Source organism: Tympanuchus pallidicinctus, unplaced genomic scaffold (genome assembly GCF_026119805.1).
Source record: "Tympanuchus pallidicinctus isolate F22 unplaced genomic scaffold, pur_lepc_1.0 scaffold40, whole genome shotgun sequence".
Taxonomy (NCBI): domain Eukaryota; kingdom Metazoa; phylum Chordata; class Aves; order Galliformes; family Phasianidae; genus Tympanuchus; species Tympanuchus pallidicinctus.
The window spans coordinates 625,278-895,894 of NW_026294759.1; the positions used below are offsets into that span (position 1 = coordinate 625,278).

Sequence of the window (270,617 nt, forward strand, 5' to 3'; positions counted from 1 at the left end):
TTGTACTGTGACCTTTCTCTCTACAAGGATACTAAGTGTCTTGAACTTGGTCTTGTATTATCATGAACTCTACAGTAGAGTTCTCTACTTTTAGATCTTTGCTAGAGTGTTTTATTCTTCTTGTATCTGTACAGCAATGGTTTAAATCTGGTTTGCCTGCTTTTTCCTCAATCTTTCAGACAGATATAGTGGCTGAAGGTAGGTACTAGATCAGGAGAGGGCTCATTCCTAAGGATCATAGGCAGGAGATTGTCGTCTGCCCTTTTTTAAAGAAAGATGTGGTTGCATATTTCTCTTAGGTCAATGCTGTTATTTTCCACCTTTGGGTGTTCGAGGGTAGTTGCTTTTTTAAGTTGGTTGTTGTTGAGTCTCCCTTTATTGTTAAATATTCATGGGTATAAAAATAAATGTTAGGACATTCATTCAGTATACGGGAGGTACCATCAAGGTACAAAAAGACAAATACTGGGAAATAATTGCATGTTCAGAATGTGGTACCTGACAAAAAGCAAAACAAAGAGAAGTCAGAATCCTGATCTCCCACATACAGGGGGGAATTGTTTTAACTGGGACAGGCTGAGGGCGCTGGGCTTGTTCATCTGGAGAAAAGAAGGCTGCAGGGTGACCTCACTGCAGCCTTCCAGTACCTAAAAGGGGCCTATAAACAGGAGGGGAGGCAACTTTTTGAAAGGGTAGATAACAGAAGGACAAGGGGAAATGGTTTTAAGTTGAAGGAAGGAAGATTTGGGTTGGATGTGAGGGGAAAGTTCTTTACTGTGAGAGTGGTGAGGCGCTGGAACAGGCTTCCCAGGGAGGTTGTGAATGCTCTGTCCCTGGAGGTGTTCAAGGCCAGGTTGGATGGGGCCCTGGGCGAACTTGTATTAAATGTTGAGGTTGGTGGCCCTGCCTGTGGCAGGGGAGATGGAGCTTGATGGTCCTTGAGGTTCCTTCCAACCCAAGCCATTCCGTGATTCTATGCTTTGTCTCCCATCAGCTTTATTGGGCTTTCTGTGGCTTAGATGTGTCGTGAATGGGCCTTCTGGACAGATTAGTGGGGGAAATTTACGCTAAGGTATCTTGTTCTGGAGCTTCAGCTCAAGCTGAAAAGCTTGGAGGGTAAAGTCAGAGCTTGCAGTCAGCAAGTACTTTCTTGTAAATAAGTAACACTTAAATACAGATTCCTCTGCAACTTAGGTGCTCTTAAGACTACAAGAACAGCAGGCTGCTGGAGATGGAGGAACTTTCTTAGGAAGAGCAAAATTGCAGGGATGTCAGTGAATGAACTGAATATGTTTCAAATACATTTTCAGTTAATACTCTTTTTCATTCAGTGTGAAACATCTAAAAAGTTTTCCATAAGAAAATGTTTCCATGATAATTATAATTTCTTGAATCCAAAGGTTTACTTACTGCTACTTAATTAAGAATTATGGAGTACTCACAAGTGAAACATTTCAATAGTTAGACAAACTGACAATAAATAGGAGATGTTTGGGTCCTAAAGCCTGCTGAGCTGCTGTTACAGATGTTATGTTACTATAGCCTCATTGTATTTATGGGAATGCTTACTTCTGAATCATTTTTATATGTGGAAATGCTTTTTAGCATGAGCAAGAATTAGAAAGATTCTCCTCTGAAAAGTTGTATATAAAAAGATAACTTTCTTACTCAGCAGTTAAATTGCCTAGATGTGTTCTGTCTGTCTTTCAACTTGACTGAATTAATTTTTACCCTTTTTCTTGCTTGTTAGCTCTACGGAGTCAAAATAGTTGAGAGATACTGCTATTCCTGTTTTGAATCGACAGAATTATGTTCTTAAGTTTCAGTTATTTTCATTGAATAACTTAAAAGATCAATTAGTAGCTTAAAGAAAAGTCCTATTTTGCGTATTAAAGTCTCTATGCTAGGTAGTGGTGCCAAGGAAGGAAAGTTACGTTTTCACATCTCAGGACTGGTAGCCATGAAAACTCTCTCTACCTGTGTGGACAGAATGTGCTGTGAAACACTGAATGGAGAACTACCATAAGTCCCTTTTCAGAGAGCTTTTGCACTATAGAGACACTGAAGTGCACAAAGTCTGATTAACAGTCTGTCTACCACTTCAAAAGCAGATGGTGTGAAAATGCGGGCAGGATATAAAGCCGATCGCAATAGCTCAGACTAATGAGCAGTTCATGCTGTTGCATCCTGAGAACAAGGCACCAGAGTTAATAGTAAAAGATTAAAAGCCTTACAAGTGCTCCGTATACATACAATATCAGTCATAATAATAGTCTTGAATGACATTTAGGAAAGGGACAAAACTTTTTTATTAAAACATTAAAAAATTAGCAAGAGAAACATAGAACTAGTGGGATGATTGACCTTGTTTTTGTGAAATTAATGCATCGGTCTGATTTGACAGTAGTGTTTTCATTCTCAGTGAGTTTTCAAGGGGCTCATCAAAAGAGATTTTTGATAAAATTTTACTCTTCCTGTACTTTATCTTTAATAATCACAAAATTGCAGGAGTTGGAAGGGAGTTGTAGAGATCACCAAGTCCAATGCCCCTGCTAAAGAGGTTTCTCTCTGATAGGTTGCATAGGTAGGCAACCAAATGTGTCTTTTCATTTCCAAAGGAGACTCTATAACCTCACTGAGTATTCTGGTACTCTGTCACTTTCACTGTTCTTCCACATATTTGCATGGAACTTCCTATGTTGAAATTCTTGGCCACATTTCTTGTCCTATTCCTGGAAACCACTGAAGAGAGTCTGGCCTCATTCAATTATCTCCTGCACTTTATAAATATTGATCAGATCTCCTCTTAGTCTTCTCTAGGATGAACAGACTCAGGTATCTCTACCTTTCTTCATATGAGAGGAAATGGCTCTAGACCATTTATCATCTTTGTAGCACTCTCTGCTGGACTCTTTCTAGGAGATCCCTGCCTTTTTTGAACTGGAGAGCACAGAACTGGGTGCAGTATTCCAGATGTGGTTTTACCATGGCAGAGTAGAAGGGGAGGATCACCTCCATTGACCTGCTGGCCACTCTCGTTTTAATGCATCCTGGGGTACAACTGGGCTTCTTGGCCACAAAGGCACCCTGCTGGCTCATGGCTAACCTGTTGTCCACTGGGACATCTGTGCCCTTCTCTGCAGGACTTCTTTCCAGTGGGTTGGCCCATAATGTTTACTGATGCATGTGGCTATTTTTTCCCAGGCTCAGGGTTTTACACTTGCATTTGTTGAACCTCATAAGGTTCCTCTTTGAATAAGTAGTCTTGATTATATTTCTATGTCAAGGAAGGGTTCAGCTGTGAGATGATCACTGCACTTTCACAGACCATTTCACATGGGGCAGAAGCTGATGCTGGAGCACCAGCATCCAAATGGAGCTAGAATGTGGCTTGCTTCTCCTGAGATTTCCTGGGCTGAATTATTGGGAGTGACAAGATGTCATGTGTCATCCTGCCTCCAGGAACACTCGAGTAAGAGATACACTAGGTCACCTGTGCCTGAGTGGTAAGTCAGCTTGTTACTGTTCAGGCAAGATGGTTTTAAGGCTGGGTATTGAAACAGTCTAGAACTGTCTAGACTGGAGCAATTCTGCAGAAAGGCTGGCATGGAAGAGAAGTGCAGTGACAGGGCTTGAGCAAGGAGCTAAATATAGCTGGGAGCAAATACTGAAGGAAGACTACAGTCAAATGCCATTAAAATGCCTGTCTGCTGGACAGACTGGATCGCTGGGCTGAGTCCAGTGGGATGAGGTTCAACAAGACCAAGTACTAGTCCTGCATTTTGGCCATAACAGCCCCAGGCAATGCTACAGGCTTGGGGCAGAGTGGCTGGAAGACGACTGTGTAGAGGAAACAGATCTGGAGGTATTGATTGACACTCGGCTAGCAGTGTGCCTAGGTGGCCAAGATGGCCAGTGGCATCCTGGCTTCTATCAGAATTAGTGTTTTGCCAGTAGGAGCAGGGAAGTGATCATCCTCCTGTACTCAGCCCTGTTGATGCTCAAGCAACAACAACACGTATTCCACACCAACAACACTAACATACTCCTCTCAGCTGTGAAAAAATTGTGATGATGGCAAGAATTAGGGACTGTGGAATAAATACAGGTGAAGAAGCACCTTTCAAATAATAGCAGGGCTAGTGAAGGAGTGAATCTAGGTATTTATTCTAGTTTTCCAGGCTCTCTTCAGTTATCCACCAGATGGCAACAGAAATCTATTTTAACATGGCAGGAACACATTGAAATCCAACTGTTTTCCTGGATAGATATACAGGAGGACTGCAAAGCCTGCACTCCTTTAAAAAACAAACAAACAAACAAACAAAAAGAAAAACCACGTGGGGGGTAGGGAGGAAGAAAGATAAAAACATTATTTTGTTGTCACTGGACATGGTAGACATAGCTTTTTACTCAGTTGGCTTTTTAAGTGAGGACAGTGAAGAAGTGGTAATTGGCAAGCAGAACCTTCTCTGAAAATCTGCAGTACAGTGTGCTCTGCAGCCTATGTGGTGCTACCCTGTTGGTGATTAAGACTAGTGTGGTTATGGTACCCACACTGCAGTCAACCTCTGCTGGCTATGCAGATGTATTCTTGGTGACCCAGAAACAGAAATAGCTGGAGTGGATTCAGGACAGGCATTCAAGACAGACTGATTATCAGGCTTTGGGAGAGCCCCTGGGTAATTCTGTATAGCTAGTGCCTTTGCAGAGCTTCTCAGGAACCCAGAGGCGAGGGACTGAGTCACTCCATCACTGCTGGGAGGTTTAGCCTCTCATCAAACTTCATCTTCTCTGGCAGCCTCAGTCAGCATTTTAACCTCAGATGACTGTTGCCATGGGAACCCATTTGCTCTTCCTGCCATGCCATTCACTTGTCCCTGGCAAGCAACCAGCTGTGAGTCAAACACTGGGATAAACCATCCATGCCATCTGCAGCCTCTGGTGCTGAGCAGCAGTAGTCCTGCCTGTCATGCCCTTCCGGTCCAGCAGCAGGTCATTTCCTCTCAGAAGTGCAAACTCCTTGTCCCAGTCTGAAGGCATTGCTTAGCAATCCCACCGAGATGAGCAGCAGAGCCACTGATTTCCTGAGGCAAAAAGCCCTTGGATTTTGATGTCATAAATCACTATCAGGGTACATCACCTTCACAATCTGTTCTGGAGCTCTGTTCAGAAGCAGACAGCTGCAAACAGCATTCCTCCAGAATCGTCCTCTCCTGTTTGGGACTGACAGAAGCGAGCTCGTGGAAGAGGGGCTCCTGACCTGGCAACTGGAGATGATCCAGAGCCAAGGATGACCAGCCCCAAGTCCTGGCAGCACTTCCAGGAATGCTAGGGTGCCGCAGTTCTTGAGAAGGCTGAGAAAGGCAAGCGGGGTGCTTGGAGTGCGCCCACTGCACTTACAGGCCCCTGCCTCTTCCTTGGGCTTTTCTCACTATCCTTCCCCTCCCCTTCCTCATGCTGTGGAGGGCTTTGTCCCCAGACAGAACTTTCCACGTGCAGGATTGCCTTCTTCTTCCAGCTGGTGCTGCAGGTGGCTGCAGTCAGTCAGGCTCTCAGCAGGCAGCAGCGGAGCTGAAGCTGTTTTCGAGGAGAGCAGCGGTTGGGAGTTCCCAGGGTTGCAGGAGAGCCTCCGATTCCAAAGGGGGAACAGTGGGACAGTTCTGACTGCTTCTGCCACAGGCTGGAGGTCTGAGGAATGCATGTGGACTGAAATGCTTAATGAGATTATGCCTGAAGAGCTGTTGAGAATATGTAGCTAAAAAGCAGGGTAAGCTAAATTTGAAGTTGAGAAAAAGATCTAGACATAGAAACCTTAGGAAAGGTGGCACTTGGTTCTAATTCTCATAAAATCACAGGAAGGAAACTCTGATACGTCTGCAATTGACTTATGTCATACATTGTGGATCCCCTGGGAAAACAAACAAACAAAAAATCAGCAGAGGCTTTGATGTAGCCATATAATAGTGCCTTTTGTATTGCACCATCAACAGAAAGCTGTAAGAAATTTTACAGAGATATGCACAGCAGGGGAGCGGGCCAAACAGCAATTCACGCATGTTAAACCAAGATATTGCATCAGTACTTCTTTAAGCACAAAGGGATGAAGCAAACCAAATAACACTATTCACACTATTTAACATTAGCCACAAGACATGAACATATGCGTAGGTAGTATTCTGTAAATGAAGTCCTCAAGGGTTTCCATTCATCATTTTGTTTTAGCTTCTGCCCCTTTTAAACATCAGTGAAAGAGAAAATCCAGGCCACTGCAGGAAAGTGCAAAGTGCCATAAGGAGATGAGCATGTTGTGTTATATTAATATGCATTTTAAGACGTAGAAGAGCTGTACATTTAGTAGATTTGGTGAGTTGACATCAAAATGTGACTAGTAACACAAACCAAAAGGCAACGTGATTTATTCCCCTTGTAATTCAGCCATCCCTAGCCTTATGTAAGCTGTGTTTCAGCAGACAGCAAAACTTCAGTGGCCATTGAAGACTTGCCGTCCCAGTGCAAGAGGGAGTGGGATGAGCATGATCTGCAACCCCTGCTTTGCCCTCACCAGGTCCCTGGGGGCAACAGCTGGTAGAATGGAGTGCTGGGGTGGGCTGCTCTGCTTAGTGCCTGCTGCTTCATGCTGCCACCTGCACTTGTTTAGAAGACACTGAGGAGGTGGAATCAGGCCTCAGCCCTATCTGTGAACTTTTACCTTCATGTTTTCACTCCAATTTTATTTTCTAATCTCTCTCTTTTGTTTCCTGTATGATTAGCAGCACTCTTCCCAGAACCTGGCCTCACCTTATCCCATATCTAAGTTGCAAAGCAAGTCTTTTGTTGATTCTTTTTTTTTTTTTTCCTTATTTTTTCTTTTAAAGTCTTTTGGGAAGGAGTGATAAACTTAGAATGAGAAGTGATCAAATAGTAACTTAAATACATGCAGAAGGAAAATGTCAAAATAAAAAAAGCCATATGATTTGCCTGAGAGTGGCTAAAAATCATGTTGTGGTAGCAGATTCTGAAGAGGAAAAAAAATAGGACTTGTGTACTCTTTAGGGCGATGGAAAAGTTTTGCAAAAGAGCCTCTTTGGGGCAGAAAGAGAAAAAAAAGAAGGATTCCAAATGACAAAGACCAGGACAAAACTGAGGAGAGACTCTTGGAAAGGATGAGTCAGAAATTGATAGAAACTAAGAGAAATGCAAAGAAACTTAATTTTCTTGCTTACGTTAGGATTTAAGGTGTCTCTTACAGTTGAACTTGATCCATTTAACATGACTTAAAACTAGCCTACTGTGCCCATTTTAGACTGGTAAAACGATTGGGCTATCCTGTGTAGCTAATATCACACCTTAATCTCAGTATAGATTAAACCAGGTAAACAGAGAAGGAGGGAGTTGTTGAACAAAAATGATGCTGGAAAGGAAGATGAGGATGGAGAAAAGATGATGTGGAAGGAAACTTGCAAATGCAAGGAAGATGTGTAATTCACAAAGGGACAACTGCAGGAGCTAGGCAGTGCTGGGTAGAGACTGTTGCACACGCTTGAAGATGTGACCTGTTACAGGGCATGGGGTGATGCATGATCATGAGGGGAGAAGGGGATGCTGGTGGTTCCAATTGCACATTTCCATCATTTTACTTTTCTTTCAGTTTAGGTTGTAGAGGATGCTAAGGTAGAGGAGGAAAGAAGAAGGAATTCCAGTTGTGGAGATGGGGAATGGAGGATAGCAGGACCACAAAAATAGAAAACCTGAAGTCTGTTTCCAGGTATGGCATGACTGACCCAAGGGTCATATGGCAAGGGCACTCCGACCTCTCTCTTGGGAACATAAATTGCTACTTTTGTGATAATTTCTATTTACAGTTGTTAATGTGATATTCTGAGTAAAACACTTAGCAATGACAAATCAAGGCTGACTTTGTTGGGAGAGATATTAACATGCCAAGAAGGTTCCTTTGTTCTAAGGTCCTACTGACGACTATTGCTCATGTTGTCATTGAATCTAAACATAGTTATTTATGAGGAAAAGTAAACTGGTATCTGTTTCAGTGGGATAATTACTCTGCTATGTGCTATTCCCAAATCCATTTTTTAATAGAAAATAAAAATGATCTTATTCACTATTAAATTTTCAGCTCCCCAAACCATTTTTAGCCTGTAAAAACACATGGGATTTTGAAACATATCAGAGGCAGATCGTGTTACCATCAAAGTAGCTATTTATTGTGAAACAGGCTAAGAGTAGATTTCTGTAACAGATCTAAAGCAACATGACTCTCCACAAGAGGAATTTATTTACATCTCTCAAATATGGCCCATTTTGGAACTACACTCCAATAAAGACATATTATAAAATTTCACAAACACCATCTGTCATCATCTGGCCCATGATGAAGTTTGAGGAAGCATTCTTAGGAGAACTTAGTATGCTTTAGCACTGTGGCAGATATCAACAACACTGTTTGTCTGAAAGAAAGAAAATTGTCAGCCTTTTACAAAATTCGAAAGCCAGGGTAACTATGAAGTGTTCATAACTGCTGTATACCTAAAAGCAGAGTCCCTGACCCAAGTGGAGTAAGTGAAGATACCTGATTGCTTCAGCTATGAATGTAAGACAGCTGGCAAGCTTTAAAGGGGAAGAAGTGATCTGTGGTACTTCCAGGTCTTCCTAGAAATAGGACAGCCGGAGAGGTGGAGGAGATTTCACTCTGCCTTGTGGCAAATCCAAAGGCACCAGTGAATGCAACCCACTCTACAGCATACTCACCCTTCAGGAGCCAGCTTGCCCTCACAGAGCCTGTACTGGACCTTCTACCACACATGTGTAACCCGCGGCCCTGCATGGCTCATAAGGGCAGCTCCTCCCTGTTTCGTGGCCAGGTCCACACCCGTCACTCCTCAACAATCAAACATCGGTATGTGATTGGCAGGGGGAGAGCACAGTTCAGGGCTGGCTCAAGTTCCTGCAAATAATGTTCTGCATTTTGATATGCTGGCTAAACACAGCACTGTGAACAGGAAAAAGTACATGTTTCCGTTTTAATACAGGAATTTTAGAATAGTCTTCAAGATTGCAAAAAAATTTCATCTGTTTATGTTTGTGACTCCATTTTCAGTCCACATAAATACATCACCTGCAAACTTTCAGGTGGAATGTATGGAGTTGCAATCAAATATTCAACCAAAAAATCTGATCATGTTGCTTCATTAGACTTTTATATGACTTCTCTTAACAAAGAAAGGTATCCTTCACTTCACAGTCATGCCTTATTCATGTCATCGCTTTTGGCAGTATGCACATTTGTGAGCAACTGCTATCAAGGATGAAGAACAGGAAGAGTAAAACTTAATTAAAATCTCTGATGAGCACACTGATAACTCACAAAGAATTACAGTCAGTGCCATCAAGCCAGACAAATGCATTAGTTTAACAAAAACAAGGTCAAGTACCCCCCAAGCTTCATGTTTTTGTTTCTCTCTCTATAGTATATAATTTACGAGGGCTGCTCTGAAAGTAATGCCTCCTATTTTATTATTTTGGCCTATGACATCATAGGTGGATGTTGGTGGTATGGCAGTAGAGGCTGAACTTTCCCACCAATGTTGTGTTTCATTTTGTTGGTGTGCAACAGATGGCAGCAGAGGGGAAGTCTGACAGAACGGCGTCTGATGTGGAAGTGTATATGAAGCAAAAGTGTGTCAATTAATTCCTCTGTGTGGAAAAAAAGGCACCCACTGACAATCATCAAGGCTGATTGAGACCGAACAGTGGATATGAGCGCAGTGGTGTGTTTCAGCAATGGTGACAGGGACAGTGAGTCGCCTTCACTGCAAACATTACATGTAGGCTCTTGTTTGTCTCTGGTGAAAATGCTGATGGTGATAAGTATGCTGAAAAACATTGTTTTGTTGCTGAGAATTTGCTCTATCAAGCAGAGTGACATTGTATCTATTGTAGTTTCCATGGAAAGAAATAGGAGACGTTACTTTTGGAGCAACCTATGTATATGTGGTACAAGACAATTTCTCTTCACCCAGTGTGGCCCAGGCAAGCCAAAAAGTTGGACACCCATGGTCTAAAACCTTTGTGGAAGTATGGAAGTGGCAGCTGGGAAACAGCAAACTAGTGAACCTTGCAAGGCTTGCAGAGCCTGCGTCTGCCCTGGATGTTTGCTCTCAAGACTGTGCTCCATGCTGCCTCTGTTGGTGTAACTTGACATCCTCATGGCATCACATCAGCTTCAGGCTCTTAGAGAGATCAGAGTGGGAGAAGGAGAAAGCATAGGTGAGAGGAAAGAAAGTGAGGAAGAAACGAAAGAGAAGAAGAGGTCCTGAAGGTCTGGTCTCAGACTGGACCCAGCAGTGCTGGAAATCTGATTTGCTCTCTCCAGTATCAGCCATATTCCAATTCACCTGGCCAGGGAAACACAAGCACCTGTGTTTGGTGAGTGCTTGTGTCTGGGCAGCTCTCTTGTGGGCAGGAATGAGGAGATTAGTTTCTCTCTTTTTCAGAGTGGGAGAAGGTCTAATGGAAGCAGAGGGTTTCAAAGTCCAGCAGATAGCACAGCTAACTCTTCTATACTGCCTTCTACCTTCTTGTTTTTCTCAGTGAAGGCATGTGAGATTATGGTATTGGAAGATGAAGATCCAGGCAGATCTGCTGAAACCTGAAGCCTAAGAGGACTTTGGTATCATGGGACTGGTGACATACATTCTTCCATTCTCTTCGAAATCAAGTTAAATTTATTGGAAAATTTATTATGAGGGGATCACTGTACATGAATGCCATTGATTACTGTCAGGTGTTGCAGCATCTTTCCAGCTGGAGAGGGGCCAGATTGAGGTCATGGCAACTGTAAGATCCTCCTCCACTGATAAAATCTACATTTACCCTATATGCCCTTCTCCCACTGCTTAACATGGCGCTAACTCCTGTGTAAGTACGCACTTGCTCCTATTTTGATTGTGCCTCCCTGTATAATGGATATCAAAATATACGGATGTAAAAACAGCTAAGCAATTGTGGAAACTTGCAGTAGAACACAAGAAATAGCCTTACAAGTAATCTAGGCTAGGTGGACAGAAATTGACATGTATTCTACTGATAAAAATCACAGAATCACAGATAGTATCAGCTTTGTACATTTCCAGCAGGCAAGTAAGGGTTTATGATCCATAACTGTACTTTTCTGCTTCCCAGCACATTATTCTTTTATGCCAGAGGCATCAAGTAAAGGAGCATGGAATCTAGGGTGAATGTGAAACACATTGAAAATACAACGTTTGTAGCAGCTCTGTTTAACAAAGATAACAGCTGTTGGTGTCATGGTTTTAATCCAGGGACAGATCATGAAGTGACTAGCTAGTGAAGCACCACTTTAGGTCTCCCTATTTTTCTGCCTGGCTTAACTGTATTGTAGATTTTCTCTTGGGCTAAACCATGTAATCGCTCCTCACCTGGTTACCGTATCAGTAAAGCAGAATTAATATTAATTCTTTTTTCTTATCTGTGTAGGTCTTGAGATTAATCTTCAAGAAATGGCTAACTCTTACTGCTTATATGCAGTGTTTTCTACAGTGTCATCGTGTTTTGAACTGGACCCTTTCAGAGCGCTAATTAGTTGTATTATAATCATGCCTGGCTGGCTCCACGCTCTGAAAGACATGTCAGCAGTTGTTTAATTTGTTAGTTTCTGCATTATTCTGAGCTCTGTGGGGTAAACTCTGGAACAATTAGGGGAGTAGCTGCCATGGCAAAGTAATTCTTGTTCTTATATCTACACTTGCACAAAATATGATGGGAATCAGAGAGGCTTGAATCTGCTGAATGAACACTGCAATAGTGGTCACACATGTATTTTACTACTACATTTCACCCCACAGTTTAATGTGTTCCCAGAAATCTTGCATTAATACTTGACTAGGAATCAGTTGCAGATCAATCTGTTGCTTATGTAATTCTGAGCTTCACTGCACTTTTAGGTCAATTCAGGATTTAGGATCTCATGTAACTAGCATATTGTCCTACCTTCTCTGATCCAGTGATTCTTCTGAAAGGCTGAAGAATGTGTTATCTGATGTTATCTTCGGACCTCTTAAGGGTGATTAGGCTTGGGGTCCCAAATTCCCAGGGAAAGCTGAACATTTGACATAGGTTATATGAATGGTTGTGGTGCCTTCATTCTTTATGACTTTACAAAGAGCTGCAGAAACTGCACCTAATGCTAGGTATGACTGGGAGATATTTCTTGACCAAGAGGAGCTTTGAAAACCTCCAAGTTAGTGAGTCACTGAAGTAACAGTTTAACAACTGAAGAGAAAGCCCTCCTGTGAATAGTGAGTTCTGCCAGTGTTCTGTCCCTATTTCTCTATGCTGCACTAATTGCTTCATTTTGTTCAAAACCACAGCAAGAGCATCCTTCCCTTACACTGTTACGCAACTTTTACTTAGTTGCTTTCTGAAAGTCAAAAGAATGTAGCCTTCTAGAAAAATAAATATTTCTATATCAGCTGTGCATCTTTGTTTCTCTTTCTCCTTCGTTTGTGTGATTCTTGTTCTTTCCTTCACAGATATACTTCTCTCATATATAGTCTTAACTTGCATATTGTTTTTCTCTTGCTATATCTTTCCTAGCCTTCTCATTTTCTGAAAGACACATATTTTCTTTCCCATGTTCTTTACTGTCAATCTTTCTTAATCCTTTCCATTATTGTCTCACTTGCTGTCTGTGGTACAATACAAGACCTAGAAAGACAGGTGAGAGTTGAAGTTGGAGAAAAAGAATGATGTGGGAGCTGTAGTGACAGAACTCTGGGTGAAATTGAACAGTAGGACTAAGCGGCTGTATTTCACCACCACCTGTTCACACACCTTCCTCCCTTGAGGAAGAAGTTCTCAGGCCCACTTCAGTGTTGCAGTTCACTCTTCTTTGTTCAGCTGCCTATTCTAATAGAAACGAGTAGTGCAGTGCTTGTTATGTTGCAGTCAGATTTCTGTACAGTCTTAGGTGCCTAAATAGACAGTGATATATAGATATAGACAGTGTTAAGGTAATTATACCTAAAAAACTTGCTCCTGGAAAAAACCCACTCAGTGGCTGTCATACACTGGAGGCAAATTTCTGTCATTGCTTTCAGACACCACATCAAATGCAGCATGTGTTATTTTAGAAGAGTTTCCTAGGAAGTCCTTTTACCACTGGAGACAACTGGAATGGTGGAGGCCCTAACAATTTAGTGACAGCAAATTCCAGGTTAGGCAGTGGGGTACATTCCCCTGCAAAGAAGATACATTGGGCCACAAGGCATGAGGTAACATGACCCCTACCTTACCTGGCAAGGATACAGAAAGCAGGTGATCTTGGCTTCTCCCATTTTTTACCACATCCATGATTGAACTTATTATGTTAGATGGAGAATAAGTTTATTATCGGGACTAAAACAGGGAGTTATGAGACCTAAAGAAGAGCTGAAGACCTTATGAAGATGATAGCAGTATGGTGAGAGGTTTGTCCTTCAACAGCAAGATCTGGATTCATTAAGACTATGTTGAGGAATGAAGAAAAAAAAGTTCTGTTAGTGGAAAAGATGAAAATGGTTCTCTGGTTCTGGAGTATTGCTCTAATCATAGAGTTATCCTGCCAATGAGGAAAAAGAGCAGATTCTTCTTTTTCTTTTAAAAGTAAGAAGGGTGAGTGTTGGAGAGACAAAGGTTGCACATCTCCTCTGGGGGGAGACAGCTCCCAGCAATGCTAAGAAAAATAGCCGCAAGAGTTCTGGAATTCACCGATTTTCTCTAGACCTTTTTGTATTGCAGTCCCCCTAACTATTGTCTTTTTTGGACCTGTAGTAATCATATCTTCTTCCTGGTTCTTTGTGTTGTGTGTTGTGTTTAAGGTGCTGAGAACGTGTTTCTGCTGAAGTGCTCAGCATTCTGGCATCTTAGCCTGGAGTCAAGGCCACAGGTTCTACAGTGCTACCAAAATGGGGTATTTGCGTACAAGTCTTATGGATACAATGTGAAATTTCTTACATATTTTGAAACGCTTCACATATTGTTCTGTGATCCCTTGAAGTTTGATGATCTGATAAGGTCTGTTCTGTGTCTGATTCCTGCTGGCTGTACAAACACAACCCAGCAGTACCTGGGGACACTTGGCTCAAAGGCACAGCCCCTGACACTGCCATCTACATTCCCATACTCAGTCTCAGCTAAGCCTTCTTTGGTTTTGGCATTTCTTTTATTTCTGCCACCTAATACTACTGTATTTCTGAGTGGAAGGTGATGGGGATGTCTCCACAGGAGATGCCTGCTCTTGCTCTACCCCCTGAAAAATCTTAATCTATATGTTTTCTTGTTTGGTTGTTTTGTGTTGTTTTTTTTTTTTTTTTTTTTTTTTTTGTTTTTGTTTGTTTGTTTGTTTGTTTTTTGTTTGTTTTTGTTTTTTTGTTTTTGTTTTGTTTTTTTGTTTGTTTTTCTTTCCTCCATTTTCTTTTCTCTCTGTTGCTTAAGAAATTCAGTTTCACAAGGAGTATGCATGTCAGGCTGACTTGCAGTGGAGTATTTGGTTCCTCAGAACTGTAACTGCTTACAAATTGCAAGGCTAAGATGCATACATCTGTGTGTGAATAGGGAGTGTGTGTGTGTGTGCTGGATACTGGTGGGTCCCAAGAGAGGAGAACTGAGAGGAACTCCATGGTGTACTGCAGGAAGAAGGCAAAGGAGGCACCACGAGCAGCATGCGGGGCTGAAGGGCCACTGCAGAGTGGCTAAACATGTAGGGAATGCTCCAGCTGTGTAAAAAAAAGCTGCTCATCATATCAGTCCCCTGAATCCTGATGTTTCGGAGGCTTCCATGCGTAGCACCAGCTCTGTCTCCCAAACACCCTAGCCTGCAGCCTCACTTCTACTGCGCTGCAATCTCAGAGCTGTAACGCAGCGAGGCTCTCAGCCTGCAGAGGACGTGCGAGCCTGCACGGGATGCGCCCAGCTCCCCCCAGCGCTTGTCTCCCGAAGGCTGATGACAGCGATCAAGGACAGAGGCGGGCAACTCCCCACCCCCGCTTTTGCCGACCACAGCGTCCTTCCCCGAGGGCCGTCAGAGGCAGGAGCAGAAGCTGGGAGAGAGGTAGGGAGTGCAGGCAGTGACCAAGGAGGAGGGAAGGATTGCAGAAAGGAAGAGCTGGGGAAAGGAGTAAGTGCAGAGGGAATGGGAGTGTACAGAAACATGTGCATAGTATTGAAGCAAACACAGCTTTACAGGAAGAGGTGGATACAGAAATCACAACGGAATGGAAGGAGAAAGAGAATTTGGAGAAAGAGAAAGAAGTGAAAAAGGATTAAACTCCACCTGATAGTAGGAATGCACAAATGCAGAAGAAATCAAAAGCTGGCTAGAGGAAGGTAACATGACATGGTAAAACCAAGGCACGTAGACGGGGCTGTGAATGTGGCCTCTGGCCTCTGGCAGGGCTTTGTAGCAGGAGGATGACATATTTAAATGCATTACTTCGTTTGGCGAAGACCACTGGCTGAAGAGAAAACCTTTAAAGATTGTCTGGATCCTTTTGTCTTTATCTTTCCCCGTGTGTGGCTTACCTCCCTTTTCCCTTGGCGCTGCTGGAGCTTTCTTAGTAGCTGGGGTTAACAGTCTGGCCAGCACACAGTCCTCTACTATGGTTCCTTGCTATCCTAGAACTGCCATCTCGTTTCTTTAGTTTAATTTCTAAGCTGGGGAATGGCAAGTTCTACTTATCTGTGTCATCAGCAGAGGAATCTACAGTCTTCCTTATACATTCAGTCTCTTTTTTCCCAGGTCCATTTCCCCTTACATACATTGTTTGCAGAATGATAAGAGACTTGGCAGGAGAGCTAATTAGGAGTATAATCTCTTGCAAACAAAATGTACCCTGTTCCCACCTGGTCAATTAAACTGGAACAAATCTGTGCAGAAGTATTGAGCTAAGGTCATGCTCTTTCACTCCTGAAAAGATATGTGATGGCTTCTCCTATGGATTCCCTTCAGCCCTACCTGGAGCTGTGGGATAGACAGCTTATTCTCACTACCTGCCAGCTGTCTCTTCAAGCACTGCAGTTGTAGCCAAATGTGATGGTGTTTCCTTTGTGATACAGACCTGCACAACCTTCCCCAAACCCCTGAACTCTCCAAGACTGATGCTCCTGTTGTAAAAAGTGGTGTAGCTGTGGTGGTGGGGAACTGTTGCTATCATAGACAAAAAGCCAAAGAGCAGTTATGAGCCTGTTTTCTCCTAATTGTCCCATAATTTGTGAACTCAGAACTGAAGCTTCTCAATGCTGAAGGTATCTAAACCATCTCTATCTGTTCCTGAAGGAGTCTCCTTTAGTATAAAACCATTTCCCCTTTTCCTATCACTATCTACCTGTTTGAAAAGTTTATCTCCCTCCTGTTTATAACCTCTCTTTAAATTCTGGAAGGCTGTAATGAAGTCTCCCTGCAGCCTTCCCTCTCCAGACTGAACAAGCCCAGCTCTTTCAGCCTGTCTTCATAGGAGAGGTGCTCCAGTTCTCCAGTCATCTTTGTGGCCCTCCCCTGGACCTGCTCCAACAACTCAATGTCTTTCTTATGTTGGGGGCCCCAGAAGTGGATACAGTACTTCAGGGCTGGTCTCACGAGAGCAGAGCAGAGGGGCAGAATCAGCTCCCTTGGCCTGCTGGCCACAATTCTCTTGATGGAACCCGGGATATGGTTGGCCTTCTGGACTGCAAGCACACACTGCCAGCTCATGTTGAGTCTTTCATCACCAATATGCTCAGATCCTCCTCCTCAGGGCTGCTCTCAAGCCATTCTTCACCTAACCTGTACCTGTGCTTGTGATTGCCCTTACCCAGGTGCAGGACCTTGCAGTTGACCTTGTTGAACTTCATGAGGTTGACATGGTGCACCTCGCAAGCCTGTCCAGGTCCCTCTGGCTGGCATCCCTTCCCCCTAGTGTGTCAACTGCACCACTCAGTTTGATGTCATCTGAAAACTTGCTGAGGATGCACTCAAACCCACTGTCCATGTTGCCTCCAAAGATGTTAAATAGCATCAGTCCCAGCACTGATCTCTGAGGAATATCACTTATCACTGGCCTCTATTTGGACACTGAGTGGAGACACTGTTGGATCACAACTCTCTGAGTGCAGCCATCCAGCCAGTTGGATTTGAACAAGTCCAGGTAGATGATGTCAGTTTTTCTTCCTTTATCCATTGGTGCTGTAACTCCATCATAAAAGGCCACCAAGTTTGTCAGGCGTGACTTGCCCTTGGTGAAGCCATACTGTCTTTTTACCACCAATCACATCATTTCTATTTTCCATATGCCTTCTGTAGCGCCTTCATGATTTTGCCAGGCACAGAGATGAGACTGACTGGCTTGTAGCTCCCCGGATCTTCCTTTTTTCCCTTCTTGAAAATAAGGGTTATGTTTCCCTTTTTCCAGGAACTTCACCAAATTGCCATGACTTTTCAAACATGATGGATAGTGGTTTGGCAGTTTCATCCACCAGTTCCCTCAGAATCTGCGGATGCATCTTGGCAGATGCTATAAACTTGTGCACCTTCAGATTGTTTAGGTAATCCTGAATCTGATCTTCACCTAAAAAGGGCAAATATTCCTTCTCCCCATTCTTATCTTCACTTTCTTCAGCTTGGCCAGTGTGGCTAGAGCCCTTGCCAGTGAAAACAGGCAAATAAGTCATTGAGCTTTCTCCATACCCCTCATGACCAGGGCTCCAGTTTCCTTCTGGAGAGGGCCCACATCTTCTCCAACCTTCCTTTTATCACTGATATACCTGTATAATTTTTCCTTGTTCCCTTTTATGCTCCTGGATATAATTCTATCTGGGTTTACCCTAACCTGATCCCTGACTGCTCAGACATCTTTGTAATTCTCACAGGTAATCTGTTCCTGCTTTCGTTCCTTATAGATTTTCTTTTGGAACCTAAGTAAGTCCAGAAACTCCTTGTTGATTCATGGAGACCTCCTAGCATTCTTGCCTGCCTTGTTCTTTCTTGGGATGAACTGCTTCCTGAGAAATGAGAAAGAATGGGATCTAGTGCATCCTCAGCAACTTTCTGAGGATGCACTAGATCCCATCATGGATGTCATTGATAAAGATGTTTAAGAGTGCTGGTCCCAAGACAGTCCCTTGGGGAACACCACTCATCACCAATCTCTACCTGGACATAGAGCCACTGACCACAACCCCTCTGACTGTGGCCTTCCAACCAATTCCTTATCCACCAGCCTTCAAATCTATATATCTCCATTTTAGAGATAAGGATGTGGTGGGGGACCATTTCAAGAGCCTTGCAGAAGTCCAGGTAGATGACATGAGTTGCCTTCCTTTTGTCCATAAGTGTCATCACTGCATCAAAGAAGGCCACGAGATTGATCAGGCATGACCTTCCCTTGGTGAAGCTTTGCTGGCTGTATCGAATCACCTGTTCATCCCTCCTATGCGTTAATATGTTTTCCAGGAGGTTCTGTTCCATGATCTATGCAGGCACAAATGTGAGGCTCACAGGCCTGTAGTTTCCCAGATCTTCCTTTCTCCCTTTCTTATAGATGAGAGTCACCAAGGACTTTGCCTGACAGCCATGACTTTTCAAAAATATGATGAAGAGCAGCTCAGCAACCACATCAGCCAGCTCCATTAAGACCCTGTGATGTGTGTTATCCAGCCCCATAGACTTGTACACAGCCTTTTGAAGCAGTCTTGGACTTCCTTTACCCTTATAGTGGGGGTCAATTTGCTCCCCCAGTTCTCACTTAAAGTTTCAGGGATGTGGGGTTTAGGAATATGAGAAGTAAGAATCCTAGCTGACAGTGAATACTGAGGCAAAGAACTCCAATGAACTACTACGAGTACCTCAGCTTTGTCCCTATCTTTTGTTGCCAGTTATGCTTTCTCATTTATCAGAGGAGGTATGTTCTCTTTGGCCATCTCTTCAGACCAGTGTACATGTAGAATCTCTACTTGCCGTTATTAACATCCCTCACCAGGTTCAGTTGCATCTGTGCCTTGGCTTTCCTAATCTCATCTCTGCATGTCTGGACAGTATCCCTGTATTCTTCATAAGTGACACATCCTTGTTTCCACTGCCTGTACATGCCCTTCTTTTCTCTCCATTTGACAAGCCGGTCCTTGCTGAACCATGGTTTACTGCCTCCTCTGCCTGTTTTTCTGTATGGGGGGACAGAGAGCTCTTCTGCTCTCAAAAAGGCATCTTTAAAGAGTAACCAACTTTCCTTCACTCTTTTGTCTCTAAGGACAGCTTCCCGGAGATCTCATTCCTTAAGTATCCTGAAGTTCGTTCCCCAAAACTCAGGGTCCTAACTCTACTCTTTTCCAGGCCCACATTTCTCGAGATCACAAAGGCAACTAGGGCATGGTTGCTACAATTGAGGCTGCCTCTTTAACAATTTTCTCACATTGGTGAGCACCAGGCCCGGCAACACTTTGCCTCTGTTTGGTCTGCCCAATACCTGAACTAGAAAGCTATCATCAATAGACTCCAGGAGTCTACTGGGTTGCTTGCAGCTCACTGTGTAGTTTTCCCAGCAGATATCTGGATGATTGAAATTCCCCATCAGGTTAAGATTCCATGAGCACAACATAGTAGCATGCATACAAGTGTTTTAGATGTTTTAATGTATTCTCAGATATAAAAGCATGAGCATATATATATATTCATTGGTATAAAAGAATAGATGCATGCACTTTTCAATATTATGAATTAATGCACTGGTAATCTCAGACACTAGTATTTGTACAGGAAGTAGCACAATATCACATATCTGTGTCAGAACTGAGAACATTTTATAAAGAAAAGCAAGAGTGATGTAGACCTCTGAGAATCCCCCCCCAGCAGTTGTATATTCAGCAACCTCACATAGCCAAGTGGATGAAGGTAACCATGCTACTTTTCAAAGACATGAGGGGGGCCACAGGCAAGCAGATGCATGTGCGTAGAAGTGGAAGTGAGCAGCGGCAGGCAGAGTGCATAGATATTCAATGCAGTGTGAGGAGTATCTAGAGGAAGCAATAGAAGAGCCAGATTGGTTTGCATAAGCAGGACAAAATAAATGGCAGGATTATGGATGGTGACGAAGGTGGCTGTAACCCACTGGGGCCTCGCACAGCCCTCCTGCAGGGGCTGCATCCTGCTCATCTCAAGCTTCTCTAGCCAGCCCTGTGCACACTGGGGAGCAGTCTTGGGTGTGCTCCCCATCACTGTCCTGCTTCTGTGGTACCATAGCATGGTGCAGTTGTCCATCTGCCCAGAAATGTCTCTGACCATCTTCCAAGAGTGGCAACACAAAGCCTTAGAAAAACAGGCTGTCTCTGGAGGGAGGCCTTTCTCCAAATGTGTGGGGTGGGGGCAAGCCCAGCAACTGTGCTGATGGCCTGAGTTTCGCAAGAAAAAGGAAGGCAAATGAAGCATATGCAGTCGACGTAAGGGAGATGCCCACTCCAAGGTTGCTAGTGTCCTGGATGAGAGGGCAGAATTGCTGAGGTGGGAAGGAAGGACTGTGTGCCATGATGCTTTCTACCCTCTCTCTGATGGCTGGCAATGTGGAGCTAGACTGGTGATCTAAGGAGGCTCTTATTTATCATATCTTATCTTATCTTATCTTATATATCTTATCTTATTTATCATCATTTGTCATGATTTATCCTCATTCTTCCTGGTGCACTGTGCGTGGAGAGGAGCAATGTGTTGCACTTTAAAGTACTCTTCACATCACCTCCTTTTCCATTCTGCTTGTGATAGACTGCTGCTTCTACTCATTGCTACTGAGCAGCAAATGCAGGATTCTGTATGACATGGGGGAAGGGGTAGCGCTGCCATGGGACAAGTCAGAGCATCTCCTTGTTCACTAGCTGGCTTAGCCACTGTGAGAAACACTGCGTGAAACACTGTGTAAAAGAAGAGAGCATGTCTCAAATCCCATCTTCGCTGAGTTCAACAGCAGTTGATTTTAATCAGCAGCAGTGAGGTGAACAAGACTGAAGAGCAGAGTGGTTATCCAGAAGTTTTATGTCCTTTATTTATTTGTGAATCTAATTACACATGGTCTTACTGAGGCAGTTTTCACAGTCCCAGCTTTATCCCCCCAGGCTACAACCCTGCATGGAACTGCTGGGAAATACAATGTGATTCAGGCCATGTACTAGGGAGCAGAATATATGGCATGTTGAGAAATGTCTCCAGCAGTGGTATTTGTGAATCTACAGCTATGCTTGAGCCTAGTTATATGTGAGTGTGTTTGTGTCTGAGCTGCTGTATTAATATACGTATTTGTGTAATATATGTAATTGAGGGAGAGTGTGTGCATAGTGGGTGGGTTTGCCTCTGCATACTGTGTGTGTATGTACTGGCTGTGTGCATAGCTTTCTGTTGCTAATGTTGGGGTGTGAAAAGTATGCCTAAATGGGAACAGGAGATAAAGCGGCTTACACTGCTGAAATGTCTCCACCCCATGCCATGGTGTGCGGGCCAAGACTGGCTCTATGTGCCAGCAGACAGCATGCCCTGGCACTTACTGCACTTCTGGATTGGCCAGGCTAGGCATAAAATGCTGTGAGAAAGCAAATGCTTTCTGGATAGTATCTGTATTATTGCAGTGTTGCATTTCTTTAAGCAGAAGAGTACATCAAACTTCCTGTCTTCTCTCTTTTGGGCTTGCTCAGTGCTCTGCATGTACTTGAGAGGTTTTCTTTTTATGCCTTCCAGAGGAAAACTGTTTCCCATTAAGAAACAACATCCCCTTCCCCCCCCCCCACTTCTGAATATATTGTTCTGCCAATAATATGAAATAAAGATTATTTTGAAGAAGACTAATAAAAAAAAAAAAAAGAACAACTCATTATGCTGCTGTTCAATCCTCAAGAAAAGAAGAGAATGGTCTCAGCAGAAGATTCAACTGAACTGCAACCATTACTTCCTCATCTGTCACCTTCTATTCCTCCTCTGATCTCTTTATGAATTGATACCCAACCAACCACTCTACTGAACCTAGTATGGTTTCCTGTTGCTATGATGCTGGTCAGCACTTTGCTGGTAAAATATCTTTATAATTTTACTAGTCTGAACTTTTTTTTCTCCATTTATGATTATGTTTTTAAATTGAATTTAAACAGCCAGTATGTTTTCATCCGTTGCCTCTCAAATTCAGTTTCTTGCTCAGGGTAGAGAAAATTCTAGTAAGATCCATCGACTGTTAAAAACCTTGCCTCAAATATTTAGGCCAAAGCCTTTTCCTTTTGTGCTGCAGCCTCCTGGCAACTTACTCTGAGTTACCAGCACAGTTCTGCCAGTGCCTTCTACTTCCACAGCCCCTGCAGCTTCTCAATCCTGAGAAGCTTCTGAATTTTTCAGACAGCTCACCTGTTGCCTGTTGACACTAGAAAAAAGGAAGCCAAAATGGAGAAGGATCATATAAAGGACTGTTGGTTATGAAAACATTTGTACAGCATTCTCCACGAGTCTCATGCATATACTTCATTGTTGCTATTCTTAGATATGAACCAATATTAAAGACTGATAAAAAGACAGTACAAGGAAAAAAAAAAACATTATCAAAAGCAACAAAAACAATTACAGAAACATATGGTTTCTGTCTATAGTAGAAAGCCTGGTTGCCTTTCTAATTTAATCAGAAAAAGAATAGGTAGGTGGCTTAGAGAGAAAGAAGTGGATGAGGCCTGAAGTGCCTCATGTGGAACAAGGGAACCTCAAATTACTCTCTGGGTGTCACATCTGTCTTGTACTTAAGAGTTGGGTGCAGGAAACAGTTCTCACCATAATGCTATTGTTCATGGTTTGCTCTCCTACATGTTGTTTTCTGCAGGTTTGTTTTTGTTTCTTTTGTTGTTTTTTGGGTGGTTTTTTTTTTTTTTTTTTTTTTTTGGTGTTTTTTTCTCGAAAGAATTACTTCCCCTTTGCAAGTGATCGTTAAAGTATTAGAAGCTTTTGACTGTAACGACTTGATTAACAAACTAGGGTAATTGGGTAGGTTTTAAGAAGCCTCAGCTACATTTCACCTTGGAAAAACGCAGAGGTTAAAGTAGACTTTGGATTAATGATAGTGCTGTGTGTGTGTGCTCTCCTTCTTGATGATTCCACAATTTCTTCCTGTACTTCTGTCTGCTTGTGCTTGCCTTTTCTATCAACTCACCTGTTATCCTTTTCCTCTCATGGTCTGCTGCTGCCATTTCCTTTGTTTTCTCTTTTATTTCTCTGCTTTGATCCTCTAATCTGTTTAATTCTCTCTTTTTCAACTTAATATGCATTTTCGTTTCTTGTTCTGTTTTAGTTTGGTTTTGTCTTCTGTCTCTCTCTTCTCTATCTCTCTTCTCACTCTTTTAACATTCTGCTGTCTGCAGACTAACCTTATTCCTCACCCATCATCTTGTTTCTCCCTCTTATCTTTTCTTCTTTCTCCCACTCTTTCTCAGCTCTTCTCAACAATGAAAGTTACTCACGGGTTAGTGGGGGATGCATCTGGCCCCTGCTGGCTCTTGTTCTCTCTCCTTTGTTCTGAATACGCTTTTGTTAGAAACACAACAGAAAAGTGCAAAATCATCTCTCGAGGCAAACGCTGCATAATAATTCTCCTTGTTTATTCTCCTCTTATCTCTGAAGAATTTGTTCTCCGGGCAAAACAGGAAGAAACATGAGAAGGGATTCGCAGCAATCCTTTGGAATTTGAATGCAGAACAAAGAGGGGTGGAAAGTAACTTAAGGAGAAAAAGAGGCAGGAAAGAACTTCGTGGAACATTCCCAGTTGACTAAATACTGAGAAGATATGACAAAGCAGCTAAGCTAAGGTGGAATTTATTTTGCCAGGAGCTTACTTGGACAGCAAGTGTAATGATGCTAAGTTGATCAGTTCCTGCCGATCAGTTCCTTTTCCCAGTAAGTCGTGGAGGCATGGATGATATAAATTTTTTTTTTTTTTTAGTACTCAGCTTCCTATGTCTTCTCATTGTATCTTCTGAGCCAAGACCTTGTGGATATGAAATGTGTTTGCCAGAGAGAACCATGCCTCTTGGTGCTCCACTGCTATACTCAAAAAGACAAAACAGGGTGCTTCTGGCTGGACCATTTTCCAGCTCCAACCCTTGTAATAAAATATGAATAGGCTTGCTTGTTGTTGAAGTTCTTTCTTAATGCTGAATAAGCATTCTCTGACAAAAACAGCTGGAGAATGTAGGTTACTTGGAAATGAAACATTATTTGGCATGCACCATTTTAGTTACGTAAGAGTTCCAAGCAAAAGAAATGAAGCTTCTCAAGTGTACAATGAGTCTTTCCCAATTCACATTGTTCTATGGCTAGGATACTAGTGTATCCTATTGTGGGGCACTCAGCATGAAGTTCTGCCTGGTCCTTTCCTTGAAAAACTGGCTGGCTGACAACTGGTAACCTGCAGTGAGCCTCCATCTTCATGCAATTAATACACTTACTCTCTACAACTACCTGAAAGCAGGTTGTAGTGAAGTGTGGGATCAGTCTCTTCTGCAGCCTAACTAGCGATAGGACTAAAGGGAATGGCCTCAAGTTGTATTCAGGAGTATTAGGATATTAGGAATAATTTATTCTCTGAAAGAGTGGTCAGGTGCTGGAACAAGCTGCCCAGGGAGGTGGTTGAATCACCATCCCTGGAGGTGTTCAAGAAACGTTAGATGTTATACTAGGGCAAATGGTTTAATGGGGAAATATTGGTGGTAGATGGACAGTTAGAATAGATGGAGGTCTTTTCCAACCTTGATGATTCTATTATTCTATGATTATATTCACATACATAAAACAACTACAACAACACATACACACACACACACAAAAAAACAACAAAGAAACAAAAACCTAATTCAACCTTATTAAGTAGATAGTTTTAATTGGTGCAGTATCAGGTATCTCTGCTAAGAAGGCCTTAAAATACTTTCCCAATAGCTACTCAAAGGATGATCTTCATAAAAACAATGTGGGAAGTAGATGTGTGTACTAGGAAAGAAACAAAAGTGTTATTTAAGAGGAACAGACTGTGATGCAAACTTCAAAGCTATGTATTTCAGTACTACCAGAATAACTGGAGGAAAACCAACTGAAATGGGAGAGTGGGGTATTTTCTCCTCATTTTTTAAGGAAATTTCTTTCTCAGTGATGTATTTTCAGCTTCTATCTCTTTTTTACTGCTGTTTACTCCATCAGCTCTATAAGGATAAGAAACCATCATTCAGTTTGTTCTGCATCTTGTATCAGAGATGTAATTTTCAGTCAAACTTGTATTGATTCTAAGTTGGACTAGAAGTTAAACATGTATTTAAACTAATTTAATCAAATTTTGTGATTAATGCAATCTTGAAATATGAATTTCCCAGCACTTGCAACTGAGTCATGTGAGCTAAGAAGAAAGTTGTGATGCAATTTGAGCAGATTTTTTTTTCTGTCCGGAGATTTCCTCTGAAATTTGGAAATGCTTAGACTCTCTTCAAATACAGCAACTTCACAGATTAGCCACTAATTGAATATTCAGAGCTATGCCAGAGATTGAGACATGTATGTAATCAGATTTAAGGTGGAGTTTGTTATGCATGCAATTAAGTGGAAAATAAGATAGGAACAAGAAAAATAAATGTGATTCAAGATCAGTCAGCGTTAGGGAACTAGGGCTAGATCTGGCAGCCCTGTAGAAGCAAGGCTCCACAGCTCCTCGATCCCAAATGCAACCAGGCCTATAATCCCAGTAGTGACACATACATGAAAAAATATATTTACCACATAAATACCTATGTATGTGACCCCCACACAGGCACAGCATTTACATGAGCAGAAGGGCAGTCTGACAATCTGGCATTTGACATGGAAGTGTATGTGAAGGAAATGAATTTCTCTACAAGGGAAAAACTGCACATGTTGACATTCATTAACCCTTGCTCAGTATTTATGGAAACTAAACAGTGGATGTGAGGACAGTGGATGGTACAATGGATGTGGTGACAGTGGATTACCTCCACTGGTACAGATTTTTACAAGCACAGCATGAAGGCTCTTTCTCATCACAGGTGAAAATGCATAGCTAATGGTGGTGACTATGTTGAAAAACTGTGTTTTGTAGCTGAGAATTTGCTCTATCCAACAGTGTTATTGTGCCCTTTGTGTCTGCTGGGAGTTTCCATGGAAAGAAACAGGAGGCATTACTTTTGGAGTAACATATCTACAGATACTCAGTCCATTCCTGAATCACAGTCTTCCCTTTTGTTGGCACCCAATCATTTGAGACCTGAAGCCTGCAGCCATCCACAGGCACGTAGGCTCCTCTGATCCACAGTCCTACTGCAGTGGCTGATACTCAGGCTTTCATGCACACACCCAAAATGGGGTGTTCATCACATAGGAAAAGAGTTAGAAATGAAATTTAGTGGCAAGTCAGGACAGACTGTGCAGGTGAGGCATAGAGAAAAGCACTGGTCAGCCACAGATGTAGATGGGACAAAACCTTATTTTCCCTTATTTCTCCACTTTGCCACACTTGTTCCTCCCCAAATGACGCAGACTATTCCCTTCTTCCACTTCTGATTCTTCCCCTTATTGTAAGCCCTGTGAAACGTGCGTCCCGTGCCGCAGTGCACATCCCCACGTCCCCATCCCGGCCTGAAAGGTGCTCCGACATCGCTCAGAGCTTTGGGTTTCACACCTGGACAATGGAGCAGCACCGGGAGTGGCCCAGTCAGGTGATATTTCCTCTGAGCCCCTAATTGCTTTTCCATATGCCATTTTGCCCCTCTGGGCATGTAGAGATAACACTTTGATGTGCTGATGGCTCCGGTAATGAGCCGAGGAGGATCTGGGCAGGGCTTTGTTGTATACCTCCTCCCGTTATTGTCTGTCCGTGCTCCTCTGTGGGAGTGCAGAGGATCTTTTATCATGTAACCTAAGAAAAAGGAACATGCAGACTTCCTTTTACACAACAGCTTTTCTTTTTTTTTTAACTTTTCCCCTGATGGCGACATGATTTCAGCAACACAAATAGGCCCGTGAAAGGAGTGAGGAAATTGTTACCCTTTGTGAACTATAAATTTTCAGTTATGTACCCATCTGTGATCAGGTGGCAAAGAAACAGTAACGTAGTAAGTAGTAGCGAACTTAAAACGTCCCTCAGATTCCTCGGAATCTGGTAACAAAAACGATGAGCAAACCCCAGATGATTTTCCATTGCAAGGAAATGACATCGTGACAACCTCCTCTGACTGCAACTTCATCCCTGCCCCAAGTCTGAGCTGCTGCCATTCCCAAAATGTTCACAAGAATTCAGTGAAGATGACTGTTGTTTGACAATATTTTTGTCTGGAATTGGAAGTACAGCTCTTCGTTGCTCTCCTGGTAGAAACATGGCAATTTTTTTTCTTAATTTAAATTTAAATTTTATTTTTTACCTGAAGGATGGGCTGCAAATGAATTTATAATACAGGAGCCAGGTTGATTGGAAAGTGTGCTAGTATGGGACTAAGTGCAGCTGCAAAGACACACCCCTGAATTATAAGCCATCGCTTACAGCTTTTTTATATATATATATATATATATATATATCTTTAAGCAAAACAAGTAGCGAACAAAAACCACACCCAAGCATCCAGAAGTCTCCTCCAGAAAGTACGAGTTAGGAATTAGCACCCAGCGCTTTTGCCCATGTGCGCTCGTTACCGTGTCCAAGCATTTTTAACTACAGCTTCAAAACAACGTTCTCCACGCAATCCACTGGCGTGTACTACCATCAGCTGATATCTGCGCAGCATCAAACCTGCAGAGAACTGCAGGAGCTGCCCCGCACCCTCACAAATTTTTCCTGCAGCCGAACAGCATCAACAACCGGCTGCGCATCCCGAACCACTTCGGCGCACGGCAACCGAGGGGCGGCACCGGCCGCCGCGGCCACTCCTCCCCCGGCTCCTCCTCTGTCCCACTCCCAGAACTGAGCCCATAAACCCCCTCCCCTCCCCCCCGGGGGGCTGTTGGATGCGCTGTCACGCAGACGCCGCAACGGTGCGTGCGCGTGGGCGGAGTAGCTGTGGGGTTCAGTTAGGCTGAGTGCGAGCGCTGGAGCGGTTCGTTGCGGGAGATGGCTGACAAGAAGGTGAGGAGTTGCGGGCGGTCTTCTCGTCAGAATTGATGCAGAGCTGGAGCCGCTGCCCCGGAGTGCTGGGGGCCCTCGGCGGGAGCGGGAGGGATCTGGTCGCGGCTGGCGGCCGGTCGCCGTTCATCGCCGTATCGTCGCCCGCCGCCATCGGGTTGCGAACGAGGAGAGATGTGGTGGCGGGGCTGGCAGGCCGCGGTTCTCGGCTGGCGGCTCGGCGAGATTCTGTATGTCACGAAAGGACGGGGAGCTTATCTGGCAATGTTTGTGCAGGCCGCGGGGTTGATCCGTTGGTGCGTGTTACCGGCTGCCCGCGTGACGCCGTCTATATTTAATTCGCTTCGATCACGACGTGTCTTTTGTTGGCTGGGTAGTGGTCATCTGTCCCAGAGTTAATAGCAGCGGATTCGTGATACTTAAATGTTTTGTTGGGAGCTTTAAAACTGTCCCTCGATTTCCAGAAGAAAATAGAGCCAAGCCCTTTCCCTGTTCTATTATAGAGAACGGGGTGCGCTCGGCCACGATGATCTGTGCAGCCGTGGGCTGCGGTGAGTTTAGGCGCATCCAGAGAGAGAAGCGGCTATCCTGGAGCAGGATATCGAGAGATTTCTCTCGGCGAGAAGGGGGCAGTGTTAGTGAGCCTCGTGCTCTCGTCTCCATGTTAACGGGACGTGAGGGGAGTGTGAGAAGCTGAGATAAAAGGAGGGAGAGAGAAACGACGAAAGTCACTCGGAGTGTGGCAGAGGCATCTCATGCTGGATTTAAAAAATTGTGCTACTCTGAGGTTGCTATTAATGAAGGAGAGGGGTGCTGAAGGAGCGGCTGGGTCAGGCCATGTGATATGGTATGAGTCTGGATGGGAGTTGAATAACTGTCGATAGTCAGGAGAATGGAGCATGAAAGGTGGTGAGAAACAACTGATCTTATTATAATTTGACTCTGTATAGACCATATAGGCAAGAGGTGCTCACAAAGCAAGTGTCCTATAATTCCTGCTGTGTCCAGAGGAAAAGGGTCAACTATGACTACTACAAGCAGGGCCTTGAGAGGAAGGATGCTCTTATGTCAGTTACTGTGTTGGAAGTGTGGACAGGTGAACTTTGATCTCAGCTTTGGTATACCTGCTAAGGGGAATAAGGCCTGGAGTCTTGAAAGGGCTTAGATGTCTTAATTGGTGTCTAGGTGCTTTGGAAGATTGGTTCTGTGCCAGAACTTCTTGCACCAAAAAGAGAATGGTCACAGGATGGCAGATAGAAGGCAAACCTTGTTCAGCTGTGAATAATAGCATGAGAATCATCTGCTCGATGCAGGAATATTGGAATATATCCCTTTCCTCCAGCATTAACCTTAGCAGGAAGAGACCTTAACATGAGATATTTAAATGATGTAGCCGAGGGAAACCATGCATTAATTTGCTTTTTTACTGAGGCTTAACTGGTAGCTTTGTGGGGGGTGTACTGGCCAGAGGCACTTACATGCCTGGAAGTGTGGTACAGATAGCATGAATACTGACAGGTTTCTGAAGTCAGCTGGAAAATGAGAGACTGGAGGTGCTGTGACAGCAGGCCCCATGGACTACTTCAAACTCCTCTGCCAGCCTTAGGAGAATAATTGAAAAGCCTTGTAGTTCTTGAAAGCTTTCAATTGCTCCTACAACCAAAACATGGTATTTCCAAATAATGCCCTGGAAGTATTGGCTGTGTAAGTTCTAACTCCAGAGTCACTTGCTCCCTCCTGCCTCCTTAACAGCTGGGTTAAGCTGTTTTTAAGCTGCAAACTTAAAAACAAAACAAAACAAAAAACCAAACAAAAAAAAACAGCCAACAACAACAAAAAAACCTGGAAAATATCAGATGCTTTTCTCTGACAGTTAAGTTTCTCAGTCTTTGGGACTTTTGCAGAGTGGAGCTGCTTCCTCAGTGGCTTTGAGTGTTGGATAGTTATTAAATTAAAAAACAAACAAACAAAAAAAAAACAAAGAACAAAAAAAAAAACCCCAAACATATAGAGAGATTCATATGTACTCAAATTCCAGGAGCTGTGCTTTGTTTTGAATATTCACTGTTGACTCAGTGGCAAGAAAAATAAATGAGGAATGCTGGCAGCACAGCCTTTTCTGTGAGGGAAGCTGCTGTGCCAGCTTTAGGGGCAGAGCTGGGGACTTCTAGCTTGGGAAAAGCAGATCTGCTGCTGAAGTGTGCAAACTTTAACTGTTAGAAGTGACTGCCAGTGTAGCCCTTATGTAGATTTGAGAAGCATTAGCAATATTATATCCATATCCCACTTATTTTTGGGACTTCCTCAGTTGGAATGAGGAAGAGTAAAGACCCTTGTTTCATTACATGTCAGAGATCAGCAGAGCTTTTTTACAAAGCAGATCAACCTAAAATAACAGCTGCTGATGGAGCTGGTGTGTTCATTACTAATGAGCTGGAAGAAGTCAAATGTCATGATGTATAGATGTAGGACCTGGCAGGCTCTCCTTCTAATCACAGAACTGTTACTGTTCAGTTGCACCTGTTTCCAGACTCTGTTGTTGGTACTTACCCTCACTGGATACAAGCATGTTCCTTTACCTTTTTGCTCTTCATTGAAATTGGCCCAGCTGTGTCTTCTATTTATGCTGAAGAGAAACTCAAGTTATGAACTACCAATTAACCAAACAATTGCATTCTTTTTTTTTTTTTTTAAATTCAGAAAATCACTGCATCCCTTATCTATGCTGTTACTGTTGCTGCCATTGGATCTCTCCAGTTTGGATACAACACTGGTGTCATTAATGCTCCTGAAAAGGTGAGAGGAAGAATGCGTTTGGGAAGAAAATGTGTGTAAATGTGCTAGGGAGGAAAAAAAAAATAGCATAGGAAGGAAAGAGGAGTTGACAGGCAGCTAATAGTTTAGTTGTGGTGTTTGAATTAAAGGAAAGAGGACATTCAAATGACATGAAATTTACTGGCGAGGAGAGAGATCAGATTGTAATCTGGAGTGCAGAGTTTTGCTGAAAGGAAGGGGTCCATCTGCCATTTCCTGGAATGCCACCAAATTCAGGGGTTGTCATTTTATTTTTAGTAGTTTTGATCTTTCCCCTTCTCCTTTAGGACACAAGAGGAGAGGAAACACAATTCAGTTATTTCTGCCAGGTGCTACTCTGCTCCAAACTCTTACAAATTGAGTAAGAACGTGCTTCTGGCCTGTTGCATCAGGTCAGGAGATGAGGCAGGATATTGAGTCAGAGTGAAACAGCTGGGGCAGAGAACGCATGTAGAGAGCAGTGCACAGATAAGCTGAGAGGGTTGGTAGGGATTACTGTTCCTTTAGTTTCTCTAAGGGCCTCTGGCTTGTTCATTTATTTATTTGTGTTAAGTGTCAATTCAGTGTTTGTAAAAGACAAATCATGCTTATACCATCAGAAAAAAGAAGAAAATGAGAAATGTGTTTTTCTTGTAATTGATGGTTCTTTCTCGGGAACTGAGTCACCATTACCACATCCACCCACCTCCAGGAATAGATGTCACATCACATCCTGGGGGGTAGGGTCCTTCCTAGCTAATGTCCTGCTGCCATCTGCTGGGAGCTGGCATTCTGAGGCCATATTCCCTTCAGTTCTTGCAGTGTTCCCTTCGTTAGAGAGGATACCTCAGATTGAAACACAGCCCTGTTAATGTTGCATCTCACTTTGTCCCAAAGAACAGTGAAGAATTGTTTTGCATAATGCTTCTGCTTTCAGGCTTAACTTGGAGGAACTTCATATGTTTCTTGAACTATTTTCGTTGCAGAGAGCCCTTCTCTATTGCTAGATTTCTGGTGTTGCCAGAAATGTTCCTCTCTGTTCTCTGGCTGTTTTTCTTATTCTCTTTCACTCCCATCTCATGCCTGAAACATCAGCAGTGACCCTGATCATCTGAAAACATTCAGAAGATAAGCCCACTTTCCTTAATTATGCCAGCTCTATGTGAAGCAATCCATTTCTTATCATTCTACGACCAGTCTCTGAACTTCTTGGTGAAACTTTTATTCCTCTTTCATCACTCTGATCTCTTCCTTGTATAACCTACTGCTTTCTACTGAATTCTTAATGTCTATTTTTGCTGCATAACTCCTTGAAAATAGACCATCCCAAATTTTTTTCCTAAATTCCTCTCCCATGGGGTTGGAAACCTTCCTTATCTATTTGGGTTTCTCTTGCAGATTATCCAGGCCTTCTTCAACAGAACTTTATCTCAGCGGAGTGGGAAGGCTATCTCCCCAGAGCTTCTTACCTCACTATGGTCCCTTTCTGTGGCAATCTTCTCAGTAGGAGGTATGATTGGCTCCTTCTCAGTCAGCCTTTTCGTCAATCGATTTGGCAGGTAAGTTGGGAAGAAAATACAAGTTATTAGTGAATTTATGCTCTGCAGTAGAATTTTGGGAGGAAGAGGGCAGAGATGAGAACTGTTGCAGGCCAAGGCTGAAGCTGAATAGGAAATACAGTTCTCTCCCTGCTCCCAAGATAAGAGTCATGGATAGCTTTATCTTTCTCCTTATGGTTTTCTTGCTCTGTTACTAGTTAAAGCTCAGCCTTGGTATTTCTGTCTTGGCAGGAGAAACTCCATGCTGCTGGTGAACATCTTGGCTTTTGTTGGGGGTGCTCTCATGGCCTTATCCAAGCTTGCAAAGGCAGTGGAGATGCTGATAATTGGGCGCTTCATTATTGGCCTTTTCTGTGGTCTGTGCACTGGCTTTGTTCCCATGTACATCAGTGAGGTCTCACCCACCAGCCTTCGTGGAGCCTTTGGAACCCTCAACCAGCTGGGCATAGTTGTAGGCATCCTGGTGGCCCAGGTAGGCTTGACAGACTTCTACTTGGAGGAAAAGGGTATGTGAGGAAAGGCTTTGTGGACTTGATCTTGTGAAGTTGTCTGACTTTGTCATTAGGAGCAGTATCTTGTCCTCTCATACTCTATTTCAACAACTTTATTTCTCTCAAATTCTTGGTGTAGATTTTTGGCCTCAAGGAGATAATGGGAACTGAAGCACTTTGGCCACTGCTGTTGGGGTTCACGATTCTCCCAGCAGTTCTGCAGTGTGTGGCTCTTCTTTTCTGCCCTGAGAGTCCCCGTTTCCTGTTGATCAACAAGATGGAGGAAGAGAAAGCACAAACAGGTAAGAACTTCTCTCTGAAGGGGCAGGACTGTATTTTGATTCCCTGCTCTGAGCTTGAGTGGAAAGCTGAGATTGTCTATAGAATCTGCGGTAGACAAGAATGTGAATCCCAGAGGATACTAACCTTTCCCTCCCATCTTTTAAATTGTACCAGTGTCAAGAGTTGAGAAACCTGTAATCCTGATGAACTCCTGGTGGGATTAAGAAGCTAGGAGTGGCACCTGGCCAGGTGGGATGTGGCAGTACCAGCTGCTGCAAATATCAGCTTCACCTAAAGCAAATTTAACAATGGATTAGGAGGGATCTACTCCTACCACAGAGGCCTGGAATCGTCTCTGGCAAGAATTAGGGATCAAATGCAAGTTCAGAGCACAAGTAACATGAAGAGTGTCTAGGGTCTGAGTTTGGTTTCCATGGTGATCACAGCTCCCTGGACTGTGAGTTGAAAAGATGAGCAAAATCTGCACGTAGGGACTCTGTCTTTGCAGCAGAGCGGGACCAAGCACAGGCTTGTATATGGTTCTGTCTTCCCAATGTGCTTTCCCTCAAATAGCAGAATGGTCTGGGGGAACTTACTGGTTCCCCTGTGCTGAGGTGTGGACTCTGTTTCCAGAACTCGTGGGAATGTTTCATGTTATGCTTTTGGATTCTTTCCTGCAGTTCTCCAGAAGCTTCGTGGTACACAAGATGTATCTCAAGACATCTTGGAAATGAAAGAAGAGAGTGCTAAAATGTCTCAGGAAAAGAAAGCAACTATCCCAGAGCTCTTCCGCTCTCCAAACTATCGTCAAGCCATTATCATTTCTATCATGCTACAGCTCTCTCAGCAGCTCTCAGGCATCAATGCTGTGAGTTACCTTTGTCATGTCTATTGGGCTTCTGGGTGTACTTGTGCTTCAAGGTAGCTGCTTGCTGTTTGACTTGCTGCTTGCTGTCTTTCAAAGACATCTTTTGTCTGGAAAACATTTCTTTGTGATAGTGTAGAAGGTTGCGAAGATGAAGATGACAATCATTTTGGCCTTTATGTGTCCTGCACATACCCTGGCAGGACGTTAGATATGCATCAAGCAAATGGAACGTGACTGGAATTGTGCTGTTGATTGCTTTCACACTGCTGAGTGCTTGTTAGGATTGTGCCATTAAGTATGGAATGAGGAACATGCTTTCAAACTCTAAGACTGCAATGGTATCCAACTTTTTGCTTCTCTTCCTAGGTATTCTATTATTCTACAGGGATTTTTGAAAGAGCTGGTATCAGACAGCCTGTGTATGCCACCATTGGAGCTGGTGTGGTAAACACAGTCTTCACTGTTGTATCCGTAAGTAGAACAAGGCCTTCTCGTGAGAAAAGTTGCTTGTCTGCAGGTGATCTTTTGAGAGATATGACTGAAGACAGGTAGTTGTGCTGTGGTAAAGCAGTAGTTGATTACTGGACTACAAGAGCAAAGAAAAGAATGCATTAAAAGTATTGTGGGAAAAGTGAACATATTTTAAGAGGGGAAAAAAATGAAGTAAAGGATGAACGTAAAAGTGTTGGTGGAGGTAGAAGATGAGGGAAGGCAGTAAGAAGAGAAATACTTGTACTGAAGTGCAACTTGATGACTTAACGTTGAGGAATACAGGAAGATGCGAAAGAGGTGCAGTGCATGCTAACTGAGGGAGCCTCTTCTGCTTTTGCTACTTAATTTAATTCTTTGTGTTTTCAGCTGTTCCTGGTAGAGCGTGCAGGGCGCAGGACCCTCCATTTAGTTGGTTTGGGTGGCATGGCTGTGTGTGCTGCTGTTATGACTATTGCTTTGGCTCTGAAGGTGAGTAATTTGTTTTATCCAGACTGACCCTAGTAGGGGATCTATAAGACTAGTTGTAGAGGGCTGACTTTCAGAGCAAGACATTTATAGCTGGGGCAAGGGCTTATCATGGGCTGTGGCTAGAAGTGCAGTTTCTTTATGGCAGGAGCTGTGCTATAGCATTAACAGTGCAACTAAGAATGATGTGCTGTGTCATGTTTGCTTTACAAATTGCAGTTAATTGTATCTTATTTCCTTGCAGGATGCTGTGGTGTGGATCAGATATATCAGCATTGTTGCCACTTTTGGCTTTGTGGCCCTTTTTGAGATTGGCCCTGGACCTATCCCTTGGTTCATTGTGGCAGAACTTTTCAGTCAAGGCCCACGGCCTGCAGCCATGGCAGTGGCTGGTTGTTCTAACTGGACCTCTAATTTCTTAGTGGGAATGCTATTCCCCTATGCTGAGGTAAGGACTCAGTTTGCAGAACGCTTCAAGAGAGCTGCAGCATTGTCATGGGTATCCAGATTGGCTGTAGAATTTTTGGTGTTAGCAGCCTGATCTTGTTGAATTTTGGCTCTGCTTTGGGCAGATGGCTGAATCCCTTGAGGGGTCCCCAAGTCTGTATTCTGATTGTTATTGAAGATTAGAGTGTTGTAGCTAGTCTTATGTTCTGCTTTGTTACTTTTTGTAGTCTAAAGCCATTTTAATACATTTAAACTTTTCCTTTAAAAGCCTTAGTTCTGGACAACCAGAACCAGTATTAAATCACTTCAGAAGTCCACAGAAATGTGGTACTTTGAAAAAGATCTTTGTGTTGAGGACAAGTCAATGAGGGCGTTGCAGGAGAAGGAAATGACTTCACTTCTAATTTTTATTTATTTATTTATTTATTTATTTATTTATTTATTTATTTATTTCAAATTAAAACCTGTTTTTATTCTTACTGCAGAAATTATGTGGCCCCTATGTCTTCCTTATCTTCCTTGTTTTCCTGCTCATCTTCTTCATCTTCACATACTTCAAAGTGCCAGAGACCAAGGGCAGGACTTTTGAAGACATCTCCAGGGGCTTTGAAGGACAAGCAGAAACATGCTCCCCATCCTCGCCACCTGTCGAGAAGAATCCTGTGGTGGAGATGAACAGCATAGAACCTGAGAAAGAAGTTGCCTAAGATTCATGACGCACCCTTTCTTTTGACTCTTACGTATTCATAGAGTCATTAAAGGAATGAGCAAAGAAATTACGAGAACTGGAACAATTTATTTCTCTAACTGCTGCTATTTTCTTCTCTGTATTCCTCTATACTTCTCGTTCCCCCTATTCTGCTAGGCTTACCAGCGTTAAGCAAATCTGATATATAGGCCATTTTAATTTTCTTAAATACTGGAAGGTACTTGGCACTCTAGCAAAAATAATCTTGTTCTTTGCCACAAACATCAGGTGAACATGTTGGTAATAATGTTACTTTTCTCACCTGTAATTGCTACTTGGAAGTAACATAATTATTTATGCAGTGACTGTAATGTAATTTAAATACTATTTTTGTAGTGAGTTAAAGTTGCCCACTAAATAAGTCCCCTGCCCTTCATGTCTACTCTGTGTGGGTGTATGTGTGAGCGTGTACGTGCAGTGTTACACTGGAATTTAGAAGCCTACTAAAAAGCCATCTCCTTGCTTTTTCCTTTCCAGTGTGCACTTTTTTTCAGCCTCAGGAAAAGGGGGACCAAGTTGCATGCCTATTTTTTTTCTTTTATTTTTTTGTATAGACAAACAGAACTTACTTTTACTTAAGTTTATTTATTTGTATGTCACCTTGTAAATATTTATTTTTTTAATAGTGTACAAAAATGTACAGATAATGAAGTTGAAGATGTTTGACTTTGTTATTCTAACAGAAGATGCTGTAGACTTGAGGTGCAATAAAACTGTAGAGAAGGAATACTGTACTGAAGAGTAAGTTGGGTGTTTTGCATGGTAGAACAGAGCCAATTGTGCACGTCACCTTTTAAAGTTAATTCTGCCCTTTGAAAAGTAATTCAAGTAACTGAATGCGGATGAGAAACAGTATGTATGTCCACCAAAATTCATATGCGATTTAGATATTTTGAGTGGTGACTTTAAATATTGCTTTAAAGTATTTGGAAAGTGATATTGCAGCAAAGAGGTGTTATTATTTTACATTTTCAGTAACAGTTCAGCATTGTTCAAGATGATTAATGGTATTGACTGCAAACCAGAACTTGACTTTTGCCTTCTCTTGACTTTTTGGCCTCTGCTTTATTCTAGTAGGCCAGGAAGTTTGATGCTTGCAGGTAGTTACTTAAGGTGCATGGGTCTAAAAGTTGTTTTCCAAAGCTGTTAAATAATTATTTATAAATATTGGAGGCAAAACGGACCATTTATCTACCAGGGTCATGCCATGGCACATGTACATACATAGAGATGCAGAATTAGGGACTAGAGCTACTGGAATATGCTAGTTTAGCAGCTTGAAAAATTCAGTCTATAGTTGGTTGTAGGCCAAATATTTTTGTTCTGTGACCTCTCTGGAAGAGGCAGTGTCCAGCATTGTTCATTGTTCTGTGCAAATCTGTAGTATTACCTCTGTTAGACACAGGGGGTATTACATAGGTAATGCTCTCTCCTCTTTCTCATTGCTAGGTAATCAAAAGTGTGTGTATATTTACCCACAGTTATTGAGCTAAGTATAAGCAATCAGTTCAGTTTAGGAAGAGAGGAAAAAGTAATATATTTTGGGGACTGTTGCTTCCTCTGACTATAGTGCTCTGAGTTTTGGCCTGTATAAGCTAGGAAAAGTAGTGGAGGGGAGTGGGTAGACTCATTATCGTAGGTCTACATTCTGCTTTTTTGTCTTAATCAAACTCAGGTCTACCTGTAAACTCACACCAGAGTTCATTACTAGGCATCTTTTATAAGAAACAGATTTGCAGCAGGTTAGATGAGTAGAAGAAAGAAGGGCCCCGAATGAGAGAAATGACAGCAAAATTGGTAATAGAACACATAACCCAAGTTTTCTTCAACTTGCTATGAAACTATGTTTTCAGGATTGTCCCTTTAGTTCTAGAGTTGTCTTTAGCATTTTTTTTAATAACTAGTGATGAGACTTTTTTTTTTTTTTCTAACCTTCCCTAATGAGAAAGAGTTAGAGAGATCAATAAGATTTGCCTCTGTGAAATACTTGCTGTGATGTTGTTTGAAGTACTTCCATCTTTGCACAATATAGTCCTATTGCATCCAAATTTCCCCTGCTTTCCATCAGGCTTCTCTAGGAGATATTTATTCCGAGAGGTATTAATAAGACTACTTCACTCCTGACTTTTGTATTTTGCCCATTTATACAGTTTGTGCCCTTTGCAGGAAAATGTCCTCTGTATGGACATCTGCTGTCCAAGGAAATTTCTCCCACAGCTGTGTATTCTATACTTTGCTTACAGAAGTGTGTTGGCTTGGATCAAAATGTACAGGTCTTTCTCATATGGTATCTTTTGTTATTGTGTAATAGCATTGTGGATATTTCTGATGGGTTTTATAAGCTTATTGTGATTTGTTTCATGTTTTTAAAATAAAGATTACAGGTCTAATTAATAACTGCCATGGGTTTTATCTTAACAATATAGTTCATAGGTGTCCAACCTTTTGGCTTGCCTGGGACCTACCGAGTGAAGAATTGTTTTGGACTACATATAAAATACATAATATAGTTACTGCATGTAAGTAATAACTTATGCACAAAAACAAAACTAGTGAAGTATTTGACCTTGTTTTTTGCAAAACTAATGCATCAATCTGTTTTGGCAGTGGTGGCAAACTTGGTGAGTTCTCAAGGTGATTATCAGAGATTTTTGAAATTTTACTTCACTTGTACTTAACTGTTGAAAATAGTTGTTTACAGATGTGCATACTGCCCAAAAATTGAAGACATGAATAAGGTGTGACTATGAATTGAGAGAGATTTTTCTGTTAAGATAGGTCTGGAAATCTACTTAAAAGGAGGGATCAGGTTTTTCTTTGAGTTGAATATCTGATTGCAACAGTAAATTCCATTTGAGAGTTCACAGGTACCATGTCTGTCAACTGAAAATGGAGTTGCAGATATACAAAATGATTTTTTTTTTTTTTTTTTTAGCAGTCTTGAAAACTTCAATTCCTTTATCAATAGAAAGGAGAGCTGCTTGCTTGTTGTTCAGAGGACAGGTTAGTCAGTGTATCAACATGCATAAAATGATTTGCCATAATTTGAGTTGGCACTGCACTCTTCCTATGTGCTTACTTCAGTCCAGATAGTGCCAATTGCACACTGATATTTGCTTCCTGCTGAGTAATAGGTGCATGCTCAGGGCTGGACCTGGCTGGTTGGTGAGGAAGAACTGTTGCCACAATGGTGTGGGGCAAAGGTTAGGAGGCCGTGGAGGCCACAGGCTGTTAGCTGGACATACTTGCTATAGCTGTTTTGTACTCCTAACAAACGTAGGCTATATCCTGGTATGTCACAAGCTCTTTCTCTGGATAGCTCAGCAGCCCGGATTTGCAATTTTATTCTAGTGTAAAGGGCGATTTCCCTAAGCCTTCCATGCTTAATAGGTTAATGAATTCCTTTACTACTACACTTCCTTAGTACAGACATACCTCTTACCAGGATTTGGGAGTCCTGGTAGATGAGAAGCTGGACATGAGCCAGCAGTGTACACTTGCATCCTGGAAGGCCAACTGTGTTCTGGGCTGCATTAAAAAAGTGATGGCCAGCAGGGATAGGGAGGTGATTGTCCCCCTCTACTCGGCTCTTGTGAGGCCCCATCTGCAGTACTGTGTCCAGGGCTGGGGCCCCCGGTACAACAAAGGCACAGAGCTCCTGGAATCAGTCTGGAGGAGAACCACTAAGATGATCAGAGGGCTGATCATCTTAGTGCACCTCTCCTATTAGGAAAGGTTGAAGGAACTGGGCTTGTTTAGCTTGGAAAAGAGAAGGGTGTGGGGAGACCTCATTGCAGCCTTCCAGTACTTGAAGAGAGCATACAAACAGGAGGGGAATAGTAACAGGACAAGGGGGGGATGGTTTTAAACTGAGGAAGAGGAGGTTTGAGTTAGATATTCACACAGAGGGTGGTGACGCACAGGAATAGATTGTGGATGCTCCATTCCTGGAGGCATTTAAGCCAGGCTGGATGTGGCTCTGGGCAACCTGGTCAAGTGGTTGGTGACCCTGCATATAGCATGGGGGTTGAAACTAGATGATCACTGTGGTCCTTCTCAACCAAGGCCATTCTATGATTTTTGTGATTCTTAGCCCAAATCCCCTAAGCATGGCCTTCAGCAGTACTTACCCAAAATTTCTTGGTAAGGGGAGGGAGCGATTAGAGGAGCAGGATCTGGGCTAGTGGGTGGTAAAGAAGAAATTTCACTGCCTTCACAAGCAGGGACTAAGAGCAATTCATCAAAAAGTATGAAAATATCCCTCTTAGGAAGAATATGGAGGAAAGTGGGGAAAAAAGCAAAAAAAAATCTTGAAGACAACAAGCTATGCCAGAGGTAAGCCAGTACAGCTTCAGCATCAGCAGATACTGCACAAAGTGTGCACATCAGGTGGTTTGAGTACTTAAAGATTTTTTTCCCAGTTGAAATGTTAATTACACCCAAGCCAAACAGTTCTCATGGCCACCACAATTCCACTAAAGGTCATTTATCGCTGAGATAACGTCATCATAACAACAGAACATCACAAAATGTCATTTATTGACACTTGTTTACTTTTTGTGTGTGCTATTTCCAATGAACTTAATTGTACACCGGACACGAGAACAGTTTATGTGAAAAGAAATGTGAAAACACAATTTATTGGAACTGGATTTTATAGATGTCTTCCTTGTGCACAAATCTTTGCATTTGATTTTATGTTACAGACATCTCATTTGTGGGTGAGTCCATGGGCATGTTCTTTCTCCTCTGGAGGCTTGCCAATGTGACTCCCATCTGCAAGAAGGGTTGTAAGAAGGATCCAGGGAACTACAGGCCTGTTATCCTGACCTCAGTGCCAGGGAAGGTTATGGAGCAGATTGTATTGAGGGAGATCAAGTGGCAGGTGGGGGACAAGTGGGGGATCAGGCCTAGCCAGCACAGGTTCATGAAGGGCAGGTCCTACTTGACCAATAATGATCTCCTTCTATGATCTAGTGACCTGTCTGGTAGACAAGGGAAAGACTTGTCTTTCCCTTGAAAGGCTTGGGGTAGAGTGGCTGGAAGAGTAGGTAGAGGAAATGGACCTGGGGGTATTGATTGATGCCCAGTTGAGCATGAGCCAGCAGTGTGCCTGGGTGGCCAAGAAGGCCAATGGCATCCTGGCTTGCATCAGGAATGGTGTTGCCAGCAGGAATAGAGAAGTGATTGTCCCCCTGTACTCAGCTCTGGTGAGGCCGCACCTTGAGTGCTGTATCCATTTTTGGGCCCCTCTGTGCAAGAAAGACATTGAGGCCCTGGTGTGGGTTCAAAGAAGGGCGACAAAGCTGGTGAGGGATCTGGAGCACAGGCCTTATGAGGAGTGGCTGAAGGAGCTGGGAATGTTCAATCTGGAGAAGAGGAGGCTCAGAGGAGACCTTTTTGCTCTCTATAACTACCCAAAGGCAAGTTGTAGTGAGCTGGGGGTTGGCCTATTCTCTCATGTAACTAATAGAAATAGAGGGAATGGCTTCAAGCTGTGCCAGGGGAGATTTAGGCTGGATATTAGGAAATATTACTTTTCTGAAAGAGTGGTCAGGCACTGGAATGGGCTGCCCAAGGTGGTGCTGGAATCACCGACCTTCGAGGTGTTCAAGGAATTTGAATTTTGTGTTGAGGGACATGGTTTAGGAAGAACTATTGGTGATAGGTGGACTGCTGGACTGTATGACCTTGAAGGTCTTTTCCAACCTTGGTGATTCTGTGATTCTGTGTAAGGGCAGAGCAAGTCTGAGGCCACCTCATGGGACTGAATGTGTACAAGTCTATGGAGCCAGACGGTGTGCTTCCCAGGGTTCTGAAGCAGCTGGCTGAGGTGGTTGCCGAGCTGCTCTCCATCATAATTTAAAAATCGTGGCTGTCAGGTGGGGTGCCAGATGATTTGGAGGGAAGGTCACGTCACTCCCATTTATAAGAAAGGGAGCAAGGAGGACCCAAGGAACTACAGCCTGCTCAGTCTCACCTCTGTACCTGGGACGATCCTCTGGGAAAAACAGGTCCTCCTGGACAACATGCTTGATGAATGTCTGATCAGAGACAGCCAGCAAGGCTTCACCAGGGGAAGGTCATGCTTAACCAATCTGGTGGCCTTCTATAATGGAGTGATGGCATTGGTGGACAAAGGGAAAGCAACCAATGTCATTTATCTGGACTTGAGCAAGACTTTTGACATGGTCACCCACTGCATCCTTATCAAATCTGTGGATTTTATGTGATGGGTGGACCCCCTGATGGATAAGGGATTGATTAAAAGGCCACAGGCAGAGGGTGGTGATTAATGGTTCTATGTCCAGATGGAGGCTGGTAATGAGTGGTGTCTCCCAGGGGTCTGTCTTTGGACTGGTCTCTTTTAACATCTTTATAACATCTTTATTAATGACATCAATGACAGAATTGAGTGCACCCTCAGCAAGTTTTCTGATGACACCATGTTGAGTGGTGCGGTTGACACGGTGGAAGGAAGGGATGCCATTAAGAAGGACCTTAACAGACTCAAAAGGTGGGCCTGGGTGAAGCTAACGAGATTCAGACAACAAAGTGCAAGGTTTTGCACTTGGTTTGGAGGAATCCCAGGCATTTATACAGACTGGAAGGAGCAGTCCTTGAGAGTAGCTCTGAAGAGAAGGACCTGGGGGTCCTGATGGATGAAAAACTGAACGTGAGCCAGCAGTGTGCTCTTGCAGCTCAGAAAGCAAATGGTATCCTGGGCTCCACCAGAAGAGGGATGGTCAGCTGGGACAGGGAGGTGATTGTCCCTCTCTACTCTGCTCCTGTGAGGCCACATCTGGAGCCCCCAGCACAATGAAAACAGAGAGCTGTTGGAGAGGGTCTGGAGATGCCACAATGATCAGAGGGGTTGGAGCACCTCCTGTCTACAAAGACAAGCTGAGGGAGCTGGGCTTGTTCAGCATGGAGAAAAGAAGACTGTGGGGTGATCTAATTGCAGAATTCCAGTACCTAAAGGGAGTCTGTAAACAGGAGGGGAGTCAACTCTTTGAAAGGGTAGATAATAACAGGACAAGGGGAAATGGTTTTAAGTTGAAGGAGGGAAGATTGAGATGGATGTCAGGGGACAACTCTTTACTATAAGAGTGGTGAGGTGCTGGAAGAAGCTGCCTAGAGAGGTGGTGTATGCCCTGTCCTTGGAGGTGTCCAAGGCCAGGTTGGATGGGGCCCTGGGCAGCCTGGTTTAGGATTAAATGTGGAGGTTGGAGATTCACGATCCTTGAGGTCCCTTCCAACCCAGGCTGTTCTCTGATTCTGCAGCATCTCTATTTTTGTCTTTCATTACAAAAGCAGCTCTTCCAGCCTCTTCCTGCTTTTTCTTTTCCTCTTGCATACATACTTCTTGTATTCTAATTCACTGTGCAAGTCCTTCCTTAGCCAGGATATTTTTTCTGGCAGAGTTCCCAGACTCTCAGCAACAAGGACGGTTTGAAGAAGTTTTTCATTCCTCATCTCTCTGCATGCACTAAGACCTTGGGTGTTGGCAAGCAACTACTGATGCTGCTGTCACTGTCCTTGCAGTTCTGATACTGAACAGTGGAAAGTCATTGATGGCACAACTGGAACTGAGGGCTTCTGGGGCGCTTAAAGGCAGAACTCAGCAACAGAGATAGTTACTTGCCTTCCACCATGGTGCCAATTCAAAGTGGAGAAAAGCAGGCTGCCTGTGCTGAAGGACAACATATCCCAGGGTCTGATGAATACGTTCCACTGTTTGAGAGAAGTCAAAAGGATGTATCGATGTCAGAGATGCAGTATGCAGAGCTGGTAGAGCATGAACAAGGAATGAAATAACAGAAGCAGGCTAAACTGAAAATGAAGTAGGTATTAAGGGAGCAGAATCATAGGAAGCTAAGGAAGGATGGAATGGAGGAAATCACTAAGAGATGATGCAGCACAAGGCCTGTCAGAGACAGCATTGACTACAGAAGGGAGTCCTAGAGCAGGCAAGAGTTGGGGATTGTTGTCACAGAGCCAGGAGGATTATCATATAGCCAGAGCATGTCTCTCACTGTCAGTGTCTATCAGTTAGAGCAGAAGACAAGAGGAAGTTCTGTGTGATCACTAGAGGGAAGAACTTACACAGTGAAAATTGGTCAGGTCTCTGAAGGCAGAAGGGATCTGAAAGACCAGTACAGGAGAATTCTTGAAAGCAGCATGGCTGAAGGGAAGTTAACAAAAGGAGCAGAATAGTTTGCAGCTGGCGTTATCTAGCTGTTAGCTGTCCCATTGTGAAATATCACTTGGGGGTTTCTTCTGCGATAAGTGCTGTCTGAGAGCACGCTGCTGTGAGGCAGAGGAAGAAAATAAATTCTATCTCCTACAACAAACTGCAGCTCAGTACTTGCTGTATCTCAGCAGTCTTTGTCTCTGTTACCAAGTGCCACCCAAACCAGTGTTTTCATGTCCAATCAGGAGTGTTCTGCAGTTACAATGGCTGCCAAGCGTGCTGGGATAGTGGGAATGAACTAAAAACTGCAGGCAGATCTGGAGTAATGGATATACTGAAGAACGATCTTGTTCTGTTAGCCAGATACAGGACTTCGGAATCAGTGGGTAAAGCAAAGCCTGAAGGCAGTCAATGTTCAATTGAGAGCAGAGTAGGGCAAAAATATTGGGTAAGCAAATGCAGGCTGAATTTGATGTTTAAAAACAGACAGCAGCATCACAAGACAACGCAAGTGTTTAGAACATGTGTGTAACTCTGGCAGGTCTAAGATGAGAGGCAGGGGTAAACAGGGACTGAAAGGAGACTGAAGTAGATAATGAGAGGAGTGACTGGCTATTTTGGATGCAGTAAAATGCTGTGACGCTGTGTGTTTTCTTGTCCAAGCTTTTACTCTGAGAGACCTTACTGGAAGAAGGGATAGTCAGTTGAAACCTAGCAAACAGAGCAAACCAAGTGACCCCGGTCTTATCATGTGGCAAGGGTGGTGGAGGAGATACCAGGCATGCAAGGCACTGGCTGTCCTGTGCGGCTGCATAAAAATTGTGCCAGCTGCAAGTAGGAGGGGCTGGCAGTGCCATCTCCTGGTCAGAGCGTGCAGCGGGAACCTCGCTTCTGGTCCTGCTGCTGGCCTCACTGCACCAGGGGAATGTTATGAGCAAGCCGGCTATGAAAAGGCAGTAACCAGAGCGCCCATGTTCAGCTACATTAAATATTGACCTAGTTTAAAAAAAAAAAAAAAAAAAGAAAAAAGAAAAATGGTACAGAGCTACCCAGCTGTTGGCAGTAACTGCTGGAAGAAAGGCTAATGTTTTCTGGACCATTCCCCCTCTTTCTCCCTGAGTTTCTGTAGACACAACGTTCTTTGCTGCAATTCTTTCCATCGGACTTTCTGATGGACCAAACTCCATCTGTATCACCTCTACATCACTGATGAAGTCCATTGTATCCTGTTGCTGCAGAAATTGTATTTGGTTTGATAAATTCAGCACTATCAGTTTTAATGACCATCACTGCTAAGGCAGCTGAGTGTTGTCGGGGAAGGCTGTGGCAGCCTTTGAAAGTTTCCAATAAACACAGCATAGCCATATTTTCGCAAGGGCAAGGATGCAAAGCATTTAAGATTGTCTTACCAGCCACATGGACTTAATCATAGATAAATCTGCAGGATATGAGCAAGCAGCTTTTGCAGAAAGTTTCTCACATCTTGCAGACTGAGGATGCCCATATTTCAGCAAAAGTAGTTTTCATGGGAAGCCAAAATGGCACATGTTTTTTCCTCTGTGAAAAGCTGCTTGAATTTATTGTCAGCTACCTGCAGAAAGAGATCAAGGCAAACTGATTATTGCAGAACCTATTGATTGCTTAAAGCTTACTTGAGTAGTGTGTCAGGAGTGGTGTGTCAGGAGCAGCCTTTCCATACAAACAAAGCAAAAGCCTATTTCTAATCATTAGATTGTGCAAGACAAGTTTCTGTTAAAGAAAACTGGCCAAGACAAGTCAGTTAAGTCCAGTCCTGACAATAAATATGTTTGCTTTAAAATATGCAAGGGCCCATCCATTTCTGAAAAACAGTCTCTTCAGAAGCATTGAAAGAAAAGTTTTCCAGCTTCTTTATTTCATGCCAGTCAAAACAGAATGCTGGAGCAGCATCACATCATCTTTACTGTTAGACTTTTTAGAAATTCTGATGAAGCAGGACACAAAAATCATTCACTGTAGGGAATCATAGAATCACTGAGGTTGGAAAGACCACAAAGATAATCTTTTCTCACCACCAGCCCATCACAACCGCGCCTCCTAAACCATCTCCTTCAATGCCACATCTAGATGTTTCTTGTAAACCTCCGTATCGCTGTCCCCAGGGAGTCCTTTCTGGACTGGAGCCAAAGAGCATATCTAACGTGTGGTTTGTGGATGTGATCAATTCAGTTGCACGCACATGCAATGTGCTGGTTTCTCTCCAGTGGTGAAAGAAAAGATGCAAAATGTTCACAGACGCAACAAGTTCTTGTAATGCAGTCTAGGGAGGACTTCTGAGATCAGCATTATTGATTATGAAATGCTGACATTTATTGGAATGTATGGTAAAAGCTGAATCATTGTCATGACAGAGCCCTGCACCAATGAGCAGTTGCGTAGGTGTAAGAGTCAAGGTTTTCATCCAGTTTCATCAATGACTCACCTATCACACTCCATCCTTTGGGGATCTCTGCAGCAAAGGGGCCACAAAAACACTGCTGAGCTTGTGGCTCACCTCTGAGGGTAAAGGATGATTTGCAGGAAGAGCACAATGTGATGGTAAACTTCCAGCAAGAGACCTGAATCTATGAGGAATCTTCTGTTATGAGAACTGGTAAGACTACATGCTCCTTGCTAGCACTGCCTTAGGTTATTTGTCTCCATCAGAGGAACATCACACGAAGGGAGATAAACAGCATGGCAAGGGTGGTGGAGACTCCTTCATTTGGCAAATCTGGATCTTCTCTCCCACCCCCACACTTGTGAGACTGCTTCCCTGTTTCATTAGAGTCACTGCAGGCTAGGTTCAGTCCATGCGGGATCCTCAGCACCAACAGAGTTCTTTCTCTCATCTCCTAGGACCTTGGAAGTAGCTAGAATTTTGCTAGTCTCCTCTCCTCCTTCCAACATGTAGTGCCTTTTCTTGGCCTTCATGGTCTCTTAATACATCCATCTCTCATCTCACACCTTTGTGAGGATTACTATGCACTTTCACCAGGCTGACATCTCCTCCCAAGTTTGGGAAGGACAGAGAGGGCTGAATAGAAATTGTAGAGGTTAGCTTGCACTACCTTGTTGGCTCTGGGCTCTCTCTTGTATCTCAAGGCCTTTTTTCCTCTGTGACCCTGAATCTCACTTGCTCATATGACGTGGCATTTTCCCAACTACTTTCTGGTGCCTTTATATGCCTCCTGCAGCCTCATGCTGTGAATTGCTGCATCTGATTGTATTTCAACAGAACTGAAAGTGATCCAGTGTTACATTCTCCTACACTTCTGGAAACCTCTTGGTACTTTCTCTCAAGTTTCAATTCATTGTTCCTGCTCTTACCCACTTCTCTTCATCCCCTTTTTACTGCCAGCCCTTAGAGCCATTCTTCAGGCCTTATTTTATGTACTTCCCTTGGCTGAGGATTTCTTCAAAATATACAGCTCTGTGAACAAAACTTTGGGTGTACATGTGGAGATTTGTGCAGCAGCAGTAGCACTAATCCCACCCCAAACTGCATTGACACAGGGGTCATGTTGAGCTTAAACGACTTGCCCCTTAGAGATCAAGGCCCTGAGAGTGCTTCTGTTACTGTGCCTGGTATGCCACATCACCTTACAAGTGCTACTGCTGCCTGGGAAGGAAAGATGGCTAGGGGAAGATGCCAGGCTGCAGCTACAGGTGGTGCTGGGCTTGGTGAGGCACAGGACCTTCCACAGCTTGAGGCAGGAGGTCTATCACTAGGGCAGTGGGAAAAGCCAAGGGCTTCAGTTTCTGCAATGATCCTGGGAGCTTCTTGACATTTGCTTCTTCTGCAATGAACACAAAGTAGCTCTTCAGATGCATTCCAGAAGGAGAAATGCAGTTTTTAAAAAACTCCCCGATGTTTTTCCATGCTGGTATTTTCACCTACCACTTTCCTTGTCGTATTCCCAGTGAGTTAACCTCCCCATAAAAACATCACCTCTAGGCAACAAATTGCTTTCTTCCTCCTGAGTCCTCTCATTCTTTACTCAGAGAGAGATGAGGCACTGCAACAGGTTTCCCAGAGAAGCTGTGGATGCCTCGCCCCATTCCTAGTCATTCAGGCTGGATGGGGCCCTGGGCAGCACAATCTGGCAGGCGAGGGAGTTGGAAGTAGGTGACCGACACTGTGTTACCCTCTCTGTAACATGAAAACACACCTGTTTATTTGACAGTGTGCTAAGAGCATTTATGTTTCTGAGGCATCTCACCTGTAGCAACTATTTCATACTGACGATTGTCATCTGCTCACCCACCAATTCTCCTTGCAAGGTGTAGACTAATCTGCACTGCAGTTATCAGTAACATTTTTTCAGACGACCTGAGAGCTTGAAGAGGCAAATCTTGACTCTGACCACGATAAAGCATGGGACTGCTCTGAAGTATGAACACCGTGACAAAATCCCTTGCAACACTTGACCCCCTCCCACAGTGTCTATCATCTCCAAAAAAAACCCAACAATAAAAACCCATGAAACACTCCAAATCAACCAACCTCTAATACCTAACTCAGACCACCACTCAGCCGTATTTCTGTGCCCCTCTACAGCGTACACCTGCTACACAGCAACAGGCTTTCCTTGTCAGTGGATTTTTCTACAGATTCGATGACCTGGTTCCTATTTGCTTTGCAAAGCTAACACAGCTTGCAAGAAGGAGCTGAATTTATTTTTTTTGTTGTTGTTGTTGCTGTTGTTTTTTGTGGTTTTTTTTTTTTTTATTCTTTTCTTATAGGAAGGGCAACCTGAATGGAGCTGGCAGTGGGAAAGCTTTCAGAAAAACAAACAAAAAAAACCCCAAATCTTAATGGTTAACAGAGATTAAATCCACAGACAACTGAGAAGTAGAGAGAATGAGGTACTGCAGTTCTAGTTGGAATTCTGAATTTGCCAAGCAAGTACATTTGGGATAAGAGATGAGCTGGTTTATAACACTCCTGTGCCTGCTACTCTTCCTTGGGACCTCCCTCTTGTTTTTCAGGGCATGCACACAGTATGTAGCCTTATTTGGATAATCTCACTATAACTGTGCATAACACTGTCCTTTTGTCCCTAAGACAAAAGTTTTCTGCCTTGACAGTCTCATGTTTCTGCCTCGCCATGGTGTGGCAAGTGCTGTACAACAGATCTATTACTGAGTCCATGCCATACCTCAGTTTCTCCATCCATGAAAATGTGATGATACAGATCTTTGTCAAGTGCTTGCATGCCTGCAAAATTCAAGCTATTATTTGAATTGAATATACCTCAGCTAGTAAACACCCATCTCTTGCTTGTCCTCTTTTTTTTTTTTTTTTTCTTTCATGCTGTGCATTCTGCACATCCCTTTGGGATTCTTTTTCCCCAGGTGTATGACTCATTCTCACCTTTCCTTCTTCCTCCCTGCCCAAGAAAGATAGGTTCCTTTTGCATTTTTTCTTTGTTCTCTGTGGTATTTGCAACACTATCCCAGCCTTGTATCACCTGTGAATTCCATTCTTTCTGGTTGTATTTTCCCTGTCTGTGAAGCACCTAGAATGCTGTAGCTTTTTGTTCTGCTGTTGCTGCAATTGAACCTGATGCTTGAAAGGAGAAGAAAAGGCTGGAATAAACTGCTCTGATAATTCAGCCCTAGGGCTGAGTGATTTGTTTCTTTGATATCAGTCCCTTGATCAGAGCTCTGCTATGTTATCTCAGTTTGTCTGAGGAGAGTTAATTCCTGGCACATTTGGGCTGGTGGAATCCCAGATGCCAGAGCTGGTGACATGAAAAGGAGCACATTGCATTCTTCTCCCACTCTCAGATATGTCAAAGAGTCTATGCAGTTTGATGTTCCAGGGCCTATAAGTACCTCAAAACAATTTTTTTTTTGCCTGCATTTAATGTAACTGAGAAACCTCTAACTTTCTTCCAGCTGCCAAAAGCCATCACATTCTCTCACTCTATCTTATTCCCCTGCAGAGAAGTCCTAACTCAGTTTATTCCTCCTGTCTTGTTCTGTGGACGGAGTTCCTTATCAATTTATCTATACTTGCAGGCCATTTGCTCAGATGTTTAGTGAGATTTCACTAGTCCTTTATAAGACTATGTACTGAGCATGAAGCATGATGAATGACTACCATAAAAAGAGCATTGAAAGCCTAGCTTGAGCCTAGCCTAATCTTGCCAAAGTCAAAAAGTGAAGAACCTAGCCTAAGTTAAAAGCTTAATATCAGTCAAAGGTGAATGAGTGGGATGGGTTTCCAGGTATTGACATCTGCATTGGAAGAATGTCTATGGAAATCTACGATCCAGCAAACTGGGCTTAAGTGGAAATTCTTTTGCAAATCTGCCTAGAACCAGCTGTAGAATGGGATCTCATCTCTGGAGGACCAAGTGGGGTTTTCAGTGGTAGGAGAGTGTTTTATTTATGTGTGCAATTTGATTACAGTGTTCTGTGTTACATTAAATGGTTAAGCATGATTTGAGATCTCAAGGTCTCAAGACAGCTTGGTGCCATGGCAACAAGCACCATTAAAAATCTACACAGCATTTGATAAAGGGGAAATAGGTACAAATGTAACTGTTAGAAAATCCCTCATCCTCTCACTTTTAAGGGAGAAAATATATGGTAGATAGCATGGAGTACTGCGTCCAGTTCTGGGCTCCCCAGTACAAAACAGACAGGGATCAGAGTCCAGCGGAGGGCCATAAAGATGGTGAAGGGCCTGGAGCATCTCTCTTATGAAGAAAGGCTGAGTGAACTGGGTCTGTTCAGCCTTGAGAAAAGAAGACTGAGAGGGGACCTGATCCAGGTCTATAAGTATCTAAGGTGTGGGGGGCAGAATGGCGAGGCCAGACTCTTTTCAGTGGTGAGTGGAGACAGGACAAGGGGAAACGGCCAGAAACTGCAGCATAGGAAGTTCTGCACAAATGTGCACAAGAACTTCTTTACAGTGAGGTGATGGAGCACTGGAACAGGCTGCCCAGGGAGGTGGTGGAGTCTCCTTCTCTGGAGATGTTCAAGACCTGCCTGGATGCCCACCTGTGCGACCCGCTGTAGGGAACCTGCTTTGGCAGGGGGGTTGGACTCGATGATCTCTGGAGGTCCCTTCCAACCCCTACAATTCTGTGATTCTGTGATTAATGACAGTTAAGATTCATTCTTCTAGGGGAGTTAGTTATAGTGGATCAGGAGTATGACCTTGTTTTTACTTCATGTGCAAACTTCAAAGACAAAACATATACTGATTAGGGAGAAGAACAATTAGGGAGGAAAATGTATCTTCAGTTTCTGATGTGGGACTCTCGTAGCACTTTCTGCTGCTGGTGAATAGATGATATGAACTATCACTCTTGGAAATGGGAAAAACAGATCAGCATTAGATTGGCTGAGACATCGCTGACAATGCTCATAAGCTCATAGTAATATCATGACAGAAATTCCTTTGGCTACCAACCACAGATATCTTTTAAACATTAAAAGACAGAAAGTGAATAGGAAAAACTTTGTTAAACATGAATGGAAGAAAGAAAATCAACCCCTAAGTTTCAAGAAATGTTGGAATGGGGGTTCCTGTGGTAGATATGGTGACACTTTCCAGGGCCTTCCCTTCAGCCTAGTTCTCATCACATTTTTTCCTTAGCAGGGTATAGGTTTTTGTACTTTCAGACTTTCTTACCTTAGCATGTCACACATTTAAAAAAAAGTTAAAAGTAGCTGCATATTGGATGCTATGATCATGATGGTCCCTTCTAAGCCTTCTAAGAGTAAGTGATTCTGAATATTTGTTTGTGTTTTTTTTAGTTCATTTTCCTTTATAATGCCTAACTTCAACACAGCAGAACAATATGTGGCAGAGGGAAAAAAAAAACTCCACTTCTGGTACAGATTAATTAAAAGAATCTTTTAATTAATCTGGTACAGATTAATTAAAAGAATCTTCAAGGAGGACAAGGGCCTTGTGAAAAATACCTAATGTGAATCTATCTAGATTCCAGCACAGTCACACACAAAGCAAGGTAAAAGTGTAGGAAATATTACATCACCAATAATTAAGTCTATAGAGAAAAATACAAGCTTTAAAAGAATTAAGTTCAAGCGGAAGGTGCAATTAAGTAATTAACATGCTGAACTAAGTGATTAATAGGAAGGTAAACAAACAAATCATAACAAAATACAATACTGAATGCCAAAAACAAGAGAGCATACTCAGGCCCTGAGGTCCTTCCTGTCTGCACCGCATGAAAAAGAGATGGTATCATGGCAGCAGAAATGTGCAGTTATGTGACGTGTGTTGGATGATCTGTCCACGTTGTTTCAAGAGCAGCTGTTTTGATTTTCAGGCTCACTCACAAGCCAGTCCTGCAGTTCTTTTTAACTTCCCAGTAAGAGATTTCAGAATGCTTTTAAGATACCCTTACTGTATAGTCAGAGAAGCTCTGACATAATCTGTCAAGGGATGCAGAGCAGTGCCAGAGTTGCTGATAGAAGTGACAGTCTATATTCTTTAAGTTGATATAACTCACATTTCTTGCGGCCTCGCTTACCCCACCTGTCTTCTCCCTGCGGACACCCAAACGTTCTCACCAACCAGATTCTCCTCTCTGGCCTGCTGGGCAGGTAGTGGGTGCAAGCACAGGCTTGGGAAGAAGGCACCTGTGGAGCAATGAATTGTCAAGGAGAACAGGGATAGTCCAGATTTAAATTATATAAGAATACTCCTGTGAAACTTCATACTAAGGCTTGAACTTAAATTAGTCACGCATGTGTACTTAAACCAAGGGTGGACTGATTCTAACAACAAATATTTGAATCAACTCTGGAACTTCTCTTGGGCTCAGTACCAGAACCAGTACTCTTTTTAACATCTTCATCAGTGACGTTGACAATGGAATTGAGTACACCCTCAGCAAATTTCCAGATGACACCAAGCTATGTGGCACAGTTAACATGCCTGAATGATGGGATACCATACAGAGAGACCTAGACAGTCTCTAGCAGCTGGCTCAAGAGAACCTCATGAGTTTCAATTAATCCAAGGTCTTGCGTCTGGGTCACAGAATCAATCTGGGTCACTATCAATATAAGCTGGGGGCAAAAGGATTGAGCACAGCCCTAATGAAAAGGGCTTGGGGGTAGTGATGAATGGCAAGCTGGACATGAGCCAGCAATGTGCCTCCATAGCCCAGGAAGCCAACTGTATCCTGGACAGCGTCAAAAGAAGCATGGCTAGTTGCTGGAAGGAGGTGACCATGCTCCTCTACTCTGTGCTGGTGAGACTTCACCCAGAGTGCAGGATCCAGATGTGGAATTCTCATTGTAGGAGACACATGGATCTATTGGAATGCATCCAGAAGAAGATCACAAAAGTGATTCTAGGGATGGAAGTCTCCCCTATGAGGACAGGTTGAGAGAAGTGGGGTTGTTCAGCCTGGAGAAGAGAAGGCTTAAGGGAGACCTGATAGCAGCCTTTCAGTAGGGGACAGACTATTTAGTAGGGCCTGTTGTGATAAGATAAGGGGAAATGGTTTCAAACTAAAGCAGGAGATATAGGCTGGATATAAGGAAAATATTTTCTACAATATGGGCAGTGAAGCACTGGAACAGGTTGCCCAGAGATGTGGTGGAAGCTCCACCCATGGAAAAATTCAAAATCAGGCTGAACAGGGCTCTGAGCAACCTGATCTAGCTGTAGAAGCCCCTGTGTGGAAAATGCTGCTACATCGGTGTGGGGGTAAGGGGAAGAGGATCTTTTCAGATTCTCACTCTAATACTAAGCAAAGGTCTCAGAATATCCCACATAAACTGGAGCCCATGCTTGGGTTTGCCCAGCAGGATAGTGTGCAGCTCAGCATCAGATCTATCTCCTCTTCACTCCCTTCTGGTGGAGATGGAGTTCGTTTTTCCAAAAGTCAGCAGCCCTCTTCTACACGACATCCGTGTTCATGGGATTATTTTGTGATGGGACGATTTTAGTTGAGCCCGAAGAACCAAGCAGGAGGTTTCCTAAGGCTCTGAATCAGAGCTGCTCGGGTGTGACAGACCTGCAGAATGGCAAGAATTTCAGCTCTGGTGCCACTCGTACTCCCACCTCCGCCCTGTGCCCGGCTTTGTTCCCACCCTATCAAACAGCCGTCTTTAGCATGACAAAGAGCCGTGAGGAGCCGACGATGATAGATACCGCAGTCCCAGGCAAGTTAAGGTGAGCAATAAGGGTAACTGCCTGTCTATACTTCACGGCTACTGCAGCTTGCTGGTAAGACCTGCCCCTCCCAGTGGAGGTGGCATCTCCTGAAAGGTGTGGGAGCCACCCCTCCACCCGCCCCCCCCGCCATGTGTGCACGTTTAGCTCTTCCACTTTACCATCCGTATGCCGGTGGGTCAGGCATGGGATACCTGGATCTGTACTGGAACTCGGTGGGGGAGGCAGAACATGGCCCTGCTTCAGTTGGGCCAGCAGCAGCAGCGGCCAGTAGCAGTCTATCTCCGGAGTTAGGAGAGAAGAGGCAGGCTGCAGGTAAGGCATTTCAATAATTCCTAGAGCTGATGATCTTCAGGATACCTGTGGTCTTAGCTTGCTCATTTTCTTAATAATGGCCTTGAGTAGATCTTTTTCTATTTATCTCCTTGCCTTCTTTTTTTCCAATATATACGGGTGCTGGATGAATAATGGTGTTCTAGGTGAGAAGGATGGCCTTGGACTGTCATGTCATCTTTCCATGCTGCTTTTGTGTCTGTGAATTGATTTTGTTATTCTCACCAGGCAGTGCAGGCATAGGAAAGTCTGTGCTCCAGGCTCAGATGGTATGACAGCATGGTTTTACAGATGTTTGTAGCTCTCAGAGGAGGAATGTCTAGGCCTCTTTTTAGACAAATGTTTTAGTTTGTTGTGTTTACATCTGTTCGACTGCTGTTTATTTCCTGCTTCCTTTTTCCTTCAGTCTCTTCTTATGGAAGAGGGGGAACTAAAGCTGCAGGTGAAAATATATGGGGATTTTGGATGACTGGCTGAGCAGGGACCACATATGGGAATGTTAGCAGGATGGTATCTTTCTGTGCTTCCTGTCTGACAGAAGATTCTCCTATTTTCCTAACCCATATTCTTAACACACTTTCCTACCTGCAAAGTTTTCACTTGCATGTTCTACAAGATCCAAACATCCTTTGGGCCCACATGAAATATTAGCCTCCTGTGTACCCAGTTCCCAGATGTTCAGCCTTCTCTCAGGCTCTGCAGTCCACCCTCATGCACATACTCCTCAGAACTTTGCATCTCCTTTGTTTGCTCCATTGAGAGCCCTTGTCTCCTTGTAGACAGAAACCCTTTGTAATCCTCATGCTCCCTAGCACCAAAAGTCTGCTCCACTTCACACCTGCCTCTTCCCACAGCTAGCACTTCAGGTTATCATTTCCTAGGGACAGAAAACAGCTAACAGCAGGCCTAAAGGCAGGAGCAGATGACCATAGAGTGTCAAGTATCAGTGGCAAGGCAGCTTGTATCTGTCAGGAGAGTAACGGGAAAATACACTACACATGTGGCTCCCTGTTTTGAGGCTGAGAAACTTTCTGAGTGTAGTTTAGCTCTTGGCTTAGGATAAGAAGAAAGGGTTTTGGAAGATAGACAAGGGAACCCATTCGTCAGAAAGGCAACAGTACTTTGCATTGAATGTGTATTCAGGAAGAGGAGGAGCATGCCTCAGTGTTTTTCAGACTTATAGCTCTCAAGATGGCCAGCAAAGAGTTTGGGAACCATGGGGATCAATAGTCAGAGGATGTGTACTGAAATGGCACTTCTCATTCACTGCATCTCCTCTCTCCTGAAATGTCAGTAGGAAGAGAAGGGATGGACCATGCAGCAGGGTTTGTAGAGGAGTATCTGGAGGAAGAAGGAATTAACGGATTTATCATTGGAGATATGTGAAGAAGATTTGTATCACAGCCTTTTTGTCAGGATTATCTTGAGAAGCTCTCAGCCTTTCACAGGCCTCAGAAATCAGGTACCTAACGGAAATCACAGAATCACAGAATTGTAGGGGTTGGAAGGGACCTCCAGAGATCATCGAGTCCAACCCCCCAGATATGACAGGGATAATCTGTCCTTATCATTTTCCTATCCAGACAGCTGGAACGACTTTGTATTTTGGCAGCTTTTATCTGAAAAAGTGGTTTGGATTATTTAGGATTTTTTTCCTTTAGATTTTTGTCTTATCTTTATCCTTCAACACTGGCCTCTTCAGGACTTTTATCAGAACAAATGAGAAAGGGCTCGAACAGCTTCCTCTGTGCTTTCAAATTTTGTCCCCTATGACCCTGATACAGGATTGAGTCTTTTCCTCTGTCCTACATTTCTACTTTCCCTCTCTCCCTTCCCATCTCTATGTCAAATATCTCTCCTTTGCCCTTGACAGAAGGCTCCCTAGCTAAATAACCCTTCTTCATTTGCACACTTTTCCATCATTGAGGCAGTTGTAGGTGAGATCCTTTGGAGTGAATCAGTATCCGAGGTCTGGCTTTGATAATCTACACCTGTCCCCCCCTTTTAAGCACTGTCTGTTTCGCCCCATCATGCACACTGTCTATGTAATGTCTTGAGATTCCTGGGCTTTTGGGGACAGTTTTGGGGAGCATATTATCAACTCAAAGCTATGTTTGCAGTCATGACTGAGCTTCTTTATACCACCAGAAAATGAAATATTACTGAGGCCTTTTGAAGGAGAGTAATAACACTAAGCTAATGCTTAGCATTCTCCCCTCTGTGCCTTTTTCCATCTCATAAAAAGGAGCTGTGGAAATTCTGAGAGTCTGAGCTGGAAAGCTGCTTACTGTCAGTGAGCATGCCTGTGTTCACAGATTCATGAACATAGAAGTGTGAACTTTCCTTCAAGTAGGCCCCTTTTAGGTAAACAAGGAGTTCTGATCTTGTGACACAATACATAGGAAGTGTGCTCATATCCATTCAGGTATACTTCTGACATTATCTTTTTATTTTCAGATGTTTCTTCATCTTCTTCCAGTTCTGGGAATTTCAGCCAGTTCATGCCAGACTTAGCCATCAGTCAACACTCAGCATCCTCATCCCCTCAACCTACCACTAGGTCTCAAAATGGCAGAGAATATGATACGGGGACAGTTAAGAAGGCCAAGAGCCACACAGCTTTCTCCTAGGAGCAGCAGCAGACCCTGCATCAGCAGTTTCAGAGCCAGAAGTACCTCAGTCCCCATCAGATTCAGGAGCTGACTGCTGCCCTGGGGCTCACTTACCAGCATGTGAACATAGAGACTAAGGTATATCTGTCACACAGTGGCTGAATAGTCACATAAAGCAGTGACAGGATGGGAAAAGTAGTTCCTGGTAATGGGCAAAGGCTATGTAACAGTTGCTCTCCCCTCTATTCATGCCAGAGATCTGAAGTATTCCTGGGAATCAAGAGAGTCAACAGCACTTTACTCAGTTCTCGGTGAGGAGTCAGCTAAGGGGACTGTTGCCAGTACTTGTAGTAGAATTACAAATATAGTCATGAATATGAACTTACCTGGAATTCACCCTGTGAGGACCTTTGAATTCTGAAACTGATAGATACAAGTAGCAAACCTTTCACTTCACTAATAAGCATGCAGAATCAATGTTTCAGAAGTTTTCTTACAGTGCAGGGTGCTTGTGGAGGCCTGAGTGGGTCTAATTCATGGTCATTCATGCTCACGACTGCAACTTATCTATGTCACAACAATAATTGTCATGTGGCCATAATGTTGCTCCATCCACTCCTGCCAGTGCACAGATGCATTAGCCAGAAGCTGAGGCTGCTAGACAGACTTTTCCCAGGCAATAACCTCAGGGAACACTCAAAGGGCTTTATCTACTGCTGCCCATGTACCATCTGGCCACTCTCCCCTGGTTATTGCTGCTTGTAAATCTGATAACGTTCACTATTCCTTCTCTCCTTCCTAATATCTCCTGATATTTTCCCTGCTCTCCCTTCACCACCTAAGGTGAAGACTTGGTTTCAAAACCAGAGGATGAAGCTGAAAAGGTGCCAGAAGAATACCTTGTGGACTGCTTGGATCAGTGCCTCATGCAAGTAAGAACGTGGGCAACTTAACCGTACTTAAGTATCAGCATACCCAGACTTCTGGTTTGTTCAGCACAGAGGCACAACCTTAGCATAATTCTCCACATTCTGTAGGTAGCCTGGCAATATGCTGACTATGCCACTTGAATACTGCCAGAGTAAGAGTGTGTTTCTTATATATTGTATTTGGTTCTGTATCCACCCTGAACTATAGGGGATGGATATAGTTTTCTTGCTCTTAATCCCCTTGCTGCTGAACAAGAAACAACATGAAATGTGAAGAGACAGAGTAGAGCACAAGTAGATGTTAGGCCTGTGGACACCAGTGGAAGATATGCATTTTAATTCACTGTATTTCCTTTTTAGAACAGCTTCCAGCCAAGTTCTTACCTGGATATGTACCCAAAATTCCACCAGGTCTACCCGTGTAGCTAGCAACATCCAAAGAATGCCTACCCCGTGTCAACATTACAGAGCAGGGCAGAATGCTTACATCATTTTGACCAGCGAGAATGGAGGAGTCTTCTACAAAGGTGGAGAAATCTGCAGCATCCAGCAAACGGTGGGCTTCATTGCCCAGCACAAAGTAGGCTTTTGTCATAGTTATCCTGTCAGTGTGCACAAAGAAAAATGATGGTTATAACTTTCACAAGTCAGCCCCCATGGGGGCATCATTCCCAGCCATTGCTGACCACCATCTCTATTGTTCCTAAACACTGTGGATGTGAGGAATTTGAGCACCTTGGAATCAAATCTTATTCTCATCTTTCCCTTTATTCATGTAAGCTCCATTTTGGGACCCAAATATTTGCTTGCAAGCATAGCCAGATATATAGATGCTTGCACAGACATGTATACGCAGCCCTTCGTTCATATGCCTTTAATGTTGTAAAAACGGATTCCTTTATCCCACTGTCTGACTAGGCTGACTAGATTATACCCTAGATCTTCTAAACTGTGGACCTCAAAACTTACGTAAGCAAATACAGATGTATTTAATGTATACATATCATTATATGGCTGAATACACGTAACACATAAAGATACAGGCTATATGTAGAGGTGCTGGTTCTATACTTTTCAGTGACATTAAATAAATTTTTGTCATACACCAGGTACATATCTGATGATTAGATCACCAGTTCTGCAGGTTATCACAAGTTATACAATTGATAAAGTATATAGCAAAAGGAGATTTGACAAGCTGTTTGCAGAAAAGGTGTTGAGATGATCTTATAAGCATCAAAATGATAAATAAACTTTATTCTATCTTCCTTTGTCTCTTCTTAAGAAAACATAAAAAGTTCATTATACATAACAAATAATTAAAAATATTTTCAGGTGGATTATGTATTTTCCTGTGTCTTTTTCATTATAATGGGGCATCACTATTTGAAACCTAAATGGAACAAAACTAGCCATAGTAACCATATGCCATTGTTATTACTGATTTGAATCTGAAACTATAAACAACCACTTTTCTGTGCTATCAGTGGGTTAGCTTCATGACCATTGGCAAGGCCAGATATCTAGAGTTAAGAACCAGCAGGGAAACTCCCCACCTACCTTAAGAATCTTTCCTATCCAGCAATGCTTATTTAATAATGGCACCAGACTCAGATATGTAATATTATCATTTCAAACTTTAATACTGTATAGATTTCTTAAGTACCTCAGAACAGATATGTGTATCCAAGTATGATCAACAGTAGGGTCATATTTCCCTGAGACACAGGTTTTCTTTAAGACTTTTATTACAATAATATTTTCTTCATGTGATGTAGTTGTTATGGTTTAAAAAATGAGCATAGGATGAAGGCAATTATCTGAGACTGGGGTAATAAGATGTGTGGTCTTTTGTTGGCAAAGCTGTTCTGTTTTTCTGCATCTCACAGTTGTTTCCCACTACACCCATTCCCTCATGTAGCAACTCTGACCTTTTGGTTATACAGCTACACTGTTTACAGTTCTGTACTTACAATACTTGATGGGGAAAAACAGCTTTTTGAAGAATCAACTTGTATCTCAGATCATCTCGGACTTCAATTTTAAAGCACAGCTCCACCACCACACCTATCCTACTTCTATCAAGTGGTTAAACTTGGGAAAGATTTGTTCTTTGAACTCCTACACTAACAGAGTGGTTGGGATTGATTGGGTTAGCTTAACTGAAAGCAGCATACAGGTGATGGTTAACATCTCAACAATAACAACAATTATCAGGGCTCTGATGTGAACTTTTCATGCCATTCCAATAAATGCTGTTGTAGGTTAAAAAATAATTTAAAAAAGAAAAAGGGAAAAAAAAAAAAAAAAAAAAAAAGAAAGAAAGAAAAAGAGTTTTTCCCTGTCACTGTCACCTAGCAGCAGTTTGCTTGGCTGTGTCTTGAGTCTCATGCCAGGCAGAAGGTCCAGTGTTGTGATATTTAAAAGACTAAGTGACTCAGATGCAGCCCCACTGCTAGAGATGCATGCTGTGTGCAAGCATCAGAATGTCCATTAAATGTGAGAAATTAATTTGTCTTGTGGAAAGGGATTCAGAGACAGGATATGAGGGTGCTCTTCAAAACAGTGGATGACATGTATATTGCATGACTGTTGCGTGAAAGGAAATGTCTTTTTTTTTTCTCTAAAATCCACTGACATTATTTTGGATTCTTCATCACGCCTCTTCATATTGGTCAAGATGCTTTTGGCCACTGATGACAGGTCAAACAATAGATGTGTGGCAATGCTTAAATGAAAATTTTCAAAGCCCTGTTATTTAATATTCAAATCATTCAGGGTAATTAGATGACTTAATATAGCACTTGCGAATTCCTGTAGGGAAGAAGCTATTAAATATCACACCTTTTACCCACGCTGCAGAGACAATTGGGGTCAGGAGCCCTTGCTCAAGGGCTCCAGCAGCATGAAACTGTGAAGTCCTGTGACTTTCCACAGCTGTCAGAAGCCCTTCCTGAACCCTGGTCTTTCTCAGTCCACATGCCAAAACTCCAATAGCCAATTTGCATCTTCCTTCCATCTATGCAATGACATGATTACCAAGCCCCAATGCACCCTAGGGGCTCACCAACCAAAGGAGTAGTTGTTTCTGTGAAGGAACATTCAATTTCTGCAGAACACATGGCAAATGCAGTAACAAACCATAGTTTCAGAGCCTCCATCCCACAGCTATTTTAGCAAAAGGTGTGTTGAAAAGTTTAAGCTTTGTTAATATCTCTCATACTTAAATAATTATTAAGCATTGCAGATAAAGGTCAAATGCAAGCATGTTACTGGACTGTCATTAGTGTAAGCCAAGCAACTAACATCTTGCCTATTCCTGGAGCCCATCATGCAACACACCTGAAATAGAAGAGGCTTAAGAACAAAATGTCCTTGCAAACAAAACTATTTACACAGAGGCTTGTGAACAAGATGCTGTGCTTGCAAACTTGTTCAGAAGCTTGCAAATTCACTTGCACTTGGTGTCTGTACACTCTCATCAAATAAGGTTCTAGTAATACAAAATAACAACAAGAACTTTTGAACTTTGTATAGGCTTAATGGGTTAATTAATATTAATTTATCTCCTGGGTGGCATAAAGTTGGAGTTAGTTTTACATGTGATGTGTGATACAAAAGGGGGTCACATACAAGGAAGAAAACATATTAGGCATACCAGGTAGCCTGTAATGTCCAAGTACTCCAGCCAGAAAGAGGAGGAGGAGAAACAATATGGTTGGGATATAGGGAAAAAAGGGGGGCTGTAAACCCTGATATTATGAGAAATCCTGGGGGAGGGCTTTCCCTGTAGACTTTCCCTTTATTGGAATAAAGAAAGCTGGAGAATTTCTTCAATCTCTTTTCGGGATAATTAAGCAAGTCTATTTGAGCAAAATTTTCCCAACACACTTGTACCTCTCTACTTCTAGGCTGGGCCTAGGAAAGATCATGGAGCAGATTCAATTGGAAGATAGGATAAGACACATGTGAGAGGAAGAGGTGGTCTAAGTCAGCTATCACAGCTTCAACGTGGGCAGATTATGCCTGAGCAATTTGGTGACCTTCAGTGATAGAGTGATGTCAACATTATATAATAGAAGAGCAACTGATGTGGCCTATCTGGACTTGTGCAGTGCCTTCAATCTTGTTCCCCATCACATCCTTATTTTTGAATTGAAGAAAGATGTTTTTGAAAGTTGGACTATTTGGTGGATAAAGAATTGTTTGGATGGTCGTATCCAGAGGATTGTAGTCAACGCCTATACATACAGTTATAGGCCAGTGAAGAGTGGTAAACCCCAATGAGGCAGTCTTGGTACTGACGCTCTTTGACATCTCTATCAATAATGACTTAAACAGTTCGCTGATGGTACTAAGTTGAATGGTGCAGTTGACACAATAAAAGGAAGGGATGCAATTCAGAGTGACCTGGACAGGCTTGAAGAATGGGCCTATGTGAATCAAATGAGGTTCAACAAGGCAAAGTACAGGCTGTTGCACTCAGGTTGGGGACTTGGGTGTACTGGCAAATTTTGATACTAGCCAATGGTGTGTCCTTGCAGCCTAGAAGGCAAACTGTATCCTAGGCTGTATTAAAAGTGTAGCTAGCAGGACAAGGGAGGTAACTATTCCTTTCTACCCTGCCCTCCTTAGGCCCCATCTGGAGTATTGTGTCTGGGCCCTCCAACACGGTATAGATGCAGAGATTTTGGAGACAGTCCAGAGGATGGCCATAAAAATGATCAAGGAGCTGGAGCACCTCTCCAATGAAGACAGGCTGAAGGAATTGGGCTTGTTCAGTCTGGGGAAAAGAACGCTGCAGGGAGACCTCACTACAGCCTTCCAGTATTTAAGCAAGATTATAAACAGGAGGGAAATCAACTTTTCACACAGGTAGGTAGTGATAGGACAAGGTGGGATGGTTTTACACTAAAGGAGGGAAGATTTAGATCAGATGTTCAGGGGGAGTTCTTTGTTGAGATGGCAGTGAGGTGCTAGAACAGACTGCCCAGAGAGGTTATGAATGCCGTGTCCCTGACAGTGTTCAAGGCCAAGTTAGATGGGGCCTTGAGCAACCTCATCTAATACTTGATCTAGTGGTTAGCAACCCTGCCTGCAGCAGGGGGGATTGGAACTTGGTGATCCTTGAGGTCTCTTCTAAATCAAGCTATTCCTTAATTGAAGAAAAGACTGACAAAATCCTATGACCTAATCTTAAACAGCTGTTATAAAGGAGTATGTCCTTTTTTTCTAGTTGCCAGGGGAAGTAGTAGCGTCACCATCCCTGGAGATGCTAAAGAAACATGTAGATGAGGTGCTTAAGGACGTGGTTTAGCAGGCAAGGGTAGTGATAAGCTGACAGTTGGAATTCATGATTCAACCTTATCCAACCTTGATTCCATAATTCTACAATTAATACCACTTCTTCTGGGCTAAACACAGCAAGGTTACATTTTACCTCCCTTTCTTCTCTACTGTGGTGCTACCCAAATAATTATTTCCTTAAAACACCATTCTGGTAAAAAGTACAAGCAAGAAACACTGTTTCAGCATTAAAATAAAATCATTTATTTTCGATTCAATCAATTTTGTAAAAACATCAAGCAGAAGCAGAGCAGCAGACAACACACATATGCCATAGAACATGGCCATGATTACTGCAAGAATAGCAGCAAGCATCCATCTTCTTTGTAGTGGAAGTTCAGCTATGAAATATAATCCTTTCAAATACATTAAAATACAGGATTTCAGTACAAACTGCATTAGTGAAAAAAATTATTTATGCTTTTATCATTTATTTACTCTTGCCAACTCAAGACATTTTGTATTCTTGGGCAGTAGCAGACTGGACTCTCCAATCTCACCACTTAAAAAAGATCCAGTTTCACACAGGCAGTCACTGAGTTCTAGTAATCTCCATACTAGGAGATACTAATCATACTAGGAAAAGGATGATTCAGTTCTTTTTAAAAATAAAATGAAAACATTTAATTGCCATTTTCATTCTTTCATTGTCTATCTAGGTTTTCCTAAACTTGTCACGTCACCCAGAACAGCTACCAGAAGAGGTAATTGATAAACCTTTCAGCAGTAGAATATGGAAAAATCAAACTAAGCACTGGAGATGGCATGAAAACATTTGCTTGCTATCTTAAAACTAGGATTAGACAAGAGATTAGGGAAAAATCCTGCTCTAGCCCCCCTACTATCCAACTGGGTTTTCCTCACTGACATTCAGGTTTCAGAATAATTAACTATGATTTAACTTAACCATGCCCTTTACCTTTGCCTACCCTCTACCTCTGAGAAAACTGCCCATGATATTTTCACTGTGTTCACAAATTGCTAGTGAATCCTGATATACAGATAAGCAAACTATTTCTCAGCACTCAGAAGATGGCTAAATATAGCCACTACTCACATTTCCAGCAATGGCATTTTGGTGTACCATCTGCTGCAACATTCAGGTTGGGACAAGCCAACATTTTCTCAGCAGAGAGATTAGGGAAGACAAGATCTAAACTGCTACAAATAGTTCCAGAGATTAATTGTTAGTTATTTGACAGGCATAAAGCATTCAGCAGCTTTGGAAATCAAAATGTTTCCACAGCAGGTACAGACAACACTCCCTCTAATTTCTCTTTTCTCCTCCTCTTTAAACTGCCCTATGTACGTAGAAAGGCAGGAGGCAAAGGGTAGGCAGGTACTGACCTTTCCAGGTGGAAAGACGGAGTAACTGAATCAAGTTAAGATAATATTTAGGTTTTCAGTTCAGAGATGAGAGGACCCAGGTGAACTTACTAGATGACAGAGGTTGCTACAGAAAAAGGCAAGACAGCAGGAAAGACTCCGGGCTACAAATAGGGTATTTGTTGCAGAAATTAAAAGTTCTTATCCAAGTTTTAGCTGCAAGACACGTGTCAAAGACCAGAGAATCATCCGCAAAAGAGGTAGCGAAGTGGATCTTGAACAGTAAACATGGATCTTTGCCATCTCCACTGCTCCTGACCTTGGCATTGCACATTCCCCTCCATAAATGCAATTTCACCTGTCCACACACACCCTTGCAAAGGATTAGCTTTGCAGAGATGCCTTTGAAGAGAAAAGAAACCCAAAGTAGTGGAGTGCTAAACCCCACCAACAGTTAAAGCAGGAATTGAAAAGGAGAGGCAAAAGAAAGGAATAGGAATTGGATCTCTGAGTCAAGACCCTAGAAACCCCATGAGACAAAACAGGAGGAAGGGAAAGAACAATACTTAGGTCTAAGTCTCATAACCACTCTGGGTCCCCAGGGTATGCCAAGGGGCCTGGTACTGATGCCGTACTGGAGAGCTCGAGAACTGTGTGATACTATCAGAGGTGCTCTGGAAGCTGTAGGCGTCTTCTGCCTGCAAGCTGTCATAATCCACATTGGTAGGGTAGCCATGATAGAAGTTCATCTGCTGACTTAATAGACCCATGGCCTGCTGGGTGTTGCAGCTTGTTGCACCTTTTCCAAAGAACCCCTCATCCTCCATAGCCATGAATGGGTACAAGCCCTGCCCATTCCCATAAGTCTGGCCACTGCTGTAAGCCTGGTGTGCACTGGTCACAGCCTGAAGATTTCTGTTGGCACCAACAGGGAAGCCCTGGTGAAATGTAGGGGTCATATCCAGATACGCAGCTTGATGAAACCCATTCTGGGAAAGACAGATAATAGTCCATTCAGTAATTATTAGCACCACACCAACTGTACCCATTGTATTGTATGTATCCTACTTTCCACCTCCTTCAAAATATGGTCTTTTCAGTCCAGTGTCTTCACTATGGTTAATTAATATCAGAGATCACAGATCTTAAGTTAAAAAGCCTACAGTCCAATTCTGGGAACACCATGCTAGAAGAAAAAAAAAAACACCAAAAAAACAAACAAACAAAAAACACCGGCAACACGAACAGCCTCACTGGCCCTCCTGAGCTGTTTAATTTTTTTACCACTTCTTAACTAAGTGTAAAAAAAGATACCTCAATGGCCAAGGCAGGCTTGAAAAATAGATGCTGCTGTAGAATTCATTATGAAAAATGAAACTGACTTGGACATGATACACTTTTCCCCACAGAAAGCAGGAACCCTGACTAGTAGTAAGGCATACTTGGGCAAGGGGAATTCTCTCACCTGTGGTAGATAAATCCCTTTATCCACCCACTGACTCTCCTTTTGGCAACGTTTAAATTTCATTCGTTGGTTCTGAAACCATGTCTTCACCTAGAAGAGAGGGGATAGAACACGGAACATTAGAAATTCATTCCTATTTGAATCTTACTATGTATCCCCCAAATTTTTCTTTCTACAGCAATATACATTGGTTGCTCCAGAAGTAATGTCTCCTATTTATTTCCATGGAAACTCCAGTAGCTAGAAAGAGCACAATAATGCTATTGGATAGAGCGAATTCCCAGATACGGAGCACTGTTTTTCAACATAGCCACCATCATTAGCTATGCATTTTCACCAGTGATAAAAAACAGCCTGTGTGGCACAACTCATTAAAATATACACCAATGCAAGTGATCCACATTGCCAACACTACCTATGGCCTCACTGTGCAAACGTCCATTGCCCGATTTCCATAAACGTTCATAAAGCGTCAATGAATGTCAGTGGGTTAAGTGAGACACGTTTGCTTCATTTGCCCTTCCATGTCAGACACTATTTTGTCAGATTGCCCCTCTGCTGCCATCTGTCGCACGGCAACAAAACGTAATGGAATACTGGCAGGAAGCTTCTGCCTCTGAGGTTGTGATCCAACATAATAAAATAGGAGGCATTACTTTTGGAGCAGCCCTCATAGTTTCTGCCTTGCTTCCAATACTATGCACGGTTCCATCAGCTAACATTACATAGCTGTAGAATCAACGCTGGGACTAGTGTACTTATAGCTCCGGTCACCGGTTTTTACACTCAAAGCATCAAAACCCCTGCCTGAAAAACATGCCAGACAAGGCAACTACAGCAAAGTTGCTTGAATGGCGGCAGCTTCTCACTGCTGGGCAGACATCAGTGCCGATTCACAAATCGCCTCAGTCACACATGAGTAACTGGTGGGGCAAGGACCGTATCTCTGACACCAATATACTGAGAAACACCCCTCCCTGTGAGTCCAAGAAAAGAAAAGATGTTTGAGATGACTTTACATTTAATGATGCAATTTGGCTGCTCAGAGGAAGATGTTACCTGCTTGTAGGTGAGCCCCAGGGCAGCAGCTAGCTCCCGGATCTGATGGGGGCTGAGGTACTTTTGGCTCTGAAACCGCTGGTGCAGGGTCTGCAGCTGCTCCTGAGAGAAAGCCGTGCGGCTCTTGGCCTTCCTTGCCCCACTCTCACCTTTATCCTTGACCTTCTGAAAAGTGGGGTGGTGAGATGGGTGGTCTGCAGTGGGGCTAGTGGCAGAGTCCGGGGTATACTGAATGAGTGTCCCAGAGCTGGAGGAAGCTGGAGAGGCATCTGAGGAGAAAGGACAACTAGAGTGAGCAGTCACTCCAGATAAAGACTTCGAGGTTCAGCTTCTGGAACACTGGAGACCGCTGCAGATTCCATAGCCAGGGTGAGCACGAGAAGCAGCGGTAGCCGGCAAGACAGCCCGCAGCTTCGCCGGGACACGAAGGCCGCGCCAGGTCTTTCGCGGCGAGCTCCCAGCCCTTGCCCACCGCTTAGCTCCCGGCGGGGCAGGTGAAGGAGTACTGCCTACCCTCCCACCCCACGACACGGCCCGGCCATCGCTCCCTGGCAGTGGACAGCTTTTGATAAAAGCCGACGGGCGCTAGCGGAGCACCAGAGGCTTCGCGCTGGTGGAGGGGAGACAGCAAGAGATACGGCCACCTCTTCGGGTCCACATACCTGGGTGGCTGGGCGTCTTCTGCGCTGCGGTCAAGGAAAGGTCTGCTCCTGTAGCTTCCTCAGCGGACGCACTATCCATGCTGCCCGGGGAGGGCCAGTAGTAGTGCCCGCACCTAACGGCGCCGTAGGACGGCATGGCCAGGTGAGCGCTCATGGTCGGGACGGCACCTCCAGCTGTAGCTGGCGGTGAGCTGATTGCGGACGGACCTACTTCACGGAGATACCCCATTAGGCGGTGAGGGGCAATGTTTTATGTCCTCCCCAGACTGGCTTTGGCCAGGGGATTGTCACGACCATTGTCATGTTAAAAGTCAGTTGATTGGGGGGGAGTGGCTTTGGGGATATTCAGAGAGTGGGGGAGGACTAGGACAGAGGGGCCAACTTCCCCATTTGGGTCCTCGGTGGGGGTCAGTTCTTTGCTGCCCGCACACCCGTCCCCTCGGGGGAATGGGAAGAGACGCTTTGTTTCCACCTCAGGCCTAGCAGGCGTGAGCGAGGCTGTCCCGTACGGCAAGTTAGGCTGGGCTGGCACCCCCGCCCTCACATTTCACAGTCTTGCTCCCCACCTACGCCTCCTCATCGATCCCCACCCAAGTACAAAGAATGGAGGGGGAGCCCAGAGATCCCCCCGGGACATGCGGAGGCTTTTCGTGTCTGCATTGCAGACTGCAGCCATCATTGTACACAGATAAGCATTCCTCCTTGCAAGGAATACAGACTGGGGCCGGCGGGGAGGGCGGTGTTTCAGGATGGTGTCTGCATCACAGGGAAGCAAGCTCAAAGAAAGACGAGCTCCTCAGTTTTTCTAAATGCTAACCCAAGGATGAGACAGACAAGTCTATCTTGGAGGAGCACAAAGGAATGTCACTTCTCAAGCTTCTTTCCTCAGATATTTGTCACTACTTTTCATGACATTTGAAATAAGCAAGAGTTTACAAAAAAGAAGAGGAAAAAAGTTTTTGGTAAGCTCCAGGAAGAGGTGGCAATAACCCTGTTGAGGATAATATAAAAGAACCCTTCAGAACTTCAGCACTTGAAGCCAGGCACTACTGTTTCCACTGTCCCACAGTCTACACCAAAGTATTACTATTTTGTTTAAGGAAATTATGAAGTTACTGGAGTGATAATCATAATTGCTCAGGGGTTATAAAATGTGGAAAACCATCTGAGAGATCTACAAATGAGAGCGTGAGACAAATCAAATTCCTTACTTCACCCAGTGAAAGGACAGGACGTGGCTCCTGCCTGTCTAAAAAGAAACAGGGGATTGTTATTGGCTGCTAATTATCTTCTATGGCAACAGAAATATGCCTCCCTTGCTTCCTTACATTTCTTCTTCCCCAGCTTAGTCATGATGAGCTGATGAGCCCCATGTGTTAAGTTAAGCCCCCCTTCCCCCAGCACTGCTAGGTAGTGGCAGAGAGTTGCTGGCCTGAAGGTGCTTTTGCAGCTTGGAAGGGCCCTCGTTGGGGTCATTTTTGATGACTTTCTAATTTATGGTGATCTAGTTTCTCAGAATCTGGATAGGGTTCAGGTAGACACGTGATTAGGAATGCAGGAGAAAGTTGTTATAACTCGATGAGGGGGTAAAATATGGAGGCAGATGGTATCTTGCCCTGAAGCAAGTGGTGTAAGCTGTGGGTTCCCTGCTTCCCTTAGGCTTTTCCCTGTCCCCACATTTTGGGCTGCTGGTTTCACACATGGTTGCTTGCTTACTGTTATGGGCTCAGCAACTGCACACGCAGAGTTTATCTATTAAATGAGCAAAATCATTGTGTAACTGTTACGGTAGTGGTGGCCACTGATCTGCACAGTCCCTTTGCTGATAGGGCTTCACAGGAGATATGCGTGCTGTGAAATAATGTCTGAGCTCATAAAAAAAACAACAGCCTGTTGCAAAAACAGGGAAAACTACAGGGTTTCAATGTCAGGGAAGCTGTGTTTGCAAACCAAAGTGCTTATTTAATTGTCTCTTGGCAATGATAGCTTAAGGGGCTCCACTTATTTGCCTCTACAGTGCGCATTAAGTGAAATAGTAAATACTGTTCTGATAATGTTTATTGACACAGACAGAAGGCTGGAGGCCATGCCGCCTGATGCTGTGAGGTTCCAGGATGCACTCTTGCCATCTCACAAGCTGCAGACTGAGTCATCAGTGGCAACACAGCTTGTGTAGGGGCACCCGTAGCAGAAAGATTAGCGTTTTACAGCCAGAATAACACCTTCACTGCCACCAAATCCCCACTCTCCCTTGGTTTATAATTTTTTTGCTATTGAACTGTTTCCCTCCCAGAGATGGACCTGCTTTGCTGTCTGCATGGAACTGATTTCATTTCCCCCCCTTAATTTTTCCATAATCTTTGTTTATCCTTTGATTTTGTCATCTTGCTCGTCTCTAATTCCCTTTATTTTCACTGCTTTTTGTTCCACTTGTTGCCCTCTAGTGACATGAGTTTGCTTCCTCTTCCTAGCCAGACCTTTAATCAAATTATCAGACATCTTTTGAAATGTCTTAGTAGGATAAATAAGGCTTGTGTAAGTGTATAAAATCATGTCTAGAACTAAAGTCGGAATTTATGAAAAGAAATTCAGTTATTTACCCCAAATAAATTTTACACATGATAACATATTGGGAAGATAAATCCATAAGTCATACAGGCCCAGAGAATGCTATGGGAAGCAAGATGTAGACATTCAAGAGGCTCCCTGAGGTGCTGGGTCTGGGACCTATGCCCTGCGACACCATTAAGCTGCAAAGTAGATGTACTGCCCATGAATGTATAGAGATGATGTGTTTTTTAAAAACACCTGCTGAGAATGACTCTGAGAACAGACCCAAATATTCACCCATATTCCTTTTTGCTGCTGTTTTCAAGTGGAGCAGCATCGCAATTCAGATCTGTTTTGGTCCTATTCTTCCCAACAGATTGAAATTGATTTGTTTTTAAGCTGAAGGCTGTGTCACCTCATTCTTAATGCTGTGGTCACTCCCTGCTTTTGCAGTTATCGCTTCATTATGTGCCTAATATGATGGGACTAGTCACTGTGTAAGCATCAGTTGGGTCATTAAGCATATGGAAGGGAATGTAAGCAGTTACTTGGCAGAAGCATGTCCCATGGAGCCTTTTCCATAGTCCTTCCAGGGTAAAAATAGAAGCTGATGTCTAAAAGCTCTGTTGGCTGAAACACAAGTGAGATTGGACAAGGGCTGTAAGGTGTTTTCATGCAAGTTCCTTCTACAAGGGTTCACCTATTAGTGTAAGTAGGGTCACCGGTTTCAGAAGACTGGAGCTCAAACTTGCACTGAAGTGATACAGACAGACCAGCTTACAGAGGCTGAGGAAGCATCAGCTGACTTTAAATTCAGCTTTGGAGCTTATACCTCTGGATCACAGTTCTACAGGTTCCTACCTCATAGCCCTGCTAACCTCATTTTCATCAGCAGATCACTGTTAGAGTTGTCTCAAATTTTATGTAGATCGAGTGTTCTTCTGTAGCTGACTCAAAAGTGTCTCATCTGTGTTTCAGTGAATATTCTGAACTGAACTTTTGAGAGTTCCTATATTGTTCATGCTCATGTTCATGGTGCTCTGTGAGCTGTAACCAGGGGTCCATGGCTGAGCCTTGCTACTCCTCAGAGGTTTCCGTGGGAGGCATCAGGCTCAGTCAAGTATGTGCATGATGGGGGAAGGCAGGTAGAAACCTGTTCATTGTATTCTCTTGAGCTTGTCCACCTTTTCCTGCAAGGAGGTTCACTTGGTACTTTTTAGATTGAACTTTCTTCAGCTAACTCTCAGAAAACATCTGTTCCACAGCCTTTGACTCCAGACAGCCTCCCCGGCATGGCTTGGTCACAGCTAGCAGTCTGGATCGAAAATGTCATGTTTGTGGAAGGAAGGCAGCCAACAAAGAATAATAAAAATTAGATCCTCATTCATATTAAAATACAGCTTTTCTTTCTCTTGACTTTTTAGGGGAGCAGATCAAGAAAAGGACAAAGTTTCTCCTTTCTACTGACAACCCTGCTGCTTAATCACCTGAGAATTACTGGTTAATGTGACCCATTGTTAACCGTGAAGAGGCAGACTTGAACAGAGGGACCGTGGAAGCAGGCCGGCAGGAAATCTGGAGTGTCAAAATAAGGTGGAAAGAAAGCTAGTGAGACCACGCAGATGGGCCTGTTCTTTCTTTATCAGCCCTTCTTTGCACTAACGCTTGCTACATACAGAAATGCTGAAGTGCTTTATTTGTAAGTACTTGTCTCAGGAAGCATTCCCTATCAGTGCTTACAAACTCGAATAAAAAATGATCTCTTTGGGGAATACTTGAGAGCCATGGTTGTTGAGTACTGGGGAACATGTGGAGATTGCGTATTAGACAAGAACCTTCCAAATGGCCTCCCCGATCAACTTCTTCACTCTCCCTTTTGGTAATAGTGATTGTTCTCATAGGCCCTCATAGTTAGATGTGCTCTTACTAAAAGCAAATGCACAGTGTTAGCTGTGTTCAAATGCTTGCTTTGCGTAGAGTTTCTGCAATTTCCAGCACCGGGGGAGGGATACCTAGTGCTGTGTTTCTCATTGCACAAAGACCTTGTGTAATTTAAAAACATGTGACACCTCCTAAGCTCTCCTCCTAAATGCTGCTCCGTATCAGACAGTTTGTGATTTCTGCCCTTGAACAGATTTCTTTTATGAATTTTTAAATGAAGCAGAGGCGCTTTTTTTTTTTTTTCTTTTTTTCCCCCCTCCCCTCAGGTTTCTGATCCCTCTTTCTGATGGGGACAATTTTAGACAACCCACTCAGTGGGAAAAGTTTCTGCAAAGTCCATAGCTACTCAGAGCCTACAGTTAGTGGGGCACTTGAGAGGTAGGATGTGTGTTGAATGTTCTCTTGGGTTCACTGTGTATTGTGGCACCTGTTTTCTTCCACTTTTTCATCTGAGGCTAATCCCATGTTTTTCAGTGCTGTTAATGAGGATTGCATGCCAACTGGATAACTGTAATTATGCTTGTGCAGGCTATAAGTGGGCACACCATCTGAGAGTCGTTTTATTCCTAATACATCTCATGAACCAATTAGCACATAGTTCTCGAGCAATTCATTGTGCTGATTCTGCTACATCTGGATTTTTGAAGTCCAGAAAGTCCACATAGGAGCAGATCACCTATAAGGCAAGTGTCTGGTTGCAGGATGACTGAAAACGGGTGCTTCTCTTTCAAATCTCTCACAGGTAGGGACAGAGACCTCCACTCTATCTGGTCCTTACCCCCATCGGTCCACCGTCTCCCTTCCTCCAAGACTGGCTCTTGCACACACATTCATGTGTGATTAGCAACTGTTAGAGCCTGAGGCTCCCTGGCTGGCACCCGCTCTACATCTGAATGGCAGCCGGTGAAACCCAGTGCTGTTCGACGGGATCTGCAAGTGCATATTGTCTGGGACTGACGGAAGAAAAAGATTTACCTGCTTTTGTCTAACAATATTTATGTGGCCGACTTTGCTGAGATGGGAAAGATAAAGGGACAAAAGGAAGAACAGTGAGTGACAGTAGTTTTTTGTTTTGTTTCGTTTTTTTTTTTTTTTTTAAACAGAATGTCTTTTATTTAGAAATTGCCTTTCAGTACTTAAAGGTAGCTTATAAACAAGATGGAGACCGACTTTTTACATGGTCTGATAGAGAGCAAGAGGAAACGGTTTTAAACTAAAAGAAGGAAGATTTCTATGAGCTTTCAGGAGGAAATTCCTTACTCTTATGTGAGGCACTGGAACAGGCTGTCCTGAAAAGTTGTGGATGGCCCGTACCTGGAGGTGTTTAGGGCCAGGTTGAACTAGGGCCATGGGCAGCCTGAGCTAATGGATGACAACTCTGTCCACAGCAGGGGGTTAGAAATGGATGAGCTTTAAGATCCCTTCCAATCTAAGCCATTCTATGAATTAAATTGAGTGGAAGTTGGAGGCTTGGGAAGAGGATATAACATCTACATTGGATCAAAGAAATCAGTGTGTAGAAATTTAACAAAGTTTTGTTACTGTTAAGTCAGGTATTCTTTATTAGAAGCACCAGGAAGCACTGGGGATATTTCCACCATAAGTGCTTCAAAGATTACATGATTCAGAGTCCATTATATTTCCACAGGTGGTACATACTCATCAATTATGCATGAGACAGTGAACTTATAAATGCCTATCTCAGGTAGTGATTTATGAGGTCTCCAGTCTTCTATTCCATGGTCCTTTCAACTGTCTAGCATTCTCTTAGCATCATGACAGTCCAATCGACAGTCTTTTACTTCATCCAATAGTCTTCATCACTTTTCCTGTAGATGAACTTTCTCCACTGACACATGCTCAGTAGGAGAATGCCTATTGTAAGTAATTTATAGGTACCAAAATTTTAACATTTGCTCACTCAGCACTCAGCCATTATTTCTGGGCATCTGCTCATCCTTAAGATACACTTGGCAATCTGTATTTTAATGATATATACTGGGTTGTAGAAGATAAGGAAGATAGAGGGGAGTATCTTAATGTCTGCCTGTTGCATCCCAACTTAGTCACAGAGTGAGACAATTCAGTCTTGTGTGGAGGCCCTAGTTTCATTATTGTATTTCTTTTGCTGAGGGTCTCTTGTCAAAACAGAATAGATTTACAATGTGCTTTCTAGTTAGTATTATTAATAGTCCATACTATTCGCAACATCTAAAAGGTATTACAGTTTTGCAAGCAAGATCTAATCACATAATACAACAATTCAGCAGCTATATTTCTAAAAATACAGTACTAAAATATATGGTATATCTACTTTTCCAAATCAATTATTTATAAAAACACTTTACGAAATATATTGTGGCCTGCTTCTTCAAATCAACATCACTAGTGGTACAAAGGTAAAAATAATCTGTTCATCTCCTTTGGATCATCCAGAGAGAATTTTTTACATCAGAAAGTGAAAACACATCTTTGTGGGCAGCAAAGAAATAAAGAGACTGCGTATTTGACTGTGTGTCGTCTCAGGCTGCAAGATCAGGAAAAACACAGAATCATACAGTGGCAGAACTCCAGAACCTCAAACTCATCTGTGAGAATATAAAAATGCTTCCTCAGAACAGCATAGTTATGAAAGCGGAGGAGGAGCCATGACTATTGGGAACAACATCTTGCTAAAAATTCCAGTTCTGAAGTCAGTCATGAACTGCATGCAAACTCTGGGGCTAAGACAGGCCTGAGAACACCTTATTTTAATCCCACTCATGACTAAATCGCGCCACTGTAGTTGTAAACAATCTATTAATAGTGTTAAAGCATCTGCAGATGCAAAGTAACCTTGCAGAATGTTACGTATTTTGGTGCAAATATGCAGGTCTTGGCTTGGGATCCAGCAGGGCCCTCTGACAAGCTTAATACCTCAGTTATCTTTCTTCATTTACTGCAGCTGCCAGATGTCCCCACTGCTGCAGCAGAAATGGTCCAGCAGGATATAGGTTCATCTCTTCTCAGCCACTGCAGTCCACAGACAGCGTGTTAAAATAAACCACTGATTTCAGTTTCTGTCAGTACCCACCTACTCTGCAATCCCATGTGCTAGCCAAAGCTGGTGGGGATCTCTGAGCTGCCCACTGGCTGCATCTACTGTGGGAACAAGGCAGTAGTGGTGCCCTGCAGCAAGAGCAGGACGTTGATGGTATGTTTCCCAGCACAATTCAGTGATTGAGGCCTGCTGCTGTTGCATAAGCAGCCAGATCATGCCTCTTCTATGATTCAATCCCCAGAGAATAGGTTGTACACCAGTCATTGGCTTCAACACCTGCTTCCTGGACATGTCTTTCATGGAAGTGACTTGAGACAGCTGTGTGGAGCACTTAAACATGTTCCTCGCAATGCTGAATGATACAATCAAAGTAATGCCAAGACACAGGGCTGTCTGATCATTGCCCTGCTGTGACCACCATTGGGCTTGTGGTAGTCGTGTCTCGGGGAGCTGCATTGCCTGCCTGTCCCCTCCCCCTGGCCTCTACTGGAGAGGTAACAGAGTTGTGCTTCAGTTTCATTGGTCAATGGCCCTGGGAGAGAGGTGATGGCATGGGGAGAGGAAAATCAAGGGACTGGAAAAGGCAAAGATAGCCAGGTGAGGGAGAGATAGGATGTGCCCTTCTTCCTGCACCTCTTGAGATGCAAGATAGTGCAGCAAAAGCCTGGGTGCAGAGACCTCAGTATAACCCTAGAGTCATGGGGATCCACGTTCAAGGCTGTGTGTGGAGCATGATCCACTTGACTGACACATAGTGAAAAAATGCCAGTAATTTCTTTCATAAAAAGCCCAGGGTTGGAGATGCTCACTCTTAATGCACCAGTCTCTTGAAACAGGGGGCTGAGAAACATGGAGTGTTGCTCTGTGTCCTTTCTTCCTATTTCTGAATGGCAGTCTCCAGGAGATATCAAGCTGGTGACTTCACAAAGAAGAAGCTACATTTGCTAAATGACAACAGTGGCTGAGGTACCTGAGGTCTTACCATTTCCCCTCTCAGGATACTCTCTATACTCACTCTCTGTTCCAGTGACCTCTTGATCACCAGATTGCTATGAACACCATAGCAAGGCACCAAAGATATAATCTCTTTAACAGCTGCTTGGTACTGATGGAGCGGGACAAGCTTAAACTGGAGAGATCTTTACAAAGTTGGGCCTCACTTCCCACATACAAGTGACTGTTTCAAAGATGTGTAAGCTCATGTGTTGCTGAACTGCAACTGAAGGACAGGACAAATTAAATGTCCTAACAATGAAGAAGTGTGTCTCCTCTAGGAAGAAGGAGCACTAAGTATTTATCTCTTAGCATTTTCAACTATTCTCACATGAATAAAATCTTTAGCGTTATGAGCTTTCTTCCTTTGTTCTTCTTTCTTTTTTTCCTATGTGTTCCCAACAGGATTGGCATCTGAAGGCTCTTTTTGAGAGAACAGATACATCCAGTGGACATCCAGAAAGTGTTGTGAACCTGAACAAAATTAAAGCCTTCAGCTCAGATGGGAGAAGGATTTCCTTCCCATCCACTACTTGTCATGCTCCTCTGCTGTCTTCTCTGCATGTTGGACAAGAGAGCCACATAACATAATGTACCTAGCATTTTCTTCCCCTCATTCTGAATCAACTGTGGCAAGAAGCCAAAGAAGTCAGAGAGGCTTTTATTTGTCCGGCTGATTTCTAGTCTTCCCTTAGATTGTTTTTCTCATTCTGATTTTCTCATGTACTTGTATTTCTCTCATGCATTTTCCTGTTCATTCTGCACTCCAAGTGGCCTCCCATTTTAAACTGTTTTCTTTTCCTTCATGACTCCTTAATTTCCTTTATGCTGTGATTTCCTTTATCTGTTTCTGTGGTACTTTGAGTTTATTTCAGGCTTGGAGACACAGCAGTGCATGCAGATACAAGAGCTGAGCTGATTATAACTGGCTTTTCATTGGGAATGGTTATTTGGACAGAAGCAAGAAGCTTCTTTGGGAAGTTTTGGGTTTTTTTATTTTTTTCCCCCCTTATGAAGCCTTCTCCAGGATGAAAAGAAGGAGATTAATTGTATAACCAATCCTAGGTGAAACTCAGGCTCATATCCCTTCCTAAGGCCCTTTTTAGGGGGACCTGGATAGGCTTGAACAGTGGGCCTCATGAGGTGAACCTCATGAAGTTCAACAAATCCAAGTACAAGGTCTTGCACCTGGGTTGAGGCAAAAACCATTAACAGTACAAACTGGGAAATGAAAAGATTGAGTGCAGCTCTGCTGAAAAAGATCTGGGGGGTATTGGTGGATGGCAAGCTGGACATGACCCAGCAATGTGCCCTTGCAGCCTGGAAAGCCAAACAAATCTCGGGGTGCATCAGAAGATACCTCATCAGCAGGTCAAGGGATGTGATCCTGCCCCTCTGCTCTGTGCAGGTCAAGGGATGTGATCCTGCCTCACCTGGAGTATTGCATCCAGATATGGAGTTCTCAGTACAGGAGAGACACAGACCTGTTGGAGCATATTCGGAGAAGGGCCACAAAAATGATCCACGAAATGGAACGCCTCTCCTGTGAGGACAGGCTGAGAGAGCTGGGGCTCTTCAGCCTGGAGAAGAGAAGGCTCCAAGGTGACCTGAGAGTGGCCTTTGAGTATCTGAAGAAGAACTACAGGAAGGAAGGAGACAGACTCTTTAGCAGGTTCTGTTGTGATAAGACAAGGGAAAATGTCTTCAAGCTTAGGGAGGTTAGATTTAGGTTTCATATGAGGAAAAAATCTTTTACAGTGAGAGTGGTGAGGCACTGGAAGAGGCTGCCAAAGATGTGGTTGATGCCCATCCCTGGAGACTTTCAAGGTGAGGCTGGATAATGCCCTGAGCATCCTGATCTAGCTGTGGTGTCCCTGTTCATTGCAGGGGAGTTGGACAAGATGGTTTTTAGTGGTCCCTTCAAACTCTAAGGATTTTATGATTTTAAACCTGGTTCTATGACGTTGCAGCTGAAAATGCCACAAACTATTAGTTATTTTGGAGCATAATACAGTATGTAGGTGAAAAAATCAGGGAAATTTTGACAGGAAAGAGAGAGAGAGCCCCTGTTTCAGCTGTGAGTCACACTAAAAACCAAATCATTGTGATGCTTTTTGAAGTCAAGAGAAAGCTTTCCTGGTTTATGTTGTATTTTACTATGTCTTAAAACAGGACAGACTAAGGCTAGTGAGAAGGAGAGGAAGCTTCCTTGTTCCTTGTCTCACAAGGCATTTTGCCTGAATTGGGATTCTTTTCTTGTACCAAAACACTTGGCTCTACTGCACCCTGCACAGCCACCATGCCCCATTCTCTGTCCCTTTATCTCCTTCTGCTGGGGCTTAAATTAAACCATCTGCTGTGGCTTAAATTTTCCTTATGGAGACAGAGATCCAAGTGAGGAGATTGACTGACTCATGGACAGATATCAGAGAATTGAAACTGAGCGGCTTTGTTGCCTCTGTGGTTGTTCATTTATTTGTGTCTGTAAGGAAGCCTGCAGATAATGTAGTTGAATTGCAGGTAGGCTATCAGGACAGGCAGGGTTACCCCAGAGCTATTGACCCTGATGCACCAACACGCTGTCAATGGGCTGGAATGAGATGGGGCATTTTCAGGCTGAGGACAAGAACAGCAAGGGTTGTGAACATGCCTAGGCAGATTGCCTATTGGTTGTACCTAATGTGGACTATCCTATAGGATAGGGACCTATCCTGCTTGAATTTTCTCAGCTTGGCAACTCAGGCCTCAGTCTGCCATGCCATGGGTGTCTGGAAAGCTCCTTGTGCTGAGGGGCTTCTGTTACTACAAATGTCTCCAAGAAATTCCTCTGGTGATGGAAGGGCTTTGCAAATGGACAGCTGGAGCTGCACAGATATGTGTTGTATTGCATTATGGCTTTCTTTGCCTCCCTCTGACTCATGTTGTCCCTTCATGGAAAGAATTTCCCTGTCTGTCTTACTGAGGTGGAGTAGCTGAATGGCAGTATCACCACTCAGAGTAATCCTGTGGCAGTGAAGAGGAGTTTCTGGGTGACATATAGTTGATACAGGACAGAGATCTCCTTTAAGGAGAAAAAGAAATCTTTTATCCTGTTACAATGGTTAGGATTATAAAAGGAAATAACACTCCTCACTCCCTTTTTTTCCCCCCTCAAAGACCACCTTTCAAAATGGAATCTACGTCACTGTGTGCCCCCAGTATCATCCAATTAAAAGTCTCTGAAAATCACTGGGGCAAAAAGGAAACAAGCTTGATAACATGAGATCAACAATTTTCCTTGGGGTATTTATTTGTCTAGTGTTTTTTTGTGCTCTGAACTGTCCCTCCTGTTCTTTGTCCAAGGAGCCTAGATGTCAGATAAGTGGCTGTAACATAATATGAGAGTAGAGCAGCTGGGCTGTAAGGAAGGTCAGCACCTTGACAGCAAAGGCAAACGAAGTCTAAAGTACTACAAAGAGATGTGCTAAAAAGTGCTGTTGCTCTGTGATATAAGGATTTTCATGACATTTGTTCATTTGTATGCATTCTCTTATCCTACTCAAATTTGGGAGATGATAAATGCTCCTTTAAAAAGTCAAAAACAGAAGATGGTGACAGAAAGCCCCAGCTGTTGGGAGATCAACATCCAATATATGCATAAGAAAGATTCCCTAATATTTGTTAAGCTCTTAAAAAATGTTAAGGAATCACGTAAATGTTCTTATGTTATGGCTTCTATTTCATTGAGTAATCAAGATAAAATATGAATAACAACATATTAAATGATAAATTTAATTAAAGCATAGAAAACCTTTGACTCATATGTTCCAAACTGTTCTAGGATTCTATAACTAGGCAATCAGAAAAAGCCTAGACAATTAACGCCAGGCAAATGCAGTGCTGTCAGTCATCACTAGGTGCCACAGATTTGACCCAGCTCACATGTGGGCCTGTGGCAACATCCAGACAGGACACTGCTGACTGCCCCCAGCTGTGATTTTTTTGCCAGCATATATGTCACTGGCATCGCAGGTGGTACTGATCATGGCTCATGCTATGCACTGCAAGGATGTAGGCCTGTTGCACAGATCAGATGCTTAGGCTGCTTCCTAAATGGCATGAAAGAGCAGAGTGATTGTGTTCCTGAAGATGCTGGTGCTAAATGGTTGTGTCCCTGGAGAGAGACTCTACTTCAATGAATAAGTCCAGATCTTTGGACTTTGGGATAACAAAAAAGCACACACACACAAAACCCACCAAACAATCAAACAAAAAATCTAAGTAGTTTTCTGACATATTGTTTTTAGTGAAATGGAATGAAATACATTTATGGTTAAGTAGGTCATTACACATCGGGAAAACCCACTTTTTGTGACATCGATAGAAAGGAAATTTTCTGAAATTTTCTGTGCTATTACAAGCACTATGTCCATTTTAAATCACAGCAAATTCAATGTATAACTGTTGAGGATATAAATGTTGTATTTTAGTTTTTGTTTCAGGATTATCTGTTTCACAGAGAGCGGCCATTTACTTTCTTATGTCTAGAAGACAGTAGTCATAAAGTGTTGCTTTCTCAGTTTCTACCAATATTGTGCACAACCGTCTTGTCACTGAGGGTCTTGAGTACACTGCACCATGCTAAATGTTCTTGATGAGAAACCTCAGGGTGTGGAAATGGAGGCATAATGAAGAACAATGTTCAAGGCCCAATTCTCTTCTAAGGTAGTTCCTCTGTACTGTTATCTGTACAGCCCTGCTCTCAGTACTAGATGCTTGGGAATATAATCTTTCTACGTCTGCTTTTCCCAAGGCTAGATTATTTTTGCAAGACTAAAATAAATATTCATTTTTTATTGCCTATTTCAGTCATTAAACTCTAAAGCTACAACTGGGTCTGATTTTTCTCTCATTTATATGACTAATCTTTTAGCACTGTCAGAAGAATTACTCAGAGTTATGGATAGATCTAACCTAAAGACAATCTGCCGTTACAGAAACTAAAAGATGTCTACCTATAACTCACAGAACAGTAGCATTCTTCTGTTAAGTAAAGTCCAATTTATTAGATGCATACCATTGATCACATACAGATTTTTCAATCTTAGAAAAACAGGAACTGATGCTTTCAAAATACTTCAAGAAGCAGAGAAAATGGATCACAATAGTTGTTATGGGGGGAAGAAGAACAGCAGAAATGAGACACCTCTAAGTGCAATTTATGAAGTTAATCAAGTAAGGGATATCAGGAGAAGCTTTACACATGTGCATACACGCACATCAACAGCCTTACTTTCATCCACTAAGCGGGTCACTTTGTCATAGAACAAAGTCAGGTTTGTCAAACAGAATCTACCATTCACGAACCCATGCTGACTGGTCCTGATCCCCTCCTTGACCGTTAATGATCCATGATGGCTCCAGAGGTTATCTGTTCCATAACCTTCCCTGGCACCAAGGTAAGACCGATAAATCTGTAGCTACCAGGATAATCTTTAAATGGTTGGTCCTCCCCAGCTCACATTTTGGGGGAGAATTGGAAGGGCAAAAGCTGATGGGCTGGTGTTGGGAAAATTTTGCTAAAACAGGCTTGCTCAATTATCCCAAAAAAGAGACAGGGGAGAGTCTTCAGCTTTATTTACTCAAATAAAAGGAGAGTCTACTGGGAACATCTTCCCAGTAGGATCTCTCAAATCACTGGACTTTGCAGATTTCCTTTTATCTTAACTTCCCATTTGTATTGTCCCACTTCCTTTTCTCACTTTCTGAAGTAGTTGGAGGTTACAGACTTCCCAAGTCCTCCTAGTACATGCTCCTCCTTGTATATGACTTATTAGGTCTGTACAGTAAGTCCAAAACTCATAAGTTCAAGTTCTCTATGGATCTTTGTAACTAAAACCTTATCTGATATGAGAGTATAGACCGATTGGAAAGGAGTTTGCAAGCTTCTGCACAACAGCTTATGAGCAAAGGCTTCTTGATTGCAAGCCTTCATGTAAATGATTTGATTAGAAAGGACATCTTCAAGCTTATTTTATGTCAGCTGGGAAACAAAAGTGAAGGAAAATAGAGCAAAAACCAAGAAATCTCTCAAATAATGTAGAAGTGATCATCACCACCAGTGTGTGTCTTATCTGCGGAAGGATTGATAAGGATAGAAAATCATAGTCCAAAGTACAGATGTTTTCAATTAAAACTTTTTTGTTTGCTTGTTTTTCACACTGTTTCATGAAATATATTTGATCCACTTCTCTGGTTTTATAGCATGAACAGTTAATATGAAAGAATTGTATCATAAGGATATTGGGATGTTCTGTTTAGGTAAGAAAAAATAATGCTGAAGTAAGAACACAGGTAAAAGTCCTGCCTGTGTTTTCAACCTTCCATGGGTTAGGGCTCTACCCCCACATCCTCATGACTGGCTAAAGCTGGTTTATTGTTCAGAGTCAGAGTTGTAAATCTCACTGAGTGATAACAGAATGCTACCCGTTATCTTAACCTGTTATGCTACATACAGAAATTGAACAAGAGTGTCAGTAAATTATGCTGCTATGTAGCCTGCAGTTAAAGGAAAGGACAGCAAAAGTGCTGAAGAGGGAAAAAGAACATTGGTGGGCATCCATATAGGTCAGATTTTTAAACTGCTATGCTTTTAGGATTGAGTATTTGTCTACAAGTTTGTTTTTTGTGTGCATTATTGCACGTCACGGAGTTATTTCTAGATCTGTGTCCATAACAGGGGGCACAGGCCTGGAGAGGAAAAAAAAAAGAAAAAAAAAAAAGAGGAGAAAAAAACCACTGTTTACTCCAGTCCAGCCCAGCCCAGTGACTAATAGGTGACTCGCAGGCTGGTGCATCAGGCGAGCAGGGAAGGGAGGATCGGAGAAGGGTAGGGAGACAGTAGATGGATCTAAAAAAAAACAAACAATGGCAACAATCTGAGGAGGGACAGTAACTTACTAAAATCCAACAAAATCAAACAAAATGAGAGAGTGTGTCTGATACGAGGTCTTCCTCTAGTAGACTACAGGGGAAGCACGTGCTTTTCTCCACAGCAAACCAAGCAGGAAAGAGGGAGACCAGCTGGCGTCCTGCCAAGAACTCCACTTTTCTTCCTCTGGACCTGAACTCCTCTGGGAATGCCAATCCTCCCCTCCCCTCCTAGAACCAAAATACCAAAAAATGGCAGTCCACAGAACCAGGACATTAACTCTTTAACTCCCACTGCTTTACATGATGTTATGATGTGGAATACTGACAACAAAAATCACAAAACCATGACATTGTACTATGAGGAAACCTCACTAAGGCCTTCTAGTACTTGAAGGGAGCTTATAAAGAGGAGGGAGACCAACTTTCACGTGATCTGATAGTGATAAGACAAGGGGGAATGGCTTTAAACTAAAAGAGAGGATATTTAGGTTAGTTGTTAATAATTTACTCAGAAGGTGGTGAGGCACTAGAGCAGGTTTCCCAGAGAAGTTGTGGATGCCCCATATCTGGAGAAATTCAAGGCAAGTTTGGATGGGGCCCTCGGCAGCCTGACCTAGTGGGTGGTTTTCTTAAATTGGCAGCACACAGACTAAACTTCAACAAAATCTGTGGTTTTTTTTTCTATTTAAAAATGTAGGTATTTTCTGAGAAAACTCCATTAAGCATAAATATGTAATGGATTTTCATTTTTACTGTGAAATGCTTGAGCAACAGAATGTACACTTATAAGTAATGCCAAATTTGCCATTATAAACTGAATTAAGGAGTCAAGTTTTAAGTAGAGGTCGAGACCTAAGGCTCTGTGGCAGAAGCCCTGAAGTTTTAGACACACTTATACTTTATCTTCCTCCTTGGTTTCAGACTTCCACCTACTGATAGTCATAACTTTCCCATAGATCATTCAGCCAAAGATGTAATGCTCACCTGATGAACTGGCCTGCGAGTCACCCATTAGTCACTGGGCTGGGCTGGACTGGAGTAAACAGTGTTTTTTTTCTCCTCTTTTTTTCTTTTTTTTTTTCCTCTCCAGGCCTGTGCCCCCTGTCATGGACGCATTACATCTGGGAATAAAAATGGGGAAAAAAAAAGGGAATAAAAGTTCAGGACCTGTAAAATCCTCAGAGATTTGTAGAATCTTCACTGACTCAAACCTTTTCCTTTTTTTTTTTTTTTTCCTTTCTAAATTTCCTTCTTATGTATTTCACTTTCTCTTTCTTCTTCTTAGCCTAGCTGTACTTCCTATTTTCTTTCATTAGATTTCCCTTTTCCAAGACTTCTACCTATGTCCAATTTTTTTTTTTTTTTTGTATGGCTTTTTTGTTTGTTTGTTTTTTGTTTTTTTGTTTTTTTTTTTTTTTTTTGTATGAAATTGTTAACTGTGATGCTGGAATCAGTGCTATCAGACGTACAACTTGAGTTTCAGCTGTTGAATAAGCCAAAAGGTATTTGAGAAAAATTACATGCCATATGCCTCAAGACATACTGCTCAGTGAGATAATATGTCTAGTAGACACTGATACTGTAATACTGTCAAGTTGCAGGACTGTCATGTCAAAGTTTGTTTCCTGAGAGACATCTGTATGGAGCTCTCTCTCTGACACTGTCTAGCTCTCTATTACTTGGAGTATCAGAATACAGAGTACAGAGACTGGAGTCTCTGTGCAAAGTGTTCTCATGAATCTCTGAAGTTTCTGGATGATTTTCTGCAGTGACTCTAGTTATATATATATATATATATATATATATACATACAACATGGCTCTGTTACCACCGAAATAAGTATCACCATGAAGGCCTAGGGAACCTGGTGGCTAAAGGAATCATTAATTGGTGTCTACTCTGTGTGCCCTTTGCAGTTTATGTAACATCTAAAATGCATATTTATTTTTTGGAATTGTGTGTATGAAAGTAGTGGTTATTTTTTTTTAAAAATCCATTTGCTGGTGCATGTGAGATATACTCAGATGTTACCCATAACTCAGCATTTTACAGTCTTTGCGTTTATCTCTAACATTACCATAAGCAACTTCTATAATGGATATAATTGATATTGTGAGAAATTATTTTCATTATGGCCATTTGAGTAAATATGAGGTTTAGTCAGCATGCACCAGGGAAGTGTTGAATAGTAGTATTGATGGTGAAACATGGCATGACCATAACTGGAACTTCCACTTGAAAGACTTCAGATGACAGAACTCTGTGTTTCCCACCTCTGCATTGCCCATTGTAACTGTGGCAGACATCAGTTTTCATTGCTGTTACATTCCTGGCACCATTTGTTTGGAAGATCGGATGGGCTGTGTATGTAATCAAAAATATATGCAGCATGTCTCAGTTACACCTCAGCAAGCACAGTAAAATACTGTTTCATTGACAAAGCATAAAAGGTAATCAACTGGGATGGAGGGAAACACTTCAACTGCTGTATTTGTTGTTTCAGTGTTATATAGGCTACTAAACCACCATGAAAAAGATGAAGTGACACTACAATATTCTTCTAATTTCCTTCTTTGTGTTATATACTTACAAATATGTAGTTGTAAATGTGGATGCTTTCTCTGACCTGAAAAGAATGGTTTGATAAGCAGTAGTGCTCAGTAACAGTGCCACAGGAAACAGAGAGAACAATTGATTCCAGAATAGCAGTTTTTCTTGGATTCCTGGGATTAGTGGCAATAAAGAGATAAAATTTCTATTTTGCACTGCAAAAATCATTCACCTGGTAGTGAACTTAGAATTGAGTGAGAACAAAGTCAAACCCTTAAAGTGTGCAAAGTTTCAGTGTAGTTTTAATGACCAAGTTTCGTGCCAGGTAGAAGTACACCACTTCTGAGTCCCAGAGTAGCAAGACTGCTACTGTGCTGTGCAAGGATTACTTATTAAACCCTTTTATATAAAAGAGATTTGATAAAGGAGTGAAAGGGATGAGAACAGGAGGTGCAGAGATGTTGTTTTCTGAGCTACTCTCCCCAGATGGCTGACAATTTTTTTTTTTTGCACAGGTCCCGTACTAAGAGTGAACAACGAAGGGTAAGAGACATTGTTCCATTACTATGTGCTGCCTGAGCCCCATGGAAATCTCCAGAGACAGACAAAGTTAAAAAGCATTGCCTCTTGTTTTCTTCTCATCACTCTTTTTCTATATCTTCCTTTCTAGTTGTCACGCTGCTTTGACCAGTGCTGATCTCAGCATGGTAATGGCTATTGATGACTCACCCACCCAACATCTGTCGAGGAGGTGTTTCACCTTCTTTTCAGTGCTGTGGATATTTCACCAGGGTCACTATAGGGGAATCATTCTGGGATCTTCATCAAATTCCAGACTTAGATGGTTAGACTGTAACATTTTCCAAGCTATTCCTCTGTGACACAGAAGGCTGAGAATGGAAGAAAGTGTGGCTGATGTTGAGAACAGGCAATGCACAGTACAACCAAACATCCCTAAGCACTGAAGTCACAGAGATACTGCTGATACATTTGTTTCGGATGGAAGATTCAGCCTGATGACTTCAAAATGAACTATTTGCCTGACAGGGTGTTGTACCTTTTCTAAGAACTTAGGTGTAGCACAGGTATTATCTGGAGGAATTGGTTGGGCTTGAAAGGTTATAGTAAGTACAGTATACAGTATACAGTAAGTATAGTAAAGGAGTTACATCAGGCTGGTGACTGCTCACTATCAGGGTTCTCCAGGGCTCCATTTTAGGGCCAGTTCACCTTAATGTTTTCATGAATTACTTGGATGCAGCAGTGTTTTGACAAAGAATGCTGCTGATACTAAATTTGGAGAAGATGTTGACTTCCTTGAAGGTGGAAAAATTTTTCAGAGAGATCTAAACAGATTAGAGAGCTGGGCAATCACCAACTGCATGAGGGTTTTAAATGAGAGCAAGCACCAAATTTTGCACCTGGGATGGGTGGCTACATGCAATTCTGACTACATACAGACTAGGGGGTGAGATGCTGAAGAGCAGCCCACTTGAAAGAAATCTGGAGATCTTGGTCAACAGCAAGTTGAACATGAGTTAGTGAGTCAGGCAACCAAGAATGCTGACTTCAGTTAGTCTTGATGCACCTCCTGGGGTGCATCAAGCATGGCATTGCTAGCTGGTCAAGGGAAGTTACTGTCCCTCTCTATGCTGCACTGATGCTGCCTCACTTTGATCACTGTGTTTAGTTTTGGGTGCTACAGTACAAAAAGGACATAAAATCATTTGAAAGTGTCCAAAGAAGGACTACAAAGATGGTGAAGGGTCTAGTGGTGAAGATGTATGAGGAGTAGTTGAAGTCCCTTGGTCTATTCAGCCTAGAAAAGGGGAGACTGCAGAAAGACATCATCACAGCCTATGACTTCCTCATGAAGAGTGGAAGGGCAGGCACTGATCTCCTCTCTCTGGTGACTGGTAATAGAACCTGAGAGAAAGGCATGAAGCTCTGATAAGAGAGGCTCAGGTTGGATATCAGGAAAAGGTTCTTCATAATAATGTGGTCAGGCACTAGAACATTCTCTCCAGGAAAGTAGCCATGGCACCGAGCTTCCCAGAGTTCAAGAAATGTGTGGATAATGCTCTCAGACGTATGGTATTATTTTTGGGTGGTCTGTGTGGAGTCAGAAATTGGACTTGATGGTCCTTATGTGTCCCTACCAACTCAGGTTATTCTGTGATTCTATGATTCTGTGAATTCTACCCAACACACTCATCTCAACTTCTTGGAAAACTGCTTCAATGGCTTGCCATCAGTTTCTTGCTTCACTGCCTGGGTCCTATCTCCTCCTGTGGGAAATACTCTAGGAAAATTCCAGAGTTCCAGAGAAAATACTACAATGTGACCTTGGAAATATACACAGCCAAGTTGTTCAAACCTGGACATTTGTAACAGGCAAGACTTCAGGAGTCTGATGATGGAAAGCATCATCATATGCATCATGAATGTTGAAGGTAATCCAATACTTTTCATCTTTTTGTGGGTGTGGATCTGAAGATATGGGACTGTCTCCACTATCAGCTGTCATGCTTTGTAATAGACTGATACTGGGAAGGACTAGTAAGTGCACCACTCCCTTCTGCCTTATTTCTTCCCTGGTTCCAGCTGCTGGATCAGCACGGTCATTTCCTCTTGCAAAATCTGAACAAGGATAGTTATGACATTCTCTAGCCATCCATGCCTCTATTTTATACAGTGTGGAAATCTGACAGTAAGATAGATCCTGTCTCTCTTAGCATGTATGTGCACATCAGGTTTCTAGTTGCACCCACTAATTGCATTCTTGATAGCTGGAGAAGAGAAGGAGACAAATCTCTAGGAGACTCTCAGATAATGCATCACAGACTTCAATTGTGTCTTTTCCATTTGTGTTTTTTGTATGTATTGCATGCCTGCTGATGTTTGGTAGTAAAATAATCAAGGGAATTAACTCACACAATGGAATGTACATTGGAAGATATGAATCTCATGTACGTGTCTGGGTATGTTCTATTGTAGTGTACAGTTACAAAAGCTACCTTGTTACCAAGTCAAACAAAAACTTTAAGGACATAGATTATTTTGAAGAACTCATCCCCGTGATTATACCACCAGAGTGCTGACAGGAGCTCTGGCTACTGTATCGACACTAAGATTAATACAAAGCTGTTAATCTTCATAAATGCTAGAGTGTTCACATCCCTGATCATAGAGGTAAGTCAGACTGATTCATGAATGAAGCAAGTTTATTGTCTTACTTGGAGTAGCTGTGATCAAGCTCAAGGTGCTAAAAGATATGCCTGAACAGCCCTGTTTGCATGTTCTGCTTCCCTTATCAGTACATCCCAAAGAAGCAGCCTACCATTCATATTCCTTCTCTCTTGGCCAAGTTTCTCCAGTCTAAAGTTCTTATGTGGTATGGGCTGCCTAATCCACCTTAGTGATCTTTGTGTCTGGTAATTCCCCTTTTCAGACATGTTGCTATTTGTATAGTTTTGGTTCCCCTTTCCACTAACTTATTTGTGTAGTTACAGGTCATTGTAGTCTCCTTGCATGAATACCCTCAGAAGATCTTTCTCCTGACCTTAACAGTTATCTTACTGAGAAAAGACTGACTTACTGATACTTTAAAGAATGTGGCATGCCTTTCAGCTAAAGTGACTGTGTATTTCTTTTCTCAGATTACAATTAGTGGCGGAAAGAATTGGTTGCATGGCAACATGGAGAAGATGGTTATTGGCCCTTGAGCTTCACTTCATATATCTTTCTCCACTGGGTAGAGCTTTGTCATATAATTTTGGTTAGTAGCCAGTTTGAAGAAAATGCTGAGAGCAAAAATAATATAAAGTCTTATTCAAATTTAATTTGGATCATCACAATGATGTTAGCAGAAACTGTAGTAGGAAAATTAGGCGTGGGTTTGGTGCTGTAAAAATGGAGAGCTGAATGGCAAGAATTGTCAAGGACTATGCTGATACTTTGTATCTTTCCTCATAGCCAGGAACAGAGAAGTGAGGTAGAAGTTCTCAAAACTTTATGCTAAGTATAGGGTACGTTATTTCCACATTTTACATTACAATGTTAGCTTGCATTTTACTGAAATTATCTGAACCCAAAAGCAAGGAAAACTAATTCTTGTGTGAAGTATTTGCTGTATGTAAGTATGTAAGAGAGGGACTAGCAGAAACAGTTGAACAGCAAAAACAGTGGGAGAGGTGCAGAGAACTGCATAATGCAGACAGGGATTTAAAGTGTAGAAGAAGAAAAATTAACCTATTTATAGGATACTGTTTCTGCTGTTTCTGGCTGAGGAAAAGTTAAATGTTAGACTTCATTTCAATTTCATTCATCTTAAAATCCTAAACAGGTATTTAAATATCTCAGGATTCAACCTTTATAGTTCTAACTATCTGAATAAGACATTGAAGTGACAGCATATGTAGTCAGTGACATGCAGTCAGTCAGCTAAGCTTATTTCTCAAAGTAGTTAATGCAGTGTAACTGAGCGATATTTTCCCTCGTCTTTGAGCCTTCCTCAGTGTCTTCATATCTGAGTGTAAATAGTTTAGTAGATCATACACAAATGATGCCATGGTTTTGTGGCTTGTTATTCGTATTCCACATCATAGCATCATGTAGCGTACTGGAGTTAAAGAGTTAATGCTGTAGTTCTGTGGATTGTTGGTAGTTTCAAGTACCTGGTTCTCAGAAGAGAAGAGTGAACTACAGCTCCCAGAAGACTTCATAATTCTGTTTCCATTTGCTGTTCAGAGGAAAAGATAATATTGACTGGAAGTCACAAGACTATCTCTTTGCTCGCTGGCAGGTCAGAGTAAGAACTTCAGTTTTCAAAAGCTCTCTCTCATTTGTTTTATTTATTAGCTTCGATCCCAATTAACTTGTATTTCACTACTACAGTTAGTAAACTAAGTTTGTTTTCCTCCTCAGATGGTTGCTGCTACTTTTTTTCCCCACTTTTGTTCCTTTCTCTTTCTTTCCCCTTTTGGGCCAGTGGGCTTGTGGGCCTGCTGTCCCCCATCACAGAAACAGATCTAGAGATAGAAACCATGACAGATAAATAGCATGCTGCTAACCAGGCATCTGAACAGAACTATCTGCCACATGCCTGTGTGTTAATAGCAATCAGCAGAAGAATTAGCACAGTTCTGTAGGCAGCCACACAAGATGAATATGGCCTTCAGGTCTTGGTTTCAAATAACCCATGCCTATCTGTGCCCCCAGCAACCCTACTGTGGAGTCCTGGTGGCTGGGGAGCCTCTATTGAGGCATTCATGTTGAATGTCAAATACCTACTCAATTCGCTGTTTCAGCCAAACTTAAAGCAGCCATAAAAATGTGAATGGGTCCCCTTACCAGTAGATCTGACTAGCTAGTAACTCCATACAGAAGAAATGGAAGGTGTATGTGCTCAGTCCTTCTGAGCACCCAGACCCATTACAGAATCATAGAATCATAGAATCAATTGTTTTGATTGGAAGGGACCCCAGGGATCATCAATCTCCAACCCTCTGCCACAGGCAGGGCCACCAACCTCCAGATCTGGTGCTAGTCCTGGTCTGGAACGCCTCCAGGGACAGAGCATCCACAGCCTCTCTGGGCAGCCTGTTCCAGCACCTCCCCACTCTCTCTGTAAAGAACTTTCCCGTGACATGCAGTCTAAATCCTCTCTTCTTGAGCTTAAAACCATTCCCACTTGTCCTATGCTGTCTACCCTAGTAAAAAAATTGATTCTCCTCTTGCTTGTAGGCTCCCTTTTAAATACTGGAAAGCTGCAGTGAGGTTTTCTCACAGCTTTCTCTTCTCCAGGATGCACAAGCCCAACTCTCTCAGCCTGTCTTCATTGGGAGGGTGTTCCAGCCCTCTGATCATCTTCATGGCTCTCCTCTGGACCCCCTCCAACAGCTCCACATCTTTTCTGTATTGGGATCCCCAGACCTGGACACAGTACTCCAGATGAGGCCTCATGGGGGAAAAGTAGAGAGGGAAAATCACCTGTCTGTCCCTGCTGGTAACCCCTGTTCTGATGGAGCCCATCCCTCATGTGCCTTAACATGTCTTCTAGGAGGATCTGTTCCATGATCTTCCCAGGCACAGAGGTGAGGCTCACCAGTCTGTAGTTCCCTGGGTCTTCCTTCCTCCCTTTCTTGTGAATGGGAGTGACACTTCCTTTTTAACAGTCCCTGGGGACTTCACCTGACAGCCATGACTTTTCAAAAATATGATGAAGAGCAGCTCAGCAACCATATCAGCCAGCTTCTTTAGGACCCTGGGTTGCATATCATCTGGTCCCGTAGACTTGTATACATTCAGTCTCATGAGATGGTCTTGCTCTACCTTATGAGGGGTTAGGGAGTACAGGGGTGGGTAGAGGGAGGGAAGGGGATATACTCCCTCAGTTTCAACCAAGAGATTCGGATATGCAAGCTTTAGAGACATGAGAAATACAAGAATTCTGTATGCCAGTGAAGACCTAGGTAGAAAAACTCATTTATTACCTCAGTCTTCTCCATATCTGTCATAACTAGTTCTCCTTTCTTATTTACCAAAGGAGGTATGATCTCTTTGGTCTGCCTCTTCTGGCTAAAGTACCTAAAATATCTATAGAATCCCTTCTTTTTGCTTTTAACATCCCTTGCCAAGTTCAGTTCCATCTGTGCCTTGGCTTTCCTAATCCCTTCTGCAAGTCTGGACAGCATCCCTGTATTCTTCTCAGGTTATATGCCTTTGCTTCCACAGCCTGTGCAAGCCCTTCTTTTCCTTCAGTCTGACCAGCAAGTCCTTGTCAAGACACACCAGTTTCCTGCCTCCCTGGCCTGCTTTCTTATTCTGAAGGACAGAGAACCCATGTGCTCTCAGAAAGGCATCCTTAAAGAGTAGGCAGCTTTCTTCCATTCCTTTGTCTCCCAGGACAGCTTCCAAGGAGGTGTTATCCAACAGTTCCTTAAATAGACTAAAGTTCACTCTCTCAAATTCAGAGTCCTAATCCTATTCTTTGCCATGCCCACATTCCTTGAGATCCTTGAGATTTTACTAATTGTGCTCAAAGTTCAGATGTATCTCACTGACCTTTGCTACTGACAGCTTACAATGTCTTTGGGGTAATCCAAGACTCTCTGACCACAGAGGAGAGTGAGTTCCAGACACATACTCCTGGAAAATATAGTCCCTAGTATCAAATTCTGGGTTCCTTCACAGAGGAAGAACACAGAAACCAAAGGAGTACCACTGCAGTAGTCATGGAGCTGGAGCACTTGCCCCAGAAGAAGAGGCTGAGAAGTGTATTTGTTCCGCATAAGGGTTAAATGGAATCTAATTGCAGTTTTCCACTGCATGAAGGCAGAGAAGACTGAGCCAGAGTCTTCTTAAAGCTGCATAGAAGAAAAGCAAGGCAACAAACACAAACTAGAGCAAGAGAAATTTCTACTAGAAAAAGCCTCCCCCTGACAGTGATACTGTACTGTAACCTAGAGAAGTTATCAGATCTTTGTCCATGGAGATACTGAGAACTTTCCCAGGAAAGGTTCTGAACTATGTGACCTAGTTTTGCCACACTGTAAACACAGTATTGGGATAAAAACATTTGGAGACATTTCTAAATAAAGTAGCCGTGTTTCTACAGGATCTAGCCCCGTTTCCTCTAGTTTCAGTTAAGCGATCAGTTACCTTTTAATTGCTTCTGTTTCTGAGTGGTCTGCCTTTCTAGCAAGAGTTTAATTGCTTGGTAAATTCTGAGGTGTTACTCTGCTGTATGTACTCTGTTGCATGTGTCCTGTGGCCCAAGGCTGATTCTCTGATGTTCTGATGGTGGAACTATAAAATATGTAAAATCTGTGGCTAGTAGAAAATGGAAACCCTTCTCTAAAAAGTTTCAGGAAAATCTTCAGCACCTGAAGACTCATGCTTGTCTCTTGTGAAAATTACTCAAGCATCATAAGAGTTTTGATCACAGGTTAGCTTAGCACAGGCCTCCTGTCTTGACACTGCCCAATGCTAAATAAAGCCTGACTCCATCTTCTTCATACCTTTTTCTTCAGGTGTTCATATACAGTAATCAGTTCCATTTGGGATTTAGCTTTCTGAACTTGAATGATTGGACTTGAATCACCCTGTATTCCTTCCAAGTTACACATCCTTGCTTTCAGTCTCTATATTCCTTTTTTTTGTTTTCGAGTTTGGCTAGGAACTTCTTGTTCATCCACAGAGGCATGCTGGCATTTTCATTTGGCAACATCTTTGTTAGGATGCACAGCTCTTTTGCCTGGGAGAGGTGATCCTTGAATATTAACCACCTTTCTTTATTAACTTCCAGGGCCTTATCCCATGGAACTGTTCCAAGCAGACATTTGAAGAAGTCTGCTCTCCTGAGACCGGGGTTGTGAGATTGCTTTTTACTCTCTTCTCTGCCTTCAGGATACTGAATTTCACCATCACATGGTCACTGCAGACAAGGCTGCTTTTGACCTTCAAATTTCCAACAAAATCTTCATTGGTGATGAATATAAGGTCTGGCAGAGTTCTTTCTCTGTCACTTGGAGGAGGAAGTTATCTTCAACGCATTCCAAGAACATTCTGAATCACTTCTTCTATTGTTGTTTATCCAATCACATTGTTCTACACGGCCTGTATTCCAAGTACATATATCATATAGATATAGAGTATATATCACCACAAAGTTGATCCTTATCCTGTAACACAAACACGGTGACCAGTTCCAAATGAACTGCTTTTCCTTCAGTATTATCTAAGGATGAGTACAAAGCCAGATATAAATCCTGCAGCTTTGCTTCTGGCAGTCAAAGCCCTTTTCAGTGCTAGTATTACAATGAAATTCTTTTCTTGCAGTCAAGACTGGAACAATGTCTTCAGAGCTGACAGAAAGGTTATTCTTGACACACAAAAAGGTACCTTATTTTTGCTCTGAACTTCGACTGACACTCAGATGTTTAGCCCCAAGCCAGAGAGAATTGGATGAGGGTGGGAAGGTGGCAAAGGGAAAAGAGCTCTTGTCAAGATACACAGCAGAATAAAAGAGGATAAAATGACTGTGAAGGCAGAAGGAAACAAAAACACTTTGGGCTTCTTGATTTATCACACAGCTGGTTGCAGTAGTATGATTCTCTTCCAATTGTGAGTGTTGTGGTTAAGTTTGCCCTGCCAGCAGCTAAGCACCATTTGCTCACTCCCTTGTCTGGGGGACAGAATCAGAAAAAAGGTAGAATGCCTGGGCTGGGAGAAGGACAGCTTGACAGGAAAGAAAATGGGAGAGGGATGGAAAGGTGGAGAAGAAAAACAAATGAATACACAAAACAAAACAAATGATTTACAATTGGCATGGTTTTCATACAAGGGGGCAAAGGGACCCACAGATTCATGCCTCAAGGAGGGTGTGGGGAAGGGAAAAGGCAGGGAGACAGATATGGACAAAGAAAATAGTGGCAACAAGCCAAAGGAAAAAAAAAAAAATCAATTTACTAAATATAGTAGTGGAATGTGAGATAATACAGTATAATACAATATGATTGAAATTGATGCTAATAAGTCAAATAAAATGTGAGAGAGATTTCTGAAACTGAAGTCCTTACTGTAATGTTGAATGCGAAGTGGCCAGGGAGCTAAAGAAAGACAAGTCTTGTGACTTGTCCGTTTTATCTTTCCCTCCAAATGGAAAATAGAAACAGAAAAAAGAGATCTTCTGGGAGTTGTAGTTCATTCTTCTTTTCTGAGAAGTGGGAGACTGGAACTCATGAAATATATCAACAGTCTATGGAACTGCAGCATTAACTCTTTAACACTTGGAGCACTGTGTAATGTTATGGTGTGGAATACTGATGAAAAACTGTAAAACTATGACATTCCACCTCTTATGCCACATCATCACATCATACTTAATATGCACAAACTATAATTAACATGCATTAAGCACACGCACATACATATATATATATATATATATATATACACGGAATTACTGGCTGCACTTCCCCAGAATTAAATTCCCTTGTGGTACCCACTGAATATCCCAATTTTTCTGCATTACCCACCAGGTGGACCCAGGTTCCTGAGCAAAAACAGTTCTGCAGAAATGTTTGCCTTTGCCTGAGGCTGGAAGAATCCAAACCACTTTTCCCAGCAAGCTCTTTACAGGTACTAGAGGGACTTTATCTCCCTCTATAGTATACAGGGAGCTGGACTGAGTTGGACCATCTCGATACATAGATCCTCAAGTAATGACCAACCAGGTGGCTTCTGCTAAATAGTTCTCCCAATGCTTAAATGTTCCACCACCCTTTGCTTTCAACATGGTTTTTGACAACCTACTGTGTTGTTAAATTTTACCAGAAGCTGGTGCATGATAGGGGATATTATAAATCCGTTATACCCCATTAACTTTGTCCCAAATATTTACAAGAGAATTTTTAAAATAAGTCCCATTATCTGACTCCGTTCTTCCTGGAGTGCATGTTACCACAGAACTTGTTTCTCAAAACCTAATTATAGTGTTTTGGGTGGTGGCATGAGGTTTCAAGCCAGTGGTTGCCTCCACCATGGTAAGCACATAACGCTTACCATTGTGGGTTTGTGGCAAAGTGATTTAACCAACCTGCCATACCCCTCCATGTTTATACTTTTGCCATTGCCCTTCCTCCCAGAGAGGTTTCAACCTCTTGGCTTGTTTAATTGCGGTGCAATTAAATAATCTGTGCAGTACTGTCCATAGTGAAGTCCAACCATCCATCCCTTGTTCTCTAGCCCACTTATACGTTGCATCTCTTCCTTGATGGCCTGAGCTTTCATGGACCCAGTGAGCTATAAATGACTCACCCCTGTGTTGCCAGTCCAGATTTATTTGAGCCACTTCAATTTTGGCAGCTTTATCTACCTATTCATGATTTTGTTGTTCCTCAACAGCTTGACTCCTGGGCATACGAGCATCTACATGACATCTTTACAATCATATTCTCTATGTGGGTAGCAAATTCTTTCCACAGTTAGCAGCCCAAATAGGTTTACCCTTTCTTTGCCAGTATTTTGTTCCCACTGGTGTAACAACGAGCATAGGGCATTTGCCACCATCCATGAGTCAGTGTAAAGATAAAGCATTGGCCACCTCTCCCTTTCAGCATCATCTAAGGCAATTCAGACAGCCTTTACTTCTGCATATTGTCTTGATTCTCCTTTTCCTTTGGTAGCCTCTGCAATTTATCTTATAAGGTTCCATACGAAGGCTTTCCATCTTTGATGCTTCCCCACATGATCCATCAGTGAACAGGACATATTTCTTTTCATTTTCTTGCAGATCATTGTATGGTGGGGCCTCTTTAGCACGTTACCTCTTCTCCTGGTGATGTTCCATATTTTTTACCTTCAGGCCAGTCCATGATTACTTCTAAGATTCCTGGACAGCTGAGATTCTGACGTGGTTTTATGATTTTTGTTATTAGTATTCCACATCATCACATCATGTAGTGCACTGGGAGTCTCGGAAGAGAAGAAATGTACTACAGCTCCCATCCATCCCCATGTTATGGTCAGTGGAAAAGATAGAACTGACTGAAAGTCACTTTTTGATCCCTGGTGAATCAGAGTAAGAACCTCAGTTTTCAGAAACTCTCTCATTTTATTTATTAGTTTCAATCCCAATTAACTTTTGTTTCTGCTATTCTAATTAGTATTTTTTTTTTCCTCAGATCATTGCTGTTTTTTTTTTTTTTTTTTTTCTTTCCCTCTTCCCTTTCACCTTTCCTCCCTCCTACCCTTTTTTGGGCTGGTGGGCCTGTGGCCTGCTGTCCCCCTTTCACAGACACAGATAGATCTAGAGATAACCACGACAGGTTCCCTATCCTACCTTGTTGCATAATCAGTGCAATCCACTTACTCAAAGTAGCATCAGTAGCATGATGGATGGAGTTAACATTTCCTTTAAACATTCAGTTTAGTACAGGCAGTCAAGCTGCTAAAAGGAGCTGACTTCAGTACTGATTACTTTGGACGCAGCTTGAAGTCCCTTATATGTGGCTAATATCTCCTTTTCAGTTGGAGTGCAGTACTCTTTGGATCCCCTGTGCACTTGACTCCAGAATCCAAGCAGTCAGACTCAAGTCTTTTCTGAGGCTCTTTGCCAAAGACTCCAAGTGGGGCCTCTCTCTAACTGCAGTATAGACGATATTTTTTATATCATGTTCTGTCTTTACTGGTCCCAGGGCCACAGCATGAACTATCTCCTATTTAATGTTCTCAAAAGCCTGCTATTGCTCAGGACCCCATGTAAAGTTATTCTTCTGCATCCCCTGAGGAAAGAAGCTTACAACGAGGCTGTAGTTCAAAACATGTGTTCTTTAAAAATCTACTACACTTGGAAGAGATTGAGTTTCTTTCTTACCAGTGGGTGGAGACATAGCATTAATTTTGTTGATCACATCTGCTAGGATGTGACAAAGTCCATCTTGTCATTTTATTCCTAGGATTTCCTGTGTAGGTCCTTTCACTTTGCTTTGCTCAATAGTGAAACCAGCTTGCAGAAGGATTTGGATTATTCACTCTCCTTTCTTGAAAACCTCCCCTGCTGTATTGCTCCACACAGAAATTTTGTCATTGTACTACAGGTGCTTGGAAGAACCACCCGCACTATTCCAGTGCAGTTTGGATCAATCCAAGGCAAATTGTTGGATTATGTTTGCACCCCTGGGGCAAACGGTTCCAGGTATACTGAATACCCCTCAAAATGAAAGCAGACAGTGGTCTACATTCTGTGCCCAAAGGACTGGAGAAGAACTCATTGGCAATGTCAGTTGTAGCATACCACTTGGTTGCTTTTTACTCCAATTCATTCTGGAGTTCTAGCATGTCCGATACAGCAGCACTCATTGGCTGCTGTAATGTGACTTTATTCAGGCCATGGTAGTTTGCTGTCAATCTCCACTCTCTGCTGGCTTTACGCACTGTCCATAGGGGGCTTTTAAAAGATGAGTGAGTTTTGCTTATAATTCCCTGACTCTCTAGTTGACGAATCAACTAATGAATGGGGAGCAAGGAATCCTTTTCAGTGCGGTACTGCCCTCTCTGCACTGTTTTTGTAGCAATTAGTAACGGTTGCTGTTCCATTTGTAGCAACCCCACAATAGATGGATTTTCTGACCTGCCTCACAAAACAGACAGCTGCTTAGTACCTCCTGTGTCTACAGCAGCTATTCCAAAGGCCCATCAATACCCCTTGGGATCCTTAAAATACCCCCCTTCTGAGGTAATCAATACCAAGTATACACAGACCCCCAGGCCAGTGACAATAGGATGCCTTTGCCAGTTTTTACTAGTGAGGCTTACTTCTGCCTCCAACACGGTCAACTCTTGAGAATCCCCAGTCACCCCAGAAATATAAATCGATTCTTTCCCTTCATGACTTAAGGGCATTAGGGTGCACTGCACACCAGTTTGTACCAGTGCCTCGTATTTCTGTGGTTCTGACGTGCCAGGCCAACAAATCCGTGCAGTCCAATACACTCTATTATCCCTTCTCGCCCCCTGGCTGTGGGCAGGGCTCCTCTAATTGTTATCTGTGTTGTTCTTATTTCATGAGTCATGATCACCCCTACAGCTCTTGCTCTGTTCCTCAGTAACTGGAGTGATCACCTTTGCAGAGGAGATCACACTGGTGATTGATGTGTTTTGTAACTCTCTTACCTGTGCTTATAGTAAAGGAGTGGGTTTTTTATTCCACTTCTTTATATCTTCTTCATGTTCACTTAGGTAACATCACAAAACAATATGCGACATAGACTTACTATTGCCACTTCCTTGTGCAGGAGAACATCTGCTCCTAATAGCTAAGATACTGGATGATACAGGTGGAGAGCAGGGTTCATTACCTTTAATCAGTTTGATTGAGTCCTTCTGTAGACTGTTCTGATCATCCTGATTCTCATCATGTGTCTCTGATGCCTCTGTGGGTTTATTGGGTTCATTGGTTTCATCACGATTAAGCAATGTAGACCATTCCTCCATCATATTTTTCTGATTACTCTCCACTTTATCCAGTCTTTTAGCTACTTTCAAAATGGCTGAAATATAAGCTTTTGTATGGGCTAGATATTGTTCAAAGTTATGAAATGTAATGATCAGTTCAAATAATTGGTCTTCTCTGCTCTCTTTCGTACATTCCTGCTAGTGTACTGGCATACTTTTCTGGTGCTGTTCTTGTTACTTTCCTCCACATGCTTGAACACCTGACTCTCTCCGGATCATGGGTGTGGATCATCAGGAATGAACGTGGGGTCATATAACATTTCCACCATGGCTAGTTCTTTCAAATAATGGATACCTTTTTCTATAGTAGTCCATTTGTTCACCTCATAAATCAGATCTTCTTTGAAGGGGTATTCTTCCTTTACAGCTAATAGCACTTCCAGAGGGTGAAAGCCCCATTCAGACATCTACTGATCTCTCTGTCAATGAGTCCTTAGCAATGCTTCCCAGTTGGCAAGCTTTTCTACCATCTAGGAACAAATTATTGGCCCCAGTGTCCTAACATCAAAGTAATCAAGTGTCAGTAGGCTTACTTGGGTGCCATATAAAATCTTTTATCAAACCTCTATTCTAGATACTTTCATAGGTCGAATATTAGTAATGGTGATATTCATGATGAGTTGACCAAAGTACAGCCAGTCCCAAGCAACAGTTGTCCCCCCTTGCCACCTGCCCTGGTTTTGTTGTACAGCATGATGCCATATGGTATGAAATATCCCTTTGGCCCGTTTAGGTCAGCTGTCCTGGCTGTGTCCCCTCTTGGCTTCCTGTGGACTCCTCAGCCACCAACTGACAGGGTTGTGTGGGAAGCAAAAAAGTTCTTCACTTAAAGTGAGCACTGCTCTGCAACAACTAAAACGTCAGTAAGCATTATTCTCATCCTAAATCCAAGAGACAACATCATACCAGCCACTATAAAAAAATTAAATAACTCTATCCCCACCAAAATCAGGACACTGATGAATGTCTCAGATATTAATAATAGTAGGTCAGCACTAGCAGGAATATGAGATGGATATGCAACATGATGAGCTCTGGACTTGTCTTGGAAGCCATTGGATCTTCACCTGTCATAATGTCTTAGGGCAATACTGGCTGGAGTTCATTAGCTCCTTGGAGATTTTTAGGGAGCAGTGTGTGTCTGTGTAGGGATGTCTCACTTTGTATCCATTTCCAATTGTCCATAGCTGCATTTTTGCCTCTCTGAATCACACTCCCCTAAAATATGTTTTCATATGTTATTCTATGTAATTATCTGCCCAAGTATTTTTTTTGTCCCTTCTTCTCTGAGAGGTTAAGCAGTCTTGCTAGGAGGAGTCCCAAGAGAGTAATCCAGCAACAACAGATTCCTGAAAGTGAAATCTTAGAGAATAAAAAATTGAGAATGCTTCTCACTTGATACACTCCCAGGCCAGTTCTCTTTAGATCCAGTTTCTGGTTCTCTTTAGAACCAGTTCTCTTTAGATCTTCCTGCAACAATTGTGATTTCTGACTAGTCAATATCTGTTTCTGAAGTGTAAACAGCTAAATTACTGTTCTTGGAGAAAAAGTGAAGAGGGATCTTGGAGCCAACTGAAAGCAGAGACAGCATTTTATGGAGGCTGTAGCTGCCTGTAACTGGAATGTGACAAGGTCCTGTGGTCCTTAATCAGTAGAACTGTCCAGAAAGGTGGGACAGAGACATACCCATTTGCTCAGCAGCAATTCTAGTTCATTAAGAACTTTATAATGGTTATGGCCCTAAAATAGATAGGTCTATCATTAAGAAAGAGGGAATGTGGCAAAAGTAGAAATTCTGAACAGGCAAGTGTGAAAGCCATACTTGAGGTGGAACCTGCACACCAGTCTGTCAAAGGCTGGTGCTGTCGCCTGCCTGAATCACAGTTGACTGGGAATAGTTTCTTACTACAGCACAGCACCAAGGTGTAATGAGGCGGAGCTCTCTGGCATCCCAATCCACATAATGGGTTCTGCCACTACTCATGTCAGCTCTGGACATTACCATATCATTCAGTTATGCAGAAATGCCTGAATTAGCTGTAGTGCATGACCTCATCTAATGAATTAACCAGAGTTTGTAATTGTTTATGAAAAGTTCATCCCTTCCCACTGATGGCAAAAGACAAACTTTGTCAGATCCACCTGGAAGCTTGCCAGTTCTAAGCTGAGTTTTTTGAGCCAAACTGCCAGAGTGATTCACTGTATCACCTCTTTGCAACTATTGGCATGTTCAGCTCTAGCAGTGATTCTACCACTGTTAGATAAAACTACAGAAGAGAGCTGCTCTAATTTCATTTTCTTTCTCTCTGGATGGTTCCTAACTGTGATTAGCAACAAGGTTATAACATGGAGACATCAATATCCTTCCTGCCCCTGAACTTGGATGCCACCTGCATTCTCCAGTGTGAGGAGACAAGCCTAGTGGACAGGAATATTACCTCTCCCCAGGTAATATTAATTCCAGACCTTGAAAATTCACATCAACCCTTCAATTGATATGCTTAATAATAACAGTGACAATTATAGCAGTAACACTGGTATTTTAGTTACACTTGAAGCCTGAAAGAAAATTTGCTTATTACAAGCATATGAGAAGTTTAAATGTCAATTGCAGCCTACTTATCATAGAATCATAGAATCATAGAATGGCCTGGGTTGAAAAGGACCACAATGATCATCTAGTTTCAATCACCCTGCTATGTGCAGGGTTGCCAACCAGGCTGCCCAGAGCCACATCCAGCCTGGCTTTAAATGCCTCCAGGGACAGGGCATCCATAACCTCCTTTTGCAACCTGTTCCAGTGTGTCACTACCCTCTGTGTGAAAAACTTCACCCTAATACCTCCTAAACCTCCCCTGTCTTAGTTTAAAATCATTCCTCCTTGTTCTATCACTATACACTCATGTAAACAGTTATACCCCCTCCTGTTTATATGCTCCCTTCAAGTACTTGTCACATTTTGGCTCCTGCTCTTGCACTCTGGTGGCTGCTCTTGCAGACACCTTTTCTCCTTTCCCTTCAGAGGCTCTGCTTATCCCTACTAGCTTGTCAGAAGAAATGGCATCTCCTATGCCAAGCCTCCTGCATTTGTTCTGTGAACCAAATCTGTTTCCCACCACCATGAGTTTTGAATATGTATGTGATTAAAAAGTGTTGGTTTTTTTTTTTCTTTTTTTTTTTTTTTTTTCCCCACAGAAACACCAGTGAGTCTATACCAAGGAGGTGAGAACAAAACAACTTGATTTCAAGAACAGAGATGGACAAAAATACCTCTAGGCTAAAAACCTTTGATCAGACAAGTAGCAGGGGACCAGACTCCATAACTTTGAAGCCTCTTCCTATACATGTTCAAACACATGGGGAACTGGGAAAGGAATAGAAAGAGAAAGGAAGAGAAAAAGAGAGATAAACTTTCCCCTCTCTCCTCCTTCCTCCCTGGTATTTGTAAGGGTCTGGAGCTTGTCTTTGCATTGTTCAATGGTAATCCGTTTCTTATTCTTGCAAAGTGATGTTGTGCGCTGACCTGGTGTAATGCTGTGTTCAGCTGTGGGAATGATGTTTGAATCCTGCTCTTAAATGGATGTGTTCTGGGGATTTTTGAGAACTGGAGTATAGGAGCCATTTGCAGAGAGTAGAATATCACTCCAGCCTATGCCTTCCTAAGGGGTGCCACATATTCCCATGCCCATTTTTACATACAGTACCAATAACCATCCAATCCCCTGTTTGTCTTGTTTCCTCCATTATCAAAGATAAAGCCTCTGCAGAGATGGAACTTTGACAGAGTGGGTAGTCTCTGCATCCCAGTTATCTGAGTGATAAAGCTAATGTGAGTTGTTCTAAATCTAAATGCATTCTGGGAGTCTGATTGCCAAAAGGTCCTTCATATAGCTGTGTGAACAGAAATACAGGCTCACGTTCAGTGAAGATGCTGGAGCTATCCCCAGTGTGTGAGTATCCTCGGCTTCATAAAGCGTGGAAAAAGCATCCAAAACTTTGGACACCCAGTGGAGTTTTCTAAACGGCAGACCTATTGAGAACTCAATTATTTTCCAGATTTGCTGATAAATCTTTTTGTTGTTAATGGTAATTATAGTTATGATGAGAGTAACAAGAATGCAGAGATGGATACTGTCACAAAAAACATGGTTAGCGGCATCAGTGTACAGTTATTTGGATTCAGTCTATGCCTTGTGCATCTCTGCAAGTCAAGAGATGTTGGAACAAGTGAGACTAGACTTTCAGCTAGCACCACAGGTCCTTTTTCTGTGTGTTGTCCAACCTCCTGAAGGAAAATTCCTTCCAGAAATCTCAAGCATGGCTCCTGTTTCCCACAGCTCAGGCAATGAGACTGGAAGAAAACTCTCTTCACTCCAAGGATTTTTCCCAGGGACATGCCAAGGAGAGAGAGACCCAGAATAGCATATTCACTATTTCCACAGGGGATGTGCTATAAGTGATAACCAATGTGCTAAAAGTAGTTATATGTTCCCTATATACACAGTCAAAAGACAAGTGAAAAATTATTAGGCTGAAGAAGTAATGTTACTACGTTGTAGCCATTGTCCTGGGAGTTATCTTGGCAGACACATCTAATTCATTCAAGGTTGAAAAAATTTATCATGCCAGTTCAAGTAATGCTTTGTAGCAAGTAATAAGAACTAGTATGTAAGAACAGAATAAAAATCTTCAAAAAATCTTCATAGCAGGAGAGTTAAATTCCTGTAAATAAATCACATAAATCAGCTGAAAAATCAACACTCCATTTAATCTGCTTTAGGTTCAGAAGAATCAGCTTGGAATGTAGTACATGTTTCTTTGCATTTACTCATTATATTTATTCTCCTATTGTGTAACAACACCAATTTTCATGTTTCAATACATATATTTGAGTCAATGTTTGTTTGATAGAAGTTCAGTAAAAAATAGTATCTCAACTGCATTATTAGAAAATGCTACTTTTTCTAATTGTTGTCCAGCAACTTTATTCTGAAGGACATTGGTGTTGGATAGGTCAAACCAGAAGATGGAAGACAGAGATCCTTTTTTGACTTCTTCTACACCTCTTGTTTCGCATTATGTGTTGATTCAACACTTCTGTGTCCAGTTTGGTCAATTAGGAGTCATAAATTTGGAGGAGCTAGTAATCAACAGATGAAGCATCTTGCGCAACTTTAATATTTACAATATTTACATGACTGATTTTTGGTAATATTTCCAAGTCAGCTATGGCCTGAAGACTTTACCAACCTTGATTTTCTGGGTGATACTGTCAACAGATCAACATGAAAAGGAAAAAAGCGTAAAGACAGTCTAACAGGATAGTGCCAGTTTCTCTCTGTAGAAATCAAACAGGATAGATTACATGCCAGTATTCTGTGTTGATTTTTACTTTTCTCTTGAATTGTTACAAAAACAATGACAAAAAAAAAGTGCTCTTTTGCAAGACTTTTTAAATATAAATAATATGCTATCCAAAAAATAGCACCACATCTGCAAATTAATGCTTCACAAAGATCTCTCACTGCTGTTCTTGGTCCAAATTCCTCAAAATGAGAGCTCATCGGAAGTCAGAAGTTGTAGGAAGCTTGTGTTGCACCCAGCTCTGATAGAGCAAGAGGCACTGTGGGTGAAGAGTGCACTGTGCACTGTCTTGCTGCTGGCCCATCACTATAGGAGATGTTAGGAGCAGCATAGGAACATTGGCCATGCTCAGAAAGAAGAACAGGATGGAGCAGAGAACTCACAGCAATCACGAAGGAAAAGACAGAGCACCTTCAGAGTATGAGACACACTGTTAGCCCTGGGAAAGCCTGAAGAAGTTAAACTGAAGAGGATAGTCCATCTGCAATCCAGGGAGTTGGTGTGAACTGTGAACCAATATTTTCAACTTAGTAAAGACTGTCCACAGAACCAGATACTAATTGGGTCCCTTAAGGAAAACACAGTCAACATCAGGAAGGAAGATCTTTTGGTTTTGTCCCTGCAGAAGACATCTATGAGCTGTGCAGCTTCACTCATGGTGGTTGTTTTTTTCTGGTCAGTTCATTCTAATCACCAGCTAGCCATATCTAGATGTATTATAGTCAACAAAAAGCTCTTAAAGACAGAGGAGTGTATCTCAAAAATCACAATTTCATTCCCTGCTTGTGGATAATGACAGAGAAACAATTATAGCAATCATTTCCAGCTGCTTTCTAACTTGGCATTTCAAGAATCTCAGAATTGTATGGGTTGGTAGTGGCCTCTGGAGATCATATAGTCCAAACCTCCTGTGAAAATGGGTTCTGTCAAATAGGTAAGAAACTATAAAACTGTTAGTTTTGAGTAACCAAATTAACTCAGAGAGCAAATCTGTAACCTTTCAAAATTGCCAAGCTTTTAAATACAGTACACAGGCCAAAGCCTTCTGTCATATAAGCCATACTCAAAAGAACTCACATAATTCCAAGTAAAACTGGAACAAGCAGGATGCCTCCAGCAGAGGACAATTGCCTAGGGATGAAGCATATTGCAGGTCTGATCTAGGAAGAAATGCTCTGTGACTGGGAAGTACTCTGTTAGTGAGACTTGCACTGCTCTTCCTTGCAGTGTCATGAAACAGATGGTGCCTGATGTGGATGCCAAGAAACCATCTAAAATGCTACAGTCTCAACCTATAAATCTGAGGGATGATACAGATTAGAAATGAAGTGTGTATTCTGGTAGATATATGCTGGAAAAACACTGCCATAGTGAAATGCTTTGGAGGCTCCTTTCTTGGTTGGGTGAGAGGTCTGTACAATGATCAGCACTGATGTGGAGCTGCCACTGCTCTCAATGTAGTAGCTCGTATTTCTGCAGCTCACACTTGAAAGTGTTGGACGGAAAATCTTTTGCTTTCATTTTATGCTTTTATTGTCTCAACCTGTCATAGGGAACAAAATCTGGACCCACAGCTATTCAAGCTCCCTTCATTCTGGGCAAAAAGGCCTAGATCTGCACACAAACCACTTAGAAGATTTGCTGGTTTCAAATGAGGTGCTCAGAACTCAGTTCATTACTCTCATGAGAGCTTTTCAATCTCGCTGTTAGGACAGAAAAGTATGAAAGGTCTTATGTTTGGACATAGGGCTGGAAGAAAGAGAGATGTAAAGAGGGAAGAAGACAAAGATACACTGTGAGGGAGAGAACTGAATATCAAAGAACAAATGCTTGTGAAGTCTTCTCATTGCTGATGACTTCCACTTCAAAGTCCCAGAGTTTTAAAGGCATCTCGTAAATCATCTACTTCATACAGTGGCTGCAGAACAAAATATAAGCGATTGGTCATTTATCAAGTAAGCAGGAGTCTATAAAGATGGGGAAGGACAAAAGAATGGCATGAAATGTGAAGAGAGGTAGAAGAGAATGAGGTGTGGGAATATGAACAAAGTTAGGAGAAAGAGGCATAAGTAGCATGAAAGGTGATGACACAGGAGAGAATGAAATGATGGATAGCAGAAATGAGTAGTAAAAGCAGAGCACTTTTGCAAGGAAGAGAGGAAGAAGCTGAGGAAAAGAGGCACTGGAAGGAGTGGAAAAATTAGTCCTTACCAGAAGGATCCGTCGAAGTTTCCTGGACAGATGGACAGAGTTTTCATGCAGCCCTTCCCAGGCTTTGAATGTCTTTTCCCTGTTCTCCACAAATGTGTTCCAGCAATAGAAGAAATCTGTGCAAGGCACACGGGCATTAAAGCATGCTCAAGATTGCTCCAAAGAGGACACTAATCTCTTCTAGGCTCACTAAATCATCACACCATATCCTGACATAGCTCTCAGTTATTTCTCCCCTGCCCATTTTACCTTTGAATGTCATGATGGCGATTTGGGCCCCAGCCCGGTGCAGGCGTCTCAGCCCCTCAGGCTCCGCTTTGCGATCCTCACAGAAGTAAAGGCGGGCAGTGAAAATGCGCAGGGTCAAATTTGGGTAGGCACGAAGGAAGTCAGCCACATGTCGGGCGCAGTCATAACAGGGGCTCCAGGAGGTGAACCATGTGATGCGGTAGCAGCGGCCTGGGTCCAAGTCCCAAGCTGAGATGTAGCGTAGGAAGAGAACCTCCACATGGCAACCCATCTTCATGAAAGAGGAAGAGGGGCAAAGCATGAGACAAGAACGAAGTAGGCTGTAAGGGGAGGAAGGAGGGAGGTTTGAGCTGAGTGATGTGTGAGAGGAGAATGAACAAGGTGAAAGAGAGATCTTAGGGTCAATGCACAGAAGAAGATGGCACAATGATATATAAATGATGACTAGAAGAGGAATGTGTGGGAGCAAGGTAGAAAAATCAAGGCATCGTTAAAGCAGCAGGGACTATATGGATGTCTTGCTAGTAACATATTTGTGCGTAGCACAAATACAGATCTACCTGGAGACTGCATCCCACAAATGTTGTATACCAGCTTAGTATCCGTTCTTGTGGATGCATATGCCAGAGGAGATGTTGCTGCTTGCAGTTCTTCCCTGCTGCTCCAGAGCAGCATCAAGCTTAACATGGATATGAGAATAGGATGCCAACGTGTACCTCATACCTTGTTACGCAGGTATCCAAAGTCCAGGGAGCACGATGTAGCACTGTCACGGCGCTTCACAACATAACAGAGGTAGGTTTCACGACGGCCTTTGGCCCAGCGCAGGTTCTTGAAATTGTAGAGGAAGAGCTTCCTCTTCATCAAGAGGCTGAAGGAGAAGACAAGAGAATGCATATTATCCTCATCCTGAAGTCATAGCTGTGAAGTTGGTCAGACCTATGTTGAGGGCTCAGCAGCAAAAATATCTCCATCAAGTTCAGACCTTCCATTGTGAAATAAAAACATCAGTAATTTGCATGAACTATTTTGGGGTGAGGGTGTAGATGTGACTGTGGGGGATGAAGGAAATAAGGAGGTGACCTTGTGAGTGGGAACAGTAAGTGAATTAGTAGTGATTAATCCAACAGCCTTATTCAACAGTCTCAATGTAATGCGAACGTACATCTGAGGACTGCCATGTTCACCGTGGTAAGCTATTCACTTCTCTCACAGCAATGCAAAATGAAAGTGAATGTGTTAAAAATAATAATGTCCTTTGTCAACTTTTCTGTCTGGTAAGCTGGTGTTCAGCAGGGAGCTGGAGTCAGTGTAAGAGATGTGAAGCTGAGTTTTCTGGGGGTCTCCGGTGAGGTGTGGGAAATGGGAATTTGTATTTGCTGTGAATTTCCTGATTTAAATATGAGAGTTTAGGCAAGGAGAATTTCTTATATAAACACTCTTTATGTATTTCCCACTCCCCTTCTATGTGTGGCAGATCGTCAGATGGTTTAGGGAGGACAACCCAGACAATCACATGGTAAATAAGTGGATATGGTAGACCAGAGAATTGCAAAGCTCTTACCTGGGCTATATAACAAAAGCAAAACACCAGTAAAGTTTTCATATAGATATTTGCTTTCAGAATGTTTCTTATTTCCTTCTGGCAATCCCTTTCCTTCCATATTCCCATTTTTTTTTTTCTTTTCAAAGGTCTTACTCCTGCAGAGCAGCATGGAGTTGCAAAAACAAGTGAAGAAGGAGAAATAACAATAACAAGAAAAGAACATTTGGGCCCTTTCATGTCAGGACAAAGTGAAGACTATATAAGACAATTTTGAGTCACAAGGAGCATCTTGTACATTTAGAAATATTTGTTAACATCAATTCCTGATTTCTCTGCTCTGCAGAACTGACCATTGCTGGGGATTTTTACTAGGAATAATGACCAGTATGAGAACAAAAGTGAATGAAAAGATGTCATGGGAGGCAACTGAGAAGATCTGCAGCTAAGTATGATGTGATGGCTACATATGCAACTCCTGTAGCATAGGAGCACATTGCATAGTTCAAGAGAAAGCAGCAAAGACACAGAAGCTGTGATCATACACAAGCACTGAACGGGGATCTTCTCCTCAAATAAAGATTCATGATGAAATCCTGAAATCAGAGCGGAAGCCCCTGAGTGTGTGAATGATATACAGTTATGCAGAGTAATTTAAGAGTAAGTAGAAAAATGCAGTGCTGGAACAGTCTGTGCTTGAAAGCACAAGGTGAGAGCAGCAGAAACAGAATAAGATTGAAGCCTGGTGCAAGAGGGAGAATAGATAGAGAGACAGAAGACTGAGCAGAGATCAAAATGCTTAAGCAGCATCTAAATGTACACCTTTCTATTATATATGTATATATACATATACATATATATATTTGTTTGTTTGTTTCTAGAAAAGAAAGAGAATGAAAGGGAACAGAGAATAGTCACAAGAAAGAAATGACAAGAATGGAAAAGGGTGCAGGTTAGTTTACAGTCAAACAGAAAAGGAGTGATGGAGACAGAGAGCTGCAAGGTGTAAGAGTAGAACAGGGTTGGATTTAGATCACTGAGTCATATGGAGAAAGGGAAATGGACAGTAAGCACCAAGTGGACAGAAATTTAATTAGAAACCTAATTTCTTCTATCGGCAAGAAATTGGAGGCATTCATTTTACCTGTCCATGTCAGCTGGGTTCTCTCTCAGATGACTGGGTTGCACAGAAGCTGCCTCACAAGCTCTGACTGTTCAACCCTCTGGTGCACAGAAATGTGGAATGCTCTGTCCTTCCCTTCCCCATCCACCCCTATCTACTCTTGATGGGTTTCAGACACACGGCTAGGGGAGGAGTTAGAAGGGGCCCTGGAGCTGTATGAGCCAAAGAGCAAAGGGTTAAAATGTGAAGGGACTCTAGTTCTGAAAGATGCTCTGTACTCATTGGCTGCCTGTCCTCATTGCACTTGCCATTGGGCCCTTCCAGTCTGCAAAATTATTCTGAATTAATATCAATAACATGACGAGGCAGGAAGCATCGTCTACTGGTTAGGGGGGGGCCTGGGAGCTGTGTACCACTGACAGTGCAAAACCACACTACCCCTCTGGGCCTCTGCTCATACAGCTGTGCAGTGATGATGGTGATGCTGAACTTCCCTGCCAAGGAAGCAACAGGGGTGGCCTGTGAGAGTGCACTGTGAATCCAGGTGGAAAAAGCTCAGGGAGCACCAAATTGTTGTCTCCTCCATTTCTTCCAGAAAGGTTTGGCAGCTTCTTGGGAGCATATGGCAGCACCAAAACTGAAGAGGAGTGAGAATAGACCTACATAGCTCATGGAAAAGGCATAGGGATGATGTGCAGAAATTGGGCATGTCACCCCTGTTTGACACTTGACTGCTATGCATTCTGGGCCGTGTCAACATGAAAGGAGAGGCACTAACCCAAATCACAAAACTGTATGTAAAAAACCCACTGAGCATGACTGAGGCCTAAAACCTGCTGAGCACACACTGCTGGAAACATTACTGGAACCAGCAAGCTTGGGATGGGGTGCAGAATCCCTCCTCTGGATGTCTCACGGCAGCATTGCCTTCACTCATCAGGCCTGTGGTTACATGCAGGTGTGCTGAGGCTTGCTCTCACTATGTGCACTCTCACTTTGCTAACAGTTTTCTACTTCTCAGGCTCTGCTCCACTGCAGCACTGCCAAGGTGACCATCCCCTCTGCAAGGCTGAGGGACAGCCAAGGAGAACCTCCAGACAGGCATGGGTGCTGAGGAGGCAGATAGGGGCTATCGTGCTCCATTTCAGGTAGGGGCTATCCTGCTCCATTACTTCCTCAAGCTGGGGTGACTGTGAGCACTACAGCCCTTTTGTTTACCTCATGCTAGGGTAGTTCTTCATTTTTTTTCTCTGCTTGATTTACTTTCTTTATTAATTTTACCGGCTTTCAGCTTGCTGCTAGTACCGCACGAAGCCAGTATATGCAAAAACATGAGTTGGCAGACCAGAACAGACTACTCTAGCCCAGTACTTTAAAAGTGGCCAGTAATGCATACCTCAAGAAAAGGAGAGCTCCTGGAAATTCAGGACTGGACTTTCCTACACCATGGGGAAATGTATTCCTAGTTCCACAGTATTAGTGGTCATACTCAAAAGACACACAGTTTAGCAGCTTCATTGCCAAGGGTTGTGGCAATTATGCTCTTTGGAGATCTGGCTTTTAGTGTTGACCAAAGACAGAAGAGTCTGCATCTCCTATTAATCCCTGTTCTACATAACAGACTAATAGAGGACTTCCCTGCTAATAAAACAGCTGCTCCCTTTCAGCCTTTGCTCTAGCAGAACCGTATGACAAATATCCCAGGTTAGTCCTAGAATCATTTTATCCTGCCTTCATACTATTTTTTTCTTTTGGTAACACAAAGAGAATGTCTATTACACAAAAAAAGTAAAAAACAACAACACACCCTTGGAAATGTTCTTCTTAAGGTCGACTGTCTATGTTTCATCAGATAAATTAAGGTGGATTTGGCTTCATTCTTGTTTTGGTTCCTAATTTTTAGATCCAAACATTTATAGAAAATTTTGTAGATTTTTATTCACTTTAGAAGGAGTAAAAGAGAAAATATTAATAGTCAGCTAGATCATATCAATAAGTGAAATTTGTGAGATCTACGTGTCGATTCTCATAAAATCACAGAATGGCCTGGGTTGGAACCTCAAGGATCATGTATCTCCAATCCCCCTGCCACCTATCTCATAGGTCCACCAACCTCCACATTTAATACTAAACCAGGCTGCCCAGGGCCCCATCCAACCTGACCTTGAACACTTTTAGGAATGGGCCATACACAACCTCTCTGGGCAGCTTCTTCCAGCATCTCATCTCATCTCACTAGTAAAGAACTTCCCCCCGACATCCAACCTGAATCTTCCTTCCTTCAACTTAAAACTGTTTCCCCTTGTCCTGCTGTTATCTACCCTTGTAAAGAGTTGGCTCCCCTCCTGTTTGTAGGCTCCCTTTAGGTACTGGAAGGCTGCAATTAGGTTATCCTGCAGCCTTCTCCAGGCTGAACAAGCCCAGCTCCCTCAGCCTGTCTTTGTAGGGGAGGTTCTCCAGCCCTCTGGTCACGTTTTTGGCTCTCCTCTGGGCCCTCTCCAACAGCTCCCTGTCTTTCTTGTACTGGGGGCTCCAGACCTGGACTCAGTACTCCAGATGGGGCCTCATAAGGGCAGAGTAGAGAAGGACAATCACCTCCCTGTCCCTGCTGGCCACCTCTCTTCTGATGGAGCCCAGGATGCTTCCATTTGCTTCCAAGCTGCAAGAGCACACTGCTGGCTCATGTTTTTTATCCACCAGGACTCCCAGGTCCTTCTCCCAAGGGCTGCTCCTTCTGGTCTGTATAAATGCCTGGGATTCCTCTGGCCCAAGTGCAAAACCTTGCACTTTGTTGTGTTGAACCTTTTGAGTCTGTTGAGGTCCTTCTGAATGGCATCCCTTCCTTCCACCGTGTCAACCACACCACTCAGCTTGGTGTCATCAGAAAACTTGCTGAGGGTGCACTCAATTCTGTCGTTCGATGTCATTGATAAAGTTGTTAAAAGAGCACCAGTCCCAAGACAGACTCCTGGGGGATGCCACTCATTACTGACCTCTCCCTGGAATAGAACCATTAATCACCATCCTCTGTCTGTGGCCTTTCAACCAATTCCTTATCCATTGCATGGTCCACTCATCAAATCCACATCCCTCCAATTTGGAGATAAGGATGTGGTGGATGACCATGTCAAAGGCCTTGCTCAAGTTCAGGTAAATGACATTGGTTGCCTTCCCTTTGTCCACCAATACTCTCAATGTTGAAATAGATTCTTTCTCAGATTCTGCAAACAATTGGAATGCATTCTTCAAGATTTAAAACATTAGTCATTTTCCATAAACTTTGATACTCTACACAGAAATAAGAAAGAACAAATGAACCAACAGATGAGTTATGTCACTCTTTGGCAAGGCTAGCAAGTCTAACTGCTGTTGAAAGCTTCCTAATACCCTTCATTTTGACCATCCAGCCACTTCCCTCTCACTTTTAATGTGTATGCCCAAAAACTGTAGCAGCACTTCTCTGCCTCCAGCTTTAATTCCCAGAGCAGGAATGTGTTGGTGTCAAAGCTAGCTGTGGATGTGTTGTTTGTATCTCATAGCAAGTCTAGGATTAAATCTTGAGAGGGATCCTCAGCTCCTATGCTGTTCTTATGGCAGGAGATGCAACCTTTCTTGCACATTAGCACCTATGATGTGGTTAAAAACATGATTAGCAAACAAACATGGAAAGATCACTGATCTCTGATTTATTTGCTAGTCCATCTTCCTCTCTGGCTGCAAATTGCCAAATTTTAATATCTGGTAGGACTTCTTTCTGGATGGGAGCTAATATACATGAGGAGAGATTTTGACCATGCTTATTCTTTCCTTTCTGCTCAATGTCAAATCATTTGGAGAAGGGACTAGTTGTGAAAGAGTGAAAGGGTTTTACAAATTATGATTCAATCTGTGTTCAGATTAAAGCTCAGGTCAGTTAAACAAGGCTAATGGGGAAGGCTAAGAAAGTTTCCTTTATTGGTGTGTTTGTAGTATTATTTAGAAAAAGGCATTGGTCCACCTTATCATGATTACATAGTGATGCCCTAGCATCCCTTCAGGCATCTTATACTCAGAAAAATGAGAACATCAGGCAATTAAAAGCAAATTGAAGAGTGGAGTAGGAGAGGAGAAGGAAGGTTAACATCACCAGAAAGCAAAAAGAGAAGAAATCAGAAAGCAAAAATGTGGTGAATAATTAAAAGTAATGATCTAAACCCAAAGCAGAGTAGAAGTTGCTTGTTTAGTCAACAGGAAGTTGTGTGCTGTTGTGTACTGATATAAATACTTTTTCCATTCACCTCTTGCTCAGAAATCATATTTTGAATCGACCGCTAGTGTCAACAGTTGGTTATTTCTTACACTGAGCATAAGAACTGCAGCCACCTGCTTCCCTTGCCTTAAGCGAAATTCTCAAGCAAAAAACTTTCTCTTCTTGAAGAGTGCTGATGCACCATAGGCACAGACTTGCACAGATGCCTCAAACAGGGCAAAAGCAGAGTTCTTTGTAGCTAGACACAGGCAACTAAGTTGATGTGCTTATTTTTTATAAGTACATTACACTGTATTCTGTGTTTATTTCACAAAGATTAATTGTCCCATTTTGAAAGATAGATCCAGCACAGAAGTAAAACAGTTCTGCCAAGACTACTCCCATTGCTCCTGTTCCAGGTGTGAAAAAAATTAGCATTACATGTGGAGGCTGTTTGTTCCCTGGGGCAATGTGCCTTGTCCCTACGTCTGCCAACTCTTCCTGTGATGTTGACATCATGACTGGGAAACATGTTTCAACAGTGATATGGCAAAACACTGCCTTTCATGGTGAGGATTGTACAGCACCACAGAGATATAGGGAAACTCTTAGGATGTATGTGAAATCTACTTGGATGTGACTGGGCGGATTGTGTGTTGGGTAGGGGTAGGTTGCGAATGAAAATCTGAAGCACTGTGAGGCAATGCCTCAGAGGCATAAGAACAGTGGTCTGAAGTCACAAGAAGGAAGTGGGAGTGAGAGAAGGTGGAACTCAAGGATGTGTGGAAGTGCTACTGAGAGGGTGAGCTTATGAAACTTTGACCTCCACCTTGTACACTACTACTGCATGCTGCATGCTTGTAGATGATGCCACTGATGTAGAATTGAGGGCTGGTTGAGGGCTGGGTGTGCGTTAAGATCATACTTTATTATGCCTTTCACTAGTAATTTGGCTTTGCAGGCTCAAACTGCAAAACCTTCACCTGGAAGCTTGTCATAGTTTATTTTTTATTCCACAATTGAGTTTGCATTTTTCCTGGAGGATGAGCAAAATTAGGGTAAAAATATTGAATTGAATGCATGTTTTTCAACTGCAATGCTATGAGTGCCTCTCATTCCTTCCCTGTAGCTCTCTGCTAACCCAGAGTGACTGGCACCTGCTGGGATCACTACTTGTAGAAGGAAAGGAGCCAGATTGGTTGAGGAGTATAAGAGGTACTGAATATCTTCTGCACCATACATGCAGGTAAAAAATAAAACTAGAGACTAAGCAGTAAATGTTTGACACAGTAAGAAAGACACACCATCTGCAAATCAGAGGAGAATGCAACTTCCCAGTGCTGGGAGATGGACCTAGGGAAATAACTACCAGAGCTGCTTGCACCATAGCAATGCATGCAGCTCCAGCCTCAGGTATGTCCTGCATATCTGACTTGACTTCTGACTCTGTAGTGTTTGGACCTGGAGAAAATCCTCTTTTTGCACAGGATACTGCAGGTGACATTCCAGTGTTACTCCATTCTGCAGCACAAACTCCTGGTTTGGACACCCCAGGTCCTGCTCCTAGTCCCATATTTCCCTTAGTGCAAGTCACTGGCTCCATATTTCTACAATCTTCTGCTAATCACAGAGAGAAACTCAATTTTGCACCGCAGTTTTTCACAATGAGAGTCATCTCTTCACTGTGGTTATGGTTTCCCATAGTAAGAGACCATAGTTGTCTCTTACTAGCTCCTGTTTGTGCAGTTGCTGCAGCTCATGTGATTCACCGAAAAAACAGCTTGCACCTGGCACCTGGGTGGTAAATCCTGATTTTTATTTTCCTTTTGTTTTTCAGTAAATTTTGTTTCTGGGAAAGGCTGTGACAAAAGTGCTTGGAAGCTCACTAAAGAGCTTTCATGTTTCTTGACTTGCAGTCCTGTGTTCAGAATTTCCTGCAGTTTCATAAATTTTTCTTGGCTGTTAACAAAGGGCCATTGTGTCCACTCCTCTCTGGTTTCTTTTCTGTGCAGGTACAGAGATGGGTAGGGAACAGGCACATTTACATTAAAGGAGCTAGGTTCGTCCAGCCTCAATTTGGAAATCACTGACAAGACTAAAGTAAGATCACAGATTTGAGAGGCGAAAATCCACCCTGAAGTAATTCTCCTAGCAGTGCTCTCAGTGAAGACAAGTGGCAAAGGAGCCAGCAGAGACTATGAGGATTTCAGTTGCCCTTCCTAACACAAACTAAAGAAGTTACAAACATACCAGCTGAAGGACAAAGTATCTAGGAGAAATGGAATAATGATGATGATGAGCTCAAGAAAAGACGATGAGAAACAACAGGATCAACATTCACCCTGCACCATGCATAAAAAATTATTTTGAACCCTTCTTCCATAGCAAAAATAAAACTGAAGGTAAGACTAGGCTTGGAAAAAAGCATGCTTAATTTGTAATTGAATTAAACCATAATAATGGCAAATTGTTAAGTTGCTCTGTGCCACTTTGAATACCAGACATGAGACACAGAGAGATGTAAGCATTTTCCAGTGGGTACATTTTCTGTCAGTCTGACTTCAGTGCTCCAAGGGAATAATCTAAGCAGTAAGTTTCATGCTTTGAGCATGGAAATGATTTGTAGGTACAACACACCCATTGCAAGTTGCAAGATATAGCATGCTGATGTGTATCAGTGTGAAACCACAACCTTAGTCATGTTGGTAGACTGTTGGCTTTCATGTTCAAAATAACTGTTGCTGCTGCACTTGCCACTGCTGCTTCAGCCTCTAAGGTGTCTGCTAAGAAACCAGAGAAAACAGCAGAAGGATCCAAACCCTGCAGACCCTCAGTCTCTAGGTGAGCTGATTAGGAGAGTAATGTCTGCCTACAAGAAACACAAACAAATGATAACGCATGACTCCAAAAGGGAACTGAAGTCTAATTATTATACAGAAACAACATCGCCAAGCTGGGGCTCAGTAGCCTGGACAAGGGCAGCAGATGATATGGTGCTTCTAGCTCCTCAAGATCAACAACAAACAAACAAACAAATAAAAAAGAAGGTGCCAAGAAAGCAGCGAATGCCAAAGAGAATCTGACCCTTGATTGGCACATAGTGGCTGTGACTGTAAAGAAGGAAAGCCAAGAAACTGGCAGCCATGATGGCCAAGAAAGCAATCAAAAGACTGGGGAATATGAAAGCTGACAGACCAAAAAGGGCAAAGATCCCATCTAAGGGCAAAACAGTGAAAATTGAGGCTGTCAAATGCAAAGCCAAGAAATGAAAAGTAACCCTTGTTAAGAAGTCAGTGCATGAGAAAAATGAGCTACATTGAGCACAAGCAGAGTCTTGCTTCAGGGACACAAAATTCTTTAACTGATTAATTCGTTTTAGTCAGGCTTTGCATTTTTTCATGAAGTTCCCTCGGAGGAAAAAATTATTAATAATAATTAAACTGTCTTGATTTGAAAGAAAACTCAGCCTTTGTATGAATTATAATGTTTTATTTGCTATTTCCTTCAATTCTCTTCGTCATGACTATTGAGGAGAGAGAAAGAATCTCTCTCACAGCAAAATGACCAGAAGCAACAGAGCAGCTGAAAAAAAAGAATTTGTGATTTAAGATCAGGAAAATATTCTCAGTTGTACCAGGAGGGCTGTGAATTCTCCATCCTTGCCAGTTGTTTCAAGGTCAGCTGATCTAGGCTCTGAGCAATTTGATTAGTTTTGGTTAGCTCTGCTTGCTGTTAACATAGTTTAATCAATGATCTTAATTGGGATCTCAGTGAGGACACATTTAAAAATCTGTACCTTTAATGTACATTTATTCTTACATTTCAGCGGGTGAGTTCTTGTGTTTCTTCTTACTTAGAAACATTTAATACAGATATTTACTTATATAAATAATAATATATTTATAGTTTATCTCTTTCTTAGTGTCTGATTTGTGACACATTGTATTTGGATGGAAAGTGGAATCTTGTTGAAGTATCCAAAAAGACAGTCTGAAAGAGCATTTAGTCATTAAATCAAGCTTTGCTCTGTGGATTACTTTTGCCAATTACTTGTTTGATATATGGTAACAGATTTGCAAGAAGTATATGCAGCTTGCATTTTAACTTCTATATTATTGAGAACCTTTCTATTAAAAGGAAATCACTTACACGAACAGCAAAATCATAGAATTATAGAATGGCTTAGGTTGAAAGGGAACTTTAATGATCATCCAGTTCCACCCCCCCGCCACAGGCAGGGTTGCCTCCCACTGGTTCAGAGCCCCGTCCAACCTGACCTTGAATGCCTCCAAAGATGGGGCATCCACAATTTCTCTGGGCAACCTGCTCCAGTGCCTCACCACCCTCTGAGTAAAGAATTTCCTTCTAACTTATATCTCCCCTCTTTCAATTTAAAGACATCCCCCCTTGTCCTATCACTATTAGACTGTGTAAAAAGTCAGTCTACCTTCTGCTTATAAGCTCCCTTTAAGTACTGGAAGGACGCAATGAGATCTCCTCAGTCTTCTCCAAGCTAAACAAGACCAGTTCCTTCAGACTTTCTTCATAAGTGGTACTTCAGCCCTTTGGTCTGCTGACAGAAATACACTGCAAATACAAAAGAGCTCATGAGTCAAAGCCTGACTCCACACAGGGTCAGGCCTGTGCAGATGAGAGCTCCATTTATAGTCAGTCAGGCTGAGGTTGTTTTTATTATAACAGTGTGAAATAAGGATTCAGTAGTGCTAGCCAGGAAGAAACTTTGATTCTAGGGGATAGAGTTGTGCAAGAATGTGCACTGTGTGCTTCAGTCTTGAAGAGTGATGGGATGCTATTAAGTGCCGTTTAATGGGCAAATTGGGTCACTGCCAATTTTGTTCTAGAAATACTATCTAAATGTAGTTCTCTTGCACAAGAATGGACACTGCTCAGAGTCCTCCATGCATTGAATGCTCCTTCTTTGTAACTGAAATACGTACAGTTACCATCTGATGAATTTACATGAAAGCCAAATAAAGATAATTTTCCTGATCTTCTTGACCCAGATGCATACTATTTAACATAGTAAATCTTTCAGTTTTCCATATTTCTGAGTTAAATCACAGAATCACAGAATTGTAGGGGTTGGAAGGGACCTCCAGAGATCATCGAGTCCAACCCCCCTGCCAAAGCAGGTTCCCTACACCAGGTTGCACAGGTAGGCATCCAGGCAGGTCTTGAACATCTCCAGAGAAGGAGACTCCACCACCTCCCTGGGCAGCCTGTTCCAGTGCTCCGTCACCTCACTGTAAAGAAGTTCTTGTGCACATTTGTGCGGAACTTCCTATGTCACTAGAGAACAGATTCTTTGCTTATAAAGTGAAAGTGATGTATCACAGTTCTTTTCTTACCGTTTTACCACCATACCACCTCACCATTTTATTTGAAGACAGTAATTCTTTACCAGTAAATCATGGCACATGCTTAGTTGCAACACATTTTCAACACATACCTCAAGTTATCATTGTACTCCCCAACTATGAACTGCCAGAAAAATGTAGCACAATGATCCATGGGAAATTAAAAAAAAAAAAAAAAAAGCTGCGGATAATTTTCTGTATCTGAAGAAAAAATAATGAGCTCCTAGAAAGACCTGCGATTCATGATTGAAGCAGGTAGCAGCTCAGGAATGAGCTAGCAGGGATTAAGGAGGTCCAAATGGCAGATTTGGGCTGGAATCAAGTCTACCCACAAAGCTGGAGGAAATACAGCTAGACACAAATAAACTCAGACACATGAGATTTGCCAAGAAAAAAAGAAAATAAACTTTCTTTTAATGTTTTGTGTATATTATACGGACTCAAGCATTAGAACAGTGTTCTCCTGGGGAGGAGCACCTCTTCCTATCCTTGCTGAAAGCAAGCAACAGAAAGATTTCTAACTATTCCCCAAATTGTATGAATATTTCTATATACTGTACAGTAGATATGTTATGCAGTTATATATCTATATATCTATATATCAGCTTATATTCAACTCTAAATACAGGGTGGGGACTTGCCCTAGTCCAATTTCCAAGAGCTCCTTCTAACTTCTCATTTCCATCCTACAGGGGGGCAGGATGTGAGGAGGGGCTTCATAGGCATCCCAGCATAGAAGTCAGTGACTGCAAGATTACTTGATCAGTTTTGAGATAAAGTTCTTGGTGCCCTCCTCTCTGCACAAACGTGTATTCAGTATAATTTCCTCATCCATCCCTAATCTCTTGAGCCTGGAGTACTCAATAGGAACATCATCCTCTGTGTACAAGGGCTATGCCCTTATGTATATATATGTAGTCACTGCATAACTTGAAATTCTTTGTCCTATAAAATTTATTAACCTTTAGAGATTTAGCCCATTTAGCCAATTTTGACCATATATAGAGCAAACATGCCTCTGCAGGGTGTCCTTCCGTACATGGAGGATGTAATGCAGCTTCTATCTGCATACAGCAGAAATCCAAGTATTGTGGAGAGGATCTCATCAGTTTTCTGAGAATTCTAACTCTGTACAGCAAACTTATGTATTGTGTTACTCTGGTTGTTCAGCAGACCACTGTTCCTGCCAGGCTGAATGGTACTCAGTTCAATAGCAGAGTACATTGTGTTGTGATTGCGAATACATGCTGTAGCAAACTATGTTAGAGCTAGGAACAGTGCCCAGAACTCCTTATTGATTTTGCTGTATTGAGATAGATGCTGAGATAAGGTGCTCTACAGAACAGTTAGGCATGCCACCAAAAGTCACAGAGAGTGATGAAGACTCTTCCAACAACTCTTCACCACTTCTCTCATCCAATCTCAGACCACTGACCGTGTACCTGGAAATGTTTTCTGTGCATCTAGAAAGTGAGGTTCTCTAGCAGCCAACAGACATCCAGTGCTACCAGAGTGAATTATTTTCCCGAGGTTGGCCTGTTTCTATGCTCATACCTAGAGATATATCCACCTCCCCACCAGCACCTGGTTCTGCGCAATACAGCACACAGAAAACCTGCAGGAAAACCCAAGGATCCCCCCAGATGATGATTCCTCTACCACATCTCATTCCAGCTTGACTCCTTTCTGTGCAGAACACACCAGGTCAGGAGGTAGGAACTCAAGTGGAGATAGTGAAAGTGGACTCAGCAGCTGGTGACTGTAGATGAAACTAGATCAAACAAGTCATCAGGACAAGCTAATTCATTGTCTCTTGCCCTGTCCTTCACCCCACAATAAGCAAGTCCCCAGTTCTTTAAGGACACACATGTTTTGGGGGCTGTCTTGGGCTTAGGAACAGGTGTATCCATACTTCCTGCTTCCTGAAACTTGTCTGAAATGGGTATCAAGAGTTTTCTTCAGTGGAAAGGGAAGAGCAAAGGAGAGGAGAGAAAAGGAGAGATGAGAAGAGAGATCTCTCTTCTTGAGAACATAATCTTCTTGAGAAAAGTATAATGCCATATTAAATCAAGAATTCTTCCTTTTGGTATTATTTGTGTGAGGGAGGCAATGGGCATGACATGAAGAACTTCCCAGAGGTAGTTACAGATCATCTGCTGCCATACAATGAGGTTTGCCTTGGGTGGAGGACAGCTCATCTTCCAGTTCTGTCACTTCTCTGAGTCCAGCAGACACAGAGCAAACTCAGTAGCTGTGGAGGACTGGAGAAGAACAGTATGACTAGGAGTATCAGAACTTGTACTCATGCCATGCAAGAAACCTAGGCCAGGGCATAAAGCCTTGTGTATACAGTCTTGCATTCCTCCACGTGAGACACAGTTTAGGGCATTTCCTCCATTGGAAAGGACACCCTATCTCCATTCATGTTTCTCTGCAGAGACAATACACAGACATAAGGACCTCTGGGAAACAAGCCTGCCAAGTAGAAACGGAGAGAAAAAGGGAGCATCCCACATCCTCAGCAACAGATTTAGAAGACAGTTGCAGCTACCATGACAGATAGGGAACTCTGTGCACTGCAGAACTTGAAGAAGAGGATGTGGGAGAAAGCAGAGAAGCAAGGAAATGGTGGCGGAATCACAATAAGAAAGAAGGACTTGTCTTGGGTTGTAGGGAGGGGATGATGATTTCTCTTCTCTCTCTTCTTTTTTCTCTTCTACTTTTGGTAGCTCACAGAGCATCAGGCCTCCTGTGCTGCTGCTCCAGGATCTGTTTACAAGGGAGATACGGGAGTTGCCCAGATCGGCGGAGACGTCGAGAAGGAAGGCCGGCCAGTTGGCGACAGATCTCATCTGAAAACAAAGCACATGAATACATGCTGACAGGTAATCAAAGCTTCCTTCAAACTCGTCACTACCAGAAAATTTAGGAGTATATCCTTCACTGTGTCTGCAGAAACTTGCTGCAACAGCAAAGACTACATAAGAAATCTAGATTGGATCTTTTTTTTTTTTCTTTTTTTGAATTTATGAATAGAAATACTGAGAGTTACTCTTTAACCTCAAAGGAATGTAAGTTTGAGTAAAGGCTTTTCTGGGGTTAGCCAAGCATGATGAAAACCAAGCAAATTCAAGGCACAGCCAAGAGCTCTCAAAATTTTGGTAGTATTATATCTGCCTCCCAGTGCTTTTCATGGCATGTGTACTGGATGCAAGCCTGCATTGCATTAGAGTTCCCCCAGAATTAGTCTAGGGAATGTACTGCATGTAGACTGGGGCTAGGAAATGTTAGTTTGGAGACAGTATCAGATGGCTGCAGTTGTTCTTCTATTCCTTCCCCTAGGCTATCTTGTACTGTAACTCACCTTGCATGACTTCATTTTCCTTGCAGACAATGCGAGAGCACACCTCCTTGTTTATTACGTACATGCGACGCACACTGTGAGATCACCAGGAGAACGCCAAGGACAACAGAGAAAAGCACAGTAATAAAAAGAAACAAAAAAAGAGATAAGCAATAAACATAAACTCATGCTTATATTCATGATGAGTAGGCAAATCCCATATCTTTTTGGAATGATCAGAATAAGGCTGTCATCAAAAGAATGGTAACCTTTGTCAAGTCTTCGTGGTATGGCCAAGTGATTTACATGAGGACTACAATATAGGACACATAGTAGTAGCTCCTTAGTGCTCCTCAGATAATAGATGTTATGCTGTTTTAATTAGTAACTTTAAAAGGCAGCTCTGAGGGTAGGATTAACCTCAACAACTGGTTCCTTGAAAGAAGGTGTAGTTTCCAAAGGAAACAATTGTTGAACTGGATGTGCCATTTCTGGAGGGCTTTTAGGGCTTTTCTTGGAGACTGCTGTTTTCTTACCTGGTAACACAAAGGTAGCTGATACACTGCTTTACTGGTTTGTGAACAGAATACAGGCGTGTGCAAGGGAACTGCTCCTCACGACAATCTGAGAACACACGTAATACACAGAGGTTCAATCCAGCATCACTGGCAGTTGTATGCATTCTGGAAGCATACTGTTTTACCACGTACTGTTTTCCAGGCTTCTAGTGAAAGCTGCTAGCAACCATTTTCCATTCTCATGTAAGAGATGGGAATGTTTTAGAGAAGAGAAAAATAAGGCAAATATTTCTGATCACCTTGCTTCATAAGATAAAAGTAAGGGAAACTGAGGTACAAAACAGCCCTACTGGGAATCCTCAACACGGAAGGCATATTCTTTGAAGTGGACAGATACAAATAAACAAAACATAAACTGTAGTTGCACATTTAACATGTTCCTAATAGATGTACAGTCTTTCACTTCGGGATACAAACTTGGACAATCAACCCCACTGACTGGGGTTAACTATGATGAGTTTTCTTGAATTTCCTTCAGACATACCACTCAGCATGCCTGCAGGGTCTTGTGTTCTGACAATTTTTCCCACCCTGGGCAAGACACACAGTGAAAGATTTCCATTTCTACTACTGCCATTATCCAGTACTCTTAATACAAGGAACAAGGATGAAGTGAATTTTGTCAGCAGATCTGAGGAGACTGAGTTTGGTGCTCAGCCAGCACCCATCTGGAGAGGTTACAAGGTGTGTCAAAGTGGGTCAGTAAGAAGGTGCAGGCAGCAAACTTAAACATACCTGATGAAGCTGTTGTAGTTTCAGTGTCAGACTGAACTGAAAGACAGAAAAGTAGCAAAATTAGTGTGGTTTACAATTATTTCCTCCTAATAAAACTGGCTTATTAAAAAAAAAAAGTAAAGCTCTTTCAAAAGCCCTCTTTTGTGACTTCTGATGTGAAAAAAATTTCTTTGTTACTTGCACAAAGTAAAAAAAAGTACAAACCCAGTGTGAATCTAGTGTCAGCTATTGAGCCAACAATGGTAAGAGTCTGTCCAAGCTTTAGCATAAAGCATTACCACTATTGTTCAAAATCACACTGTAAAAGGCATCCTGAATTATAATTCAAAAGCTTGAGTAACTGCCAGCCATTCTGGCAAGCAAAGAAGCTTGTGACTGGATTTTACTAGCTGGACCAGCTGGTTTTTTAAAGCCCATGACAAGAAAGCAAAATGAGGTTGGTTTTATTGTCCCCTGTTATAAACCAGTCCACCTGTACCACAGTAAAACAGTACATTTTATTGTTTACCCAGTGACAAACTGGAAAGGGACTCAGACGACTTGCCAGGTGCAAGTTTTCATCAGTGGTAATAGAAAACTCCTGGATAGTTCCTGTGTCAACCAGAAGCAAAGACAACATAAACGGACATAGAAAAAGAGTCTCCTGGGCGCTGGGGCTCCAGTTGGGGACTTTCAGGGAACTTGGAATTCTAAGTGTTCAAGGGACTGAGTGAGGAGAGGGAAGATGAGTCTGCAACACTCAGCTGTGAAATGATAATAAACTCACCAGGACTGAGAAGAACAGGTGGTGTTACATCTGCAGCTGAAAAAAGAGGTGAAAGATCTGAGATTTCAGCCCCTTCCTCCCTCCCACAGTTCTGCCAATGGCTCATCACTATTGATTTGTAGACATAATACATGTTGTTCATACATTCATCAACAATCTGATCTGTCAGATTAACATCAGGCTTCTGTGAATACGCTGGGTTTTCTACAGCTGATGGGATGCTGTAGGGCAGAGATGGATTCCATGGCACATCCTCTCTGAACAGTTTCTTCTTGATCCTTCCACAGTATGTATTTTGAAAGAAAAGTTTTCTGTCAAGGCCTCATATTTAGCCTTCTCAAGTTCAGAAGCAGGTTAGTCACAATCATTTTGTTGTGGACACAGAAGGCATTCATCTATCCTCCTACAGACCATCCAGTCTCACAGTTTGAATGTGAGATTCACACATGTTGCAGTCATCTCACACCAGCCCCCAGGAAGATCATGAAACCATGTGAACATCATACTGTGCTTCCACTTTTCTCTGCCTGTGTTTTCCCAGTGTTTTCTGCTTGACCCATGATATTCTAGACAATGATTCCCCTGGGGCAATCTCCACAGCAAGGCTTGGCTCTCCATGCATATTTGCATGATGTAAGCCATGGCTGTCCAACCATTTGGCTTGCCTGAACTTCACTGAGTGAAGATAAATTGTTTTAGGCTGCATAAACATAGGTTGCTCTGAAAGTAATGCCTCTTATTTATTTCCATGGAAACTACAGCAGATACAACGAGCACAGTAATTCTGCTTGATAGATCAAATTCCTAGCAACAAAACAGTATTTTTCCAACATAGTCACTACCATTAGCTATGCATTTTCACCTGCAATGAACAAGAGGATGCATGCCAGTCTTGTTAAAATCTATGCCAGTGGAGGTGACCCACTGTCACCATTGCTGAAGTGCACCATTGTGCTCACATCCACTGTTTGGTTTCTAGAAATGTTCTGCACGTGTCAAAGAAAATCAGTTTTGTTGTTGTTGTTTCTTTGTTTGTTTGTTTTGCATGGAGAAATTCAGTGACATACTCCTGCTTCTTATGCTTCTTATGCAGTGTCGGACACCATTTTGTCAGACTGCACCTCTGCTGCCATCTGTCGCACATCAACAGAATGTAACAGAATACTGGTGGGAAGGTTCAACCTCTACTGTCATATCACCAACATTCACCTGTGATGTCATGGGCCAACATAATAAAACAGCAGGCATTACTTTCAGAACAGCCCTTGTGAAATATAAGCTATATAGAAACAAAAATATGAAGCTAGTAGGATATTTGACCGTATTTTTGTGATACTAATGCATCAGTCTGGCTCGATGGCACTGGTTACAATTCTTTGTGAGTTATCAGTGTGCTCATCAGAGATTTTTAATTAAGTTTTACTCTTCCTGTTCTTCATTCTCTACAGTAGTTGCTCACAAATGTGCATACTGCCAAAAGTGATGACATGAGTAAAGCATGACTGTGAGCAAGGGATATTTATCTCTGTTACGAGAGGTCTTATAAAAGTCCAATAAATAGTTATGATCATTTCTTTTTTTTTTAGTTGAATATTTGATTGCAACTCTATACATTCCATTTGAAAGTTTGCAGGTGATGAATTTGTGTCGACTGAAAATAGAGTCACAAACATAAACTGGTGATTTTTTTGGCAGTCTTGAAGCCTGCTCTCAAATTCCTGCATCAAAACAGAAAGCACGGCTGTGTATTCTTCGCTGCTCACAGGACTGTGTTTAGCCAGTGTATCAAAACGCAGAAAACTACTTGCAAGAACCCTCCCGTGCCCTAATTTCTGTCCAGACAGCGCCAATCACGTACCGATGTTTGCTGAGAGCGACGAGCGCGAGCCCGGTCACTCGACGGGGAAGAGCTGCCACCAGGGGGCGGGCCACAATGCGAGCCGTGCCGGGCTGCGGATTGGACCTGCCTGAGTAAGTGCTCATCGGGAGTGCCTCCCATTGACCATATTTTTCAGCTATATTTAGCCACTCCCCAGTGTCATTCCCTATCCTATTAGCTGCAGGTGCGGCAGAGAGGACAGGTGAACCTGGCCAATTTGTCTCCCTTGTCACTTAGTCTCTGCCTACAACTTCCTTTGGAAGCTCAGGCTGTGTAAGCTTCAGATTTCATGGCTTCTTGTAGTGCAATCAACTTCAGACAGTTTTGAGTACCTCAGGTGAAGCCAGCAATTCCTTGGAGAACAAATCATTAGCTAACTTGATTCACTTCCCTGCATGGTGCACAGAAAAGATTCTCTGAGAGCCACAAATTCTGGAAGAGCACTGCCAGATGTCAAAGGTGAGGAAGAGGGGTTTCTTAACATCTGGGGCAATAAGTAGGAATAAAGGTGAACAGGGAAATAAAGAAACTTGAAGTTGCTGAGAGCTAAGTACTTACCAGGGGTGCTGATGAGAGAGCTTGTCTGAACATCACCTGGAAAAGAGACAATGTAATGGAATCACAAAATCATAGGGTTGAGAGAAACCTCTGGAGAGGTTCAATATAGTAGATAACACAGGAAAGCATCCAGGTGGGTTTTGAATATCTCCAGAGAAGGAAACTCCTCAACCAATCTGGGCATCTTGTTCAAGGGCTCTGTAAACCTTATAGTGAATAAGTTTTTTCTCATGTCCATATGGAATTTTCTATGTTCTAAATTATTCCCCCTGCCCCTTGTGCTGGGCAACACTGAAAAGAGCCTGACCTCATTCACTTGACTCCCACCCATTAGATATTTATAAGCACTGATGAGCACTGCAGGCCCAGGTCTGCCCGCCTTTCCTCCTAAGGGATTCTCCAGTCCCTTAATGATGTTTATAGCCTTCCACTGGACTGTCTCTTTAAGTTCCCTATCTGTCTTGAAATGAGTAGCCCAGAACTGGACAGAATACTCTAGATGTGGCCTTACCAGAGCAGAGCAGAGAGCAAGGATATCCTCTTTCAATCTGCTGGCCACATTCCTTTTAATGAACCCTGGGATATCACTGACCCTCTTGGCCACGAGGGTGCCCTGGCTCATGGTCAACTTGTTGTACACCAGGACAACTAAGTCCTTCTATGTCCTGAGAGAGTTTGTCTTTACTTTTGCTGTTCCTTACATGACAAGCTATAGCTAGCTTGAATTATCTTGGCCACTGTGGTAGGCTCAGGAGATTGGGATTCAATCCAGTAGGTACATAAATGTAGTGAACTCATTCCATTCTTATCCATTGCTTTCCTCAGTGACTGAACTGGAATTGGAATGCTTAGTGTTCATGTTTGGCTGTATGTGGGAATACAGGAAAAACTGTTCAGAGCAGCAGCTGTGGAGCAAGATAAGCAGCATGAGAACCAAGGACACCTTTAGAGAAGAAAGAAAGTCTCACGACTCTGATTGGATAAGTGCCTGTGTGAACAGTTGAAGAGTGTTTTATAGAATGCTCTGTTAACATGTATAAATAGAGTAGTGCTTAACAATAAAGTAGACTAACAGTTTTTAACCATATTGGTGTGCTGTTGTGTCTCCAGCGTGTTCTGAGAGTCCAGAGATTTCCCCACAGCTGTAGATGTCCCTTGACATCTTGAACAAGGGGATGGGAGTAGATAATCCTTAATGGTCCCTTCCAACTCAACTAGTTCCATGGGGCTTGCTTCAAAAGTAATGCTTCCTACTTTGTTTTGGTGGCCCATGACACCAGAAGTAAATGCTGATGGTATGGCAGTAGAAGTTGAACCTGCCCACCAAACTTCTGCTATATTTTGTTGTGTGGCAGATGGCAGCAGAAGGGCACTCTGACAAAATAGCATCTGACATGGAAGAAAGTATGAAGCAAATATGTGTAATTGAATCCTCAGTGTTGGAAGAAATTGCACCCACTGGTGTTCATTGATACTTGCTGAATGTTTCTGGAGAATGAACAGTGAATGCTAGCACAATGAGGCAGTAGGTGGTGTGTTTCAGAAGAGGTGGTGTGTTTCACATCAGACAGTGATGTGATAGACAAACCAATGTTCTTGACAGCATTGCAAATTTTTATGAGTGAAGCATGTAGGCTCCTATTCATCACTGGTAAAAATGCATAGCTAATGGTAGAGGCTATGTAGAAAAAGAGTGTTTTGTAGGTGAGAATTTTGTCTATCAAAAAGTATTATTGCTCTCTTTGTATCCATTGGAGTTTCTATGGCAATAAATAGGAGGCATTACTTTTGGAGTGAACTATGTATGATCCTATGGTGTTACACTAAACCCTTACTGAACTCTGGTTTCATATTCAAGTTGAAACCAAGGCACTGATGGCTCCTGCAACAGTAGGACAGACAGCTGGAGTACTCACTGCACGTTAGGAGCAAGGTGACTCTGAAGACTGTAAGAATTCATCAGCAGATGAGTTTCTCTGAAGGGCAACAGATGGCAAACTGAGGTAGTGATGGAAGGATAAAGTGTGAAGGAAAGGGGAGCTTGGCTGACGCATTTTGGACTGGCCTCTGAATTGTTTTCCAAAAAGGGTCATGGCTGCAAAATGTCTAAAGGCTTACTCAGTTGCTTCAGTATGAAGAAAAGTCAGGCTCTTGTGGTCCCTCTAAGTGCTGAAACATGATGCAACTATACATTTATTTTATCTTGTTATGTCAGAGAAATGGAAGAAGTAAGGTACAAATAGATAAAGCAATTTACCCCCAACAACACATTCAGTGTGAAAACCAGTTAATATTCTTTCACAGTAATCTTGCAGATAAAGTATATCACTTCCACACCATTTTGCTCAGGATTTTCCTGAGCAGTGGTGAAGTTGCTCCAGCTTCTCACTGCTTTAGAAATGTGATCTTACAGCCTTTGAAGTAACTTCACGCAAAGTGTTCAAAATCCAAACATTACTTGTAAGAGCACATAAGATTTAGCAGGTTATTTTAGAAGTCTTCCTTGAAAGACAAGTGTCAGAGGTCAGGAAACAAAGAACAGCATTTGCAACTAACCAGGCTGTAGCTATATAGGACAACAAAGTCACATTAGCATTCTTTATTATATTAACATGCCCGTAATATTTACCAGTTTCACTTTCCAGTTCTTGTCCGTTGACCACCCATGGAAACCAGCCTGCAAGGAGAGGAGAGTGAAGAAAGGAGAGGATTTCTATAAGAAGTCTTCACGAAGTTTGTTATGAGATGCTTATTTATTCAGGAGACACCACCTACTGCTGAAGGGAGAAATGCTCTTCCCTCTGCCTCAATCCCCCCCTGCTGGCTGGTTTTCTTCTTTAAAGGCATTCAGATACAGTGAATCCTGATTCTCCATCTGCTGCTTCCACCAGAATTGAAGTCTGGGCAGAGTAAGAGACTGTAAATACCACCAGATCTACCTGACTATGCACTTCTGCAACACTCCTTGATGTATTTTGGTAACAAATTGCTCCTTGCCTTCCTGCTGAGGTTGGTCAAAATCTCTATGTTTTAGAGAAAAAAAAAAGGAATCTGATTCATAGAAAATGTTTGCTTGGGGTAACAAAAGTTGTGTACATTAACACAGTAAGCAACGGATTGCATGCCTCTTTTAGAAAATAACTATCTGGTCCATCATCCTCCCTGAGTACTGAGCAGAGTAGATCTTTTCCACACTCAGCAAGACTTGGCTGTGTGTGTTGTGTGGCAGAGAAGGAACTGAACTGGACTGCTCATTTATCCAAACATAACGGGTGAAAGAGCTGCTTCCTTCTGCAGCCAGGAATATGAAAATATTTCCTGCTAAACACAGAGAGGGAAAATGTTTGCATACTTGGGGATGGGTTGAAGGAAAGAGCTGGCAGGAAAAAGACTGATCTGGGGCACTGCAGGGATGTGTGCAGAACCAGCCCAAGGCACGGTACATAGTGCTACATCTTATGGACTTAGCCTTTAGCTTTCTACTGGGAGTACTGCATGAGTAAAGACCATCTGGTCTGGGGTTTTATTCTTAGTCCTTCCTCATTCCAAGAGCCATTACTTGCAGAATGCAGAAGGACTCTTGGGATTTCTGTTTAATCATATTCTGTGGCATAAAGGGACTATTCTGTTCCACACCCAGCTGCCAGCGAGGGCTCAGCTGCTGATTGTTGATCCAGGGAGAGCCAGATACATATAATTTACGTACAGGGTACGTACAGGGACAGGGTAGTGGAGCTCCATACTTTTCCAGTTCTGGCTGATTTCTTAATGGTAATAAGCATTGGCAAAAGATCTTTACTTTCTTGATGGTTTCTGATAAAAAGCAAGGACTTGGGTTCTTACCTAAAACCAATTTTTAATTTTGAAAAGACAGTTTTACTATCTTTTCTTCCCCCTGCAAGATGACTAGAAAACTGGATCAACTCTAAAATGAGAGGACATGAGTGAAGTAAAACCTCAGAGTACAAGGCCAAAAGAGGTGAATTTTTAGGCAGATTTTCAATTACTTCAATCTGTATTTGTTCTGGCAATCAATTCACATGCTTTATAAATGCTTGTATTATATTGTCCAGGTTGCATAAATTCACCCTTGAGGTCTGACAAAACTGCAACCCTAACTCACCAATTTGTAGATGAACCAAAACTGAAAAAGACAATAAGAGACCAGATGTTGGTTATTGTTATTGTCCAAGTTAAAACAGAACTCCTATACAGAAAAGTAAGAAATCCTCATTTAAGGTCTTCTGTGCATCACAGACTTTTTCTTTTCACCTTCAGGGGCCAGCTCTTGGATGCCTCTCCTCCTAATTCACAGTCACAACATAACATCCTCTTTGAGATAACTACCATGCATACTTACAGGAAAAAAAGTGTTATGGGAGCAAAACTGAGCTCCAATTCAATCCCTATGTAGTCACCAAAAAGAGGAAGTTCATCTCCAGCCATCTCATACAGCACAAGGGGAGTACTGATGAGAGTAGATTGGAATGATCTGATTTGGATGTAATAGGTTCAGTAATCGCTCTTTTACATGCAGTCTTTCTGAGGTAGAACTTTCTCCATTCACTGGAGTTAATCTTTTGCTGTCTGTCCTGACTCTGATGTCTCATGCTGATCTCTCATTTTTTTTTTTCTTCTTGAAATTTGATCCCACTTGAATTTTTGCCAAAGATATACCAACAAAAGGATGAAGCAACAAAACAGAACAAAACCAAAATAAAGTGGAAGCTAGGTTTTCAAAACAGAAACACAAAGATGGACAAAATTTACTGGCAACGAGAAGACCTGTCTAAAGTGGGGGCGCTCTAGCAGTAACCACTGATGACATTAACCTTTTCACAATTACAACAGAATACATTTTGTGGAGTATTGGGAAATGCTCTGCAGATCGTGCAGACACAGGTTGTCAGCTATATGAAATGCAGCACAATCTACAGGATAATGCACTGCTAATTCTCTTTCTAAACTCCAGACCTGGATGTTCTCCTTATTCAAACATTCCTACAGTGCAAGCTTTGGATCTCTGTCTCATGACTCCCATTATTTTCTGGGGGTCCCTAGTTCCTAAATTTTTTCTTATAGCCCTGTATCTACCTTTTTCTTTCCTTCCCCTTCATCATCCTTCTACATATCTCTGTCTCTTTAGAGCATTGCACTTTAGTCTCTGCAGGACATTCCATGCAGCCAGGGTGAAGAAGAAACACTCCCCTTGGAGTACAGACTCACCAGCTGGGGAAAAGGAGAAAGCTAACAGACACAGTGCTGTAAGGGTTGCAAAGGTCTTCATCCCTGTGGAGAGGAGGAGAAAGGGGTCAGAAAAAAATTAAAATGTGAGCAGAGATACTCTCCCTTGTAGCCCAGAAATTTTGCTTGCTGCCTCCATTTCCACCTCAAGACCATTTGTTCTTTCCAGCCTCTCTCCCACCTGTCTCCCTTCCAATCTGACCAGTTCTCCAGACATTTCTGAAACATTTTGGACTGAATGTAAAACTCCATCTGCCTTTTCCCTATTTCCACCTTGTTTCAGCTTCCATCCCTTTTCTTATTCAGGTCGCTAAGCCCCCTCCGCATGCAACCCCAACATGCAAAGAAGTTATCTTCTTCCTCCACTCTCTCCCACTTTAACATTGTTTTGAGGTGAATTGAGAGAATACATAGGATTCCCATCACTTACTGCTGCCCTTGATCTCCGCTTGTTTCAGCAGCAGATGCTCTCTTTCTCCTTTAGCAGTTCCCCCCACTTTGGCTATTGGGAAAATCAAATGCAACCACACCCAGAACATGCTCTACTTTTGATTGTCTTCAAAATACAATTTCGAGGGAGGAAAAAAAAAAAAAAAAAAAAAAAAGGAAGAAAGAAAGAAAGAAAAAGGAGAAGCCAGTGAGATGCTGGGATGTGGTGTCATCATGCAGCTGGAATGAGAAGGGGGGTAGCGTGGAGCAGCAGCCCACACCCTCATTCCAGACTTTATTATACTCCAAAGGAAAACTGCTCCTCCCATTCCCCCAGGATGGCCCAGCACCAGAGACGGATTCTTGTGCAGACGTTAAACATTCCCATTTTGCTTTGTTCCTTTCATGCAGTGCTTTCGCTGTCCCTTCTCTCTTCTACACGAAGTCCCATTTTCCCACTCAGCTGTTCCCTCGATCCTCTTTTTTGACCGTTTCTCTGTCTCGCTTTTGTACACCAACAGTATGCAGTATGCATATATTTTCCGAAACAACATGCTCGGCTCGCTACGGTGACAGGATGGATTCTAGTCTTCCCCCATGTTCCCCAGCATTGTAGTATTCCAGACAGACGGCCCTATCAGGCATGCGCCGCAAATGATGCTGGCCAGGAGAAATCCGAAACCGTTTAGCCAGCGGGACCAGAAGCCAGAGCGGCGGACGGTCGGCGCACTGCGGCACGAGAGCAGGGCGGATAGGGACGGAGAGACGGGTGGCTGGACGGGAAAGGATATTCCCACTGTGGCGAGGAGGGGTGCAGAATGACGGCGAGCACAGGGCGGCCCCGGCCGCGTGATAGGGGGCAGCGCTTGCACAGGCGAAGGCGCAGTGCCACCATCCCCCCCCCATCCCCCGCCCTCCGCGCAGATAGCAGCCTGGCCGTCAACCAAACAGCTGGCAGAAGCAGTGATGACATCAATCGCCGCCCCGCGCCAGGGCGGGAGGAGTGTTCCTGTTCCCAGTTCTCGGCAGCCGAACGGGGGCGGGAGTTGGGAATTGGATGGAGGTGCAAATGTGATAGGGACGGGGACGGGAGCAGAGATAGAGAATGAAACGGTGAAAGGGGTGGAGATGAGGATGGGGCGGCGATGAAGAAGTAGTAGGGAAGGGGATGGGCACAGAGGTGGGATGGGAGTACCCCAGGGTGTGTAGGGATGTAGATGGGAATAGGGTGGGAAATAAGGATGGGATTACCCCAGTGTGTGTAGGGATGTGGATGGGAATAGGGTGGGAAATAAGGATGGGCACGGGGAGGGGAAGGGGATTGGGATGGACATAGGGATGGGATGGGGAAGGGGATGAGGAAAGAAACGGGTAGGATGGGGATAGGGTTGGAGAGAGGTATAGGGTTGAGAAAATGGGTGAGGATGGGGATAGGAATCACGAAAGGGAACAGGGTGGGAATGGTGATGGGATAGGGGATGAGGATAGGAGTAGGAATGGGAATGTAGATGGGGTGGCAGTGGAGATGGATATGGGAAAGGGGATGGTAGTTGTGCTGTCAGTGTGGCTTGTCCTGTTCTGGAGTTGTGTGCAAGGGGGACAGGGATAAGGTGCGGGGCAGGAGTCAGCTCTGCAGTACCACTGCTGTTCTGGCCAGTCTGGGAAGGATGGGGAGCATGGAAACTGTGTGCAAAGGGAAAAAGTGGCAAAATGGGAGAGACATAAAAAAACTGCAAAAAGAAAAGTGAGGAAGGAGGTGTAAGCCTCACTGATGCCATCCTTCAGAGTTCGTTTTGCTGCTGCACCTCCAAGGACACTGCACTTTACAAATGAAGGGAGCAAAACAGGTAATCTGCACTGCAGTTCCCACAACTCTCTCAGCCCTTCCAGCAGCCCTGGCAGCTCCTGCCTCCGGCTGCCTTCCCAGGATAGGGGATGGCCCAAGCTCCCTTCCTTTACAACAATGGAGGACATGAACTTTGCACAGGAAAGATGCAGCCTGTAAGGCTTACCCTTGTTCCCAACAGAAAACTAGGAACAGTGTGTAATTGGGAAAGGAAATCCTTAGTATGTCCTAGCTGCCACAAGGGGCCCAAAGTGTTACCTCATGCAACAGAACTGAAGCCAGCACCTCTTACCTCACAGCAGCTGAGCAGTGCTTGTGGCAGTGCTTGCAAGGACATCAACTACCTGTTTGCTTATTCCAGGTCGTGCTAGGTCTCAGATGAAAAACACTAGTCAGCACTGCCTAGCAGCAGCAGGACATGGGTAGGGAGAATGGGGAAAACTGGACATTTATTACCCTGCTCAGCAGGGCAGTTCTAAAGTGAATCTAGATACTGTTTCACTGGATCTAGATACCACCTGTCCCACTTGCAGGGACTGGCCAAAACTTAGTACACTGGAGATTCCAAAAGGTGATTGAACAAACAAAATAAACTGCTGGAAGCTCTAATAGCTCACTGGTTAAAGGAATCCTCTCAGATCCAAATAGCAGTATGTTTGGTCTATAACTTTCCACACAGCTTTACTGTTTGTTTCTCTCTGTGCCTCTTTCAGAGTAGCATGGATGATTAAAATCTGAGAGCTGCTTCAAAAATAATGCCTCCTATTTTATTATTTTATTATGGCCCACAACATCAGAGGTGAATGCTGATGGTGTGGCTGTAAAGGTTGAACCTTCCCACCAATCTTCTGCTACATTTTGTTGCTGTGTGGCAGATGGCAGCAGAGGGGCATTCCGACAGAATAGCATCTGACATGGAAGTGCATGTGAAACAAAATTGTGTAACTGATTTCCTCCTTGTTGGAAGAAACTGCCCCCACTAATATTCACTGACACTTGCTGAATGTTTCTGGAGACTGAACAGTGGATGTTAAAACAATGAGATGGTGGTGGTGCATTTCAGCAGTGACGACAGTGACATGAAAGACAAGGCACGTTCCAGAAGATCATGTAGATGATTTTTATGAGTGTGTCATACAAGTTCATCACTGATAGAAATGCATAGCTAATGATAGAGACTATGTAGAAAAACAGTGTTTTGTAGCTGAGAATTTCTCTATCAAACAGTGTTATTGCAATCTTTGTATCTGTTGGAGTCTCTGTGGAAATAAATAGGAGGCATTGCTTTCGGTGTGACCTACTTTTTGCAGATGAAGACTGTGTGAGTTCTGAAACCCATTTATTTGAAAACTTTCACTGATGTCATAGTCTAGCAGGTACTGATGTATCACTATATACCACAGATTGCAGAATTCAGCTCGGGTCCTAAGGAAGGCTTCTTCAGATTACTTTTGAGCTTTAAGCCTTTTTTCATACTGGAGGATTGTGTTCTCTCTAGGCTGATCAGTGTATGTTAAGGGGACTGCTTTTAGCACTTGCTGCGGATTGGTGGGTGCTCACGGTGTCGGAATGGATGGCTGTGAAGCAGCTCAGTATCTTACACACCGGACAGACGGCAGTGAAGATAAATGGATGCATCCCACTGTATTTGCTTTCTCCGTACACTGGAGGGAGCTGCAGCATACCAGCTTGGCAAGCCACATTTTTTCTCTTGCAGTCTAAGCACGTTCTTGGGAAGTGGCTCAGTGTCTGCAGGCCCTTGGCTGGCATGAATGGTCTTCTTTTAGCTCTCCCATTTTCCTCTGCATTGGACCCACAACTCTTCAACCGTTTTGATGTAGGGGCTAGACAGCCCTCAATGTTTGTGGATAAGAATAATTAACATAATCCTAAATCTTCCCTTCTAATCCACTTTCCTATCTAATTCTTTTCATGCAGCTGTCCTTCTCCAAAAGAAGTACCCTGGGGACGTTTGCAGCAATTTGGCAGGTGACTCAACATTCTTCCCTCTGAAAAGTCAGACCTCAGTGTCACAACATGATGTGAAAGAGACCTGTGTTGCAGTAAACTGATACCTTAAATCAGTCCATCAGGAAACTAAGACTCAAACTGGAGTGTTAGAAAGCAGATGTTCTTTAATATCAGTGCTGGATGCATAGGGGCTGTCCTCCTATCATGCATGGCTTACACAAAAGATCTTAAGCTTATATACATTATATGTTTTACATATGCTGATGTTTCCCAGAAGTATGTTATATGTTCAGTGACATAATTCCAATCAGGACCTCCTATTTTCTCCTCAGAGATTCAGCAGAACTTCCTTATCTCCTTGGTTCAGAGACATAGCTCCTTCTGAAATCTAAACAAATTGCAGGGCAGGGGTTTTAAACACTGAACACTAGCAAACTTAACAAAATTGTATCAAACAGCATAAAGGAAATGTGTCCACATCCATAACATGTGCCCTAAGCTGAGCTAACCCCAGCACCTGTATGTGCTTACCTAAGAAGAGATGCAGTGACAGTGATTCAGCAAGAAGTTCTCTTCTTTTCAAGTACTTATGGCACAAGGATGTTATAGCAATGGTAGCACGAAACTTTGGATAAGACACAAAATCAGCCTTCCCAAAAATGAAAATCACCTCCTGGTGTATTTCACCCTCAGAGATGACTGCATCTCAGCAGACAGGTGCACATCATTTGCAAAGGTCCTGGAGAGGCATTTAAATGCCAGATGAATTCACTCTGTATGTCTCTGGTCTTTGCATATCCTCACAGTAAGTTACATCTGAGTAATAATAAATTAACGGACTGCTCTAAGATGTTTGAGTGTATCATTCAATAATGTAGTATTTGGTGGTTACTTGAATTGGGGCTGGTGAAGTGAGTTTTCTTGGAATGTATATTGATGACTTCTTGTTTCTGATGGGCTCCACATCTGAGGTCTGAAACTATCCTGCAGCTGTCTCACTGATGTAGCTGAGGTCATCAGTGGGGAGGAGGAATGAGCTCAAAGCCTGATCCATCTGTCCCCAGTTTTGGGGGATTCTGACTTCAAATCCAGTTCACTGTAGAAGAGGAATACTACACCTCTTGTTGAGTGATAATCATACTTTATGCTGTTTGTGTCTCCAAGGATAAGGGATTCACCCCTTTATTTCCAAATAAGCAGGTTTGCCTTGTGATGTCTTACAGTCACATAATACCCTAAGGGAGTCCATGAAACTAATTAATACATGCTCATCTCCTCCGAATCATTTCAACACTTGTGAAGAATGAGAACAGGCAATCAGTGAGCTCTGAGCTGTTCAGTGAGTTGGCCTTGTTATTTAGGCTTTTCATGTCCAACAAGCCTGCAGTGAGAAGTTGCCAGGATGTTCCTTCTTCCTTGCTGTGCTTCGGCATTCCATTTTCTGCTTTTTCTGTAGTTCCTACTACCAGAAAGCCCTTTTCTTTATGGTCCCTTATACCATCTCAAGGCCAATGTTCTCCTGGCTACTTCACACGTCCTTTGGGAATTCTCCTTTCTTCAAGCAGCTGAGCTTAAAAGTCCTTTCCTTTCAGGGTCCTTTCTCCAAGACTGTTCTCCCAGGAAGAAATATAACACTGCCAGTTTTAATTACAGATTTACTATGGCCACAAGTTAAATGACAATAGCAGTTTTAGACATTGATTCCTCCTCTCTTTCTCCTATCTCACAGCCTGGAGCAAAGTTAGCAGGATGAATCCTCCCATCAGAGAGCAGTAATTAGAGCTGGCTAAAGAAGTCACTGCCCTGTTCACACCTCATCCGCAACCAGCTGCCTTTGCAGCTCCAGGAAAAAAGGACCTTCTCTTGAAATGTCTCCTGAACTGTTACTGTAATCTAACACATATGTGTGCTCCGGACTCAAGACTGTAAGTGGTTATTCTGGTTCTGCTCAACAACCAATCTAGTACCGAGGTTGCAAAACCATCATCTGGCTGCAAGCGAAGCAAATCTTAGAAAGTAGGAATGTTTTAAACTCAGAAAGTTCACCTGGTGGTGATTAGGTCACATCTGAGCTTTCTCGGCATTACTTGAGGCCTTAATTGAGGCTGACACTTTTCTACCATTTTACTGTCATTTAATAGTCCTAGTTCAGTAGCAGATGGGACAAGTTTTGGCACTTTAACTTCCTCTAGCAGGCCAAAGCCAGGAGCTGGCCCAGCCCTCTCCTCAAGCAAAACAGCTTCAGAAATCACACACTCAGCAGGCCACCCTGGTGTTCAGATGCAATGGCGCTGAGATGTGTATGGGATCCTCATGCAGTCTCCTGATTCCAGTAGTGGAAATCTGGGAAGGCTCTGACTGCTACAAGATGCAGTGAATGCAGGATAGTCAGAAATGTCCAGATTAAGCACTTCTGAGTCAAAAATTAAGGGGGGGGGGAGGGGGAGGGAAGAAAGATACTCCTATAAGCTCTTTAAATCAGAGATAGGGACAAGTGTTATGGTTTTTGTAACATTTAGAAAAATATCTACTGTAACAGGCTTTCAAAAAAATCCATCCACATTCAAAATACGCAAACTGTTGAAGTCCTTTTTGGTGCCAGTGATGACAGCATTTACCCTGCTGCTGGAAGGAGGTAAGAAAGGAGAACAGCAATTGGACTGTGTAGAAGAAATGCAAATTATGCTACCTGCCAGCAGATAAACTGATAGAAGTTTATTTTATGAGAAATTAGGAACCACCACCTTTCAGGTTTCCCATCCCTCCACAGGGACTGTAAAGGCTGATTTTAAATCCTTTTTAAATCCTCAGTTATGTTTTATTCCACAACTGACATTATGGGAATTTAAGCAAATGAAGATTTTAGACATTACTGCAACTACAATAAACACAAACTGCTGTCTCTTGTATAGGTACAGTGGGGTTTGACCAGGTTACTCAGATTTTCTCTGTCCTTTCCCATGTGTAGTCACTTCTGATTTGATAGCGGACTAGGCATACAATGTTAATGAAAATGTCCTAATGTGATATGCATGCATTTAAAAGGAAAGGAACTGCACTAATTTAACCAATCTCAGCTAAAACAGCACCTAAAGTAGACCATTCTGTATCAATATAAACAAGATATCTGTAAAAAGAAAACAACACAGGTGAATAACCCATAGCAATTTGGTAATATTTACTGCTTTTCTCTGCTGAGGCAGCTGCCCTAATATCTACTTTGTAATTAGAAAATAATTCAACTATTCATTTATTATTTCCTCATTTGTAATTGTTCTCAGAATAAAATCGTACTGGAATTTCAGTTGCATGCAGCTGTACAGAATATTTGCACTGAAATCAAAACACATTTGGTTTGCCTGTTGAAGTATATAAATGCTATTTCTTTGTAACAACCTAACCTGTTTAGCAAGCCTACTATACCCTTAGTTCTACTTCTTCATCTGTCATCTCAGATACTCTTCCCAATTTCATCCTTTTTTCCTCCTACTTTTAAAAATTTTTTCCTATATTTTTTATATTAATATTTTTTCTTCCCATCTTTATCTTCATATTTCTTCCTTTATCTCCTCTTCTGTGCATGTCTTTTTTTTTCTTCCTCTTTTCTATTTTTTTTCCACCTGTGCTTTCTCTCAGTTTTTCTGTCTGAGCTTTTACAACCCTGCTTTCTCTGTCTCCCTGGTTTCTGTTCATTACCTTCACTGAAATGCTGGCAGAAATATTTTTTGTCTTTGAGGCTAAATATGTAACTGAATAAATAGCTAGAAGTAGACAGGAGGTTTCAGTTGCAGAATCTTTTGTGTTTTCATGGCATTTCTTCCTCAGCAAAGGAGATAGTCATGCTCCTGCCCACACCAGCCCTGCACAGGGACCTTGGCTGAGAGTGATGTATCACACTGCAGCAAGGGCTGGGAGTACTGCAGGGAGAGGAGGGGAGGTGTAGGGAGTGAAGGGAGAAGACAGTTTGCCAGTATCAGGATGGAAGGGGAGAATGGGGAGTGGTGGAGAGAGAGGAAAGAGAGTGCAGTATGGGGAAGGGAGGGTATGTCTAGGAAGGTGTGTTTCTGCAGGCTGCACCATTCTGGCTCTGGTTGAGCAGCCTGGAGAGACAACATCTGAAGGGAGGCTGAGCCAATGATGGCAAAAAGCAGCACAGACAAGGCTGTCATAGGGCAGTAGGGAAACAGGCAGAAAACAGAAAAGCAATGGGAAAAGGAAAAGGAGGGAGAAAGGGGTAGAGGGGGAAAAAAGTAAGGCTTGGTTTGCACAGCAATTGTAGAAGAACACAGCTCTTAGAATTTGAAGCTGTAACAGGGGAGGTAACACTGAAATGCAGAAAAATTTAAAAGGTCAATCAAACAAGGTGAACTGCAAACCTCATTGAAGCTCCCTTCTGTTGTGCTCCAAAGGGTGCTTTTGGGCAGCAGTGAGGTACATTAGTATCTCTAAGACTACTGGTGATGGTAAGCTGCCAGCATCTGGCTTCAGCAGATTTGTTGCCATGTGGATTTTTGCAAGGAGGGTGTGCCATTTTTGTTGGGAATGCAATCAGCATCTCCACAGCACCAACTACAAGTACTGAAACGTTACTCATCATTCTTGCCTTGTGTTTCTCCTCTTCCTCTTTCATTTTCTCTCTATGCTTCTCCATATGCTCATTATTTGCTGGCCAAATTTTTCTGTTTCCACACAGCTTCCCTTCTTCCCTTAGTATTTTTCTCTCCATCACTCTCCGTCCTCTCTCTTTTGGTAGACTTCTTCCTGCTGCTCCCAGACCCAGCTCAGCGTGAGGGCAGTGTCAGGTCTGTTCTTGCCCAGACTGGGGATTGCAGGGCTGTGGTGCAGCATTTTCAAAGGGAGTGGGGCTGACACGCATCAGAGCTACAGCTCAGGACAAGAGTGCCTGTCTAGCTGCAGGAGGCTGTTCTTTTACAACCCGCCAGAGGAACTCCCCTCCAACATGAAGCCCTCTCCCGTGCTTGCCCCTTTGGCTCCTGCTGTCTGCCTCTCCAATCACCTCCCCCATCCCTCATCCAGCATCATGCTGTACCAGCTGCCATTTTCAGCCATGCTGACCCAGTTCTGCCCCCCTGCAGGACTATTCCATTCCCATAATGCCAGCTGCAAAGAGAGCAGGGAAAGGGGATCCTGCACTATGGGGAGCTCCGGGGCACTATGTCTGCCATGGTGCACCCCCTGCCAAGGGGAGAGAGCGAGAGCTGAGGTACTTATGCCCGCTGCCCTTCATCTACTCCACGGGCTTGCTGCAGAGCACACGAGTTAGATGAAGCAGTTGCTCTTCACAAATGGGAGAAGAAAAACATTTCCTCTAACACTGACTCATCAGTTATGGACACAGAATTGCTGGACACTGAAGGAAAACACCAAAATGGCTGGGAGAAACAGCATGCTCTTAAGACTGATAAACATGTCTCCTTCAGGCTAAATGTAACAAAATGCCTGCAAGGTATAGCCACCCTGTGGCTGCATTATAACCTTCCCAACAGGCACTGAAATTGCAAGTCATCACTGCAACAGCATTCATCAAAAGAAAATGGGAACATAGAAAAGGAAGAAAAGGGCAGAACAGGGATGAAAAAGGGGGAAATGATCTGGAAATGAACAAAGGAAGAAAGAAAGGGAAAAACAAAACAAAACAAAACAAAACAAAAAAAAAAACTTCCTCAAGTTGTTAGAGGAAAAATGGATAGAATGAGAAAAATAGGTGGGGAAGAAGAGCAAGGTAGACAAATACAAGAGATAGAAGGGAGAGAAGAAACATTTTCCTTCTGAATTACCACATCCCTCAAGGATTACCTTTTCCCCTTTGTCCAGCTCCTCAGTTCTGTTCCCTGTTTCTATGCAGTGTAACTGCACTTAGCAAGATGTACTGCTCTCTTTTAGAGCTGGTTATGCAGCAGGGCTCGAAGCCTACCAGCTGTTATTCATCCGCTCCTTTGTTTCCGTGTATAGCTGCCTGAGCTGCTTTGTGTTTTCCTGTACAGACCATGCCCAGAAGGAGGGCATCAGCAGCCCCTGCCTTTTCCATTACCCATCACTGTGATGCGCGCTTTCCCCCGCCAGCTCCGGGAGGCGCTTTCTTAACGGGAGCCCCGCCGCCCCCTCAGCACTGCTCTTCGGGCTTCTCCAGTCCTGGTTTCAGGCACTGGGACACGACGGGGTTTCCACTCCTCCTTCAGGAAGAATTGTTCCACGCCTTCAGTCCATCTCTTGCCCTTTATTTCGCCTCAGCGTTCACACCACAGGAATTATTTCCCCGCCTGATCAGCTTGCTGGCTCCCTCGCTACCGCTAAGTGAGGAAATAGATAAAGCGTAAGAAACGGGAACAAACGAGTAACTCCTACACACCGGTCTCAACCCGTAACGCGCCTCTGCCGCGTAAGCATTTTCTGAGCTCAGACAGCGATCCCTCACGCGATGGGGAAATGGAGCGGAGCAGGAGACCGCAGACCGACCTCCGCTGCTGGTTACAGCCGGCTGCTACCGCCAGCGGAGCAGGCTAACAACGGAGAGACCGCTCGCAGGGGCGGTCCGCAGTCGCACGCAACTACACGCCTCCACTCACTCGCGCCTTGCCGAGTACGAGCGCGCGTGCTCCGCTGACGGCAGGGTGTGTGCCGCATACGCCGTCTCGAGGCCCGTCGAGCTGTGGCTGCCTGCAATCCGGTGCGCGCATATCGCGGCTCTTCCCATCGGCACCTCGGTCTTTGTGGCCTGCTGTCAGCCCTTTACTCGCATGCCGCGACTGCGGCTACTGCGGGAAGAAATGCTGCTCACTCGCTGGGAGCACTGCGCGCAACGAGGTGTGGTGCGGCCAATGGGGAAAGGGCAACCAGTTGGGAGTGTGGGCCTCGGTGTGGGGCTGCGGACGGGACGTGTTGGGAGGCAGCAGTGGGTTTGGTGTAATGAGGGTAGGTTATGTGTGGTGTGGGTCAGTGCGCAAATCTAGATGCTCTACCCTTCAAGGGGATGTGCGGTGCTGTTTGTCCCCGAGGTTGGAGCTGGAAGCGGCTGGCTGCATCAGGAACCTGGAGATGAGCATACTCATCTCACTGTGAATCTGCTCCCCTGGCTGCAATCTCTGTTTCTGCTGTCGTACAGTAGCTTATTCAGAGCAAGAACTAATATAACACAGTTGGAACCAAAGAGAAGCTGTGGTTTTGTGAAATTCAAGATCATTTTGCATTATTTTGTGTAGTTCTTATCTTACCTGGTGTAAAACAAGAATGATATAGCTATTTTCTCATTGAAAGACAATCCAAAAATTGTTTCCCTCCACGGGAGCATCTGAGTCCACATATGAACCCAAGCACTCACGTGTGAACAAAGGCATTTTTACCATGCCTTATATTTTTTATTTATTACATAGCCACCCAAGTGGGAAGCAGAAACATCACTGCAAGATTTGGCCAAATTTGTAGCCGGTGCAGACACTGGTGACATGCAGCAAATTGATGTAAATAATAAGGTTTTGCAAATTTTTCGCGCTAGATTTTTTTTTTTTTACCATTTTTCTCATCACAATCTCATGCACTTAGAGACAGTATATGGAACTTTCTGATGTCAGTAGGGGAATTATGCTCTGCAGACTTTGGCTTCAGAACTAAACAGCTGTTTTGCATTTTCAGTAAACCCAATGACAAAATATGTTTCATGGAATCAACAGTAAAATCAGATTTTGCATACATTAAGGCTTTGTACTAGTCCTCCATTTCAGAGAGCATGGGAAAAATCTCAAAAGAAGGGTGTCAGCAATGCTTAGTGTGTGGCGGCATCCATTCTTTGCTGATAATACAGTTTAGTTTGTGTAGGGTAAAACTAGGCAGTCTTCTGGTCCATTGACATTGAGGGCACAAGCAGATGTTTTCCTTCCGCTATCAAACAGTGAGAACTTTGTCCTAAGAACAGATTTGTGGGTAATTAGGGACCTCATGTTCATTGAAAAAAAAAAAATTCTACCTACAACTCAGCTGCAGTAACAATTGTTTAGAAAAAATATCTCAAAAACTTCTGCACCAGTGGGCATTTTTTTGGTGAGAATATTCTGAACAGTAAATTGGTGCTTTCATCTGTTTTGTGCTTGAAAAAAATAGCAAAAGAATTTGAGGACTCCCTGTAGAATGACTTAAGATTCTAGAGGATGGGAAATTATTCTAGAGAGGTGTTAACCAATCTCCTTTTTCAATTGACTCCATCAAACTCAAAAGTTTGTGCCTGCGTTCCAAGTGCTAGAACTTCAGCAGCTCAACAAAAAATAGTAAAGGTAATCAATGACTGCATTTTGCGTGCAGGAGAGCTGAGAAGGTAAATGTTAGTTGGTGGAATAAATTCTTGCTAATAATCCTTAGATCCATATGAAATATCTGAACAGTTTGAGATATGTTTTAGTATGAGCAAGCTGTGTGTCTTTCATGTACTTGTGGAACACCTTTCTTTAAGATGTGTTATAACCAAATACATATTTCTATGTTCTAAAATCTACATTACAGAATTTCCCAGCTGTGCAGTTCTTTCTATGAGCTGCTAATTATATCTGGGATGCAGAGGCACCTGCCTTAAAGCTTGTCTGCTTATGGGAATATGAAAGAAAAAAAATCTGCTATGTATCTGCTGTACATCACCATAGTTATAGCTATGTAAATCCTAACGTGCACATTCTTTTCTTGCTTTATATTGTTTTTAAAACAGCAAACATTAATATAGAAGAATTCTTATTCTGCCTGCTAAATGTGTCTTGGTTACACATATTTTCAGTATAGTAGTAATACCACAGTAGATTTCTGTTAGTAAATTCTATGTGTAGACAAACCTTTGCACCTCACAACATGAAACTGGAGCTTTTGAAAATGTGAACTTGAAGTATGTGTGAACTCTAATCCACAAAGCCTAGAATTCAGTTATTCTGCCAAAGAATATGTTGTTTTGCTAATATAAAAGTAAAAAAAAAAAAACAACTGTCCAGCATTTTTGTGTTTTATTTATCCCAGGAGGAGTTGCCTACAATTGCCTCCTTCTCAAAGTTTTCTTTGGCATTTAAATGAGCAGTAGTGTGTTCTTCCTGTGCAGTCAGGCAGATGGGAACCTGGAATCCAGAAGTGATCTCTGGCTTGCAGAAACTATTAAGGAACCAAAAATATTGGCAAGGCACTTAAGTATAGAGGAAGGCAGTGCATCTGGTGATGTTCTGAGTAAATGGGGATGCTGACCACCAGTGTCCTCCATGATGTAGCCTTTTCCATAGCTTACTTACTAGGCAAAAAGTTTTCAGAATAGCTGCCTGAATCATGCCTGAAGTTCGGGGACTAGAACTAGCATGTTTGCAGAACAAAATGAACAAAAGTAAACATAGTCTTAAAAATGCTCAGTGGTGTTTGTGTTGATGAGTTTTAAGTATCAGCTGTAACACTGCAGCAGGTGTAACAAAACAGAAATGCATGATATTATGGTACATCATTATGCAATATGACTGAATGAGCATTGTATCAGATTTTAGGACATTCTCTAATAGGGATGTATACATCAGTACTGTGGAAATCAATCCCACTGTGTCAGTTAAATATAAAGGGCACTGCATAAGAGATTTGGATGGCACATCTTTGTTCTGCAACTGCAGGTTTTACAGCCTGTCTGAAACAGTTCTGGATGCATCAAGTGCAAACAAATTACACTGGGGAAACATGGAGTATGTAAGTGTCTGCCTTTCAGTTGGTGAAATTAAGGTGGTTAGGGTTAATTCTTGGAAGGCAGACGAGAGCAGGTTGTTTACTTGCTAGATTATTGGAATGAGTGTTAGGGACCATCACATTTGACCAAGTAGGTATATCCCGTATTTGAAAAGTTGAGAGTGTAACACAGTGTTCAGCAATATATGTATATATATATGCTGTTTTCCTTAGACACAGATGTTGTGTGTTTTATCCAAAGATTAATAAGTTAGATGAGTAAGAATTTCCTACAGGATAGGGTCAGGACATTAAGTTGAATATGTCTTGATTTTGTGTTGAAGCCTAGTGATGCTGCATCTTGGGATCCTCAGTATGAGAGACGTGGACATAATCAACAGGTCCAGCAAAGGGTCCTCTTAAGATATGGTGGATAAGAACTTGGAGCATTTCATACATACAGATTCTGCAAAACTGGAGAAGGAGGCTCAGGGGACGGAGTGAATACATGAAGGGATGGAGTGAAGGTGAAAGCAGAGTGTTCAGTGGTACTTATTGAGCAGTCTATTCATTGTGCACAAACTGAAATACAAGAAACTCCATTTAAAAGTTTTGGGTTTTTTTTTCATTATTTTTAATGTGAGGGTGGTCAAATCCTAGAAATTGTGGAGCATTCATTCTTGGAGATGCTTAAAACGCAACTGGGCGTGACAATCAGCTCTGGCTGACCCTGATGGGGGTAAAGGGTTGCACTCAGCAGCTTCCAGAGATGGGAAAGTGTCATTGATGCATCAGGTATGCATCAGGTAACAAAGTGTGACTGGCATGGATTTTTGGAGCAGCATGCCATTACCATGAAACATACCTAATATGTGCTAATATGTGTCTTGTAGTGTGGTACGGGGGAAGTTGAGTAGGTGTGCTACAGAAACTGATACACATGGTGTTGGTTAACACACTGAATGTGTCATACTAATTTGTTGCCAGTAGTTATTATTTTAGACAAATGATAGCAATATGGGATGATGCAGCCCAGGTGGCATACTGGTTATGTCAAACATAATGATGTATGGCAAGTAGCGTGTGGGATATGTCACACGCTTATCTGCCATACGAAGGACAAAGGTTTTGGCTCTAGGTACCACGTGAAGCAGCAGCCGCGAAAAGCACGATAGTTATCATACGTTTTGTCATGCCACCTGACGTTAACCTGCAGCGTGCTGCCCGTACCCCGCAGTGCTAGGGTACAACTGGCACGTCCGCCCTGAGAGCAAGCAGCTGGAGCCGTGGAACACAGTAGCCTGGCTAGAAGTACCTCACATAGCTGCGGGAGAGGCTGGGCAGAGCCGCGCCACTACTGCCGGAGCCCTTTTTGTCTCGGCCCTGGTCTGGGCTGCAACGCTGCGAGCGCGCTTAGACCGCATTTCTGGCCTGGGGTAGACGTAAGCGTATCGAAGGGGAAGCCGCTTGCCGGAGGTGGTCGTCGCCGGGCCGCGGAAGCCGGGGGGCGGTGCGAATCGCCACAGGCGTGCCTGCCGGCGGGGCGGGGCGAGGGCCCCGCCGTGCGGGTGCGGCAACCGCAGTGGCGGCCGTTGCGCCTGTGGGGTGCGCGCGTGGCGATCGGCGGGAGCGCGCGGCCTGCGTTCCTGCCTCGCCCGCCTCCTCGCGGCGCCCCGCCTCACCCTTCTCTGTGCTCGTCCCGGCCGTACGCGGCCGTTAGCGCCGCCGCCGCTTCAATTTATCCGTCAGTCGGGCGGCGGGAGAGAGCGCGAGAGGCGCTGGCGCCCGCTCTTTGGCTGAAGCGGCGACCGCGGGGGCGGAGGTGCGGGGGATAGCCGGTCCGGGCCGTCCTCTCTCCCCAGCCGCGGGGAGGAGGGAGGCCGAGGAGGGAGAAGGCGGAGGCTGAGCCCACTCCCCTTTAGGTCCGCTCCTCTGAGTGACTGCTGTCCGCGAGGAGGGGGAGGAAGGGGCGAGTCTCTCTGCAGCCCTCATCGAGCCGCCGCCTGCCCAGGCCTCTGATCGGCCCTGCGGGCGGCGCTGAAGCGGGCGTCGGCGGGGCGCGCGGGCCGCGTGAGCCCGGGCTCTGCAGCACACGGGGTGGGTGAGATGTCGGGCTGAGCGGATGTGAGCCCGGGGGTGGGGTCCTCTGTGTCTGGGGGGGTTGGGATCGTTCCGCCCGCCGCCTCGCGCAGCGCAGTGCCTGTGGTGATTGTGCATCCTGGGGCGCCGAAGCAGGCAGCGCTTCGATCTGCCCGCGCCTTCCAACCGCGCCCGTTGCGGGCAGGCCAGCCGAGGCACCGGCTCGGTGGCTTCACGGCAGGGTCTTTCTGTGCGAGGTGGGTGGTTGCACCTCGTGCTTCCCCAGCTGTAAGGCGGCGCGGGTCCCGTACACCGCGCTTTCTGTGGTCGGATCGTGCTCCGCATGTACGTGTTGGGGTAGGTCTGCTCTCGTCTTGCCTTCCTCTCCATGCTTGCACGCCCTTCTCTTGCACGCCTTGTGCGTGCACACACGCGCTGGTGTGTATAAAGCTGCCACTGAGATGGGGCAAAAATCGCTCCCGTATGCCCGAATGCGAAAACCTGCGTCTGTTGGGGACAGCTTTTCACGTGATTTAGGTGGGAGTGTGTGTCTGTCGTTGCGACTTAAAATGAAATCTTTACAACTAGGTTTCTTCTCTTTTTTTTTAATGTTTTCTTTTTCTTTTCCTCTTACGTTTAAAGAACTAATTTTATGTTGGTTTGACGGCTTAGGATCTACCAGCATATCCATCTTAAAAGTGTGCAACTGTTATGCTTTATTTCAGGAATTTAAACAGCTTATTTAACAGGATTATTCTTCTGCTCTGTAATGTACTTTTCTGCAGTCTTCATATTTGAATTCTAAATGATCTTCTGGGGGGTGGTGTTTAAAGATTCCCACAAATAAGCATGAATGTGTTTCTTAGATTGTAAAACAATTCTTCATGTTTTATGTGTAGATCCAGATTTATCTTTAAGTACACGTTCTTCAGTAAGTTAACAAACTGCTGAAGTTTAATAATTTTTTTTTCCTTTCCCATTAAAATGGGTGTGTGTGATATTGTATTTGTGGAAATTGTTTGAAGTTGCACATTTTGCCTAGGTGGTTAATCAGATCTTTTTCTTTTGATTCTGCTTGTTGCCTTGCATAATGCCTTCTCTTCCTTTGAAATTTGTTTACTGTATGTCTTTGTATGTTTATGTCTAATAGGGATCTTTCTCTTTCTTTCCTAGGTGTCTGTGTCTTCAGACTAATTTAAGATACAGTCCTGAGAAAGTTGAGACACAAGGAATTGCATACAGAACTACTACTTTCCGCCAGTATTCTTTTTCCTCTTTCCTATCCCTCTTCTTCCATAAGGGAGTACAGCTTAGGATTTTAGGTCCGTTCATCCCACAGAAATCTACCTTATTCTTTAAGGGATAGGCTAGACGTTGCCTGTTATAGTATCAGGAGAACGTTATTCGTTGCTTGCTGAGGGAGCTTTATTTGTATATTTGGAGTGCAGTGTAGAGAGGCATCCAGGAGGCTTCCTTGCCCTCCCTTTTTGAGTAATAGTGGATTCAGGAAAAAGGGTGCTTACGGAGACACGTGACCTCGTCAAAGGACCCAAGACTGAAGCAGCACTTGGCACACTGAAGGAAGCACCCGCTTATCTTTTGGCATCTTTTTTTGTCTGCTGCTGGTTCCTCACCAATTTCGGGTAAGTCTTTTCAGTCCATTCATTGATGCAGTGCATGTCTCCCTTCCCCCACCACAGGCACTAGGAGAAGCATGCACAGACTGAGAGTAGGGTGGGGGAAGGGAGGAGGGCGAACAGGCGTGCAAACACAGATCAGGAGGAGCAGAGTGTGCAGTACCACACTGCAGAGGAACCTGGACAGAGATGGAAGAACCTCTCTTTCAGAAAAACAGCTGATGTGGGAGGAAATGTTTTATTTGCACACAGTGGAGGGGGGTGAAAAATCTGTGAGCCTGTTGTAAACAAAAAAACCAAACAACTAAGGTTGAAGTGGAGAGAGAGCTGTTCTTGACCACTGTTGACCAGCTGATGTTGCCCTGTGTAGTATAGAGGGAAGAGGGCAGATTATTTCTTGGAGATTAGGACACTTGGGGTGTGTGAATGAAGAATGTTACCACCTACTTGCATGCTTGAACGTATGTGGGGAAAGGCTGGTGGTGTGGATGTCCACATTTTATAGGCAGTTGTGCCTAGAAGGATTGCTATGCTAGCATCTTTAACGTTACCCAGTGCAAAGGTAGGGAAGAGCAGGTGAGTGCCACCATAAGGACTGCATTTGCCAGTCACGGGGAGTGGGGGATTGTACTGAAAAAGAGTGAGAGTGATTAATACATTTCCATATCCCATGACTCTTGCAGTCTACAAATCTGGCACGGGAAGGGAGGTAAATATTAGGCTGTGCTTTCAGGGGTGTGTGTTTGGGATTTACCTGCTTGCAGTGACTTTAAATTCTAGGGCATGTTCAGAGGGTGGATGATAATGCATCAGGGCTTGGTGAGTTGTACTGCAGCTGCTCAATATTTTATGTAAAATGCATTTAAAAAAATATGCTAGCTTTTCAGATTTTTCACTTTTAAAAATCGGTTCTCTCCAAATATGCTCAAACAATTATGTGGCTTTTTTATGAAAACTAGTCTCTGGTAGGCAAAACAAGAATTTTTCTTGAGGTTGTCCTTAAGCATCACCATGGAGGAGCAGTGTCAGGAATGAATTGATTTACTTTGGGTTTATTTTTACAAAGCAATTTTAGAAGTGGTTTAAGATGTTAGTCTTCTCTCTATATTCAACCATAAATATTTCTTCCTAAAGTGTTTAGATATTTTAGATAATTGTTATTCTGATGTCTCTGTGGGTAACAGAATTAATTGTTCTTTATGCTTGAAAGAGATGTGAACCTGCTATCTCTATATGCTCTTTTCTCACTACAGTGAGATAGATGTTTATGACACATGTGCAGCATATGACCCATCATACAGTCCTTAGTTAACTAATTAACTGATCTATAAAGCTCACTCTGAAAGTAATGCCTCCTATTTATTTCCATGGAAACTCCAACAGATACAAAGAGCACAATAACATTATTTGATAGAGAAAATTCTTAGCTACAAAACACTTTTTCTACATCGCAATTAGCTGCATTTTCAGCAGCAATGAACAGGAGCCTGCATGTAGCACACGTAAAAATCTGCATCAGTGGAGGTTACCTGCTGTCACGACTGCTGAAGCACATTGCCCCGTGCCTCACTGTGCTGGCATCCACTCTCTGGTCTCCAGAAACATTCAGCAGGCAAAGAGTGTGTGTGTGTGTAATTTTTTCCACAAGGAAGAATTCAGTGACATACCTTTGCTTCATACATGTTTCCATGTCAGATGTCATTTTGACAGGCTGTCCCTCAGTTGCCATCTGTTGCACAGCAACAAAATATAATGGAATATTTGAGGGAAAATTCAGCCTCTACTGCCAATACCACCGCCGTCTGCCTCTGATATTGTGGGCCAACCTAATAAAATAAGAGGCATTACTTTCAAAATAGTCATAGGTGTATCTAACTTCTTCATTGTAATTGTACCTTGAGGTACCACCATTAATGTAACTTAGGAGTATCAATTGTTCTAATGCCTTCATCATCTTCAGGCGTAGCCTTCTAAACAGCATTCTAGAAACTGCTGTAATGGTAGAGAAAATTGGTTTATTGAAAGTATGTGCACAGTTTCAATTCTTAGCTTATTCATGATAAAAAAAAGTAAAGCAAAATTCCCTTTTCCAACTCAAATAATACCATTCTGTGGGGAAAAAAAAAAAAAAAAAAAGCAATGAGGTGTGTGCATTAACGATAAATGTGAGACTGCACTGTTGTTTGTGGTGAGATGAGTGCTTGGAGTTAATTTTTTCCTTTTTCTCTATTTCCCGTGGCAGCCATGGCAGCCATGACTGTCACTTTTTGCTCTTCTCATCTTCCTTAAGATTTTTATTATGATCTAAAATATAGGGATTAGGTGTGCCTAATGGTATGCTAAATCTAAGATTATGGGTTTCAGCAGTTAGAAAGGTGAAACCTAATCTGTTAGCTGAACAGTGCTGTGCTGTAGCTGAAGCCTAGAGTCTCAGACAAGGACTAAAAAAGAGGTGATTCTGGGAGGTGGTGGTGATAATAATTGTTCCAATAACTTGTTTCCCAGATCACTGTGTGCAATGGGAGAGAGCTATATCAGATAACAAGTTAAGTAGTTGAGATAGATAGTGCTAAATAGCATTGATTTCTAATGATACAAAACATTTGTAATTCCCAAAGGGAAGGAACAACCAAAGTTTATTAATATAGAAATGTATTGAGTATTTGTGTTTTAAATAGGAAGGACATAGAACAATCTTCTTGTTTAACTAGATACCTTGAACATCACACATTTATCAATAATGCATAAATGAATTAGTGTATCCTGACAATTGATTCCTTGTTTTACCTTTGGGGAAAAAAATGTCACGATCAAAAAGAAACTAGTACATTTTTTTTCTCCTTCAGCTTTTTGGTGTTGAAGGTAGCACAAGGACTAAATGGAACAGAGAGACCAAATCTCTAATTCCTGGAGACAGGTCTTAAGTATGTCTGTGTGAAGAAGAGACTCCTTCAAGGGAAAAAGAGTGGTTTTCAGTTTTCCAGCTCTGTTTGGACTGCTGATATGATTGGATGAATTCCTTACTATGTCAGTATGATATATTCTGCTATGATGCAAAGTAGAAAAGAAGCACGGTGACTGCTTTTGTCACAACAGCTGCAAAAGGTATATTACAGATTCAAGGAATGCAGGAGGAAGTACGTTTGCATGTGATGGGTAAAAGAAGAAACTGCTGTGTGAATGCCAGAATGAACTTCGCTTAAGCAGTGCAGCAATACTGCAGCTCAAAGTGGAGGTTCCATCAATTCTCTTCATAAATTGCTAAGAATCTGTTCCGCTCAGCATCTCTCTGAAGCAGATGCAGCAGTGACTGCTTGGCTAGTCTTAGACACAGTTTGCTTTCTACTGTAGAACTTAGATGCCGCTGTTTTATTTATAATCTGTTTTATGCAGTTAAGTCTATTTTTTTCTTGTTGCTTTTCATTTTCTAAATTTGTTAGTTACTGGAAGATAAAAGCATTTGAACTGTTCATCTTGTAGAAGACATTTAAACATCTGCTCTTCCCTTTATATATACTATGCTTACTTTGCAATTGATGTTTGCATGGATTAGAAAATATTTCATGTACACCCAACGTTGTATCAGGCTGTGGCTTTTAGATTGAGGTAGGTGAAGTTGGTTTTCGTGGAAAAAATAGTGGAGACCACATCCAGATCAAGAGCATAATTCTGTTGTGCATCTGACTATAAGGCCAGCTTTCTTCTTACAGACCGTTTTCTTAAAAAATGTGGGAGAGATTTTTAGGAGGTTTAACCCAGTAGTGTAAACTGAAGATTTTGTGTTCCATGAGACTGCTACGAATTCAAAGTAGAGATTATAAGGACAGGCTGAAATTGGTAGAGACCATTTATAGGAACACAAAGGTGAGGTAAGATGAGGATATTTATCCTAGTGGAAAAAAATTGGTGTTGGTTAAGAGGATTCTAAAGTTAGGATTACTTGTTTCTGCTTTGACTAGTCTTATAGCTCGCTGTAAAGTGAATTTCTTAGTCTTTATCTGCAGGCTTAAGGTTGCTTCCTACCTGCCTTATGATGAAATAGGAGACTTAATATGTACATTTATTAAACTTCATAAGATTCACAAGAAGTGAGATGAAGTGTTAGGAGAGCGGTAAATACACATCAAGGCATTTTGGATTGGCTTGCTTGTTTTAACAGGATAGTTAAGATACCTGGACAAGTCTTCCTGATGCTGTAGCTCCTCAAAAAAATACTTGTAGGAAAGACAGGCATATGCTGCTTTTTGTTTCATTCCCACCTTTCCTTACCCTCCCGCCCTCCCTCCTGCTATTCCTTGAGCTCTCTCCCTTGTGGCTTCTTTCTCCCTTGCTTCCTCATTCCCTTGGTTCTGTCTTCCCTCACTCACTTTCTCCCTTTCCCCCCATTTGCCCTTGCTTCCTCTGTGTTGTTACTTCCCTCCCTCTCAGTTTGTCTCTTTCTCTCTCCCTCCCTTGCCCCCTCCTTTCCTCACCCACTTTCCCTTGCCATCTCTCTCTCCCTCCCTCCCCCCCCTTGTGTTTTGTCTCTCTTCCTTGCTCCCTCATGTTTCTTGTCTCACTCTTCCTTGCTCCCTCCATTCCTCTCCCTCCTTCTCCTTTGCTCCTGCTGTTCCTTTCTCTCGCTCTCTCATGTTTTTTCTCTTCCTCCTGCCCTCAATTTTTTTTGCCATTGAGCTTTTCCTCCCTCTCCCTGTTCCCCTCCCTCCCACTATCCCCTTTTTTTCTCCATCCCTCTCTCCATGTTCTCCTTCCTCCCTCCAGCTCTCCTTTTTTTTCCTCCCTTGTTTTCACCCGCCCACCCCTTTTTGCTCGCCCACCTGCCTTCTCCTTTTTTCTTCTCTCCCTCCTGTCTGCCTTCTCCTTTTTACCTCTCCCTGCCGCTCTCCCTGTTTTCCACTCTCATCCACCCTCCCTCCCACCTTCCATGTTTTTTGCTCTTGTCCAGCCTTCCTCCCTTTTTCCTCCCCAGTCTCCCTCCCGCACCCCCAATTTCCTTCCTCTCTACCTCCTTCTCTTTTTTCCTCTTTTCCTCTCCTTCCCACTCTCATTTTTCCTTTCTCTCTCTCTCCCCCTACCACTTCTTTTTTTCTCTTTCCCTCCTGTCTGCCCTCCATTTTCCATTCTTGCCTGCTGTCACCCTGTTCCTTTCTCACCCACCCTACACATTCCTTGATTTCTAGTCTCGCCTCCCCTTTCTCCTCCCCAGCTTCCTTCCCTAGTTCATTTATTTCCCTCCTTCCTTCCCTCCATTTTCCTCTCTCCCTCCCTCCCTCTTCTTCCATCCCTCTCAGTTTTCCTCTCCCTTTGTTTTCCCCTCCCTGATTTCTCCTCTCCCTCCCTTGCTGTCTTCCTGATTTTCCCCTCTCCCTCCCTTGCTCCCTCCCTCCTTTACCCCTCTGCCTTCCTCTCCCTTTTCCCTTTCCTCACCTTCCTTTGTTTTCCTCTGTCCCCCCTCCCTCTCTCCATCCTTTCCTTCTCCCCTCATTTTTCTTTATCTCCCACAGTCTCATCCATCCTTCCTTTTCTGCCCTCCTTTCCCTCTCTTTTTTTCCCCGCGCCCTTCCTTCACACTTTCTGCTCTTACCTCCTCACCCTCTCCCCCCTGGATTTCCCCGTCCTTCCATCACCCTCCTCCTCTCCCATTTTGCCTCTTTCTCCCTCTCTCCATTTCCCCCACCCACCTCCGCGCTTTTGACCCTCTCTCATTTTTTTTTTTTTTAACCCTTCTCTGTTGTTTTTTTTTTTTTTAAAGAAGGCATTGAAATGGTAGCCAGAGAGAGGTGATGGCGCTGTCTGTGTAGATTTTAGGACATACAGGTGTGGCCATGTATGAGAGAGACTTAAGAAAAATGAGAGGAGGTCTGTGTTGGCAAAGAAATCAAGGCTTAATAGCAAGTGAAAATAGGGAGAACATTGTGGTTGAGAAAACACTTAGCAATTTTAGTATCAGTACCAAGAGGAAAAAGAGAAAGGGGAAAAAACATACCGACCAATAGACTTGATGATCTGTTATGGCTTCTGTTTTTGTTTTTTTTTGGATTTTTTTTTGTTTTTTTAAATAATCAGAAAATCTATCTAGTGTGTTTTCTATGTTCTCTCTGTTCTGTAGATTTTTTTCATGATGAGTTGTGCTATCCTGCTAGATACTGCTGCTTTTCAAAACAGAGATGGTAGGTTGTGCTGTTTTGTCTTGCCAGTTGTTGATGCAAAAATGAAATAAGGGTAGAAACCTTCTGAACTGTGTAGTAATGGTGCAGTTTTTGAAAAATATATCTTCTCCAAATTCTTACCTAACGATGTAGTAGTGCCAGAAAGTTTTCTGTGAACTACCATACTTAGAAAGCCAAAAAATGAGGCAGGATCTGTCAGTTATCTCCTGCTGCTAGCCCAAGACCCATCTTGCCTTTTTCACTTTCAGCTGCTTTGAAGGAAAAAAATACCAAACAACTGTGATACAAAAGGTATGCTTTACAGACTATTCCCCCTTGTGCTCTTTTCCTTGGGAGGACCAAATACTCCTTATCCTGCTGTCATTTGAGCATCTTGCTTGCTCTCAAGGGCTGGTCTGCATTTGTGATTGCTTTTGTCTAGCTTCTGCTTTCTTTCAGTCTATTAGTAGGAAGAGCTTTTTTTTCCTTGGCTTTATTTTTGTTTCTAGTTCAGCAAAGCTGTGGAAAACTAGTTGTGTAGTATGCAGAGATTGCTTTTTGCCATTGTGATTCTTGGTACTAGGAATAAAAGTGACCACTTAAAACTTTTTTTTTTCTTCATTGTTGTTTAAGAAATAGGTTTGCTAATAGAGAAGAAGAATGTATTTTTGAATTTAAAAATGAATCTCTTCTTGTGATTGTAGAAATGACCCTTTTGCCTCAATACCTGCTGCAGAAGCTTCATGTGTGAACAACAGAAAAAATACCTACTAGAAATTCTTTGAAATACTAAGTGAAGGTAGTTGTATACCTGAGGTCTTGTCTGTGCTTGTATCTTCTGATACCATGTCCTGTCATTAGGACTACCAGGAAATTACCTGTTTTGGTCTCACAGTTCAATTCTGTTTAAAAATCAGGTAAAACGTATTGGTGAAAAAAGTGTTTTTTCTCTCTTCATTTAACAGGAAGATTTAAAATATGTGGCAGAAAACAGCTCTGGTTTTCTCCAGAATTCTTTTTCTCTATGCCATGCTGCTTCCTGGTTGTTGTTTTGTTGCTTGTTTCCTTGCTTAATGCAAACATTTGGGTTTTTTTGGGTCCGTTAATATACCTTTAGTTGTTTTACAGCTCTTAAAATATTTTCAAATATAATAAAAAAAAGCAACACAAATCCTCGATTCAAATCAAGGGACACGCCACCGTGCAGTTTATCATTTCTAACATAATTCAAGTTCTCTAATTTGAAGCATGCTTTGTATATTTGTAAGTGCTGTTTATTTGTAAAGGTTGTTTTCCCTTTTGTGGATACAATCTTTAATTTTGCTTTTGGGTATGTATATTAGTGTTTAATATTCTTATAATTATATTGATGCTCCTTGTTCCATTGGCTCTCCAGTAATGTTCTGACTAACATCAAATGTATTTCTCAGTAGATGTGAAATATTTGTAAGAGTGAATCCATCTTGAAATAATACCGTGGAAGTTACTGTTTTAATGCACTTTTGTCTGGGATATTTTCCTATTATAAAGATTTGGTGTAATCTGTCTTCTGTATACTGTGAAAGGATGTATCAGTTCTGCCACAGGTGTTTTAATGGTAATTAGGGAAGCACTGAGCTATTTACAGTTGTAGGGAATTACTCTAAAAGGTGGAATTCTTGCCTTCAAAGATGGCCATTCAAAATGTTTTCATGCCTCAGTACTGTCAGGAAAGAAGAATGGCACTGCTGCTACCAGTAATTGTCAAAATGTGTATTTACTGTGGATGGAACTAGGGTAGGAGCTGAGGTTAGCATTTAGTAAGTAGCACTGAATGTAAATGGATTTATTTCTGTTGTTACTTCAATTACAGATTAGGCATAGGCATTTTTTCCCACTTGGAGGTTGTAAGTCTTTTGAAAAGGACTGACTTGTACAAAAATGATAGAACTCAGGACAGTGGGGAACATGGGGAATAGGAACCTATGTACTCTAACAGTCTCATCTTCTCCACCATCTAGAAGTTCCATTGAAAAGAAACCTTGAAGGTTGCAAGAAAAATCCAAGATGTGCAGTTCAGTTGCTCCCAGATTGTGGTTCTTAACAGACCGTCGCATCAGAGAAGATTACCCTCAGCAGGAGATCCTGAGAGCGTTGAAGGCCAAGTGCTGTGAAGAAGAGCTGGATTTCCGGGCCTTGCTGATGGATGAAGTGGTGCTGACAGTCGAGGATGGAAATCTTGGTGAGGATAAGCTAAGGCTGGGAATGTGCTGAACGGGTGCTTACAAAAAGATTTAATATGGAACGTGTACTTTTTGATAATGAATTCTGTGTGTGCCAGGCTACCTATATGTTATCTAAATAACGCAGATACACAGGATACCATATTCTTCAGCATTAACTGTGATAGTCAAATATATTAACTTTGCCTGTTTGCTTTAGAAGTGCATTTGCTTTCCCTTTTTAGAACAGAGAAAAGGTTTGCTTTAGCTGATTAATTCCTGGATAAGGACTATAAAGTTTTCAAACTGAGACAAAATTACTGAGTTTTATTTTTGTGTGGATACTTTTAATTTCATTGATCATACTTTAAGAGGTTTAGGTAACTTTTTTTTCTTTGGTTTATGTTCTGGCTCCAAGTTACCAATCACATTTGAAATAAAAGGGATTTTCAGCGGACAGTACAAATTGTTAGGGAACTGGAAGTAGTAATTTGATATAACCAAGCATTGCTACTTTGCGGGTGTGTATTTAGAAAAGGACACTGAAATAGACAGTATGTGCCTCAGAATAGTTGGAACCATTATTTCGACTTACAGTTTTAAGCTGAATTATAACACTTCTATTTTACTATTAGCTTGTTTCTTCTGAGGTAATTAAAAATGAAAAGCAAAACATCAAGGTGTGTTAAAAGTGTTTAAGTAATCTGATTTTTTTTTAGCTTATGAATTTATGTTATAGGTAGAAAAATAATGCCATTGTCAAACTGTGTAATGCTGTATTTTTACAGCTTTTTAGTTTGGATTTCCAATAGGAAGGAGAATGCAATGTTCTTGCATCCATACCTTTTCCATTCCTCTTCACTGTATATCACTCAAGGGAGAGAGGAAGGACTTACATTCCTGCAGGTTGTGTTAGGATTCTGTGTAGGAAGAAAATATGCAGGTATTCAGCAGTGAAGAAGAGGTTGCTACATTACTGTATGCCTTGTTCCTTGTTGAGGAATTTTTATAGGAGGGAAATCTTGAATTGGCTTTGGGAAAGAACTTTGGTCAGCATTTGTACTGTAACGTGAATCAGTCGAGCATAAAACAGAAATGCTTGAGGAAATGGGATTTTTAATTCTTCCATTACTAAAGATTCATTTTGTTACTTTGAATGTTGCTATTTTTGTTAATTTATCTATTACTGTGAAATGTCTGTGATTTTTTTTATTGGAGACTTGAAATTCTGCAGGATGTCTACAAATCAGAGAAACTTCTTGTCAGAAAGTCTGAACATTTTTTTGCCTAGAGTATGCTGTTGATTGGACAGTATGTTCTGTTAAGGCAGTCATCCAGAAATGTGGCTGCAGTCTTTTAAAACTCATGGTAGATCCTTCAGCTTTTCAGTATTGTTTTTTATTTCCTGTCCTCTGCCTGTATTGGGAGAATTAAATATGTCAAGCATGAACTGTGGGCCTTTCTGCTCTCTTCCATGTAATGTTTCAAGAAGAAAAGATAAAGTATGCAAGCTGGAGTTGCTGAGAAACATATAGTACAAGAATGGGAAAAATTAAAGAAATGACTTGAGAGAGAATGCAGAAAAAGGAAATTATTTTCATTCAAAGTGTTCATTCAAAACTGTGTAAGTAACTAAATTTTTTCAAAAGGAGTGAGATAAAAATGCAGAAAAACTGTGGATAGAAATTTCCTTATGTTTGATCTGGCCTGGCTTACTGTGGAGTTGGTTTTTTTTTTTTTTTTTGTTTTTTCCTTCCTGCTTGGGAGAGATGAAAAATTGTGCCCCTTAATTTTCCAGTTTTCTTTTTCCCAATGTTTGTCCATAATTATAGCTACAGATTTCTGCTTGAGGACACATGCAGATGTTTTGTTTCATTTTCTTCATAATAAACTGGTCTGTTGGCCTAGAATAAAAGGTGCCTTATAACAAAGTTGAGGAGGTAATGCATTCTGCACCCTTTTTTTGATCCCTTTTTTGAGGGATCCAGGTTGCTTGAAAGTTTATGTAACACAAACAACCTCGTGAGAAGCCTGTATCTTCAGTGGATAATACCTGCTTTTTCTCTAAGTTTTCTTGTTATTTATGTTAAAAGTTTGGCAGTAGATGGCTTGGACTTAGAGGATAATACATGCAGAAGAAGTCCTCTATACTCTGCCCTTGTGAGGCCCCATCTGGAGTACTGTGTCAAGATCTGAGGCCACCAATACAGGAAAGATGTGGAGCTGTTGGAGAGGGTCCAGAGGAAGGACATGAAGATGATCAGAGGGCTGGAGCATCTCCCTATGAAGACAGGCTGAGGGAGCTGGGTTTTTTTCAGCCAGGAGAAGAGAAGGCTGTAAGGGGATGTCATTGCCCTTTCCAGTATTTGAAAGGGGATTATAAACAGACAAGGAATCAACATTTTACTGAATGGTTTTAAGGTAAAAAAGGGAAGGTTTAGATTGGATATTATGGAGAAGTTCTTTACTGAGAGATCAGTGAGGTGCTGGAACAGGCTGCCCAAAGAGGTTGCGGATGCTCTGTTCCTGGAGGTGCTCAAGACCAGATTGGATGGGGCCCTGGGCAGCCTGGTCTAATACCAGATCTGCAGATTGGTGGCCCTGCCTTTGTTAGGAGGGTTGGAACTTGATGATCCTTGGAGTCCCTTCCAACCCAAGTCATTCTATGTTTCTGTGATTCTATGAAGTAATAGATTTTTACATACTCAGATCTGTGATTTGGACCTTTAGAATCTAGACAATTTCTTAATTGTTAAAAGAATATGAACTTTGCAAAGACAAGTTGAAAAAGAAAGTTTGCTATTTAAAACTTCAGCATGTGGTATTTTGTATGAAATATCACCAGTGATATTTTTGTGTAGTCTTGCTGATTGTTGGGATAATGGATAAAAAGGCCAAAAATTCAGCATAGTGCTTTAATAAGCTTGAAATCATTTGCTTCATAGAGGGATTGTGGTAAATATACTTCTTAACTTACGAAGTGTTAGTAGAACAGTGGGACATGTGCTGAGACTAAAGACTTGTATTAATTAGGTAGCATATGCCTTGGCAGTAGAGATTGTTGAGGTAAATATCACTGGAGCCCAGAGACAAAAGTCTGTAAAACTTCAGCAACTCTGTGACTCTTCCAGAATCTGCATATGTCAGAAAATGATAATATTTACCAGGTATTCAATCCAGTAAGCAATCACAGCAGTAGTGACTCAGTCACTGCCTTACAGTGTTGTATGGCTGGATACCCAAGTAGGTCAGCATTGCATGTCTAGCATGCTCTGCAGGTTCCTTCTGCAGATAAAAGCTGGGATTTCCCAGCATCTCTAGCAACTCCCTGTTCTACTGGCTACATTATGAACCTTTAACACCAGAGTCCCTGTGAGTCTTCTGGTGATCTGTGTGCAGCTTCAGATCTGCATATTAGGAGCCTCAGTACTGCAGGAATCCAGAAATGATTGTAAATGCAAGTTAGGAAGCGTAGAATTAGTTTCTCCTTCGTGTTCAGAAGGAAACACTTAAATGTTACCAAAAAGGTAGTGTAATTGAGCTTAAGTTAAATAAGACAAAAGCCATAGACACTTTCAAAAGTGATCCTAGTAAGTGCTTCTTCTTGCTAGCTTACTCAAGTTGTGCAGTCTTACTTCCTTTCCATATCTCTAAGGCAGGAACTCAGTGGAAAATTCCAGCTGCATAAAAGAATGAATGTTTTTATTTGGTGGGCTGAACCTGCTGAAATGGGTACTGACTCAAATACACAGCACTGATACGCAGGAAGGGGGCAAAAGTAGATGAATGGGTAGAACAGGAGGATGGTATTGCAGCTGATTTGATTTAGACAGGCTCAGAATATGTCTCCTAAGAACCAAATTCTAAGCTAGTGTAATGATAATTCTACTGTTCACTGGAGTGGTTTCTTTCAGCCTTGGTCGTGCTGCTCGTCTTTGGGCTTCCTTTCACGCCTTGCATGAACTCATCTAACACAAAAAAAAAGGTTGACCTAATACTCTACTCTTTTTTAGGATCTGGCATTTGTGGAAGTTGAATGGACTAGTGCAGTCAAACACTATCAACTCTGCTCAACTGATTAACAGGTTTCTGCTGGAATAGCTCTGTGCATTTTGTAGTAACAGAATTGCTACCTCTAATGCTCAGAGCAGAGAACAAGTCTCTTCTTTTAGCCAATGTCTCATATTTAGGTGAATATAAGTAAACATTCAAAGCGTGCTTTAAAGCACAAATTCTCTTATGGGCAGGATATTTGATAGCATCAATTTAATTTTGTTTTGTTTTTGTTTGGTGTGTTCCTTTGAAGCATTTGCTGTTTGCTGCTGTAAGGAAAACACTAAGTTATTAAATTAGATTGCTTGTACTCTAGTCTAGTTTAGCAGTTCCTGTATTAATTTGAAAAAAGTAGTAGTAGGCAATTTATCAAATTTAGTGTGACATTTTCAGACACACATCTTAAATCCTGTTAAAATGTGTAATTTTGAAATTCATATTTGTTTGCTAGCGTAGTGGTACCCACAGTCTTGGGGAATTCAGATCTAGAAGGACCAAAGCTTGTGAAGAGTAGTATGTGGTAAATGTGTTAAATCCAGCTGGCGCCCAGTCACAAATGGAGCTCACCGGGGGTCAGTATTTGGGCCTTCCTGTTTCATATTCTTGTTGATGACCTGTACCCTCAGTAATTTTGCAGATGACAGTAAACTGGGAGGAAGAATTGATCTGCCTGGGGGTAGGAATGTCATCCAGAGGGATCTGGACACTCTGGATTGCTGGGCTGAGGTGATGGTATCAAAAATGGTGTTGCTAGTGGGAGCAGGGAAGTGATCATCCCCCTGTGCTTAGCTCTGATGAGGCTGCATGTTGAGTACTGTATTCAGTTTGGAGCCTATCACTGCAAGAAAGACACCAAGGCGATGGTGTCCAGAGAAGCACAACAAAATGGGTTAGGGGTCTGGAGAGCAAGTCTTATGAGGAGTGGCTGAGAGAACTGGGATTGTTCAGTCTGGAGAAGAAAAGGCTCAGGGGGAATGCTTATTGCTCTAACTACCTGAATGGAGATTGTGGTGAGGTGGCCTCAATAGACAAAGATGATCGGCCTTTTCTCCTGCATAACTAGTGGTAGGACTAGAGGGAATGGCCTCAGGTTGCACCAGGAGAGGTTCCGGTTGCATATTAGGAAAAATTTATTCTCCAAAAGAGTAGTCGAGCACTGGAATACCAGTGTCCAGGGAGATGGTGGAGTCACCATCCCTGGAGATACTCAAGAAATGTTTAGATGCACTGAGGGACCTAGTTTAGTGGGAAATACTGGTCTTAGGTGGATGTTTGATTTAGATTTTGGAGGTCTCTTGCAACCTTGGTGATTCTATAAGTGAATTGGAGTGGAGGAAACCTATAGAGAATAAGCATGGATGTTACTGGGAAAGAGACAAAATTGATTCAGTGGTTGTCTTCTCTTTCTGAGTAGAATGCTCTTTCTCTTGTCACTCGTGGGACTTGGCTGAAATGTTCTCCACAGACATACCTTATCTGAAGAGAAGCAGATTTTAAGAACTGATGGCTGATGAAGTACTGCCTAGGTAACATTTTTCCTTCATAAAAATATATAAAACATCTTCACTAAAATTCTTTGCTACCTGAATATAGCTAAACTAGCAGAATTTAAGACAACTGAAATAACAACAATTCCTTTGTCGTAGTTGTTTAGAATCACCATGTTTTTTTGATACTGTGCCGTGAAGGACAATAGTTGAGAGGAAAGTGCTTGTGTGAACTTCTAACTAGGAAAGATACTGGGTTTTGTTGAAGAGTCCTACACCATAAAACAAAGTGTGAACTTTTCTCAAGAACTTTGTGATGTTTCTTTGGGGAATATAAAAGCAAGTGATCAAGATACGTGCTTAAACAACAATATGTAGAAGGCACATTATTTTAACCGTACAAAAGTTACTGGTGTGCTTATTCAGGTATTTGGATTTCCGATGTGGACCTGAAATCTGCAATATTAGTTAACCATGTAGCTTAAGTCTTTAATATTGCATAATCTGTTTTTCGTTTAGTGCCATCTATCTTTCATTTCTAATTTGATCTAAACTAGTAACAAACCATTGTAGTTTTTGAATTTTTTTTTCCACACTGGGTTAGATAGCACTGAAAAACAAGCGTGGATTAATAGGGATATTTGTAAGATTTCTGTGAAGTACATACATAATAGAAAGCTGAGGAAAGAAGAGTAAAGTTAATAAGTATCTGAGTTCTTGATGTAACAGTAAGAGTAGCATTCAGTCAGCTAGATCAATGATGATGGCATTCATATCTACAAAATAGTTCTTATAGTAAGGTATCAAGAGTCTTAATATTTATGAATCATCTTTAAGTCACTTTGAAGATTGTCTTCTATCACACAGTAGGGAACATAATCACCTCTTCTTCCTTCTGTCTGTTTCAGCAGTCCCTTGGCACTTGATAGTCCAGAAGTGTACCTTACTGTAGGAGTGTTTCCTGCACTGTGCAGCAAATTGCTCTGGGAGTGATGCAGCAGAGGCAAGTGGCCTTGGCAAGGTGCCTTGTTGAGCACTGCAGAGTTGGCCTGTTTCCTGCTACGAACAACAGCCACAGCAACCATTACTTCCACTGCAGACTTGAAAAATTGGTTTGTAACCAGAGGAGGGCCACAAAAATGATCCAAGGAATGAAACACCTCTCCTGTGAGGACAGGCTGAGAGAACTGGGGCTGTTCAGCCTGGAAAAGAGAAGGCTCTGAGGTGACCTGATAGCAGGCTTTGAGTACCTAAAGGAGAGCTATAAGAAAAGAGGGAAACAGACTCTTTATCATGATCTGTTGTGACAGGACAAAGAGAAATGGTTTCAAACTAAAATGAAAGAATTAGATTGGATGTAAGGAAAGGGAACCGCTGGAACAGATTGCTCAGAGATGTGGTGGACGCCCTGTCCTTGGAGGCATTCAAGATCAAGCTGGACAGGGCTCTGAGCAACCTGATCTAGCTGTAGATGACCTTGTTTATTGTAGGGAAGTTGGCCTAGATGACCCTTAAGGGTCCCTTCCAACTCAAATGATTCTAAGTTTCTATGATTATTCCATTACAAGAGTAATTTTTCTTTTTTTTTTTTTGGTTCTTTCAATAGAATAGATTTCAGTGCTCTCAAGTATTTCACATTTTATGAGGTGCCATGCAGTCCGTATTTCACTGTAAAGAGCATCCTCAGCTAAGTGCTTGTGTGTTTGTGTGCTTTTGTATATTTTTATATATTTTTATATATATACAAGCATGCGCAGGCTGGCATGCTCAGCTGTCACACCACAGAATGAAGAGCATCTTGATCTGCTTCATCATGTGAATCAAAATATTATGACCAGAGAACTTGTACAGAGCTGAATACGAGCCTCAGTGCATTAGAAACAATGGTGGCAACATTGGAATATTGCAGTTTGTGCCAGGTGGGTCCCACAGATATTCATGTAGGAAAAGAAAAAAAACAGTGTATGCAAGTTTGTCAGGACCAATATGAGGCTAAGGGTGACTGTTTTCCAGATCACACCATTACTGGTGATGAGATGTGCGGCCACCACTATGAGCTGGAATCAAAACTGCAGTCCATGGAGTGGTGACATGTGAATTCCTCATTGAATAAAGAAGTTCAAGACGTACTATGATGTGCACTGTCGTTTGGGATGAGAAAGAGGTGATCTTTCCAGACTTCCTGGAACCTGGACAGACTGTCAACTGTGACCTCGACATCATGATGCTGACTAAGCCGAAGGCTCCAACTTCCAGAGTCAGTCCAGAGAAGAAAACATGAGAGCTCCAGTGCCCATACCATTTTGAAGACTGTAGACACATTGTGAATCTTGGCCGGACTGCCCTACCATACTCATCACGTAGTCCAGATTTAGTGCCTTCTGACTTCCATCTGTTTGGGCTGATGAAAGATGGACTGCATCACCAACATTTTACTAACAGTGATGCCTTTGTAGCAGCTGTGAAACAGTAGGTCACCTCCACTAGTGCATATTTTTGAATGTTGCGTGCAGGCTCTTGTTCACGGCTGGGGGAAATACATAGATACTGGCAGTGACTATGTTGGAAAACAGTATTTTGAAGCTGAGAATATGCTCTGTGAGATAGTGTTATTGTGCTTTTACATCTGCTGTGGTTCCTTGGAAATAAACAGGAGGCATTACTTTGAGAGTGATGTGTGTGTCCATGTGTGCATTACTTTGCGATACCTGTATTGGACAGTCTGTTCCTGGATGAGGAACAGATAAGACAGATCCGCAGGATGAGCGACTTATTTCTATGGCAAGTCAGGAGGTTGTGCTTTGAGTGGAATTGTTTTTTTTTAATATGAAGCAGAAAGAGATCGCTAGTGCAATTAAGACCAACAAGTTACATGCAGTCAGTTTTTACGGTCTTGAACTTTATTTTTCCAGAAGTTCCAGGATTTTCTGCACCAAGCATATGTGTCTTTCAGATCACTTATAGGAAGTACTTATAGGAAGCTATCCAAATCAGATTGTGCTATGCTTAATGTTGCTGAAGGGTGCATTTCATTCCTATAGCATGCCTTTACCTTTTCAGCAAAGAAAGTTAATAGCAGAAGACTCCATATCACGTTCTCCTGCTTGCATTGCTGAGTGTTGTTTCCCTGACAGAGGTGTTATTTCTAGATATATTCTATACTGGGATTAAAATTTTAAATATCATTTACATGGATTGTCTGTTGCTGTGTCTGCTTATTCCTAGTGAGACAGACTGTGGTACTTCAGCTTAAAAATTCATTAAAAAGTTGAAGTAGCTCTTTCTCCACAAAACCAGACTCGAACTCAACTCAGGACCTAAAAGAGACTAATATTTGTACCAGTGACAGTGTCTTGTATTTATTTGCATGTTTCTTTGATGGAGAATGTTGTTGGATGGCTGTTTATGCTGGGAAGAAGGAATATAATGGTGAGATTACTTGGGTTTTTTTTCTTTCTACTTCTTTATAGCTTAACAATATAAGTTTCACTTTTTTTTTTTTTCTCTTCCCTTTTGAATTCCAGGCAGAGTGTACTTGTACTTATGACTGAATTTCTTAAATTGCTTTCTAAATTTCACTGTGGTCAGGAAATCAGGCTATGTGTTTTATCCCCTAACATCATCCCAGTAAAGGGGAGGCACTTTCAGCTTGGAGAACTTTTTCATAGATATTGGATTGGAAGAAAGGACATTTCCCATTGTACCTACAATTGAACTGTGGATGAGTGCATTGTGGATTCTATGCCCTGTTCTTTCAGCCACCTAAAAGCTCAGGCAAATCATGGGGGAATGCCACAGAATAATATGTGTATATATATAACCATAGAATAATATAGATTTTAACTGAAAAATTTGTACCAATCTGTTGCAGAAACAAAGATCAATTTGAAAGTTAAATACAGCTTTGACATTTGATTAGACTCTTCAGAGCATATCCAGACAGCTTTAGAAAATCTCCAGAAATGAAGTCACCGTAGGCTCTCTGGCAATCTGCTCCAATTTTTGACCATCCTCAGGAGGAAAAAAGTGGTGTAGTATGTATGCAGCCACAAGCGTGTTTGCGGGTTGCATCTGTTCTGTAATGCAGACCAAAGCTGTATGTGTGTGATATGCTTCTTTGTGTGGAGAACTTCCTCCTCACTTTCACAGCCTGTCTTTCTGCGAGAGTGTTTATCCATTCACTTCAGCACTCCAGACGTGCAAACTATTCAATCATATTTCTGTACTTCCTAGTGAGATTGTACCTTTTCCTCTGCATGTGGCCTTCCTCTTTTTGCCCTCACTGAACAAATGCATGAACCAGTGCCTAAGATGATCTGCTTGCATTGCTTTTACAGGGACAGTGTGCTCTTGGGTATCATGCTCTTGGGTATACTTTTCCACAGCCCTGTGACCGGTTTTCTTTAAACTGGTCACTCTTGCACTGTGAAACTGGTTTAAGTCCCTCCTCGTTATCGGCGTAGAATCTATTGGTATAGATAGTCTGGCTCTGCTTTGTCAGATTTTCTCTCTTCAGCAGTCTCCATTCTTCAGAAAGGATCTTGGGATGGTAAATGCCATACCATTTCGTGTGGCAGCAGTTGTGAAACCAGATGTTGCTCAGGAGGATGTTTCTTCTGCTCAAGCCTTTCCCCTTGTGGACAAGGTGAAAGAGTGCAGTTACCTGTGTTCTTGTGCAGCTCATGTAGCATATAATTATGCTATATATCTAACTATGTGTTTCAGTGCTTTTGCTTGTTTGTTGTACTTGAATGAGGCTGGCTTCTGGGCCTTAGTAGCAATTTCGCTGCCGATTTTTTCTTACCTAACACTGTGGGAGTCATCAGGGATTGTATTGTTAATTTAGGACAGGAGAACAAGAAGACAATTGGAAAGAGAGAAATCTGGCTGATGAACTTCTTTTTACAAAGTTGGAAGGAGGGATAATGATCACGGAGCTATAAATGCAGATAGAACAAAAAACCATGCTGCAGACAATTCTACAGTCTCAGAATGGCAGTATGCTAATATTTTAAGCTGTTTAGATGATTGCTGTTGTTGCTATGATCCAGGCTTGTTTGTTGCACTGACGTTTATATTGATCGCTTCCTATAGTGAGCTCATTATGCAGTACCTGCAAAAATCAAATTGAATGAAGGAACAGAATAGTTTTGTTGCTGATATAGGATGTTTGCCAGCTCACCAGTGGGTGCAGCGAGTGCTAGTGAATGATTTGCATGGATTACATAGGGCTGGAGAATTGTACTTGCTACAGCAGCAGTTTAGAGTGACTTCTCTTTGTCTTTCAACTACAGTATTACCTGACTGTCCAGCAGCCTTTTCTCATGGTGATTTCTAAAAACGTGTTCATTTCTCCTCTATTTTTGCTTGAGCCTAAGGTATGTAATGCACAGTCAACTATTTAACTTTTCAGAACTTTTGATCTTTTTAAATAATTAAAATAAATTTAATAATTTTATTTAAATTAATAATTTAAATAAAAAGAGGCAGAGTTTAAGAGAGAATGTAAATGACAGTTCTATTTCTGAGAATGAATTAAAGGTAGCATTTGGAGTTGAGATTTTTCTGATTGTATTCCTAAAAGCAGAGGAAAACGTAATCAAATATTTGAAGGAGTTTCTTAGAGGAATCTGTGCAATATTGATTTGAGTCTTGTAATACTAACTGCTTGTAAAAAGCTTTGGTTTCTTGTCATTTTTTTTGTGGTCAGATCAACAACCCTTCAGTACTTTTTGTCTCTTTAAGTTAGGCAGATGCTAATTTCCAAACAGGTAAGACAAAGACCTTATGAGCTTGTAGTGCAAAGAAAAAGTAGGTAAAGGCATTTATGAATTTATATGGATTGATAGACTTAGCACTACATTTGAAGTCTAAAGATTACTAAGATTGGTAAGACTTCCTAAATGTATTGATTTCAAAGGTCAAAATAAGCTGACAGTTGGGGATATCCCTTCTGTTGTCTTTCAGTTCAATACTACTATTGCCTGCTTTTCTTTATTTGTCTGGTCTGGTTGGAAGGACTGTTTATCTGTGTAATTTTGAGGGACATTTTCTTGTTAAGGTAGTTATAGGTTGTGTGGACTGTCTTAATTAGGGAGCATACTAAGCAGATGTCTTAATTAGTTAACACAGTCTTGGTACTAGGTGGAAGCTTCTGCATCCACAACATGTGAGAAACCAAGGCGTGATCTGGTGGGTAGCAACTCTGTCCGTGGCAGAAAGGTTGAAATTGAATGGTTGAGATCCCTTCCAACACCAACCATTCTATGATTGTATTTGTATTTTCATTACAATACTGTCACGAACCTTGTGTGCAGTTACTGCAGTGTCATTTTAACCCTGTAAAGCTGGGAAGAGGAAAGAACCCCAGTAAGCTTATAGAGGAATTAGGAAAATTGAATCCTTCCATCTCCAGTTTTGCTTTCTCTGTATTTTTTTTTTTATTAAAAAAAAAAAAGTCTGTCAAAACTAGGAAATTTTGGATTATATCTTTGTGTTTACGACAATTCCATTTATTTATTTAGTATTTATTTACTTATATGTTTATTTATATATTTATGTTGTACTTCTCTTATGAAGAGACCCCAAACTGTCATATAGCATATATAAATTAAATATTTCTCTACCATACACACAAAAACACTAAACATTACGATACAAAATATCAGCAGAGATGAGAGCTGATGTTATCACTGCAAGCTTTGAAAGTCAATTTTAACCCAGCCTTTGAGACAAGTATCATTATTCAGTTACTGCTCTTAAGAAGATCACATTTGTCTCCAAAACAAATGACTCATAAAGCTAATGTAATGTTGTTTAGATGGTTCTTAAACTGGAATTACAGGTCAAAAGAATATTGTTAGGGAACTTTCATGTTCCCCAAAATTCAGGCTCAAAAAACACATTTAGGAACACTTGGAAAGACATATAGTTGGATGTTATTTATTAAAAGTTTCTGATAGTGTAAGAACTTCTGGATGTCTTACTTGATGTGGGAGACAGATATGAAGGATACATGTCTCTGTTAGAAGTGGAAGACTCCTTTGGGATACTTCTCCACTGAGTGACTTGCTTTTAATAATAAAAGGATGAGTTGCTGAGATAAAAGAGGATGGTTTTTGGTGCCAGAGAGAGATGAGGTGCTTAAATTTTGGACATTACAAGAAAAATCTTAGATTCATCTCAGGTGCAAGGAGATGTCTGCCATGATGGATTGCTTGAATTTTTCCTCTGGATTTATGTCTGGTTTTGGAAAGACCTTTGTGATTACCCATTTTTGGGGGGGCGTGTGCTCTTAATTCTTCATCTGCTATTTATTTCTAAGGCTCTTGATGTTGATGAGCTCTAGATAGATAATAAAAAGTGACAGATATCTGCCACAGTTCTGTCACTTGAGAGTGCTTTGTACTTTTAAAGCCTTAAGAGCATACTTGACCTAAGAAATGTACTGAGATGTCCTAGTGGAGAAAATTGTGTGAAAATCTTGAGCAGATATACAAGAATACTCATCTATAGTGATGTAGAAACTAAGAGATCGTGTCTCTTTTATAAGCAAAATGCTCTTTTTGCTTCTGAGGTATGGTGTATGCTGAGCAGTGGTTTTAGGCAGCAGTTCCATTAGGCAGGCTTACTAACCTCAGCTCCAGGCATCTGAAACACTGGGGGGATTGCCTTTGGTCCCTCTCTCACCCCTGTTCCCAGTTATGCCATTATTTCTCAGTTGTGCAGGCACTTTTTCTTACTTTCTAATCACAAGTCAGTGTAGCTCAGTAAGTTTCCCTCTCACCAAGTCATTTTTTCTGTCATTCAGGCTTTTTTAGCCTATGGTGCAGCCATTTGAGTACCAAAGCTGCCTGTGAGTAGCAGTAGGGAGATAGGTGTAGGAATACCTTATGTTCACGACAGGGAGGCTATTATTTTTAGACCTTCCAAGAAACCATGTCTTAGAGCTCACGTTCGTAGGACAGTTCAGCTGCTGCTATCAAGAGAAAGAACATTCTCTTGTTTTGTTAGCTGTATGTTCTGACTGCTACTGAGCTTCTCTAAATTAGTAGTTAGATTAGGTCCCTGCTGTTTTGTCAGGTAAAGCAGGTCAGAAAAGCAGTAGTCACATATACCCAAGATTTTGAGGGAAAAGAGAAAGAGGGGGAGAGGGCAGTTCTTTATTGAGGTCTCAAATAAGCATTCTTGAGTGTCGTGGCGGTGGTGATGCCTACCTCATCTCAGACAGTGAGTACAGGCACCAAAGAGGAATGTCAGCTGCTGGCAAAGGCTGCTTGTCCAGATCTAGAGCTTAAGGGCTGAGTCTGTTATTCCTCTGCGTACACTGGAGCACTGGGCAATTGGCAATGGCATGAAGTTCAGTAAGGGTAAATGGCCGGTGAAGGACCTGTGGTAGAGTAATACTGGAAACAGCCTGGGAGGCAAGTGACTGGAGAAGCACCCCTGCAAAGAGAGATCTGGGGGTATTAGTGACTGCAGACTCAGCATGAGCCAGGAATGTGCCCTGGCAGCCAGGGAACAAACTGCATTTTTGAGTGCATTGTACACAGCACAGCTAGTGGCAATTCTCTTGCTGCATTTGATAGTGATGCAGTTTCATATGGAGTGTTATGTGCAGTTCTGGGTTCCAGATTATAAAAAAGATGTTAAGGTTCTTGAAAGCTTCCAGAGGAGGGCAACCAAGCTGGTAACAGATTTGGAAGCCATCTCTGGAAGTTTGCTGCAGTGAGGTCTCTTCTCCCTCTGAGGAAAGGAAACAGAAGATGATGCTGGACTCTGCTCCTGTCAGACTAGGCACGAGGAAAAATCAGATGAGTGGGTGATAAACACTGAACTTCCTAGTGAGGTGGTTGATGCCCCGTGCATGTCAGTGGTCAAAGACACATTTGGATAATACCCTTAATAAATTGCTTTAACTTTTGTTAAGCCCTCATGTGTTCAGGCAGCTGGACTATCTAGTCTTAGCAGGTCTGACTGAAATATTCTAAATTCTAATTCTATCCTGCTCTATCCCATGCTGTGCATTAGTTACTGAGCTGTAGATGGTCTGTTCCTATCACATCTCAGTTTTCTAGATAGATTACGTTCCCTTTCTTTCTCTTCCCCACTTTTTTCTTACACCTGCATCATGGTGCTTTGAAATATTAATGATAATGTTGCTTTATTTGGGAGTACTAATCAGTGTTTTCAAGAGTATTCATTGATTAACATTAAGTTTTAAGTTCATTAGAATTGTATACAAATTATTTATCCTAAGTACCAGTTTTATAATGGCTTTAATGATATTTTAAAATGTCTTTGACATTTTGAACTAGTTCAGTTTTCGGTGCATGTTTAGGGTTTTTCCCGTAAGGTCTGTATTGCATGTCAATAATGGACATGAGAGGTATGTCAACACATTTCTGATTCACACAGTGTTCAATTACTATGTAGGTTGATTCAGTAGTAATGTCTCCTATTTATTTTCATGGAAATTCGAAGGATGCAAAGAGCAAAATAACCTTTTCTTTCATAGAAGAAACTATTAGTTAAATATGTATCAACATATACTAAATGCTTTTGATTTGTGATTTTTTTTTTTTTTTAAACTTTCTCCTTAGGTTAGACTACTTTGTTTCAGTGAGATTCATTCAAAAGAGCTGAAGATACTTTAAGAACGCTGCAACAAGCTTGGCAGTAGCAATAGCTGTAGCAGTTCATTAGTGATCCAAATAATGAACATTATTTGCTAATCCAAATAATAATGCCTGAAATCCTGATCTACTTCAGAAGTAATCTGAAAAATGTGAAGGTGCAGAAAACTGTAAGATGACACTGCCACTAAAGGAAACAAGTGAAAAAAACGCTACTTTTAACTACTTATTTTCTGCCTCTGCACTGCCTTCTTTTTCCTTTGAATTCAAGTTGTTGTGTGGGTATGTTACTTTTGCAAGTAATATAGAGAAACCCTGTGAGATTTGGAACCAGCAGCCGCAACAGTAAAAGAGCAGAGCTTGTCCATGATTGGACAATGTCCAAGATTATCCATGCATATGTTAGCTCTGACTTAAATCAGATAAGCAAAACTGATCATAAGACCCAAGGTTTTCTGTTTGTTTTTGCACATATACATACACATGTATAAAAATTGGAGTACCTTTTTGCAATATTAAAATAAATAACATCTCCCTTGCTCTCACAGTTAATAACTGTGAGAATATTGTCTTCAGTATAATCAAGATACTTCTAAACTCTGCTCAGTTTTTAATTTCAGAATATTCAAATTTATCTCACTGTGTATTTTTTTTCTTTGAGTTTTTTCTATGGAAAATATTTTAAATTCTTCAAACTTCGTTCAGGAACAAATCATAAAAGCAGATGCATAATGAGAACTTTAAAAAAGCAACCGAGCAAAAAACCTGACCTCACTTGGAAAGTCAGAAATTAACTTTTCAAGGTGTTTAAAATCATGTATTTTCTTAACTGTTTTGTTCTTTGTTTCATAATTTAATCTTTTGATTCCTCTTTTTTTGAAGTTTTCCTTACAACGCTCCATTAAAAAATGCATCTTGACAGTTATATCACTAAAACTTCCCTGTATGGGAGTACGGCTGAAATACTGTGAAGATCCTTTTTGCCTTGCTTAAATATTTTTTGAGTAATTTCTGAAAATACTATCTTTTGAAATTTTTTTTAATTATGTGATTGTTTGTGTATATACAAAACTGTAGCTGGTGCTTTACCATGATTTCAGTATAGTTTCTGTTTATATTCCCACCATTAAAAAAAAAAAAAATTCAAAGCATGATGGTAACCTAGAATGAATCTATGTTTATAAAATACTTTTCACAGTATATGTCTTTATGTTTGGGTCCAATCATTTCACATTTATTCGTGACTCTGAAGTGCTTGTGATTTGGGATTCTAAGCAGTGTATTGTGAATAGAAATGTAGCTCAGAAAAACAGATATAGCCATCAAGTCTAGTTAATATTAATTAACTATACATACAGCTGGCTGGCCTGTTTTCCATTGTTTGGAAAAGAATGCCTTATCCAGAATAGCTATAATTGTTTTGAGCGTCATCTGTCTCTCCAAGTTTTTCACTATCTTCATTAGTACAAGCATTTGTAAGAATGGTTCTGTATTGTTTCTTGGGAAATTAAGAGGTACTTCGAGTCAAGGAAGGGACATAAAGTACAACTGATTCAGTTGAAGTCCCCACTTTCTGTTTGTAGTTGTAGCAGTGCTCTGCAGTTTAGAGTCTTGTTTAAATAAAATTGCATTTGAAGTGCTATACTATGAAATGTCACCTGATTTGTGGTCACTTACTTACAATCATTTTATAAGATAGACTTGTCGATGTATTAAAACAGACTTTTGATTTATACAGTTGCATTTTTTAAATGTATTCTGCTTTTGTTAATTAATCCTAAATACTTCCGTGGCAGTATTAATGTTCAAAGTATTTGATGTTTTAAAAATTGTAAAAATGTAGTTTCATTTGTAGAGGTTAGTGAGGAAACGTATTTTGTTACTGCCAGTAAACCACTACTAGTAATAAAGTTTGAGGTATTTTCCTTTAGAGCTTTTTTATGGCAATTAGGATTTAATTATCTTCAAGTAAGCTGTAGATAGTTATTAAACACATTAAGAGTTCAACACATGTTATGCAGCATCTTCTGCCTGATGGATACTGGAAGGGTGAACAAACCAGAAATAGTAATGCATTGCTTTGAGAACAAGAGTGAGTCAAGAATTGTAAGCAATTCAGTGATTCTTGTTACAATAGCTGATTAGTTGGGAAAAACCTGTTAGCAGAATGAGATGTCCTCGAATTGTGAGTAACGTTTTTGCGCTGAGAGGCTAGTCTCTTTTACCCAGCTGAAGAAATTGAATTTGTACTAGCCTACTTACTCAAAGTCTGTTCATTTGGGAAGTGTTAGCAAATCCAAAGTGGTTAGACTGATAAATTGGTATAGTGAAGTCGAGAGAGCTGGAGACCTTCAGGATAGCATACTGATATCTGAGGTGAAGTCTGAAATTTTTTGGGGGGTGTGAGAATTTCTTATTCCTTCTTAGTTCCTTTTAAGAATGTGCTAGAAGCTGGTATATGTTTAGTGTTTTTGAAAATGTAATTCAAGTTTTATATTTCAGAATGCTGTGTGCATAGTAGATGTATATTATTCTATTTGTACACTGCTGATATTAGAAACGTGTTCCATGTTCTTGAAATGTACTGTGTACTGAAACAGTTTTTTCTGCTTTCTTGAATTATGAGTTTGATTATGGAAACATGTTTACTGGCTCTTTTTTAACATATGTAAAAGTACTAGCTAATACAGCATTTCTCCCTGAGAAAGTTTCTTTTTCCTTTCTCTTGTGCTTATGCTTTTTGGGTTTCTTACTCAAGCCGTAACTTCTGACGTTTCCAACTACTTTCATATTTTCATCTATTATAGAGTATCTATTAATACCGATTATTCAAATTGTGTAAGAATAGAATCAGTATCAGTATTTTGATATCAGTAATTAGATTTACTGCTGCCTGAGCAGTTCTCCTAGTACTTGTGCATTTAAACATTTAACTTTGTATTGCACCATTTCATTAAATAAGTTAACCAAGCTGTGGTTCATATGATTGTGCTGTACTTGAAGACCTGAATTTGAGTCCTAGGTAATCCATGGTCTTATTGAGTTAGTTTTGTTTTTTCTTTTAATTGTTTACCAAAATAGTATTTTGGAGTGAAAGTAGTTTTATCAATTTAATTATTACTGAGATTTATATTTTAAGTTAATTCGTGTTTGGTTACAGTTGTCATTGCAAAAAACTTTTGCACTTTATTCTTAATACTGTGGTATTTCCTGTTTAATGTTAAAGGTCTGCCATATTCCATTTTGTAGACTTACATCTCATGGGGGAATGCCAAAGAAAATTGAGTGAAAGAACAGATCTTGCTTGAGTGCAGGATTTACATGTATTTTTGTGATAGTGATATAGTGATAGATGTAGTGTGATATTCCAGCTCAGGTGTCTTCTACCTCATAGGGCCAAAGAATACCCAAATGTTTTGTAACTTCAGACTTTTTTTCCGAACAGCAGTGAAATGAATGTTGAAGTTCATAATATTGGATTATCAGTGCAATTTACCTTTCTTTCCTACTGATTCTGATACTACAAAAGATATTACAGTTATCTGTTTTCCATGCCTGCGATGTCATGGGCATCATTTGAGGAGGTCAACAAATGGACCAAGTTGCTATTGTTTGAGATACTTGCACATGGTCTGAATTTCTGCCTCCTGCTTTTTTTTTTTTTTTGTGAGATCTGTTCATTGTCTGCAGAAAACCATGAATGTAACTCACTGTTACTGTTGTCGGACTGGAACACTGCCATTACTGTAAAGGAAATAGACCCCAGTTTTCAAAAAACATTTGATTAGCTCTTAACCCCACTATAGTGTACCTCTTCCTAATTTATTTTTTAATTTTTAGATTTTATTTATTTTTTATCTTTATTTTTATTTTCCTCTCCTTTGCATTCATGAATTGTTTCTCTGGAAGAGAAATTATTTGTGTGTATTAATATGTTCTGTGTTACTGTTTTCAGTGCATCATAGTGAATAAAGCATTGCTTTATCAACCCACTCATCAATAATGACCATTAACTGCTGGGTGTCAGATGGAATGTTGAATACAAGCTTGTTCTTCAAAGTGGCAGAATCTGACTCCTTTTTGCTGTAATAAAGTTGCTTCTGTTTGAGGCACTGTGTTGCTGGGAAACTGCTGCTAATTTTATGCCATATGTCAGTAGTGGTGACTCAAGTTGTACATGTCATTGAGTAGCTCTGCTCCTTGTTAGTAAACTCTCTTCTGTTAGGAGAGGGAGAAAAAAAATGTTCTGCAGGGAAGAGTATCCAAAGAAGAGAAAAAATTTGAATTGGGAACAAAAGCTCAGATTGTTCTGTTGATAATGTCACTTTACTTCCAGTCACTGAAGGGGAGAGGTTGCTTGTCTGAATTTACACCAATCTCTTAGACAAGTCTAACAGAAGAACCCTACATTTCTACTGCTTTCTTCTTTGAATTCCAGTTTCCAGTGTGGAGAACTTCAGTATGTGATACGACTGAAAAGAAGAATAACAAATTAGACTCTCAAGAGTTTATGAATTAGGAAACTGAAGTTTTGGTTCACAGCAGTGGTGTACAGTGGCAATTTTGGAAGACTGTAGAAAATACAGTACTTTGTAAAATGAGTTGCTTCACAGCCTGCACGTGAATCAGAACATGCATACAATTACAGTTCTAAAAAGTGAATGTACCTGAGCATAAACTTTAATATATTTTCTAGATGCGTAAATGGAATAAATGGAATCCGACTGTCAAGTTACAGTATTTTCTTAAATCTGCCCTCTTTTGCTGATTAAAGGAGATAATCCATTTCCTGATATTCACATTCAACTCAGTTTTTTATCAGTCTTTGTTTTTAATCTTACTTGGGATGCTTCTGTAAGACTGTGTGTGTGTGTGTGTGTGTGTGTGTGTGTGTGTGTGTGTGTGTGTGTCTGAAGCCTGCTTATTTAAACACACAAATCATGTCAGCTGCAATGCGGCAGTGCTTGGTGCTAATGAGGTTAACATCCAGATTATCCGTCTGTTTGTTTTCTGATCTCTGTGCAATTCTGGCAATGGGAACTGGGGATGAGGGGAAGATATTTTGATTGGATATGGCTTTGTTTTGGCTCAATGCCCTCCTGGTGGCTGGGCAATATATTTCTACCTCCATTTAGGGAGCTCAGTGTTTATTTCATTATTTTTGGTTCAAGCTCTAAGATATAACGTGGTTGGAAAGAGAAAGCTGGAAGTACACGTAGGATCCTTTGTCCCCAAAGAGTTGCTTCAAATGTACTTTTAAATGAAAATAAAAAGAAAACATACTTCCTGACAGTATGCATGTCTACAGATTGGGTATGTGCATGTCTGTGTTTGAAAAGTAATGACTTTGAAATAGAGCTAATCAGGTAATTATTTGGGGCTAAGTCTAGATAGTTGGACAGGCCTTTCATAGGTACAGAAATGCAGATGAGTTATGATTTCTGAGCTCATTTTTTCTCATTTTTAACCCTTCAGTTCCTGACAGCAGTGTGAACTGTGTATTTTACATTCAAATCAGTTGGTCTTAAAGGCAAATAAAGTGAATATAAAATACTTGTCTTTTCCCATTTTCAGCTGTCAGACTGTCTTCATCAAGCTTGATGTCTTCCCAACTGATCCTGTCGTATTTCTGTGCTTGCAACTTTCTTTCCATGTTTTTTTCTTTTTTTCAGAGACACTGTAAAACTGTAGGTCATGAGAAAGTGATGGCACTGGTCTTGGTGATGGAGTTGACTTTCCTTACAGTTCCTTCCTCAATGTTAACTAGTGCTATCCTGCTAGCTGATAACATTGAATATTTATTTATTGCATGTCAGGTTTTTAAGTGATGTGTTAAAAATGTTGCTTTTTTAAGTATCTATTTAACTTCAGTTACTTTGGTGATTATGTAACATGGTTTCACAAGCAGAGGAATCAATACAAGTGGGCCTGAGAAAGGTAGAAACTGTATCATGTAGGCAAGACATATATGAGAGAGGCAGGCATTTTCTGAGTTATTGTTACTACTCTTGTCACTGTAGTGCACAGCTAACCTGCAGAGGAAGGTTGGCAATTCAACGTAGCACGAAGTTTTTCATCCTGGGAAATGGACTAAGATTATGTGCCCTAATACAATCTAAGAGTAGCATATGAAGCTGTATGACTGAGAAGATGAATGCTGTTCTAATGCTCGCTATTGGAATGGTTTTGTTTTCCTTCTTTAGGTCTTCGGGTGAACGGGGAGCTTATTACTGCTTACCCCCAGGTGGTGGTAGTCCGAGTACCAACACCTTGGGTCCAAAGTGACAGTGATATCACAGTCCTTCGCCATCTAGAGAAGATGGGCTGTCGGTTAATGAATCGTCCCCAGGCCATCCTCAACTGTGTCAATAAGTTCTGGACGTTTCAAGAACTTGCTGGTCATGGTGTGCCCCTGCCAGATACCTTTTCTTATGGTAAGCCTTTGGAATCAAATAATGAAATAATTGCCTGCAGAATTTATGCTTTTATAGCGAGTCGAGTTTTGGAAATCCTTAGAATTAAGTAGGGAGAGGCTGATTCCACAAATAAGTGATCAGTAACTAGAAAAAGTATGGTAGTCACATGCTGGCTTTGGCTTTGTTGGTTAGCTGTGATATCTTATGAAGAGTGGTGTAATTATGGCTCTACCTCCCAGCAATTAACTGTGCTGATTACTTCTAAAACACCTTGAGCTCTTCCAGTTGCCTAAAACAACAGACAGAATCTCAGGGAATGGAATGTTACAGGATATTGAAGATCTGAAGTTTAGTAAAATCTGAAAATATGTCAAACTTCTATATAAATAAAAACATCTGTAAATGTATTGGTTGTTATGAAAGGCCAGAAGTAGCACAAGCTCACATGTTCAAGTACTTATGAACAGTTCTTTCAGGTTTGGTATCCCTCTGGAGTTCCCTCCTTCAGTTAATTACTGATGCTCCTTGTTCCTGCCTCTGGAGTCTTTGGTTCGTTACAGAGTGCCAGATTAGGAGAACCATTTGTTTGAGCTACCATAGTTTTTTTTGCTTTAATTAAAATACATTAAAAAATGGAATGCACCTCTCACCCTTCCTTTCTTTTTTGGGAAGCGTTAGTGCCTTCCTCTCCTTCATACGGTTACACTGATAGGCTTTTCTAACGAAAACTTAGCAAAAACACAAACATCAGTCAACTATTTCTATCAATACTATGAAAACGCATTTGAGAAGAAATATCCATTCTTTATAGATACAATTGCTCTAGCTCTTTCAGAAAGGGATGAGTTTTTAGTTCACTGTGGGGAAAGGGAAACTAAGAATGACGGAATAGTTGGAGAACATCTCTGTTTCTTCCTAACTCCCTGCCTGTCTTTTAGTTCTTTTAATGCCTGTCTCTGGAATTTGACAGAAGTGTTACCTTTCTTTTTTACACTAGTATGAAGTTATCAAGGAGAGTCAGCTTTGCCAAGAAAAGCAGAATGTATTGAACTACACTTTATTCTGTGACATGCGTTAAAATCTGTGGTGGAGTAGTGCTAGATGCTTCTGGCTTTCTGAACAGTGTCCTGGCTTCTGTGCTTTACTGCACATGGTTTAAGAGGAGTCTCAGCCCTTCATCTGCTGGCTTATCTTATTTCTTGTGCTGTAGTCAGCCTCCTGTAAATCAAAGAACTCAAATAAAATTAAAGCATTCATCATAAATGTTAAATGTTACTCTCTAAGATTCTTGCAGATTCAATGCAGCAAGAAGATCAAAGTAGTAATTCAAGAAATAGGGAGAAAGAGATGCAAGAGACTTAAGTCTTAGAAAAGGGGAAATAGGTCACAAGATTTGAATTGCTATTGCTGTCAGGATTACGCCTTTGAAAAGCCATGCTGTTTTTCTGGCTTGTAGTTTGGATGGAACTGTTTCTGGTGTTATGTCGGTGGTATTTTCCTGTTAGAAAATTTGGATGATGAAGTACAAGGGCTAAACTGGAACAAGATGGTGGAATCAGGCATTCAAATTTGAATTTGGGGTTGTGATCAATCACCACTATCATTATTAAACATTTGTTAATCTAAAAGAGATTTAAGTTAGATGTTATAATTAAATTCTTAACTCAGAGAGTGGTGAGACACTGGCATAGGCTGCCCAGGGGAGCCTTGGAGGCATTCAAGGCCAGGTTGGATGGGGCCTCGGGCAGCCTGATCTAGGAGTTGGCAACCCTGTCCACAGCAGGTGGGCTGGAACTGAATCTTTAATGTCTCTTTCAACCTAAGCCATTCTATGATAGTCAGCTTGTGTCTTACATTCCAAAGGAAGTAGAAATTGGTAAGGCACAGATTACAAAATTCTTAACTGTTATTTTTTTTTCTCTGCATTATCTAAGTTGGAAGAGTGAGAGGAATGTGTCACAATTAAATCCCCAGTTTGGCTACACCAGGCTGGTGGCATATAATATTATTGGTTTTCTTTTACCAGGTGGTCATGAGAATTTTGCCAAAATGATTGATGAGGCGGAAGTGCTGGAGTTCCCTATGGTGGTGAAGAACACGCGGGGTCACCGAGGTGGGTCTGAGGTCAGAGGTGAAGGCAGGGAGTATTCTGAGCAGTACCAGAGATTTTGTGTTGTCAAAGAGTAATAGTTAAGAAGGTTTTCTATTAGGTGTTGAATTTTTTTTGCAAGTACTTCTAAATTCTTCTAGCCTCCAAATTCTGAATGTTGAGTAGGCTGCAATACTGGGCAGCAGTTTTAATAGAATATGATCTTGAAATACCAGGGAAGGTAAGGGTTCAGAATTAACAGTATATTAGTGACTTTTGCAAGGAGTGCTTTGAACTGGAATAATGGAAGGCCTAGCTCCAGGGATATGGAGAAGTGCCTTCCTGGACTTTAGGGATGTTTCTAAACAGGCATAATAAATAAAACTTTAGTTCAATAAACCTTATTATTATTATTATTTTTTTTTCTAAGTGACTTTTTCTGTAGTTAGGATTCTGATTTGTATATAATCTCATCTGCAGTTTGCCAAATGGAATCTTTCTTTTTTTGGGGGGGGGAATCTCTGACAGCACTGGTGATAGTGCAGCAGGTTCATGTGAAATTTTTCTGTTATCATTCTTTTGATTTAAGGGTTGGATCTAAAATACTACATCAAGTCATTTTAATGATAGATAGTGATCTACTAAAGTAAAAAGGTTTGGAATCAATTTTAGAGGTTATTTATATAGGAGATCACACTGTTTTTAATCCACTTTGAAAAATACAAGAGTAATAAAGAGTCTGAAGTTGATGCTTAAGCACATAAACCAGGAATTACTATAAACTAATAGAAACATACCCACATGACACCACTTCTTCCTTCTTATTGCACCTGTTTATTCCCACACGATTGTTCTGGTACATCTCTTCTGAAACATGATGGTTTCTGTAAACATTCAATAAATGATTCAGGAATAATTATTAGCTTAATCTAGACTAGTTATGTTTATTTGGATTAGTTCCTAGCTCGAATTACCATGTATTTTCACAGACTCTGCACTGATGTGGTGGAACATTAAGAGCAAGAGGCTGTGGCAGTAGAATATTTTGGCAGTAATACCTATTTGTATGGTCTTATAGTGTTTGCAGACCTTTACAATCTGTGATGTTGGAATTTGACTTTTCAGCAAGCTGAATTTGACAAATGTGGAGTAACTGAGGGACTGGATTGGGTTTGCCTTGACATTGCTTCTTGTTAAGATTTAGAAATAATTGTAGAGTTTGTAGCTATTGACTTTCTTTTCAAATTTTTAGCTAGAATTCATATGAATCTCTGCTTAAGGCTAGTGTATCCTGGGCTGCGTTAGGCAAAGTATTGCCAGCAGGTAGAGGGAAGTGACCCTTCCTATCTGCTCAGCAGTGGAAAAGCCACACCTGGAGAGCTGAATCCAGTGCTGGGCTCTCAGAACAAGAGGGATATGAAGCTGAGGTTCAGCAAAGGGCCATGAAGATGATCAAGGAATTGGAGCACCTGTTCTATGAGGGTTCTATGTTCTATGAGGGACCATTGAGCCTAGAGAAGAGAAGGCTCAGAGGGATTTTACCAAGTCTACAATTATTTAAAGGGGAAGTGTCCAGGGGATAGAGCTAGGCTCTTTTCAGTTGTGCCCAATGCCAGGCTGTGTACACAAGCTAGAACACAGGACGTTCCCTATAAATGCCAGGAAGTACTTCCATGGTATGTGTATGACTGAGCACTAGCACAGGTTGGCCAGTTTGGTTGTGGAGTCTTTTTCAAGAAGATGCTCAAAAAAGCATCTGGACATGGTCCTGGGCAGCCTGCTGTAGGTGCTCCTACTTGAGTAAGTGTTGGGACCAGATGACCTCCAGAGGGTCCTAAAGCATCAATTAATTCTGTAATTTTGTTTATGAATCTTACATACTTCATATACTGTACATTCTAATGCAAATTTATCACAGTGCCTGCACTTTCACATTAAGAGAGTTGGGGAAACTTCTTCAAATTAATTTAAGATGGGCCAATTTCAAATGGTATTTATAATTGAGACAAATGTTCACAGGAGTCATTTAATGAATAAAAGTCATGCTCACCTAAGCCAATTTTCTGCAGTTTGCTGCTGCTGCAAATGTGCCATTTTTATTTTGCCAAGATTTTGTGGTGATCCATAATCACAACAAACTAAGTAGTTCTCCTTCAAAGCATCGTTCATTCTGTCCAGTTCTAGGAATACATTAGGAGTAGCTGCCATTGGGAGTGCTAAACTTGGGCATGGGAGAGATCATGTGGAAGATTTTGCTTTTTTGTCTACTTTTAAGTCTAGGTTCTGCTACTGTGATTCTTATAAGAAATTATGTGTTCCTCAAGCAGCATTTTGTGCTATGAAGGACTTAAACCCTGAGAAAGCAGAGACTTCTCCAGTTGAGCACTTGCTAGAATTCTTAGCACATTGTTTCTGCTAGGTCTGCTACAGTTGCAATTCTGTTTTCTTAGAATAGGCAGTTTATAAATCCATTTTTGCATTTTCTTAGTATTGCAGCATAACTCAGTGATAATTGTGCCATAAAAAATAAGTGTAGCCTTATCGCAAAACATACATTTAATATGACATGAATGAGTCATTAACAAAATGAGAGAGGAATTGGGAGAAGTAGCTAAAGATGGAAATGGATGACTTTTTGTAAGACTAGAAAAGAGATGGAAGTGATGGAGTCTTCCTCAAATGCTTTTCATTTGTACTAGTAAAATTGGATGAGAACAGAGAAGTCTTTTGATGTGCTTTAGAAGTGAAGGAGAATGAAATGACATGTTTGAACTTAAAACAAATCTTTCCTAAGTTTGCTGGCAGAAAAGCCAGTAATTCCTGAAGAGCTAAAGAGGTTTTTTTCAAAGTTACAGTACATGCCATTTATGTTTTTGGAATGTTCAGCTAAATTTATCTTGGATACTTTGGAGTGTAGTATTTTGTTCTGAACTAAGTTGTTTCACAGCTAAGCCTCATTCTGGAATTCTGAGTTCTTAGAAGTACTGGGAAGAGAAGCTTTCAGCAACTTCCTGGTAGTGAAGCAGCTTTGCAATAACACACTAGTCGCTTAAGAGCTCCTAGCAACCTGTTGTTTAGCAGTTTCATGTGATTAGTTCTTGCCGTATCAAACATGTAGGCTGTGGGTCTAATTAAATGTCTACTGCTTTTGTAGTATTTCTTCCCTTTTTCTCTCATTAAGGACTTGTTAACTTTACCACCCCAAAACAGACTGAAATTGCAAAAACACCTCCATTATCTACAGCTTCTTGGTTTTATTTGTTTACTTTTATTTTTAATTTATTTTTATACTCTTCTCATGGCTCCTCTATTCTTTCAGTACTTGAATGCTTAGAAGTACTGAAGCACTGGAATGCTAATGTGCACAGAAGAATTTGTAAATGCATATATACACAGATAGCGCATGTAAGAATGAGCAACATAGTGGTCAAAGGTTTCACTTCTCTGTGTTGAATCACTGACTCAGCACAAATTAGTAGCTTCTTTCAATCCTACAATGCATCCTTTCCTTATACAGGCAAAGCTGTGTTCCTGGCACGAGACAAGCACCATCTGGCAGACCTGAGCCATTTGATCCGTCATGACGCCCCATACTTATTTCAAAAATATGTTAAAGAGTCCCATGGCAAGGATGTACGTGTCATCGTAGTAGGAGGCCGTGTGGTGGGCACCATGCTCCGTTGCTCTACAGATGGGAGAATGCAGAGTAACTGCTCACTTGGTAGGAAAAACTTTGTTCATAGTTTTGATCAAAATATTTGAATTCAGAAAAAGGACAAACACAGTTGCGATAAACTGAAAGTTTTATTTTGTGTTATTTGTGTTTACCTTTAGATGTTCACGGAGGAAACGTGAGAGCGAGAACTAAGTGAAATATGCATCACACAAACCTACAATCAGAAACTATCTCTGCCCCTAGATGAATAGGATAGATAGAAGGGGTGGGAATTTCTAAGAGCACAAACAGAGTGTATGGTGCAATGGACTAGAAAAACAAAAGGTAGTGGGAGACCAGAGAAAATATGAGACCACCAATTTGGAAAAGAGTAGAGTACTAAGAGAGAAAATGGTTTAAGGAAGTCAACAGCCAAGTTGCATTTTACAGCTGCTTGTGCTGCCTTAAGTATGTCAGTCTCCTCCCTGCAACATTTTTTCCCTAAAAACCATGTCTGTGAGGAAGTTTACTACACTGATTGTTGTATGCTTAGATCTGTATTTCTGCATCACTTTTTGTAGGCTAGGAGAGGGTGAAGGGAAAAAAGAGGGTTGGGGTTCCTGGCTAGTAAATTCACTGAAATAACTGAAACTGATCTGAGCAGGGATTGGAAGAAATGTCTTCATGTACAGTACAGTTTTAGTAAGTCAAAATGCACTACTTCTCAATGCTGGGGAAATGCAGCCTGGAAGATTTTTCTACTAAATATTTTAAGTGTTGTTTTATATTTTTAAACTTGAGTGATATGTTAAATGAATTTTGTGTCATTTAGTACTTAGATGATGGTCTGTGTAGTAGACGAGTCGAGGTACAGACAGTGTTCCAGAATTCTTTCTTTAGAGACAGTAACTTATGACAGCAAACTGTGAGGGATACAAGCAAATAAAAATGTCCTAACCCTCTTCCCCCACAATTCTGTCTGGTAGATCTGTATTCTTATCAAGAACATTTGGTTCTTGGATAATTTATTGTGATTACTTACAAATACATATAGCAAGCCTCTATCTTAAGGGAGGAAACAAGGGTATGTACAGAAAGCTTCTATCTTAGAGATAGAAACAGAAATGATTTGTTCAGTCATTTTTTTAATTCCCCGAAGATAGCAAAAATATATAACTACATATTTCTTCACTGTTTTTATTACTGTTTTTTTAAACAAGTCATAGTTTTGATCTGCCTTTTGCAGAATCTTTTGAAGTCCTGCTAGGTTTCAAGTTATTAGCAGTTGTTGTGGCAAGGTGGTTGCTTTCTGAGTTGTTATCATCTCTATGCTTGCAGGCTTTCTTTGATCTTCAACTGAACTGCACCAGCCAGGCAAGAAGTATGTTGGTCACCTGTGTCCAGAATAGACACTGAGTTTTTTTTCACTTTTTTTCCAGGTGGTGTAGGGATGATGTGCTCACTGAGTGAACAAGGCAAGCAACTGGCAATCCAAGTGTCCAACATCCTGGGGATGGACGTGTGTGGCATTGACCTACTGATGAAGGACGACGGTTCATTCTACGTCTGTGAGGCCAATGCAAATGTAGGTTTCATTGCCTTTGACAAGGCTTGTAATCTAGATGTAGCTGGTATCATAGCGGACTATGCCACTTCTCTCCTAACCCCCGGTCGCTTGACGCGGCGCATGTCCTTACTCTCTGTGGTGTCCACGGCAAGCGAGACTAGCGAGCCAGAGCTGGGCCCTCCAGCTAGTGCCGTTGTCGACAATATGAGTGCTAGCTCCAGCTCTGTCGACAGCGACCCTGAGACCACGGAGAGAGAGTTGCTCACCAAGCTCCCGGGGGCTCTATTCAACATGAACCAGCTATTAGCCAATGAGATCAAACTTCTTGTGGAGTGATGCCACATGTAAATAGATGACCAACAGAACTCTCTTGTAAAATTTTCTTTGAAACCAACTTGCAGTGCTGTTTATTAGAGAAACTCAGAGAAATGAGGAAAGGAGAGTCAGTCAAGAGAGCAAGATTAAAAGGCATGTGTTCTGTGACAGCTGCCTCTATTTTTTTGCAGAACATAATATTGCGATAATTCTTCAGCACTATTGTTGTAATGAAGATGTTTAATTTACAGCCTAAATGGGAGTTTTATTTGGATGCTGCTTTGATTCTGCAATTTGATATTGCAGTGCATGGGTGTTCGCAGGAAAGCATTGAAATATGATTAACTGGAAAATTTTCAGAAAGTTCTGGTATCTCTCTAGAAACTTTTGTGAGTTAATGCAGCAGTTAACTCTTGTGCTCTCTAAGGCTTGATCTTGTAAACTGCTGACTGCCTTTAATTGTCAGTGAGAGTTGAGGGTGTTAAATGCCAGGTGTTTAAAACTCCTGGATACCTACTGTTCCCACTCTTGTGGTAAATTCAGCATAGTTTTGAAATCATCTCTTTCAGACCTTACAGGATATGGCCATTCAAATGTTGAGACAGAGAGGAGTGTCAGTTGCCCTAATGTGAGCTTCTGTACAAGTCTCAAATTGGTGCCATCTTGATATTAACAGGCAGATTTGTGTCTGTTTTTCTTTATAAGGCATTTGAAAGAGGATTTCTAGTACCTCAGATTTTTTCACTTCAAATCCTGAGTTTGAGAGGTATGCAGGGGAATGGGTCATATTATATTGTGGTAGAAGTGGCACATTTTAACTATTTTTTGCATGATTGGAGGAGTTAAACAGCACTGTAATGTTTGGTATACAAAATAATGTTTAACCCAATGTGAAAAGAAATTACACTAGTTTAAAAAAAAAAAAAATGTGCATTGGCTTGTATTTGTTAGTGTTTTAGTCATTTTGAGAGAGATCTGCAATGTTAATGTTCCTTTTTTTTTTTTTTTGTTTTTGTTTTGTTTTTTTTTAAATACATGCTAGTCCAACACTCCCTTCTCTATGCCTTCATCTTTAACAGTGGCCAAAGTGAAAACACTGCAGACTACTTGCTAAGAAAACACTGAGTTAAAGTCTGTACTATGTTTTTTTTGTTTGTTTGTTTTGGTGGGTTTTTTTTTGTTTTTCTGGTTTTTTTTTTGAGTGGGAGGGGTATTTTTTGCTTTTTATGGGGGAGAAATGTGATAAGGTGTGGAGAAGTGAAAAGTTGGTGAAAAGTGATTAGAAATCTAGAGATACACTAGAATAAAGTTGCAGTTCATACAACACTTAGAAGGCTTACTTTTTCCCATTGAGAGTACTTAAAAGCTGATGTTATCAGAAATCCAAAGTGCATAACAGAAGTTCTTAATTCTTTGGCAAACATGCAACAAATTAAACTAAAAAAAAAAAAAAAAAAAAAAAAAAAAAAAAGGAAAAATAAAAAAAAAAGGGAAGAGAGCTCAGCCAGAATAATAAAAATTTTAAAAAAGTAGAACCTAGGTCCGTAAACATTTAACAAATTGATTCTGTACTCTTATGTGTATGTGGTGTGAATGCACACATTTGTGTGTGTTTGTGAACGCACATTTGCTTTGCTTCATTTCTTTTTGAGTTTTGTCTATTTAGATTCTATTTTTTTTCTAGACTGCCTGATCTTTCTTTGTTGTTCTGGCTGTGCATTTTCTCATTAGCCTTGAACTGTTTTGGGTAACACATAACCAGAACGGAGATATTGAGTCAGTTATTCAGTCCCTATTTTCCCCACCTCCTTTTCTTCCACTTTCTCCTCCCTCTGTTCTCATTCCATTCCCAGTTTTCTGTGATCATAAATCCCTGCAACTATATATATATTTATATATATATATATATATGTATGTGTATATATATATATATATATATATATAAAGATAAGCCTCTTTTTTTAAATACACAAAGTAAAGCGTTTACAATTGAAAAACAATTTTGTGAAAGTAGGGTTTGTTTGGAGGGGGGTTGTGTGTGTGCAATGCTGCTGTTTCCTGGATACTTTAATGAAGCATGTCCCATGTACCCTCTGAGGCTCTGCACTGCCCACTTCTGCGGCCCCTCTTCACCTCTTTGCTGCTCTGCTGTTTTATCTTCACTTGGACCTTAAACACAACTTATGGACACTATGCAGAGAGTCTTCAAGAGGCAATAAACAGAACAGTATTAACCTGCTTTTGTGGAGATTTGATCATGCTTCTTTGTACAGTTCTTTTTTTTTTTTTTTTTTTAATTTAAAAAGGAATGTAATAAAATGGTTTCTTTTTTTTTTGGTAGAATTAAATATTATTATTAAAATCAAGTGTAAGGTTGACTTGTGGTATTAAGCAGGAGAAGTGGACTAGCTGGTCCAGCAACAAAAGGGGGTTCAGCGGCCTGGATATTGCCAAGTCTTTTCTTCCTAAACCCTCAAGTGCACAGGTTGTATCTGAAGAATATAACGGTCTTTAATTTCCATGAAGAGCTGCAGAAGCACAGAACTAAAAGGAAGCTGATTTTCTGGTCACTGAGCAGTACGCTGTTCTTCAGAAACTCTTCTCCCCTTGTGTGTTTATCTAAGGGGAATTTGGATGTTGTTTCTTTTCTTTGGTTTTTCTTTTCCTTTTTATTGGTAGATGCTTGCACTCATTGAGTAGCTGATGGGTCAACCTTCACCTTTTCAGCTGTGGCTCTCATAAAGCCAGTGTGGAATAGAAACGGAGTCAGCTGGTATAGTAGGATCTCTGTACTTCTGTCACAATAATGTCTCTAAGGCAAAAGAACAGGCAACTGAACATTCTGGGCTGTTTTTCAAGGCTCCATTCTATTTTGTGGAGAAATGTTATGTTACACAGTAACTTTACATTTCTCTCACCCTTTCAGAATATCCAGATAACATTTTACCATAATAAAATAGGTGTAGTAAATAGCCATGAGATTTTTTGACAAACAGTGGGTTGAGAAACTTGCTGTTTGGTTCCTTTGTGATAAGATACTCCTCTGTGGTTGGTGCTTCCAAGCAATTTTGGAGATAAGTCTGCGTAGTGATCAGGAAAGGAGGCAATATTTGAAACAACATATATGTTTGTTTATATGTAGGTTATTGACGTTACATATGAAAACGCTACTTGAAGATTTACTGGTACAAATGGTACTTGTCTGATGTATTTACTCACTATTTATCCATTGCTTCTGAAATAGTGAAATGTACAAAATGATATGGGATGCAGAGTAAGGTTCTTGCTTTTAAGTAAAAACCAAACAAACAAACAAACAAAGAGTATCCAAGTATGACCTGTTGTAATCAGGCCAGTCAGGCCAGTATTTCCCATTGAAGGTGAACTTCACAGACCTCAGCTTTATATGCTGTATTTCCTTCATTTCCATATGCTGAAAAAACACATGCTAAACTTTCATATAGTTGCACTAAAACTACCTGCATATTTGAGTTTGGAATTTTATGCTGAAGAAGTAATCAATATACAGCTGGATATAATATCTTACAGTGATAGAAATATTTCTGTATTTCTGAATTTTGAAAAAGCCACTTAGAAACTCTCTTACAACAATGTTTCTTAAACTACACCTGATTATTATTATTATTATTATTATTATTATTATTATTATTATTATTTTGTAACAGTGGAGACTTTCTTCTGTTCAATTTAACATGTTTCTAATTGATGTCTTGCTATGTCAATGTATGGATTGTATCTTAAGCTTTGTATTTAATGCTTTAGTGTGTTTTATAAAAAATTGTAATTCAATGTTACACCACATCATTCATAATGCAATAATAGAAGGTCAATGCTTGATGAGTATGTGGACTGTTAAAGCTTCTTATTCTGAACTAGTGGTCACTATTTGTGCATTTCCTTCTACTTTGTGAGCTATCTTTCATGTGAGATACTTATTCAGGAAATATTCTCTGGAGCACCAGTGTACTTCAGATGCAAAGGATACTTCTTAAGATATTATATTGGACTTCAAAATTCAACACGTGACACCAGTGACATTTGTGAAATCTTTTCTCCCTCTTGTGAATATCTGTCAGTTAAATACCTAAGTGACCCTAGGGGCTTAGAAAGACTTCATGAAAACAATTTGCATGTACAATATCTTTCTCACACCTCACTCTTTTTGAGAAGGTTTATGGGCATTATGGCTGGTGCAAGATAAACGACCCACTTCTCTCTGTGGAATTGTAGGTGCTCAGACAGGTAACTTCTGTTGCTACTGTCTTTTTTTAATTTTTAAATTTTTCACTGTTCTAGAAGCTGTTTTAAAATGAACACTGCAGGTTTCATAAATCTTCGTAAAGTACTATACACTGCAGTATTTATAAACCTTTCTTTGTTTTGAGGGTCTTTTTGGAGTATTCTTGTGGTGGATCTTGCTGGCCTCTCATATTTCTGTTTTTAGTTGAAAAGATTTTATTTATTCATTTAAATTGATGGCAGAAATTTGATGCATGAATTTTGGATGGGTTTTGTTGTTGTTGCTCTATTCTGTGTGACTTACTCTCCCTCTTTTTTTTTTTCTTTTTTTTTTTTTTTAAACAAATATTTTCTAACAGTGTGCACTTTCTTACTGTTCTCTGCAAAACTTTTCAGGAACCAAAAAAGTCAAACAAGTCAGAGAAAACTTTTCCTTCTCTCCTTTCTGATGACAAGAATGAGAACTTATGAAAAGTCCTTGAGAATGTTCCTTCCTAAACTTTTCCTCACAGTAATGCAAGCGGGTAAAATGGTAAACGCTGCAGTTTGGTGACGTCTAAAACCACCCTGTTGTCAGGTAAATTGACTTTTTCTGTTCTAATTGTAACCTTCATAAGTTTGGTAACTTGTCTGCTTTCCTCTCTTCCCATTTTCGCTATTGGTCCATTTTGGTCAAACTTCCTTGAATGATTTATTTAGCAGTGTAATTTAGATAAAATTATACTTCTTTATTTCCTCTTGTTCTACAGGTTGACCTTTTAAGAAATCTGTCAGTGTCCTTTGCTTTACTCAGATGAGACAAAAATGAGGACAGGATTAAAATCCTCTCATGTAGATACGTGTAAATACCTTAATTCCAAAATTCAGTAGAGCAAAATCCAGTGAAGAAGGCAGATGGGGGGGCTGATTCTTTTTGTTTGTGAAAGATGAGGAATGCACTTCATGTTGTCTTCACTGATAGATCTAAGAACTTGTACACTTTATCCTTCTCTGTTAACTCCCTTCCTTATTCTCAAACCACGTTAAAGATGATAAGAATTTCAAGGTTTTTTACTTAATGTGTAGAGGAGAATGTGTACTTTATACACAGAGATAAATATCACACAATTGGAATACATGACTTCATACAGGTTCCCAAATTTGCTGTTGTGGTATTTTGTTTCCTATGACGTGTAAAGATTTAGAACTCATTTCAGATGTTTTTTCAACATAGGTTGTTCTGAAAGGAATGCCTCCTCTTTATATCCAAGGAAACCACAGATGTAAAGAGCACAATAACAGTAACTCATAGAGCAAATTCTCAGCTTCAAAATGCTGTTTTTCAACCTAGTCATCATCAGTAGTCTGTCTAGGTTCCAGGAAAACTGGAAAGATCACCTCTTTCTTAACCCAAAAGACAGTGCACATCGCAGTGCATCTTGAACTTCTTTGTTCGATGAGGAATTCACATGTCACCAGTCCATGAACTGCAGATTGATTATGTGAATGCCAAACAAGAAATTCTTCCATATACCCTTCTACTGCAGCAGAATGATAAGTGTTAGGTGGCAGTAACAGCAGCAGAAGAAACTCATGTGACTGTGGTGTGAGACATCTACGGTGTTAGGAAAAATGGATTGCAAAATATTAACTGGAGTAAGGGGAGTGGGGGACATATACAGAGTCTGTGAGTCGTCCCTTTTAATGCTGAGCCTAATTTACTGAATTAAAATAATTAAAAGACTAGGTGTAATACAGTAGAAACACAGGTCTGTCTAATTTGGTATTTGATTACCTGATGTCCTTGTTGTGGTCTTTGATTCCATGCTCCACATTCTAGTTTCTCCATTGTTTCTCTAGGCTACAGTACTTCCTTTAAAAAATTAAATTTACCTGAAATTGCCAAATCTTTAGTGCACTGAAAAGTAAGTCTGGAAGGAATTAATCTAGTCCAGTAATCTGTCTGCTCTGTAGGAAGATAAGTGCAAGTTATGTATGCTGTTGATGACATGTTGATGACATGTTTGTTTTAACCTATTTTTAAAACCAAAAAATCAATGAGGATAATTCTGCAGGCTTTATTTATGGATTTTTATTTTATGAGAGGAAAAAGGTATTCTTACTCCCAGCCAGAGGTTAACCCTGTGGGCTGACAGCCAATCTACTGTTTAGATAGTTCCTTTTTTTACCCATCTGGGAATGCTGCCTTTTGGGTGATTCTTTTATGTACTTCATATTCTTACAAATCTTCTTGTTCTTCATTTGTTTATCACAATATTACTTGGTGGTAGCTGACACTATATATGTGTATATAGAACATTTCACATCAAATGTTGTTTTCTACTCATCTCAAGCCTGAAGTCATCTGAACACGAAGATCTTACAACCTGGTATTGCCCATATTCGTTCTTTCTGTGCAAGAAGCATAGCTTACAAATCTAAATAATAAGCAGGCAGCTTCATATTGTAGTGACACTTTAGGAAATCAAGATTTTCTTGTAGTACGTGATGGTCAGTTGAGATTTAAGGACAGCTGCAGGGATTCACTTGTAACAAATGAATAATCTTGGCTCTAAGTCTAATCTTTCCCCACCGTTTCTGAATCTTGACCTCTTTTTGGTTATTTTAACTAGTCATTTCAATAATTCCAAACTGGTAAGTAAAGAAGGAAATTCCTTTTTAGGTGGGTATACCAGCCATTAGCCAGTTACAACATACATAAGTTCAAAAACAATGTAGTTGCCAGGCCAGTATCTTCCGCCATATGTCTTGTCAGATAAGTTCATTTCTTCTTGCATAATTCTGGGTGCAGATGTATGTTTTACAATCCTTACTGTTGGTCATCCCCTTAACTCCCCACTGTGATTTACCCAGGGGAGGAGACACATGAATTAACACACCATGCAGACTCTCCTTTTATCTCTCCAGAATGTGCATGCCCTATTCTTTAACAACAGGCAGAAATTTACCTTGGTTATGACTTCTGAGGTATACCCCTTTGGTACAACATTCTATTTTGCAAAAACTATGCCATCTCCCACAACTCCCCCTTTCTTTTATTTATAGTTACTGCTATTTGAATTATCTATTCAGCCAAGGTTCGTAGGTGACTTCCAGCCTTGACATCGTGATGTCACACTTCTCTTCTGCATACATGTCCACCTGATCACCACTTTCTTCTCTTAACATTAACATTTTGTCTGAATACAGTGGTGGCCCTACTGACATCTGCTTAGATAGGGCAGTTTCAATTAGCTGCTGGACCAATCCTCTTAGCGCACAGGAAAATACAACAGCCAATTGCTATTAAAACTCCTGCTACCACAATTAAAGATGTGAGTATGGATGCTACCACTCCTTTCCATTTACCAAACCAAGACTCCAACCGTCTTGCAATTGAAGTGTCCGTTCCTGAATTCTCTACGAGTTCATTGGCCAAAGTAGTGAGTCCTTGCAGTGCTCTAGTTGTGGTGCCATGTGGGGCTGCTTCCTTGGGAATAAGGGTGCAACACTGACTGCCTGGCATCACACACACTCAATCACACATACTCCTCTTTTTAACCAATATCGTATCTAATGGTATCCCCATGGTATCCCCATGCCATGCTACTAGTGATGTCTAATTAATTGTTCTGCAATCCATTTTATAGCATTTCTTGTATATTTTATGAACCTCTGCTGATTGTAGTAAAAAACATAGATCCAATCTATAATTTTATTAATAGTTACCCACCATAACAGTGAAGACTCAAACCCTGCTGCAAGTTGGCTCCTTGCTTTATGTTTGTCAGGGACACCCATGGGTACCCCAATAGTGTGTGTATGTATATGTATATGTATATGTGTGTATATATATATACATATATGTATATATATATATATACATATCATATATATATCATATACATATATATATATATATATATATATATATCCTATCAGTAAATGATAACTCTAGACTTCTTTTGCTTCTTTTTTGTATTTAAGATACCAGGGTGAATGGTATAGCCAATTGTATAAGGGCACATGTATCTCTCCAGTTAGAAGGCAAGGTGGACCACTGGATTTTCCCTCCACAATACTACCAGAGATCTGCCCTGGGAACTATTTGAGAGCCAAGTAGTTCCTCACTACATTTTCTGCAATTTTTAGGGTCTCAGTGGACAGAGTGAATTCTCCCAAGAACGTGGTAGCATTACCACCCTGCTGTGAGGGATAGGCTGTATATTTGCCAACTGTAGATAACATGGGAAGATTTCTGGTGTCCTCACTGTGGAGAGGGGGGAACAAAAGAGAGAGAGAAACTTACAGGTTTCAATTCCCCAGGCAGTCTTCTCCTGGTAGAGTGTGATCATACACACTGTTCCCTGGACATTGTTTGTCCACCTCAATGGAAAGGCGGCCACCTGGGCAACTGGTCGCCCTGAAGCACAAGCATAACAATTGCTATGTTTGAGAATTTGGACATATATATTTTACCCATTCTACCCAGGCATTCACATCCTCATATTCTTTTTCTACCTCAAATGCATGTTGGAGTTCCTTTATTTCCTTAACAGTTATAATGGGGTTATTGAGATAGTGCCCCTCTCCTTTTACAGATTCTCTCTCTTCTTGGGTATGGTTAGTAACATTGGGCTGTGGTTTCCATACAGCTATCTTGAATCTGGCCACTGGGTCTTTCCCTGTCACATCCACTCCAAAACCATAAGTACGGTTTATAATTTTATCTGCCTTTCTAATCATTATCACAATCAGATTGCACTGCAGGGGCTGGCAATTTGGCTGAGCAATCCCTTTAAATATGCTGATTTGATTTTTTGAAGTCCTAATGGAATTGGATGAACTCAGTGAATAAGTCCATCCATTACAGTTGGTTGTTGACCACACATTACTCCATCCTATGTATCTGTTCCTGACCCTGGGGGAGGGCAGTGCTATTTGTTCTCACTAGTTAGTTGTTGAGCCTCCATGTCTCCACAGGCTAACACCTGACTAAATGGTCTGGGGAACCTTGGTCTTGGTTACATTTACCCATAATTTCACAGAGTAGCCTGTTTCCCCTCTCCATTTATCACTGTCCTCCCAATCTATACTCTCAAATCCTTTGAGAGGGGTCATTATTACCACCAGTATTGCAATTTAGCTCTTTTTTAACTTAGCAGTGTTTGGGGCTAGGAGTCAGAGGAGGGCTTTCTTAGAATGATCCATAGGGGATCATCTGAACCCACCAGTCCTCACAGTCTGAGGCTAGATTGGTGAGTCCTTTAACTCATGTACGAGTCCAACATTTTTTCAGTGGTTTGAACAGCTGTCTCTGTGATCAGCAGAACTTGGAAGGGTCTGTCCCACTAGGGCTGAAGTTTAGCTTCCATCCAAGACTGGATCAATATCCAGTCTCCTGGTTGGAACTTGTGGATGGCAAACTCTAGTGACATAGTCTGGGCCAATGGTCCTTCATGTGTGAGAGAAGATAAAGGCAACCCAAGTATGTAGTTTTTGAAAAAGACATCTTTAGTTTCAAACTGAAGAACTCCATCCCCTTTCCCAGGTAGGGTAATCCAAAAAGTATCTCGTAAGGTGAGATTCCAACATCTTTTCATGGAGCAGTTCTGATTCTTAGCAGTGCCAGGGGTAAGCATTTAGTCCATGGGAGCTTAGTTTCCAAACCCACTTTTGGCAGATGTTTCTTTAATGTCTGATTCATCCATTTTGCCTTTCCAGGGGAGGAAGGATGCCATAGAGTATGAAACTCTCATCTTATCCCTAGGGTTTCCATTAGTAAGATATGTGAAGTAAGATGACTTCTTGGATCTGAGTCTGTATTTTCCACAATCCCATATCTGGGAATTATTTGTTCCAGAATTATTTTTGTTATTATGTTAGCTATTCTTGATACAGAAAGAGAAGCCTCTACCCATCTGACAAATGCTCAATTAATACTAGCATATATTTAAATCTTCCTACTTTGGGTAATTTAGTATAGTCTACTTAGATGCTCTGGAAATGTTGAAATCCTGCCTCTCGTCCATCCGAAGGTTGTTTCTGTAGAGCCTTATTTATTCATTGACATGTTATACAGCTTTTACGTATTTGTTTAGCTGTAGCGTACAGTTGTATACATACATACTTTTTTAATACAGCATCACACATTGCCTGGACCTCACAATGACTCTTTTGGTGTAGAACAGTTAAAATTTCTCTCATTACTTGTTTATTCATCGTTTCCCTACCGTCATAGAGAGTTAACTGTCCTCCTGACTCCTTTGCCTCTAATTCCTTGAAGGCTGCTATCTCTTCTTTCTTGAATGCTTGCTTTCCAGGAGGTTTTACTTCAGGCACAACATTAAGTTTCGTTTTCATTTTTGATTGATTCTGTAGCTTTGTTATCAGAGACTTTCTTTCCCCATTCTGCTAGAGAGTTTCCTTTTTGGTTTCTCTTTACATGTACTTTAGCGATTTCCTCAGGTAATAACAGGCTTTCCAAAAAACCTGTCTGATTAATTCCTCGTGGGCCAGTTCCTTCCCTTTACTGTTTATTAACACCCCTTTTTTCCCCAAATTTTTACAGAAGTGTGTACCACTCCATATGCATATCATGAGTCTGTAACAGTTTTAATGCCTGATTTAATGCATGTAACTCACAAGTTTGAGCTGACCAATTACCAGGCAAACTTCCAATTTCCTCAACATAAGGGAAATTATGTCCCTTTGATGATTTTATAGCTATTACATGGTCTTTGTTGTACCACTCTAGAGGAGCCATCTATAAACAGTATTTCCTCTTAATCTAAGGGTATATCTTGTCAGTCTGACCTTATCTTTGTTTTATAATTGATTAAACAATAACGTTCCACATTCACTGTATCTTTAGTTCCCTTTCATAAGAAGAAGGCAAGATTCAGGATAGAATCAATGACTATAGTTAAATAGTCTTTTTCAATTAATGTGGCTTCATATTTCAGTATCCTGGAGTCTGTTAGCCACCTTCTTGCCTTCTGAGTAAGGGTATTCCTTACTTGGTGTGGGGTAACAGCAATCAATCGCCCTCCAAAGGTTAATTTCCTGCTTTCTTTCACCAACAAGGCAGTTGCTGCTACTGCCTGAACACACTCTAGCAGCCCTGAGATACAGGGTCTAGTAATTTAGACAGGTATGCTGTGGGTTTTCTTTTATTTTCCCATTTCTGGGTTAAGACTTCCAAAGCAGCACCCTCACTTACTCATAAAAAGATGAAATGGCTTATTCAGGGTAGGAAGAGCCAGAATTAGTGCTGTAACAAAATCTTGTTTCAGTTTTTTCACCCTTTCTTTTTCTTCTTCTGTCCAATTTAACGTGTTGGGTTTTTTCCCTAATAGTTTGAATAGCTTGTTTCCTGAGCATATGCTTCTATATACAGTCTACGATACCCAGTTAAACCTAGGAATTTTCTTAATTCCTTCTTTGTTGTGAGGAGAGAGAGTTGCACAATTCCCTGAATCCTTTTAGGGTTTATCCTCTGTTGACCTTTAGAGATTAGATGTCCTAAGTATTTAGCTTCTTTTTCCATATACTGTATTTTATTTTTGGACACACTTAGTCCATGCTTTCCTAAGAAATTTGAGTTCATTTGTAGCCTCTTTTACCTTTAATTTTTCTATATATGTTAATATATATAATATATATATTAACAAGTCAGCTACATATTGTAAAAACACCACCCCTTCTTGAACCTAAAACTCTAAAATTGTATTCTGAAATTTTCTCCAATATGTGTCCAAACAAATTAGATGATTCAGTAAAACCCTTGGGGCAAAACAGTCCATCTGTGTTGTTGTTTATGACCTGATTCTGGGTCCTCCCATTCGAATGCAAAAATATCTCTACTATCTGGGTCCAAGGGGCAAGCCCAAAATACATCATTTAAATCTACAACACTAAACCATTTAGGTTCAAAAGGGATTTTGCTCAACAGGGTATCAGGGTTAGAAACCAGAGTGACGCTTTCTTACTATTTCATTAACTTTTCTCAAATTCTGTTTTAGTCAGTATGTCCCATTTGTTTTTCGTACTGGTAAAATTGGAGTGTTATATGGTGATGTACAAGGGTTCAGAAAACCATCTTTAATCAAGGGTTGCACAATTGGTTTCAAGTCTGTTGTTCCTTCAAGTGAAATAGGACGTTGTTGCTGTTTCACTATCTCACTCCCTTCTTGAAGAGTTATTTTCAAAGATTTTCAAAGGAGTCACAGTGAGCCCTCCTCGATTTCCCTCTCTTGCCTGAACTAATGCATTTATTTCTTCATCTTTCTTGCTTAATAAATTCATTGAAATGGTTATTCCCTTTTTCAGGTTTTCAACTCTAACCCTAACTTGATTATTAAATCTTTTTCCAATGAGTTTGTTCCTGCTTCATAATAATTGTCCACTGACTGTTTTAGTTCCCCAGTTTAACTTAGTGGTCTCACGAAGTGACCACTTCTACCCCCATTACTCTTACAGTAATCGAGTATTACTAGTCAAATTAAGTCCTGGTACTTTATAAGCTAAGTATGACCTGGCCCTATGTCTACTAAAAATACAACTTCTTTATTAGATCCCACCTCTATGTTTATCAAGGGCTCTTCGTGGGACCACTTTTTGCAGAGCCCCTGACTTGTCTATTTAAAACTTATAATTGTGAATATTTTGTCTTCCCTTTTTGCTTCAGGATATTTTCATTAGAGATGACCCATTTGTCCACATTTGAAACATTTTCTCTGTATCTGTTCTTGTTGTGGTTGGGAAGGGAGGAGTTTGCCACCTTAATTTTCCACTCCTGCTATCTCTTTCCTCACTGTTCCACCCCAAAATTTGTCTTCCTTAGAAACCCTTTTCCTGATGGGTTTCCATTCTCTGTCTCACCACTTGAGAGATCATTTTTTGCTTTTTGTTTCCTTTTCAACAATCACTTTCTGTGTCTCCCTCAAAAGGTTTTCTAATAGTTATACATTCCACCCTTCTACCTTCTAAAGCTTCCTTTGTATATCAGGCCAGGCTTTAGTCACAAAATTGACCTTTAAGAGCCCTTTAACTACAGGAATCATCAGGATCCATCCCTGAATTCCTTCGCTTCCTGTCTCCAAGTCTCTCCAGAAATTCACTCAGGGTTTCATGTTTACTTTGCTGAACGTCAAAAGCTTTAGTAAAGTTCTGAGTCTTGAGTACTGCTTCCTTAATTCCCACTATTATTGTATCTCACAAGTCCCTCATATTTATCCTGTGCTTTTTCTCCCACTCCTGCATGGTAGCCCACATTCTTCTCCACTGTAGAGCATGCATAGAATAGACATCATTTCCCTCCAGGAACAGTAATTAGGTCCCAAGAATTGATCAAACTGCTCCGCTAGTCCAATAGGATCCTCAATCAGAGACTTCATTTGCCTTTTAAAACTCCTCACTTCACCACTGGTAAGGAGAGGGTTTATGTATCCTATTTCTCCTTGTCCCATTGGGACTTCTCTAAGGGATACATATTATATTGGGAAAGGGGAAATTTTCTATTTCTTTTCTACACTGTTCTAACTCCTACCAAAGCCTGGAGTGCACTCTCCGTCTAGAGGTGGCTTCAGCTGCAGCTCTGGACTCAGGCTGGAAGGGAGGAGGGGTTTCCCCTACCTGGCACCAGCTCTTGTTTCTGCATTCTTCAGCTCTGTTCCTGAAACAGCTGCTGTTTTCATTAAAGCAACATTAGGGTTATAAGGAGAGGTCAAAGTTTCTAAGGGATCCTGTTTATGAGCTTTCTGCTTCTCTCCTTTTTCTTCTGAACTTTGACTCTTTCTTATGATAAATTCTTTTACTTCTTGCAATCAGAAAGTGACATAAGCCATTTCTTTGTCTGAGAAAGGAGTCTTATTGTTTGCTGACAAATTCAGCATCCAACATAGCCAATCTTTGTCAGACTGATATTTTGGCCAAAATACTGCAGCTCTTTTGATTGGTTCTTTTGTCCATGTAACTACATTTAATTATCTTTTTCTTATCTTTCACTTTTATTTGCAGACTATCCTTCCAATTTCTTATCATTCTTGCTAAAGGACTGTCAATAGGCACTGCTAGGGGTCTCTTCCTGTCCCATTTTTCCTAGTCAACTTTACTGCACTGCTGCAGAATTTTACTTCCTTCAGGGTACCACACATTGAAGTTCCAGCTCTAGAAAATGGAGGTGTGCTGCCATGCACATTATCGTGCTGGGTGTTGCACACCTAAGGGTTTTCCAGATTTCTGAGACTCTTCCTTTCTTTCTTAATCACATAATTTGTCTCTCTGGCCACGCTCCTTGTGGAACTATAGAACCACAGGTTGGGACTCCGCACTCACTTTATACATGAGTATGCCTCAGTCGCGCTTCACACAACAGTCTCATCTGACCCCCAATGTAATACTTAATTTTTCTTACTTAGGTCTGTGCATAGGGTTGCCGGGTCAGTTTCCCAAAACTGTACTGTCTACCATGCTTTCTTTCTCTCTACGTCATTGTTCATGGATCCTGCCTTTATAACCAGTTCTAGTATTTTTTTTTAATTTGTTTTGTTTTGTTTTTTATCAGCTCCCTGCAGAATTGCCACTATTGTAGCATATAGGACCACTGAAAATATAGTGGAGTGTCACAGCAGTGAGGACTCCCCACTGGGGTGATAGTATCTGGATGAGCCCCCATTTGCAAGAAACACTTGCAAGCGAACAGGTTAGGCCCAGGAAAGGATCTCAGTAAACAGTATTTTATTTCACGATTGCAGTAGCAGGCGTCCTGCAAGCAGAAGAGCCTGCTGTAAGAAAAAACAAGCTCTTATGTCTGCTGTATCCTGACACTGAGTCCATCCCCTGGTGCAGGTTCGCATTCTTTGTGTACACATCTTCTAGGTAGTTGACAAAGTTCCATCTCTCTGTTTTTCTCCAAGTAAGCAGAATCTGCAAAATAGTTGCCAGGCCAGTATCTTCAGGCCAGTATCTCTGGCCATATGTCTTGCCAGATAAGTTCATTTCTTCTTACATAGTTCTGGATGCAGATGTACGTTTTACAGTCCTTGCTGTTGGTCATCCCCTCAATCTCCCGTTGTGATTTCCCCAGGGGAGGAGAGACATGAATTAACACACCATACAGACTCTCCTTTTATCTCTCCAGAACGTGCACACGCTATTCTTTAACCACAGACAGAAACTTATCTTGTTTATGGATTTTGAGATATACCCCTTTGGTACAACATTCTATTATGCAAAAACTACATGTCATCTCTCACACCAGGACACCACATAGTTTCTAGAACATGTTAGGTATCATTTAGGAGTGTTGAACACTGGTGCGCTTTTCTTTGTAGCTTCTTATTTCTCGTAGAGTCTTTAAAAGTAATGTGTGGACCTCAGGCTGGAGATATCAGAACTGAGTTAATGCAGATGGGAAGTAGATCAAACGCAGAAAGTGGAAAATATTTTGGATAGATTGGAAAGTGTCTGGTTGAATAGTATGGTGAATGGAATCTGTGTGGCTGATGAAGTCCTAAGAGAAAGTTTTTAAATCCAGGCAGACAGCAGAGATGTGCAAGCTTCTTCCAGTGGCAGAAGCAAAGTCATCTGACTGTCAGTGTGTTGGTCTGTCATCAGAGATGGAGATGAGGCTGTAAAACAGCTTTTGCTGATCTTGAGCATTCCCAGCTTTTTGTTATAAGGAGGAATTTCACCAGACTTTTTCATACGTATCATAGGCATGCTAGCTTTTTGGGAATTGGATATCAAGAAAGAGAGCTGAATGTTGATACACAGCTGTTTATATGGAAATTAACTGTAGCACCTGCCTGCTAGAGTGGGTGATCATGTGAATTAGAGGCGTTACTGAACTGAGTTTAAATGACAGTAATTCTTGGTAAGAACAGTTGTCTGTCTAGGCCTGAGTTATAGAATAGCTTGGGTTGGAAGGGACCCCAAGGATCAAGTTCCAATCTTCCTAACAAAGGTAGGGCCACCAACCTCCAGATCTGGTACTAGACTCAGTTGCTCAGGGCCCCATTCAACCTGGTCTTGAACACCTCCAGGGACAAAGCACCCACGGCCTCTCCAGCACCTCTCCACTTTCTGTAAAGAACTTCCTCGACACCCAATCTGAACCTTCCCTCCTTAAAACCATTCCCCCTTGTCCTGTTGCTATCTACTGAGTTAAAAATTGATTCCTCTCCTGTTTATAATCTCCTTTTAAATACTGAAAAGCTGCAGTGAGGTCTCCTCACAGCCTTCTCGTCTCAGGCTGAACAAGCCCAGCTCCCTCAGCCTGTCTGCATAGGGGAAACCAGAACCTGTAAACTTTTGCTTCATAGCAGTTCTAGAAAACCATGGTATGGGCCTAGAAATGTATGCAAGATTTTTTTAATGAGCAGGAGACTGTCTTAGGTGAGTTAGTCAGCTATTCAGGAAATATTTTTGAGGGGATGTAAGACATGCAGGAATTTAAGAGCACTTTCACAGTTTTACACGTGATTCTTAATACATGATGGTATTTTTTTTTTCTACTACATAAACAGCAAAGCACTGCATTCTCTGCAACTCTCATCTGGTGTAGATTTGAAGAGGAGGCATGAACAGTATTTCCCGTTCTTATTCATAGACTTCCATGGGTAAGGAAGGCTTGGTATATACGTGAAGGGAGGAAAGGACAAGTTCCTCACTCTGGAGGAGAAATGGATTATGGCTTAGGTTGCTAGAAAATTTATCATTTACAATGAACTTAAGCAAGACCATTTTGGGGACATTTCTGCATTTCCCTTATGTGCCATTTAAGAAATGGTCTGAACGTTACTAGAATATACATTCTGGATAGTAGTATGTCAGCATACTAAACTCTGTCTAGGTTGTGGAGGAGAAAGGGCTCATGATATATAAATTTCTGCTTGTCTGCTTTATTATTTGGAGGCATTAGCTAGCTGCAGTTACATGTAGTAGTCTGTCTCAGCAATAGATTTGGGTTTTCATTTGGAAAGAAATGCATTTGGGGAGTTACATATGTCTTTCTGTTGTCCATTCCTATGGGAAGCAGAATTGTTAAGGAAAAGCAGTCAAAATACGTAGGAACTACAAGACTGTATTCAAAGTCAGGTCTCAGTTGAACACTTGTTGACGTTGCTGGGAGGAAGTGAAGAAAAGGGAACTTTGAAAGTAGTGCACACAAAGGAACCTTTTTTGTTGCTTTCAGAACTCTTTGAGGTTCTTCTGTATGCATAACTTACTAAAAGGAGTGCTGCTAAAATGGTTCTTAGAGCTGAGGTCGTTTGAATAGGAATGCTCTTTAATCTACAGTGTTTGTTGCTGAGAAGCTCAATGTGAGCCAGTGCAGCCCAGAAATCCAGTGTCTTTGGCTGCATCAAAAGCAGCATGGCTAGCAGAGCAAAGGAGGTGATGATTTGCCTATACACTGCCCGCATGAGGCATGGAGTAGGGCCTCTTAAGGTAAGAAGGACACAGACCTATCAGAATGGATCGAGAAAAGGGCAATTAAAATGATCAGAGAGCTGTGGTTTAACATGTACAACATGTACAAATTAAGGACTGATTTTTTGTTTTAGGCGGATTGCAATACAATTATATTTTAATGTAGGATTGGAACAGGAATGGAGTTTTGTTGGGGGTCATTGGAATTTTTGGGATTAAAGTATTGTAATCAGAAAAAAAAATATTGGTAATTTACTACATCAATAGTTTTTGGGGGATAGAATTATATATAAAGAATTATATAGATAATAATGTAGATAATAATATAGAATTATACATAAAGAATTAATGAAGATAATATCTCATGTACAAAATGGCACTTGTTGGAGACAAAAACAATAATCCAGTTATTGTTGCTCTTATGTCTGTGATGTGTATTTGCTATGTGTTTTTCTTATGTATGGTGGACTAAGCTTCCTTGATACTTCGTTTAATCAGTGTCATTGAATACTTACAACTTGGGGAGAAAGGAACTGGACAAGTGAATACTGCACAGAGTGTTACATGGATGGAACAGGAAGGTGCCATGAAGCAGGGAGAGAAAACTGAGCAGAAGTTATGTACAGGTTCTATATAGTGTATAGTGTATATCAACTCTGTCTAATCAGTGTAGTGGGAGTCCAGGAGTCGAGATGACTCAGTTATACCAAGATGATGAATGGGACTGTTGCATTGACTGTGCAGCTATAAATTTAAGAAGTGTGGTTTGCTCAAGGACACGTGTATAGTTTTTTTTTTCTTTTCCTTTTCCTCACTAATACTGTGCAAAGTACTGTCTGCTGGTAATTATTGTCTGGATTATGTCTGCTGAATGGCATTGTGTATTAAGCAAAAAAAAAAAAAAAAAAAAAAAAAAGTATTTTTTCAATGTCAAGAGAAAACTTTGAATGCTAGTGTTTATATTTTCCCATTAATCTAACAGTCAGAAGGCCAACAGTAACAACACAAGTATTTGTTGCTTTCCCCACCCATTCTAACAGCAACATATGGGAGGAGTAGTGCAACTGTAATATGTAGGAATTTTTGTGCATGCCTGAGTGGAAATGTTTGTTTACAAAATGACAAATATGAAAGTGTTATCTCATGAGATAGTAGACAGAAAAAGCTGCAGTTTTACTTTGCTAACCTTTTGCACATTTTTTCCTCCACATAGAATATTTCCACAGGAATGTAGCGCTTGTGAAAGATACTGGATCAACAGTTGCAGAGACTGAACTCCTCTACCTGCAAGAAAGGTAACAGTATCTAGATTCCAGCTTTAGAACACTGCATCTTGCTTCCTGATCTGGAAAGGCATTTCCCAAAGTCAGAAGATGAGTTTGGCACCCATTACTAAGTTTTCAGTGTGTCTATAATGCAAATATTAAGGAAGCTAGATAGATGTTAGTTGCAGAGATTTTTATTATGATGACTGCTTGAATTTCTGCTACTCAATTTTGGGAAAAAGCAACTAACATTTCAGTGATTTGTTTCTCTAGGTTGTTTTTTCTTTTTTTCACCAGTAAGAGACATATTCTCCCTCTTTTGGGGACACTTGTTTCTTGATAATGTCTCTTCCATAGTGGAAGAAAGAAAGGATTAACCAGCAGCAATGTAGAATGGGATGATGTCCAGGCTTGGACTAACAGTCATAATGAGCACCATCTTGCTAACTTCAAGATCTGAATAAAAGTTACGTGTTCTAATTCATGAGAGTGTCCAGTTCTTCATGTTATCTTCTGTGATAGCCTTTCTTCAAGTGCTGCTTAACTTCAGAAGTCTGTTAATCTTGCACTTTTTATTCAGCTGAGCCAGAACCTGTTGGATATTTGCCATTACCCTTACATTCTATTCCTTCAGAGAATTCCTAAGAATTCTGAAATCCTTTCTATTAGCAATTTTCCCAGATGCCTTGGAAGCCCTGGATCAGGCCTTTGATTTTATCAGTTGTATTGCTGAGAGTACAAGTCTTTTGTGAGTTTTTAAAGGAAAACCATTCTATCCTGATAACATTGGTGACTGCTAGGGAAAAACAGATCTGCACCTCTAACATATTAGAGATTCTTTGTTAAGGTAATGTATGTTTGGATTTGAGCTGTTTGGCAGTTATGGACATGAGCATGTAAATTAAAAATACTTTTTCTGAAATGAGCTAATCTTTAAAACTATGGGCTATAGATCTTGTATGTATCCCTTTACATTTGTTGTTAGTGAAACACTGTAAAGAATTAGACGTCTATCAATACTAGTTCTATAATGTAATTACTTGAAGCATGTATTTTAAAAAAAATCAATAAGTTCTTGGCTCCTGCAGTCATTTAATCTATCTCTTCAGTAAGAGGGATTTGTCTCCTTACAGTCCATCTCGTCATGTATCTTGGTTAAGAGCTCTCTTTAATAAGAGCAGTGGTCAAGAATGTGCGAATAACATGCTAAATTTTACTACTTTTTGTCTTTCCCTTGTTCCTTTGAATTATCAGTTGGACTTGTATACTAGATATCAATACCTTGATATTCATAATTTGTATATTACTTTTTTGAGTGTTAAACAGTACAGTGGAAACTGCATGTTAATATGTCTTTGATGTTAGCACTGACTTGTGCTGTGATTGTTAGGAAGAGCTGGTACTAACAGTTCACTTTGCACTTTTGTTGAATTTCCTCTTAAGTGGAATTGTGTTTTTGTGCTGGCTACAGAAATTGAACATTTGCAAAACTCTGATATGCTTAGGGTTATGAAGTTTTGTAGTGGCGTATGTTTGTATCAGTACCATGCAGGGAGAAAGGTTGTAAATTTGTTTGCTATAAGCCTTTGAAAACTTCTGTAACTTGAGCATTCTCAGTTGTGCAAGATTTAAGCTGACAGCTGTACTTTTATGACAATCTTTTGTATTTTCCTGGTCATTTCCTTTATTTTTTGTTTTATCACCTTGATTGCTTCTCCAATGCATACTTTCCACCTCTGTACAGCTTGGTTTATTACTCTGTTTATCTCTAGGTTATCTCAAGCTCTAGGTATCAGACTAGAACTACTCATCATCAAATCATCTTCCCTTCAACTTTCTCATCCCATGCAGACATCACTTCAACATTTTTCCAGACATACTACTTTGGAGGGCTTCCTCTGTTGAGGTGGTAATGACATTGAGAGAAGGAAGAGTGTGCAATACAGTGACAAAGCTGACTCAAAAATCTCAAAGGTGGAATCCATGGGCAAATAGACTGCTGTTCTCTACTTTCTCTGCACCTCCCCTGTTTAGCTGTTGGTGTACACGTATGTACATGTTGGTGTACAGTGTGAAATGTGAAATAGCCATTTGATTCCTTCTTGTTTTGCCCAGTCCTGTACTTCCTTGCATGAGAAATGGGAGTCACTGTCACTTTGGATGACATCAGGGGTAGATAAATTTTTAAACTCAGATGTTAATCCTCCAATTGTATTTTGCCTACGTGCTTTCTGATGCTTGGTTGCTACAAGGAAACCAGAAGCTATTTTCACTTCTGTAAGGTCATACCAATAGCCTGCTGAGGATATGACTGGTCCAGTGTTAGTCATGATTAGCCACGTAGACCATAACGTTTTCCCTCATGGATGTGTAGGGTTGGTGCCTTAGCAGGATGATTTGTTTGCAGTTTCAATCTACACTGGGGTCATTCTGTAAGAATAACTTCACAAGTTTTCCTGTTTATAGGTTTGCCTCTACTCTGTGCAGCTATGTGCTTCCTTACCTGTGTGACCTCCGTTCTGATGTAACCATTCTACCAACTGATTTCACTTAGGATCTAAGACAATTTTTCTAACTCTTGTTAACTCATCCACTGTTACATTCTATTTTGTGGCTGGCTGATTATCCTTAGCATGGGCTTTTACCTACCTAATATTAAAAGGTGTTTTCCTGGCCATGCCTAGTAATAATTGCCAATTCTTTTTCCTGCATACTAGGGATCTATTTACTTCCCAGTTCAGGGCTTCCCATTGACAGAGACACTATGTGTCACAAGCCCACATAGTATAAGAATCTACATGTATGATTTTTGCTCCATTGTGTGCTGCTTGGACAGCTGCTCTTATTTTTCCTATTTGTGTGCTACCTTCACATTCCTCTATTTCTTGCTTGCCAGTGGTAATATCCAATGCAGCAGCTTTATATTGCTGTTTGCCATTTTCCCTGTTGACTGAGGCCACGTGTTTTCTGTTGGTATGCCTCAGTAAGGTGCATTTCAATTGGTGAAGGCTTAAAGATAGCTGTAATGCTAAAGATAAGTGTTTATATGCATCTATCATTTGAAAACTTTACTGTATCTTTCAGCTAATTTCTGGATGGTATGTTTTTGTGCAATTCCTTTTCAGGGAGCAGTCCCCTTCAGGATTACTTCCATTCTGATTTGTACAGGCTGTTCCTTACATATTTTCTCAACTTGCTTAACTGCTCAGACTAAAGATGATAGAAATCTTTTTTTTTCCTGCTCAGAATATTGTTGTTCTGTTTTCTTTAAATGTGGTTGAACAAAACAGTCAAGATCTTTTTCACCCCCTGGGGCCAGTTTGGAACAGTAAGTAGCATGTTCAACAAAACTCCATTCAGCTATAGCAGTGTTGAAGGGTTGTATTGACCTAGTGACTGATATATTTTTAACTCTTTAGTTAGAGTTTTAACTGCCTCTCTATGTTCTAATTTCCACTCCCATGGCTTGCCTTTCTGTAGGGGTGAGTACAATGGATAGGAAATGATAGAAAATCCAGGTACGTTTCCTCTAATACCCTAAAGTTCCCATTAACTGTTGTAATTCCTTCCTTGATTGAGCTCTACAATTTTTCATAGAGTATCTGGAGGAATCACTGCATTATTATCAATCAAGTATCTTAAATTTTTACTTCTTTACTTGGTTCCTTACATTTTCCAGGTGGAATCTCAACTCCTGCTTTATCTAGTGTTTGCCATACTACTGCTGCCACTTTGAAGTCCCTTCTATTATAATATCATCTATATATCATTCTGAGGAAGTGAGATTGTCTATAGAAGTTCAGTGAGTCCAGCATGAGCAATTGTGGGAGAATGCTTGTACTCCCATGTGAGTCTGTAAAAGATATATTGTATTCCCTCCCAAGTGAAAACAAACTTTTATTAATCTTCTTCCTGCAAAGGAGCTGTAAAAAACATATTCTTTACATCAAAAGCTGTCATCCATGGTTGTGGTTGCAAAGTAGCTGTTAAGTTTGTGGTGTTTGAGATAGCAGCAGCTAGGAGGGCTGTATTAGCATTTAGGTGCCAATAATTGATTGTTAATCGCCCCCTCCCATCTGCTTTCTGGACTGGCCAGACAGACGAGTTATATGGGGAGGGAGTTCTGGAGGGAATTTGTCTTTTCTTCCAATCTGCTTTAACTTCAGAAACTGCATTTCATACTGCAGTAGAAATAAAGTATTGCAATCCATTAGTGATCTTAGATTCAGGGAGTGCAGGGGCTGTGTGAACTGTACACACTGCAGCACCCCTATCCCTTTGGTGTTCAAGATTGTTATTTGAACCAAAAGATGTACGCTGCCTTTTGGCTGGCATTAGATTCACCCATCGAGGACATCAAATCCTAAAATATTTTCATGATGGTTTTTAATTGCAAAGTGAGTAGGTGATGCACATTTCTCACCTGGGAGTTATAAGTTGACCCTAGTGGATTGACAACAGCACTCGTGCCATTCACGCCAGTAATCTTAACCCTTTGTTATCCAGATTACACTTCTTGGCATGTTGCTATGTTAGTATTGAAATTTGGACTCCCGTGTCTATTAGAAATGTCACCAATTGTCTTTGAGGACTGATTGGTCTCAATATGTATGAGCCATCATAGTTTATTCATTGATATGTCTCCACTTGTCAGACAAGCAGACCCAATTGCTAGCCGCCCATTACTTGTCTTTTTTTTCCTCATGCCCTTTGATTCTTCTTAGGGAATGAGGAGATTATCTCACTTTCTCTGAACCGGTGTTGAAGAAGCTGACATACATTCCTTTCTTTCACTACCACTCAATCTGTATCACTATGCCCGTGTCATTTCTGAAATGCTTCAGTCAGACCCAATATAATGCTAGTAGGCTCACTATGCGTTGCATCTCTGGTAATGCCCAGAGCTAATGCCCTTTTCCATAAGTCGGTTCTCTATCCTCAAGATCTTGTTAGCACATTTTCAAATTTATTTCCTTTTGGTTTACCCACTGTTCCTTGTTCCACAGATCCCACCTTATGATCTCCACCCCAGAACTTTAAACTTTGTCTGCCAGTTCATCCTCCCAGCCCATGACTGTAGTTAACTGTGCCATGCATTAATTCTTCCCATGTAGGGAGTTGATTAAAGGTATTGTATGCATTGTTATCTTGTACTGAATTATGTTCTGTGTCTCTTGATCACATTCTGTTTTGCAGCTAGATGGGATTTAAGGATAGCTGAGGCTCCTCTAATTAGTGATTTAAGCACTATTAAATCTAATGAACAGATAATGGCACGTCATGGGCCCCTCCTTCTTGTAATACTTTTTTGCAAGTTACTTTTGTGAAGACTGTGAGGAGCTCACTTAAGAGATTTAATGGGAATTACCAGGAGTTCACTTCACTCCATGGGGCCTATTCCCCCAGCCCTATAAGCTACATGGCTGGTGATAGGGTGAAGTGTATCTGCAGGCCCAGGTCTTAAATTTAAGAAAACTCATGGTGCGTAGTAGTTATTTGCTTCATTCAGACTCTTCGTAATATGGTCTCCATCACTTAAGCATACTTGCCACAAGTATTCTGTTTTTCTCTGCTATATCTCCATTGGAACTTTGTCAATTGTAATGGATCCTAGGGGCAGTTCTCATAGTATATTGTGGCTGACCACCTTGGGGTGATGTAGATTGGTTTGCTTAGCAACAGGGATTAGAACATTAGTTTAAGAACCAATATATTAGTTTAACAGAAGGAATTAGTAAATTGATAGTTCTGAAACTTTCCATTTCAGCTTTAGTGGGTGAACAGTCTTGTTTTTCCTAAATAATTTTGCACTGCGGACATAATAGAATATACGTTTATCTTCTGCCTCAATGATTTTGCCTCATGAGAAGTGCTGGAATCACAACAGAATACTTTTATTTTTTGCCTCAAAACGTGCAAGGGCATTTTGATTTTGTTCTACATAGATTGTTTAAAAAAGTGGCTCACTATGGCCTAATAAGCAATGGAAATTATTCAAACTGGGGATAAGTGCATGGAAATGAATCAAAGGTTTCAGTGATGAAGCTGGTGGTGGAAAAAAGTGGAAGTAGGTGGGCACTCGACTACTGTAAATACCACTGAGCATACCCAAAGGGACATGTGCACACATCTATGAGACCTTGAAAAAGAATGCATATGTGTTGCAGTGTACTGCTTGTGTATGTCTTAACTGTATAAATAGAACCTGAACTCTGAAAGGGTATGCTTGCTTGTCAAGTTGCCCAATGTGCATCATGAGGAATAAAAGGAATGTTGCTTTCTAACACCACATAGGAGTTAGAGAGTTTTCTTCCTGGATTTCGGATGACAATTTTAGCAACCCAGATGGGACAGTGAGACTGAAATCTCATGGACCAAAGGGGCCTCTGTTCAGCGCACATCCTGAGTGATTCTCTGGGAGATCCCGCAAATCCCAGCTCTGTCAGGACCAGCCACAAGTTCCCTGGAATAGGGTAAGGCATTCCTTTTTATTGCCTCGGGTAAAGCATGACAGGAGTCTGTATCACGTATGGAGAGCAAGGGTAAGGGGATCCCCAGGTAGGTACCCCACACACAAGCGGGGAGATCTCCCAAGTGTGTGACAGGTTCCGCGTTTCCTGGAAGTAACACAGTGAGGGGGAGCTTGAGACCAGCCCTCCAAGAGAAAGAGTCCAAGTCCCTGTTAAAGGGGGTACTTGAGAGATTCAAGACCCTCTGGGTTCTATGTTTCCTGGAAGTAACATGAAGAGGGGGTGCTTGAGACCAGCCCCCCAGTAGAAATGGGGTTTGAGTCCCTGTTAAAAGGGGTGCTTGAGAGATTCAAGACCCTTCGTGTTCTACATTTTCCTAAAAGTGGTTTATTGATAATTGCGTTGCATTACGGTTGCTGACATTGTGATTTTGTATGTGAACATGGGTATGTGAGTATTACTGTAGCAATGCCAAGCTTTTTATTTCTTTTCTCCATGGTGTGTGTATGTGGTGGATCTGCAGACTGTGTTAAGCTTTGCTTTTTACTTTCATAGCCGCAGCAATGTGTGTGTGTGTGTGTGTGTGTGTGTGTGTGTGTGTGTGTGTGTTAGAGTGTGTGAAGGCAATTTGCACATTCCGGACATTCCAGACATGGTGTAGTCGGTTGTGGAAATTGCAGAGGAAACTTGTTGAAAATTGTAATAATTGTTGGATTGGAGAAATGATTAAAATTACTCATGTAAATCTGGGGTCTGTGGAAAAATGACAAGTTCCCATCTTGCTGAAGGATATTGATCATGGCTCTCCCAGGAGGAATTCAGTGTACAACTATGCCTTGAGGGACTGGCAGACACAGTCACCTAGTAATTTGAGAAAGGACAATTGTCCAGAATAAAGTGTATTTATATTCAAGTGTATTTAGATTGTTGTGATTGGTTGCAGTTTGTGCTGGGCCAAAATAGATGAGTACTGGAACAAGAAACAACCTGCCAACCCCACCACGAGACTCGCATAGCGCTCTGAGAAAGAGCCAGGGGAGAAACACTTGCAAACTCTTGTTGTAAAATAGTATGTTACCTCAAGGATGGGGAGGAATACACTGGAAGTTGGAATGTCCTTATCTGCAGAAATCTAGGAAACCTCAGTGTTAGCACTGAAAATCTCCATGGCTGGAGATGAGACTGAAATAGAATATTTGGTAATCACAATTGGTTTCTGTATTCACAGAATATATGTTTTATACAGATATGTATTTTAAGGGTACCAAAGCCCTTAATTGGTCAAGACTGGTTGGAGGAATTAGAGGGGAAAATAAAATTTTAAAATTGGGTCTTTTATAAACAGGAGAGTTGCCTGGAAGATCAGAGGCAGTTTGTAATGAAAGTTTTGAGAGATTAAAAGAAAAGGAGGGGGGAGGGGGGGGAAAGAAAAAGAGAGACGGGAGAGGCATAGGCCATGGAAGGCGCAGGAGGGAACAGAGAGGAAATTGAGAAAGGAAAGAAAGGAGAAGGATAGAGACAGAAGATTATTGGCATTGATCGTAGTGCAGGGAACTGAAAGGGGGATGAAGAGGGGAAAAAAGGTGTAAGAGCAGTGCTAGAACCAAGAAGAGAGAATACAAGGCCAGAGATCAGAGTACTGATAGATGTAGAAAATGTTAGAGGTTTGGATTGTTAAAGCGATTGGATTGCCACAAAAAACAGCAGCAAAGATCCAGATCAAAACCGCTCACTCAAAAGCCACAGATATAATGGCAGTAAATACCGAATGAGGGGGACCAGGGGTGAGACCTCAGCCAAACCCCTAGTTACAATAAGGCTAGAGAATGAAGATGTAAAATTTCTTGTAGATGCTGTTGCAAAGTATTCAGTTATCAATACTTGTAAGGCACAGTTAAGCAATCAGACAACATCAATAATTGGAGCCACTGGGAAAGCTGGAGTGCAACCATTCTTCCATCAGTCAAAATTGGAAAATGTATACATATCAATTTCTATACATCCCTGATTGCCTGGTGCCATTAATGGGGAGAAATATCATAAACTTCAAGCCCAAACCATGTTTGGTAAAGGACAATTCATAATGCATACTTCAGAAAATAAAACTGTGGAGACTCAAGTTCTTATATTACAGAGATCATTCCCTACTGACCAGACAGTACCAAAGGACTTGGAAAATGCTGTAATACCATGGATCGAATCATCAGAGACACCCAGACAACCGAGATGAGCTGAACCAGCAACGGTAACTATCTAGCTGATGCCAGGAGCAGCACCGGTAAGATGAAATGTTTTCTTGCGAACTAAAGACCCTAGAGCCTTTGACAGAGTATTTTAACTTGCTAAACAGCTGCATGAAGACTTAAAAGGAGAAATGGAAAACCTAATGTGGACACTGGAATGTGGAAGTCCTTCAGAGTCCTTAAGTTAAAAAGCCCTTGTTTAGAAACTGTAGCAGCTACAATCTTGCTTGTACAGGAGGCCAGAAAATTGACCCTGGGAAACAGAATAACTTTGTATATTCCCTGTATGGTTACTGCAGTACTGAATCAATCTAAAGAAAATTTGTTGGCCATCTCTGAGCAGGATCATGAAGTACAAAGTGTTCCTGGTAGAATGAGAGGAAATGAGATTAAAGATATGAAAATGTTTGTTGATGATAGCAGTTTTGTGTGAGATGGCTTAGGAAGGCCAGGTATGCTGAAACAACCAGAGATAAAATAATAGGCTGGTTCTCTGGCACTACCACCTCAGCAGAGAAAGCAGAACTCGCAGCCTTGTTAAGAGCACTGGAGTTAGCAAAAGGGAATAAGTGCCAATATTTGGACAGACTTAAAATTTGCATTTGGGATTGTGCATATGGATGGTGCTATCTGGAAAGAACAGAGGCTATTAATCTCCCAAGGAATACCTGTAAAATATGGAGAAACAATAATAAAACTGTTAGACCAAAGGAAATAGCTATAAAACACTGCGAAGCCCACCAGTCAAACATCAGTTATATCAATATGGGCAACAGTAGTTCAGATACAGCTGCCAAAAATGCAGCAGAAGGAGCTTTCTTCCAACTCATAACCCTGAGATATCAAAGACTGATGAATGAACATCCGAAATACCAGACAGAAGTTGAAAAACTAGCTTTCTTGCTAAAAACTGAGAAAACAAAGCAGGATGGTGGGCAACTCCAAACAACCAAGTAATAGTTCCCCAACCAGTAAGGAGGAAAATAGTAGAGGATAATCAAACTATATGCTGGGCGTCAGATGCTATCATCAATAGTCTAAGACTCAAATTTTAAGTGTGTGAATGGGAGAAATTGTGAAAAGCATGGTGAGCAAAGTGTGAAGTATGCCTGAAATATAATCCACACAATACAAAAAGACCACCTCCTGGAGTTACAAGGAGAGGATGCAGCCCAGGAAACTATTGGCAGATAGACTATTCTGAGCTAACATGAAAAGCTGGCTACAGATACTTACTGGTATTGGTTGATACTTTTTCAGGACGACCAGAGGCTGATTGCTGTCACACCAATGAAGCAAGAGAAGTAGTAAAGGTTATGCTAAAAGATGTTATCTCTAATTTGGGGTACTAAAATGGATATCATCAGATAGAGGTTCATATTTTGTAGCTGAAATTGTTCAAAACCTAGGAAAAATCATTGGAATAGAATGAGGTTTGCATACTCTTTAAAGGCTGCAGTCTAGTGAAAAGATGGAAAAAATGAATAATAATATAAAAAAAAATTAGTAAAATCTGTTAAGAAACAGACTTGAAAAGGCCTGAGGCTCAACCTCTCACCTTACTATATGTTCTGATAAAACAGCATGCTGAAGAGAAAATTAGTCCTTACGAAATTATGTATGGAAGACCATTTCAGGTATTGGTGGCTAGTATTAATGTAAACCAATTAGGTGAACTAAAGCTAAGAGAATGTCATCTCTTTGGGAAAAGTCCTATCTTCTATCCACAGGTTTGTGGCTCCAGTGGCACCAGCACCTCTGGGAGTCATAGCACATCCATTCCAACTCGGTGAGTGGGTGTATCTATGGACTTGGAGCTCCGAACCACTACAGGAGAAGTGGAAAGGACCATATCAAATACTACTGGCAATGCACACTGCTGTCAAAGTGGCAGGAGTAGACTCTTGAATTCATTACAGAAAAACAGAAAGTGCACAACCCACAGTGGCAAGTAGAACAGACTGCACTGATGAAACTGAAATTTTCATGTATATGAATACAACTTGAAAAACGGGGAAATGAAAAATCATTTTATGAACTTGAATATAGTTATTGAGATACAGTTACTTTTAGAGTAACTAAATTGTTTGTCTTATATTGACTGCATTAATTGTTTGCTTATATTAATTGTTTGGGGAAAAAAACACCTCTTTTGCAATTCTTAAGGGATATATATTTTGTTTGTCTAAAACAATAATAATTTTTGCAATATGTACTTATTGCTTATCAATTGCATGCATGGGATCAAAATAAGCACATGAAATTGATGAAAAAGGGGGCTGACGCTAACAGTTCTGGTTCTTGTTGGATATGCTCAGAATTGCCAAAATATGAGACAAATCCATACCCATTGTGAGGATTACCACTACCAAAACTACCAAAACAGAGTTGGGACACAGTATTTGTTAACATCCATAGCGTACTTTGCAGATAGATATGAAGAATTACAAACATGGATTGTAGGAATTCAGCCTATGAATGATACCATTTGTCTGACAGATGCAGACTAGTCAAGTAGGGAAGGCTCCAGTAGGAAAATACCCACACTATAAATGCACTATAAATGATAAATAAGTATTTTGGGAAAAAAAAAAAAAAAAAAAAAAAACAACAACCAAAAACAGGAATAAATATTGGATCTCAGCTAAAAGGAAAGATACTGGCTATGTGGAGATCGAGCTTGGAGGGTATTAACTTCATGGTAAATCATGACTTGTACTCTAGGAATGGTAATACCATAGATGATAGTAGCAAATCAGTTATCTGGGGTAATACAGGCCTGAGTACTCTCCAAAGTCAAGAGAGAAGTCTTTAATCCGTTAATAGAAAAACCTAATAGTTTTCATTCATTCGTTAAGTGCTTTATTCCCTCTTTAGAAGTTGCAGAAAGGGCCATCAGCACATATCTATGAGAAAAATCTTTTCTTGAAAAAGAATGAATGTGTATGCCAATGTACTGCATTGTACTTCCAGGCCCCCCTACTTCTTCCTCAAGGGGATCTCTGGGTCTCGGGCCCTTTTCCAGCGCTGCAACAGTAACAGCTGCTATTGTTTTTTCCAATTTCCTTGCTCCTCAATCAATTTTCCAGATCCCTCATCTCTCTTCTGGGTCCTGACATCCCTGTTACACTTTGCTCATCTCTGCGTTCCTCAGCCTGTTTCTTTCCGAAACCTTTTTCACTTTCCAAACTTTCATAATTACAAAAACATATCATTAACAGTTACACTTTCATATACCATCAAAACAGTTTTTCCCCTTCCTTCAAAATCATGAGTCAAGCAATTCAATTCTTCAACTTAGTCTCACAATTAGGATACTCAGTTATAAGAACTGGTTCTGTTACTTAATTTATGTTCTCAGTTTCTTTCTCAGGGTCTTCCCTGGCTCACCAGCGATGTCCTTCTAGTGAGCTAAAATACAACTCAGAGGGGTGTTTTTTGGAATTTTCTTAGATGCTCTCTATCCAGTGATAACCTTTTATATTTGTCCAGTTCTAATTGCAGATGAAAGTCCTTCATGCGTGGCTGGGTAATGGAGTCTACCTGCTTCCCCAGGGTACAGTATCAGATCGAATTCATTATCCAAGAGCCATAACCAACATCCCCCAGCAAGACAGGAATTTTTAAACGAGGAATGTATTTCCACAACTATCACTTTCACAGCACAAGCATTTAACAATCTGCAGGACAATAACAAAAATCAATATAGTTGCCACAACCAAGAAAACCAGTTCAGACATTTACTCTTTCCACGTGTTTCCACCTGTCACATATGTGCAGTGACACATTTTATTCCAGACTGTAAATGTCCTACCCAATACAGCTGCTGTGCCAGGGCCTTACCCAGTTAACTTTCAGAGAGATTGATGATCTGTGTCCCATGCCAAAAAATTATGGTTTTGGTGCCTTCAGGACTGATACATGGTTTTATGGCTGTGCACTATGTGGTGCCCACCAGGCTTATGTGTACATCTCTAAGGCTTTATTCAGAAAAAATAATCCAGACTTAAGGAATATCTTTGTCCAGAGGGTCTTGTCAGTTCCCATAGTGATCCACCTGAGAGTTGGAGTTCTTTCTGGACAAGCTGCCAGCAGGCCCAAGGAGTCCGCCTCTCAGAGGGTCCCACAGCTAAGCTGAGTCTCTTGCCTGGCTTATCAATTAAAGCTGAGAAATCCAACATTAACTTGACACAACAGTGAGTTATGTTAAGCATGTATTTCTTCGTTACAGTGCTGGGTGCATGGGGGATCACTCCACCCAACCTGCACAGTGAGGAAATTGGCGACAACACATTTGTGGGTATAGCGTGTATGTATTCATTACATTTCTGAGAAATTGGTTACATACGCATTGGATTTCTGAGTACTTGTTAACATGTTGTCCTACTCTTCTGAGCATGTGTCATAAAATGTGGGGAAGATCTACGAGCCCCATCTGGTGGTTGTTGGATGAAGACTAGTAATCATCCTCGCTGTGAACTTCTTACCTTCGGGGGGTGTTGCAGCCCAGACTGGTTTCTGCTGGTACTGTGCTGAGGCATCTGTTCTGCTTTCTTATCTTTACTTGACCGCAGGTTCTCTTGGCCTCTGCATTCTGTCCTTAAGCCTATATTTATAAGTGTTCTGTCCTTCAGCTAATGTCTGCACAAGTTACGTGATAAAGTTGTTCATTGTTCCTGATTCACCTAACGCTGCACTTCTTTTTTACATTGGAAGAGTGTTCAGGATGGAGATGGCACTGAACTGATGCATGAGAAGTATTCTTAGAGCTTGCCTATTGTGTTTGTTCATGCTGTTTCTTTTTTTGCAGAAATGGTTTTATCACAAGCATCTAGTGCTGTAGTGACTTATGTTTGAATGACGTATTTAAAGGTGAAAGATGTGTGCAGAAGTCACTTCTAACTATGCTTGCTTGCTTTGGATCATATTTTGCTAAGTGCATTCTAGATCCATTAACTACACGTAAAGTGGAAGCACTTGACAATTAAAAAATATATATATAGACAAAGATATCTTAGTCATATATTAACAAATGCAATACAAATCAGAGATCCTTTTTTTTTTTTTTTTTTTTTTTTTTAAATTTCTGTTGATATACATAGAATAACAGGATAGAAGATGACATATCTTACCACATTTTAATAGAGCTAGTTCATCTGTAAGTAAATAAGTCAGTTTTGATGGGTGAAAACATATCCAAAAGGTTTGAGTTAGTTTTCTTGAGTTTCTGTTTCCCTCTGCTGGACTGTAGTTAGAACTGCCAACCTTTTTTTTTTTTTTTTTTTTTTTTTTTTTTTTTTTTTCTTCTCACAATCAATCTTCTAAGGTTACTGCTTCCTACTGCTTGCTTCCTTGTACTTCCAGGTGAAACACTTGAACAGTCTTCTTTGGTGGCCACATCAATAGGGCTGATCAACTTATTTTGTAATAATATCTTTAAATAAATACCGCAAATAAATACAAGTTTGAAACAGTAAGGAAAAGACACAAAGACACTTAGAAATATTTTAAGATGAAACTAAAATATTTCCTTGAAATATTAAATATTAAAATGAATGATTCCAATATAATTATCAACTGAAATAAAATTGATGTAATTGATTTTATTCTCCATGGTGTCAAGTATTAGCTGGAGTTTTTCTTTTAGGTGGAAGTTACAACTACAACGACAGCTAGGAAAATATGAACTGGACATGGGAAGAAACTGTGAAAGTAATGTAGCACAGGAGCAGGTATCTGAAGGGAGTGTGGAATCTCCAGACCCAGACAATGTTGAGATTTAGCTGGTCTGGAGTAACCTGCACTAGATATCAAGTTGGCTCTGCTTTAAAGCAGTACAATGGACTAGAATGACTTGCCTGTTTTACTGTGTGTGATATGCAGGCTAACTGATCTGGAGTGTAGGCAGGCTGAAGAGATGAAGTAACAAAACTTTCAAAGTCTCCTGCTTTTATTCAACCAGAGTAAGATAGTAATACTTTGCTATAGCTCCAAATAATAATACTTTTTGAAAATTCATATTACTGTCTGGCATGATGAGCTAGTGTGGTTTATAAAACATGTCTGAACATTTATTATACTCATATGCATGCTAAGATTAAAAAAATAATCATGAAATTACAAGTGTTGCTATTTTATAAGTCTCTCTTACGAATTTTAATTTGTAGCATTGCTATAGATTAAAAATAAAAAGGAAGCCAAGGTCCTGGGTTGCATAGATTTAGTAACAGTACTTATTTCCTGAAACTTGGGTGAAGTTATTGCACACGTATGTTTACATAATTGGAAACTAACATGATCCTTCGCATCTTCCTTAGAGGCAGCAATGGCTAGTAACTGTGTTGTCCTCATATAAGATTCTAAGATTATATAGTCTGAGTAGGCAACATAAAATCTTTAAAATTTGTTCACAAGAACTTTAAAGTGTGCTTTTTCTATCTTAGCTAGATTTTTATGTTTACAGTGAAACTTAGATCGGTTTTGCAGGTGTAAGTTTAAACTTGTAGCTGAAAAAGAGTTGGAACAAAGCTATTTCAGAGCTATTTGAAATACCACCGAAATTTTAAGTACAGTTCAGTTTTAAGCCCTTACAGCTTCCCTGCTGGATGTTCCTAATCTGTGTATGTGACTTAGATGAAATTGCGGTCTAGGTATAGTGAATGGATCTGCAAAAGTCATACTTCATGCCTGAGATGCTCAAGAGGATGAAGTCATGGGAATGAATGCCAGATACTTGTCATCTGAAGTTTTGTTATGCTATGTTGAGCATCTTGCTATTTATCTTAATAGGACAAGAGTGTAAGATTTGCTAACTAAGACCCATGATTAAGACCTCATGTGGCCCAGCAACACTTCTTATTCCAAAATTGCTGAATGGTGGAGGAAAAGGAAGTGGTGTTACTCCCTTTCAAGATGGGACACTTGCTGTGAACCTTCATCTCTGTTTACACCTTCGGGGGGGGGTGAGGGAGGGGGGAAGATCTGAGAAAGTGTCTTTGTTGGATCTACAATTGCATGGAGAGAAGAAATGTAAAAGAAGAAACAAGTAGGAGTTCCTAGGATGAGGACACTTCCTTATTGCAAATAATAAAGCTCTGAATTTATCTAAATTTCTCTTAGAATGCCCTCCTTAACAGGTTACAGAGTCATGCTTTTTCTTCGCCATAACAAATTTTGCATTCTTTTTTTCCCACTTACTAGTTATCTTCATGGAGATTATCTTTTTGGGCTGGTAGCTCATGGGAGATTCCTTTTGCCTTTTCCTTTAGAGGATATTCTTCAAGCCATTTATTGCTAGTTAATAGCAAAAACAACCTTAGAAAGTATTTTGGCTTCAGAAAAAGGATGTGGTATCAGAAACGCAACAGACTCTTGGAATGAACCAGGACCTTGGATAGACTTGGATCTTTGTGGCTTTGATGGTTTCTTACACTCCAGGAGTGCTGTAGAGATTGTCCCTTCAAGAGCTTGGGGTTTTGTATCTCTGAATTATGAAGAACCTTCCTTTCTAACATCCACAAGCTTTCAAATAATAGGACTTGCAAACTGATAGAAGTTAAGAAGAAATGAAAACAGTCCTTTAGGATATCCAGCAGCTTTCATATTTGTGACAGTTCACTTGATCATACATTAGGCAGTTTCAGATATCAGTACAGTCAGATTATTAAAAGTACCAGTCTTCTAGTAGGAATCTGCAGTTCTTTCTTATCCTTTCTGCAGTGAAATATACAGTAACGTTTTTATCTGTAAAGTACATTTAAGCCTACTAATCTTATGGTCATCACTGCCTCAATTAGTGTCATTTTCTAAATCATGGAGTTATAATCAAAATCCATTTCCAACCTTTACAAAGCTGTTTGTGAACTGAAAACCATGGTGGCTGCTGTATAAATCTTTTACTCCAGTTGAAAAGCAAATATTTTGTGAAAGAGCTTAGACTATGTAAGAGCTTCAGACAAAGCAAGGGGAATGCAACAATCTGTGTTACGAAGTTAATCTGTTTTGAGAACTGAACATTCTAAATCAAGTAAATTCTCTGGCTGTGCATCTCTTCAGGGAGTGCTAGCGGTTGGCAGACTGAGGAAAAGGTCATTTGTTTCCCACAATGGTGTCTGCAGATATATGTTGATCATCAGTTTAATGTTATTAAGAATCATTAAAAGGGTTTATTCTACTAAATTCAGCCACAGGACAGCCTGAAATAAATTTGAAATGGTTTTTAAGTGAATCCTTACTACCACAAATACACCATAGAAAATCTGTGTCTGAAGTGAACCTCCTTGCAACCAAAGACAAGACCAGAGAGCATACACTCTTGTTTAATTTCATGCAGTTGGTGATGGCCCAGTTCTCTAATTTGTCTAGACCTGTCTGCAAGGTTTCTCCACCATCAAGGGAGTCAGCAGCTTCTCCAAATTTATTATAATCAGCAAATGTTCTAACAGCTTCTAGTTGTACATCCAAGTCATTTATGAAAACATTAAGGAGAACTGGCCCTAAAACGGAGCCCAAAGAAGCCCTTCTTGTGACTGGCTGCCAGCCTGACATAACTCCATTTACTATAGCCCTTTCAATCCAATCCATCAGTCCGTTGCTCACCCATCACATTATGTTTTTTATCTAGCTTTATGCTGGACATTTTGTCCAGAAGGATATTGTGAGAAATAGTATCAAATGGTATACTGAAATCTAAAAAGATAACATCAGTTGGCTTCCCCTGGTCAACTGGATGGGCAACTCTGTCATAAAACAAAATTAACTTAATTAGACAGGGCTTTCTCCTCATGAAACTGTGTTGGCTGTGACCAATGACCATATAGTTCTTCAGGTGTTTTTCAGTAACTCCCACCATAATTTTCTCCATAATTTTACTGGGCACTGAAATGAAACTGACAGGCCTATAATTAACAGGGTCTTCTTGCCCTTCTTGAAAATTGGAATTTTTGCCAGCTTTCGGTCAAATGGGATCTCTCCAGATTCCCAAGACCACCGAAAAATAATTGAGAGGCTCACAGTGTCATTGGAAGACTCTTTAATTAACCTGGGATGAGTCCCATTGGTCACATAGACTTATATGCATCAAGGTAAAGCAAGGTAAATCCTGCACAAGTTTGAGGTTGGCTGGAAGCTGATTGTTCCTGCAGTCACAGTCCTCCAACATGGGACACCTGGGGTGTCAGACGCCATCATTAGTGCTGAAGATGGAGACCAAGAAGGCATTAAATGTATCTGCTTTGTCTATGTCCCTGTTTGTAAAGTGATGATTCTCATCAACTAATGAACAGCTCTAACTGAGCTTTGGCCACACAATTTTTCACTGTGCAAGGGCAAACAGCATTTCTGTAGTCTTCCCATGTTGCCTGACCTTGTTTCCAGAGACCATACGCTTTCTTTCTCTGCCTGAGCTCTAGAAGAAAATCTTTGTTCATCCAAGCCATCTTTCTGCTCTGCCTGCTTGGCTTCTGATGTTTCAGAATTGCCTGTTTCTGTCCTCTCTGGAAGTGATACTTAGAAAATAACCAGTACTGTTAGACTCCAATGCCTTCAAAAATAGTTTCCCAGGGGACCTTGCTAACTAGTTTCATGAATAGCCTAAAACCTTCTCTCCCTGTATCCAGGGTTCAGGTTTTGGTGGCACTTTTCTTCCTGTCATCAAAGATTTTTAATTCAACCATATCATGATCACTATGGCCAAGACAGACACCAATCACCACCACAGCCACAAGATTTTCTCTGTTTACAAGCAACAAGTCTAGGAGAGCACCATTCCTCCTTGTCTCCCTTAGACCAGGAAGTTGTCATCAACATCAAGAGTCTCCTGGGCCTGTTTCTATCAGCTGTGTGACATTCCTACTTAATGTCTGGCAAATTAAAGACAAGGGCAGTTGATCTAGAGGTCTCTCTTAGTTCATTTAAGAGTAATTCATTGGTATCATCATCCTGGATGAGTGGTCTACTCCCACAATGACATCTGCCTTATTTACTTGTCTTTTGTCTTTACCCAGAGGCTCTCAACTATGTCATAACCAACTGACAGCTCCGTGCCATCCAACCCTCCATTACATACAGTGCCATGCCCCACCTCTCCTGCTCTGCCTGTCTCTTCCAAAAAGCCTGTAACCATCCATCACAGCATGGAATCCTGTGAAAAAGTATACAAAACAATGCTCAGCTAATAGCATTACTTTCCACTTAACTTTGGTAGTTCTTTTTTTAAATATTCTGTTCACACAGTCACTAGAAGTCAGTATTACTACCCCAATTAATGGCATATTGCAGAATTTGGAATTGCTGCTCCATCAAGGTGAATACTCCTCAGCTCATGGTATGGAGTGTATCTCAACAACATCTTCTGAAACTGCTTGTTTTTCAGGTCTCTTGAGAAAGCTACTTGCAAATTTTTTTTGTTGCCAAAACTTAAGGGCTGTTAAGTGGAAATAGTTGTCAGAACCAAAAAGCATGTGTCTTAATCTTCACTTTAGTAACTCTGGAGTGTTTGGCAATGTCAGAACAGCTGAATGTATTTTGAAATAGAACAGAGGGTCTAACTATTGTCTTCAAATCAATGAAATATTGTCCCACATTTATTAAAAAAGTAAAAAAAATAAAATAAAATTGGTGCCTGATTTTCATTATGAAGAAGACTTAAAAACACCTTTGATTTTTAGTGATTTTTTTTTTTTTCCTCCTGCTTAGTCATGCTCAAATAAAGCAAAACTGTTTCATTGGTGTAGTGATATTCTAAGCCCACATAACTCACCAGAATAACATCCCTAAGCAGGTTTCTTTATATACCTTATTCTAACAGCATAGAAAAAGTGGATTGAAAACTAAAATGGACTGTACATCCAATTGAAATGATTTGTGCTATAAGTAAGCAGGATCTTCCACAATATAGCCCCCAAAGCAGTGCAAAGAGCTGCTGCAAACCCTTACAAAATGGTTTAGGGAGTGTAAACTGGGGTGTTTGCTCACTACTGCACGTTGCATCCACGCTTACAGACACTTAAGAAAAAAGGGAGCTACCTGTTGATCTCAGCATTTTTCAACAAAAGGTCCCGTAACACATTCTCCTCAGCCACAGTCTATTATATTAGCATTAGGATTCTAAAAAATCAAATGTTCCACACTTACAGGTATATAAGTTGTCCTTGATGTGGATGGCTACAGAAACCTTAAGAAATTATTGTGCAGGGAACTCCTGGTGCAGCTGCAGATGCTCAAAAATCAGCAGCTGAATATTCAGACATTTCCTTTTAGAGTGATCATTTTTCTATTCCCACTGGTTTCCAGGCTAGGAGCTCCCCCATACTCTACATTGTTCCCCACCTTCATATGCTTTTCCCTTTTTTGACTTCTGGACGTATCTTAAAATTCTCAGCAATTCCTTGCCCTGCTTTAATTTCAGACCCACTGTTCTGTTTTTTATCCACTTCTGTGGCCTAGTTCTTACCCTCCAGTTTCAAGCTAAGCTCCTGTACTCTTTGCATACTTCAGGATGGTGTTTTTGATTGCAAATTGAATGACATTTTCCATTCATATACCATGTGTATGGTAATGTAAAGAAATAAATGTTCAGAACAGACAAGGCCAACACCTTGCTAAACACTAGTATTTACTTCTTGATATTGAAACTGCATCTATCTGCAGTTCAGAACACTCAAAAGAGATTTTATAAGTTGCTGAATGGGAATTGTACAAATGATGTGTTTGCACTAGCAGAGAGGCTTCACCAAGTTTCCAAACTGCAGACCTAATCATAGAATGGCTTAAATGGGAAACTGCCTTCAGAGACTAAGGAGCAAATGAGAGCAGGGAATATATACAGACATTTTTCTTAGGATGCAGGCACTCAATCCCATCATACAAGATTTTGAGCAGTGGGTGCTGATAAAATTATTGGTCCTTAGGAATATTTATCATCACAAGAGATACCAGTTAGAAATGATTATTAATGATTATTAATGATACTCCATCATTTAGCTGTAGTTGCTGACATGTATGTGTACATAAATGATCTCTAAGAATAGTCTGTGTGTCTTTTTTCCTCCCCTTTTTGAGTGTCTCAATTCGTGGAAACTAGGTATCAAACACAAGTAGCTACTTTTTAAGTGGCAAATGTTTTCCATTCCCTCTTACAGCAATTACAATGGCTATGAGCAGAGTTTTAGAGCAAAGACCACCTGGAGAACTTGGTACTGAACATACCAGATGAAGATCTGTCACTGGGTCACATATCCCTGCACAAACTAGGAACCCTCCCTTAATGCTTTACTTTAGTGGATCCAGAGATAAAGAGATGATATTTTGGAGGAGACAGAAATAAGAGAAAACGTTATCGGGAACAGTGAGATTGCCTCCTAAGGATCTGATGGATCAAGATTAACAAAATAAATAACTGAGAAGGTCTTTGTTTAGAACATTGACAGCAGCATTTTTGTGTAAACTGACAAGCCCATTTACATGCCAGGACAAGAAGGTAATTCTGAGTACACATGTAAGCTGTGGCAGCATTTGTGGAGATGCTCCCTGCAGTGTGCAGATCATTGTATGTGCCCGCTAAGATAATATAGTCTTTCATGTGATTTCCCAGCAGGTATAGTAATTACATTGGTCCAGGATTTTAGCAAAGAAATCACACTTGATTAATAGTTCATATTTCTACCATTACTTCAGGCTTATTCCTGAAAAAAATAAAATAAAATAAAATTGTACCAACCAACTCTACAGCTACCTTGATGCAGACTTGTCAGGTCTATAATCATTGGTTTTAAGTCATCGCCAGGAAACTCTATCCTGGACATTCTCCAAGACCTTTCAAAGATGATAGAGAGCAGGTTGGCAATCATTTCTGCCAGCTTCCTCAGCACTCATGGGTGCCTCCTGTCAGGACCCAAGGATTTGTGTCCATTTTGCTTAGATGAGCTCTGATCAGATCCTTCTTAACCAAGGGTAAGCCATATTTTCTCCAGACTCTCTTACCTCCAGGGTATGGGGTTTCCTGTGATTTCTCAGCCTTATAAGTAAAGACTTAAGCAGAGAAGGTATTCATCATCTCCATCTTCTCAGCATCCTCTGTTACCAGGACACTCACCTCATTAAGCAGCAGAACAATATTTTTCCTTGTCCTCCTTTTTCTGTTGACATATTTTAAAAAAGCTTTACTTGTTGTTCTTGACCAGGTTAAATTAAACCAGGTATAATTTATACACCAGGTTTAATTCCAAAGGTGCCTTAGCTTTCCTCGTTGTGTCCCTGCAGGCTCTGATAGTATTGCTATATTCCTCCCAAGTGACCAGGCCTTTTTTCCACATTTTGTAAACTTTCTTCTCTTTGAGTTTATCCATGAGCTCCTTGTTCATGTATGCAGATCTCCTGCCATTTTTTACTCTTGATTTTTTACTCTTAGGATGCACCAATCTTGAGCTTGGAAAAGTTGACCAAAACTTCTCTTAACATTTGTAATTCTCCTGATGTCTACATCTGACAAATAAGTTGGACTGCCATGACCCCTTCTTTTCCATCTGTGCATTTGTTTTAAGCGTCTTTGTGAATCTGACCATGAGATCATCCCTCTATTCAATTTCAGGATCAGCCACATGTTTTCCTTTCCCCAGGAAATCCATTCATAAAGCAAGTCACATCCCCCTCAGCCTGCTCCATAAGCCCTGAATGTAAGACCTATTCCAGAGTAAGTCCAATTTAATTTGCTCTGTGTGATTTGGGGACTCTTTTTTGGGACCCAGTACTCCAGTTTGTGAGAGATAAATACTTCTGGAGAAAATGGCTGTTTGGCCTTGAGCATTAGAGTTGTCTGCTTGGACCCAGTTCTGAGTCACTGTGCAGCTCTGAGGAAGGCCTTTTATTTTTATTGTTTGTGCCTATATTGTCCTTATGTGGAATGGTTTGGGTAGAGGGGGGAGCTGCAGGGGTGGCCCCTGTGAGCAAAGCCCATCAGCTTCCCCACATCAGATTAGAGCCCGCTCTTGCTGGCCAGAGCTGGCTGCACCTTCATTTCCCATTCCTCTGTGCTGCTCAGGAGGAAGATGTAGAAGGGGATGGGTGGGAGGGGGGAGATAATATTATTAGCTTGCTTTTAGTTCTCACTGCTCTAGTCTATTTTTAGCAGCAGGCATTACATTAATCTCACTTATGCTTGAATCTATTTTGTCTATGATGGTAACAGGTGAATGATCTTCCTCTTCTTACCTCAACACATGACCTTTTTTTCCATTGTATTTTTCCCCATCTTTCTGAGGAGAGGAAGTGAGAATGAGAGTGAGAATGTGCTGTGGTGGAGCTTAGCTACCTGCCAATGTGAAACCACCACAATGCCTCTGTTTCTTCAAAGTCTATGTAGTTCATCTGTCTTCTCTTTGGCATTGTAAATCTTAAAAAAACACAGATGTAAGTTCTACAGTTATTCAGTTAATCTAAATACTGGTATTTCTCCTCTGGTGGTTGTTTTTTTTTCTTTCCCTGTTTATTATTATTATTATTATTATTATTATTATTATTATTATTATTATTTTAATGGCCATCCCTCTTCTTCTATGCTAGGATCTGCTTTCCTTTCAGGGGCTCAGGAGAGAAGCAAGTTCAAGTCAGTGTCTCTGATACTGTTCGAGAATTAAAAGTCAACATTGTAAATTTCAGGCAGTGATGATTTTGGGATGTCTCCCACAGTAATGCCCATGTAAAAGGTTGCTCTCCATTTTGTTTTGAGCTCTTTTTAAGTAATGAAAAAAGACTTCTGCATTTGTCTTCAAATTGCAGTTCTTTGGATGGTCTCAATGTAGAAGCCAAGCAGTGAGAAAAACATGGAACAATTTACTGTATGTTACCTTCAGGCTTTCTGACCCTGCCAGTTTCTGCTCCTTTTGATGTGTTTGTCCAGGTGTGCTGTCAGTTCCATGCCTGGCTGTAGTGTAGTGGACAAATTCTACTGTCAAAGCAGCAGAAAGTGCTTCACCTTGGTATTAGACACAAATTCTTCTGAGGACTCCCTAGTGAGGTTGCATAAACATGGCCTCTGGCCTCACAGGTTTTACAAACCCTGCAAGGATTGTGAAAAATTCTTGATGCAAAAGTGTATTTTACTGTCGGAATACAACGCTATCAAATTCTTTTGTCTTCAAAGAAAATGCTACACTGTAGGTATAGATGATGTGTGTGTGTAAGAAGTGAGCTTGGAATGTCAGTGATCTGGATATTGTGTTTGTGGTTGCAAATGAAAGGATGCAACAATGCAAGAGGCCCCAAGCCTGTTTGAAGATGATGATGAGTACAGAGGAAACTGAAGAGTGATTCAGTTTCTTTGATAGCTGATTCTGTAGTACTGACTCTGTAACAGATGTAGTTCTTTAAAGAAAATGATAGAATCAAATTCATAGAATGATTTGAGTTGGAAGAGACCTTAAAGACTATCTAGTTCCAAATCCCCTTGCCATGGGCAGGGTCTGGCTCCAAGTCCCATAATACCTAGCCTTGAATCCTCCCAGGAATGGGTCAATGATAAGTTTCTATTCTCTGCTCAGTCTCCTGCCAAAGTAGTATGCAAGACATCTGTGCTTTCCCAGTGCTCTTCTCATAGAGACCATTAATATTATTGCCTCTGTAATTTCTTAAATTAATCATATTAATTATTAGTATTACTATAATGTTAAATTAATTAGATTAATACACTGGAGTGATTTACAAGGTACCATCGCACCTGGTTCTTATTGTGAACCATGAGTTTTCTTCCTTGATCATATGCTTGGCCTTTACTACCTTTTTGCTTTTCCCTTCTATTTTTTATTCTGGTAATCTATGGAGGGCAGGTGTCAGGGTTAGCGTTGCTACTATGTATGTCCCTTGCTCTAGATGAATATAGTGTATTTTCGTGAAGGATAGATCCTTTCCAGAACTAGAAACTGTGTACAATCTTGCTACTCTCTGCATTTCAGAGACTTTGGTCATGTCTGTGCAGACATCAGTCACTTCCTTCAATACATGTCCTTCAAATGTATGTTGCTGTGACCAAGAGCCAGATTTGCCTAAGTCAAGAAAGGAACAGAGAATGCACCTGAGCAAACACTGTAGGAGGAACACGATGGGACAGGGTCAGAAAGCTCTCCCCAGTGCTGGCTTTTGGACAGCTCCTGTCAGAAGTCTGCCAACATGTGACCCTCTCTGGCTATGATTTGCTGTTTTGTGGCAGACACGACTGATGTTTATTAAAATGCCAGATTTTTGCCAAAGGGTGATTTTAAAAGTTTATCTGCTGTTCTCAGTGGAATAACCTTCCTTCACAAGGATGGAGATAATAAGTTCGTTGAAACAGAAAAGATGATAGTCTTTCTTGCCTAGGAACCTAGCACTCATTTAGGCTGTCTGAAAGCTGATTTCTGTTGAGAGAACTGATTAAGCTAACTGGCAAGAGTCCAGGTGAGCCATGAAATGCACCTGAGACTAAGATAGTGCTAGCACCAACTGCTTCTGTGCATAACAGATAGCCCACTTGATGCAATAGTTGCTCTCAGGTGGAGACAGAATAAAATGGAGATCAGTCAAAAGGAGATCAGTTCTCCAAACCTCAGCTGGAAAAAGAGTATAAAAGAGACTTGGGAACAGGTATCCCAGATAAGCTGGAAATCTGGAAAGCCCGATTTTGCCAGACAAAAAGATCCTAACTGCCTGCTTATGTAATGTCATGTTAGAACCTACATATGTAAAGATTATGCTGCATTATTTGACACTGCTGGGAAGTATTTCCAGGCACAGAACCACAGCTGTCTGACTGTAAGGACTGTTCCTGTTCCTATACTAAATACTACTATTTAATGTTGTCTCAAACAAGCCAGAAATGTAGTTCATGAGTTAATGCAATCAGTGTACGACCCACAACAGACACTTTACATTGTGACAGTGCTCTCCTGGAAGCCAGGATGGTTACGCAGCACAATTGTCTACACTTGTGTAGGGGTTGTCATCAGTGTGAGAAAACAGCCCCCTTGTTTAATCCATGAGTTATAAAGTGATTCACGTATTCAGAAACAGAGCAAAACTAGATGGCATAGAGACACTTTAGCCCTCCAATGCTAATTATGAACACTGAAGAACTTGCACTATTTCCTAAGACACCTTCATTGTGGTAGGTACTACTGCAAATGAATGTTGCAGAAAAGCTAGTGGAGATCTCTTTTTCAGTGAATGTTTTCATTTTACTTATTTGCAGAGAGAGGAAAGGTAAAGTCACTAAGCTAATTAGTGGTTGAGGGCTGATGGTGATGTTGACCCAGTTGTTCTTCATGTACATGCAAGGAGTTGCTCCATGTTCTCAAGCTAAACAGCCTGTGGAGATACACATGCTCATAAACAAAGCCCCTATCCTAAATAACAACATTGCCTAGGGTGTGCAGGGGTGAGCTCTTGCTGTTGGCTGCACAGCAGCAATCTATTTCTAGCTGAAACAAAGGGACGTAAGTCACAGGTGATCAGGACCTGTCCTGGGTCACTGATCAGTGAAGTTCTGTGGCTCATTTATTTATTTATTTATTTATTTATATGAAATGCGCGTTTGGTCAAATATCTACAAGGTGGCCTTGCAGGGTTGGGGAGGAATGTTCCAAACTGGTGGAAGATAGCCAAAGCATCTGTTATTGGCTAAGGGACACTTGGTAGAGTACGCCCATTCTACTGCTGAATGTATATAATTTCTGGAGAGAGAAAGAGGTGGGGAGAAGCTAGCTCGTCCCCAAATCCTAATCTCCATTCAGGCTATCCTAGAAAGAAGTTAGCCCCTGAACAGAAACTTGGTGATTTCAGAGAAAGATTGTCTGGAGACTGGACAGGCAGAGTTCTCAAGATGCTGACATCCATCTTCCTGAGCCTTCTGTTCCACACTGCAACTTCTTTTCACCAACTGTGAGTGATGCTGAATTTTTGTTTCCATTTCCTTCAGTCTCTAGCACTCTAGGTAGACTCACTGAATTCCATACCATCAGCTATTCTTCCTGCTCTTTCAAGTCACTCCAAAAGGCAGCAGAGTCATTCATGTTGTCTCTCATGGCTGTGAGTTAAAATATGAATAATCTTTTTGGGAGGGGTCTACTAGGAAGAGACCTTATGCCCAGGTATGTTTTCTCTCTGAGCCTTCAATCTGATGTAATCTCTGATGTCTTATTTCCTCTGTCCCAGACATTACCTGGTGGTTATCCCTGCAGATCTCCGTTACCCATCCGTTCAAGTTACCTGCCTCCATATCACCTGTTATGAAGCAAAGATTCAAGTAAAGCTGATCCTGGAGCGCTTTGCAGGACGTGATCTTATAGTGCAAAAAAACATCCAAAAGGAGAAAACTTTCATGTGCACTAAGTTCTGGGTGAGCTACCCTAGGCAAATGCCATCTCTTCAGGAACTGTAAAACCAGGAATTGTAAAAGCCAGTGTTGTTAAGGAGAGGCTCTACTTTGCCTTGGAGCGAGTCTGCTAGGAATGAGAATAGATTATTCTTACAGATGTGGAGTGGACAGCACTTGGTCAGCACTGAGTTGCCCTTCTAACTATTTCTAGTTAGAAATCTAATCTAACTTTTCATCTGAAGTCACATTTGTTAAAAAACTACCACACTACTTGTTTCCTTCTCCTCTATTCCAGACCAGAGCAGCTTTAGCTCATCTTCCAGGCTTGATAAATCCCTTGATAATCTGATCTAGTGGGTGGCAACCCTTTAATGGGAGGGGAATTGGAACTAGATGATCATTAAGGTCTCTTCCAATCCATGATACTCTGAAATACTCATGCAGCTCCAGGGATAAAGCTTGAGGAAATGAAGGTTTGCACAACATAATCTACAGTTTCTGTAGGAACTGCAGTCAGGAAGCAGCTCAGCTCTTGAGCTACTGACCAGCAGTTGGATGGAAGTAGATATGCTTGTTATTTCTAAACAACATCTTACAGCTCATTCATTGTTGGTGAGAATTTGGTTAAGATCTATGATAGGACAATCACACCTGAGTAATATTTCTTCTATTATATACTGTATTCTGTTCTGTGGCTGCTGTGGTATTTTGTTGCATGAGCCAGGAAGACCCCGTGGTTAGCTCTGGCATTCTGATCTGGCTTTCTTACTTATACATGTTACAGAGTCTTGAAAGTCTAGCATTTGAAGCTATGCCAAATAGCTCAGTGTCTGTCCTTTGATTCCATGCTGCTATCTCCCATATTTCTGGCATTTTCTTATTTTCCTGACACTCCCTTTCCTATCTCCAGAGATGAAGTTACTTAGGCAGTGGGAAAAATTATGGATTTCATGATATGCAAAGCCTCCTGGTTGAGTGTAGAATTCAGTGAGATTACAATACCATCTGAATTCAGGTTCAATATCCCTTTCAATAAGGGATGACCTGGCATGGGTGGAGAGTGACAGGTTAGCTTTTTTCATTTCCACTTTACTGTCAATTCCTGCTATGGGCCCCTAGAAGTAATATTACTTGGTGGCTGCATTCTTTTCTCTCTTTGTAAAGGTTGCACCTCCAGCTGATGGCCCAGAGGAGATTGCCACTGTCAGACTGATTATTACTGGTCAAGGGGTCAATATTGAGGAGAAGAAAAAGGTCCTGATCCGCAAGGCGAGCAGTGGCACCTTCATTCAAATGGACAAGCCCATCTATAAACCAGGGCAGACAGGTGAGAGCTGCATATGAGAGCAAGAATAGATCCTAGACTTTTTGCTAGTAAAATCATATGAAAAGACTGCAATTGCTTGAAAATCAAGGAAGGCCCTAGCAGAAGTTTTTGAGAAGACATTTCTTATTGGAATGATATTTTCAGTGCCTGTGATGTCCATCCTGTGCTGACTGTGTAGCTGTAGGAGACAGTAGGTCATTACCCATGCTATCTTTCCTGGGAGAATGCCCATGTGAATTTTATCAGATGTGTACAGTGGAGACAGGACCTGAGGAGACAGAAAGAATAGGGGTCTGCAGGGAAGGATTGAGAAGTGACAAATATATTCCCTGATTTCCTTGCTTTCAGTGAAATTTCGTATTGTGACTCTGGATGAGGACTTCATTGTGCTTAATGATTCGGTAAGTCAGCCCTGCAATCTGTGGAAGAGGCTCCATGTTCTATGCATTAATCCTACTTCCTTTCTCCTCTGCATATCTGCTAAAGTTCTAACTGCTCCTTGTCCCCTGCATTCATTCTGATAAATGTCTATAGGAGAATAGTAACTCAGGGAGCTGGAGACATAATTCAGGAAGATGGGAAAGATGTTCTTGCTCCTGTTAGGAAAATAGTCCTTCAAGCACAAGCATGGCGCATACTGATTTACATGGTGATGTTGTCATATGAGGAGTGAGTAGTTTGGAAGTTGGAACGTCTGATTAGACATTAAGAAAAAACTCTTTCATTTCGAAGATTATCAGATATCGAAACAGATACTCAGAGAAGGCATTTTTTTTCCTTGGAGATGTTCAACACTTGAGAACGCTGAGAGCAACCTGTTCTAATAAGATAAACTTTACCCAGGGCATTGGACTAGATGACCTCCAGAGGTTTCTCCCAAGCTACAAGATCATGTACCTCTGTGACTCCACTGAGATACTGCAGATGAGCCAAATCTATATTGGTTTTAGCAATCTAGCGGTTTTCCTGATAGAGAACTCTGTCAGGATGTAATTAGCATGTGCTAGGTGACCTTCAGATTGATTTTCCCTTTCTCTCTTTCCAGACATTACTGTAATGAATCCACACTGTATTTCTCCTTTTTGGTGACATCTGTGTTCTTTATACTGTTTGTCAGTGCTCTAAATATCCAAGTCGCTATTTTCGCACCCTTCACAGAAGTCTCTGCATCTGAAGTACCTTGTATGTGTTGCTGGTACTTATTTCTCTCTTTTAATGTTTTCACTTTTCTTTCCCTCCCAGATTTCCCTGTTTCTCCAGGTGAGTGATGCTGAAATCTGATGTTACATTACTGTTGATGGCAGCCATTTCACTGGGCTATTCATTTACAGTTCACGGTAGATTTTATGGATCTGTAAGTAGAATGGTAGAACATCAAGATTACTTAATCTAATATACTACACACAACCTCTGTGCCTGTTTTTGCACTTGATGTTATGCTCTTAGTTACTGGAATGGAAATCTGAGTTGCTCCTGAAGTACAAAACTATAGACAGATCAATTTATACCTTTATGTTAACAGGTTAGAACTGTAAAGGATATTTCCTTGAGATCAGCCTTTAGAGAAGTGTAGAAGGGGATTCAGCTGCTGACAGCAGAATGTAGCATATTATCTTCAAAATTTCTTGACTGTACTGTGCCAAACCTTGTCCCTTAGCTATTTTTCTAACTAGCACTGAAATCTTGAAGATGGTTTTCTAGAGACTGTGGATCACTGAGATGCTAGAACAATTGCTTCTTTCTCTCTTGTGGATGTAGGACCCCAAGAACAACCGGATAGAGCAGTGGCTGAATGTGGTGCCGCAGGAAGGCATTGCGGATCTGTCTTTCCAACTAAGTGATGAGCCTCTGCTGGGGACATATGTTATCAATGTAACCAACAGGAAAACATATGGCAGCTTCACTGTTGAGGACTATGGTATGAGTGCATGAGGGATATGTATGAAGTGAGAGATGACTTCACTCTTTATTCCATGAATCTGGGTTTTTATTTCATTATAACCATCCTGCAAGCAAATGAAGAAAGTAAAAACATCATAGAAAAGAGTCTGAGCTGATGCTCAGGAGAGAGATTGCATTTGAGACCTTTGGTTATTGTATAGGAGCAACTCTGCAAGGCCCTAGACTTTTGACACAACTGATTCCTGAAGATGGCTGTATCAGACAAAATAAGGTCACTGGAATGGGCTTTTCAAAAGAATATGAAGCCCAGTGCTACTTATTTTATCATTCCCTAATTAACTCTGCTGGGAAGTTACTGCAAATAGCTGTCTGAACTTGAGGGATATGGACATAGAATTATAGAATTACTATAGAATTATGGAATCATTAAGGTTGGAAAAGACCTTTAAGATCATCCAGTCCAGCTATTCACCTGCCGCCAAGATTTCCCACTAACCAATGCCCGTCAGTGTCACACCCACGCTTTTCTTGAACACCTTCGGGAAAGGTAACTCCATCACCTCCCTGAACAGTCTGTTCCAATGCTCAAACAATATTTTGGAGAAGTTTTTCATAACATCCAACTTGAAAATCCCCTAACATGTTTGAATTTTAAATTGGAAAGGAGCCATGGACTAGATTAGAATTTGTTATAGAAATAATGGAAATATTCCCTTTCATGTTTTAACTTCCTTTCTTCTCAGTTTCCTGTCTCTTATTCCAGCACAGTCTGTCTTCATGTTGATTCCCTGGAAAGGCTGTCCTTGGCCAGTGTTTCCTACAGTTGTCTGTTTTTTTCTTTTTCCTTACAGCGCTGCCAAAATTTGAAGTGATCTTTGAGACACCAGTGGTGATTTATGCGCTAGATAAAACTTTTCCACTTCGGGTATGTGGCAGGTAAGGGTTCTACTTGGAGAAGTGGGCCCTATGCTAAATTCTGACCAGAGGCAAGTATATTTCCGTGCAGGTATCATGAGACTCAGAGGAAATTTACTGCACTTCAGTTACAGCAGGTCAGAATATTCCACGGTATGTCTTTGAACCTTAATGCAAAACAGAACATTCCTAAAATTATCTTTCTTGTAATTTGATTTCCCAGAATAGTCTGATACTAATTTTATCACAAGGCTCTTGATCTTATATCATTGCAGTGTTCTAGTTTGATCTTATTAAATGCATCAGGTCTCTTGGGCCTGTACATCTGCCATATTTATGATATATTGTGAATAGCCATGAATAAGTATACCTAGGCACACAAAGCAAGCACTAGTGTTTTCACACTTTGTTTGAATATCGCTTCTTTTCCCTGCTCTCTTAAACAGATACAGTTATGGGAAAGCTGTCCAGGGGATGGTTTATGTGAGCCTTTGTCAGAAAATATCCCAGTTCTTGCCCAGTGCTTCGAAACCTGATCTCTGTCAGGAATTCAAGAGCAGGGTGAGTTGCATAGCAGGAGCTGAAAACAGTGAAAGTTGTGGTGAGCCCCAGGCTAACACAAGGCTGCTGGAGCTAGCTGAAAAAGCAGTGGTGTCACAACTTGGTTTTGGCTACTTGATCACAAGTCTGCTGGTGCTGCCTCTTAGTAGCTGTATCTGCTACGACACTGTGTGTATCAAGTGCCTGCTCCACATTCTTGACTGCTATCTGTACCCAGCCTTGCTCTCCTATGAATGGGTCTTCTCAAGTTATATATAATAGCATCTAGAAGACTAAATCCATAGAATTGAGGGCACTTCTCTGAAGAAGTCTTCCTCTTACATGGGCAACATACTGGTGATGCTGATTTCTTTGTCAGACACAAGAGCTGGTGGGAAGCCCCTATCTTGCAAATCTTCATTACACTGCAGGAGCTGAGACTTTGCCATGCTGAAAGCCATGAATGTCACAGACTTTGTGCAGCCTGCTTGGACCTTCTCTCTTGCTAGGTGATTTGAAGAAAAACAAACAAAGAAACAAACAAAAAATCTGCAGCCGTAGACAGATAAGCCTCAAAATAGCAAGATCTCAAGACCATTAGAGTGACACATTTGTATATTCCTTTAGCCTTAGGCATCATCCTTTCCCTTTCTCATTTTCCGTTTCCTGCCTCAGGACTTAATTTCTCTGTTACGTTTTATACCTTCCATGGACCTAGATGTCTTTGATCTGGTGCTTATTTTCTTATTTGAGCCTTGCATTGCTACTCCTGCCCCATTTGGATAATATCTGACATAAATGCCTTGATCAGACCACTCTTCCTCTCTCTGGGATTTCAGACAGACAAGATGGGTTGCTTCTTCACAAATGTGACCTTATCCTTCAGCCAAGACTTGAGGTACTATCGGGACAGCATAGTTGCAGAGGCCTCACTGTTGGAGGATGGCACAGGTAATTATGGAAATATCTCTGGGAAGAGGCATGGGAAGATACACTAATCGTAGCAAGGATGCCACAGACTTTCAGACTAGCAAGAGCTCTGAGGTTTTTGAGCCCATTGAGGCCTGCCATCTAACCTCATGGATATTGTTAGAGCCAAAAATTCCTGAAGGCATGACACACTCAGAATGTCTGTGGTCTAATCTCATGTAGCAAAGCTTAGGGGCCTTTCTAAGGGATAGAAGATAATGTGAAGGAGACCAGATACCCAGAGCCTTGGACAAGTCATCTCCTTGGTATGAAATATGTATGCGCATGTACATTGGTATTACTGATTATATTATTCTACAGGCAACTTGCTGACAGGCTCATGGTTTCCCTGATTTCCTCCCTTATGTTTCTGTCTTATTGATGTCATTCAGAGATACAGGTCAATGCTTCCCACAAATTACTCATCTCCAAGATTGGCGGGATGGCCTTGTTTGATGATGTGAATTCTTACTATCACACTGGAGAGATGTACAGAGGGAAGGTAATTCCCAGTTATGGTCTTTTGGAGAAGACAGCATGAGAAATGCCTTCACAGAGTCTGCTTTTCCAACCCCATCTCTAGCACGGGCTGGAATATTCAGAAGTGAGAAAAACATCCAAGACCTTAATTTGCCAAATAAACCTTGAGTAGTAGCAGCTCTGGGCATGCACTGGGGGATGTAAACCCAAGCACTGGAATTTCAGCAGCCAGGAGGCCTTTGCAATAAAGGGGTATTGGGATTTTGTCTGTGCCTAAATGTGCTAATGGGAGGTTACTGGTAGCAGAATTGTTAGGGATTGGAGGGATGACCTTCCTGCTAAAATACTGCAGAAATTCTGCTACTGGCTTGGAGGAGATTATGTCCACTGAACAGTCTTCTATGCTTGTATCAATCACCATGGTATTCTCAGATCAAAGTCATTGACTACAAAGGCGAGACGCTGAAGTACAAAAATGTCCTCCTTGTAGTAAGTTTTGGTGAGCAGCAGTTTCAGCAAAAGTACATCACTGGAGACACTGGAAGAGCTTCATTTAGCTTAAACACAACTACTTGGAACAGCACCCCAGCCTCCCTGGAGGTAAGTGAAGAAAATTCTGTGTCATTGACTATGAAAGTAAGGGGTAAGCATGCTTCTCAGTGTGTACTGTCTCAAAGACAGTTCCGTTCTGAGGGACTAAAACTCCAACTCAAAACACCTCAGTATGTTGTGGGTCTTGATGCTTATTCTTTGAATCCCAACAGCTTTCCTCATGAACCTTTCACACAGAAATGTGTGTGACAGTGTTGTCAAGAAGTGACCTGGGCTTTCTAACATGCAACAGCTGGATTGATTTGCAACTGACCTGCTTAACTAAAGAAATAATCTGCTGTTTGTGTTTTGTGGTTGTTTTTTTTTTTCTTTTTTTTTTCTTTTTTTTTTTCTTTTTCTCTCTTACCAGGCAAGTGTCCTGCATCAGGATTTGGATGGGGAGCCTGAGACAGTTGATTTGAATTACCAGAGAGCCTCTCATTTCATACATCCATTCTACAGCACCAGCAGGAGTTTTCTCAGTATTGTCCGTGTGCCAGAAATGATGCCTTGTGGTAAGAAGCAGGCTATCCAGGTGGACTTCAGAATTTACAAAGAAGACCTGGAACATGGGCCCAAGCGTGTAATTTTCTCCTACCTTGTAAGTTCTTGAAGAAGTGCTAGTACTGATGTCTCAAGACACCATATCAGAATCCTCCACAGGTTCAAGCCTGATACTGGATAGCTTTGGCTTGGCAGTTTGACAGGTAGCTCATCTAGCCATCATGGGGCTGGATCCTGGTTTTAATTCTGGGACTGCAGAGCAGAATGAAAGGCAGCACCTTTCTTTTGGGCTCTGCACAGATGCAGGACAGGTATTGACCTTTTCTATCCTCCAGCAAGTCCCCTGAACTTTTCATGTTACCTAAGTGTGAGAAAAGCTCCTATTCCCCTCACATACCCCATTTAACTTCCAGTCTCAGAAATACATGGGTCTGCATAGTGGTCTCAAAGACAACATGATTGGCATTCCCTTCCCTTTTTTTATTCTTTCATAGGTCACGGGGAAAAGTGGAATAGTTCAGGCAGGTCAGAAGACTGTTTGGGTTGGGCTGCCAAGAAGTAAGTGCACTCCCCTGTTATATGTCTAGAAAGCATTCAATGTTCTGTGGCATCCCTTTCTATCTGGATATGTGGTATAAGCCTCTGCAATTTAGAGCAATTTGCAACTTGATCATCCTTCTTCTATCATTTCCACACAGCTTGTATTTCTAGCTTTCACATTTCCCTTTTGTTTGGTGCGAAGAAAACAGTCCTCAACATTACTTGACCTGCAGGCTCATACGCCGTTGCTTTCATTTTCAAATAAGTCTCCCTTAGCTGCCCTTCCAAAGGACATGAAAAATAGCTTTTCCCTCTATCAAAACTCTATTGCTTTGATTTGCAATTGTGCCTACAAATAACCTTTGAGTAGATAGGATGCCACATCTTATCATTTTGATGGTTGCAGACTGTTGATTGACTGTTGTGTTTTATCTTTGACATAATTATAATCTAAATTATATGTGCTTTGAGGCAAATACGACCTCTTTGATGATAAGATGGAAGGCTTTGAAAGATACCTGAGACTCTCATTCTTTGTATAGCTAATCTTGAACTCCAAATAATTCATTCATCTCCTCAAGGCAATAAACAGAACCAGTACAAGGCAATAAACAGAACCATCTTTTGCAGATCTTGAATACTAAGTCTAGAGATGGTTTCAGCAGTCTTCAGAAATCGCTGTGGTCCTGAAGTAGCTGAGGAAAGGAATTAAACAGACATGTACAGAAGGACAAAAGCTGATCAGAGTCCCTTTCCATTATCGAATTTACTAATTTCTCTTGTTCCCTCTCTCCTCCATCTAGTGCTGAAAGGCTTCTTCTCCATCCCTGTTACCTTCAGCTCAGTCTATTCTCCAGCTCCAACACTTATTGTTTATGTTATCTTCCCTAATGGAAAAATCATCGCTGATTCTGCCATCTTCAGTGTCTCCTTGTGTTTCAGAAATAAGGTAGGATTTTTGTTGGAAGCTATGGCTAAATGTGAGAGGGTAAGTGTGGCTGCTGCCATCAAAAAAGAGACTGAAGAATACATAATTTGTATAGCTCTATGTGGCTGACACCATGTCTTGTTAACTGCCGTACATGTACAGTGAAGGGAGTTGCAATGTCCTGAGCACTGTGGGAGCTGCTGTGGGATGCAAGACAAGTGCTGAGGGAGTTGACAGATGTGATTGTGAAACTACTCACTATAATCTTACTTGATTAGGACAACTGGAAAAATTGTCCAAAGACTAGAGGAAAGCAAATGTCAGTGTTATTTTCAGAAAAGAAAGGAGAACGCAGAAAACTATTCACTTTAATCCCTGGTAAAGTGGTGGAACAAGTATGCCAGAAAACAATTTCTGGACACATGAAGGAGAAGAAAAATTGTCAGGAGTAGTCAGCATGGATTCAGCAAGGAAAAGTCATTCCTGACCATCATAAGCAGCTTCTACAGTGAAAGCACCAACCTGATGTTTGGGAGTAGAGGAGTGAACATTGTCTTCTTGGACTTCAGTAAGGCCTTTGACTGCCTCCCATAAGATCCTCATAGAGAAACTGTTGAAGTATGAGCTGGATGAGTAGACAGTGAGGCAAGACTGCTGGATAGTGGTCAGTGGTGCAAAATCTGATCAGTACTTTTGGCTACATTAGGCAAATTATTGCCAGCAGGTCAAGAGAGCTGATACTTCTTCTAAAGGAAGGATGCAAAGAGGACAGAAACGGGCTTTTTTCAGTGGTGCCCAGTGCCAGGACAATTGCCAAATGGCACTAACTATAATACAAGAAGTTCTATCTAAATATCAGGAAGCATATATTTACTGTGCAGGTGATTGCACTCCAAAGGCTAACTTCTGAGGACTAGCATTGCTTGTGCTCCACAACTTTGTATCTTCCAGGGACAGTCAGATTCAAGCTAGGATACAAACTGCTGCAGGAAACTGAGACCAACTCCACAAAAAGCCTGGAGATAAATACTAGGCTTATTTTTAATGTGGAGCTCCAAAAGGAGCAGAAAGCAAGCTGTGTGTGGTGTGTCAGTTTGCTGAACAAGGAGTGCTGTGTGATGTCTACAGTGCTGTCACCTGTTCACCAGTACCTGTGATGGTAGAAAAGATGGTTGTCCCTGTCTTTCATATGACCTGTCATCTTTCCTCTCAGAATCTCAACATGATGTTTTCTTAAATACCTTTTAGGAGTCCTTAGGAAATTCATTTGTTTTTCATTCAAATCGTGTCCTTGGGAATTATTTTCATGTAGGGACCTTCTCTGCTCAGGAAGTGGTAGAGAGGCCAGCAGCAGAAATGTTGCATGTTTTACCTATGTTTGCATGTTCTTCACATCCAGGCAGAGCTGAGCTTCTCAGTGCCCAAGACTCTTCCTGGTTCAGAGGTTGATCTCCGCCTGCAGGCACCACCTGGATCTACATGTGCTGTCTGGGCTGTGGATCAGACTGCCTTTTTGCTAAAGCTAGAAAAAGAACTCAGCCACTCCATGGTGAGTCTGCTGAACTTTTTCTCCTTCCTTTGCACTGACAAGAAGAGGGATGGGAGAAAGAGAGATTTTCAGAGATTGTCTCTCAGAGAACTCAAAGCACCAACTAGAAGGATCAAGGTTTTCTTAGTGTGGCACAGGTAAGGATTAGGAGGCACCAGTTAAAGAGACTGAATGCCAGTCAGTGCACCAGTAGTAAATCCAGACCCAGCTTTGTTTGCTCTGTCTCATACTCATTTTAGCAGACTGTGCTGGCTCTGTTGGAGAAGAGATAACTTTGAGCCTGTTCTTTCTGACATGCATTTATGCATGATAGCCAGGAGCAAACTAGCCTTGGATATACTACACAAAGTGAATGCCAAGTATTATTTGTGCTGACTTTTTTCTTTTGCTTTTCTTGCTTTCCCAGATCTATGGGCTCTTTCCATCTATTTATAACTCCGGATATCCTCATCAAGTGTCTGAAGATGACAATTCATGCAGGTTCCAAAATTCTGATCAGCCTGATGTGTTTACAGCATTTAGGGTAAAAATAGTTAATTTGTAATTCATGAATTGAGGAAAGTATGGCCCTCTGACTTTATCAATAATGTAGAAATGTCATCACAGATAGTAGAGGAAGTAAGTTCCATTTATGCATTTATAATCCATTTGTTCTTTGAATAAAATACTTGAAATTGTTGACCAATGGGAAATTGTTGTGTGATTACTGCATTTTTATTGCATGATTTAGGATGCCAAGTATTATTGGTTACTTTAATTGGATTTCACATAGTATGTGTAATCTCCATATCATGAGCAACTTGGGTTGCCCAAGATTAATCTGTTGGAATTTCACTTTGCAAGCTGAGAAGGCACAGTGCATAAATGAACTTGCATTTGAAAAAGAAGAAACTTTTCTACCTTGGCGTGATGAATTAACTTGGATGACTTTGTTTGCTCTTTACTGATGATCTGAGTGACTCTGTCCTAAATCTAAGCCAGAGGATGGCTGAGTTCCTATGCATAAGGGGAGAATAAGGCACAGGATAAAAGGCAGAGAAGATAGGAGAAGAATCTAGTACTTCAGTTTTTTCTTTTTTCTTTTTTTCCTACAGGAAATGGGATTGAAAATTATGTCCAACATCAATATCAGGAAACCAAGACTGTGTCTAACTGATCAGTCAACAACTACGATGAAGAAAAGAGGGATGTTCACTTCCAGTCCCATGTTGACGTTTGCTCAGCCCCATAAGGAATCTAACAGTAAGCACCTTACAACTATTTCTTCTCACATGGGATGTAAAAAAGGTGAAAGCAGTCCTGAGTTTGAGCTAAGAGGCAGTACTTCCTGTAATTGCACATGGAGGAGAGACACTTCTCTGACTTTAAACCTTTAAACCTTTATGCTTAGCTGTCTGTCTGGCCTTACGGCTTCTGGTTCTGAAATATTAATAAGCTGAATGGATCGCAGGTCTAACTTCTGAGGTGAGGGAATATTTGCCCTTGCTGTGGTGCCTATGAACACAATTAAGGCATAAAGAGGCTCCATTGTATCAAATAAGACAAGAGGTTGTAAAATTTGGGCTTCAGCATCTTTAGTTCCAGCGCAGTGCTTCCCATGACCTGACTGGATGACTCGCAGCCTGAGCTAGTATGGAGGCCCTCTACTCTAAATCAGGGCCTGAGGACATTGTGGTAGCTGGGTGTTTGTTACTTCCAGCAGGACATCTGATGACATCTACCTATCAGCCCACTATGTTTTCACCTGTTTCTTCAGCTGAAGAGAAAGTGCACAAGTATTTCACAAAAACCTGGCTATGGGATTTGTATTCTGTTGGGTGAGTAGACTGAGTAGTGGGAGTCTAGTTTGGGTGACTTGGAATGACAGCAAGATACAACCAGATTTAAATCATAAGCTACCAAAGAAGACACCAAAATACATATATTATGGGTTTCATACCTACCAGATTTTTCCTTGTTGGAGCTGATGTTTGCATCAAATACATTTTCCTGTACTTGGTGACCATGCAGAGAAAGTATCCATCCAAAGGATGTGGCTGTCATGAAAATAGAAGAAAGTAAGCACAGTGTGATAAAGCAGCTTGTTTTACTTCCTGCAGTCTGCCTGTTCTGGCTCTGTGAATCAGCAGTTCACAAAGCAGGCTCATGGGATGTACCCTGGGATAAAGGAGAAGCTGATCTCCACAGAAGCCCTGCACAGGACTTGGGATTGTGTCCTGTGAGAAAGGCTGAGGGTTCAGTGAGTATGCAGGTAGCCTTGCTAACACAAATGAGGCAGAGAAAGTGTTTGGGTCTGGATTGAGTGGAAGATGAGGAACTGAACAGGCAAACACTATATGAATTCCAGGTGCTCTGGTGAAGAAGTTTATACTCAGAATCTATATTGTCCTTTCTCCATGATGCTTTCAGGACTCCCCATGGACCAGGAAACAAATCAGTGTTTTCCAGACAGGAAGAGAGAGCAGAATGGTGGTGTGGGAAGCCATTTTCTGTTGAGCTTCAGGAGAAAGACAGGATAAACTTTTGGAGACTTTTCTTCTCTGGACTTCACAATTTATTGTTTGATGTCTGGAGACTGGCATCTGCTTAGGCCAGATCCCTCCCCCCGCCTCTGCTCTCTCTCCCCTTCCATCTCCTTCCAGTTATATTCATCTTTTCACTCGCAGATATTTCATATGTGATTTGCCCACTAGACTGATCTGAGCAACCAAAGTTCTTTCATATTTGTCTATGCCTGGCAAAAGTGGATTCTTTAGAGGAAAACAAATGTTTCCAATTCTTGGAGTCAAATAATATCATAAGCTTTAATGAGGAATGCTTTTTTAATGGGTGGGAGCAGCCACGGATTACTCTGATGCTCTTAGAAGTTGTGATGTGAGCACAGACCAAGTGTCTGCCATGTCTTTCTATTAGACTTCAAGATGTCAGTTTTTCATGGAAAGGTGAATGGCAAAATCTGTTTCTTTTGATGAGTTCTGCTTGTCTCGGACCACTCCTATTGCTCTTCTGGTTCCTGGTTCTCCATCCCTAGGCCAAGAGAAACAAAACTGCGGACAGCTGTAAAGTATTTTCATATGTGCAGAGGCAAGTGTTAACTTAGAAAAGTGCTGAGTATGATAATGGTATCTTTCAGCCATATAACTTACTGTCAAACCTACTGCTGTTGATATAAGCATCTGAGGCAGCAGTCCCTGCCTTTTCTAGGTAAGGTCCTCATGAAATAGAGAAAAATCTAAAGAAAAGCATTATTTCCATCAGAAACAGTGAATGCCTATAGCAAGATATTCCAGGCTAGTCTGGGGACTTCATATTGGACTGCAGGGAGAGTCTGCTAATGGATGGAAGGTAGTAGCAAGGCAGTAATGCACTGGGTATTAATTCAGAGACTATTGGTGAAGGCATTGTGAAGTTAGATCAGTGAAGATGAAAGAGTGAAATGCCAAGGGGAGCTTACCTTTCACAAGGGACTGCATGGGGGACAAAGCTGCCAAAATCAAATACCTGAAATAGATATTTTTAATACCTCTTCCCTCAGCTGCTCATGATGTACATATTTTGCTCTGAAAGTAATACCTTCTGCCTCCTGTTTATTTCCATGAAAATTGCAACAGACACAAAGAGCATCATAACAGCATTTGATAGATCAAATTCTCTGTTACAAAATGCTATTTTCCAACATAATCACCACCATTAGCTCTGTGTTTTTGCTAGCAATGAAAAAGAGCCTGCATGCCACCTGTAAAAATCTGCACCAGTCATACTGACCCATTGCTACTATTGCCACTGATGGAACAAACAACCTACCTCCTCACTGTGCTCGGATCCGCTCTTTGGTCTCCATAAATGCTCAGCAAGTATCACTGAATGTCAGTGAGTGCATTTTTTTTCTGCATAGAGGAGCTCTGTGATACGCCTTTGCTACATATGCATGTCCATATCAGATACCATTTTGCCAGATTGCCCCTCTGCTTGCCATATATGGCAGCAAGATATAATGGAATATTGGTGCGAAAGTTCAGCCTCTACTGCTACACCACCACCATCTGCCTCTGACATTGTAGGCCGCCATCATAAAGTAGGAGGCATTACTGTCACAACAGCCCTCCTCGTGTTGGCATGCCTGTTTCATCTGAATGATGTGTCCCATGCCTCTTTGCCTGTATTCCAAGGGCTACAAATTCAGCAGAAGTTAGCTGTTAGACTGAGGTCAGGGAATGGAGCATACTGCGATCAAGGGCATAGACTAGGTCATTTGTTGCTCCATACAACAAGATTCTATTAAATGCTTCTGTTGCTATCTACTTCTCTTCAGTCCTAGTGGAAACCAAACCATCACTGTCACTGTGCCTAATACCATCACAAGATGGGAAGCTGGGATGTTCTGCACAGGACGTAATGGCTTCGGACTAGCTTCTGCCTCCAGTCTGCTTGTTTTCAAGCCCTTTTTTGTGGAGCTCACACTTCCATCTTCTGTGATCCAGGGTGAAACCTTCATCTTGAAGGCCACAGTCTTCAACTACCTACAGCAATGTATGAAGGTTGGTGAGCCCTGACAGTCTTTGCAAGAAAAATAGGGTATGTTTAGATGAGAGATGGCTGAAGCCCATACCTTATTTTAGAAAATGTGTGACATTTGTCTTGTTACCTTCTGTCATCCCTGCTGCCCTGATAGATCCAAATGACTATGGAGGAGTTCCCACATTTCCAGCTGAAGTCATGTGAGGGTTGTGTCTACAGTAGCTGCTTATGTGCTGGAGAAGTAAAGACGTTTCTTTGGAGTGTCACAGCTGAGCGACTGGGTGAGGAGAAGAAGGAGGTGGGGCTGAGGAGTTGGGATGGAATGGGGCCAAGGTGAGGATGCTTTGTAAGGGCTGAGTGAGGAGGTTGGGTTATGTGCCCTGTTATCCTAGGCTACTCATGTGCATTTCTCCTAAAGTCATGGATATTCAGTTTAGTGCTAGGAGGTACAGAACCTCCTGTAAGTAGGGCTCTAATCGAAATTTTTGCTGCAAACAAGTGACTTCTGTTATATTAATGGGAAGCAATGTTTACTGCACTAAATGTGTCTTATTTTCAGGGCTCATGAACATCACTCTCAGCACAGAGGCCATTGCCACCAAAGAGCTCTGTGGCAAAGAGATACCGTTTGTCCCAAACCAAGGACAGAAAGATACAATCACCAAACTCCTTTTAGTCCGGGTCAGACAACCTCTTCTGTTACTTAGACCTTAAAATGGACTTTGTGCAACTCCTAGTTTGGTGCAGAGTAATTGTAGGGGTTGTCCCTTGTTATTCAAGGTGTAAAATTAGAATCTAATGGCCTGAGCTGGGGCCTTGAAATTTAGGAATTATACGGGTCTCCTCTATTTCATGCCAACTTCTGTTCTTCTGTTTGTGGTCAGGCCTCTAAATACAAAATCTTAAGTATTTATACCCCTTTATGTTCTTCCTAAACTCTCTGCTGAATCTTGCAACATTTGTTTCACAAGCATTCACAAGCTAAAATATTCCGAAAATTTCTTATCTGAAATTAAAATGATTGACTGTAATTTTTTTATTTTTTATTATTGATGATAAAAAGCAGAATATCAGGCTTGGACCAAAATTTTGTCTGTATCTGTTTCTAATCCACTTTTTCTCTCCTATGTGCTCATTACTGCTATTACTAAATGCTCAACAGCCAGAAGGAGTGCTAGTAGAAAAGGCTCACAGCTCCATCCTGTGTCCCAAAAAAGGTAAAGAGATTGTTTTCTTCTTTTACTCTGCTCATCTCACCATTCCTGGCAATCTCCTGGGTCTTTGCAGTTGCTGAACAGTTTTTCTTTGTCAAACATGATCAAGGTACAGAAGCCCATTCTAATTATGTTGCCATCAGGAGCTTCCTGGATAAAAGTGAGAAGGGATGTCAAAGCTTTTAGCATCTACATTCCTGATACTAATATGACAGCCTAATATGACAGGACTTTTTTGCCTGCAGTAATAACCGTATTGCAGAACAGGGTGAGGCTGGAAGGTGTGACTTTGGACTGCTGCTCCTGTTTTCAAATTTTATGGTGTATTGTGGGTTTATTTGCAGCTTTTTTTTGTGACCACTAGGTGCACTAAAACATACCAGCAACTGATATTTAGAATCATAAAATCCTTAGAGTTGGAAGGGACCTTTGAAGGTCATCTAGTCCAATGCCCCTGCAATGAACAGGGATACCACTGCTAGATCAGGATACACGGGGCATGATCTAGCCTTGCCTTGAAGGTCTCCAGGGTCAGGGCATCAAGCACATCACTAGGTAATGTGTGTTACCTCACACGTGTGTTCAGTGCCTTACTACCCTCACTGCAAAACATTTTTCCCTTATATCTAACCTAAATCTACCCTCTCAGAGCTTGAAGACATTTCCCCTTGTTCTATCACCACAGACCCTGCTAAAGAGTCTGTCCCCTTCTTTCCTGTAGCTCCCCTTTAGATTCTGAAAGGCCTCTCACCTCGCAACTGTCTCTTCTCCAGGCTGAAGAGCCCCAGCTCTCTCAGCTTGTCCTCATATGAGAGGTGTTCCATCTGTGGATCATTTTTGTGGCCCTTCTCTGGACCTGCCCCTACAGGTCTGTGTCTCTCCTGTACTGAGGACACCACATCTGGACACAGCACTCCAGATGAGGCCTCACCAGCGCAAAGTAGAGGGGCAGGATCACCTCCCTAAACTTGCTGGCCATGCTTCTTTTGATGCAGCCCAAAATAAAGTTAACTTTCTGGGCTGCAAGGGTACACTGTTGGCACATGTCCAGCTTGACATCCACCAGTATCCCTTGTATTTTTTGGCAGGGCTATGCTCAATCCTTTCATTTCCCAGTTTGTATTGGTAATGAGTATTGCCTCGACCAAAGTGCAAGGTCTTGCATTTAGCTTTGTTGAACTTCATGAGGTTCACCCGGGCCTGCTGCTCAAGCCTATCTAGGTGTCTCTGGATGGCATCCCATCCTTTCGGTGTGTTGGCCACACCCCACAGCTTGGTGTCATCAGTAAACTTGTTGAGGGTGCACTCAAGCCCACTGTCAATGTCACTGATGAAGATATTAAAGAGTATCAGACCCAGAACTGACCTCTGGGAGACACCACTCAGCACCAATCTCCATCCAGACATCTAGCCATTGACCACCACTCTCTGGACTCAATCCTGCAGCCAGTTCTTCGTCCATTGAACAGTCCACCCATTAAATCCATATCTTTGCAATTTGAGGAGCAGGATATTGTAGGGTACCATATCAAAAGCCTTACTGAAGTCAAGGTAGATTATATCAATGGCTCTTCCCTTGTCCATTGATGCAATGACACCACCATAGAAGGCTACTAGGTTGGCTAAGCAGGATTTGCCCTTGGTGAAACCATGCTTGTTCTCCCATATCACCTTCCTGCCGTCCTTGAGCCTTAGCATAGCTTCCAGGAGGATCTGCTCCATTCTCTTCCCTGGCACAGAGGTGAGACTGACAAGTTGATAGTTCCCATGGTCATCTTTTTTACCCATTTCTAAAAATTGGTATGATATTACCTTTCTTTTGTGTCACCAGGGACATCAGCTGATTGCTATGACTTTTCAAATATCATAGAAAGTAGCTTGGCAACCACATGAGCCAATCCCCTTAGGACCCTGGGATGCAACTTATTGGGACCCATAGACTTGTGGATGTTCAGGTTCCTCACTTAGTCACAAACCCAATCTTCACTTACATTGGGAGGGATGTTGACTCCCCAACCCCCTCCTACCATACCAAATGTTTGAGGGCTGTACAGTGAGCAGTTATCAGGGAAGACCAAAGCAAAAAAATTGTTAAGTGTCTCAGTCTTCTTCTTGTCTGTTGTTACTAGCCTACCTGTGTCACTCCCTAGGGGTGGGCTATGCCCTTCTGGACTTTCCTTTTCTGGTTGAGGTAGTTGTAGAAGCCTTTCTTGTTCTTCTTGGCATCCCTAGCCAAGTTCAGTTCAAGCAGCGTCTTGGCTTTCCTGACCCCATCCCTACACAGTCTTGCAGTTTTGTTATATTCTTCCTATGATACCTGTCCCTGTTTCCATTACCTGTACATTTTCTTGCTCTTCAGTTTGATCAGCAGGTCCTGGTTTAGCCACACCAGTCTCTTGCCTTCTTTTCCTGACTTGCTATACCTGGGGATGGAGTGCTCTTGAGCCCTGAAGAAAGCCTCCTTAAAGATGTGCCAGCTTTGCTCTGCACCCTTGCCCATAAGGGCAGTTTCCCAGTTCATTGGCTAACTCCCTGAAGAGCTGGAATTTAGCTTTCCTTAAGTTTAGCTTCCTAATTTTATTCTTCACCTGTTTCATGTCCCTCCAGAGTGCGAACTCAACCATCAAATGGTCACCACAGCCCAGGCAGCCTCCAATCCTGTTGTCATCAATCAGTTCATTTACCTGTGAGCACAAGGTCCAGTATTTCATCACCCCTTGTGGAGCTGTCAATTACTTGACTCAGGAAATTATCCTCAATGCACTCCAGGAGCCTCCTGGATTCCCTACAGCTCACTGTGCTACTTTTCTAGCAGATGTCTGAGTGGTTGAAGTCCCCCAGCAGGATGAGTGCTTACTATTGCAATGCCTCCTTTAGCTGGAAGTAGAAGACCTTATCCACAGGGTCCGTTTGATTGGATGACCTATAGTAAACATTGATCACAAGACTCCCTTTGCTGCCTCAATCTCTAACTGGTGCCCAGGCTGTAGACTTGCTTGTGACTGCTCTTCACATTCTATTCCTTACCTTGTGTAGATAGTAACATCTCCACCCTTCCTTCCTTGCCTGTCCCTTCTGAACTGGCTTGTAGCCATCAATAGCCACACTCCAGTTGTGGGAATCATCTCACCAGGTTTTGGTGATGACAGCTATATCGTGTTTTTCAAGAAGCACAGGAGCTTCCAGCTCCTCCTGTTTGTTTCCAAAGCTGTGTGTGTTGTTGTATAGGTACTTCATCTGAACAGCTGGTCTTGTCACTTTCTTAAAGGATAACTCCTTAGTTACTTTTAGTTATGTACCTTGAATTTCCCCATTGCCTTTTCCTGTTGCCCCAGCAGTCACTGTCTTACCATCATAGAGTTCTGTATGCACTGCATTGCTGCTAGCACCTCTCAGTGCAGCAGGTCCTTCAAGGCCCCTGCCAGCACCCTGTCTCTCTATTATAGTTATGCCTTTCCACACTTTATCATGGAAAGCCTCACTATCCTCCCCAGTCCTCCTTCACACCTAGTTTAAATCCCTCCCAGCCTCTCAAGCCTCATTAGCTTTTCTCCTAGCTTTTCCCCTTAGCATTTCCTTTGAATCAAGTTGGCGTAATTTACAAAGACAAAAGCAGGTAGGTGGTTTTGACCACAGAGAATTCCTTGAAGATGCCCTTACCCCTTTCATAAGGCTGTTAGGATAGCACAGTCACAATGGAGTTAGATGGACAGAGCTGAGGATGGAATGGGATAGGGTTTGTGAAGTCATATGCAACATTTGTGACGAGAAAATGGAATGTTAGCAACATCTTGAACAACTTCTGCAGATTTTTAAAGCTATTTTTGTAAGAAACTCTCTTTATTTTTTTTTTCTTTTTCATTTTTGTCATATCTTACACCCGCTGGTATCAGGGAGTCCAGCAGAGGAGTCTGTGTCCTTAATGTTGCCTCTAAATGTGGTTGAAGGTTCAGTGAGAGCTACTGTCTCGATCACTGGTAAGGAATTTAGTTATGATAATACTTTTCCAACAACTATTTCTCTGAGCATAGCCCTAAGAAAGCCCAAGCCCAGAATACTCAATTCTCCTTCTGAGGTTTTCGAGGCTCCACTGCCTTGATCTTTCCATGTATGTAGCTGAGATTCCTGGTTCCACATATAACCAAAAACACTAAGAAAGGGAAAGTTTGTTCTATTTATGAGCTTCCTGTGGCAAGATGGGAGTGTGTACAGGCCATAAAGAGGGTGCAGTGAAACTGATAAGCTGACTGATCATAGCTGCCTGCACACTGTTGTGCTGGGGCTATCTTATTTAGTGCAGTACCAGGAACTGGTCACAGGTTGGAGAATATAAATATTGAGCCCCACCTGCCACCTATGAGTGGTCAGAGTGTCTATGTTCTGTCCCAGGTGACCTCATGGGGATAGCACTGCAAAACTTGGACCAGCTGGTGCAGATGCCCCATGGCTGTGGAGAGCAGAACATGGTACTGTTTGCCCCTATTGTCTACGTGCTACAGTACCTGGAGAAGACAAGGCAGCTGACTCCTGAGATTAAGGAGAGGGCAACAGGATTCTTGCGCAATGGCAAGTACAACAGATCCACCTTGCTCTTCTGCCTTCCTCTGTACTTAACTGAGGTCCCTAGTGCCTTACATCCCTTATTCCTTGAGTACTCCATGACTTCTAATGTTAACACCACTCCCTTTCCTTGACCAATGAGCTCATTGAAAATACCAGTCTGAACACTGTCATCCTAACCTACTTCTCAGGGTACCAGATACAGCTGCAGTATCAACATCCTGATGGTTCTTTCAGTGAATTTGGTACCAGGGATGAGTACGGTAATACTTGGTAAGCCTTGGCTTGTCTTCTTTCTGTCCTTCTGCTGTCTGAGAGCTTTCTGCTTCCAGCATGGAATCCCTTTTTGTCCTATTGGACACAAAGTCTTCCAAATGTTTTTTTGTGCAACCTATCAATATCTTACTTCTTTTGAGATGAAGGATGACACTGAACTGATAAACTAAGAATAGCCCAAAAGTAGGTGAGGAGGGACCTGAAAGTTTCAAGCTCCCACTTTTGTTTTCTTCATTTACTGCTTATTTTCTTTCTTTCTTTCTTTTTTTTTTTTTTTTTCCTTATTCTTCCTTCTTGCTCATTCGCTCAATCTCTTTCTGTTCCTCTTTTCCCTCTCTCATGCCTTTTTTCTGCTCTCTCCCTAATCAGGCTGACTGCGTTTGTGGTCAAATGCTTTTCCCAAGCCAAGCCATACATTTTCCTGGACAACAGGAGCATCCAAGCTGCTTTCAAATGGCTGGAGTTCCACCAGCTTCCGAATGGCTGCTTCAGAGATGTGGGCCAACTTTTCCACAGAGCCATGAAGGTAGGACCCAGAGAATTTTGAAAAAAAATTCAAAGCAGTTCTTACTGGTAATTGATTTATCTCACTTTTCTGTTGTGTTCTGCTTTCTTGCATGGGAGAAAACCAGAGGTAGGTGTGATGTTTCCTGAATAGTTTCAGGTATTTGTGTATCACTTTTCCCATCTTTTGGACATTTATGCTTTTTGTAGGGAGGTATGGATGGGGAAGTTCTCTTGGCTGCCTACATCTCTGCTGCATACATGGAGAGAGGAGATACACCAGAGGTAAATACAAGAATTCTTTGCTATGCTTTTGCTTGAATTCTGGAGAGATTAGTGGAGTCATTGAAGCAGGAAATAGATTACCTTAGAGAGGTTTGTGAACAAAGTAATCGACCAGGAGATGATGAACTTACCACTTCTCAGGAAGAAGACTCAACTACCCCTCAAGGAGGATTCTTGACAGGGGAGAATATGAGGTTAGACTGCTACAGGGGAAGAGCCACTGTTACCACCTGTCTGAACTTCAGTAAGCCTTTGTCAGTCTCCCAGAGTATATCCTTCTCTCCATATTGGAAAGATATGGATTTGATGAGTGGATGTCTGACGGATGAGGAACTGGTTACAAGATCATACCCAGAGAGTGGTGGTCAATGGCTCCTGCCTCTCTATTCTGCACTGGTGAGAGCTCACCTAGAGTACTGTGTACAGATGTGGAGTACAGAAGAGACATAGACCTGTTGGAGCACATTCAGAAGAAAAATGATCCAAGGGATGAAACATCTCCTGCACAAGGACAGGCTGAGAGCTGGGGCTGTTCAACTTGAAGAAGACTGCCTTTCAGCATTTAAAGGGGAGTTACACAAAATAAGGAGACAGACTCTTTAGCAGGGGATGATAGAACAAGTGGAAATGGTTTCAAACTAAAGAAGGGAAGAGTTAGAGTGGAAATAAGGAAGAATTTTTTGCAGTAGGAATGGTGAGGCAGTGGAACAGTTTGCCCAGAGATGTAGTGGATATTCTGTCCTTGGAGATATTCAAGATGAGGGTGGGGCAGGCTCTGAGCTACTTGATCTAGCTGTGGATGTCCCTGTTCATTGCAGGAGAATTGGACTAGATGACCTTTTAGGGTCCCTAACTCAAATGATTCTATGGTTCTACCTGGAGCTACTGGTTCTCATGTCTAAATACCATGCCTATTTCCCAGACTTGTGCTGCTCAGTCCTGCTCCCCTCAATAACTTCACAATCTCTTGCTACCCACTGCTCTGTTTCTGCTTAAAGCTAGGAATAAGGAATTATAGAGGAGAGAGAGATAGGTGTGACTGCCACAGCTAAGTGAATAAACATGACATTTGTAATGTGTTTCATCTTCCCAGAAACTGGAAATGTGGGAAAGGAGTGCTAGAGAGAAAATGCTGTAAAGTAGGGCAGTTGGAATTGTACATCTAGTTAATAATAATAAGGGGGAAGTCTTGCGAGATCATAACTAATTACTAGGCAGTGGTACAGGCAGTTAAAATATATAATCAAATTGATTATAGCACTGCTATAGACTTGGAGAAGCAAAGTTCTCTGGAAATAAGTGAAAGACAGCTGGAAATTAATTGTCTTCCTGACAAGTGTCTCTCAGGCCACCTTTTTCATTTAAAGGAAATCAAGGATTGGTAGAGGTTGATTAGAGTACTTAGTCGTCTCCATCATTGGAGGTTTTGAAGACCTGACTGGATAAACCTCTGAACAACCTTGTCTTATCTCACAGCTAACCTTGCTTTGAATAGATGTTAGATTGCAGACCTTCCAATATTCCTCATAATTTGAATTATCTGTCATTTGGTAATTCCACGAAGTGTCTTTGGCTGAGTTGCATAGAGGTGACTTTTCATGAAACTGGATCACAAGTATTTGAAATGTACTGTCAAATGTAGCAGAATGAAATACAAATATAAGGACCTTCATTCTGGTAGAAAACTGAAGAGGGGAAATCAGTAAGTGCTGTAGATATACAAATACTAAACAGGCAACCACTCCAAGTGTTTGACTCAATGGAATGGTGCACTGAATGCTGAAATGAATTCTGTGTCCTGCCAACAGTACAGTATTTCAAGGGAAGCTTTAAGTCCCACTGATGTAGAGAAACTGAAGAGCTGAATTGAACCCAGTAATCTTGCAAGCATTTGCAACTGTGTGCTGCTGCACTGTTGTTCAAAGTAAGATGTGGTGGTGCTATTCTAGTAGTAAGGGAATTCATTTCATTGAGAGAAATCCATGATCATCTGTGGGGGAAACCTCTGTCAGGCGCCTTGCACTGCGGGCTGGAGATGCTGCTTGGGGATGCTGAAGTGATACAAAGAGAAAGTGCAAACTCAAGTACAAGGATATAAGGGTGAATATATGGGTTGCTTTCTATGCTAGCGCATACTAATGCATTCCTCTGCTTGTGTAACTCAGCATTTGCACGCCTCATGTGTTTGCACGTGACCAATATCAACATAACTCTTCTCTGTAGAGTACAGTGGTACGCAAGGCTCTGGGATGTATCATTCCTTCCCTTCCCAAAGCTGCCAGCACTTACACACAGGCTCTGCTGGCCTACACCTTCGCCCTGGCTAAGGACTCTCAACGCACACAAAAGCTTCTTGACATACTTGATCAAAGCGCAATCAGAGAAGGTATGGGAGACTTAGTGCCAGACAAACATCAGAAAAAGGATAGGTGACCTTTCTGAGCCCCTTGGTTACATGCAAAATGAAAAGACTGGTTACTTTCTACTCTTTTGGTCTTAATTTCTGTCCTTCATCAAAGATAGTTTTTTAGACAGTCTGCTAGCCTAAGGTATGTTTTGGCCATATTGTGCTGTGGGTGCTAATTTCTTTCAAAGCTTTTGACCTTTTCTGGCACCCAGAGTGGAGGTTGTGCTCTGAAAAAAGTTGACTTTCTTAAGCAGGACTGCAAAGTGCAAAGTGCTAAGCAAAGCAGATTGGCAAACTGCCTGACTTCTTGTTATTCCCTGACTGTCAGGACCAGCTAGTGGGTAGCTAGCTAGTATCAGTCAGCTAGTGTACCTGGCAAACAGGAAAATGGAAAAATCAAATGCTGATTATTGGCAAGTTACTTTTTTGCTATCACTTTTATAAATGAGTCTTCAATGTGTAATACATAGTATTGGGTATGGTCCTTGCACACAATCTCTGTGCCTTTTAGGCCTCAAGATTTCTTCCCTAGTATCCCTCAATGTCATCTACCTCCTTCCTTTTCCCAGGTGGGCAGATCCATTGGAGCCAGAGCCCATCCAAGACACACAGCACTAGCCTTTGGTCACAGCCACTATCTGTGGATGTGGAGTTAACAGCTTATGTCCTTCTGGCCCTGCTCTCCAAGCCAAATGTCACAGAGGCTGATTTCACCACAGCCTCTGGCATTGTGGTCTGGCTCACTAGACAACAAAATGCCTATGGAGGATTTGCCTCAACACAGGTAACTCAGGGGTGGGGAAAGTAACAGTGTCTGAGAAAGATCTCTGCAGAATCTAGTGTGAAAAAAAAACTGAGTGAACACTTTGAGGAGAAGAACCCTTGTATACAAAGGTTCTCAGGATGGTGAATTCAAATGTCTTTGGTCCTCAGAGCTGTGGAGCAAATGTTCACACCTATTTCTTCCTTTTCAGGATACAGTAGTTGCCCTGCAGGCCTTGGCTAAGTATGCAGCACTGACACACAACACAAAAGGAGTTGCAGAAGTGAGGGTGAGGTCCCAGAGAGGCTCTGGGAGGAAGTTCCAAGTTTCCTATCAGAATCGGCTTTTGGTGCAGGAGATGGCGCTGACAGAAGTCCCAGGAAAGTTCTCAGTGCAAGCCCATGGCAGCTGTTGCGTCTTTACCCGGGTAGGTTACCCACTTCTCATGGACCTTTCTGTGTCAGCCCTCTGCTCATCATCAAAATTAATAGTCTCAGTTGCAGCTCTATACAAGGAGATGAGCTTTAACAGTGATTTACTTCTAGCTTGTTGCCAATGCAGCAAACCTGTGAGACTGAGACATAATGTGTCAAGAAGTGTTGCTTTTGTGACTCCTGGAGTATTGGAGGATGGAAATCTTGCATAGTGGTTCCCTGTTGTATGCTGAATGTTGTATGCTGAATGCTGTATGCTCACTTGGTCTCAAGGGGAAGAGAGAGGACAAGTAGTCTCAATTGGAAGGACCATGGAATTTTTCAATCCTGAATGACCTTTATTTCTGGTACTGTGAGTGTGCTCACTGCATCTATTTTATCTAGTTAGCATGGTCCATACCTTGAAGATTACTATAGTTACTGAAAAGGTATGACAGATTATATGAAACTTATTATCCATGTCTTACTCTGTCTTTTTGTCTCTCTCTGCAGACGGTGCTGAGATACAACATTCCCTCCCCACAGGTTTCCAAGTCCTTTGCCTTACAAGTGAAAACCAAGCCAGACAATTGCACCGAGAATGATGCATACTCTGTTACTCTCTATGTCAATGTCAGGTGACTTTGAAGACACAGGCTCATAGCCACACTTGGGGCTAGGTATGGCTGGAGAGCAGAATGTTACTTGGCTGCAATGGAGGAACCCAACAGTTGCAGCAGAAGGGCCATATGGCAGATGGAAGGTGTGGGAAAGAAAGATAAGGTGTCTCTGAGGAAGGGGAAATGGGGAAAAGTTCCAAAGTCTTGCCTGGGAGAGGAACGGAAGTAAACACCTCAGATTAGGGGTGCTCACAGCAGTGCAGCCACTGTCTACCCCATATGAGCTACTGCCTGGCCACAGTTCTAGCTGTGCTGCCTGGTTCAGGGTCCTGCATGCAGGGTAGTATGATGGAGGGAAGGGAGCACTGGAACTGGGTGACACCCTTCATTTGATCTTCTCCCTCAGGTACACTGGAAAGAGAGCCATTTCCAATATGGTGATTGTTGAAGTGTCCCTACTCTCTGGATTTGTCCTCGCTGCAAGATCTGGGATATCTGTAAGAAGCCTGGAATCAGGATGATGATGTTGTGTCAATTGGACCATCCACACACCCAATGGGAGGGGAGATTGCATAGGAACATGTTGCTTGTCTCTATCTTGAGCAATTTCGCCATCTCTTCCCTTCTGTCACACAGAAACATGAATACTTACTATTGTCTCTTACCTTGATCCTTGAGGATAGTGATCCTTCTGGCTCAATTGTATCCTTGACAGCCACATAGCCTAGACTTATATCCTTGGGTTTTGCAGGAGGTAAGGGGCCCAGCAGAGAGATCAACCTGAAGGGGTAAAAGCCCCAAATAAATTCACAAATATGTGAATAAGAATCTGCTTACACAGGCTTAGATAAACCCTACTGGGATTTCTCACACTCCCTTTTCCAAAAGGACCAACTAAATTGCCACACCTGCTCTCCTATTCTAGCCACATCATTGGTATCCTGTGAGAAGAACAGAGAAAACCCAAGCAGGTGTTGCCATCTACTTGGACAAGGTATGTGTGTGCTACTAGAAAAGTTGCAGGAGTGGAGGACTCTGGAAGAGCTGTGTGGGGAATACTGGCCTGGGCTAGCAGAGTAGAATTCATCTTGAAGTCTTGCATTTGCCTCAGAGTTTTTTGCCTATCTTCAGAGTCAAATTTAGGTGAGGAATCAAAAGAGCAGCTCAAAAGTGAACTGTCATTTGCCTTTCTCCCTCAGCTGAGCCATATGTCTGAGACATATGTTCTGCATCTGGAAAGGGAAATTGGAGTGACCAATCTGAAGCCAGGACATGTCAGGGTCTATGACTACTACCATCCAGGTGAGTGTGGTATTATGGGCTGCCAGGGCTCTCTGGGTATTTATGCTTGGCTTTGTACAAAGATAAATTCTGTCTTTCCTGTCCTGTTGCAGAGGAGCAGGCCCTTACTGATTATAATGTTTTCTGCATCTGAGGTAGGTGTGTACTCCACAAAGATTTTTTACTGTTCCCTTCCTCAACCACTATACGGATCTAGTAGCCTCATTATGTTTCTTCTCTTGCTGCCTGAGAAGAGCCTTGCAAACCACTGATTCAGCGTGTTCCCTTTATTTAGAACTTCATCTGGAATTTCCTGAGCCTCTGGGGATTTTATCACCTGTCCTCTGTTTTCTGGATTTTGTCGTTGCTATATTGCTCTGTAGGTGGGACATGAAATGATTAACATGTGCTCTTGCTATGAAGGACTAGTCACGCATTTTAAGGACTCTCCAAAGGATACGTGGGCTGGTAATAGTGCATGGGCCAGCTAAGTGACAGTGCTTGCAGTTTGCACTGTGACAGAAGAAAGTCCAAGCAGAATTCAAGGTATTAATTTTAGTTGACACTATTTGGATATGGAATAGAATCATAGAATATTCCAAGTTGGAAGGGACCGTGACAGTCATCAAGTCCAACTCCTGACACTGCTGAACGTCCCACCTTTTTTTCTGGGAAAAGCTGAATTAAGACAAGGGCACTTAATTAAGCCAGAGAAACACTGTCCGTGAGAGTCCTTACTGAGGATCTGCTCTCCATAGCTGCTAGCATCCCAGAAATAATAACTTTGGTTATGCTATTTTCTCTCTGATATGATTCCTCTTTTTACTATCATTTCTCCAGGGACATAGCCTGCTTTCTTACTGTCCACTGTTTCAGCCCACAGGAGTTCTACTAGTGGGACATGCCCTAGGATGGAAATTACAGTTACTGGTATGCTGGGGCCTGTGTCACCTGGAAAGTCACATCTCAGTGGACTTTGATACTGGTGCTGAGGATGATCTCAAATTGGATTTCAGGATGAAACCCAGCCCATGCCATGCTGCTCATCTTGACAGCCATTTTGGGGGGTGTTTTTTTGGGTGTCTGATTAATTCTGATTGCTTTAATCCAGGGATTTTCTTGCTTGTAAAAATAAGGAAAATAAAATATAAATCATAAATCTGGGTACTGTGGTGTGTATTTGTATTTTATAACAGAGCATATATAAGCTTTACTTTGGAGGAGAGTGCATAAGCAAACTTATGCAGAGACAGTGTAGGTGAAATGTGTACTTGGCATTTATTTCTTCCAGCACTTGTTTGGGCCCCAGAAACATCATGCAGATACCAATATGGTTTGAGGACTCTAGCCCTCCTTCAAGACCGATCCCACTAAATATCATGTACTACACAGAGATGTAGCTCAGTAGTAAGGTCTTGCTGATAAAAAAACCAAGAACTGCAGTTCGTGAAGTCTGTTCTTTATATTAGTATATGAAGAGCACCACTGGCTACAGCTTTGGCTATTGTGGAGAGGGAAAGACTCAGCACTGCCAATGCCACAGTGTTCTAATTATGTGTTTTATAGTATTTAGCAAAGCACAGGCAACGGATATGATATAAGTCCTTGTAATATGGAATAGAGTCTTATTGGCAAAGCAACTACTGTAGTGGTCATACATATGTGTATATTGTACCTACTCCTTATTAAGCGTAGGAGGTAGTTCATGATTGAATAGGAGGAGTTCACACCAAACAAACAAACAAACACATCTAGAATGTAAAAATTGCAGGTAGTGACATTTTTTACTTGCTATCCTTTGTGATTTCTACGCCCACTTTATTAAGAACTCTTCCACTTCCTTCAGAATGTTCTTTTTCAGACTTAAACTGTAAACTTAATCCTGTAGTGTCTGGCTCCTATGGAGCATTTAGAGGGAGGTGGCTGTGTTTCAGCAAGAAAAAAGTAAATACAAAGAAAAAAAGGAAAAAACTATTGACAAAAATACACTATTTTCTCTATGGCCTAGCCTTTACCTTCCTCGCTTAGAGCTGCAGATATCAAGCACTGCACTCATTTGTTTATCCTTCACAAAATTGGGAGATTTAAATGATTCACCTTGGAGACTTACTGCATGCTTCCACCTCCCTTGTGATCAGCTCTACTGAATACCTCCAGAGACACAAATCCAAGCCTTGTCCAAAGGAGAATTACTAAGATGGTAGCGGGGCTGGAAGGCATATCCTGTGAGGAGAGGCTGAGGACACTTGAGATGCCCAGTCTGGAGAAAGCTGAGAGATGACCTCACTGCTCTCTGCAGCATCTTGAGGAGGGGAGGCAGAGCGAGGTGCTCCTGGGAATGGACTACAAGCCAGGAGAGACACAGAGCTGCACGAGGGGAGGTCAGACTAGATATAAGGAAACAATTCAGAAGCAATCACTTCCTGGGTGCCTCGTGGCCAGGAGTAGTGATGGTATTGGTAATAGGAGATGGAGTCGGGGCTGAGTTGGATGAATGTGCAGAATAAGACTGCGACTTTGTTTTTGCTGCTCCAGCATTTGTTTCATGCTACTTTCATTGTCTGTGAGTTAGATTGGGTTGTTTGTTCAGTATGTGAGTTTCCAATCAGTAATAAGTCCAAAACTTCAAAAATATTTGAACTCCACTCACATAAAAGAGTAGGAGCCAGGACTCCTGGCTTTGACATAGTGAAGCCGTATGCTGTCGAAAGGGATCTGGCTGTACCCTGAAACAATTGTGGGTCTACTGTGAACTAACAAATGTCATCTGAGATTGTTTAGCAGGCACTGTCTGTACTTTTTAAGAACCATGGAAACAAATTAAAGGCAGTCCAGTGTCAAGAGTGATTCGCTTCCTTGCTCTGGTTCCTGTTGATTTGTTTATCCAGGTGCACTTTCACCTTTTTTTTTTCTCTACCACTGGCACCAGAATCACTTAGCTGAAAAAAGTTCTCAAAAGAAAATAAATATATTAATAAACAACATAAGTTTTATTTCTGCCCACTTTGTGAAGAAAATAAACATCTTTTTTCCCCCCTTTTAATGCACCAGTCTTTCCAAAATAAAAACAATATTCCTAGGACCTAAGTATTTAAGAGCTTAGTGTGACAACTGAGAACAAATCAGTGATGCATTTTGATATAAACATGAAGAAATTCCTTAATTTAGGAAGTGTTTCAAGAAGCAGAATTTATTTTGAATTGTGGTTTCATATTCAGGTAGAAATTCAGTACAAACAACAGATCAGCAGGTTTAAAATTGGCATGTGGAAGAAGTTCCCAAACTATACATAATATTGGAGCTGTTGGAGCAGGTCCAGAGGGGTGCCACAAAGTTGATCAGAGGACTGGAGCACCTCCACTACAAGGACAGGCTGAAAGAGTTGCAGCTTTTCAACCCTCAGAAGAGAAGGCTGCAGGGGGAACTTAGAGTGGCCTGAGGCCACTGAGACCTGCCTGAGGATATGCAAACTTAAAAAGCTTGGGGACAGCATGACCAAAGGAGTACACCTTGAGCTCCAACTGAGGGCACATTGCCAAGGAGTCGTGCAACAATCTGTCTCATGGCAAAACAATGGAATAGAGGCTGCAGCAGGAACAAGGAGCAGGGTCAGAGCAGTGAACAGGAAACAGACTATTGCTTAGCAAAATTAAAAGCAAACTGCTCTGAGTGATGCCAGTGCATCCACGGGGGAGTAGGAAAGCAGAGAGTTTGGATGCCAGAAAGACTTGGATTGGCTGGGGAACATTCAGAATGGTACAACCCTGAACCTGGAACACTATAAACATAGGAATGAGGCACAAGGAATGAAACTTTGGGGCTTCTGTCTGCTTCCTGGGAGAAACGGCAACAGCAGCAGGTGGAGTCCTTGGAAGGAGAGAAGCTGCACATCATCTTCTCTCCTGACCTGCCCTCCACACAGATCTACCTCCCTGGAAGTCTCCCAAGAAAATGTGGATTCCCTTCTTCCTCAGCTGCCTGGGCTACACTGTGGGGATAATGGCACAACCGTAAGTGCCATTTCAAGATCTAGAGATTGATAGTTCAGATACTGAGGGAGGGACCAGGATAGCAGGGAAAGAGCATGGGACACTATGAGGCAACTCCTACGAGAGACAGATACAGGATGGTATGCAGCGTGCCACAAGCCCTGTTATGAACAGAATGCTCCTGAAAGTGACAGCCTTTCTTTTGGATATTGCTGCAAGAATTGAAAGTGTAAGGAGTGTTAGTGGGAACAAGAAGAGCAATAACTTCTGTCTGAAGAAAACCGAAGGGAAAGGAAGGGAAAGCATAAAAAGTAGCACCAAGATCTAGAATTGCAGGGCTTGGGATAATTAAGCAGGAACCAGACTGCTGCCAAAGTAACTGAGGAACCTTCTTGAAGCAAGGAAGGTGGATCCTTTCCTATTGAGGGTCTGGAGTATAGCTGTAGAGGATCTTGCACTTCTGATGTAAGGTCAAAACAGATCCAGAGTCATACAGAGCTTTGAGATCAGAATTAGACAGCTGCAGCCTTCTGAATAAACACAGCAGGTTTGGTTTTGGATCCCAATCTGAACTTTGCAGTTTGTTCCATCTCTCAGTCCCATAGCACTGTTCCCTTTTCCACGTGTACAGAGAACTCCTAAAAACAGTTCCCTTTGCAGAGGTAGAGATAGACTCAACTGTATTTGTTTCCTTGTGTTACTGTAGCATACTTCAAAATTCCATACACACCTCTGTAACATGAAGTCATCTAAGAAATTCCTCATGTATTTACCTGAAATGTACTGTAGCTGTTCCATCACTTCTATGAGTGTTTTGTATTCTCACTTCTAACCATTTCTCCCTCTCCCTCCAGCAGAACAGCTGCTCCTAGAAAAGAGGTAAACCCTGCTGCTTCCTCAGGTCATGGATTATTAATATCGAGACAGAGTGAGACTAGCTAGATATCTTATTTTCCCATTGCAGGATGTACCTGATCATCCTTCCAGCTGAACTGTCCTTCCCCTCTTCCCAGAGAGTGTGCTTGGACCTCCGTGGTGTGGAGAAGAGTATTCATGTGGTCTTAACACTTGTACATGGATCTGGCAACCTCAGCCTCTACAGCAAGGTTGTCCAGAACAACTGGATCTTTGAGTGCTCCAGATTTCAAGTAAGGACTGTTCTTAGCAGGGGCTTGTAGCTGACACCTCCCAGAGTTCTGTTATGGCTCATGACTACTTTTGCCAGAGAAATGAAGAAAGAGGACGATGGGAAGAGAGAGGGCATGGGAAGGAGTTAAAGAAAAATTAGGTGGAGTGTAAGTGGAAGCTTAGTGTTTTTCCTTCTTGTCACTGCATGATATTTTTCTTGTTGGATAACTCACAATCCTCCTTGGTTCATCAGTTCATCAAGAGAAGGGCTGCCTGGATATTCACCAAAGGTCCAAATCAGACAGAGGAGCATAGAAACATTCAAGTGACAGCTGTGTGTCTCATTCTCCCCACTGAGAAAGAAGCATTGTCACAGTGTGACATCTGTGAGCTGTGATACAGTAAGAACCAGACATTTTGTCTCAGATAGTGTCCCACCACACCTCTTGAAGCACTGTAAAATATGCTTGAGGACTAGGAAGAGCGTAGAAGCATGTCTACACAGGTTCAGCACAAGGCTTTTTGCACTGCCAAACTCATGAGTCTTATTTTCTTTGTGTGAACTAACGGAACATGCTGTGCTTGCCTCCAGAGTAGGGTGGAGAGGAGGATGGCATCGAAATTCAGGAGATGGAAGAAGAGCACCTACTATGATGCCATCTTGTCCTCCTTGACTGTTCCCTCCTAACCTGGTCACTTCCCTTTCCTAGGTCCCCAAGCCTGCAGGTAGTGAGGAGGTGGGCACTGTCCAGCTGCGCATCTCCAATGGACAGTACTTCAGTGCAAGGGAAGAAAAGCAAGTCCTGATCCGCAAGGCTGGCACTGGCACCTTCATCCAGATGGAGAAACCTGTCTATAATCCAGGACAGACAGGTGAGCACTCTGCATGAAGCACCCTGACAGGTTGCCTTGATCTGTCTGGACTTCGTTCCTCTTTTTCCCTGAGGTGCATGTTCAATGCTTTGTGCCATGTAACCTTTATGGGGACAAAGGAGCAAGATGCCTGCTGTTGAGGCTGCTACTGCCTGCTGGGGTGATGCACTAGTGCACTGTGTTTTAGGGAAGGGGCTTCCCTAAAAGAACAGAACTGGTTTGGGTGAGTGAACAGTCATAAATATTGCTTTTCCCAAATCATGGGGTTCCAGTGAGGGCCTGGCAGGACTGATCTGCACACATCTGCACATCATGCACACAAAGAATTAGATGAGGAGCTCAGGGTACAGCTTTTGCAAAAGACTCTAATTTGTTAGAGTTGTTGTTAGAGACCAGCTGCTGGAAATGCACCTTGCACATACCCTTCTTTGTCCTGGCATTACCTTGTCCATGTTTCCAGGCTGGAGACAAAGCAAGACTTCTACATCTCCTCATCAGGCTGTGACTCCAAGCACTTATTTGCACTGTGGTTGAGTGGAGCCAGAGGGTGAGAGAGAGTGCCAGAAAGCGCAGCAGGAGCAGGACAGTATATGGAGGGGAGAGACAGCCTGGATGAGCAAGTGCTAAGAGGAGATTGCTGGCAGGCCTGGGGGTGCCAGCAAGCTGTGATTTTGGAGAGATACGTGTGCAATGTAAGCGTCTGCCCATATGTCCCATGTGTCTGCAACATGCTCTTTTCCCTTTTTCCCCTCAGTGAAATTTCGGATAGTGACACTGACTGAAGACTTTGTTCCTGTTAACAACAAGGTAAAGCCTAAGTGCATGCCTGGAAGCCTGTAGACTTCCTCTGCCAAGTCTGTTGCCTCTGCCAAACCCACAGTGTGATTGCTGGTTGGTCTGTGTGTCTGCAGTACCCAACAAAGCAGACAAAGACCTGTTAAAAAGCATTGCAAAGTACAATCTCATGGCTGAGTTGGTAGTCTCAGCTACTGTCTGGTGTGAGCTCTAGCATGGCTGCTGATATTTGAGAAGCATACCAGCATGCTCTGCTAGTTGAGTTAGTGAAGCGCAGCAGAGAAAATTCATGCATTTGTCCCATGGCAGAAAAGCATCGGATTTTTGGGAGGGAAATGCAGGCTGCTGGTTGTAAGCATAATTACCAGACAAGTTATGCCTAGGCTCAGCCAGAGCCAGACTTCCTCTCCTGCAGCTTTGTGGAGTGTGTTATACCTACAGACAGCAGGAGGATTTATAGCAAGACAGGGTCCATTTGCAAAATTTTAAGAAATATTGATATGGGAAAGGATGTATATGAACTGATTATTAAAAAGAGAAAAGAGAGAAGAGTGTATAACCAAATTTTACTGACTTGCTTCTGGCAGTAGCACATTCTCCCTAAATCAAGGGAGTGAGAAGTTGCCAAAGACTTGAATAGGTGCTAGCCAGGAAACTGCAAGACTAGCAGCTTCCTACGGTAAGCAATTATACCTTCTGCCAGAAGCTATAAATGTTTCATGTTAGTCTGTCCTGAAGCAATTTAAGGAGAGCCAACAAGAATTCATGCCATGACAGATAAATACTGAGGGACATAAATGAGCAGAGTTAAATCAAATCTCTAGTCTGAAATAAAAAGAGAGATTCTTATGTCTTCTTTGGTGCTGACTTCATTTTTCCTTTTTTTGTTTCTTTGTTCATTACTGATGAGAGCCTAGGACCATGCCCTCACTTTCTGCCTCAGAAATTGAAGGCATCTATTTTAGATAATAAACAATACCTTTACTTCTATGTCTGCATTGGTTCATGAAGATACTTGGTCATAAATGCTTGTTGCCTATGAATATGAGAAAATGACAACTGTAACTGTTAATAATGCTGTGATGAAAATGCGAGAAGAGGTCATGTTTAACCAAGATTATTATGAGGCTTGAGCGCATAGCAGCATTAAAGCCATAATATCTCATTTGTGAATTAGATGGATTGGTGATAACACAGGTGCTGTTGACTCATGTCTTATTTTAGCACTGACATTATATTCAACTACTATGTAAATAGTTAACCTGTATTTTTTTTTCTTCCTGAGAAAACAAAACTGCCTATCATAACTTGCATGAAAGCTTAGAATGATGAATAACCTGAATCAAACATGGCCTTCTCTTCACAGACAGGTTTCTTTTTCCAGTCCACTTATGCTCCATTCTCCCTTCTGCCTGCTTCCTGGCTGATAGCTGTGGTATAAGAACAGAGTTAATGTTAATAGACATAGAATGCCTTTCTTTGTGCCTGCCTATTACTGCCAGCTAGAGTTAGCAGCAGGACATATCTCCAAGCCTTAACTGCTAGGCCAGGGGCTTTAGAGGAAAATGTGGAGTTTATTCATTTATAGACAATGCAGTTTTCTATTTGTGAGAAACTGTATTACAAAATGGATGCCTTTTAATACTCATGAACTTAGAGTGATCGTGTTGGTAAGTCTCTTTACTTTTCTCCTTTCTTTATAGTGAACTACAGCTTCCAGGGTCACAGAATTAAACTTGAATACATCTATCAAAGTGCATCTTAAAAATTTAGGAATAAGAAAAGAAAACTCAAAAGCACAGCTTTTCCTGTTACGTTTTATCCTTATTTCAAAACCTTGTAGGATCAAGCTGCTTGTATGCAGTGTTTGGGAATGGCAGTGTTGAAGTAGTACATAGGCTAAGTG

The 270,617-nt window shown here is 41.6% G+C and overlaps 6 protein-coding genes and 3 long non-coding RNA genes across 16 annotated transcripts in view; 6 read left to right on the forward strand and 3 right to left on the reverse strand.

Annotated features, from left to right (window-relative positions):
- The window catches only part of LOC128089899 (uncharacterized), a 12,452-nt gene extending 1,439 nt beyond the window's left edge, over positions 1 to 11,013 (forward strand). The window contains exons 2-3 of the long non-coding RNA XR_008210711.1: positions 7,657 to 7,768; positions 9,961 to 11,013. This is a non-coding gene — a long non-coding RNA (uncharacterized LOC128089899). The remainder of the gene's footprint in view (positions 1 to 7,656; positions 7,769 to 9,960) is intronic.
- Positions 11,014 to 28,020: 17,007 nt separating this feature from the next.
- SLC2A3 (solute carrier family 2 member 3) lies at positions 28,021 to 38,708 on the forward strand. The gene is made up of 10 exons (XM_052701705.1): positions 28,021 to 28,169; positions 30,867 to 30,962; positions 32,358 to 32,518; positions 32,750 to 32,990; positions 33,149 to 33,311; positions 33,972 to 34,159; positions 34,526 to 34,630; positions 35,018 to 35,119; positions 35,361 to 35,564; positions 36,049 to 38,708. Exons 1-10 carry the CDS (start codon positions 28,155 to 28,157, stop codon positions 36,268 to 36,270), a joined length of 1,497 nt encoding a protein of 498 aa, XP_052557665.1. The 5' UTR covers positions 28,021 to 28,154; the 3' UTR covers positions 36,271 to 38,708.
- Positions 38,709 to 64,503: 25,795 nt separating this feature from the next.
- NANOG (Nanog homeobox) lies at positions 64,504 to 68,710 on the reverse strand. Its single transcript, XM_052701754.1, has 4 exons — positions 68,430 to 68,710; positions 67,768 to 68,036; positions 66,709 to 66,798; positions 64,504 to 66,232 (listed from the first exon to the last, which is right to left on the reverse strand). The coding sequence occupies exons 1-4, from the start codon at positions 68,656 to 68,658 to the stop codon at positions 65,816 to 65,818; spliced, it is 1,005 nt and encodes a 334-aa protein (XP_052557714.1). The 5' UTR covers positions 68,659 to 68,710; the 3' UTR covers positions 64,504 to 65,815.
- Positions 68,465 to 73,967, forward strand: LOC128089903 (uncharacterized). Its single transcript, XR_008210712.1, has 3 exons — positions 68,465 to 68,571; positions 72,404 to 72,678; positions 73,663 to 73,967. It is a non-coding gene; the product is annotated as an uncharacterized LOC128089903 (long non-coding RNA).
- Positions 73,968 to 105,176: 31,209 nt separating this feature from the next.
- AICDA (activation induced cytidine deaminase) lies at positions 105,177 to 111,139 on the reverse strand. The gene is made up of 5 exons (XM_052701776.1): positions 110,946 to 111,139; positions 108,982 to 109,129; positions 108,259 to 108,529; positions 108,010 to 108,125; positions 105,177 to 107,716 (listed from the first exon to the last, which is right to left on the reverse strand). Exons 1-5 carry the CDS (start codon positions 110,951 to 110,953, stop codon positions 107,663 to 107,665), a joined length of 597 nt encoding a protein of 198 aa, XP_052557736.1. The 5' UTR covers positions 110,954 to 111,139; the 3' UTR covers positions 105,177 to 107,662.
- A 9,772-nt stretch (positions 111,140 to 120,911) lies between these two features.
- Positions 120,912 to 134,814, reverse strand: MFAP5 (microfibril associated protein 5). The gene is made up of 9 exons (XM_052701774.1): positions 134,064 to 134,814; positions 133,616 to 133,678; positions 131,019 to 131,066; positions 128,390 to 128,425; positions 125,953 to 125,988; positions 125,187 to 125,222; positions 124,410 to 124,497; positions 123,895 to 123,968; positions 120,912 to 123,382 (listed from the first exon to the last, which is right to left on the reverse strand). The coding sequence occupies exons 1-9, from the start codon at positions 134,170 to 134,172 to the stop codon at positions 123,261 to 123,263; spliced, it is 612 nt and encodes a 203-aa protein (XP_052557734.1). The 5' UTR covers positions 134,173 to 134,814; the 3' UTR covers positions 120,912 to 123,260.
- A 14,372-nt stretch (positions 134,815 to 149,186) lies between these two features.
- Positions 149,187 to 222,588, forward strand: RIMKLB (ribosomal modification protein rimK like family member B). 7 transcript variants are annotated; one of them, XR_008210713.1, is made up of 10 exons: positions 149,187 to 149,660; positions 150,816 to 151,289; positions 159,432 to 159,649; positions 181,008 to 181,238; positions 183,247 to 183,333; positions 186,827 to 187,030; positions 188,404 to 188,549; positions 193,503 to 193,683; positions 207,746 to 214,257; positions 216,410 to 222,588. XR_008210713.1 is itself a non-coding variant. In XM_052701772.1 (8 exons), the coding sequence occupies exons 3-8, from the start codon at positions 159,475 to 159,477 to the stop codon at positions 189,958 to 189,960; spliced, it is 915 nt and encodes a 304-aa protein (XP_052557732.1). In that variant the 5' UTR covers positions 149,187 to 149,660; positions 150,816 to 151,289; positions 159,432 to 159,474; the 3' UTR covers positions 189,961 to 192,167. The 7 variants fall into 7 exon arrangements, 6 of the variants coding, with proteins under 6 accessions (XP_052557732.1, XP_052557727.1, XP_052557729.1 ...); XM_052701772.1 differs by lacking the exons at positions 193,503 to 193,683; positions 207,746 to 214,257; positions 216,410 to 222,588 and adding an exon at positions 189,889 to 192,167; XM_052701767.1 differs by lacking the exons at positions 193,503 to 193,683; positions 207,746 to 214,257; positions 216,410 to 222,588 and having other exon boundaries at positions 149,188 to 149,660; positions 188,404 to 189,563.
- Positions 161,263 to 167,843, forward strand: LOC128089915 (uncharacterized). The gene is made up of 3 exons (XR_008210714.1): positions 161,263 to 165,208; positions 166,078 to 166,393; positions 166,918 to 167,843. It is a non-coding gene; the product is annotated as an uncharacterized LOC128089915 (long non-coding RNA).
- A 10,230-nt stretch (positions 222,589 to 232,818) lies between the features above and the next one.
- LOC128089906 (alpha-2-macroglobulin-like protein 1) lies at positions 232,819 to 263,056 on the forward strand. 2 transcript variants are annotated; one of them, XM_052701763.1, is made up of 35 exons: positions 232,819 to 234,404; positions 234,678 to 234,861; positions 236,005 to 236,167; positions 236,516 to 236,568; positions 237,410 to 237,427; positions 237,926 to 238,085; positions 238,921 to 239,005; positions 239,431 to 239,545; positions 240,364 to 240,475; positions 240,886 to 240,995; positions 241,406 to 241,573; positions 241,935 to 242,165; positions 242,563 to 242,626; positions 243,412 to 243,557; positions 244,936 to 245,085; positions 245,492 to 245,608; positions 246,180 to 246,327; positions 246,785 to 246,902; positions 249,398 to 249,623; positions 249,758 to 249,884; positions 250,163 to 250,284; positions 250,766 to 250,820; positions 254,711 to 254,794; positions 255,207 to 255,383; positions 255,569 to 255,650; positions 256,023 to 256,179; positions 256,368 to 256,442; positions 258,666 to 258,828; positions 259,419 to 259,633; positions 259,824 to 260,039; positions 260,539 to 260,663; positions 261,052 to 261,142; positions 261,571 to 261,639; positions 261,845 to 261,947; positions 262,040 to 262,911. In XM_052701763.1, the coding sequence occupies exons 1-35, from the start codon at positions 234,184 to 234,186 to the stop codon at positions 262,078 to 262,080; spliced, it is 4,491 nt and encodes a 1,496-aa protein (XP_052557723.1). In that variant the 5' UTR covers positions 232,819 to 234,183; the 3' UTR covers positions 262,081 to 262,911. The 2 variants fall into 2 exon arrangements, with proteins under 2 accessions (XP_052557723.1, XP_052557720.1); XM_052701760.1 differs by lacking the exons at positions 232,819 to 234,404; positions 234,678 to 234,861; positions 236,005 to 236,167; ... (1 more) ...; positions 237,410 to 237,427; positions 237,926 to 238,085 and having other exon boundaries at positions 238,884 to 239,005; positions 246,788 to 246,902; positions 262,803 to 263,056.
- Positions 263,057 to 270,617: the final 7,561 nt, after the last annotated feature.

What these genes read in the sequence shown, in the direction of transcription:
- SLC2A3 (XM_052701705.1), top strand. An exon ending in AGCTCTCAGGCATCAATGCT is followed by an intron (nt 34,160 to 34,525) that starts GTGAGTTACCTT and finishes TTCTCTTCCTAG; the next exon opens with GTATTCTATTATTCTACAGG. An exon ending in TGCTATTCCCCTATGCTGAG is followed by an intron (nt 35,565 to 36,048) that starts GTAAGGACTCAG and finishes TTCTTACTGCAG; the next exon opens with AAATTATGTGGCCCCTATGT.
- NANOG (XM_052701754.1), bottom strand. Translation starts at nt 68,658, where the DNA reads ATGGGGTATCTCCGTGAAGTAGGTCCGTCCGCAATCAGCTCACCGCCA. An exon ending in GAAGACGCCCAGCCACCCAG is followed by an intron (nt 68,037 to 68,429) that starts GTATGTGGACCC and finishes CTTTCTCCTCAG; the next exon opens with ATGCCTCTCCAGCTTCCTCC. An exon ending in AAGGGATTTATCTACCACAG is followed by an intron (nt 66,233 to 66,708) that starts GTGAGAGAATTC and finishes TGTCTTTCCCAG; the next exon opens with AATGGGTTTCATCAAGCTGC.
- AICDA (XM_052701776.1), bottom strand. An exon ending in CGCCATCATGACATTCAAAG is followed by an intron (nt 108,126 to 108,258) that starts GTAAAATGGGCA and finishes TGCCTTGCACAG; the next exon opens with ATTTCTTCTATTGCTGGAAC. An exon ending in AACTTCGACGGATCCTTCTG is followed by an intron (nt 107,717 to 108,009) that starts GTAAGGACTAAT and finishes TTTGTTCTGCAG; the next exon opens with CCACTGTATGAAGTAGATGA.
- MFAP5 (XM_052701774.1), bottom strand. Translation starts at nt 134,172, where the DNA reads ATGTTCTGGGTGTGGTTGCATTTGATTTTCCCAATAGCCAAAGTGGGG. An exon ending in AGCGGAGATCAAGGGCAGCA is followed by an intron (nt 133,679 to 134,063) that starts GTAAGTGATGGG and finishes TCCTCTCCACAG; the next exon opens with GGATGAAGACCTTTGCAACC. An exon ending in AGAACTGGAAAGTGAAACTG is followed by an intron (nt 128,426 to 131,018) that starts GTAAATATTACG and finishes TCTCTTTTCCAG; the next exon opens with GTGATGTTCAGACAAGCTCT.
- RIMKLB (XM_052701767.1), top strand. Translation starts at nt 159,475, where the DNA reads ATGTGCAGTTCAGTTGCTCCCAGATTGTGGTTCTTAACAGACCGTCGC. An exon ending in AGTCGAGGATGGAAATCTTG is followed by an intron (nt 159,650 to 181,007) that starts GTGAGGATAAGC and finishes TTCCTTCTTTAG; the next exon opens with GTCTTCGGGTGAACGGGGAG. An exon ending in GAACACGCGGGGTCACCGAG is followed by an intron (nt 183,334 to 186,826) that starts GTGGGTCTGAGG and finishes TTCCTTATACAG; the next exon opens with GCAAAGCTGTGTTCCTGGCA.
- LOC128089906 (XM_052701763.1), top strand. Translation starts at nt 234,184, where the DNA reads ATGTATATAATTTCTGGAGAGAGAAAGAGGTGGGGAGAAGCTAGCTCG. An exon ending in GAGGATTTGCCTCAACACAG is followed by an intron (nt 259,634 to 259,823) that starts GTAACTCAGGGG and finishes CTTCCTTTTCAG; the next exon opens with GATACAGTAGTTGCCCTGCA. An exon ending in CTGCAAGATCTGGGATATCT is followed by an intron (nt 261,143 to 261,570) that starts GTAAGAAGCCTG and finishes CTCCTATTCTAG; the next exon opens with CCACATCATTGGTATCCTGT.